The sequence below is a fragment of the Chiloscyllium plagiosum genome, unplaced genomic scaffold, assembly GCF_037043375.1.
Source record: "Chiloscyllium plagiosum isolate Xiang-an unplaced genomic scaffold, Cpla_swu_hap1 HiC_scaffold_12, whole genome shotgun sequence".
NCBI lineage: Eukaryota > Metazoa > Chordata > Chondrichthyes > Orectolobiformes > Hemiscylliidae > Chiloscyllium > Chiloscyllium plagiosum.
In genome coordinates, this window is record NW_028270150.1 from 91099307 (window position 1) to 91387664 (window position 288358).

The 288358-nt window shown below is 44.1% G+C and overlaps 3 protein-coding genes and 2 long non-coding RNA genes across 7 annotated transcripts in view; 3 read left to right on the forward strand and 2 right to left on the reverse strand.

Annotated features, from left to right (window-relative positions):
• LOC148148567 (uncharacterized) overlaps nucleotides 1-5474 on the forward strand; it is a 14563-nt gene extending 9089 nt beyond the window's left edge. Inside the window, exon 3 of the long non-coding RNA XR_015758766.1 lies at nucleotides 5457-5474. This is a non-coding gene — a long non-coding RNA (uncharacterized LOC148148567). The remainder of the gene's footprint in view (nucleotides 1-5456) is intronic.
• Nucleotides 5475-29074: 23600 nt separating this feature from the next.
• Nucleotides 29075-152043, forward strand: LOC148148568 (uncharacterized). Of its 2 annotated transcripts, XR_015758941.1 has the most exons (4): nucleotides 29075-29545; nucleotides 40527-40754; nucleotides 102492-102607; nucleotides 151887-152043. It is a non-coding gene; the product is annotated as an uncharacterized LOC148148568 (long non-coding RNA). The 2 variants fall into 2 exon arrangements; XR_015758940.1 differs by lacking the exon at nucleotides 29075-29545 and having other exon boundaries at nucleotides 40467-40754.
• On the reverse strand, nucleotides 148187-164477 carry lacc1 (laccase domain multifunctional purine nucleosidase 1). 2 transcript variants are annotated; one of them, XM_043700309.2, is made up of 7 exons: nucleotides 164264-164477; nucleotides 159385-160014; nucleotides 156759-156937; nucleotides 152729-152894; nucleotides 151357-151582; nucleotides 149431-149623; nucleotides 148187-148359 (listed from the first exon to the last, which is right to left on the reverse strand). In XM_043700309.2, the coding sequence occupies exons 2-6, from the start codon at nucleotides 159938-159940 to the stop codon at nucleotides 149449-149451; spliced, it is 1302 nt and encodes a 433-aa protein (XP_043556244.2). In that variant the 5' UTR covers nucleotides 159941-160014; nucleotides 164264-164477; the 3' UTR covers nucleotides 148187-148359; nucleotides 149431-149448. The 2 variants fall into 2 exon arrangements, with proteins under 2 accessions (XP_043556244.2, XP_043556245.2); XM_043700310.2 differs by lacking the exon at nucleotides 164264-164477 and adding an exon at nucleotides 164060-164253.
• A 30841-nt stretch (nucleotides 164478-195318) lies between these two features.
• Nucleotides 195319-252220, reverse strand: ccdc122 (coiled-coil domain containing 122). The gene is made up of 4 exons (XM_043701505.1): nucleotides 252104-252220; nucleotides 238359-238757; nucleotides 237361-237477; nucleotides 195319-195468 (listed from the first exon to the last, which is right to left on the reverse strand). Exons 1-4 carry the CDS (start codon nucleotides 252218-252220, stop codon nucleotides 195319-195321), a joined length of 783 nt encoding a protein of 260 aa, XP_043557440.1.
• Nucleotides 252221-262741: 10521 nt separating this feature from the next.
• LOC148148569 (uncharacterized) lies at nucleotides 262742-263698 on the forward strand. Its single transcript, XM_087992318.1, has one exon. It carries the CDS (start codon nucleotides 262742-262744, stop codon nucleotides 263696-263698), a length of 957 nt encoding a protein of 318 aa, XP_087848444.1.
• The last annotated feature ends 24660 nt before the right edge of the window (nucleotides 263699-288358 follow it).

Below are 288358 nucleotides of genomic sequence, written 5' to 3' on the forward strand. Positions count from 1 at the left end.
CCACAGATAGCATCCCAAAAGCAGAGTGCAGATGCCAGAGGAGCCTACCAGATGGAAAATAACTCTTGGTTTCATCCTGAAACCTTGTTAAAAGTGGCATTGGCAGAGTCCAGGCTCTAGAGATGGAAATGTGTTGCTGGAAAAGCGCAGCAGGTCAGGCAGCATCTAGGGAACAGGAGAATCGACGTTTCGGGCATTAGCCCTTCTTCAGGAATGAGGAAAGTTGGTCCAGCAGGCTAAGGTAAAAGATAGGGAGGAGGGACTTGGGGGAGGGGCGTCGGAAATGTGATAGGTGGAAAAAGGTCAAGGTGAGGGTGATAGGTCAGACTGGGGTGGGGGCGGAGAGGTCGGGAAGAAGATTGCAGGTTAGGAAGGCGGTGCTGAATTTGATGGATTTGACTGAGACAGGCTGGGGGGAGGGGAAATGAGGAAACTGGTGAAATCCGAGTTCATCCCTTGTGGTTGGAAGGTTCCTAGCCGGAAGATGAGGCGTTCTTCCTCCAACCGTCGTTTCGCTGTGGTCTGACGATGGAGGAGTCCAAAGACCTGCATATCCTTGGTGGAGTGGGAGGGGGAATTGAAATGTTGAGCTACAGGGTGGTTGGGTTGGTTGGTCCGGGTGTCCCAGAGGTGTTCCCTGAAACGCTCCGCAAGTAGGCGGCCCGTCTCCCCAATATAGAGGAGGCCACATCGGGTGCAAAGGATGCAATAGATGATATGTGTGGAGGTACAGGTGAATCTGTGGCGGATAAGAAAGTTTCCTTTGGGGCCTTGGAGGGAGGTGAGGGGGGAGGTGTGGGCGCAAGTCTTGCACCTCCTGCGGTTGCAGGGGAAGGTGCCGGGAGTGGAGGTTGGGTTGGTGGGGGGTGTGGTTCTGACGAGGGAGTCACGGAGGGAGTGGTCTTTACGGAATGCTGATAGGGGAGGGGAGGGAAATATATCCTTGGTGGTGGGGTCCGTTTGGAGGTGGCGGAAATGGCGGCGGATGATGCGCTGTCCGTTTGGAGGTGGCGGAAATGGCGGCGGATGATGCGCTGTAGTCCAGGCTCTACATTGGCACCTGCACTCTCCTGTGAAATGACTTGGGATATTCCGACCTTGGTAGATGCAAGCTGCTAGATAATAGGAGGCTGACTGAGTACTGCAGCTACATTATTTTAACAGAGTGGGAGACTTAAGTTAGGAAATTAGAGACTCATTAGTCTAAGGTGGGGAAGTTACTGGGAGCCGTTCTTCGAAGGAGTGACTGAACACTTGGAAAACTATGACCTGATCAGAGAGAAGCAGCATGAATCATGAAGTGGAAGTCACATTGATCTTTTGGAGGGAGTTACTCATGCTGTCAGTAAAGGACATGTTACTTATATGGATTCCAGGACCTGGTAGTTATTTGTGCAGAATCTACTTTGGAGACTGTAAGCAAAAATGGACCTACACAAAATTGGAATCAACCTACTGCTACTTAAGACCAGGGATTTAGTTCAGAAATGGGGAAATTGTGATGAAGTGGGAATATCCCAGTGCTTGAGCCAGGAAACACTGGTTCAAATCCCATCTGCTCCAGAGGTGTATAATCCTATCTCTGAACAGGTCAATTAGAAAATATCTAATTCAAAGGTAGGATGCAGAGTTGCCCTGATTGGCTAGGTGCTGGTGGACCCAGGGGTCTGGGCTTGGCCTATGGTGTTTCTCGATATTTAGAAGCAGTTTAGATGGAGGATTGGAGAGGCGCTATCGAAATGTGCTGATGACACTACATTGGGTGTCATGATGAAGATGGTGGGTGGCAGCAGGAAGTTGCAAAAGGACATTGCTGCATTTAATGGATAATTAAAACCCATGGTAGGTGGAGTTCCATGTTGGAAAACATGAGTTGACCCAGCTTTCAAGTTCAGTCACCATCTCATGAGTTTGGCTACCATTTAGGGTATCTTAGATAGATTCACCACCACCTGTTCTATCATGTTCTTTGTCTAAGCTATCAATACCATGTAGGGATCGGGGGCCCAGTTAACATCTTAAGTAGAAAGTAGGCTTAATTTTGATGAATAGTAAATATGTTTATTACATAAAGCATCACATCTGCGATTGTGATTATAGCATGGCACGGTGGCTCAGTGGTTAACACTGCTGCCTCATGGTGCCAGGGACCTGGGTTTGGTCCCAACCTTGAGGGACTATCTGTGTGAAGTTTGCACGTTCTCCCTGTGTCTGTATTCCTCCACGTGCTCGTTTCCTCTCACAGTCCAAAGATGTGCAAGTTAGGTGAATTGGCCGTGCTAAATTGCCCGTAGTGTTCAGGGATGTGTAGGTTAGGTGCATTAGTCAGGGGAAATATAGAGTAATAGGGGAATGGGGGTGTGTGGACTTGTTGGGCCGAATGGCCTGTTTCCACCCTGCAGGCATTCTATGATCACCTTTTGTGAGATACTGGGCTCCACCTTAGAGTAAATTTTATGAAACTACTGTAGCTGCAAGCTGTTAACAATCAGAGCTAACCACTGAAGCACCACATGAACTCTGATGAACACACAGAGACCTAGTTAGCTCCGCCCAGAACTGTCCTGATGGATGGGCCTTGCCTCATTACGGCCATTAACCCTTTTGGATCTGACTGTCCCCCACAACTATGTACTCTGGATAGGTCGGAATATTTTCTAAATGAAGGGTATGTGGAAACTGGGAACGAGCTGGGAGACTGAGAAGTTCAAATGCGGATTCACTTAAAATTTGAGGATAACTAAATAACTAACAAGGTGAGCAGACCATCTATGGCTGGAATACAATCTGGTGAAACCTAAGTTCCACTCGCTCAGAGCTCAGATTAGGCCCCGACCTAAGGATGGTGTTCAGACATTGCAGCAGAGAGACATTGGCTTTCGGGTAGTGGGGGGTTCTGATGATAGGGTTAACTTATGAGGGTGGGTTGTCTAAACTGGTCTTGTATTCCCTCTAGGCTTAGAAATTTCAGCAGTGATGTAGCTGGTGTTCAAGATGATTAAAGTCATGATATGGAGATGCCGGTGTTGGACTGGGGTGTACAAAGTTAAAAATCACACAACACCAGGTTATAGTCTAACAGGTTTATTTGGACAACACAACCACCTGATGAAGGAGCAGCGCTCCGAAAGCTAGTGCTTCCAATTAAACCTGTTGGACTATAACCTGGTGTTGTGTGATTTTTAAAGATGATTATAGGTGTTGATAGTGTATAGAGAGAGACCACTTCCTTGTGATGGGTGACAGACCAGATCGAGGGGCTATGATCTTCATCAGCACTGGTTGGCCTGGGTTGACATCAGAATGGATTGCCTCAACATAACGGCGAGTAGAAGCATCATCGCTCTTCCAACAAAAAAAAACCCACTTGGTTTAGGACAATTGAAGCTGACTAGCTCCATTTCTGTGACCAAACTTTACAGAACAAAATTGGATGGATGAAGAGAGAGATAAGACACGGTTTGACTGAATGGTTTCTCTTCTTTGGATATTTTTGACAGAAACCACGCTGCAAGGGTAACTCCTGATCATTTTTGCTTTGTTTGCATAAAGGGTGTTACCCCTTCCTTCGTGAATTCATTACAAAATTGCTGGAGCTGTCCTGAGAAGGAGCTGCAGTTATTTTTAGGCCATCTGTTGCAACATGCAGCTAGCATTTTCAGTTTGGCCGGTTTCCATGGTGACTGAGAGAGAGAGAGAGAGAGCGAGGGGGGACTCTCCTGACTGAATCTGATTTTCCTTTCACCAGCACATTTCCTGTTTCGACGTCACGAGTGGGAGAGTTTCACTCCCAGTATTATCTACGGCCACAGTGCATCAGTGCGTCTGCAACTTGGATAGAGCAGCTGTTTCTATAGTGACCCTAGAGTTTATGACATGGCTCTCCCAGCACCGCAGCGGGACATTCAGTTCAATCGATTGATGAAATGGATATTCATTACTCCGTATATTCTCCACCTCAACCACCCCATGAGGCAGCGGGACCTCATTCTAACCCAGGAGAGGACTCTTAGAAGGGACCAAAGGGATGACTTTAGCTGAACTGTCCTGTCTATTGTCTGTTAAAAAGTCAAAGTCACTGGCCACTGTATAAAACTCATGTTCCACCAGTTCCTACAGTTGTTTCCCTAAACTCTCACCTTGACTTACCTTGATAGATCTAAACTTGATCAGACCGACTGTCTGGGGTTTGAAAACAGCTCGAGTTTTCTCTTCAAAATGTACACTTTGCTCATAACATTTTTACAACAGGGTGTAACCATGGCAGGAGATCCTTTCCCAAACTGCTGTGATGGTCAGAGGGGGACCACATTGACATCTGTTCCAAGCTATTCATGAGGGAACAGAGTGAACAATTCTTCCCACAGAGGGAAGGGGATAAAGTGTGAAACCTATGGTGGGGGTGGTGGTGTGCGGTGGTAAGGAACACTCGATGGCTGCTCAATCAGTTGTTCTACGTCTGTGATTGACAGATTTTTTTTTAACCAGCTGAGGGACATGGAGCCAAGGCCGATGGGTAGAGTTTGGATAGGGATCGGCCATGTTGGAACAGGCTCAATGGGCTGTCCTCGCACTCTTGAAAAATGTGGTGCTGGAAAAAGACAGCAGGCCAGGCAGCATCCGAGGAGCAGGAGAATCGACATTTTGGGCATAAGCCCTTCTTCAGGAAACGTCGATTCTCCTACTCCTCGGATGCTACCTGGCCTGCTGTGTTTTTCAAGCACCACATTTTTCAACTCTGGTCCCCAGCATCTGCAGTCCTCACTTTCTCCCTGTCCTCCCACTTTTCCTAATCTCCTCTGTGGTTCATTGGCTCCCTTGTGTTGGGATGTTTGTGTGACAAGGTTGATGTTTAGAACTTCTAGTGTATGAGACATGGTTTTCCACACAATCTCTGGAAAGACTTGCAAGTACTTCATTTGGGATACACTGGCCAGTCCCCTTCTCAGTTGACTATGTTTGAACTCCAACATTTGCACTCTCCTTTCAGACGCTACATTTACCATTCCCAAATGAGGATAGGTGAAAAAATAACGTGGGGACTATATTTGACAATGCGACCGTTGACATTGTTATAGCCAGTCCCTGAGAAGAATGTGCTAACTTTCTGGTTAGCCGTGGGAAGGCAGTGAGTGGTGAGGATGGGAGGGGCATGATGGGAGTCAGAGGATCATGTGATGACTTGCCCAGGGCTATGCCCAGCCAGTGATAGCAAAGCTCTGTCTCCTTTTGGTGCCTGTGTTAGACCGGTCAGCACTTATATAACCTGGTAATGGGTCACTTTTAGCTCTTGATTCACTTGGCACCACAGTGTCACCGTGTGTATTTTTCCTGCTATATGTTCTCCGATGCTGAAAATAACTGATCTAGCACAGAGCTGCAGGATGAATGTACACGGGTCACGTCACTGTCTATATCTGACTGCTTCCTATTTATTCTCCCCTCTTGCCCAACAGAGAGAATCTCAGTCCCCCCGGAGATGTCCTACACACAGTGAATGGTGGGAGGGAGTCACGGAATTTGAAACATTTAAGAGGGAGAACACAGCTGATCACAAGAAGTTGGGTGAACCAGGGTCAGAAGGAGGCCCTTCAGCCCTATGGAGCTATCCCACCCATTCGGTCCACTGAAGGCTGAGCTGCCGTAAATGCACTATGGGGGTGGTTTCTATTCTTCAATAAACTTTAATGGCTTAGACATCTGTGTGGCATAGCCAACATGATCAACAGAAGCCTCCATCGGAAACGTGGCAGAATTAAATCAAATATTGTCGCCGAGGTCTGGTGATGTACCTCAGGCTCCGTGGATGCACACAGGCCTTCAAAAGCCCCCAATGTACCAGTGGGAACTACGTGTTCCCTCATCACGGACACTCGATTGTGAAGGTGACTGTAGCTGAGGGGCCGAATGTAGGGTACTGTGACCCTCTCTGTGTCCCGCTGGCTGGACCTGTTGATAGTGACGTTGGCTTGGGCCCAGGATTGGGTCAGCGAGGAGTCCCTTAGATCTGACCTCCCCCTATCCCTCTGCACAGGCTGTCCATAGGCCGGGTGCATGGTGCAACAAAAACATCTTTTAGAACAAGGCCCTTTTAAAATAAAAACTAAATACAGACTGCAAACTAAAGTAGGAGAAAATGAGGACTGCAGATGCTGGGGACCAGAGCTTAAAAATCAGACCTGCTGCACTTTTCCAGCAACACATTTTTAAGCTGCAAACTAAAGTATCCAAAGTAAATGTCAAAGTGTGTTTCGTAGAAGACCTACGGTGCAGACAGAGGCCGTTCGGCCCATCAGATCTGTACCAACCTTCCGAATAGCATCCCATCCTGTCCTCATCACCCCCCTTGGGGTTTTTAAAAATGTCTAACCCACCTAACGTGCACACCATGAGGCAATTTTTAGCAGGGCCAATCCACCCTAATGTGCATGCCTTTGGACTGTGAGAGGAAATTGGAGCACCCGGAGGAAACCCACGCAGACATAAGGAGCAACACGCAAACTCCACCCAGACACAGATGTCTTGAGTGAGCCAGGGACAGAAGTCACAGCGAAACGTCAAAACGAATTTGTGTCCTTTTCTTCGGTCCACTTCCATGTCAACACTTTATCCCTCTCATTTATAAAGGAGAGAGGCCTGGAGGATGAAGATCATGTGATGAAACCTCCAGGAATACGTCTGACCAGAGTTGGCAACCCTACCTCAGGTTAAATTCCCACCAAAGCGATGGCACCCCCAGTCAATGGAGAACTCCCACCCTAATGTCATTTCAGTGCTAGCACCACTCCATATTGGAATATCAACACAGGAGAACTCAGGCAGTGAGTGTTCTGTTTGATGGAACTCTTGTTAATATGCAAGCTTTGATCTTCCACGGTAGATAAACAAAAAAGGGAGACAGTATGGGCCCAGGGGTGGAATTTTGTGAGCAATAAGAAACTCTTGATGCCAATCCCCTAGACCCCGGTGTTAACCTGCTGGGTGTTGTAAACGCTCCATCAGGGTGGGTGGGTGGGACCAGCATTCAGCAGCAATGCATCAGGTGAGCAGCTGTCGATCTCCCATCCAAGTGAAAGGCAGACTTTTCTGTTTCCTTGTTTCCCTGCCAACCAGGAGAAAATAAGGCTCTGTTGCAACTGAGTCACAGTCTTGACTTGTAACAATAACATCCTCGGAATGGAAAGACACATCAATGATTTAACCACATCTTTTCCATTCCTGTAATGCTGATTCAAAACCCACGCTGTGTTTGCTTGTAAACGCTCAGTATCCAAGTCATTTCTGGGGTGTGCTGCCATGTGATTTGTAGTTTTAGGTCAGATGGGGCAACATTGATATCGTTTCTTTTAGATGAGTCGTTCTCTTTCCTGCATAATAATTCCCTTTTATTTCCACTTTATTCCAAAGATATTTCTGTTCATAGAGTCATACAGTCCTACAGCACGGAAACAGGCCCTTTGACCCAAACTGGTCCATGCTGACCAAAATGTCCATCCACGCTCACCCCATTTCCCTGCACTTGGCCCAAATCCTTCTAATCCATTCCGATCCATCTATTTGATCAAATGCCTTTTAAATGTTGTTAGATTAGATTCCCTACAGTAGGGAAACAGGCCATTGGGCCCCACCAGTCCACATCGACCCACCTCAGAGTAACCCACCCAGACCCATTTCCCCTCTGACTAATGCGCCTGACACTATGGGCAATTTTAGCGTGGCCAATCCACCTGACCTGCACATCTTTGGATTGCAGGAGGGAACCAGAGCGCCTGGAGGACACCCACGCAGACACAGGGAGAAGGTGCAAACTCCACACAGACAGTCGCCTGAGGCTGGGATTGAACCCGGGTCCCTGATGCTGTGAGACTGCAATATTAACCACTGAGCCACCGTGCCGCCCTATAGTTAATGTACCTACCTGAATCACTTCCGCTGGCAGCTCATTCCATATGCGTACCACACTCTGTGTAATAAAGTTGCCTCTCAGGTTTTCTGTTATTCTTTCCCCTCTAACCTTAAACTGATGCCCTCTAGTCCTCAATTCCTCAACCCTGGGAAAAAGACTGAGTGCATTCACCCTATCCATGCCTCTCATGATTTTAAATATAGAGTCATAGAGATGTACAGCATGGAAACAGACCCTTCGGTCCAACCTGTCCATGCCGACCAGATATCCCAACCCAATCTTGTCCCACCTGCCAGCACCTGGCCCATATCCCTCCAAACCCTTCCTATTCATATACCCATCCAAATGCCTCTTAAATGTTGCAATTGTATCATTTCCTCTGGCAGCCCATTCTACACACGCACCACCCTCTGCGTGAAAAAGTTGCCCCTTAGGTCTCTTTTATATCTTTCCGCTCTCACCCTAAACCTATTCCCTCTTGTTCTGGACTCCCCGACCCCAGGGAAGAGACTTTGTCTATTTATCCTATCCATGCCCCTCATGATTTTATAAACCACTATAAGGTCCCCCCTCAGTCCTATGCTCTAAAGAAAAAAGTCCTAGCTTGTCTAACCTCTCCCTATAACTCAGACCCTTGAGTCCTGGCAACATCCTTGTAAATTTCTTCTGCACTCTTTCCAGTTTAATAACATCTCCTATAACAAGGTGACCACACTAAAGTGAGATACAAGGGTGGCCACACAGAGTGAAATACATTAGGGCAAACTGTAAATCTGTTGTAAAAGGCTGTTGATAGTGATGGAATTGTAAATTTAAGAACTGAGGTTAATATTAGGGAGGAGTACTAAGGCAAATGGACTCAATGCAGATGAGATAGCCATTGAATGATGCAAGGGATCTGAGGGGCTGAATGGCGACCTCCTGTCCATTTCTTCTTTTGTTCCCTGACCAAACAGATTTGGTGATTGTTTCTATCTTCCATCTTCTCTTTCTGTTGTTTTCTAAACAAAAAGATCCATGACACCTGGACATCACTGCATTGATTAGATTAGATTCCCTACAGTACGGATTCAGGTCCTTTGGCCCAACAAGTCCACACCGACCCACTCCCTTACATTTACCCCTGACTAATGCACCTAACACTAGGGGCAATTTAGCATGGCCAGTTCAACTGACCTGCACATCTTTGTATCATGGGAGGAAACCGGAGCACCCAGAGGAAACCCACGTAGACACAGAGGCGAACACGCAAACTCCACACAGGCAGTCGCCCAAGGCTGGGTTCAAACCCAGGTCCCTGGCACTGTGAGGCAGCAGTGCTAACCACCAAGCCACCGTGCTGCCCATCATTGGCCAAAATTTATTTCCGATTCCTAATTGCCATAGGGGTTGAGCAACACATGCCGGTCTAAACAGCAACACCCGACCACAAAGTTGTGGAATGACAAGCAGTATTCACTTTGTGCCATTAATGTACAAAGTATATCATGTTTGCTTCCACAGAAACAAAACTGCCATTCTACTGGTGTGGATTTTGTGTCAATGTTTTATCTGATAGGGCAATGCTCTTATAATAGCTCTTATAATATAAGAAACTGAGCATGCTTATTGTCGTATTGAAGGATCCAACAAATATTTATTATAACAAACAATTATATCCCTTGGACTCAAATTGGGAACAGATATTCTCAGGGAAATGCATGACAGGAATGTGGAGGTTGTTTAGGGAGCACTTGCTGATCGTGCTGGATAGATTTGTCCCACTGAGGCAAGGAAGGGACGGTAGGGTGAGGGAACCTTGGGTGACAAGGGATGTGGAACATCCAGTCAAGAGGAAGAAGGAAGCTTCCTTAAGGTTGAGGTCGCAAGGATGGGACAGGGCCCCCGAGGGTTACAAGGCAGCCAGGAAGGAACTGAAGAATGGATTTAAGAGAGCTCGAAGTGGGCATGAAAAAGCTTTAGTGGCTAGGATTAAGGAAAACCCTAAGGCATTCTACACTTAAGTGAGGAACAAGAGGATGGCCAGAGTGAGGGTAGGGCCGATCGGGGATAATGGAGGGAACTAACGCTTGCAGTTGGAGCAGGTAGGGGAGGTTCTTAATGAATACTTTGCTTCAGAATTAATTACTGAGAGGGACCTTGGTGTTTCTGAGCACAGTGTGAAACAGACTGATATTCTAGAACAGGTTGATGTTAGAAAGGAGCGTGTGCTGTAAAATTTGAAAAACGTAAGAATAGGTAAATTCCCTGGGCCATATGAGGTATACCCTAGATTACTACAGGAAGTGAGAGAAGAGATTGCTGCGCCTTCAGCGATGATCATTGCATCCTCACTGTCCACTGGAGTAGTGCCAGATGATTGGAGGTGACAAATGGGAATAGGAATAATCCTGGGAATTACGGACCAGTCAGTCTTATATCAGCGGTGGCCAAAGTATTGGAAAGGATTTTGAAAGACAGGATTTAAGATTACTTGGAGAGCCATAGTTTGATTAGAGATAGTCAGTATGGCTTTAAGGATGTGACAAAACACAGTGATGAAGGTAGAGCGGTGGATGTGGTGTATATGTATTTTAGCAAGGTGTTTGATAAGGTTCCCCATGGTAGGCTCATTCAGAAACTAAAGAGGCATGGGATACAGGGAAACCTATCTGGATACTGAATTGGCTGGCTCATAGAAGACAGAGGATGGTAGTAGATGGAAAATACTTAGCCTGGAGCTTGGTGACCAGTGGTGTTCTGCAGGGATCATTTCTTGGAACTTTGCACTTTGTGATTTTTATAAATGACATGGATAAGGGAATGGTAAGGTGGATTAGTAAGTTGGCTGATGACACAAAGGTTGGTGGATTAGTGAATAGTGTGGACGGCTGTGGTAGGTTGCAACGGGACATTGACAGGATGCAGAGCTGGGCTGATAAGTGGCAGATGGAGTTCAACCTGGAAAAGTGTGAAGCGATTCATTGTGGAAGGTCAAATTTGAATGCAGAATACAGGGATAAAGGCAGGATTCTAGGCAGTGTGGAGGAACAGAGGGATCTTGGGGGTCCATGTACATAGATCCCTCAAAATTGCCACTTGAGTTGATAGGGTTGTTAAGAAGGTGTACAGTATATTGGCCTTCATTAGCATGGGGATTGTGTTTAAGAGCCATGAGGTTATGCTGCAGCTAAATAGAGTCTTGGTTAGACCACACTTGGAATATCCTGTTCAGTTCTGGTCGCCTCATTATTGGAAAGATGTGGAAGCTTTAGAGAGGGTGCAGAGGAGATTTACCAGGATGCTGCCTGGACTGGAGGGCATGTCTTATGAAGAAAGATTGAGAGAGCTAAGGCTTTTCTCATTAGAGTGAAGAAGGATGAGAGGTGACTTAATAGAGGTGTACAAGATGATGAGAGGCAGAGATAGAGTGGATAGCTAGAGACTTTTCCCCAGGGTGGAAATGTCTATCATGAGGGGGCATAATTTTAAGGTGATTGGAGGAAGGTTTAGGGGGTATGTCACAGATGAGTTCTTTACACAGAGAGTGGTGTGTGTGGAATGCACTGCCAGTGGTGGTAGTAGAGTCAGATACATTAGGGACATTTAAGGAACTTTTGGATAGGCACATGGAAGTTAGTACAATGAAGGGTATGTAGGTTAGTCTGATCTTACAATAGGATAAAAGGCGGCACAACATTGAGGGCTGAAGGGCCTTTACTGTTCTATGTTCTTTGTTCTACGCATATTAATGCCTTTATTGGTCAGTGCATTGAGTACAAGAGTTGGAGGGTCATGTTGCAGCTGTCAAGGACATTGGTTAGACCACTTTGGAAAACTGCATTCAATTCTGGTCTCCCTACTATAGAAAAGATGTTGTTAAACTTGAAAGCATTCAGAAAAGATTCATATGGATGTTGTTGGCATTTGAACTATCAGGACGGGCTGAGTAGGCTGGAGTTGTTTTCTCTGGAACGTCAGAGGCTGAGGGACGACTTTATAGAGGTTTATAAAATCATGAAGGACAGGGATAGGGTGAATAGCCAAGATCCTATCCCCAGTTCCAAGACTAGAGGGCATAGTTTTAACATGGGCAGTGAAAGATTTAAATGGGACCTAAGGGGCAACGTTTTCACACAGAGGGTGGTACGTGTATGGAATGAGCTGCCAGAGGATATGGTGGAGGCTGGTACAATTACAGCATTTAAAAGGCATATGGATGGGTATATGAATAGGAAGGAATTTGAGGAATATGGGCCGAATGCTGGCAAATGGGGCTAGATTAATTTAGGATATCTGTTTGACATGGATGATTTGGACCGAAGAGTCTGTGTTGTATGACTATGACCCTACGATGTCTGTGTCTTGGCTAATACTAAGTTGAGGTTAGAACTGGGCAGCATGCTTTCAACTGTGTGTCAGGTTTCAAGTGATCACAGTAAGATGGAACGTGAAACTGTCAAGTCAAATGCTATGGCGCAGTGACTCTATAATGAGCATTTATCTTATACTTTTATATCATGAGATATAACACAATATTCCCTCTTTTCCCAAAGATAAAATAAACATTTGTACAAAGGCTCATGTTGTCAGTTCAATGACTGTACAAACAAGTAATAACAATTTTTTATGACCACACCCAGGCAAGGCTTGCCAAGATATTACAGTGTGTTTTTAACCTCAAAACTCCTGGCTGAGAAGGAATGAAATGGCTTCCCCTGCTTTTACCCCTGCCCCCTTTGGTCTCAACAAAGTTAATTTGACAAAGTGCCCTTCCTTCAGGGTGCCTTTCTCCAAGACCAGAGATGCTTATGCTTGAACGGAATTAATTTTATGAGGCTTTCTTCCATTGACAAACGAATGAGTTTATTAATTGCTAAATGTGAAAAGAATTAATAATGCAACAAATGGATCATGAATAAGATGTGAGTACAAATAAAGGTAACAGTTAAAGGATATACTGATCAATCTCTCTGGCTCAAATATGAAGAGTAGATAATGAAGCATTTATAATTGAACGGTCATATTTACTTTAATTGAAATCCTTTTGTTCTGTTTCCTTTTGATGGCAGTCATCTGGTAGCACTCAGAGTAAGAGAATCCTTCCTTTGTCCTGTTTTCTTCTGAATGGCTTGCTGGCTTGTTAGTTGCTAGTACTCAGAGTGAGGGACTTCTTGTACCTGCAGTGCAAGAGTGATTAGTGGGTGGTTCTTTAACTGTGGCCTTCACAGTGCTTGAACTCAGGGCTAGGACACATGAATTCACTACCTCAGTTTACTAGAACACCCCTCTCCTTGCTGTTCACTTATTGTGGATCTCTATCATTCTCTGATGAAAACTATCCTGTGTCTCAGACTAGCAAGACAACTTGCTGATGGGCTGGATCATTTGTACTTGCCCTTTGAGGAGTGAATTAGAATCAGATAATCCCTACAGAGTGGAAGCAGGCCCATTGAGTCCAAAACTGACCCTCTGCAAAATGCCCACCCAGATTCACCGCCCCCCCCGCCGACCCTATCCCTGCATTTTCCATGGCTGATCCACCTAACCTGCACTGCCTTGGACACTAAGTGCAATTTAGCTTTGGCAGTCCATCTAATCTGCACATTTTTGGACTGTGGGAGGAAACCCACGCAGACATAGGGAGATAGGACAAACAGGAAGACAACTAACGATCTGCATCCATGAACACCAACTAGCCACGAAACGACACGACCAGCTATCCTTCGTAGCCACACACGCAGATGACAAGCAACATGAATTCGACTGGGACAACACTACTATTATAGGACAAGCCAAACAGAGAACAGCCAGGGAAATCCTAGAGGCATGGCACTCATCCACAGATTCAATCAATAAGCACATCGACCTGGACCTAATATACCGGCCACTGCAGCGGACAGCTGGAACTGACAACCGGAAGCGGCAGATTCAAACCACTACAAATGCCGGAGGAAAGATCACAGAAGCACTTCACAGGAGGCTCCCAAGCACTGAGGATGTCACCTAGACAGGGGACGAAACGTCTGTAACACAAATTCCCAGCTCGGTGAACAGAACCACAACAACGAGCACCCGAGCTACAAATCTTCTCCCAAACTTTGATCTTATTCCATTCTCCATTGGTGTTGCACAAGAATGTAAGACCTTGTCTCATTACTCAATAGTTATTGATCATTAATTTGGTAGCACATGTTATATGTTCTGCGATACCATTTAAGCATGGACAGTGGGGTGTTGATGTGATATGGATTGCTCTCCACTTAGGACACATGTATAAAGTTTGTAAGTGTGTTATAGTCCTGTATAGGGTACAATTCATTCTGTGACAGTGAATAAACAACGGTCATGCTCATTGACTTACAAAATTGCCAAACAATGGACATTTGAAGAAGTAATCCATCACGTTTGGGGCAGCACGGTGGCTCAGTGGTTAGCACTGCTCCCTCACAGCGCCAGGGACCCAGGTTCAATTCCCGCCTCAGGTGACTGACTGTGTGGAGTTTTCACATTCTCCCCGTGTCTGCGTGGGTTTCCTCTGGGTGCTCCGGTTTCCTCCCACAGTCCAAAGATGTGCAGGTTAGCTGAATTGGTCATGCTAAATTGTCCATAGTGTTAGGTGCATTAGTCAGGGGTAAATATAGGGTGGGTCTGAGTGGGTTACTGTTCAGAGGGTCGGTGTGGACTTGTTAGGCCAAATGGTCTGTTTCTATACTGTAGGTAATCTAATCGAACAAGAAAGTAGACTCTCCTGTGCACTGTGATAATGTCCGTTTGATCCATTTGACATGCCAGATATGCATTCACAAGTCATTGAATATCCTGCTTCACCCCTGGCCAATTCACAGATTCATGTGATAGCTGTCCTGTGTGTTCAATACCCATGTGTTAGTGCTGGTGGAGTGCTTTTCTGTGTTAGGGCTTCTTTGCCCTTGACAGTGACTTGTCATGATTTACAAAGTGTGTCTTTCAGTCCAAAATAAAAGAATCTTCTCAGGTACTTCTTTAACACTGTTGGGTCATCCCTAGCTAATGACACTTTGTAAACTTCTGTAGTTGCTCATGCTCAGCCAGTTGTAACTGCTCCCACCGGGTCTTGAGAGTACCTGCCACTTCAGAGTCGATAATGTCCATGTGGAGACCAAAGGGAATATCCTGGTCTTTGTTGTGGATTGGGTGATCTCTCAGTGTGACAGATATGATCTCCCCAGTACCTGTCTCACACCTTACCGCACGGTGGCTCAGTGGTTAGCACTGCTGCCTCACAGTGCCAGGGACCCGGCTTTGATTCCAGCCTCAGGCAACTGTCTGTGGAGTTTGCATATTCTCCCTGTGTCAGTGTGGGTTTTGCCCCATGTTCCCTGCTTGTCATCTTTATCTGGTCTGGGTCTCCATGTGACTCCAGACCCGCAGCAATGTGGTTGAATCTTAACAGCCCTCTGGGCAATTAGGGATGGGCAATGATCCTGAATAAAGAAAAATAATAAGGGTGAGAAGGGCCAATCACAAGAGTATGCAAAGCAGAGCACCCTCTCCAAAGTTTAATGGTGTCAAATTGGGGTATAAAGCTTCCATGGAGTACTTTAGACTGTTTCATTTATTTAAGGACATTACAGAAATGTAAACTATTGTTGCTGTTGCATTAGCCTCAGGGTTTGTGTGAGGATATGGGTGATTGGGGCTCACTGGCCCAACCCTGGACATAGGGTGATTGCTGTGTGGAGATGGTGGTGCTCGGGCCAACACAAGGCAGACGTATAACAGCAAGTCACCTCTTTTCGGCTGAATTGAAAATAGCCTGAGTGCCATCTTTCAGGAGAGTTTCCATAACTGAGGCACCAGATGCCCTCTCAGGTGGATTTAAGAGATCTCTTGGCATCACTTGAAAGAAGTGCGGCACAGTGGTTAGCAACTGGGCGGCACGGTGACACAGTGGTTAGCACTGCTGCCTCACAGCGCCAGAGACCTGGGTTCAATTCCCACCTCAGGCGACTGTCTGTGTGGAGTTTACACATTCTCCCCGTGTCTGCGTGGGTTTCCTCCGGGTGCTCCGGTTTCCTCCCACAGTCCAAAGATGTGCAGGTCAGGTGAATTGACCATGCTAAATTGCCCGTAGTGTTAGGTAAGGGGTAAATGTAGGGGTATGGGTGGGTTGCGCTTCGGCGGGTCTGTGTGGACTTGTTGGGCCGAAGGGCCTGTTTCCACACTGTAATCTAATCTAAAAAAAAGATCAGGGGATTGAAGCCCAGTGGCCTGGCCAATAATTATCCCTCAACCATTAAAATAGATGACCTGGTCATTATCACTTTAGTTAGCTTACTGTGTACAAATCGGGTTGCCACATTTCCCACATGACTACAGTGACCTAATTAGCTTTAAATAGCCTTACAATGTCCTGATATGACAAAAGATATTGTATTAATACACATCTGTTCATGTTTTGTTTAGCCTATTACGTGTCAGGATTTGGTCATGTCTTTTATCATTGAACGTCCCTGATCTTACTATCATCAGCTCATTTGATGATGGAGTCACTTCATCATTTCCTGTCTGCCTTGCCTGATTGAATCGTTTGGCAGAGGTCACAAGCCCCCAGAACAAGACAGCTGCAAGCAGTGAATATAAACAGCTTTAGTCTTCGCTGAACACACTAAGCCCGAGGCTACGACTCCAGACCGGAATCCACGTTCAAAAGAGTTTGCAAACTGCTTGATTCTGTGGCTGGGATTCTGTGGTCTCTGTGACGTCATCACCTCCAGTTGCTAGTTTCTGTTCGTCCATCTCTCTATTATAGGCTCAAACCGTTAATCTTGAACCGCAGATATGTAAGGATGTGGCTTCCGGTCTGTGTCTGCCAGAAGTCCCATTTCTTTGTGGCTCCTGTGCTCTCTGCTCTGGATTGAGGGTCGGTTAGTTCAGTTGGCTGGACAGCCGGTTTGCGATGCAGAGAGACATCAAAAGCCCGGGATTCAATTCCCACATGGGCTGGGATCCCCACGAACATCCTGCTTTCCTCGTATCACCCCTCACCGGAGGTGGAGTGACCCTCAGGCTAAATTCACCACCGTAAAATATTCATAAAATCCCTACAGTGTGGAAACAGGCCATTCGGCCCAACAAGTCCACAGTGACCTTCCAAAGAGTAACCCACCCAGACCCATTCCCATATTACTTTACAATGCACCTAACCTACACATCCCTGAACACAATGGGGGCAACTTAGCATGGCCAATTCACCCTAACCTGCACATCTTTGCACTGCGGGAGGAAACTGGAGCACCCGGAGGGAACCTACACGGTCACAGGGAGTCTTTCTCTCTAATGAGAGAGCATCTCAATGGGACAATGTTAGAAACGAAAATCGCTTCTCAATAATCGCTCTAGACAAATTCAGGAAAACAAAGTTTTATTAACAAGTCAAGTCTGCAGAGTCGGGCACCCTTAAAGAAAAGGCGCGCTGAGGCTTACAAAGTCTCCATTATTTATAGGACAAGTCCCTCCTCTCCTTGGCTCCAACAAGCCATGAGGTTCACATTCTTAAAAACATCATTATTTTTATCACAAAGTCTGCAACAAAAGGCTCCAGAGTCTCCAAAGTTTGTTGTTTTTCTCACCCTGTAGTCTTATCAGTCAAAAGCTTTAATCTTGAAACAGATGTCTCAAGTCGTACTCCCATCCTGGAGTCTTATCAGCGAAGGACTCATCCTTCTCTGCTGTGTGAATGGCTTCATTAATCAAGAGCCTGCTTGCTTTTACTATAGCTCACAAATTGTCAGCATTCTGCACAATTTAAACTACTCTACTTTTGAGTATATAAAATGGTTGTTAGAAAAGAAACAAAGGTTTTGTCTTTTATTATAGATCAGTCTGTGGTCCAGGCACATCTTAAAGTTTAAACCGAAATTACCTCTTACAATTCCACCCTTTTCTTTCTTTAAGATGTGCCTGACCAAGATAAGCCCCCCCCCCTTCCCTCAAGGGCCCGGGAAATCCTTGGTCTTTCGCAGCAACATCACTTTAAGTTCCCGTGTCCCATGTTGTGGAACCACCACTGCCTGGAGTCGGGAAATATTTTTCTGAATTAAAAACTGAATACAGGGAGTTAGGCAGGGTAATACGAGAAGAAGAATCATGCCGCCCCCAACCACCAGCAACGCCGTGCGCCACCAGCTACCACCTAGGAGACCATCCCACCATCCGATGCCACTAAGAGGACGCCAAGATTGTACTGGCACATGGGCCAATCTCCGAATTTCATCGGAAATTTTCAAAACCGCTTTACCATTATCGTCAATTTCTAGACAGCAGTTTGTCAGGTTAAATTTCCCGCACACACCCCCCTCCGAGGCCAACAGATAATCCAAGGCAAGTCGGTTTTGATATATAGCAGCCCTCATCTGATCCTGCTGCTGAGCCAACAGCTCTAGGGCCAGGGCAGTCCGGTTAGTAATGACCTCTACGACTGCTTGGAGCCTGATAATTCGATTTAGCATATAGATAGGAGTACGATATCCCCATGATCCGTCCTGTGCCCAAGTAGCCGGCCCATAGTATTCAATAATCCGGGCCGGTGGCCACTCATCCCCCCAATCACCGACTTGGATATCCCTTGGCGACCTACGCAGGGAGTCAAAGAGTTTAACTCCCAAATCATCGCCTTCCTCCCGGGGTAATAGGAAGAACGCAGGTCGTATTAGACCCAGGAAGCATACCCCAGCCCATCCCATGGGCAGTTTGGAGTATGCCTGATTACCGCATATCCAAAATAGGCCATCTGGAGCAGGCCCTCCCTGCCTCACAACGTCATCCCACAACTCCTTTACCCCAGGGACGCCCTCATAAGGACCAGGACCACTGCAATTCCAGTATTCGGATTGTTGACCCCGTGGCAGAGTCTGGACAGGATTATTCCAGCATTGATTCCCCTGACAACCACCGCTCCACACTCTTTTCATGCCATCGGAAGGGTCAGCACTGAGCTCGTAAGAGGAGGAATCAGAACGTAACCGAATGCAATTTTGATGATCTCGGTTTGCAATGTACCAAGCAATATTCTCAGGCCACCATACTCGCGTGGTTGCATCCAATATATTCTGACAGGGGCTAATCCCTACCCTCATGGTCCCCTTGCCTTCAATACAGAACTGGCCCTCAGGCTGTTTGTCAGTCTCCACCCCTGGCTTTTTCTGTCGTTGTCACGAGTCCAAGTGGTTTGCAGCAATTCCCCTATGTCTAAGCTTTGACCAGTCCACGGCCATTGTTCCGACATATGCGGCCCCCCACAGACCCAGCAATTGCTAACATTTAAAACAGTGGCTATTCTAGAGGTGAGATCAATAAACAGGTTTTGTGTAACATCAGGGAGTTTAATCTGTCCTTCTACCTCTTCGTATACAGATGGCACTTTAGGGAGTACGACCGTTCCCTGTCGGTCTTGCTCTTTCCCCAACCCCCGATCAGGGATCTGTATCTTGGTCTCCTTGACTCTGTCAACCTGCTCCCTGAGCAACACGGAGGATAGGTCCCGCCTCCCAGTTTTGCTAATACACACCCAGCGGTCATTTATAGGGCATCCATGGATTTTGCCACCGTATCCTTTATTATATACCTGATAATAGGGTCTCCCATCCTCCCAACATTCATGGCGTGCACTCACATCGTAACACCTATCGTCCACATAGGAATGGGACACAAATGATCCCGAATAGATTCGAATCCCAAGTCTTACTGTAGTTCAACATTTGTCACATCTCCCCTCACCCTCCCCCACATACAGGAGTAAACTGATCAATATCCCCACCAATACAGTCCAAGTAGAGTTCATTATTGCTGTCTTTTCAGTTTTACCGACAACGGCTTGTCCCCCTGTTCGCATGTCCAGGTGCTTTCTTCTTCAGGCGGAACGGGCCCCTTTATCCTTGATGCGTGGACCCACCCTTTTTCTTTCGTTCGAACAGCTGCCTCAGTTGTTAACAGAACCAGGAACGGTCCTTCCCACCGCGGCTGGAGCTTTTCGGCCTTCCAGGTCTTAACAAGTATCCAATCTCCGGGCTCCACCTTATGCAGGAGGAAGTCGAGCGGCGGAGTCTGAGCCAGGAGACCTTTCCTTCGGAGTTCTGCAAAAGAACGGGATAAGGCCAGTAAATAGGTTCGGATAAATACATCCCCCCCTTGTAGAGTGGGACATCCATCAACCTTACTCCAATACGGTAATCCGAAGAGCATTTCATAGGGGGAAACCCCGACATCTCGGCGAGGTGCCGTACGTATCCTCATTAGGGCAATGGGCAGGCACTTTGGCCAGGGTAACTTAGTTTCTAACATCAGCTTAGTCAATTGGGTCTTGAGCGTGCCATTCATTCTCTCAACTCGACCCGAACTCTGAGGATGCCAGGGTGTGTGGAATTTCCATTGGATGCCCAGGGCATTACAGATCAAATGGTGTAGCTTAGAAATAAAATGCGTCCCGCAATCGGAGTCAATAGATTCCATTATGCCATATCTCGGGATTATGTTCTCTAACAACAGTCGGGCCACGGTTGGTGCATCGTCTTTGGCAGTTGGGAAAGCCTCTACCCAGTGAGTGAAATGGTCTACTATTACTAGCAGATATTTCCATCTCTGTACTGGGGGTAATTCTGTAAAGTCAACTTGGATCCTCTGAAATGGCCTAATCGCTAGGGGCTGACCACCAGCTGGCATAGAACGCATGGTTTTCTGATTAATACGCCGGCAAGTGGGGCATCCGACTACCTCTTGTTGGGCTAATGTGTATATCCCCCTGCATACATAATCTCTCAGGATTGTGTCACACATGGCTTGCACCCCCCAGTGGGTCTGATGGTGTAATCGGTGCAGAATACCCCGGGTGATCTGTTTGTTCAGTACTTGTCTCCCATCAGGAACCGTCCACTTCCCGTTAGTATCTAGCCGGGCACCCAATTGATCCATTTTATCAATCTCCCCCTGGGTGAAGACGGGTTGTTTAGCGAGGCCCTCCCTCAACGGTATTAACGTTAACAATTGGACGGATTTTTCGACCGCTGCCCGCTTGGCTTCCTCGTCTGCCAGCCGGTTTCCCACCGCTTCCGGTGTCGACCCCTTCTGGTGACCGGGTACATGGACTACTGCAAGTTCCGCAGGTAACGCCAGGGCTTCCAACGTTAGGCTGATCATTTGTTCGTGAGCTAATTCCTTTCCCCGGGAAGTTATCAATCCTCGCTCTTTCCAGATTTTCCCGAAAGTATGAACGACTCCGTATGCATACTTTGAGTCAGTATATATGGTCCCCACTTTCCCTTCCAACAGCTTCAGGGCCCTCTGGAGGGCGTACAACTCACAGGATTGGGCTGACCACTTCCCGGGCAGTCGTCCAGACTCAATCGTCCGTTTCGTTGCACCATCTATAACAGCATAGCCACTGTATCGTACTCCACTGATGCACCGGGAGGACCCGTCGATATACAGTTCCTGTCCCTCACCCAGCGGGGCTTCTTGCAGGTCCTCTCGGCTTTTGGTCTGCAAGTCCACAAATTCCACACAATCATGCTCCTGTTCCCCGTCTGCAGGACGTCCGTACAGAAACTGGGCTGGGTTGCAACTGAGATCTTTTGCAAAATTGAGATCGTTCCCGGTCATCAAAATCGTCTCATACTTTAGGATGCGAGAGTCTGTAAACCAGCGGTGAGCCTTCTGAGCCAGTATGGCACTAACCGAATGTGGGGAGTATACTGTGATCCTTCCTCCAAAGGTAAGTTTTCGGGCCTCTTCTACTAACATTGCCGTAGCTGCCACTGCCTGTATACAGGTCGGCCATCCACGTGACACAGGGTCTAACATTTTTGACAAAAATGCAACCGGCTGACGTTTCCCTGCCCGCAGCTGAGTGAGCACACCCTGGGCAATTCCGCCGGCGCTATTAACATATAACTGGAACGGTTCCTTCAGGGTGGGTAAAGCCAATACCGGAGCTCGAATCAGTTTATTTTTAATAATATTAAATCGCTGCTCCTCCTCATCTGACCAGTCCACCTTTTGTCCTTCTTGTCCCAGTTTGTCGTACAAAAATTTTACTAAAGTGGTGTAACTTTCAATCCATATCCGGCAATACCCTACTAGTCCCAGGAATTGCCTGACTTCCTTCTTCGTCCTGGGTATTGGCATACCCGTAATTCCTGATATTCGTTCTGGCGTGATACGGCGGTGCCCCTTACTGACTTGATGGCCCAGATATCTTACTTCTCGCTCCACAAACTGGAGTTTTGTCCTGGAGACGCGTAGACCCTGTTTCCCCAGGACGTTCAACAGGGCAACGGTGTCTGCTCGTACCTCCTCGTCTCTTGGTCCTGAGAGTAAGAGATCATCGACATATTGGAGCAATTGATTCTCCGCGTTACACTGAAATCCTTCTAAGATCTGCTCCAGTATTTGTCCAAACAAATTGGGTGACTCCGTGAATCCCTGCGGCAAGACCGTCCATCTTAACTGTCGCTTTCGTCCTGTGAAGGGATTCTCCCATTCAAAGGCAAAAAGGTTCCGACTTTCTTCGTCAAGGGGGCAACTCCAAAAAGCATCCTTCAGATCTATTACGCTGAACCATTCATGTTCGGGGGGAATTTTACTCATTAACGTGTAGGGATTAGGTACCACCGGGTATCTAGCCTGGACTACTTCATTCAACCCCCGCAGGTCTTGCACCAGCCTATATGTCCCGTCCGGCTTCCTCACAGGGAGTATTGGAGTATTGAAAGGGGACATGCATTCCTCCAGTAGTCCATCTGTGATTAATCTTTCTATCACAGGTTGTAACCCCTCCCGTCCTTCCATAGCAATCGGGTATTGTTTCCTTCTTACCGGGCCTCTTCCTGGTAACATGGTGATTTGGAGAGGTTTGATGTTTAGACCCCCTCTATTCCCCTCTCGGTACCAAACTTCCGGGTCTATTTGTTGATCATCATCTTCGGTGAGGGCGAACAACCTTACCACCATTTCCCCGTTACTTGGTACCGTTCCGATCCCTAGTTTGACCTGCAAGTCTCTTCCTAACAAATTAAATCCCGCCGATGGCAGTAGAAGGAGGTCTCGTTTAGTAGTTCTGTTTTCATATCCAATTTCCACGTCCTCTACCACTGGGACTTGTAATTTCTGTCCTCCAATTCCAGATACCCCCATAACTTTTCCTCCTGCTCGGGTGCCGGGGGGTATTTGGATTATACTTGATCTTTCGGCTCCCGAGTCCACCATAAATGTGATCTCCGATCCTTGGGGCCCTACTTTCAAGTTTACCAGGGGTTCCTGTCGATAGTCCTTTTGCCCCAAGGGTAGGAACCCCCGACCTCCCTAATCTTCCTCCATCAGGGCGTACGACCTCACCTCCCGCTTGTAGCGGGAGCACTCCCGTTTAAAATGTCCCTCTTCATTACAATAGTAACATCTGAGTGTCCTCTTCGTTTCCCTGTCGCGGTCTCGCGTTCCTCCACTCTTCCTTTGTTCCGGCCATGGCTCTCTTTTCCTCTGCTCTTGCCACGACTCTCCCCTTTCCTGTTTCTGCCACGGCTCTCCCTTTTCCTTTCTTCCAGCTGTCATTTGTTGCACCGTTTGCGTCATTATCTTTGTCGCCTTCCTTTGCTTCTCATCGTCCCTTCTCACAAACACCTTTTGCGCCTCTCGTAGTAATTCACTTAAAGATTTACTATCCCAATCATCCATTTTCTCTAACTTCTTTCGTATGTCCGGCCAGGCCTTTGATACAAACTCTACCCGTATGAGTTGTTGCCCCACGTCCGTCTCAGGGTCCACCCCAGCAAACTGCTGCACATTCTTCCTAATCCTGTCTAGGAAGTCCGTAGGGGTTTCCTCCGGGTTTTGATGATTACCAAAGGCCTTGGTAAAATTGTGCCCCTTTGGGGCTGCGTGTCTTATTCCTTTTATCCAATATTCCCGCATGTCTCTCATGTTGCGCCGTCCTCCCTCCGTGTTCTTATCCCACTCGGGGTCGGTGAGGGGAAACTTCTGCTCCCCTCCTTCTCCCCCCTCTCTCTCCCAGACCAAGAGCGCAGCTTGTCGTATCATCTGACGCTCCTGGCTAGAGAACAATGTTTTCATGATGGAACACATCTCTTCCCACGTGTAAGTATTCGGACCCAGGAACTGATCCAATTGTTCAGCAAGTCCCATGGGGTCCTCTAGTAGACCCTTCATCTCCCTCCTGAAATTCCGTACTTCAGTACTCGTCAAGGGAACGTTCACATATCCCGTCCTTCCTTCCTCGCCCCCCATGGGCACTTCCCGGAGTGGATTCATTCTTGCAATCGAGACAGGGTTTTGTCTGTGACCCTTTTCAGCTTGAGATCTGGTCTGTACCCCTGAGGTAGTTTGTGATTCCTCCCCATCTTCTTCCCCTTCCCCTGAATCGTCGTCACCCGAAGGAACATTCTGTGGGGCAGACGGGGTCACGTAGGGCGGCGGTAAGTGATCTAAAGGGTCCCATTCTTTCTGCCCTTTCGAGTCTTTATTAGTTACCTGCATTTGACAAGATATCGTAACCGGCAGCCAACAAAGGGCATAATCACTTTCTTCCAGATTAACATCAGGTTTTGAATTGACATATAAAATGAGGGCTTGCCGGACCCAGTCTTCGTCAGTACCGAATCTAGGCCACCACACTGAGTCGCCCTGAATAGGTTTCTGGGACCACTTTTGACAGTATTTTACCATCTTCCTTTTAGATTTTCCCTTTCTTCCAGCCTGATCCCAATTATTTAGCATTCTCCCTAACGGACTATCGTCAGGTACCCCGGGGTATGTGTCATTGTCCCTGTTTAAGCCTACCTTTCCCTTAATCACCTTAGATCCCTTATTTCCCATTTCCGAGGACTTCGTATTTTTCCCGTGATAATCTATCACAATGTAGCCAATTCCCGGACCTTCAGTCCCGTGATCGCCCAGGTTCCTTTGCAGGCACCCCCGGTCTTTGGATTCCTGTGTCCTACGTCTCTGTGACACAAATCACAGGCACCCCGTAGGTACACGTTCCTCCTCAAACACGGTCTCTGCAAAATCCCTCACAGGCGAGCCCCGGCCTCCAGATTCCTGAGTCCCACGTCTCTGTAGAAAAAAAAATCCACAGGCACCCCGTAGGTACCCAGTCCTCCGGAAACACGGTCCCCGCAAGTTTTGTCTTACCTGGGTTCGGTGCACCGAAATTACTCGATCGTTAACCGTCCCCACTGCCTCGGGTACACCCCTCCTTTGTTTTCCTGAGCCTCCCGGATATCACTCGCTCAAGCCGCGCGGGGCGACAAGCAAGGAATCAGGGACTGCTGAACTCAGCAGGGTGCACCTTCTCCGATATCCTTCCTCAACTCCCCTTGCGGCCGGAGTGTTGATCCCGGATGACGAGCCCCCAAGTTGTTAGAAACGAAAATCGCTTCTCAATAATCGCTCTAGACAAATTCAGGAAAACAAAGTTTTATTAACAAGTCAAGTCTGCAGAGTCGGGCACCCTTAAAGAAAAGGCGCGCTGAGGCTTACAAAGTCTCCATTATTTATAGGACAAGTCCCTCCTCTCCTTGGCTCCAACAAGCCATGAGGTTCACATTCTTAAAAACATCATTATTTTTATCACAAAGTCTGCAACAAAAGGCTCCAGAGTCTCCAAAGTTTGTTGTTTTTCTCACCCTGTAGTCTTATCAGTCAAAAGCTTTAATCTTGAAACAGATGTCTCAAGTCGTACTCCCATCCTGGAGTCTTATCAGCGAAGGACTCATCCTTCTCTGCTGTGTGAATGGCTTCATTAATCAAGAGCCTGCTTGCTTTTACTATAGCTCACAAATTGTCAGCATTCTGCACAATTTAAACTACTCTACTTTTGAGTATATAAAATGGTTGTTAGAAAAGAAACAAAGGTTTTGTCTTTTATTATAGATCAGTCTGTGGTCCAGGCACATCTTAAAGTTTAAACCGAAATTACCTCTTACAGACAATGACAACTTTCACTGGGAAATGGCATGTGTCTTTATCAGGCCTTCCATTAGGTGGCCTGAAATTGCGACATGATTAATAAGTTACTTATGATGCATGCCTCAAAGCAGGGAAAGTAAGTTCAGTCCAGGAGGTGCCTCCAAACCATTTCAGCCGTTGCACAGGGAATTTACAGAGGCGTTGTCCAGATTGAAAATATTTAGTTACAAGGATTAATTGGTCTGTTTTTGACACTCCCTTGTGCCAGCTCTGTTTGATCTACAGAGCTACCAGCACTAATTTAGGTGGCACAATGGCTCAGTGAGGGTTAGCGCTGCTGCCTCACAGCGCCAGGGACCCAGGTTCAATTCCAGCCTTGGGCAACTGTCTGTGAGGAGTTTGCATGTTCTCCCCCCGTCTTCCTCTGGGTGCTCCGGTTTCCTCTCACAGTCCAAAACTGCGCGGGTTAGCTGGACTGGTCATGCTAAATTGCCCAGAGTGTCCAGGGATGTGCAGGCTAGGTGGCTTAGCCGTGGGAAATGCAGGGTTACAGGGGTAGGGTGTAGGTCTGGTTGGGCTGCTCTTCAGAGGGTGAGTGTTTACTCTGTGAGTTGAATGGCATGGTTCGACTCTGCAGGGATTCTATGACTGACTTGTCACTGTGGCTGAAAGTGTATGAAATAATATACAGTTAAAGTAATATGCAGAGCCTAATAGTAGTTAGAAAGGAGAATTCCCCCACACCTCTTAGCCAAGTGTTGTTTTATTTTCGTTCACTACAACTTCATTATTACTATTCCAGACAGCCAGTTGGTGAATGATGGCACTGGAACCAATCTTTACATAACTTCCAGAAACATGTATTTGCAGCGTTACACTTTATAAACACTCGCTTCCCCAATTCTACCACAGCAACTGCAATCTCTTTATTGAAAGGGGCACAAACGAATGCACAGTTAACGCCCCGGATAAAAGAAAAATGCAAGAAGATGCTTGACTGTCAGATTTTGTTTCGGGTCGGTGCCTTTCTTATTCCACACGGTCATTAGATGTGCTGCCCTAGCCCCGCCTGATCTGCTGACTTGGTGAGTCACTCCCTTCCACAAGCCGTTCTTTGTTCCAGCTGCAGCCCTGGTCGTGTGTAAACAATCTTCAGATGGCACACAGAAGCCGTTAGGAAACTCCCCCTTCCATTACGTGGGTTAGTCAAGGATAATACAACTTCCAGGATATGCAACTTTGCAAGAATGTTTCTCCTGGTTATCTGGATATTGGGTTGAGCAAGAAACAGAAATTCCGTCTAACAGGCACACTTCCAAGTTAGGGATCTAATCCTAGAGCCAACGCTTTCAAGCTACCAACTCCAAAGGCAGTACAGTGGCTCAACGGTTAGCACTACTGCCTCACAATGCCAGGGACTTGGGTTCAATTCCAGCCTCGGGCAACTGTCTTTGTGGAATTTGCACGTTCTCCCTGTGTCTGCACGGGTTTGTTCCGGTTTCCAGGGATGTGTAGGTTAGGTGGATTAGCTGTGTTAAATTGCCTATAGTGTCCAGGGATGTGTAGGTTAGGTGGATTGGCTGTACTAAATTGCCTGTAGTGTCCATGGATGTGTAGGTTAGGTGGATTGGCTGGGCTAAATTGCCTGTAGTGTCCAGGGATGTGTAGGTTAGGTGGATTGGCTGTACTAAATTGCCTGTAGTGTCCATGGATGTAGGTTAGGTGGATTGGCTGTACTAAATTGCCTGTAGTGTCCATGGATGTAGGTTAGGTGGATTGGCTGTACTAAATTGCCTGTAGTGTCCAGGGATGTGTAGGTTAGGTGGATTGGCTGTACTAAATTGCCTATAGTGTCCAGGGATGTGTAGGTTAGGTGGATTGGCTGTACTAAATTGCCTATAGTGTCCAGGGATGTGTAGGTTAGGTGGATTGGCTGTACTAAATTGCCTGTAGTGTCCAGGGATGTGTAGGTTAGGTGGATTGGCTGTACTAAATTGCCTGTAGTGTCCAGGGATGTGTAGGTTAGGTGGATTGGCTGTACTAAATTGCCTGTAGTGTCCAGGGATGTGTAGGTTAGGTGGATTGGCTGTACTAAATTGCCTGTAGTGTCCAGGGATTTGTAGGTTAGGTGGATTGGCTGTACTAAATTGCCTGTAGTGTCCAGGGATGTGTAGGTTAGGTGGATTGGCTGTACTAAATTGCCTGTAGTGTCCAGGGATGTGTAGGTTAGGTGGATTGGCTGTACTAAATTGCCTGTAGTGTCCAGGGATGTGTAGGTTAGGTGGATTGGCTGTAATAAATTGCCTATAGTGTCCAGGGATGTGTAGGTTAGGTGGATTGGCTGTACTAAATTGCCTGTAGTGTCCAGGGATGTGTAGGTTAGGTGGATTGGCTGTACTAAATTGCCTGTAGTGTCCAGGGATGTGTAGGTTAGGTGGATTGGCCATGGACAGTGCAGGGCTGCTCTTTTGGAGGGTTGGTATGGACTCAATGGGTTGCATGGCCTGTTTTGACACTGTAGGGATTCTATGATTCACACTAGTTCCATAAATAATCCCCCCCCTTCCATAGATAGGCTCCAGTTCCTTACACAATGGCCTCTCTCATAGACAGGGACTCAGAACCGGGGTTTTCAGATGGAACCTGATTCCTTAAGCAATGGTCCAGTTCCACAGGCAGAGGTCCAAATCCAAAGATAGACTTCTTATAATTCATTAGTTTGATATGGCTGTCAGTGGATGGGTGAGTATTTTTTGGACCATCCCTAGTAGAAGGTAGTGGTGAGCTCTCTTTTGAGCCCCTGCAGTCAGTCTATTTGGTATGCTGTGTGAGTGCAGTTAATAAGGCAGCTTCAGGAATTTGACTCTGACAGTGAGGGATATATTTCCAAGTCAGGATGGTGAGTGTCTTAGAGGGAAACTTGGTGGTGGCATTTCTATGTACCTGCTGCCCTTGTCCTTCTAGATGGAAGTGGCCATGGGTTTGCAAGGTGCTGTCTAAGGAGCCTTGGTGAACTTCAACAGCGTACCTTGTAGATGGTGCACGCTGCTAAATGTCAAAGAGGAATGTTTGTGGATGTGTTGTCCTCAATAATATCAAGCTTCTTGAGTATTGCTGGAGCTGCACCCATCCAGGCAAGTGGGGAGTATTCCCTCACACTCCTGACTTATACCTTGGAGATGGTGGACAGGTTTTGGGGAGTCAGGAGGTGAGTTACTCATGGCAGTATTCTAGCCTCTGACTAGCTCTCGTAACCATTGTGTTTATTTGGCAAGTCCAGTTGAGTTTCTGATCAATAGTAACCCCCAGGCTGTTAGAGTGAGGGATTCAGTAATGGCAATGCCATTAAATGTCAAGGGGTGATGGTTAGATTGTCTCTTATTGGTGATGGTCACAGCCTGGCATTTGTGTGGTGTGAATGTTACTTGCCACTTGTCCGCCCAAGCCTGGATATTGTCCACATCGTTTTTGCATTTGAACATGGACTGCTTCAGTATCTGAGGAGTCACGGATGGTGCTGCACACTGTGCAATTATCAGCGAACATCCCCACTTTTGACCTTATGTTGGAGGGAAGGTCATTGATGATGCAGTTGAAGATGGTTGGGCCTAGGACACTACCCTGAGGAACTCCTGTAGAGGTGTCCTGGAGCTGAGATCACTGACTTCCAACAATTACAACCATCTTCCTATGTGCCAGGTATGATTCCAACTAGTGGAGAGTTTTCCACCTGATACACATTGATTCCAGTTTTGCTAGGGCTCCTTGTTGCCCCACTCAGTCAAATGCAGCCTTGATGTCAAAGGCAGTCACTCTCAGACTCCCAATGAGATCTCGTATCGCGGACTGTTTGCACTTGCTTTTGTTAATAAAAATGATGCATCCTGGAATATTTGTGAATGGACTAAATCACACGGATTCCGGGTATGTCTCACCACTGCTACTGCCTGCAAAGGCTTAAAGGGACATGCTTTTGCCTGTTCTGCAAGAGCCCTGGGACACACAGTGGGAGGGAGAGGTGCCTGTCATAGCCCCTCAGTCAGTTCAATATTTTCAATGCCATTGCTGGTGTCTTTGGCATCCACTGTATCTGGACTCAACCCCTCACTCTGTCCTCACCAGGAAGGAAGTGTTGTACGCTGATTGTAAAATACTGTTTCCTGTTCCCGCCACCACCCAAGATAAACTGTACCCATGGATACATCAACCGTTAGCCATTGACTCTTAACTTCTGCACAGAATGATCCCACAAACAGCAAGTGAATTAGTTAATATATGAACAAAATAATATCAATTCCTGAGTTTTAAATACAGTCAATTTATTTTAATATTTTAATACTCTCTCCTTTTTAACAAGAGACTGTCAATTCCTGACAATTAGATATAGTCAATTTTGGGGGAAAATACCATCTACACCTGTTAATAAAAGATTGTAATCTTGGCATAAAATGCAGTTTACCATTTGAAACAAGCAGATTTTTTGAGTTTAAACTATATTCATTTATTTTAATACAATGCAATTAGTTTGTTCATAAAAAATAATATGTTACTGTTTGATACCACAATATAGTTCACTCCTGGTAACATATAAATCAATTTCTGTCAATGAAACACAGTCTGACTCTATTAACAACTTTGTTTCTGACAGAAAAATAAAGTATATGGTGTATAACAAAATATAAAATAAGAAGCAAAATAGTGCATATTACAAAATATAATAAACTAAAGAAATGTGGATGTTGGAGATCTGAAGCAAAACAAAGAATTGCTGGTGAAACTCAGCAGGTCTGACAGCATCCATGGGGAGAAAGCAGAGTTAATGTTTCCAGTCTGGTGACTCTTCATCAGAACGGCTAGCACCTAGGAATAAGTGGCATTTAGGCTGAAGACAACAATGGGTAACTGTACAAAGGGTGGTGGTAGGTGGGAAAGGAGAGGTGAGAGAAAGAGAGATATGAAAGAGATAGGTGAATGAAGAGATTGTGGATAGCAGGCCAGGACAGAATAGAAGTTGAATTATTGATAATGAGAATTGAGGTGAGCAGAGAATGGGTAGTCTGTGCTGATGTGAAAATGGCCTGGACAGAGTAAATGTTGGGAAGATTTGTTTTCATTGGTAGGAGAGACTCTGACCTGAGGGAACAGTTTTAGATAAAGGGAAGACCCTAGAGAACAGAGATAAGGAGAAACTTCTTCAGCCAGAGAGTGGTGAGTCAATGGAATTCATTGCCACTGAAGGCTGGGGAGGCCAGGTCATTGAGTATATTTAAGACTGAGATAGATAGGTTTTTGAGGATCAAGGGTTATGGGGAGAAAGCAGGAGAATGAGTTTCAGGAACTTATGAGCCATGATTGAATGGCAGAGCAGACTCATTGGGCTGAATGGCCTATTTTCTGCTCCTGTGTCTTATGGTCTTAAAATGGGTTGGCTGTGCTCAAAGCAACTCACATCATTACAGGATCGAGTGTGAAGGTGGATAAAAGACATGGAAGGATGGAACCAGGCTGTAAAATTATTGAATTCCAAGCTGAGTCTCACAGACTACCGGGTCCCTGATGAAGTCCTGTTCTTCCAGCTTGCACTGAGCTTCACTGCAGTGAGCCCGAGGCAGAGATGTTGGCCAGGGAACAGGGTGGGGTGTTGACATGGCAGGCAACTGGGAGCTCAGGCTTATTTTCACGGGCAGGATGTAGGTAATTCTGCAAAGCGATCACCCAGGCTACACTGCCTTTTCCCAATGGAGAGGAGTCCACATGGTGAGCAGCAAATGCAGTATACTTAGATTGTGAGAAGTGCAGGTAAAGCGCTGCTTCACCTGGAAGGTGTGTTTGGGCTCTTGGATACTGAGGAGGGAGGACGTAAACCCTTCATCAGGAATATCGATGACCAAAGTACTGCAGATAATAGAAATCTGAAACAAATTCAGAGAATTCTGGAGGTCTGGCAGCGCCTGTGGAGAGAGAAACAGAGTTAATGCTTCAAATCTGTTCGTGACCCTTCTTCAGAATGGAAATGTGTTCGAAAATGTTATTTACATACTTTGACAGAGCCAGAGGGCAGGCGATATAGATGCCCTTTGCAAAATGCTGCTGAGAGAGAAAAAAAGATGGAAAATAGGTGTAATTCAGGTATGAAAGGGAGATCATTGACTTCAGAAAGAAGGATGGAGAACATTCCTCCTTCTACAACAATGGAGCTGACTTTGAGAGGGTGGAGCACGTCAAGTTCCGAAGAGTGACAATAACTGACAACCTATCCTGGACTTCTTATATAGATGTGACGGCCAAGACAGCACAACAACACCTCATCTTCCTCAGGTGGCTCAGGAAATTTGGCCTGTCCATAAGGTCCCTCACCAACTTCTACAGATGCAACATAGAAGGCACACTGTCCGGGTACATAATGGCCTGGTACGTAACTCCTCTGCCCAGGACCCTAAGAAACAACAGGAAGTTGTCTGCTCTGCTCAGACCATCATGGAGTCAGCCTTCCATCCATGGACTCCATTTTTATGGCCCGTTGCTGCAGAAAGACACCCAACATCACCCTTCCTCCCCGGTAATGATCTCCTATAACCTCTTCCATCAGGCAGAAGATACAGAAGCTTGAACTCATGCACCAGCAGCTTAAGGAACAACTTCTTCCCGACCATTATTAGACAGATAATGGACTCTCTAACTTTAAATAACACTGACCTTGCTAACGTTGATCTTGCCTAGTGCATGCCTTATGTGGTGTAACCTGTATGCCTCTGTCTAACATTTTTTTTCACCCTATGATCTGTACGTCCTTGTTTGCTATGATCTGCTCGTACTGCTCGCAAACAAAGCTTTTCACTGTGCTTAGGTACACATGACAATAAATAACTCAATCAAGCAAGCGAAACTAATTGTTTTTGTGAATGAAATACAGTCTGGCACTATTAATTAACAAAATACAGCCTCTTGTCACCGCATGCAGTCTACCTTTCTAAAACAATACAGACTATATTTGACAGTAAAATACAATCAAGTGCTGTTAATAAATACAAACTATTCCTGATCATCAAATGCAGTTAGTAATTCTTAACCTAGCCCAGTCTATTACATTTAAATAAAAATCTGTTTCTGTTTATAGCATATACTTTAATTTTCATGCAGTCATTCCATTTAATTAATATTGTTTATTTTTATTAATAAAACACTTATTTCCTTGAACGTAAACTATAGTCTTTTTGAAGCAGAATATGGTCTATTCCTGCTTAATAGTCTATTTCTAGACATCAATACAGTTTGAAACAAAAACAAATTGCTGGAGAAACTTAGCAGGTCTGGCAGCATCTGTGGAGAGAGAAACAAGGTTAATATTTTGACCCCAATATCCTTCTTCTCGTCCATAAAATAAAACTGCTGTTAATAAAATGCATTTTCTAATTGGGAGATCATGTTGAAGCTGTACAGGACATTGGTTAGGTCGCTTTTGGAATACTGCATTCATTTCTGGTCTTTCTGCTAGAGTAAAGAGGTTGTGAAACTAAAAAGGGTGCAGAAGAGATTTACAAGGATGTTGCTGGGGTTGGAGGGTTTGACTTATAGGGAAAGGCTGAATAGGCTGGGACTATTTTCCCTGGAGAGTCAGAGGCTAAGGGGTGACTTTATAGAGATTCATAAACTCATGAGGAGCCTGGGTAGGGTAAATAGACAATGTCTTTTTCATAGGGTAGGGGTGTCCAAAACTGGAGGGCAAAGGTTTAGGGTGAGAGGGACAAGTTTTAAAGGGGACCTAAGCGGCAACTTTTTCATGCAGAAGATAGTGTGTGTGTGGAATGAGCTGCCAGAGGAAGTGGTGAAAGTTGGTACAATTACAACATTTAAAAGGCACCTGGATGGGTACATGAATAAGAAGGGTTTAGAGGAATATGGGCCAAATGCTGGCAAATGGGACTAGAATAATTTAGGATATCTGGTTGACGTGGATGACTTGGATTGAAGGGTCTGTTTCCATGCTGTATAATTCTATTACTCTCAACAAAATTTAGACTCTTGTTTTTTTATAAAGTATACTTCATTCCTGATAGTGGGATACAGTCTATTTTAGACAATACATTACAACTGATACCTTTTAAAAATTACAAAAGAGAATTGACTCAATGTACAGCTGATTTTTATTACCATGCACAGTCTATTACTAGTGAGATTTGAGAAGATTTGTAGCTCAGGTTGAGGTTCTGGATGTAGGTTTGATCACTGAGCTGGAAGGTTCATTTTCAGATGTTTCGTCACCATACTAGGTAACATCATCAGTGAGCCTCCAAATGAAGCATTGGTGGTATAGCCCGCTTTCTATTTATATGTTTGGGTTTCCTTGGGTTGGTGATGTCATTTGGACAAGCCAAAGAGAGACACGCACGAGAATTCCTAGAAGCATGGCATTCCAACCGGAACTCTATCAACAAGCACATTGACTTGGATCCCATTTACCACCCCTGAGAAAAAAAACAGGAAATGACATCACCATAGGAAATGATGTCACCACAGGAAACGACCCCACCAACCCAAGGAAACCCAAACATATAAATAGAAAGTGGGCTAAAACACTAGTGCTTCATCCAGAGGCTCACTGAAGATGTTACCTAATGTGGTGACAAAACGTCTGAAAATGAACCTTCCAGCTCAGCGAGCAAACCTACATCCATAGTCTATTACTGATAATAAATATGTTTCATTTCCAATTGATCACAGCATACTCGTTTTAAAAAACTACATTCAATTCCCAACATCAACAATAATAAAGTTTTCAACCTAGAAAGCTCCAATTGTCCCCTATATTCGGAGTGTGTTGAGGGATGAGACAACAGATTTGAGTCATGGACAGGATTCGAATGCAAACACTTCCTGACAATAATATTTTTGCTAGGAATACTGGGTAGGCCACTTGAGATCTGATGATAATCTCAAGTATGTTGGCTAGATGTGTTCCAGGATCAGAAGGTGGATTCAGTTCAAGGGAGTGAGTCAGTAAAGGAATGAAAAGAATATTATTGTACATACTAATTCCAAGTAAATACATAAAGTTGCAGATTAAATGTTAGAACTGATAGTGACTGATTATATCCCCGCAGGTTTAATGGTAGCAAGCCAATGCTGTTTGGCAATGCCCAGGATGAACAACAAAGACCACAGGGCTGAGTCATTCCACCCTTTTTAACTCCTTCTGTCAGCAGACCCTGGTGGTAATGAGTTTGATGTGTCTCTGCCCACCATGTCTGCATTGGTGTAGAGATAGTTGGCTCCCTCGCGCTAATTCCCTTGTGGGAGTGAACTGGTTTAACACGCTCGGCCGGTGTTAGCAGGGGGGTGACAGCTCAGACAGAGACCCCTGTTCAGATCTGGGTGCACGAGGCAGTGTTTGAGGAAGCTGCGAGATGGCTGGCTATCCAGTTTTGAGTAGAAGCTGGTGGCTGATAGAGTTCACCCCAGGGATTTGAGGAAGAGCAGAGGACATTCAATCTGTCTGGCAGAAGGATGATTTGGGGCCAAAGTCCGTGTAAGCACTGAGGGCTAACATGGAGACAAAATTTGGACGATGGGAAATAACACCAAAACCACGTCATTCATTCAATTCCACTTGGTCCGCCATTCAACTGGACCATGGTGGATTTTCAATTTCAACGCCATCTTCCTTCATGGTCCACCTGACATCTTTAACGTTGATTGAACTCCCTCTTGAACATATTCAATGACTGAATCTCCCCTGGGGTAAAGAATTCCAAAGGCTCGCCTCTCTCTGGGTGATTAAATGGCTTTGCCCTTATCCTGTGACTGTGTCTCCTGGATTTGGACACCTCTCTTGCTGCCAGGGAAAACATCCTTCCTGCACCGAGCACAGCCAACGCAGTAAAAATTTTGAACATCTCAGGGAGATCACCTCTCGTGCTTTGAAGCTGGAGAGAACTTAGGCCCAGACCACTCGATGTCTCCTCTTTGAACAATACACCATGTCAGGGATCAGTCTGGTCTAAAGGATAGTGTAATGTTACCTCAAGAACTCTAGATCATTAAGGGGTGGAAGGTGTGCTACAGTTGCCCTGAACTCTGAAGAGACCCATAGAACATAGAACATTACAGCGCAGTACAGGTTCTTCGGCCCTCGATGTTGGATCTGTGGAACCAATCTGTAGCCTATCTATCCTACACGATTCCATTATCATCCATATGTTTATCCAATGACCATTTAAATGCCCTTAAAATTGGCGAATCTACTATTATCAGTATTTACTGTGGAAAAGGATATGGAAGATATAGACTGTAGGGAAATAGATGGTGACATCTTGCAAAATGTCCAGATTACTGAGGAGGAAGTGCTGGATGTCTTGAAATGCATAAAGGTGGATAGATCCCCAGGACCTGATCAGGTGTACCTAAGAACTCTGTGGGAAGCTAGAGAAATGATTGCTGGGCCTCTTGCCTGGATATTTATATCATCGATAGTCACAAGTGAGGTGTCGGAAGACTGGAGTTGGCAAATGTGGTGCCACTCTTTAAGAAGGGCAGTAAAGACAAGCCAGGGAACTATAGACTGGTGAGCCTGACCTCGGTGGGCAAGTTGTTGGAGGGAATCCTGAGGGATAGGATGTACATGTAGTTGGAAAAGCAAGGACTGATTAGGAATAGTCAACATGGCTTTGTGCGTGGGAAATCATGTCTCACAAACTTGATTGAGTTTTTTGAAGAGGTAACAAAGAGGATTGATGAGGGCAGAACAGTAGATGTGATCTATATGGACTTCAGTAAGGCGTTCGACAAGGTTCCCCATGGGAGACTGATTAGCAAGGTTAGATCTCATGGAATGCAGGGAGAACTAGCCATTTGGATACAGAACTGGCTCAAAGATAGAAGACAGAAGGTGGTAGTGGAGGGTTGTTTTTCAGACTGGAGGCCTGTGACCAGTGGAGTGCCACAAAGATCGGTGCTGGGTCCTCTACCTTTTGTCATTTACATAAATGATTTGGATGCGAGCATAAGAGGTACAGTTAGTAAGTTTGCAGATGGCACCAAAATTGGAGGTGTAGTGGACAGCGAAGAGGGTTACCTCAGATTACAACAGGATCTGGACCAGATGGGCCAATGGGCTGAGAAATGGCAGATGGAGTTTAATTCAGATAAATGCGAGGTGCTGCATTTTGGGAAAGCAAATCTTAGCAGGACTTATACACTTAATGGTAAGGTCCTAGGGAGTGTTGCTGAACAACGAGACCTTGGAGTACAGGTTCATAGCTCCTTGAAAATGGAGTTGCAGGTAAGTAGGATAGTGAAGAAGGCTTTTGGTATGCTTCCTTTTATTGGTCAGAGTATTGAGTACAGGAGTTGGGAGGTCATGTTGCGGCTGTACAGGACATTGGTTAGGCCACTGTTGGAATATTGCGTGTCATTCTGGTCGCCTTGCTATCAGAAAAATGTTATGAAACTTGAAAGGGTTCAGAAAAGATTTACAATGATGTTGCCAGGGTTGGAGAGTTTGAGCTATAGGGAGAGGCTGAACAGGCTGAGGCTGTTTTCCCTGGAGCATTGGAGGCTGAGGGGTGACCTTATAGAGGTTTACAAAATTATGAGGGGCATGGATGGGATAAATAGACAAAGTCTTTTCCCTGGGTTGGAGGAGTCCAGAACTAGAGGGAATAGGTTGAGAGTGAGAGGGGAAAGATATAAAAGAGACCTAAGGGGCAACATTTTCACACAGAGGGTGGTACGTGTATGGAATGAGCTGCCAGAGGATGTGGTTGAGGCTGGTACAATTGCAACATTTAAGAGGCATTTGAATAGGTATATGAATAGGTAGTGTTTGGAGGGATATGGGCCGGGTGCTGGCAGGTGGGACTAGATTGGGTTGGGATATCTGGTCGGCATGGACGGGTTGGACCGAAGGGTCTGTTCCCATGCTGTACATCTCTATGACTCTAAGTTGCAGGTAGAGTGTTCCAAGCCCTTACTACTCTCTGAGTAAAGAAACTATCTCTGACATCTGTCCTATATCTATCACCCATCAATTTAAAGCTACGACCCCTCTTGATAACCATCACCATCTGAGGGAAAAGACTCTGATTATCTTGTATGTCTCAATTAAGTCACCTCTCAACCTTTTTCTCTCCAACGAAAACAGCCTCAAGTCCCTCATCCTTTCCTCATAAGACCTTCTCTCCATACCAGGCCACATCCTGGTAAATCGCCTCTGAACCCTTTCCAAAGCTTCCGCATCCTTCCGATAATGTGGTGACCAGGACTGTACACAATACTCCAAGTGCAACTGCACCAGAGCTTTGTACAACTGCAGTATGACCTTGTGGCTCTGAAACTCAATCTCTGTACTAATAAAGGCTAACACACTGTATGCTTTCTTGTCAACCCTATCAACCTGGGTGGCAACATTTAGGGATCTATGCACATGGACACCGAGGTCTCTCTGCTCATGTACACTGGACACCCCAATCTGGGGCAATGGCTCCATCCTGGGTAAAAAATGCTGGAACGATAGGTTATTTTTGGAGAGGTCACTAGAACGTTATTGAGGTTAAGAGGGTTATATTGTTGAATACATTCGGGTTAAAGTTCCTTGACTATAGAGATTTAGGGGTGATCTGATTGAGTTGGTTAAGGGAGAAGTTGATGCCCTTGTCCCTTGATAGTTCTGCTCTGCTCCTTATTTCTGTTGTATCCATATTCTGCAAGATATATGGGGACTGAGCTATATCTGGGTGATGGATTTTACAGAGCTGGGGAGCATGTGGAGGTAGCGAGAGGTGGGTGTGAGGTGGTAGATTGGAAGGTCTGTGTGTACATGTCTGTGTATGTGTGTGTTACTTTGTATGTGTGTCTCTGTCTGTATGTGTGCATGTGTCTGTGTGTCTCTGTCTATATGTTGTCAAGCGTGCATGTATGTGTGGGCGAGCCGGAGTATTTGGCTATTAGTTATGAGTTTTGACTCTATGGTGGTTCTTGGGTGCAGACCCCTGGATGTTGATCTCAGAGGTCACCTGATCTTCCTTCTGAAGGTGTCTTCTGAGGGATTCTAGGCACATCCCCGTGTGAGCATGGCATCACCTTCTCCTGCCCAATCCTGCCATCAACGCCCCTGGCACCATCAGTCTGAATCTACCGGTTTGTTCTCCAGCTCAGTTTGAAAGGATTTCTACTGCAGCTATCTTATTTCCTACACCTCTCTGTTATAAGGTAGTCCGCCTTTAAGGGAATGAGCAGTCTGTGGCTCAGTGGTTAGCACTGCTGCCTCACAGCACCAGGGACCCGGGTTCGATTCCAGCCTCAGCCGACTGTCTGTGTGAGTTTCCTCTGGATGCTCTGGTTTCCTCCCACAGTCCAGGGGTGTGCAGGTTAGGTGGATTGGCTGTGGCAAATGCAGGGTTACATGCATAAGGTAGAGGGATGGATCTGGGTGGGATCCTCTTTGGAGGGGCAGTCTGGACTTAATGGATCGAATGGCCGCTTCCACACTGTAGGGATTCTCTGATGCCACTTCTGCTCTGACCTCCTGCTGTGCGCAGAGCTCATGGTAACATTGGAAAGGTGAGATCCGCAGACCGTGGCAGTACAATATAGACCTCATCAGGACAAGGTGAGTGCGTGAATATTAGTTGGATTAACTTCAGTCCAAGTGAATATAATCAACTCAGGCATTGCTTTCCCCAGCGTGAAACATTGGTCTTTTGCGTTGCTTGGCTGTTTCTAAACTAAATGCATTTGGTGAAAGCCAAGTGTAAGGTGTTGAAAATTCCATTCAGTGATCACATTGCAGGCAGTGTGGGCTCACTTGCAGAGTCATCTAGACTCAAAATGTGAGCTTGCTCTCTCTCCACAGATGCTGCCTGACCCGCTGTGATCTCCAGCATTTATTGTTTTCAGTTAATGATTGCATCGCTACCGGGGTATCTTGCTGTGCACAAACTGACAATTTTTCATTCATTCATCCATATGACATTGGGCTGGGCTGGGTCAAGCATTTCTTGCCCATCCCTAGTTGCCCCTTGAGAAGGTGGGGATGAGCTGCCTTCTTGAACCACGGCAACCCGCCTGCTGTGGATTGACCCACAATGCCCTTGAGGAGGGAATTCTGAGATTTTGACCCAGTGACAGTGAAGGGATGGCGGTATATTTCCAAGTCAGGATGGAGGGGGAGCTTGAAGGTGGTGGTGCCCTTGCCCTTATAGATGGAAGTGGTTGTGGGTTTGGAAGGCACTGCCTAAGAAACCTTGGTGGGTTGCTCTTTACAATGGTGATTACGTTTCAAAAATGGCTCCTTGACCAGACCATCACTATTCACTGTTCACCTCGATCAGGCCTGCATGTTTCTTTCAAGAGCTATTTGGGTGCAGTGTGCATCACAGCATTGCTGCCCTGCCAAATTACAGGACAGATTACAGGCTTCCCTGGTGTCTTGTTGTTCTTTGAGATATCAAGTGTTAGCTCAGTGACCCATCTGCTTTTCAACAGCATGTCGCCATGTGCAATTGGATCCAGTGATTACTCAGCGCTGTTGGCTGTCTTTCAAGTAACTAATCCACAGCTCTGAATCTGATATCCATACTGAAGTAACAGGAGGAGTATGTGTGAAAGCATTCTGAAACGCCTGTGGAAGATTTGCTTATGATTTGTTTGGCTGATGTCCTGAGCCATTGCTTGTTTATTTCAGTGGGAAATTGTAATGCCATTGCACAAGATCTGTCAATCTGTGCAGGAGTTTCTTTCGAAACAAAAAACTGAAAGAACTGTGGACACTGAAAATCGGAAACGGTAACAGACATTGCTGGAAAAGCTCAGCAGGTCTGGCAAGCATCTGTGGAGAGAAATCAGAGTTCGGGCCCAGATTTCCCTTCGTCCTCGTTCTCTTCCCCCACTCAGAGATGCAGCTGAAGAACAGGTTTGTGTCGTTCTCTGTACCTTGGTTGTATTTTGAACCTGGCCAATCACTTCAGGGATTGGATCTTGAGGACCACCATCCCTGTCAAACGCAGCCATCATTCCCAGCTAACTGCATCCAAACTGGTGAGAGGAGACTGCATCTCCATTTGACCAGTCTCCGTTCTGTTGGCAGTCAACCTTTGACCTCGAGAGGGAGTTGCAAAGCAACCTGTGCATTAATGAAGATTTTTTGCACCACGTATTTTGGGCAGAGGTATAATTTTCCAGTCCTGTGTCTCGAATTAAAGTGATCTCTTTTCGAGGTCAGCGAGGATGAAAAATTATGAAGTCTGGTGTAGATTTTTAAAATGCGGTCATTCAACAAGGGGCAATTTTTAAGAGTGTTGATTCAATTGATTTCCCACTGATTGCACCCTTTGGAGGTATGGGTTAAGGGGTGGGGTATGGGTGGAGGGAGTTGGTTAGGATGAGCATTTCCAGACTCCACTGCTGTCAGTGGCTATGGAGCAATGACTTACATGCCCACATCATTGCTAACGTCAAATCCAGCCCATTGAATTGTTGACCTGTACTTTCCACGTAACAGGGGCAAGTGTGTAAATAATAAATCCCTGACCTCTGTTTTAACTAACAGGCCAATATCTCATATGTAAGCATTAAATTCATAGCGTAAATACCATACTATTTGGCTTTGTGGTTTAAGAGTGGAAAAAATAAGTAATGTACTATTTAATAACAGCTACAACCACGTGGGTGTAGGAATAAATATTTGAGGAGGGCTTTTTGCTGCCAGACAACTGACTCTTCTAGAAACATTGGCAGTGGTGATGATATTCCATCTTTTTCAAGAAAATCTATACATATGTTTAAAGCATATCAGTTGTGGTTAGTCTGCATGTGGAAGTGTCTTGCAATGATGAAATGACAAAGTAAATTTTAGCCTTTCTGCCTCACTTGTAAAGTTTCTGTCAGCTGTAGAGTTACATGGCAAGGTTATTAGGGTCTTGTGGTAATGTTGCTATCTCTGAGACAGAAGGTCTAAACTCAAGTGCCTCCACCACTATCTTTACATATCTGAATGTGTTAGTTAAACATTTACACGAAGAGGTTAATTCTTACAGCAAACTGCTGAGTGTCTGTTATGTCAGGTTTATCTTGGGTTTTTCTTACTGCAATCCCAGCCCAGACACACACACACACACACACACACACTCACAGACACACACACACACAGACACTCACAGACACACACGCAGATACACACACACACACACACCCACACAGACACACACGCAGATACACACAGTCACACGTGCACTCATACACATACACAGGCACCCAGACACTGACATATGTGCAGATACACACACAGACACACATGCACACACACACATGCACATTCACACACAGACAAACATACACTCGCACTCACACAGATACACAAACTCACAGACATACCCACAGTCACAGACACAGACAAACACACACATAGACACTCACACAGGCACACACAACGCAGATACACACAGACACTCAGACGCAGACACACAGACAAACATACGCACTCACATAGACACACACAGACACACACAAAGACACACAGTCACAAACACATAGACTCACAAACACACATACTCGCATACAGAAGCACTCTCACACATACAGACACACACAGTCACAGACGCACAACATAGAACCACACAATCACACAATCACACAAAAACAGATGCATGCACACACACAGAGACAAACACATGCACACACGCAATCACACTCACACAGGCACTCACACAGATACACACAAAGACACATAGTCACCAACACAAATCAGGATGTAAATTGCATAAAGAACTCAATGGCTTGTAGTGGTAATTGGTAAACTAGTTGAATTTCATTAGATTTCGGAACACCCATTGATTGACAAAGAGATGAGATGGGGTCACTGTGTAAATTTAACTCGATGATGTCAGAACACTCCATCCCTGTGGTTTCAGGAATCTATTTATTTAACAACTTAGGTGTGTGACTGATACGGTGGAGTGAGCAATAGGCTTCACTGACGTTCACGAGTCAGAAACATTGAGAGTAAAACTAAACCTAAAACAGGACGTGGAACAGCTCACTGGAAGAGCGTAGTATCTGTGACCTTTTGCCTTGGTGCATACACACAGGCAGCACTCTTGAGATTCCTGCCTTAGTTTGGCCATTCACTCCCCACTCTGAGTTTCTGATGTGACACCCGATTATCTACTTGTTAGTTTAAGGGCTGCCTGCTCATGTCTCACCTTGCAGACTTGGAGAGTGGAATCGTAGCTGGTGCTCCCACTGCAGCACAGACAGTGCCAGCGATGCCAGGCTGAGAAGAGGATGGGTCGCTAGGGATGGGGGAAGCTCTTGATGGTTATTGGAAGAATATATATACCCTCACAGTGCCGGACTGAGAGCTCATCCACCCCCGTCTCCCACGGCTGCCCATGGGATCCTGCTGTGCGTCAATCGGCTGCACCACCACAGTGCGCTCACTTCAATAAAAAAAACTCTTCGACAGGCTCTGGCAATGTTTTGGGGGATCCTCTAATGGCACAAAGAGATGACAGTTCTTTATAATTTTAACCCAGTTTCATGCCCTTTCGGGAAGGAAATCTGCCAGCCTTACCCACTCTGGCCTACATATGACTCCAGGCCCCACAGCAATCTGGTTGAGTCTTAAGCCATCCTCAGGGCAATTAGGAATGGGCAATGAATGCTGGCCTAGCCAGTAATATCCCCATCCTATCAATGAATTAAAAAAAGCAACTTTCTATCCCCACTGAGAAATCTCATCTGCCATATGGCAATGGGATAGACAGAGGTGCAGATGAAAGAGGCGAATGAAATAACATTAGATCAATAAACCAGACCACGGTAGCTAGGAGAAAGGATCCCGTGATATTTTTAGATCTAAGTCTACAAGGAATTCCCTTCTGCCGTTCCCACTGTCTTGAAAAGCCAGCTGTTTCACAGAGGCTCCTTCTAATTAAACATCTGTGATTGAGAAGCGCTTCCCTCTAATCTGATCGTTGTATGAAAATAAAGATGTTCAGATGGTCACAATCAATTCTGAATTGTAGTATTTAATTTCTTCCTGTATGCAGCACAGCTGGCCTCACCATTGACCAGACCTCAGACTCAGTAATATGGGCTTTCCTGTAGGATTGCGTCTATATTAGTCTGATCATTATCAACAGAGAAAAGCCATAAAAATAAATCTCTGTTCATCCCCACATCAGGAATACAGTTATAGTTGTACAGCGGTGGCAGTGAAAGGGATTTGATTAACTGGATAGCATTGGCTGTATTTAATGAACTTCCTGACCTCTTTAATTTTAGCAGAGTAAGCGTGGAGCTGGTTGAAGGACATGATAGAGTCACAGATGTACAGCATGGAAACAGACCCTTCGGTCCAACTCGTCCATGCTGACCAGATATCCTAAATCAATCTAGCCCCATTTTCCAGCACTTGGCCCATATCCCTCTCAACCCTTCCTATTCATGTACCCATTCATGCCTTTTAAATGTTGTAATTGTACCAGCCTCCACCACTTCCTCTGCCAGTTCATTCCATACACGTACCACACTCTGCGTGAAAAAGTTGCCCCTTAGGTCCCATTTAAATCTTTCCCCTCTCACTCGAAACCTATTCCCTCTAGTTCTGGACTCCTCTACCCTGGGAAAAAGGCGATGACTATTCACCCTATTCATGGCCCTCATGATTTTATAAATCTGTATAACATCTCCCCTTAGCCTCTGACGCTCCAGGGAAAACATCCCCAGCCTATTCAGCCTCTCTCTATAGGTGAAACCATCCAACCCTAGCAACATCCTTGTAAATCTTTTCTGAGCCCTTTCATGTTTCACAACATCTAAGATTGTAACCTGGGGATGAGGGTTTGTGGATTTGAGAGTGGGGGAGGGGTGATGCCAGGGATGCCAGTCTTCCGCCCAACAGCTGTGTTTCCAGGGGCATGAACCTTGCAATGTTAATTTGTTGATTTGTTAGTTGATTTGTTGAGGTGGTGCTGGAAGTGTGCACTTTGACCGAGTATTTCAGTACACGCCAACAGTGAGATACGATCCAAGCGCATCCCACTGCCTGAGGAGTGCTGCAGGGTACCCCCAAAATGTGGATGGTGCTACATAAATGTAAGCCTCTCTTTAACAGAGGACCCCAGAGGCCGCTTTGTCTACGCTCTGCAGTTTCCGATCAAATTCTGCTTTGACTCAATTCCGTCAGAAAGACGGGATTTAACCCACTGCGGTGTGATGGGGGTGGTGGGGTGGGGGTGGGGGGGGGGCTGCTGGGGAGATCAGGAGGAGATGAGGAAGAGGAGGAGGGAAGAAATGGAGGGGTGGAGGAAAGGAAGGAAGTGAAGGAGGTGGAAGAAGAGAAGGAGAGAATCGGGGAGGAGAGGAAGGGGAGGGAGGCAGAGGTGGTAGGCAGAGGGGAAGGAGGACAAGGGCGATGAGAGGGAGGGGAGGAAGTATGGAGGTGGATCCTGAGTGACTGCTACACCAGATCCATCACTCTCCACAGAATTGACACCCAGTTGTCCCCCCATCAATGTAAGACTAATACTGAAGGCAATGGGCTAACCTGGGACTCAGGCAGCATCCAGGGAACAGGAGAATCGACGTTTCGGGCATAAGCCCTTCTTCAGGAATGCCTGAAACGTCGATTCTCCTGTTCCCTGGATGCTGCCTGACCTGCTGCGCTTTTCCAGCAACACATTTCCAGCTCTGATCTCCAGCATCTGCAGACCTCACTTTCTCCCGTTGGACTAGGATGGACAAGGTTAAAAATCACACAACACCAGGTTACAGTCCAACAGGTTTATTTGGAAGTACAAGCATTCGGAGCGCTCTCCTTCATCAGATGACGAGCTATTTGACAAAGGAACAGTGTTCTGAAACCCTGTACTTCCAAATAAACCTGTTGGACTGTATCCTGGTGTTGTGTAATTTCTAACTTTAACCTGGGACAGGCTGGGCTGGCGAGAGCAAGCTGAGGGCATGATAATGAGACCAGCTCTCTCAGTGCCTCTGTGACCAGTGATTGGTGACTGGCTGTGGAGCTGTCTGTCACCACTGGATATCTTTTTGCACTGACTCTCAGTCTGATGGGATAATTGGCTGCTGTGCTCTCAGTTAGACAAACACTAGCAGTCTGATCTCACACATGGATATGGTATGGATTATATTTGTGGAACTGAAGTCCTTAGAGTCTGTATTTCCCAGACAGAGTACTACCGTAACAGCCAATTTAACTTGTCAAAACTATTTGGACTAGCAGATGGTTTCCTACATTTCTGACAAGTTCAGAGTTGGATATACTCTCTATAAATAGTTCTGCTGAGTCACTGCAGGCCCAACAAACGAGTAATTTATTTTTCCTTTCCTGTACGCTGATGAATGTGTTCACCTATTCCATTGGCCATTCCATTTACTTCATACCCTCTCTGCTCTATCTCACACAAAATGCCTTTTCTCGCCTTGTATTTCTTCTAATGATTAGACAGCAGAGGCGTTTTGTTAACCCATTCTGCAGGAATGATTCCTTGGGGATTAACCAAATCCATAGATTCCTGTGAGACCTTCCATATTGATGTCACTGGGGCTTTATACTATATAGTTAGTATATTGCTGTCAACACTAGAGTCCCAGAGCTCAGAGATCTTTGCTCTGATCCAATTCTGGCCTTTCATGTTTCCCCCATTTTTATCATTCATGGCTCTGCCTTAGTCTCCCTGGGTCCGATGTTTTGGAATTCCCTCCCCAAACCTGTCTCCCGCTCTCGCTCTGTCTCCTCCACTCTGCGACCCTACCTTGTCAACAAAGCTTTTGATCATCAAGAGTCATAGTCATAGTGATGTACAGCACGGAAACAGACCCTTCGGTCCAACTCGTTCATACCAACCAGATATCCTGAATAAATTTAGTCCCATGTGCTAGCATTTGGCCTAGATCACTCTAAACACTTCCGATCCATACACCCATCCCCTGTTAAATATTGTAATTGTACCAGCCTCCACCACTTCCACTGGCAGCTCATTCCATACACACACCTCCCTCTGCGTGAAAATGTTGCCCCTTAGGTCACTTTTAAATTTTTCCCCTCTCACCTTAAACCTATGCCCTCTAGTTCTGGACTCCCCGACCCCAGGGAAAAGATTTTGTCTATTTATCCTATCCATGCCCGTCATAATTTTGTAAACCTCTATAAAGTCACCCCTAAACCTTTGACACTCCAGGGCAAACAGCCCTAGTTTATTCAGCCTTTCCTTCAAATCCTCCAACCCTGGCAACATCCTTGTAAATTTTTTCTGAATTCTTTTAGGTTTCATAACATCCATCCTATAGGAAGAAGACCAGAATTGCACACAATATTCCAACAGGGGCCCAACCAATGTCCTGTACAGCCGCAATATGATAACTGAACTCCTTTAATCAATGCTCTGACCAATAAAGGCATGTTTGCCAAATGCCTTCTTCACCACCATGTCTACCTGTGACACAATTTTCAAGGAGCTATGAACCTGCACCCCAAGGTGTCTTTGTTCAGCACCACTCCCTAGGATCTTACCATTATGTGTATAATTCCTGCTCTGGTTTGCTTTTCCAAACTGCAGCACCTCGCATTTATCTAAATTGAACTCCATCTGCCACTCCTCAGCCCATTGGCTCATCTGATCAAGATCCCATTGTATTCTGAGGTAACCTTCTTGGTTATCCACTCTACCTCCAATTTTGGTGTCATTTGCAAACTGATTAACTATCTGGGCGGCACGGTGGCACAGTGGTTAGCACTGCTGCCTCACAGCGCCAGAGACCTGGGTTCAATTCCCGCCTCAGGCGACTGACTGTGTGGAGTTTGCACATTCTCCCTGTGTCTGCGTGGGTTTCCTCCGGGTGCTCCGGTTTCCTCCCACACTCCAAAAAAGTGCAGATTAGGTGAATTGGCCATGCTAAATTGCCTGTAGTGTTAGGTGCAGGGGTAAATGTAGGGGAATGGGTCTGGGTGGGTGCGCTTCGGCGGGTCGGTGTGGACTTGTTGGGCCGAATGGCCTGTTTCCACACTGTAAAGTAATCTAATCTAATCCCTCTTGCGTCCACATCCAAATCATTTATATAAATGACAAGAAGCTGATATCACTTGCAACCTGATGTTCATTCTCAGCTGAAGCATCTTGACATGCTTCACAACTTTACAAACAGCTACGTTAATCCAAAGCTGTTGCTGGTTAACAGCTATTCTGTCAATGGGAGCTCTTGTGGTACAGTGTCCATAGCTTTGAACGAGGAGGCCTGATTTGAAGTCCCACCTTTTCCAGAGGATGTAACAACATCTCTGAACAGGTTGATTAGGAAAGAAATGGTGGCCTAAAATATGAATGATAAGGAAACCAGACTGAACTGCAGTTTGGTCAACATGGAGGAACAGGTAATCTGTGTAGATTCATGGAATAACTGGAGAACGAAGGGATAGAGGGTGATTGTATCAAAATAAATTAATTCCAATCCACCGGTCTATGGATGTTTAAGCTTCTTTACATCCTTACCTTCCTCCAGTTCCAGATGGTAGTCACATGGACCATCATTCAATAAAGGACGTCATCCCTTCCTCCCTCCCTCCCTCCTTCAGGATATTCTGACAGAGTACTTGGTGATGGTAATGTCACTGGACATCAAGAGGAGAGAGTTGGATTCTCTCTTGTTGGGAGATGGTCATTGTGTGGTGCCTTTGTCAGTTCCCACTTGCCAGCCCAAGTCTGGGTATTGTCCAGGTCCTGCCAAATATGTACAACGACCGCTTCAGCCTTTGAGGAAGTCATAGATGGTGCCGAACATTGTGCAATCATTGGTGAACATCCCCTTTTGATGGAGGGAAGGTCAATAATGGAGCAGCTGGAGATGGTCTAGCCTAAGACACTTCCCTGAGGAACTCCTGCAGAGATGTCCTGGAGCTAAGATGGCTGACCTCCAACAACCACAACCATCTTCTGAGACTCACCAGACTTGAAATATGAACTTTGCTTTCTTTCCACAGATTCTGCCAGACCTGCTGAGTTTCTCCAGCAATTTCTGTTTTTGTTTCACATCTTCCTACGCACCAGGTCTGACTTCAAACAGTGGGGAGTGAGCCCCCGATTCCCATTGATTCCAGTTTTGCTAGGGCTCTTCAATGCCGCACTTGGTCAAATGGTAACTTACGTCAAGGGTTGTCCCTCTCACCTCACCTCTGGAATTCAGCTCTTTTGTCCATGTATGAACCAAGGTTACAATACGGTCAGGTGCTGAGTAACCCAAACTGAGGCTCAGTGAGCAGGTTATTGCTGAGCAGGTTCAGTGGAGTCAGCGTTGATTGATAGCACTGTTAACCAATCCCTCTAAATTTCCTACCAACGGGACAAACCTTCAAGACTCTGGTGTGGCAGTGAATGTGGATGCGGTGACTGGTGTACGTGGGATATCAGAGCAACTTAGAGGGAAATTTGCTCTCAACTACACCTTCTATCACTTTACTCATTATCAAGAGTAGACTGATGGGGCAGTAATTGACTGGGTTAGATTTGTCCTGCTTTTTGTGGACAGGACATACCTGGGCGATTTTCCATATTGCCAGATAGATGTCAGTGTACGAGAACAACTTGGCTAGTGTGCAAGAGGTCCTGGAGAACAAGTCTTCAGCACTATAGCCAACTACCCAAGATGGCGGCTGAGCAGGGGGACTTCAGCCTGGGACTGGTCTGCTCTCATTGGCTTTCCGATGTATCACTGTAATCCAATGGGTAGAATCAAAGGCTGGAGGGGAGTTGAAGTATTAGGTCTGCCTGTGTGATTTACTAATGAGACCCATTGTTCTCTCTTGCAGCCTTGTGGCAAGGCGAAACCAGAGTGAGATGTTTCTTCAATAAAGTTACCTCAGCAGACTCTGTAAGCATTTGTTAGGTGCACAACAAGAGTTTTATAACCAGCAGCAAAGGGATGTTTCCAGCATTTGACATCTAACCCCTTATACTCCATCATGAACTAAGTAATAAAGAGGAGTTTTAAGCTTAATGACTGAGCAGGGAAGTGTGTGAACCAATTCAGTTTTATCTCTGTGGACTTGGGAAGTCCTTCTCTGCCAGACTATTTTGGGTTGTGCAAAAGACAGCAAATTCTGAGAGAAAGTAGCATCAATGGTGGAACACAGGGAATGATCAGCAGATGATTAGAACATCGCTGGAGTTGTAAACAGGATCATGTGGGTTTGTGAGTTCAATATTTAGCTCGATCCACTCAAGCTCACCTGAGGATCATTTATGTTGGTGCACTGTCACCTTGGGAGAGAGGAACAGCGAGGCTGTTATCCCTGTTTCAGGCAAGGGCACCCTGCTCATGTGTGAACTGAAATCCTCGGAGCCGCGGGGAGGGCAGCATACCCAATCTTGATGCAAAACAAAGGGTTCAGAAGAGATTTGCCGGGATGTCACCGTGAAAGGAGGCTTTGAGTTATAAGGAGAAGCTGGATAGGCTGGGACTTTTCTCTCTGGAGTGTAGGAGGGTGAGGGGTGACCTTACAGAGGCTTATAAAAGGCCCACCCCCAGTCCTGAAGAGGGGTTACACCCGAAATGTTGACTTCTCCACCTCCTGATGCTGCCTGGCTTGCTGTGTTCTTCCAGCCTCCTGCCTGTCTATTTTGGATTCCAGCATCTGCAGTATTTTTGTCTCAATGAAATCATGAGGGGCTGGTGGATGGCAGGGTGTATTTTCCCTAGGGTGGGGGATTTCAAGGCTAGCGGGCATATTCTTCAGGTGCTGGAAATGTGTTGCTGGAAAAGCGCAGCAGGTCAGGCAGCATCCAGGGAACAGGAGAATCGACGTTTCGGGCATAAGCCCTTCTTCAGGAATGAGGAAAGTTTGTCCAGCAGGCTAAGATAAAAGGTAGGGAGGAGGGACTTGGGGGAGGGGCGTCGGAAATGTGATAGGTGGAAAGAGGTCAAGGTGAGGGTGATAGGTCAGACTGGGGTGGGGGCGGAGAGGTCGGGAAGAAGATTGCAGGTTAGGAAGGCGGTGCTGAATTCGATGGATTTGACTGAGACAGGGTGGGGGGAGGGGAAATGAGGAAACTGGTGAAATCTGAGTTCATCCCTTGTGGTTGGAGGGTTCCTAGGCGGAAGATGAGGCGTTCTTCCTCCAACTGTCGTTTTGTTGTGATCTGACGATGGAGGAGTCCAAAGACCTGCATATCCTTGGTGGAGTGGGAGGGGGAATTGAAATGTTGAGCTACAGGGTGGTTGGGTTGGTTGGTCCGGGTGTCCCAGAGGTGTTCTCTGAAACGCTCCGCAAGTAGCCGGCCTGTCTCCCCAATATAGACCTCACTTTCTCCTCATATTCTTCAGGTGAAAGGACAAAGATTCACAAAAGACGCAGGGGCATTTTTTTTACGCGGAGAGCATTTTACATGTGGAATGAACTTCCTAAGGAAGGGGTGAACAGGAATACAGCTACAGTGTTTAAACGACATTTGGATTCGTACATGAATAGGAAAGGTTTGGAGGCAGGCAGGACTCGAGTCGTTTGGGATTATGGTCGGCATTGTCTGGTTGGACCGAAAGGTCTGTGCCTGCGCTGTGTGACCCACTGACTCTATGTTTGGAAGGTGTGCTCAGTTTTCCCGTTTTCAACTGGCATTGAGGAGACTAAGCTGGGCATCTTAACGGGCACAATGCAGCCAGCACTGCAGATGGGGAATTTTTCTTAGCAGCTGCAATTGGAGCAGATGCTGAAACAATAAATGTTTATCAAAAAGCACGCCATGGAATGCTGGAAACATTTGAGGAAGTCAACTCCCCCTCTCCCCCTTGTACAGAGAGAAATCAAGTTTGCGATTCAAGCCAATGTGCTTTTGTGAGAACCAATGGTGCTCCGGAGATGTGGCTGTTTTTACCACTGGCAGGGAAAGCATGGGCGGGAAGAAGGAATAAAACGGAAGCTGGGTGAAGAGCAGGGAAAAGGGGCTGTTTGTGAAAGGAGGGGAAAGGGATCGTAATGGGATAAGAATGTGCCCAGAGGAGGTGTGCCTGGGAGTGGCAGACTCCCCCACAGATAGCTGCTGTCTAAATGAGCTGCCAGTCGTCTGATGTTTGACTGCAGCGTGACTCAGGGAGCTTGTAACTCGCCTGATCAAAACAATCTCTCATTTCGATTTGCTTACGCCCTGCACGGGGTTCTTGTGGTGCAGTGGTGGCGCCCTTACCTCTGAGGCAGGAGGACCTGGATTCAAGTCCCATCTATGTCGGAGGTTTGCAATAACATCTCTGAACACTTTGACTACAACATTTCAACAGGGAGCTGGCACAGTCTAGACTGCTGCCCACCCAAGTGAGAGTGAGGTGATTGAAATGCACAAAGAACTCAAACAGTCTTGACAAAGGTGTTTCCTCTTGTAGCTGAGTGCGGAATTAGGGGACACTGTTTTAAAATTAATGGTCACCATTTAGGACAAAGAGGGTTTCTCGTAAAGGCGTTTGTGAGACTTTGGAACTCGGCTTCAGAAGGCTATAGAGTGGCGGGAGGAGGGGTCATTGAATCTGGAAATTGGTAGCTTGCTGTGAGGTGGGGGTTAGATGGAAATGTGAGCTTCTCAAGACAAAAAGCCATGATCTTACTGAATGTGGAACTCGAGGGGTAGAATAGCTCATTCCTATTTCATAAATGCACTTGCGTAGATATATCCCAGACAGAAAGATTTATTTAATAATTAGAATTAGATTTAATTGTCACGTGAATTCAATTACAAGGATACAGGGGTATAGTGAACCGTTTACAATGTCACCATTCACAGCCCCATCTTAGGCACATGGTACCTCACTACAAAATCTTTGTACAAAATTGATCTACTCTTTACCTGAGATTTTGTACATGGTACCTCAGAACAAAATCTGAAGTTAAAAAGTAGAAAAATAAATATGTTAGAGTTCAACATGACATTTCTTCTCTGTGGAAAGCAGGAAATGAAGAATAAAGTGAGAAGTTCAGTATTACAGTCTTTGTTTAGCCATGGGCCCATAGTCACTGCACACTGGGCTTTCCCCAGGAGGGCCCACACTCCCCAGCAGGGTTCAATCTCTCCCCTACATTGGGCTCGATCTCTCTCCCACACTAGGCTCGATCTCTCCCGCTCTCTGGCCCTGATCTGTCCTCCCACTCTGGGCTTGATCTCTCCCTTGCTCCAGGCTAGATCTCTCACCCGTGCTGGGCTCAATCTCACCCTCGCTCCAGGCTCGATCTCTCACCCATTCTGGGCTCAATCTCTCACCCTCTTTGGGCTCGATCTCTCCCCCATTCTGGGCTTAATCTCTCCCCCACTCTGGGCTTGATCTCTCCCCTGCCCTGGGTTTGATCTCTCCCCTGCCCTGGGTTTGATCTCTCCCCTGCCCTGGGTTTGATCTCTTTCCCAGCAACTCCAACAACACTCAAGAAGCTTGACACCATCCAGGAGAACGCAGCCAGCTTAATTGGCACCACTTCCACAAGCATCCAGTCCCTTCACCACTCAGTAGCAGCAGCGCAGAAGATGCACAGCAGAAATTCACCAAAGACCTTCAGACAGCGCCGTACGAACCCATGACCACTTCCAGCTGGCAAGTTCCTCTTCAAGTCACACACCATCCTGACTTGTCTGAAAAGCTAGGAATTCTGTCCCTGACAACACTGTGAGTTACCCACATCCCAAGAGTTGAAGAAGGCAGTCCACTGCTACCTTCTCCAGGGGAATTAGGGGTGAACAAGAAATACTGCCCTCACCAGTGGTACCCATATTCCAGGAGCAAATGAAAATGCAAAGGTAGGTAACGGTGAGAATGGGACTTTGCAGCTATATCTTTGGAATCATATGTGACTCCTTTCTATTTATAGTAATGTCTGATGTGAAAGCCATTAAATAGTGGAGAGGTTTTGAATGGAACCACAACACATTTTCCAGCAAATTGTGCTCTCTCAATGGGTTTGAATCCTGCCATGACAGATACTGGAACTTGACTTCAATAAAGATCTGGAATTAGGAATGTAAAATTGACTATGAAAATGTTTTTGTGAAAAACCGATCTGGTTCACTAATGTCCTTCAAGGAAGGAAATCTGCCTTCCTTATCTGGTCTGTCCTACATGTTGCTCCAGACTCATTGTTATATAGGGCAGTGTAGTGGCTCAGTGGTTAGCACTGCTGCCTCACAGCACCGGGGACCTGGGTTTGATTCCACTCTTGGAGATGGCATGGTCTCCCAGGTGCTCCAGTTTCGTCCCACAGTCCAAAGATGTGCAGGTTAGGGTGGATTGGCCATGCTAAATTGTCCATAGTGTCCAGGGATGTGCAGGTTAGGTTGATTAGATTAGGTTACATTAGATTACATTACAGTGTGGAAACAGGCCCTTCGGCACAGACCCGCCGAAGCGCTACCCACCCATACCCCTACATTTACCCCTTACCTAACACTACGGGCAATTTAGCATGGCCGATTCACCTGACCTGCACATCTTTGGACTGTGGGAGGAAACCGGAGCAGCCGGAGGAAACCCACGCAGACACGGGGAAAACGTGCAAACTCCACACAGTCAGTCGCCTGAGGCGGGAACTGAACCCGGGTCTCTGGCGCTGTGAGGCAGCAGTGCTAACCACTGTGCCACCGTGCCGCCCACGATTAGCCAGGGGAAAACAGGGTTACAGGGATAGGGTAGGGGAGTGGGTCTGGGGTTGGATGCTCTTTGGAAGGTCAGTGTGGACTCGACAGGCCAAATGACCTCTTTCCACATGGGAGGGATTCTATGATGTGCACACTGGGCAATTAGGGACGGGTAATAAATACAAGGCTAGCCTTTAAATGAATGTCCACAAAAAACATTGCTAATAGAAGAGGCTAATAACACTTAGAGTCATAGATATGTACAGCACGGAAACAGACCCTTTGGTCCAACTTGTCCGTGGCGACCAGATATCCTAAATTAATCTAGTACCACCTGCCAGCACTTGGTCCATATCCCTCTCGACCCTTCCTATTCATATATCCATCCAGGTGCCTTTTAAATGCTGTAATTGTACCGGCCTCCACCACTTCCTCTGGCAGTTCACTCCATACACGCACCAACTTCTGTGTGAAAAGGTTGCCCCTCAGGTCCATGTTAAAACTTTCCTCCCTCACCTTAAACCTATACCCTCTAAATTCTGGACTCCCCTACCCCATGGGGAAAAAAGACCTTGTCTATTCACCCTATCCGTGCCCCTCATGATTTTATAAACCTCTATAAGGTTACTCCTCCGCCTCTGACACTCCACTTGTTCACCTTTTCCACAGATGAAAAACATGGTGCTACAACTGAGTTCGAAATGAGCAGCATGTGCCCACTCACCGCTCAATCCTGTCTTCCCCATATCCTCGGAGACAGAAGACAGCAGTTTACTCTTCCAGGCCTCTGTACAATGAAAGCACACTAGCTAGTCACGTAGTAGGGCTCAAGGCATTATCAGAGTCACATTGCACCATTGTGTTACAGTCTGCGGTTGTCCCCTTTTCACGTATTTCCAGTCGATCTACCTACAATTGTCGGTCAAACCCAGCAGCTCAAATGTTAGCTCCTTTGTGGAAGCTTCTGAGGATAGTTTTATTTCAGGACTGCTGTTCTAAGTCTGTTGTTAATGCGGGGCATCGTTTTATAATCTCAACACTGAGCTTGCCTGCTTTAATAGTCAGAGATCAAAGAAATGACGAGGGATTTCAAGAGACTCATAAAATTCCAACAGAACTAGGTAGGGTCAATGAGAGGAAGATGTTCCCGATGGTGGGTGTGTCCAGAACCAGGGGTTACAGTCTGAGGATTGAGGGTGGATCATTTTGGGCGGAGATAAGGAGACATTTCTTCACCCTAAGAGTGGCTGGCCTGTGAAATTCATGACCACAGGAAGTAGTTGATGCCAAAACATTGAATGTATTCAAAAGGTGGCTAGATATAACACTTGGGGCGAATGGGATCAAATGTTATGGGAGAAAACAGGATTGTGCTGTTGAGTTGGACGATCAGCCTTGATGGTGATGAATGGTGGAGCAGGCTCGAAGGGCCGAATGGCCTCCTCCTGCTCCTATCTTCTATGTTTCTATGAAAGCTGAAATTGCTTTCCTGAGATGAAGGTGTAAGGTACATATTCTTGAGACGCACTACAGCAATCTCTGGGTTTGCAGTAGTTAAACTCTGAGTCTCTCCAACACCCGGAACGCCGATCGTAAACGAAAGCAAAATACCGCAGATGCTGGAAATCTGAAGTAAAAGCAGAAAGTGCTGAAGAAACTCAGCAGGTGTGTGGAGAGGGAAACAGTGTTAACCTTTCAAGTCTTCTTCAGAATCATATTGCATTCGGACGGAATTTTCCCATTGGCTGTTAAAGTGTTTTGTTGAGTGAGATTCCAACGTGGCTCAGAGACAGTTCTTCCTCTTTCTCTCTCTCTCTCTCTCTCTCACTCACTCTCTCACAAGCTTCACCTCCTCAGTGCCCTTTCTGTGGGATCACTCACCCAACCTGGGAGCTGATAGCCTCTGCCCCTCAAGCCACTTGGATGGCCAGAGACATACTGCATCAGAAACTGCAGAGAACAAACCATTGGTCAACGCTGAGGTGTGGTCGACCCATCAGAGCTCACTCCCCGTTGTGGTGAATAGGAGTCTGGAGATTATGCCCACTCCGCTTGAACTCCCTTACCCTGTGGAAAAGACCTTGGCTCTTCATCCTATCCATGCCCCTTATGATTTTATAAACCTCTGTACGGTCACCCCTCAGCCTCCGATGCTCCAAGAAAAAAATGCCCTAGCTTATCCAGCCTCTCCTTCTAACTCAAACCCTTCAGTCCTGGTAATATCCTTGTCAATTATTTTCTGTACCCTTTCTTGTTTAACAACATTTTTCCTTTTGAAGGGGTGACCGGAACTGTCCGAGGTATCCTAAAAGTGGCCTCACCAAAGTCCTATGCAGTTATAACGTGACATCCCAACTCCGACCAATGAATGCAGTGTGCCAAATGCTTTCTTCACCAACCTGCCTACCTGTAATGCCACTTTCAAAGAACTATGTACCTCAAGGCCAGCATTTCATTCCTCCCTGATGATTTGTTGTTATCACCGAATTATAGCAGCATAGAATTTTATAGTGCAGAAAGAGGCCCTTCGACCCATTCTGTCCGTACTAGCTCCTGAAGCAGCCACCATAAGACATAGGAGGAGAAATTAGGCCATTCGGACTAACAAATCTGCTCCGCCATTCCATCATGGTTGATAAGTTTCTCAACCCCATTCTCCCCATAATCTTTGATCCTCTTGACAATCAAGAACCTATCTATCTCAGTCTTAAATATACTCAATGATCTGGCCTCTACAGCCTTCTGCAGCAATGAATTCCATTGATTCATCTGTCTCTGGCTGAAGAATTTTCTCCTTATCTCTGTTTTAAAGGGTCTTCCCTTTACTCTGGTCCCAGTCTCTCCCGGAAACATCTTCTCAATGTCTATTCTGTCAAGGCCATTCAGTATTCTATAAGTTTCGATTAGATCACCCCTCATCCTTCTAAACTCCATCGAGCATTGACCCAGAGTCCTCAAACATTCCTCAATCCTGGGATCATTCTTGTGAATCTCTTCTGGACCCACCTCTGGGCTAATACATCCTTCCTGAGATATGGGGCCCAAAATTGCTCACAATACTCTAAATGTAATCTGAGCAGTGCCTTATAAAGCCTTAGAAGTATAAAGCCTCAGCTTTTATATTCTAGTCCTCTCAAAATAAATGCCATCATTGTATTTTCCTTCCTAACGACCAACTCAACCTGCAAGTTAACCTTAAGAGAATCCTGGACTAGGGGTCTGAAGTCCCTTTGCACTTCAGATTTCTGAATTTTCTCCCCATTTAGAAATGCTCTATGACTCTATTCTACCTAGCAAAGTGCATGATCCAATTTCCCACAATGCATTCCATTTGCCACTTGTTTTCCCACTCTCCTAAACTGTCTAATTCCTTCTGCAGCCTCTCCTCAATGCTACCTGTCCTTCCACCTATCTTTGTATCATCTGCAAACTTAGCTAGAATGCCCTCAGTTCCTTCATCTAGATCATTAATGTATAAAGTGAAAAGTTGCGGTCCCAACACTGAGCCTTGCGGAACACCACTGTCACCAGCTGCCATCCTGAGAAGGACCCTTTTATCCCCACTCTCTGCTTTCTGCCAGACAATCAGACTTCTATCCATGCTAACACCTTGCCATTCACACCATGGGCCCTTATCTTACTCAACAGCCTCTTGTGTGGCACCTTGCCAAAGGCCTTCTGGAAATCCAGGTAGATAACATCCATTGGCTGTCCTTGGTCCAACCTACTCATTTCTTCCTCAAAGATTTCTAATAGATTTGTCAGGTTGGACCTCCCCTTGATGAAACCATGCTGACTTTGCCCTATTTTACCAGACACGTCCAAGTATTCAGCAATCTCATCCTTCACGATGGTCTACCTAGCTAGTCCCACTGTCCGGCCCTATCTCCACAGCCCTATCACCATAGACCTCTATAATCACCAAGTTCAAGCATGCTTCTGCATGCTAACTTTGTCTGATTCATCGTGAGGACATTTTTGCATCACAGCACTTTGCAGTCTCTGTCTTCTATTTCTCCTGCCAGAGGGGACAATCCCCCTTGCTTCACACCAAAACACAAATTGCAACATCAAACTGCGCCTAGAGCAGACGGAAACAGAAAGCATTCTCCTAACCAACTCCCAGACTCTGGTTTGAGAACGTGTTGGGATTGGTGATTAGATATTAGCAATAGCATTTGAAGTGCTTGGAGGTGAGTCACAAAGCCCCCATATCACTGTGCAAGCTCCAACAATCCATTCCCACTGAACTACTCCCCCTCAGCAACAGAGAAAAATCAGAATGATGTCAAGCAGGGAGTCATGATGGCGAGAAAGATGAAAGCAGGTTTTTAGAAGAAATGGCTCCGCTGAAGTCTCAATTTGAGAGCATTTTAAAGCTAAGTTTTTTTCAGGAGAAGGACAAAACAACTTTCATAACTTATAAAGTAAAAATAATAAACTAATAAAAGCAAGGTCGGTGTGGACTTGTTGGGCCGAAGGGCCTGTTTCCACACTGTAAGTAATCTAATCTAATCGAATTGAAATAATTCAAGGAGCACTTTCAAAATTTGATTTAAATACCTGTTAGGTTAAATACACAAGTAGCCATTGGATGCTGGAATGGCATGAGGCACGTATATTGTGGGTGAGCCTGGATTCACATACAATGCGTGTGAATCTATGTGCGTGAATACACACACTACTTGAGAGCTGAGTGGACATTCAAGAAGAAGAATGCCTTTAAGACTGACTTAAAAATCACACAACACCAGGTTATAGTCCAACAGGTTGAATTGGAAGCACTAGCTTTCGGAGCGTCGCTCCTTCATCAGGTGGTAGTCTGACAGACTAGTCACAGGACAATTCAGCCTGTTGTGTCGGTACTGGCTCCCTGAAGAATCAATTGACCTCAACTACCCCTTGCCTTCTCCCTGTAACTGTGCACATTCTTCCATTTCAGCTAATAATCCAATGTCGCGATTGAAGTGGTGTGGACCACACTCTCAGGGTGTGCTTGCCAGGATGTGAACATCTTTTGCTGTTTCCTCATGGGGCCATAGAGTCATAGAGCACAGACACGGACCTTTCGGTCCAACCGTGCTGACCAGAATCCCAAACTAAACTAGTCCCACCTGCCTGCACTTGGCCCATGTCCCTCCAAACCTTTCCTGTTCCTCGTTGAAAATCACACAACACCAATTTATAGTCCGAAAGGTTTATTTGGAAGCGCTAGCTTTCAGAGAGCTGTTTCTTCGTCAGGTAGCTATTCATGATCTTACCCAAAGGTCTTTGAAATATTGTAACTGTAGCCACATCCATTAATTCCTCTGGAGGTTCATTCCATGTATGAACCACTCTCTGTGTAAAACAGTTGCCCCCTTACCTTTTTTAAAGCTTTCTCCTCTTGCCTTAAGAATATGCCCCCCCCCCCCCAGTCTTGTAATCCCCCATCCTAGGGAAACGACACCTGCCATTCACCTTATCTATACTCCTCATGATTTTATTAACCTCTATAAAGTCACCCCTCAACCTCTTACGATCCAGTGAAAAAAGTCCCAGAGCCTATCCAGCTTCTCCTTATAACTCAAATCCTCCATTCTCAGCAACATCCTGGTAAATCTCTTCTGAGCCCTCTCCAGTTTAATAATATCCTTCCTATAACAGGATGACCAGAATTGGACACAGTGCTCCAGAAGAGGCCTCACCAAGGTCCTATACAACCTCAACATGACGTTCTAACTCCTATACTCAAAGGTTTGAGCAATGCCATTGCTTCATTTTAATCTCTGCCCTCTCATTTCCAACCCTCCCAGTGCCAGACTCCAACACCCTTCATCCTTGGGTTTAAAAAGAAGTGACTGCAGAGGTAGTAAATGCACAGTTTGTGATCTCTTAAACTTCCTTAGTTTCTCGAAAGGCCCCCTTGGAATGGAAGGCCGAAAATAAAACTCCGCTGTTCAGAAAAGGAGGGAGAATGAACATTTAATCTGAAATCTCCTGGGGGAAATTTCTAAAATCCATTTATTAAAGAGGTGATAGAAAAACAATCATAATAGGATTAGACAGAGTAAATGTAATTCTTAGAAAGAAACATCATGTTGATAAAATGTACTTTTTGACAATATGACATGTAGGATAGATAAGGAGATATGTGAATGTTGTGCACTTGGATTTGCAAAAAGATGATGTACAGAAGATGATTCCCAAAGTAAGATTGGTGATGTGATTGGGAATAAAATAGTCACATGGATGGAGAATTGGTTAAAGAACAGAAAGCAGAGTAGGGATAAATTGGCCATTTTCAAGTTGCTGCATGTAAGATGACACAAGGATTAAAGCTGGGTGCCTAGTGTTTTAGCTTGTGGAGGACTCAGGCACCATTGTGCAGTTCTTTCTTGACACAACAATACAGAACAGTACAGCACAGAACAGGCCTTTCAGCCCACGATGTTGTGCCGACCATTGATCCTCATGTAAGGTACGAACCTTCAAATTTCTGTGACCATATGCATGTCCAGCAGTCTCTTAAATATCCCCAATGACCTCGTTTCCACAACTGCTGCTGGCAACGCATTCCATGGTCCCACAACTCTCTGCGTAAAGAACCCGCCTCTGACATCCCCTCTGTACTTTCCGCCAAACAGCTTAAAACTATGACCCCTCATGTTAACAATTTCTGCCCTGGGAAAAAGTCTCTGGCTATCAACTCTATCTATGCCTCTCATTATCTTGTACACCTCAATTAGGTCCCCTCTCATCCTTTTTTCCAATGAAAAAAGTCTGAGCTCAGTCAACCTCTCTTCATAAGATAAGCCCTCCAGTCCAGGCAGCATCCTGGTAAACCTCCTCTGAACCCTCTCCAAAGCACCGACATCTTTCCTATAATAGGGCAACCAGAACTGGACACAGTATTTCAAGTGTAGTCTAACCAAAGTTTTATAGAGCTGCAACAAGATCTCACAGCTCTTAAACTCAATCCCCCTGTTAATGAAAGCCAAAACACCGTATGCTTTTGAAACAACCCTGTCCACCTGGGTGGCCATTTTAAAGGATCTGCGTACCTGCACACCAAGATCCCTCTATTCCTCTATACTGCCAAGAATCCTGTCTTTAATCCTGTACTCAACTTTCAAGTTTGACCTTCCAAAATGCATCACCTCACATTTATCCAGGTTGAACTCCATCTGCCACCTCTCAGCCCATCTCTGCATCCTGTCAATGTCCCGCTGCAGCCTGCAACAGTCCTCTATACTGTCAACGACACCTCCAACCTTTGTGTCGTCTGCAAACTTGCTGACCCATCCTTCAATCTCCTCATCCAAGTCATTAATAAAAATTACAAAGAGTAGAGGCCCAAGGACAGAGCCCTGTGGAACACCACTCACCACTGACTTCCAGGCAGAATATTTTCCTTCCACTACCACTCGCTGTCCTCTGTTGACCAGCCAATTCTGTATCCAGACAGCTACATTTCCTTGTATCCCATTCCTCCTGACCTTCTGAATGAACCTACCATGGGGAACCTTATCAAATGTCTTGCTGAAGTCCAAATACACCACATCCACTGCTCAACCCTCATCAATTTGTCTAGTAACATCCTCAAAGAACAAGTAACATCCTCAAAGAACAATAGTATCACAGAATTGGAGATTTACTATACATTTATTCATAAAAGGCATAAGGATAAATTCAACATCGACGGGCCAATCATAGAGTCATAGAGTCATAGAGATGTACAGCATGGAAACAGACCCTTCGGTCCAACCCGTCCATGCTGACCAGACATCCGAACCCAGTCTAGTCCTACCTGCCAGCACCTGGCCCATATCCCTCCAAACACTTCCTATTCATATACCCATCCAAATGCCTCTTAAATGTTGCGATTGTACCAGCCTCCATCACTTCCTCTGGCAGCTCATTCCATACATGTACCATCCTCTGTGTGAAAACATTGCACATAGGTTTTTTTTATCTTTCCCCTCCCACCCTAAACCTCCCACTCCCACCCTCTAGTTCTGGACTCCCCCAACCCAAGGAAAAGACTTTGACTACTTGCCCTATCCATGCCCCTCATAATTTTGTAAACCTCTAAAAGGTCACCTCTCAGCCTCCAACGCACCTGGGAAAATAGCCCCAGCTTGTTCAGCCTGTCCCTATAGCTCAAATCCTCCAACCTTGGCAACATCCTTGTAAATCCTTTCTGAACTCTTTCAAGTTTCATAACATCTTTACGATAGGAGGAAGACCAGAATTGCACGCAATATTCCAATAGTGGCCTAACCGATGTCCTGTACAGCCGCAACATGACCTCCCAACTCCTGTACTCAATACTCTGACCAATAAAGGAAAGCATACCAAACGGCTTCTTCACTATCCTATCTACCTGTGACTCCACTTTCAAGGAGCTATGAACATGCACTCCAAGGTCTCTTTGTTCAGCAACACACCCTAGGACCCTACCATTAAGTGTATAAGTCCTGCTAAGATTTGCTTTCCCAAAATGCAGCACTTCGCATTTATCTGAATTAAACTTCATCTGCCATTTCTCAGCCCATTGGCCCATCTGGTCCAGATCCTGTTGTAATCTGAGGTAACCCTCTTCGCTGTCCACTACACCTCCAATTTTGGTGTCATCTGCAAACTTACTAATTGTACCTCTGATGCTCGCATCCAAATCATTTATGTAGAGGGCCCAGCACCTTCAAATGGCCAATCCTTGTGGCACTCCACTGGTCACAGGCCTCCAGTCTGAAAAATAACCCTCCACCACCACCCTCTGTCTTCTATCTTTGAGCCAGTTCTGTATCCAAATGGCTAGTTCTCTCTGTATTCCGTGAGATCTAACCTTGCTAATCAGTCTCCCATGGGGAACATTGTCGAACGCCTTCCTGAAGTCCATATAGATTACATCTGCAGCTCTGCCCTCATTAATCCTCTTTGTTACTTCCTCAACAAACTCAATCAAGTTTGTAAGACATGATTTCCCATGCACAAAGCCATGTTGACTATCCCTAATCAGTCCTTGCCTTTCCAAATACATGTACATCCTGCCCCTCAGGATTCCCTCCAACAACTTGCCACCCCTGACATCAGGCTCACTGGTCTATAGTTCCCTGGCTTGTCCTTACTGCCCTTCTTAAACAGTGGCACCACATTAGGCTACCTTCAATCTTCCAGCACCTCACCTGTGACTATCGATGACACAAATATCTCAGCAAGAGGCCCAGCAATCACTTCTCTAGCTTCCCACAGAGTTCTCAGGTACACCTGATCAGGTCCTGGGGATTTATCCACTTTTACCCGTTTCAAGACATTCAGCACTTCCTCCTCTGTAATATGGACATTTTGCAAGATGTCACCATCTACATCCCTACAGTCTATATCTTCCATATCCTTTTCCACAGTAAATACTGATGCAAAATATTAGGGGTCTAGAATACCATCCCAATAAGGTTATCATCCCTTTCTTATTTCTCAGTTCCACCGAAATAACTTCCCTGGATGTATTTCTGGGAATATCCCCCCTCAGCACAGCTGTAATGCTATCCCTTATCAAAAATGCCACTCCCCCTCCTCTCTTGCCTCCCTTCCTAACCTTCCTGTAGCATTTGTATCCAAAACATTAAGCTGTCAGTCCTGCCCAACCCTGAGCCATGTTTCCGTAATTGTTATGATATCCCAGTCCCATGTTCCTAACCATGCCCTGAGTTCATCTGCCTTCCCTGTTAGGCCCCTTGCATTCAAATAAGTGCAGTTTAATTTATTAGTCCTAACTTGTCCCTGCCTGCCCTGACTGTTTGACTCACTTCAGTTCTCACCTGTACCAGTCTCAGATTGATCTCTTTCCTCACTATCTCCCTGGATCCCCCCCCCCCCACTTTACTAGTTTAACTCCTTCTGAGCAGCTCTAGCAGATTTCCCTGCCAGTATATTAGTCCCCTTCCAATTTAGGTGCAATCCGTCCTTCTTGTACAGGTCACCTCTACCATCTTTAGCTCAGGTAAGTTAACTGAGTTACAGCAGCAAACTGAAAATTTAAAGCAGTTGAATCCAAAGGCATACATAGAAAATGAATCTGAATTGTATCCTTGAAAGTTATTTTCTTAAAAATGATGTCTTAATGAGGAAATGGAGACCATCACATATTCAGGCAAATGAGAAATGGGCAGAAGCTCATCGAATCATATTGCCAGTGGGTTATGGACAGGCGCTCGTGAGCCACTTGCAACACCTATCTCTAAGAGTGACGAAAACTCAAGCTAAAATCCAAAAACATTTTTACTGGCCTGGACTGCACAAGGATGTAGCTGAATTTTGCCAGATATGTCATACATGTCAGCTAATTGGAAAACCACAGGCAGGAATAAAACCCACACCTTTAATACATATCCCTGCATTTGAGGAACCTTTTACAAGAGTTAATTGATTGCGTAGGTCCCCTACCTCAAAAAGTGGGAATCAGTATTTGTTAACAGTAATGGATGTGTCCACTCAGAATAAAACAATTCAAATCTACTGCGTACCACCCAGAATTGCAGGGAATGCTGGAAAGATGGCATCAGACATTAAAGACCATGTTGAGGGCTAATAGTCAAGACTATCCAGATGATTGTGATAAGGGAATTCCATTGTGCTTTGTGCAATCGGAGATGCACCAAATGAATCAACCAAATTCAGTCCATTTGAATTACTTTTTGGGCATAAGGTGACAGGACAGTTAAAATTGCGAAGTCAGAATTCAGAGATGACATATTTGGATTATGTGTCAACTTTTCAGGAACGATTAAATAGAGCTGGGAAGTTGGCTAGACAACATTAAAAAGTATCACAGCATGCAACCAAACAGGAAGCAGAAATCAAAAATTCGCAATTTTGCTGTCGAGTATAAGTGTTATTTATTTAGTGTTACTTTCAGTGACAGGTGAAACCTTTAAAAAGTGAGGTTTAGTCGACCTTATCAGTTTAAACAATGTGGCGGAAATGATAAAATGGAGCAAAATTGGAAATCACTTGGACAAGTGTAGATTAAGTAAGGAAAGCCAACCCAATTCAATTAAGACAACTCACTAATTGAGTCTTCTGATCAGATAAGAGAGAGAGGTGTGGGTGGGGGATGGTACTGTTAATGTGGTGTACATGGACTTCCAAAATACATGTGATAACGTGCAACAAAATTTGCCAACAAAACTAAACGCAAGGAATAAAAGGGGCATTGGTTGCAAGGACATAAATTTGACCGAGAGTCAGTAATGACAGTATTGCAGGATGGCTGTGATTAAGACTAGAGGAAGGTATACAGTGAGGAGGTTTCCCAGGATTAGCACAGGGACAACTGCCTTTCCCAATGTAAGTCTCTGGCTTAGAAGCTGGTGGGCAAGGCGCACGTTTGGAATTTGGAAACAGCGCAAAACTTGGAAGTGCTGCAGGGGGAATAGTGCGGACCTCATAAAGACAACGAGGGAGTGGGCAGGCAAGTGGCAGGTATAACTTAATGCAGAGAAATGCCAATAGACTGATTTTGGGAAGCAGAAACAATGTGAAGTAAGGGTTTAGATTCTAAACAGGGTGCAGGAGCAGAGTAGGTACATAAGAAGATAAATTATTGAGGGCTGTGAAAGTAATTGATAATTGGAATATTGGCTTCATAATTAGACCATAGAATACAAAGCAGGAGGGCTCATGGTGTGCTGTAGCATCCCTACATCTGGGCTTGAAACTCCCGGTTCAAATCTCATACCAGACTTTGTTGGTCATGAAGATTCATTCCTAACATCGCCAAACAAGTTGTTCTTTCAAAAATAAGACGTGGGCATTGCTGACCTGGCCAGCTATTACTGCCCGCCCCTATTTCCCTTGAGCAGGCGGTGGTGAGCTGCCTTCTTGAACCACTGCAGTCCGTGTGCTGTAGGTAGACCGACAGTAGACCGAGGGTACAGCCTCAGAGTGAAGGGACGACCCTTTATAACCAGCCAGAGGGTGGTTAATTTGTGGAACCCAATGCCACAAAAGGCTGTGGAGGCCAAGTCATTGAGCGACTTTAAGACAGGGATTGATAGGCTCTTGATTAATACAGTATGACGGGTTACAGGGCGAAGGCACGATTGAGAAACATATTGGCCATGATCAAATGATGCAGCAGACTCAATGGGCTGAATGGCCTAATCCTGTTCCTATTTTTCATGGTCTAATGGCCTATTCAGAAGGGAATGCCAGCATTTTGTCCCAGCGATGACGATATATTTCCAAGTCAGGATGGTGAGTGGCTTGGAGGGGAGCTTGCAGGTGGTGGTGTTCTCATATATCTGCTGGCCTTGTCCTTCAAGATGGAAGCAGTCATGTGTTTGAAAGGTGCTGACTGAGGATCTTTGGTGAATTTCTGCCATGCATCTTGTAGATGGTGCACACTGCTGCTACAGCGTTGGTGAGGGAAGTAGTGAATATTTGTGGATGTGGTGCCAATCAAGCGGGCTGTTTTGTCCTGGATGTTGTCAAGCTTCTAGAGTGTTGTTGGAGTTGCACCCACAGGCAGGTGGGGAATATTCCATCACACTCCTGACTTGTGTCTTGTAGGTGGTGAACAGGGAGAAAGTGAGGATTGCAGATGCTGGAGATCAGAGTCAAAAAGCATGGTGCTGGAAAAGCACAGCCAGTCAGGCAGCATCTGAGGAGCAGGGGAGTCAATGTTTTGAGCATAAGCCCTTCATCAGAAATTACTGATGAAGAGCTAATGCTTGAAACATCGACTCTCCTGCTCCTCAGATGTTGCCTGACTGGCTGTGCTTTTCCAGTGCCAGGCTTAGGGGAGTCAGGAAGTAAGTTACTCCCTGCATTACTCCTAGCCTCTGACCTGCTCTTGCAGCCACTGTGCTTATGTGATAAGTCCAGCTGAATTTCTGATCAATGGTAACCCCCAGGATGTTCAAAGTCAGGGATTCAGTGATGGCAATGTCATTTAAGTTGAAGCACCAGTAGTTAGATTTCACCTATAAATCCTTACAGTACGTCCAATGTTGGGTGATATGGAAGAGTTTCTGAGTCAGATGTATTGCAGAAGGCAGTAAGCAACTGCAATATTTGGCCACAAGTGTGGACATCTGTGGCTAAAACTTGGGAAACTAGTTGACAGGGTTAAGAAGATGTATGGTGTGTTGGCTTTCATTAGCATGGGGATTGAGTTTAAGAGCCATGATGTTATGCTGCAGCTCCATAGAGCCCAGATTAGACCACACTTGAAATATTGTGTTCAGTTCTGGTCATAGAGTCATACAGCATGGAAACAGACCCTTCGTTCCAACTTGTCCATGCCGACCAGATATCCCAACCCAATCTGGGCCCATCTGCCAGCACCTGGCCCATATCCCTCCAAACCCTTCCTATTCGTATACTCATCCAGATGCGGAAGGATGTGGAAGCTTTAACAAGGGTGCAGAGGAGATTTACCAGGATGCTGCCTGGACTGGAAGGCATATCTTCTGAAGAAAGGTTGAGGGAGCTAGGGCTTTTCTTGATGGAACGAAGAAGGATGAGAGATGACTTGATAGAGGTGTACAAGGTGATGAGAAGCATAGATAGAGTGGACAGCCAGAGACTTTTTCCCAGAGTGGAAATTGCCATCATGAGGGGGCATAATTTTCAGGTGATTGGAGGAAGGTTTAGCGGAGGTGTCAGAGGTAGGTTCTTTACACAGAGAGTGGTGGGTGTGTGGAATGCACTACCAGCAGTGGTAGTAGAGTCAGATACATTAGAGACATTTAAGTGACTCTTGGGTAGGCACATGGATGATAGTAAAATGTAGGGTATGTAGATTAATTTGATCTTAGAGTGGGATAAAAGTTCGATACAACATCAAGGGTCGAAGGTCCTGTACTGTACTGTTCTATATTCTATGTTGTAAACTAGAATGGGAGAATGGACAGGCAGACAGTTTACAAAGGCAAGGAAGTTATTCCAGTAAGCCCATATAAAATACTTGTTCAGTCTGTGGGTCCAGTGCATTTTGGAGAAGATATGTAGACGTTTGGAGAGTACAGGAAGATTCAGGAGACTTATTCCATGTATTGAGCTTCAGTTGCACGGAGAGATCAGAGAAGTTGGAACTGAATTCTTTTGGAGAAGGGAAGGCAGAGGAGGGATTTTAATATAAATTGTTGAAACAATGAACATTTTGGAACAGAGTTCGCAGCAAGAAACTGCTCCCATTCATGGCAGATCAAGAACCGAAAATGTTGATTTAAAGTGGTTGGCAAAATAGTTAACAATAACAGGAAACACTTGCTTTCACACAGCAATTGGTTAGATTCTGGAATGGACTGCCTGAAAGTGCAGGAGCTTCAAAAAAATAATGCAACACAATTGTCCGAAGGGAACTAACCTGTCAGGCTCAGAGACAACAGTGTCAGAATGGGATTGAAGTTGTGGAGGGCTCTATCTTTGCTGTAGCTATCCTATGAGCTCCCAGCTGTTACTGCCAGAACTGAGAGCGGTGGTAACAAGGGTTGAGCTTTTAAGAAGATGATTCAATCGACAATTTGCAGCAGGACCCAAGTTTCCTTCATCTCAATGTCCCCAATGTCATTGTAACTGCTTCCCAAAATTCCCTGGTCTGAATTGGTTTGGATAGGGAAGGGAATAAGACTTTACAAACTCACAAACAATGTTGCCCCACATATTCCTACCCCACCCAGTCCCCAGGATATCTTTATGCAGGTTTCCAACGTTAATGGGTTCTGAGGTTTTACGGCAATTATTGGGGAAATCAAATTTAAAAAAAAAACACATTGTTAGCTCCATTTTTACACGTGCCCTCAATAGATGTTCATTTTCCCCCTCCCCCCTCTTTCTGACTCTCTCACTGAACCCCACAATATATTAAAAGGTACACAATCCAGACTCTGTGCTAGCTGCTATTTTGGTTACAGCTGTGGTATTTTGAATGAGGTTGGGGGGTGGGGGGGAAGAGAGAGAGAGAGAGAGAAAATGTGTGTACACAGCTGGCTTCAGATAAATACATTTGCAATCCAAGTCCAATCCTGAGCACAGAGCGTCAGCGTGCCAGATCATTTCTCTTCAAAACAATTCCAGGCAGAAGTCTGAAATATTCCAGCCGGATCTCTAAATCCCTCTGCCAAGCGTCACTGCCCAATGGAGGCTGTTGCTTTCAGACTGAGTTTTTTCTTTGCTGCCTATCAGGAGCCAGCGCTTTCTGCTATTTTTTTTGTCCCCTCACCGTGTTTTTCATTTACTTCCATGACCAATGAGATACTGGTGCAGAGATTAACTATTCAGCTCTTTTGATCTGCACTTGTCCGCAATTCTGACCAAGCACAAACACTTCTTTGGCAAACGGCGAGTTCATCTAAACAGGACTCAGCTGCAGTCCCTGGAGATCCCACTTTGGCGATCAAGGTAACAACATGTTCTTTGGGCGGGGAGCTTGGCTGAGGGTTTCAAACTCCTGCCGACATCTTAAAGGAGCGAGGTCCTCCCTGGGTTATTACTTCGGAGTGCTGTGAACCTCCTTAAATGTGCCAGGATTGTTTGAAGACCTGTTAACGCTCCTAGTTTATTAAAAGCCATATCACATACCATATACTGGGCTCATTCTGAGCTGATGTTTATGACACTCAAGTGGAAATATTCAGCACACCCTGTCAGACCCCTCACCTCCCCTCTCTCTCCTGCCAAAGTGGATTATGTCACAAATGAAAAATAACTCTGGTGAATGATGGAATATGGTTTCGAAGGTGGCAGTGGTTGTATTGGCTCCCTCTTGATGTCGTCATGAGCTTATTTGAGACTGGCTTTCATGAGCTCTCACAACAGCTCATTCATGGTAATATTGCTTTATCTTAGCTGCTACCTATCACCCATATCTCCCAAAATAACCCCGAGACCGGAGGTCTGCTGAGTGCCAAATTGGTTCCGAATCACAAGCACTTTGAAATCTCACTCTTCATTGCTATTGGATGCCCTCGCCCTCACGTTGGCCCAATGAGTAGAATCCCCTTTTTTTTACTGCATCTTCACTTTGACTCATTGATAAATTTACAGGGATTGAAATAATTCCGAATCCAACTGGATGAGACCAATGATGAGGCAACTGTGATGGTGCCCGTTGAATCACAAAATCATAGGTGTCACAGCATGCACGTTAGCCATTTAGCCCTTCAGGGTCTCTGCCAGCCCTTTGAAAGAACCATTTCATCAGTTCCACTTACTCTGCTCTTACCCAGCAGCACGGAAGGAGGACATTTGACCCATCAAGTCCACAGCAACCCGCCAAACAGCATCCCTACCCCATCCCTATAATCCTGCCTTTCCCATGGCTATCCACCTAGTCTTCACATCCCTGAACACTATGAGCAATTTAACATGGCCAATCCACCTAACCTGCACATCAGAGCAAATCTGCTCAGATGGGGAAAATGTGCAAACTCCACACAGTCAGCCAAGGGAGGAATCGAACCTGGAACCCTTGGGGTTTGAGGTAACAGTGCTAAACACTGAGCCACCTTGCCACCCTAATTACCTTGCAAATTTTGTTTCTCCCCTTGTTGAAGGATTTATTCACTTCCCTTTTGAAACTGTTTAGCGAATCTGTTTCCACCACCCTTTCGGTCAATGCTTGGCAGATCATAACTTGCTAACATCAGTGACAATGGCTTGGCTGCAGCAGGACTTAGAAAAGCTAACATTGTGAACAAGATAAGAGGCAGCTGGAACTTAATACCGTGAACCAAGTGTGAAGTATGAGGCGTTTTGACAAATTGGAGAGGGAGAGGCAATATCAACTTAGTGACACAGTTCCAAAGAAGGTGCAGGGCACAGTGAGGTGATTAGTTTGGTACACTGGCCTTTATTGGTCAGTGTATTGAGTACAGGAGTTGGGAGTTCATGTTGCAGAAGGATAGGACATTGGTTAGGCCGCTTTAGGAATACTGCGTTCAGTTCTGGTTTCCCTGGTGTAGGAAAGATGTTGTTAAACTTGAAAGGGTTCTAGAAAAGAGTTGCAGGAATGCTACCAGGACAGGAGGTTTCAAACTATAGGGAGAGACTGTATAGGCTGAGGCTGTTTACCCTGGAGCATCGGAGGCTGAGGGGTGACCTTATAGAGGTTGATAAAGTCATGAGGGGCATGGATAGTCAAGGCCTTTTTCCCAGGGTAGGGGAGTCCAAAAGTAGAGGGCATAGGTTTAAAGTGAGAGGGGAAAAATTCAAAAGGCAATGATTTCACACAGAGGGTGGTGGGTGTATGGAATGAGCTGCCAGAGGGAGTGGTGGAGGCTGGTACAATTATAAAAGTGAAAAGGCATCTGGATAGGTACATGAATAGGAAGGGTTTGGGGGATATGGTCCAAGTGCTGGCAAATGGGACTAGATTGGGTTGGGATATCTGGTCAGCATGGATGGGTTGGACTGAAAGGTCTGTTTCCGTGCTGTACATCTCTATGACTCTTTGGCTCGACTTCACTAACAAAGCTCATGTTAACCAGGGCTTCATAAATAAAGGCACTGAGTTCAAAAATTGGGAAGTGAAACCAGGACACCTTTAGTAGATGTAAGGTTGTTACACGCAGAACCGAATGTGGTCAAAAAGCAGATAATCCTGGTGGAGCTGCCGAATTCAACTCAAACAAGGCGATGTGGTGGCTCAGAGCTCTTTCTCCTCCAAAGTGGATGGAATCACTGAATTGTTTCATCGCAAGGCCCAGCGCCAATCTCCTGCCCCTTTTCTATTGTGTCAGTGGAATGAAATTCTGTCTGTCAATCCCCGGGGTTAGTGTGTGTAGACACAATGAGGGCACGAGGCACCTGCAACCAGCCGGTGCTCTGCTGTTTAAGGTCACTTTGGCTGACCCTGCTTGTTAGCATGTGACACCCTATTTGCTCAATGACAGCTCGTGGTCAGCCCCGAACGAAAATGAAAAATGCCCGAAATCACAGTGGGTCAGGCTGCACCTGAGGCAGGCTAATGTCTTGCATCGAGATGACTCTTCATCAGAGTTGACGTGAAATGTGGAGGGGGCAGTATATATGCAGGAGCGGGGTGGGGAGAAAGGATGCTGATAGTTCAGATTAAATGATCAGCACGTGAGATTAGCAGGATAATTGCCAGACTGGGAAGGACAGACAGTCCCACTGGGAAGTGGATAGAGGACATGGTGACAGAGAATGAAACCAATACAGAAAGGGAAGGAATGGCAGTAGGTTGGCCATTTGAAGGTGTTGAACTCGATATTAAGTCCAGAAGGTTGTAAAGTGCCCAGCCTGAAGGTGAGATGTTCCTCCATTTCACCCTATGGTTCACTGGAGCATTCAGTTTAATAGAGTGCGGCTTTAGCAACAGCAGCACAGAGGCGTGCAGGATACAACTGAGTTGTGCTTCTGAAGAAGGCCGCAGATTATAGAGTGAAATTACTCTTCCTGACTTCTGCTCAAGACACCACATGGTTACAGAAGCAGGAGCTCAGGGGTTTCATCTTGAGTAAATCCACCATGCTCCCAAAACCCTACAATGTATGTTTTGTTACATGACGGGTTAATGTAGTCCCACGGGGGGGGGGGGGGGTATGCACACACTAACATCACCAGCTCTGATACACTGTTGGCTCATGAGCTCCAGCATCTGCAGTCCTCACTTTCTCCAACATTAAAGCACTGGCGATAATGGGAGAGTCCTTCTGGTGCAGGGGCATTCCAACATTTACTTGTTTGATGGGATGTTTGCTGTTTACAAGTTCACTGACGACTGCACCGTTGTAGGCGGGACATCAAACCATGCCAAGGGTAACTCTATATGCTCTGTTCACTCACCTTATGATCTGTAAGTCCTTTTATGGTATGATCTGCCTGTACTTCTCGCAAAAACAAAACTTTTCACTGTACTTGGGGTACGGCTGACAACAATAAATCAGATCAAATAGTCAGGAGACCATCATCAAGCAAAGTGCTGCAGATGCTGGAAACCAGAAAGTGATGGACAACAACGGTTCCAGATTCATTCAACAACATTTCACCCTGATGTACCTGGATATGATTGACAGCTCGAATTTCTTAAAGTATTTGTGTAAAGTGCCATTCTTGTCAGGGAAGCACCTCTTTAACAGAGACACAACATTCATAACGCGATCCTTTAACTGAGTAAGTTTTAATGGAATGCATGCACCCCTTTGGTAAGGCGGGGTGTGGGGGGGGGGGCGCTAGAATGGGAACACCCAGGATCAGCTGCTATAGGTATACGTTTCACAGTTAGGGAAACTAATATATTTTATATTCTTATCCATATGCACAGCAAAGTCCCACAGATAACTAAGGAGGTGAATATTCAATAGTGTTTACAGTGTTGTTGGGTGTACGGGCTAATTCTTGGCTGGACTACCGAGAGAATTCTTTAATGTTGCAAAAGCATTCTTGGATGGAACTACAAAGCGCTGCCATCGTCACTGTACAACATGTACTGCAACATTTGTGAGTGTCATCCTCTGTTTTCGCATTCCCCTCTAGCCCGCTACCTGCTGCGACTTGCCTCCGTGGCAGCAAGTCTGTGCTCAGCTGCAGAACATACAGCGAGCGAGTGACACGCCTCAGTGGGGAAAGACTTGCATTCATGTAGCGCCCTTCGCAGCCGCACGGCTGCTCCCCAACCGCACCATCCACCCCCACCCTCAGTGTTCCTGACACGTGAAGCCCTTTTGGACTGTAGCTGCTGTTGTAGTGTAAGGAGCAATGCCAACTCCCAAAGAAAGCATTGTAGTGAACAATGGATAATGTGCATTTTTGATGAACAACTCAGGATAAGGGATCAATGTTGACTGGGACAGTAGTGGAGGGGTGGGGGGGAACTTTCTGTTGCTCACCTTCCTAAAGGAGTGTTGAGGCTTTCAGGTCCAGGCCTGAAATGGCTTTCCATCTTGACCAAAAGCTGAGAACCAGGGCAGGTTACCATTTCTCCAGGGGGTGAGGGAGGGTCACTGTGGTCTATGGTTCACTCCATTATTAGAGTCAAAACGTGTGGTGCTGGAAAAGCACAGCTGGTCAGACAGCATCCGAGGAGCAAGAGAATCGATGTTTCAGGCATGTGGGAGGAGGGAAGGGGGCTGAGAGATAAATAGGAGGGTGGGACTGGGGCTGGGGGAAGGTAGCTGGGAAGGTGACAAGTAGGTGCAGGTGGGGGGGGGTGATGGTGATTGGTCAGAGCGGAGGGTGGAGCAGATAGGTGGAAGGAGGATGGACAGGTAGGTCAGTTGAAGAGGGTGGTTGGATCTGGGATGAGATGGGGGGAGGGAAGATGAGGAAACTGGTGAAATCGATGTTGATGCCGTGTGGTTGGAGGGTCCCAAGATGGAAGATGAGGCGTTCTTCTTCCAGTCGTCGTTGGCTTGGATATGGCGGTGGAAGAGGCCCAGGACTTGCATGCCCTTGGCAATGTGGGAGGGGGAGTTGAAGTGATTGGCCACAGGGTGGTGGGGTTGTTTGGTGCATGTGTCCCAGAGATGTTCCTGAAACATTCCGCAAGTTGGCTTCCTGTCTCCCCAATGTAATGGAGACCACATTGAGAGCAACGGACACAGTAGAGGAGGTGTTTGGATGTGCAGGATGATCTCTGCCAGATGTGGAAGGATCGTTTCATTATTACCCAGCCACTGGGTTACAGTCACACTGCGAGTAGGCATGCTGGGGTTCAGCTGCCCACATATACTGTGGAAACTAGTTTGAGTTTTTAAAAAAATATTCACTCATAGGATGAAGGCATTCCTGAGCAGACCAGCATTAATTGCCTATCCCTAACAGCGCAGAGGGCAGTTGGGAGTCAACCACATTGTATGGGTCTGGAGTCATGTGTAGGCCAGATAGGGTACGGATGGCAGTTTCCTTCCCTGAAGGACATTAGTGAACCAGATGGACTTTTCCAACAACTAACAAATGGCCATCATTATATTCCTAATTCCAGTGTTCTATGTGTGGAATTTGCATTCCACCATCTGTCAGGTTCCTGGAACATTAGTTGAAACTTTATTGCTGGAACAGCACAGCAGGTCAGGCAGCATCCAGGGAACAGGAGATTCGACGTTTCGGGCACAGGCCCTTCTTCAGGAATGGCCTGTGCCCGAAACGTCGAATCTCTTGTTCCCTGGATGCTGCCTGACCTGCTGTGCTGTTCCAGCAATAAAGTTTCAACTTTGATCTCCAGCATCTGCAGACCTCACTTTCTCCTCCTGGAACATTAGCAACAACAACAGAAACAGAAATTGCTGGGAAAGCTCAGCAGGTTTGGCAGCACCTGTGGAGAAAAATCCGAGTTTCAGGTCAAGTGATCCCTCCTCAGGACTGGGGGTGTCTCTGGATTAATGGTCCAGTGACAATACCACTGGGCCATCACCTCCCCTTTTGCACTGCATGAAATGGAAAGCCCAAGATTTGGGCCATTTCATCAGAGTTAATGCTTCATCTTATCCGTGGAGAAAGAGTTCACGTTTACATGTGTGACCTATTACAACGGTGAGACGCTTGAACATGCTTTGCAAGAAAATGATGACAAATTCTGATGCAAAGCATCACAGCAGGATTATGGAGGCAATATTTACTGAGCCGTTCACACAGGACATGTCAGCAGCATTTAATATAGTTTCCACCGACGCAATTGCGGCCTTGAAACAAGAAAAAAAAGAGACAGTTTAACAATAACAGTCTGACGGAAGTGTATCCAGAGTGCGGTGTGTGTGTTTATACCACGGTGTTTACCATGAACTGTACATGCTCGCTACATTCACCCTTCCCATATATCCTGACTAAAAGTCACCTCGAACTGTGCAGCAATTCCCTCTCCCCACAGAGTCATGTAAACAAGAGCTCGTGGGAAAGCGCAGGTTCTCTCTTTAGAAGCTAATATTCTGTGTCGAAATGTCTGTGGCTGGTCTCATCCAAAGACAGTATAAGTGTTGCTAGAGAACATTTGCGCCAACCACAACATCACGCTATCATGGATTTTGGCTGCAGGCCCACTGCTGCCCTTGTCTCTCTCTCTCTCTCTCTCTTGCAGCTCAATGTTAACCCTTTGCATCTCCCTTTTCAACACACGCACAGCCTTTCTTCGACAGGCTCACTTGTTAGGTTTTGTTTTTAAAAATAAATCCACTGCGATGAACAATGCTGAAGGGCAGGATTAGACTGTACCTTGGAGCTGAATTTTGTCTTTAGATTGATGGTCCAACCCGGATGGGAGGGAACAGACGGGTCAGGATTCTGCACTGTGTGAGGTAGAGGCGTCCATCAGTGATTGGCCCAAACTAATGGTCAAGAGGACAGACTCGCTGTCCAGTTAACGATGGAAGGCAGAAGCTGGAGGGACTGATAAGAGGCCCTCCATATTGGAAGTGTTGCATCCTGGGTTTTCAGGCAGGTGCCTCTTTATAAACTTTCAAGTAACTAAATAACTATCATTGGTGTTCATCAGCTGGCATTATGGAAGAAGGTTCATCCCACAGAATGGCCCATAGCTGCTGTGGGAGTCAGGTTTGCAGGGTAGGCCTTAAACCTGCCAGAGAAGCCACCTCCAGAGGGCTGGACTATTCCCCACTGTTTTGTCAGGGAATGTTGGTTGTGTGGAGGGGTGTGGGGCGGTGGTGGTGGGAGGTATAGGAGCGGGGATCCTCTTTGAGAGGGACCAAACAGGAGAAAGCAGTAATACGTTGGAAGTGAATGTTCTGGACCATAATGGAGCTCCACTGGGACATATGCAAGCCGGACAGTAGGCCGCATTCACGTGTTTTGCTGGTTTTTCCTTCTGGGTTCTTGACACTACGCCATTTAGTCTCCTCAATTGGCTGATGCTTATGGGCAGGAGGCTGCTGCACCGGTGATCCCACCTCCAGGAAAATAGTCCAAGAAAACAGGATGAGGGCCGAACACCAACTCAGTGGATGGAGGCAAGAATTGTCAAACCTGTCGAACCTCCATATTCAAGCCCACATTGGTTCTCCAGATCCCACAATGAGCATTCCAGTAAAGTATTCCTCAGTAAAATCTGATCGCTAACTTCATTCTCTAACTCATTCAGCACCTTAGGTATTGACAGCTAATCGCCTCCAGGCATACTTCATTTCTGGGTTCGTTTTCGGAATTCTTTGAACAAATCGGAAAAACGACTGTTTTTAAAATTTTCATCCACAGGGTGGGGTGTGCGTGTCTCTGGCTAGGTCAGCATTTATTGCCCATCACTAGTTGCCCAGAGGGAATTTAAAAGTCAACCACATGGCTGTGGGTCTGGAGTCACATGTAGGCCAAGACAAGTAAGGAGTTTCCTTCCCTAAAAGACATTAGTGAACCAGAATGGGTTTTTCCTGACAGTTGACAATGATCATCATTGGACACATAATCCAAATTTTTGTTAAGTTCAAATTCCACCAACTTGGACACAGCCAGAACATTAGCAGGCACTCTGGCATCGCCCCATTTATTAAATGCTGGGTTTTGTTCCTGAAAGCTGTTGGTGCAGATGTCAAGCTGTTAACTCATGGTTCTTGCCTTGTTTCTCTGCAGTTTAACCTGCTTCCAATGTTTGAAGAGTTGATTGCAAACTTGCCTCTGAGGTCAAAGATTACAAGGATGAAATTGATTGTTGCTGAAAGCATGATATGGCCACCAGAGACATTCAACTCCCACTATTCTCAATTTGCTTGACGTCATTAAACAAAAAAATCTGGTGTGGGTCTATTGCAGGTTTAACAATTTGCTGTAAACTGACATGACCTTGATGCATTGAAGGTAAACTTCCTATAATTTCTGATTGCCCTAGCCATATGCTATAGATTAGATTCTCTACAGTGTGGAAACAGGCCCTTCAACCAAACAAGTCCACACCGACCCTCTGAAGAGCAACCCACCCCCCCCTCTGACTAATGCACCTAACACTATGGGCAATTTAGTATGGCCAATTCACCTACCCTGCACATCCTTGGATTGTGGGAGGAAACCAGAGCAAACCCACACAGACACAGGGAGAATGTGTAAACTCCACACAGACAGTCACCCAAGGCTGGAATTGAACCTGGGACCCTGGTGCTGTGAGGCAGCAGTGCTAACCACTGAGCCACCATGCCACCCACCGCTGGGAGTTTAAAACCGAGCTGAAGTATCTATTTTGTGTGAGGAGAATTCTACATTGCTGGAGGTGATTAGACCTTCATGCAGGTCTGCTCAAGTAGATGGAGGAGAAAGTGAGGACTGCAGATGCTGGATCAGAGCTGAAAATGTGTTGCTGGAAAAGCGCAGCAGGTCAGGCAGCATCCAAGGAACAGGAGAATCGACGTTTCGGGAATAAGCCCGATTCCTGAAGGATTCCTGAAGAAGGGCTCATGCCCGAAATGTTGATTCACCTGTTCCTTGGATGCTGCCTGACCTGCTGCGCTTTTCCAGCAACACATTTTCAGCTCTGCTCAAGTAGATGGTAAATAAATCTGAGGCATTGCTAAGAGGAAGTGAAGGTTATTATCTGTTGGTGTCTTATCCAACAAGTCTCCTGCATAGATACTAGCAGCAGGATTAATGTATCAGTCATCATATTCCTGCCTGTAGGACCTTGCTCTATGGAAGTTGGCAGCGAGTGAACAATGTCTGTATTTTGAAAACAAGTAGTTAGCTGTAACGCACTTTGGAACACCCTGGAAACATGTAGCTGCAATGTAAATGTAGATTCTTTTTTCTGTGAAGAAAAAGGGGTGCCAATTTCCAAGATTGTCTGTTGCTAATGCAAATCCTAGCTTTACTCAAGGCCTGACAAATGTCCAATGGCTCATGGGTGGTAGCAGGAACCTTGAGGCAGAGATTAGGAGAACAAGTCGCTGTCATCTCAATCCTTTCTATAAGGAACACGCTTAGTAGGGACAGGTTTTCCTCCAGACTGACCCCAGCTGACCTTTCCAAACCAGTGGCTTGTGTTGGCATTCCTGAGTCTCGGCTGTTGTTCCATTGTTAACCTCAGCCACAGTGGAGCTCCAGCTGCTAATGGGTTTCAAAGGGTAATTAGTACACCCTCACTCCAGGCCATGGTGAGGGTTGAAGTGAAAGAGCAGCTGTTTGCTTGGACTTGAGGCAGTTAATTACCGAAAGGTAAGGAAAGCAGAGAGAGGGCAGGAGGAAGGGGGATGATGGTGAGGTTGTAGGGATACTGGTGTCGGAGAAGGCCTGGTCATTGTTGAGGGGAGAAAGAGGGCGGAGGCATAGGAATGGACATGAATAAACCTGAATGGGTGACATGGTGGCTCAGTGGTTAGCACCGCTGCCTCACAGTTGCCGGGGACCCGGGTTTGATCCCTGCCTCGGGTGACTGTCTGTGTGAAGTTTGCACATTCTCCCTGTATGTGTGTGTGTGTGTGCGGTTTTCCTCCGGATGCTCTGGTTTCCTCAAACAACCCAATGATGTGCAGGTTAGGTGGAATGGCCATGCTAAATTGCCCATAGTGTGCAGGGATGTGTAGGTTAGGTGTATTAGTGAGGGGAAATGGGTTTCGGTGGGTTACTCTTCAGAGGGTTGGTGTGGACTTGTTAGGCCAAATGGCCTGTTTCCACACTGTAGGGATTCTGTGAAAATAAAAACCTGGAGGGGGTATTGCAAGCAGGTCAGAAACTGCTGGATTTATCCAGACAGCCAGGGTGCCCTTCAATGGAGCTGATGGACCCCATTGGGTATGATGCAGGGACACCTTGATACGAGGACAGGCCCCCTATGGGAGGGGCAAGTTACATGTTGGGATTGGTAAATATTGACAAGAACAAGTATGAAAAATCTGAAAATTTATTGGAACTGTTAAAAGCAACTGTGAAAAGTGTCAAACAACTGAAAAGCCATCAAGTTATTTAAAACTCCAGCCCTTGAAATAAAACTGCTGGTGTGTTAAATAAAGCATTGCTTGTGTTTTGTGCATATAGGTCTTGAGTCATAGAGTCATACAGCATAGGAACGGGCCCTTCAGTTCAACTCATCCATGTTGACCATGTTCTCAAACTAAACTAGTCCCACCTGCCTACGCTTGGCCCACATCTCTCCAAATGTTCCTAATTCATGTACTTATCCAAATATCTTTGAAACATTGTAACTGTGCCCGCATCTACCACTTCCTCTGGAAGTTCATTCCACACACGAACTACACTCTGTGTAAAAAGATTGCCCCACATGTCCTTTTTAAATCTTTATTCTCTCGCCTTAAAAATACACTCCTTGGTTTTGAAATCCCCCACCCTTGGGAAAAGATACCTGCCCCTCACCTTATCTGCATCTCACAAGACTTTATGAACTTCTATAAGACCACGTTTCATCTTCCTACGCTCCAGTGCAAAAAGGTCCCAGCCTATTCAGCCTTTCTTTATACCTCGAACCCTCCGGTCCAGCAAATCCTGTTCAATCTGTTCTGAACCCTCTCTGGCTTGATAATACCTTCCTATAACAGGGTGACCAGAACTGGACACTGTTCTCCAGAAGAGATCTCACCAATGCACTGTACAACCTTAACATAACATAATTCCTGATGAAGAGCTTATGCTCAAAACGTCAACTCTCCTGCTTCTCGGATGCTGCCAGGCCGGCTGTGCTTTTCAACTTTTTGACCTCCGTAACATCCCAACTCCTGTACTCAAACATCTGAGCAATGAATATAAGCGTGTTAAATGCTTTCTTAACCACCCTATTTATATGTGATAGAAACTTCAAAAAAATTAAGTACCTGAACTCCTAGCTCTCTCTGTTCTACTAAAGCAACCAAGGCCCTCTTGTAATATTGCAATTATCATAACCATTATGGCAGTGATGCTGTATTTCACAACATCCCATTATCACAGTGGGAGGTGTACATTCCATTTTACACTTTGATTAACAGCTCTAACTGGTTATAGACTCATTGAAGTGAGGCTTGGAGGGCCAATACGTATTTCTATAGGGATGAAACACTTACCGATGTAAGGACTTACGAAGTGAATGCATTTCAGGAAAAAGAGTACATTTTTAAAATGAATTCTGCAATGCACTCTTACAATTTTATTCTCTTTCATCTCACCCTGGCCCTGAGGCCTGCATCGAGTAGAGACTCGATGAGTTGGTATGGTAGAGGCAGATGAGTGATAGGCATGGAAAGACTGTAGGTTGGCCTTGGGGCTATGATGGGTTTGATTTAGTTGATCTATTTATTGTCAAGTGTATCTCTACAAAATACAGTGAAAATTGCTGCATAGGATTGCCACTCTCTGGCTTAAAACACGGTAAAATAAACCAAAACGTGGAATAGAAAGCCAGAAAAATGAAGAAAAGAAGCCTTCGTGTTAAGTGCTCCATCATGGGCCTGGTGCCCAGGCAAATGAGTGCCCCTTGCTGTGCCGCCACTGGAATAGGATGCCACTCTTCAGTGCCATCTCACCTCCATCAACGCCCTCACCACTAGGTGTCCTCGCCGGACCTCACCAGTGCAGATTCTATTGATGCTGCCAGCAGCCCAAAGGGCGACACTGTCACGCCATGAGTCTGCTTCGGGCCTACCTCACTCACTGATGCAGCCACCTTATACTGGGCCCAAACCCACCTCCGCCAGAGCGGCCAGGAGTCGGCGCTAGGGCCGCCTCTTCAATTCAGAAGCTCCCGGGGCCTCGAGCTCTCCTCTGGCACCGATGCCATGGGGGTGCACACCGATGCCACTACTTGCCGATGTTGATGCCATTCTCTGCAACCAAGCGCTTCAACAAGAGGCCAGTAAAATAGAATAGAAAAACAAAGAAATAAAAACAAATGAGAGAAGAGAGAGGGAAAGAAAAGAAATGGAGAAAGGTGGACGGAGCAGACAAACCGCAGTTTGGGGGATGAGAACGTGTGGGTGGGTTGAATGAAGGTGGGAGGGGTGTATGGATTGGCATGGATGGGTCATGCAGCGCATGTAGGGTTGACCACTACTCGATATATTCCCTTCTTAAACCTTCTTGCCGGCCTGCCTCTGCATCCGGCACTTGATAATCCCAACTTCCGAGTGCCGTCTCTCCTGGATCAGGATCATAGGGCCGAGAAGTGTTTCAACTCTGCACTTCCCGATCCCACAGGGAGAATCCAGGCCTCAGTTTGTAAATGTCTGTTCTGATCAGAAGGTGGCACAGTGCCTCAGTGGTTAGCACTGCTGCCTCACAGCGCCAGGGACCCGGGTTTAATTCCAGCCTCGGGTGACTGTCTGTGTGGAGTCTGCACATTCTCCCTGTGTCTGCGTGGGTTTCCTCCGGGTGCCTCCCACAGTACGAAGATGTGCAGATTAGGTGGATTGGTCATGCTAAATTGTCCATAGTGTCGGGGCGGGGGGGGAGGTGCAGACCTGGTGGGTTGGCCATGGGGAAATGCAGGGTTACAGGGATAGGATGGGATGTTGTATGGAGGGTTGATGCAATCTCAATGGACTGAGTGGCCTCTCCCTGTTCTGTAGAGATCCCAAGTGGAGGAGCAGGACTGGAACAAAACAGAGAAGACTCTGACAGGGATGGTGATGGTGTGAAGTCTGCAGCAATAAGTTGCCGAAAAGGGCACAGAGAACCTAAAATGATTTGGAAGGGGTACCTTCAGCCGTTTTTGGACAAGCTGGCTGTTTTCACTGGAGGGTCTGTACCTGGTGTGCAGTGCTGCTGAAAGGTGTGTTTCGATGGAGATCCTGTCTCTCTCTCTCTCTCTCTCTCTCAGTGCGGTGAGCCTCCGCTCCTGGGCCAGGCCTGCCTGATCTTGGCAGGTGATGTTTGATCGCGTGTGAGGGAGATCTTTCAGGCTGCATTCCCAGGAAGGCAACAGGGCCCCACCCTGAGATTATGGCATGCGATAGCATCACATTACTCGGCTGCCCTTGTTTGTGCTTTGGTTTGCTGGGGAATGCAGCCGCACTGCGTGACAGAAGTGATACCGCGACTCTGGTCATGTGGGCCCGCTGCAGCTTCATCGCCAGGCCAGAAGGAAGGCTCTTAATTTAAAAGGAATATGTGGCTGTCCTTCATCCAGCTAGCAATGCAGCACACAGCCACAGAAGTGCTTTTGAAGTGTAATCAGCATCAGAAACTCCACCAAGCACCACAGCAGTTCAAGAAGACAGCTCACCACCTTCCCAGAGCAATTAGGGATGGGCAATAATATTCAAGAAGACAGCTCATTACCTTCTCAGGGCAATCGGGGATAGGCAATAATGTTCAAGAAGACAGCTCGCCACCACTTTCCCCAGGGATGGGTAATAGATTCTGGCCCAGATGCGTCTGCTTCTTGTGTAAGAATGTTCAAAAAACACAGTAGCCGGTTTGCCCTCAGCCAGGTTCCACTAGCAGCAATGGGAGCCTGACCTATCTCAGTGAGCCGTGTTGGCAACGTCCCTCTATTTGCCCTGGGAGCCCACCTGAGTGAGTTTACCATCTTCCCCGTACGTCAGCACCCCCCAGCAGTCTGCCTGTGCTGCACTAGGAGGGTCTTGGTGTTCAGCCCTCTGAATCGCATGCCCAGGTCGAGCCGGTGTTGCAATATAACTGGTTGCGGGGCGGGGTTGCGTGAGGGTGACACGATGACCGATTTACTCTTATCCCGTAGGAAGCTTTCTCCATTCACTGGTTAGTCCAGCAAGGGCGAGACTTGGAGGGTCACTTTGGGCAGGAATCTCCCATCTTTTGTGGTACAATTCACGCCAGTGACATACCGACATTGACAAGAGTTGGGAATATTCCACCTCTAGCCACGATCTACCCAGGCAACGTGAGAGGAAAAGACACCAATTGCAGAGTATCTGCTTGCTATTGTTTAATTGTGATTTTTAAACATGTTATGCTTTTGTTGACAAGCAACCTAAGGGAGCTGCAAAGGAAATCTGCTGTGTACAGGTTCCTTCAAGTCTGAAGTGGTCTGACGTGGATTAGGATAGAGGAGAAAGTGAGGATTGCAGATGCTGGTCCTCACCTTCCACCCCACCAATCTCCACATACAACGCATCATCCTCTACCACATCCAGTCAGACCCCACCACAGAGCTATAGATCCCTCCCCACCACTTTCAGCATTCCACAGAGGCCATTCCCTCTGTGACTCCCTCATTAGGTCCACATCCAACCCCCCACCAACCCACCATCCACTCCCGGCACCTTCCCTTACCACTGCAAGAGGTGTAAAACCTGCACCCACACCTACCCCCTTCCCTCCCTCTCAGGCCCCAAAGGATCCTTCCATATAGAGTCATAGAGTCATAGAGATGTACAGCACAGAAACAGACCCTTCAGCCCCACTTGTCCATGCCGACCAGATATCCCAACTCAATCTAGTCCCACCTGCCAGCACCCGGCCCATGTCCCTCCAAACCCTTCCTATTCATATACCCATCCAGATGCCAACCAGAGGCAATTGTAGCAACCTCCACCACTTACTCTGACAGCTCATTCCATACACATGCCACTCTCTGCGTGAAAAAAGGTTGCCCCTTAGGTCTCTTTTATATCTTTCCCCTCTCACCCTAAACCCATGCCCTCTAGTTCTGGACTCCCCGACCCCAGGGAAAAGACTTTGTCTATTTATCCTATCTATGCCCCTCATAATTTTGTAAACCTCTATAAGATCACCCCTCAGCCTCCGATGCTCCAGGGAAGACAGCCCCAGCCTGTTCAGCGTTTCCCTGTAGCTCCGACCCTCCAACCCTGGCAACATCGTTGTAAATCTTTTCTGAACTCTTTCAAGTTTCACAACATCTTTCCGATAGGAAGGAGACCAGAATTGCACGCAATATTCCAACAGTGGCCTAACCAATGTCCTGTATAGCCGCAACATGACCTCCCAACTCCTGTACTCAATACTCTGACCAATAAAGGAAAGCATACCAAACGCCTTCTTCACTATCCTATCTACCTGCGACTCTACTTTCAAGGAGCTATGAACCTGCACTCCAAGGTCTCTTTGTTCAGCAACACTCCCCAGGACCTTACCATTAAGTGTATAAGTCCTGCTAAGATTTGCTTTACCAAAACACAGCACCTCACATTAATCTAATCAAACTCTATCTGCCACTTCTCAGCGCCTTGGCCAATCTGGTCCAGATCCTGTTGTAATCTGAGGTAACTCTTCACTGACCACTACACCTCCAATTTTGGTGTCATCTGCAAAGATATTAACTATGCCTCTTATGCTTGCATCCAAATCATTTATATAAACGATGAAAAGTAGTGGACCTAGCAGTGATCCTTGTGGCACTCCATTGGTCACAGGCCTCCAGTCTGAAAAACAACCCTCCACCACCACCCTCTGTCTTCTACCTTTGAACTAGATCTGCATCCAATGGCTAGTTCTCCCTGTATTCCATGAGATCTAACCTTGCTCACCAGTCTCCCATGGGGAAGTCCATATAGATCACATCTGCTGTTCTGCCCTCATCAATCCTCTTTGTTACTTCTTCAAAAAACTCAATCAAGATTGTGAGACATGATTTCCCACACACAAAGCCATGTTGACTATCCCTAATCAGTCCTTGCCTTTCCAAATACATGTAGATCCTGTCCCTCAGGATTCCCTTCAACAACTTGCCAGTGGCAGAGATTTTCCTGCACATCCAAACACCTCCTCTACTGTGTCCATTGCTCTCGATGTGGTCTCCTTTAGATTGGGGAGACACCAACTCGTGGAACGTTTCAGGGAACATCTCGGAGACACACGAACCAATCGACCCCCCTGCCCTGTTGCCAATCACTTCAACTCCTTCTCCCATTCCGCCAAGGACATGCAAGTCCTGGGCCTCCTCCACTGCCAAATCCCAGCCACCTGATGCCTGGAGGAAGAACGCCTCATCTTCCACCATGGAACTCTCCAAGCACACGGCATCAACATCAATTTCAACAGTTTCCTCATTTCCCCTCCTCCCATCTTATCCCAGATCCAACTGTCTGACTTGGCACCGCCCTTTTGAACTGTCCCACCTGATCATCTTCCTTCCCATCTATCCCCTCCACCCTCTGCTCTGACCTATCACCATCACACCCCACCTTCATCGCATTCCAAGCTACCTTCCCCACAGCTTCACCCCCTCCCATTTATCTCTCAGCCACCTTGGGCACCATCTCACCATCACTCCCCCCCAACACTCCTGATAAAGAGCTTGTGCTCGAAACGTCAACTTTCCTGCTCCTTGGATTCTGCCTGACCAGTTGTGCTTTGCCAGCACCACACTTCCTGACTCGCTTGTATTAGGATGTCCACCTTTCTGGTCTGTCTGGAAGAGCCTTACTGAGTAAAAAATATGAGGTTTATTGTATTAATGCAACTGTTGACAGGTCACATGTATATGATCTGCATGACTGCAGAGAATGTTCAAAGCCCACTAGCCGGAGAGCTGTCTCTTACAAACACCTTCCTTACTCTGACCAAGTACCCCTGGGACATCTTCCAAAGTGGGAGGTGCTTATGCCACTCAATTATTAACCCCTTCAGGGCCCTTTAACAAGCTCATACATCTGTCATACAGGAATCTCTGCAGAAAGCACAAAGCATCAGATCAGCCCGAATGTAGGGACGACAACAATTTACTTGTTTAGTTTTGAAGTTTGGATCTGCAATGGGACTCTGGAAGTGACACATGCAAAACAGGATATGCCCCTTTTAGTCATAAATTGTGCAAATTGAGATGCCAGTGCTATGGAATACCCACAGAATGAACATTATCCCCCAGCACAGCAAAGTCTTTTTCTTTATTTGTCTCTGATTTGAAAGCTTCCTACCCCATTGGCCACTTGTTCTGAGGACAGCAAGGGCCACTCAAATAATGTGGAACAGGGGTCCCGCAGGAGCTGGAGCAAGGTGAGTCTCTCTCCATGAAGAAGATTCACAAACCAGTTGGGATTTTACAACATTTTTGCAACTTTGTTGATCGCAGTCGCTGCTGCTAGTAATGTCATAGAGTCAGAGTCATCCAGCACGGAAACAGTCCCTTTGGTCCAACCAGTCCACGCTGAACATAATCCCAAACTAATCTCGTCCCACCTGCCTGCTCCTGGCCCATATCCCTCCAAATCTTTCCTATACATTCACATTGTCACTGTACCCACATCCATCACTTCCTCTGGAAGTTCATTCCACAAACCACCCTTTGTGTAAACGATTCACCCCTCATGTGTTTTATAAATCTTGATCCTCTCACCTAAAAAAGTGCCCCTGAGTCTTGAACCCCCACCCCCCCCCACCCTAGAGAAAAGACAACTGCCATTAACTCTATTTATACCTCTCATTATCTTATAAACTTCTATCAGGTCACCTCTCAGACATCTACGTTCCAGTGAAAAACATCCCAGCCTATCCAGCCTTTCTTTATAACTCAAACCTTCCATACCCGGCAACACCCTCATAAATCTCTTCTGAACCCTCTATAGTTTAATAATATCCTTCCTATAACAGGATGACCAGACCTGGGCACAGTGCTCCAGAAGAGGCCTCACCAATGTCCTGTACAACCTCAACATAACTTATCAACTGTTATACTCAAAGGACTGAGCAATGAAGACAAGCGTGCTAAATGCCTTCTTAACCCCCTGTGATGCAAACTTCAAAGAATTATGTGCCTGGGGGAATTTGAACTCACGATTGGCAGGATGCCAGTCAGTGTCTACATCAGGGGGATCTCATTTGAGATCCAGGTTTACCCCAACAGAGAGGAAGGGAATGCAGGGCCTGGAGGTGTCCATTGCTGCTATTCTCCTGCTGCTTGCCAGAACTGGAAACATAGCACCCCAGGCAGACACCTGGTGGAAAAACACGTCACATCCATTGTGTGGTTTCAGTGGTCCATGGGGAGCAAAGGAACATCAGGCAAATTTGCAATATCATCCGCATCGGTTTTTCAAAGGGCCCTGCAGTCCCTTTGCCAACAATCCTGTTTCTAATATAATTTCAATAATCTGTTTGAGTTAATCCATCTAGCCCCCAAAAGCATTTGCCCTTGAGTTTGGTTAGGAGTGTGGGATGGTTTACTAATGTGCACTGCCCACTTAGTTCTTTTCTTACTTGGCCATCACGTACAATAACGTACGCACAGTCTTGGTGAGGGGAATGCCACGTTACTGCACACTTACTGTACACATTCTGCTTAAGGGGAACATTACTTACAAATGTCTTTTAGTCTCCCTTTTTACATCTCCAACCATCATTTTTGAATCCTTTTGCTGTTCTGTGTCTCTCCCTGCACCTGTTGGCATCCTTTGCTGAGGTTTTGTGCTATTTTCTCACCTCTTTTGTTAACTGGGCCTGTTTTGTTTGTGAACACCTTTTCCCAGTTTGCTGTCGTGATTCTTTGTGTCACCCTGTTCCAGCTGGTCCTACACAAGCAGAGACTTTACAGACTGTGTTACGTCTCTCCTTTTTAAGCCGAGTATTGAATCCAATCATGCCAAAATTGCGATTAGTTAGCTATTCCCTTACTGTTGGGTCATAATGAAATCTGGTTCGTGACTCATTGCGAAATCAAATTTGCCCTCTTGCTGGTTCGGCAAAATATTATACTTTAAATGCACTGAAGAAATCCAAATCTGTAACAATCTCTACCTTCTGACACCCCATTGCTGCTACCAACAACCTTACAATTAACTATCATTTCAAATTTAATCTCATCCCTCAATTCCAACTTTTGTCTCTGTTGACTGCCTGCTTTTACTCAGGGATTTGGCCTGAAAAAAACATATAATGAGGAGAATTTGTCGTTTAATTTAAAATGTATATAGAATCCATAATTGTCTCAACAAGTATGAAAAAAGACTTTTAAGAGTTCCATTCATTATAAACTTGAAATTTTCTTCAAGCGTACTACATGGTGGTCTACAGCAACACTTGACCTGGAAGGCAGCACCAGCTGGAGTTTAATTGATAGAATGTTATGAATCCAAACACAGAGAAGATCAAGAAGCTACTGCTGTAAAGAAAAGAAAGGAGAGGTTTTAGCAGAGGGGAGAAGGCATTAAAAGCTCTGTATATATGTGTATGTGTATGTGCATGTGTATGTGTATGTGTATGTGCATGGGTATGTGTATGTGTATGTGCATGGGTATGTGTATGTGTATATGCATGTGTATGTGTATGTGTATGTGCATGTGTATGTGCATGTGTATGTGTATGTGTATGTGCATGGGTATGTGTATGTGTATATGCATGTGTATGTGCATGTGTATGTGTATGTGCATGTGTATGTGTATGTGCATGTGTATGTGTATGTTCATGTGCATGTGTATGTGCATGTGCATGTGTATGTGCATGTGCATGTGTATGTGCATGTGTATGTGTATGTGCATGTGCATGTGTATGTGCATGTGTATGTGCATGTGTATGTGTATGTGCATGTGTATGTGCATGTGCATGTGCATGTGTATGTGCATGTGTATGTGCATGTGCATGTGCATGTGTATGTGCATGTGCATGTGCATGTGTATGTGTATGTGCATGTGTATGTGCATGTGTATGTGCAGGTGCATGTGTATGTGTATGTGTATGTGCATGTGTATGTGTATGTGTATGTGCATGGGTATGTGTATGTGTATGTGTATGTGCATGGGTATGTGTATGTGTATATGCATGTGTATGTGTATGTGCATGTGCATGTGTATGTGTATGTGTATGTGTATGTGCATGGGTATGTGTATGTGTATATGCATGTGTATGTGTATGTGTATGTGTATGTGCATGGGTATGTGTATGTGTATGTGCATGGGTATGTGTATGTGTATATGCATGTGTATGTGTATGTGTATGTGCATGTGTATGTGCATGTGCATGTGTATGTGTATGTGCATGTGTATGTGCATGGGTATGTGTATGTGTATATGCATGTGTATGTGTATGTGTATGTGCATGTGTATGTGCATGTGCATGTGTATGTGTATGTGTATGTGCAGGTGCATGTGCATGTGTATGTGTATGTGTATGTGCATGGGTATGTGTATGTGTATGTGTATGTGCATGGGTATGTGTATGTGTATATGCATGTGTATGTGTATGTGTATGTGCATGTGTATGTGCATGTGTATGTGTATGTGTATGTGCATGGGTATGTGTATGTGTATATGCATGTGTATGTGTATGTGTATGTGCATGTGTATGTGTATGTGTATGTGCATGTGTATGTGTATGTGCATGTGTATGTGTATGTTCATGTGCATGTGTATGTGCATGTGTATGTGTATGTGCATGTGTATGTGTATGTGCATGTGTATGTGCATGTGCATGTGTATGTGCATGTGTATGTGTATGTGCATGTGCATGTGTATGTGTATGTGCATGTGTATGTGTATGTGCATGTGTATGTGCATGTGTATGTGTATGTGCATGTGTATGTGCATGTGCATGTGTATGTGTATGTGCATGTGTATGTGCATGTGCATGTGTATGTGCATGTGCATGTGCATGTGCATGTGTATGTGCATGTGTATGTGTATGTGCATGTGTATGTGCATGTGCATGTGTATGTGCATGTGTATGTGCATGTGCATGTGTATGTGCAGGTGCATGTGTATGTGCATGTGTATGTGTATGTGCATGTGTATGTGCATGTGTATGTGCATGTGTATGTGCATGTGCATGTGCATGTGCATGTGCATGTGCATGTGTATGTGCATGTGCATGTGTATGTGTATGTGTATGTGCATGTGTATGTGCATGTGCATGTGTATGTGCATGTGTATGTGCATGTGCATGTGTATGTGCATGTGTATGTGCATGTGCATGTGCATGTGCAGGTGCATGTGTATGTGTATGTGTATGTGTATGTGCATGTGTATGTGCATGTGTATGTGTATGTGCATGTGCATGTGCATGTGCATGTGTATGTGCATGTGCATGTGTATGTGTATGTGTATGTGCATGTGTATGTGCATGTGCATGTGTATGTGCATGTGTATGTGCATGTGCATGTGTATGTGCATGTGTATGTGCATGTGCATGTGTATGTGCAGGTGCATGTGTATGTGCATGTGTATGTGTATGTGCATGTGTATGTGCATGTGTATGTGCATGTGTATGTGTATGTGCATGTGCATGTGTATGTGCATGTGCATGTGCATGTGCATGTGCATGTGCATGTGTATGTGCATGTGCATGTGCATGTGCATGTGCATGTGTGTGCATGTGAATGTGCATGTGCATGTGTATGTGCATGTGTATGTGCATGTGTATGTGCATGTGCATGTGCATGTGTATGTGCATGTGCATGTGCATGTGTATGTGCATGTGTATGTGTATGTGTATGTGCATGTGCATGTGCATGTGCATGTGCATGTGTATTTGTATGGGTATGTGCATGTGTATGTGCATGTGCATGTGCATGTGTATGTGTATGTGCATGTGTATGTGCATGTGTACGTGCATGTGTATGTGTATGTGCATGTGTTGCATGTAATAATTATACAGGACAGAAAACTGAAGGCATGGTTAAAGCTAAGCTTATGTGTTGGGCAATTTTACTCAGTTTGCAAAATCATCTGGACCGTTAAATGAAATCAGGTGCATATGTCTGTGAGGATTCTGTTACTGAAGTATAGTTGTGAACTGAGCTAAAAGAGGCTGTGTAGGACTGGGCCATTAATGGTGACCATCTCTGGGAATTTCTAAGCTACATTGGGAGGTAATTTGAGTGCAGGATTCCTTCCATAAGAAGCGTGAGAAATTTTCACTCTGGAGGCTAAGTTGGAAAGACCAAGAGGCCGTACATGGTGCAACATTGATTCAAAGAGAGGTAGGAATGCTTGTAATGTGGTGAGATAACTCTTGTTGTTGTAGCTGCTATCCCATGCATAATTAATCTAATTCCAACTTTAATTTTACAGTGAATTCATGTTTAATTTATGACAAATTTGATTTGCGTTGAGTTGAAAATTATAAAGAATGGGGTCTTTTTGGCACCATCCTCACCTGGGGGAGGGTCGTTTGTGGTACTCAATGTGCTCCCCCAACTGGAACCACAACATTAACCCCATTCCCTTTTATGAATGCAGTCAGTGCATCTTTTATTATCAATGTCCACCCTTCCTCACCTCATAGTTTGGCTATTCTTTCCAAAGATCTTATAAACAGTTGACATTCAAACAATAATCTTACGATGACAGTCAAACAGAAGAGGAAATCCAGTTCCTCTACAGAAGTGAAACAGTTTCTCACAGTTTGACTTGGCTCATTCGATAAACATTTCTCTCTCAATAGTCCTTCCCCACGCTTAAACTTTTTTTACTGGCTGTTTAATGCAGGGCAGTGAAAAACAACGCAGCAGACATCAAATACCTTATTACAAGTGATAGATTACTTCCTTGGATTTGACAACTGTTGTAATCTGTTGCATTTAATAACACAATGAACATATAACGGGTCCTGAGACTCCTGTTAAAACAGCTGCCTTATTGTCAGAATAGGGTCATTTCTCTTTCCCTCTCTCTCTACAGCATCTTTCTTGCTTCTGTCTTATGTAGAAGTAAGAGTCAGCCATAAATAGGCCCCTGACATTGATACTGGGGAGAGAGGGAGGAAGTGTGGACACTAAGGGGGCATCTGTCAATGTGCACACATGAAGGCCTTGCCACATTTAATGGGTAGACTGTCATGAGATTTTGTCCTTCCATTTCTGCCTTGGCAGTCGGGAAAAACTGATAGCTGGAAAGCACCAGTCGCAGGAGGAGGGAATGAGAGATTGTCACTGGGACATTGGAGACACCCATTTGTTGGGAGAGCAGGAGGTGAGGTCAGGTCTAGGAGCAGATAATGAGGCAGGCCAAGAGAAAGCCTGTAATCAGACAAGAGAGACCAAAGGTCTTACAAGTATATTCGAGACTGAGATGGACAGATTTTTATTCAGTAAGGGAATCAAGTGTATGTGGAGAAGACAGGAAAGTAGCATTGAGGATTATCAGACCAGCCATAATCGCCTCAAAAGGTGAAGTAGACATGTTGATTTGAATGGCCTGTTTCTGCAGCTATGGTCTGAAAGGATTTTGTGAAGGTCCAGAGAGGAGCAACCTTGGTCCTCCTGACTGACAAGGAGTGCTGGAAAGTGTGCCTACCTTTATACTGGGTCAGCAGTTCCTATCTCCATCTCACCGACTGGGTTTCACCAGGTCTTGGCAAAGCCAGAGAACACTCGTTGAATTTAAATCAGTCTCCAAATTGCCCTGTGAAAACCTGATTTTAATGCGAATAAAATGCTTGAGGGAGGTCTGCAACATACCTACTGGTGTAACAAACAGAATGCTGGAGAAACTCAGCAGGTGTGTGGAGAGAGAAACAGAATGAACGTTTCCAATCCTGTAATGCTCTGCTTTGGACTTGGGTATTGCTGGTGACAGGTTTGTGCATGGAGACTGAAGGAAGCATCCCCATTTTTATATTCGTAATACCTGACTCCCTGACTCTCTCTTGTCGGTCTTAAAATGGTAGGTTGGTTGGTAGTGATGTCTATGACTTTGCTGTTAACCACGTTATCCTCGCAGTTAAGCCAATGTAGGGACTTCTTAGAGTGTGAGATACGAAGAAGAGAAACCATTTCTGATCTTTGGTCATTAGCCCTATCCTGGGCTTTAGAATATCTCTTCCAGTGTAAGGTTAGGAACAGGAAGACTCTACTTTCAGAGATTTAGGCTGATTTTCCTCAATTCCGTTTACCCACCTTTGTTCCTGATACCCTTGCCCGATAAAAATCTTCACTCTTTGGAGGCACAGACACCCATATCCATTAACATGAAGACATGATTTCATTCTGAAGCAGCCTTGTGCCATTCAAGGCCACAGAGTCAGGGTTCCTATCAGTCAGAGACTGCTTGACTTGATGGTTTGTGAAGAGTTCTGCTCACTGGCATTGTGAAGTTCTGACTGGCTTGCAGGCATTGTGGGACAGCACGTTGAATTAATTACAACATGAAAACAGACCCTTCAGTCCAACTCCTGCATGTCAGCCAAGTTTGCCGAACTAGCCTAGCCCCATTTGCCTGCGTTTGGCCCACATCCCTTTCTATTCATGTACTCATCCAGATACCTTGTAGTTGCACCAACCTCCAGCACTTCCTCCGGCAGCTCGTTCCATACATGCACCACCCCCTGCGTGAAAAAGTTGCTCCTCTTTCCCCTTTCCCTCTCAACTTAAACTTATACCCTCCAGTTTTGGAGTCCTCTATCTGGGGAAAGAGACTTTGACAATTCACCCTATCCATGCCCCTCACAATTTTGTAAATCTTTATCGTGTTACCCCTCAGCCTCCGACACTCCAGGGAAAATAGCTTCAGCCTATTCAGCCTCTCCCCATAACTCAAACCCTCCAATCCTGGCAACATCCTTGTAAATCCTTTTTGAACCCTTTCAACTTTAGCAACATCCTTCCTATTGGAGGGAGACCAGAATTGAATGCAATGTCCCAAAACTGGCCCAACCAATGTCCTGTACAGATGCAACATGACCTTCCAACTTCAAACTCAATGCACTAACCACTAAAGGAAAGTGTACCAAATGCTTTCTTCACTATCCTGTCTACCTGCGACTCCACTTTCTAGGAACTGTGAATCTGTACCCCCAGGTCTCTAGAACCTCTGAACTTTGTAAATGGACCCCTGGGATTGGAGGGGCAGCTGTAAAGTACATTGAGGGGAAAGGAACAGAAATGTACACTAATAGTATAATCCTGTATGGGACTATCCCTTTCAACAGTATCCAAGACTGAATATGTGTTTGAGAGAGGAATAACTACGGAAGACGATTGTAGGAAGAGACTTCTTCAGAGCGTAAACATCAGTACAAACCAATCTGAGGCCTGATGTCTAGTTCGTATTGAAACGTGTGCGTAATTTTATGTCTGAAAGAATGAAGGTTACAAGTTGAGATGAAATAATACCTTGCAATAAGGATCAACGATGGTGCTGTTTTCATTTTGAAGTTCGTAACAAGAAAACAACTTAAGAAACCTGAAGGGGAAACCGAGTTGATGTTTCGTGGCTGAGAAGTGACTACACAGTAGAATCAGTCAGATGGACGGTTGATTGTCAGGAAAGGTCAGAAGGGAGGTCTTGTAGCTATTCCTCTCTCAAACAGATATTCAGTCTTGGGTTCTGGTGAAAGGGATAGTCTCTCAGAGAAAAATAGAAGAGGCATTCAGATCTTGAGTACAATGAATGAATTTTAAGTTAGGTGGGGTTTGACAACATTGAAAAGAATAATTGTTATATGGGGGGGGCTCCCCTGTCAGGGGCACAGATAGGAGGTTCTGCAGCAGTGAGTGTGTGTCTAGGATAGTATGTGGCTTTTGGGCAGCACGGTGGCACAGTGGTTAGCACTGCTGCCTCACAGCGCCAGAGACCTGGGTTCAGTTCCCGCCTCAGGTGACTGACTGTGTGGAGTTTGCACATTCTCCCCGTGTCTGCGTGGGTTTCCTCCGGGTGCTCCGGTTTCTTCCCACAGTCCAAAGATGTGCAGGTCAGGTGAATTGGCCATGCTAAATTGTTCGTAGTGTTAGGTAAGGGGTATAGGTGGTTTGCGCTTCGGTGGGTCGGTGTGGACTTGTTGGGCCGAAGGGCCTGTTTCCACAGTGTGAAGTAATCTAATCTAATCTTTCCTGCTTCCAGGATTAAGAATGTCTCAAATGTTTGAAGGGGAGTGTGAGAAGCTGGAAGTTATTGCCCACTTTGATAGGAATGACAGTTAAGGGAAAAGATTAAGGCTTTACAGAGTGAATATAAGAGGGTAGGTAGAAGATTAAAAAACAGAATCTCAAAAGTAGCAATCTCTAGTTTACTCCCAGTGCCAAGCTGGAATGAGAGAAGGAATAAAAGGATAAAGGAGATAAATCAATGGCTGAAGAGGTGTCATTTTCAGGGATTTGGGTTCTTGGATCATTCTGGGACAGAAAATACTTATTCAAGAGGAATGGGTTTCATCTGATTTAATTCCCAGCATCTGCGCTTCCCTGTTTTACCTCAAGAAATTAGTTTGGTCTCAAAGAACAAAGAGCCTTGGGGAGTGAGATAAGTACCTCCGGGTCTCACTGTCGAGTCATTGTCTGTAACAATGTGTGATTTCTTGAGCTGCACTCATAGTTTTGTCTGAAAGCCCGGGCAGAGTCACGCAGAGAATAGGTATGTTTGTGTGCTTACTGCACAATTCTTTGACGGTCTGGAATTTCCAATTCAGTCTCTGCATGGGCAAGGCAGCCAGAGTGGGCAATTAGATATGGTTCAACTGAATCTGAATCAGATTTTGAGTCATGACAGATTCACCAGCTTGTCCACATCTAAGAACAGCACCAAGATCTCAATGAGGCCACGCACTCTGCCAAAGAAAATTGTGCCTGTGGTCTCATGGCATGTAGGGTAAAGAGCACCTTTCACAGATGATCACAGATTAAATTTGAAAATAGAAATACTGCTGACAAAACAGTTCAATTTGCCAGTGTAGCCAAAGGGCTTGCTTTACAGTGCATAAATATTGACTGCTAATTTGCAAGCAAGGGGTGACATTCTAAAGTAGCAGCCTGCAGCGAAGGAGTTGCAAGCAGAGTTTTGGAAACAGAAGAACTCTGTTTACCAGCAGGACATTTCCTGGTACTCCTTACTGACTGGATCGCGTCCAACGGTCCAACAGACACGCACAGTGCAACTCCAAAAGACTGAACTCGACAGAACACAGCAAGGCCCGTTTGGAGGTTTCACTGCTGGGATTACGTGCAAACTCTGGAAAGCTGTAGTGGTGCTTACTGCACTATAGACAAACTGTGAATGCATATAGCCCAACATGTCAGGACTGTGGAGCTGCTTAGGTTTTGCACAGCAATTTGGGATTGGGTTGCAATACACCTTCCAGAAGATTTCTGAGCATTTTTTTCCAATAACCTTTAGTTTGCACTTTTTCAGTTCAATGTTGCCAAATTATATCTGCAGTTTTGGATATGTCTCTTCTCCTTTACTATATTTGTAACATGACTTATGTGTTGGTTACCCACTGTTAGTTATTGTAACTTGTTCCTTCTTCCTGCTAAAGGCTTTACAAATTAACTCCCTAACCTGTTCTACTCTGATGCAGCAGTCAATCCCTCCACTGAGGCTAAATTGGCAGGATGCACATCCAACAGCCAGTACTGGCTGAACCAAATATTGGGACGACTGAAGTGAAGAAGAGGAGAAAACTCTCCCGAAACGCTCTAGCCGCAAGAGCCGGGCTACGGTCTGGTACATGCTGCCCGTGTCCGAGTCAGAGCCGGAGGATCCAGACCTGGGGTGAAAACGTCCCAGGAGAAGCTACAAGAGAAAGAACAGGACTACATCCCAGACCTGGGGGAGGGGAAGGAATGTAGTGATTGGAATAATGGTGAGGTGGATCTCATTGACTGTGAGATCCTTGATTGGGATTGTTAACCTGTGCCAATCTGGGAGCCCTGGCTGACAGATATAGACAGGGGATTCAGGGAATCTCCTCACTCTCGGGACTGGCTCTGAGGTGGCTGTTCTGAGCCCATGTACTTACACCATGAAGGCTGACTTAGTGATGGGGTAACCGGTCTCTGTGCAGTTATTTCATGAAGCCATGGTCATTGATCCTTGCCACAAACTCCACAGTCAGGCCCTCACCCATGCCTTCATTACCTTTAAATTTGATGAATGGTGTCCCAAGTTGTCCCTCTTATAAGTGTGAGGTCATCTGTTGTTCATATTCTCCTTCATGTCAAGAGGCGTTGGTGGCTGAAGAGGGCGGGTAATAGACCGGCATGGGGTGTCCAGGTGGATGAGGTGTATTGGAGGCGGGCAAAGGGGTCCTTGGAGGGTGGGCAGGAGTCTTGATGAAAAATGTAAGCTCGGAGGCGGAGGTGGCGGAAGAAGTGTTCAACATCACGACATACATTGAATTCGTTGATATGTGGACAGAGGGGGATGAAGGCCTTTGCTGAGGACTGATCGTTTGTCCTCAGAGAGAGGGAGGTCTGAGGGGATGGTGAATACTCGGCAGGCTGGGAGCTAGGACCTGGTATAGGGCTGGAGATGGAAGTGGGGGCGGAGACTGTAACTGGAGTGGGCGTGGTAGTGGTGGGGAATGGGGTGGAGTTATTTGCTGAGGTGATGTTCTCCTCAGGGATTCTGGGGGGCAGGGACAGTGAAGTAGGACCCGTGGGCTGTGTGTGTGTGTGTGTGTGCGTGTGTGTGCGTGTGGGAGGTGGGGGTGGAGGGGGCGTCTCGGCAGTGTGCAAGTGAGTGACGTCAGTGAGGGCAGAGGTGGTAGAGACAATGGCAGCGGGGGCGGAAGTTATGGAACGTGAGACATCAGAGATGACACAGTTGGCGGAAGTGATGAAACGTGTAGAGTGAGTGAAGTCGTAGGGGGCGGAAATGGCTGCGGCAGCAGCCACGAAGGGGGCGGAAGTTGTGCAACGTGTGGGGTCGGTGATGTCAGAGGGGGTGGAAGTGGCTGTGGTGGCGGAAGTGTGTTTTCGGTTGGGCCTTGTGTTGGTCCCAGTGGTGGCGGATCTAGTGGCTAGTGGCATTCCTGATGAAAGGCTTTTGCCCGAAACACTGATTTTCCTGCTCCTCGGATGCTGCCTGACCTGCTGTGCTTTTCCAGCACCACTCTAATCTTGACTCCTTCATGTGAAGACAATTTTACCCATCACTGCGGTACAGGAGTCCTTATCTTAAGTTCTCCCATTAAAGTGTTTTTTTCATTTTTAAGTTGTTCCTTTTCTAAGTCCACTCTCCTCATTTAAAGTGCCCCAGCTTTAACATCCTTTACAGACTTTGCATCATAGTGTCATCACATGAACCGTGTCATCGTATTGTCAGCACCAGTGCTGCATTGTGTTGGTGCCATTGTGTCAGCTCTGTAGTCCCAGATCATCACTTCTTTTTACAGCTCTCTAACAGATAGTGAAGCAAACTTTGTTTTTGATCGTCAGATTTTACCCTTTTCTGCTGTTTGTGCCTATACTAGTAGAGGAACTGCTGTTAGCTTGGTTTCTCAAAATGATTTGTTACTGTCCTGCACACTACAGGTATCTGTGCACGTACATTAGTTGAAGAATATGTTCGATAAATTTGCTTAAATTTAGCTTGCTTTCTTCCCCTAAGCTCTTTTTTATGTTTTGCAATTTATTTCAGCTCGAAGTGCAAAGTGCTCCAGATGTAAGACAAAATTTCAACTTTTATGTTGGATTTCTGGTCAAAACTTGTAGCAAGGAACCTAACAATAGGTTTTAGCATTAATTCCCAAGGGAAACAATGCTTCACTTAAAGGCGTTTCACTTAAAGCCATGATTTTCAGGAACACAAATTCAACCTTAGGTGAGGACATTGTGTACTAACTGACCTGCACTGGCTATGGGTAAGGCTCATCCCAACTTTAAAATTCTCAGCATTATTTTCAAATCCTGTCCCCTTCCTATCTCTGTGAACATTTGCCCAATCAACTCTCACAAATATCTATAGTCATCTCATTGTGACAATATGTGCCTTTAAGAGGGATTTATTCTGTCTTGGTTCCTTTGAAGAGGGATGTTATAAACCTGGTATCGAGGTGTCTGCTCTATGGAAAGCAGAATAAATAGCTTTGTTTTTTAATTAAAAGGAGCATGAATGGGTGAACTCAGGCCCACAGCGACCCAGGGTTTTAGTTTTTGCTTTCAGTTGTTGAAGCTGGAGTTTTTGTAACTAAAGCTGCTAGATACCACTCTCTCTCTCTCTCTCTCTCTCTCTGCTGCTAGTTTGTTTCTTTCAGTTTTTTCCTTACTCCGGGACTGGGGGGAGATCACAAGTGAGGGGAATTTGTTTTGCTGAATTTGCCTTTGCCAAGGGAGTGTTTGTGGGAAACTGCTACATTGGAACAGCTGATGAGTAGCAGTTAAATACTATATTATTTTGTTAAGCATTTCAATAGAGTTAAAGTTATCCCAATTCATCTTTTCTTGTTTGTGTCTTAACTGTGGTGGAAGAATAAAGTGTGTTTTGCTTAAAGCCTCGTAACTTGACCAATCGAATCATATCTGGAACACTTGCCTTTAAATAAGATAAAAGTTAGGGTCAAGGCTATCCCCTTGATATGCTTTGAGAGGGTTTGGTCAGGCCCATAATACAATATGATCACTTGAGCATCCAGAATTTAGTTGGTCCAACAATTCCCAAGGTTTGGTATTCCACTCTACACCTCTCAACATCACAAATACATTCTTTCCCTCTGAGATGTTCCTTAAATCCTATCTCCTTGATCAAACTTCTGACAATTTTTCCTAAGGTTTCCTTACATAGTTTAGTGTCAACTTTAGTCCATAGTGTTCTTGTTTTGTTTCTGCTTCCATACCATAGTTTCCGATTAGCCGACATTTATTTCCCATCCCGAATGATCCTGGAGAAGGTGGCGCTGAGACATACAGAATTGCTGCAAATTTTGGGATGTGGTTACACCCACAATGTCCTCATGGAGGGAATTCTAGGATTTTGACCCAGTGACAGTAAAGAAACAGCGATGTTTCCAAGTCAGGATGGTGAGTGCAGGGGAACTTGCATGTTGTGGTGTTCCCGCATATCTGTTGCCCTTGTCCCTCTACATAGGAAAGGTCATAAGGTGATCGGTGCTAGTCAATGAGCCCTGAGAAGTTGCTGCAATGCCATTTGTAGATATAACACACCACTGTTAGTGAGAATCGGTGGTTGAGGGAATGGATATTTGTGGATATGGTCCCAATGAAGCAGGCTGCTTTGTCCTGGATGGTATCAAGCTTCTTGAGTGTTGTTGGAGCTGCACCCATCCAGGCAAATGGGAAGGATTCCATCACACTCCTGACTTGTGCCTTGTAGATGGTGGACAGGCTTCGGGGAGTCAGGAGGTGAGTTATTTGTTGCAGAGTTCCTAATCTTTGACCTGCTTTTACAGTTATAACTTTGACATGGCTGGTTTTGATCAATGGTAATCCTCAGGATATTGATAGTGAGCAATTCAGTGATGGTGATGTTAATACTTCATTATCTTTGGAATCGCGAATGATGCTGAGTGTTGTGTAATCATTGGTGAACATCCCTACTTCTGACCTTATGATGGAGGGAATGTCATTGGTGAAGCTGCTGAACTCCTGAGGAACTCCTGCAGAGGTGTCCTGAAGCTGAGATGACTGACCTCCAACAACCCTAATCATCTTCCTTTATGTTAGGTTATGACCTCAACCAGCAGAGAGTTTGCACCCAATACCCAGTGATTCCAGTTTTAATAGATCTCCTGGATGCTACACTTGGTTGAATGCAGCTTTGATACCAAGGACTGTCATTCTCACTTCACCTCTGGAATTCAGCTCTTTTTAACTACTGAAAGTCTCCCTGCTATAGGGAAGATGTTGTTAAACTTAAAAGGCTTCAGAAAAATCTTTACAAAAATGTTGCCAGGGTTGGAGAGTTTGAGCTATCGGGAGAGGCTGAATAGGCTGGGACTGTTTTCCCTGGAGTGTCGGAGGCTGAGGGGTGACCTTATAGAGGTTTATAAAATCATGAGGGGCATGGATAGGGTAAATAGGCAAAGTCTCTTCCCTGAGTTGGGGGAGTCCAAAACTGGAGGGCATAGGTTTAGGGTGAGAGGGGAAAGATCTAAAAGGGACCTAAGGGGCAACCTTTTCACCAGAGGGTGGTCTGTGTATGGACTGAGCTGCCAGAGGAAGTGGTGGAGGCTGGTATAATTACAGCATTTATAAGGCATCTGGATGGGTATATGAATAGGAAGGGTTTGGAGGGATATGGGCAGGGTGCTGGCAAATGTGACTCAATTAGGTTGGGATATCTGGTCAGCATGGACGAGTGGGACCAAAGGGTCTGTTTCCGTGCTGTACTACTCTGACTCCATGTAGTTTAGAACATTTTGATGCATAAAAGGCAGAATATAAGCACAAGTTGTTACTTTTGGTGTAATCAATGATTTTCCCTAAAGTACTTCCCATGGACAAACCACTGAATGCTACCTATCAGTAGTGCGTACTCCACCACCCGACTAAATCACACTCATTAATGGTAACCCTTTGATTTATGTCTGTGTCTACCTTTCTAATCACCTTGCTCTAATTTCTGTTTTAGGTTACTGGGAGATGGTTCCACCGCAATCACCATGACCCTTTGCTGGAGAGCATCACGCGACAGCTCCAGATGCTGGCATCCCATCCTCAGAAGCTTGATGGGTCTGGTCAAAGCAGGTGGCAGTTATTGTTCCATCTCTGTCTCCGGGCTCTGTACAAGGATGGGACATAAATGCATTCAAGGAGTCTCCTGCTTTCATCTTTCATGGCATCACTGGCCTTGCCACCATTAGTTCCCCATCTTGAACTGCCCAAGTTAACCAGGCCAGTTCAGAGGGCAGTTGTGAGTAAAGAGGTCTGGAGTTATGTAAGGGCATTAGTGAACCGGATGGCATTTTGACCAAAATTAGTGATGGTTTCTCCAGCTTTCAGTTGCAGATTAATGAATCAAGTTGTAATTCTACCAGCTGGCATGAGGGAAGGGGAATTTGAACTTGTGCCCCAGAATACTAGTCTAGGCCTCTGGCTGACCAGTCCAAGAACATTACCATAATGCCAGCATATCACCAACTTGCCCCTAAGGATTAAATATGTGGACTTTGGTGGTTGGTGTGAAGATGTGAGGCAGCCAGAACCTGTGGAGCACATGAGAGACATGGCAGCTGCTTGGGATATGAACACACACACACACACATACAGACATACACACACACCCCCCCCCCACACACACACACACACACAGACATACACACACACCCCCCCACACACACACACACACACACAGACATACACACCCACCCACACCCACACACAGACATACACACACACCCACACACACACAGACATACACACACACAGACACTCACACACAGACATACACACACACAGAGACATACACACACACAGACACACACAGAGACATACACACAGAGACATACACACACAGAGACATACGCACACACAGACATACACACAGACACACACACAGACACACTCAGAGACATACACACACACAGACACACACACAGACATACACACACACAGACATACACACACACAGACATACACACACAGACAGACACACACATACACACACATACGCACAGAGACATACACACACACACGCACACAGAGACACACACACAGAGACATACACACACAGAGACATACACACACACATACACACACAGAGACACACACACAGACATATACACACACACAAACACACACGCACGCACACAGAGACATACACACACACGCAAACACAGACATACACAAACACACGCACGCACACACACATACACACACACACACACACACACACACACACAGATATACACAGATATTCACATGAACACACACACACACACACAGCTGTTATCATGGTTCCACAGCAGTTAGCCATTGAGTGACTGGAAATCCTTTCTTTTGATAATGGTCACCAACTGGTCATAGTATCTACCTCCTGCAGCTGCAACATCCAGTGAAGGAACAAATCTCAATACCCTCGGTGCCCATGAGACCCAATCTGAACTTAAATAAGTATGCTAGCCAACTCTGACAAAGAGACCATTGGGGCTAGTGAGATGCAGTGATGGGTAACTACTTGTGAGATGCTACAATTGATCTACAGTGAGAGTCTGAGGTGGAGAGGTTCAAGGAGCGCAATAACTTTAGTGGCTCCTGGCAGGGCATGGGGACCAGTGCCAAGAAATGGGCACACAGATGTCTGTGACCACTTACCCAGAGAGTCACCATCTCCTGAGCTACTGGGCGGTATGGTGGCACTGTGGTTAGCACTGCTGCCTCACAGCGCAGAGACCTAGGTTCAATTCCCGCCTCAGGCGACTGACTGTGTGGAGTTTGCACATTCTCCCCGTGTCTGCGTGGATTTCCTCCGGGTGCTCCGGTTTCCTCCCACAGTCCAAAGATGTGCAGATCAGGTGAATTGGCCATGCTAAATTGCCCGTAGTGTTAGGTAAGGGGTAGATGTAGGAGTATGGGTGGGTTGCGCTTCGGCGGGGCGGTGTGGACTTGTTGGGCCGAAGGGCCTGTTTCAACACTGTAATCTAATCTAATCTACAGAGTTTTGGTCATCCCCATGCAACTCCGCCATCGGAAGCAGAAAGTATGGCTTTTGTTTCCCACTCTTTCTTCCTGCAGTTTCCTTCTGGCAAATGGATTGAGAGACAGTCTTTCAGTGCCAGACTGGGGAAGGTGGTTAACCTTCCTAAGAACATTTTTAATCACCACCATCCCCCCTCAGCACCCCCTCCCCCCGCCCCCCCAACTGCTACCCCTTTGATGGCTGTCTGTGGTAGATGGCCATAATACAAATGGGATCCCCTGTAACTGCCTGGTAACAATCAGGTAGTGTAAATCACATTTTTAATTAAAAGGTGTTCACATTCCACCTCCATCTTGAAGTGCCCTCTCTCTTTCTTACCTACTTTGGCAGCTCCCACCAGTGACCACTCTGGGTTGAAGGACCCTCTGATTGATCCTCAGCAATCCGCCTCTGCTCCCCTCCCATTGGCCAGCCAGTCAGGCCTCAGACTGGAAATGCGGCCAACGCTGAGATCTCAACCTCAGAGCGATAATCCAATGCCCATTTCTCTGGAACATGTCCGGATGCAACCTGCAATCTGGAGCCCACGGCCTGAGGTTCAGAGTTCAGTCAGAGGTCTGCTGAACGAAGTTCCTGCATTGATTTACTTGTTATCTGACATGAGGGTGGTGTCACATGATGCACATGCCATGTGTGTTGGTTGCAGTTCTGTGTGGAAAATTTGTTTCAGTCAGGAAACCTCGAATGACTTGGGTTTCACATCTGCCTCGAAAGTTATGGGAAACTCTTGAAAATCTGGTAAGAACTTTAAACTCCCAGTCCCCTCCTGATCTCAGCCAGGCTGTTACAGCAAGATTTTAAAAAAAGTCATTTATGGGACATAGGACAGGATGGGCCCAGCATTTATTGCCCGTCCCTAGTTGCCACTTGTGAAGGCGATGGTGACTGCCTTCTTGAACCTCCGCAACCCATCTGTTGTAGATAAACCCACAAATTCCTTAGGGAGAGATTGTGACCCAGTGACAGTGAAGAGACAGCAACCTGTTTCCAGGTCAGGATGGGCAGTGGCTTGGAGGGGAACTTGCACAGGGCGGTATTCCCATGTATCTGCTCCCTTTGTCCTTCTAGATGGAAGTAGTCATGGTATTTAGAAAGTGCTTTCTAAGGATCTTTGATGAATCTCTGCAGTGCATTTTGTAAATAGTACACACTGCTGCTACTGAGGATTGGTAGTGGAGGGAATGGATGCTTGTGGATGTGGTGCCAATCAAGTGGGGCTGCTTTGTCCTGGATGGTGTCAAGCATCTTGGGTGTTGTTGGAGTGGCACCCATCCAGGCAAGTGGGGAATATTCCATCACACTCCTGACTGGTACCTTGCAGATGGTGGTCAGGCTTTGGGGAGTCACTTACTTGTTGCAGAATTCCTAGCCTCTGATCTGCTTTTGTGGCCATTGTACTTATATGGTGAACCCAGTTGAGTATCTGGTTAATAGTAACTCCCCTCCACCCCCAGCATGCATCTCCAGAAAGGCGCTCTGTTGAGGGGGTAATGTTATTGGGGGTGCCAATCCAATCCTCATCATGGTCCAGAGCAAAGTCTTCCTTTTCCAGACAGACACTGGAAAAAACATAGGCTGAGACTGACTTTGAGAGCAAAGTGTTTGACAAAGTTCTGAGTGGTAGACTATTTAGTAAAGTTACACAACATGGGATTCAGGGAAAGCTTGCCACCTGGATCCAAAATTGACTTGCTGGGAAGAGACAGAGGGTGGTGCGAGAGGGTTGTTTTTCGGACTGGAGGCCTGCGACCAGCAGTGTGCCACAGGGATGTGTTGTATGTCTTGTATATAAATAAGTTGGATGAGAATATAGGAAGCATGGTTAGTAAATTTGCAATGATGCCAAAATTGATGGGACAGTGGACAGTGAAGAAAGTGTAATTTAAGAGTACAATATAATCTTGATTAGCTGGGCCAAGAGATGGTAGATGTGTTGAATTTAGATACACACGAGGTGCTGTAATTTGGTAAAGCAAATCAGGGCAGTGCTTATTCAATTAATGGTGGGATCCTGGGGAGTGTTGTCCAACAAAGGGAACTGGGTGTGCAGATACATAGTTCCTTGAAAATTGTGTCACAGGTAGACATGGTGGTGAAGGAAGCGTTTGGCACATTTGCCTTCATTGGTCAGAGCACTGAGTATAGGAGTTGGGACATCATGTTGAGGCTGTACAGAATGTTAGTGAGGTCACTTTTGGAGATCTGGCTGCACTGCTATAGGAAGGATATTATTAAATTGGAAAGGGTGCATAAAAGATCGACCAGGAAGTTATCGGGACTGGAGGGTTTGAATTATAAGGAGAGGCTGGATAGACTGGGACTTGTTTCCCTGGAGTGTTGGAGGTTGACGGGTGATCTTACAGAGGTTTTTAAAATCCTGAGGAGCATTGATAAGGTGAACAGCAAAGATCTTTTCCTGAGGGCGGTGTGTTCAAAACTAATGGGCATAATTTTACAATGAGAGGGGAAAGATTTAAAAGGGACATGAGGGGCAATCTTTTTCACACAGAGGTTGGTATGTATGTGGAATGAACTGTTGGAGGAAGTGGAAGAGGTGGTTGCAGTTGTAATGTTTAAAAGACATTTGGACAGGTACATGGATAGGAAAGGTTTATAGGGATGTGGGCCAAACGCATGCAAATGGGACTAGTTTAGTTTGGGAAATCTGATCAGCATGGATGTGTTGGGCCGAAGGATCTGTTTCCGTGGTGTGTGACTCTAGGAGATCCCTTCCTCAGAAATAGAGCACAGTGCAAAGGCACCAAAGAAAACCTGTTCACTTAATTTAGCGTGATGCCAGGGATTGAAATCATGCACACAAAAAAGGCCCCAAATAAGGAAGGCAAGTTTAAAAATACTACTATTTGCTAACGGTGAGAACTAGGCGCATTTTTAGCTTTGAGCATTTTCCACGCACTGTGCAAAAAAGACAAAAATATTCTCATGGTTATTAACAGTTCCAGACGACAGGAAACCCAGGGAAACCTAATCAGATTCAGAGGCCTAAGACTCAGGAAGTTCTAAAAATAGATGGTGTATGACTCACAGTAAACCCACCCAATTTCACCTGTACCCTCGCCCGACTCCCACACAGACCTCTTACAGCTATGAGCTCAGAGTTTGCGGTGTTTTAAATCTTTCCCCACCTTGTTGAATAAACAGGAATCACAAATCGGCTGTTCTGTACAATAAAGGCTTGACTGTGCTGTGGGTAAGGCTTTGAGGGACCGTAGCCTTGCATTATAGTAAATAAAGTGATCCACAGTTTTCTGCATTTAAGCATTCTGCAAACTGCTTTGCCAGAAAACAAACTCCTAGTGAGAGCTTCCCTTTAAAGGATTATGTGTGACTCCAGTGTGCAGTCTGAGGACTTTCTTTTCTGCTGAATGTTATGAATTTATAATTCCACACAGTAAGTCAAAACCATAAATGTTGGGTATGAATGAACAGTTTCCATCGTCAATCTACAGCCCAAACCATCTTATTATTAGCAGGACTTTGTTTTCTTTATTTCTCATCTGTGAGCTAACGTAAAAGGAAAAGAAAAAGACTTTGGTGGAAAGTGGCACCGTGCCAGCAGTGACCGCTCCCTGCCTCAATCCCAGAGGAAATCACGCAGCAAATTTACCAATAACACAGCCTGTGTCTGGGGGACAAAATACAACCCTACCTTCTGATGATGTTAAAAATACTGGGTCTTTATTCTTTCAGGTTGCTGCTTTCTGCCATCAGGTGAACACCTACAGACCTTGCCAAGCACCAATTCCTGTTGTCTGTCTCTGGCATAGCGTTTTCAATCAGTAATATGCCAGTATCTGTCAGCCTGCAGCCTTCTTCATTAGTGTTAAACTGTACACTGTATATATATATCACGCGTTTCACAATATCCCAATATATTTCCCAGGCAGGGAAATACTATTGATGTTTGGTGAGGTTTGGTGAGGTGTCAACCGATGCGTGTGACACTGGACTGTTAAACCTAACCCTGATTGATTAAGTGGATGTGTGGGTTCAAATCCCGCCATGGTAATTTATCAACTTGCTTGTCATTCAGTGAATGTGGAATGTCAAGCTAGAATAAACCACAGTGTCAGAAGTCTCCTATTGCAGTGGAAATGCCCTCACCTCAGAAATAGAAGCTACAGGTTCAAGTCAGATCCCAGAGCATGAGGGTCAAGGAAGGTGCCTGTGTCCTTCCAGATGGATGTGGTTATGGGTTTGGAAGTTGCTGTCTGAGGCTCTTTGGTGAATTTCTGCAGTAGATAGTACACACTGCAGCTACTGAGCATCGGTGATGGAAGGAGTGAATGCTTGTGGAAGTGGTGCTTTGTCCTGGATGGTGTTGAGTTTCTTGAGTGTTGCTGGAGCTATACCCATCCAGGCAAGTGGGGAGTATTCCATCACACTCCTGACTTGTGCCTTGTTCCCTTCCTCCCAGTATCGTGACTGTACCTACCCCACATGGGCTGCAGCTGACCCAAAAAGCAACATCTTCTCAAGGAAATTAAGGATGAGTATAAGAAGGAAACAGGGGGAGGATCAGGACATTCAGTTGTTTGAGCCTCGTCTACCATTGTGGCTGACCTTATACCTCAACACCATCTTCATGCACACATCCTCAGCACAGATATCTGCCAATACCCAATGACTGTGTACTCGCAGACCTTTGGGTCACCGACTATCCAATTACCTGTTTCATGAGAAAAGTCTCTCAGAGTTTCAGGTTTGCTTTACAAACAAACTTCAACTGAATTGGAAGATGGATCTAAATGATTAATCCTTGCCAAGCCAGTTTGCCGTAACAAGCTATTGTCTTGCTCCAAATGTTTGTTTCTTTCTATCTTTGTAACTTGGCAAACCTACCAAGTGGGCAATAATTAGTGGCACTAACATCCAGAGCATTAATCAGATAAAACTGGTCAGATAATCAGTGTTGCTTCAGGTTTAAATATTGACCAGAGATACAAGGGAGGGCTCGGAAAGATGATCCAATAAATTTCAATGCTAACTCCCGCCAACCTCTTTAACTGGAGCTTCCTTCTGCTGGGAGAAAGGCAGTTTGTTGATTGCTGGTGGTTTAGTGGTTTTATGTCACTGGGTTTTTATCTAGAATGAAGAAAGTGAGGACTGCAGATGCTGGAGATCAGAGCTGAAAAATGTGTTGCTGGAAAAGCGCAGCAGGTCAGGCAGCATCCAAGGAGCAGGAGAATCGACGTTATCTAGAATGCCAATTTAACATTCTGGAGACCAGAGTTTGAATCCCACAATGGCCAGTGATGACATTTGAATTCAATTTTTTACAAAAAAATCGAGATAGTCACATGGTGACCATGATCGATTGACACTTGTTGTTAAAAACCCATCGAGCTCACTCATGTTCTTTAGGGAAGGAAATCTGCCATCCTTACCTGGTCTGGTCTGTATGTGACTCTGGACCCACAGCAGTGTGGTTGACTCACAAATGTCCTCTGAAATGGCCCTCGTGAGCCACCCAGATTAAGGGGCAATTAGGGATGGGCAGTCTGTCTGCAATAGGTTAATTACCAAGGTGACCTGAATATTCATTGAAAATGGAGTCGCAGGTAGACAGGGTGGTGAAGAAAGCATTTGGCATGCTATCCTTCATTGGTCATATAATTGAGTATAGGCATTAGGACATGTTGCAGCTATACAAGACATTGGTGAGGCCACTTTGGAATATTGTGTACGATTCTGGTATCCCTGCTTTAGGAAGGATGCTGTTAAATGTGAGACGGTGCAGAAAAGATTTACAAAGATGTTGCTGTGATTGGAGGATTTGACTGTAGGGAGAGGCTGAATAGATTGGGGCTTTTTCCTCTGGATGCTGAAGGGTGACCTTATAGAGTTTTATAAAATACGAGGGCTTGGATAGAGTGAATGGCCAAGGTCTTTTTCCCAGGGTGAGGGAGTCCAAAACTAGGCAGTATGGGTTTAAGGTGAGAGGGGCAAGATTTTATAAGAATCTGAGGGGTAACGTTTTCACACAGTTAGGTGGTGTGTGTATGGAATGAGCTGCCAGAGGATGTGAGTGAGGCTGGTACAATTACAACATTTAAAAAGCATCTGGTTGGGTATATGAATAGGCAGGGTTTGGAGGGATATGGGCCGGGTGCTGGCAAATGGGACTAGGTCAGATTAGGATGTCTCGTTGGCATGGATGAGTTTGACTGAAGCGTCTGTTTTCATGCTTTCTGACTCTATGACCCTGTGTAATAAATCAGCACAAAATCAGTTATTTAGTAAAGAGATATTGAGGATCAGTCAAGCCATAATGTTCACGAACCTAAATCAGCAACACGGTGGCCTCATTAGCATTCTTCCCAATGAGCTACACAGTCCAGGCACCCACAGTAGCATCATCTCTAACTGCTTATGCCAAGATATATTTTGACTTGTTTCACAAGGGAATCTTATTCTAAAGACTCTGGCTTCATCTGGTGTTGGCATCCCAGCCTTTCTACCTATCCTGAAAACACAAGGCTCAGATTTTCCAGCTGGGAATGTGTTGTTCTTTCAGCCTGGTCTCCCAAGGATTCGTTTCACACAAGCACAAGCGTTGCCTTGTGGAAGGTTGTTGATTACAGAATGGGGAATTCCTTCTTGCTGGTTGCTACACGCTTTTGGAAGGGGAACTTTTCAGTTCCAAAGTGTCTTAGAATTCTGAGAAGTCTTGCTGCACCTCACCCAGGTTTAACATGTTGTGAGCATGTTTGTAAAGGCTTAAATCTCACAAAGACATGTTTGATTCACAAAGATTCATTACATACTTTTCCAGTCTTTGATGAATGCTTCTTGGTCATGTCTTAAGCAACGTACTTGCAGTACTGATAGCTCAGGGAAACAAATGTCAAAGAAATGTCCAGCAACACCCCACATCAGCAACTGAATTATATATCTGGTGTGGTAATGGTAATATCACTGAATTACTAATCCAGTGAACCAGGCTATTGCTCAGGAGCCATGTGTTCAAATTCTACCACAACAACTAGTGGAAAATAAAATTCAATCAACAATCAAAAGTCTGTAATGAAAGTCAGGAGTTTGGTGAAGGGACCAGGGGGGACAGTCAAACCCTAACACTCACTCATCTGAGTAGTCAACTGTGAGTGACCACAACCAAAGAGTGTGGAGCTGGAAAAGCACAGCAGGTCAGGTGGCATCCGAGGAGCGGGAGAGTCGACATTTCAGGCATAAGCCCTTTATCAGTGACCACATATACCTTATCGATTGTCATAAAAACCCATCATGGCCTTTAGAGAAGGAAATCTGTCCTTGTTTCCTGGTCTGGCCTCAATGTGACCCGCAGCAATGTGGTTGACGCTTAACTGCCCTCTGGGATGGGCAATAAATTCTGGCCTTGCCAGTGATGCCCATGTCTCATGAAAGAATGCTTGTTTAAAAAATATCTATGTTGTGCTGGTAAAGCCCTTGAAGCTATTGCTCATAACATTAATTAGTGAATGCCCAATGCATTCACACAAAACTTCATTCCAGAGATTTGAGCACAGCAAACTTGACATTAATCAACACCTATGGGATCAGGAGTGGGCCAGTTTGATCAAATAGTCCAGTAAATCAAGAGATCCATCTAATCAATGTAAAAACACACAGTATGTAATAGGAACGTAATACGAGCTATACACATCACTGTTATACTTCAGTTACATCATATATCACTTCAATAATGATGCAATTTTGTCTTAAATAAAACTTACTGGCAGAGAGCCTTCTCACTCACACCCTCAACTGACTATGTGGACATCACGGTAGATTGCGGTATTTGATGAGAAATTGACTCAAAATTAAATCAACTGTTGATATTTTGTGGGGCCATTCGATTGAACAACAAGTACATTTACACTGAGGTGAATAAATGTTAAAAACCATAATAATTGGACAGAGTAAGACAGTAAACCTCGCAGTCTTTGAGGTCTATAATTGCTTGCTGGTTTATGGGGAATCCCAGCTTATAAGGTGCTGGTCAAATCAAAGTTTGCTGCACTTAGTCCAGAATAAAACTCCTTTCCAGGAGTGAGGGAGAACTGCACTGTCAGAAGAGATGTTAACCTGTGGCCTTCTCTGTCAAATCAGGGGAACATTAAAGATATCATGACCTTGAATCAAAGAAGGACATTGAGTCTTTCCTGATGTCTTAGCCAACAATCATCCCTCAGCTATTGTCAGCACTAAACCAGATGGATTCATGCCCACAGTGCTGACTGTGGAGGTTTGCTCCCTGGGGGATTGCTGTGGTGCTTCTAGCCTTGAAACGGTGACTGAACTTCACAAAATACCTGTTTGGCTGTGAAGAGCTTTGGGCCAAATTAAGGTTGCGAAAGATGCTATTCAAATGCAAACCTTTCTCTTTAGCATTTGTCGGTCAGGTACTTTAGTAGAGGTGTTAACTCAGATAAGATCAGTCTGCCTTACTCCTCCTCCACTTCTATCAATGAGGAACACCTATTTTCCTACTCCTTTCAGGTCCTTAGGAAGAGTCGTCCTGGACTCGAAGTGTTTACACTGTTTCCCCCTCCACAGATGCTGCTGCCAGAGCTGCTGAGTTTCTCCAGCACACTCTCTCTCTTGCTCTCTGTGCACAGTGTTTGAATCACACTGCAGTGATGCTGGTTGAGGTAGTAGGCAGTTGTCTTTACATAAGAAATAAAGGAGAAAGTGAGGACTGCAGATGCTGGAGATCAGAGCTGAAAATGTGTTGCTGGAAAAGCGCAGCAGGTCAGGCAGTATCCAGGGAACAGGAGAATCGACGTTTCGGGCATAAGCCCTTCTTCAGGAGGGCTGAAGAAGGGCTTATGCCCGAAACGTCGATTCTCCTGTTCCCTGGATGCTGCCTGACCTGCTGCGCTTTTCCGGCAACACATTTTCAGCTCACATAAGAAATAAAGCATGACTTGGAGGTTGATGCTTCCTGGTCCTCTTTAATGGCCATGCAAGACTTGGCAAAAGTCTTTATATGATTTCGTGAAATGTCCCTAATGAATCAATGGATGAAGATACTGTTCATTGTAGATGGCACCGTGGCTCAGTGGTTAGCATTGCTGCCTCACTGTGCCAGGGTCCAAGGTTTGACTCCACCCTTGGGTGACTGTCTGTGTGGAGTTTGCACACTCTCTCTGTGTCCGTGTGGGTTTGCTCCGGTTTCCTCTCGCAGTCCAAAGCTTTGCGGGTCAGCTGGATTGGCTATGTTGTCCAGGGATGTGCATGTAAGGTGGGTTAACCATGTGAAATGCAGGATTACAGGGATAGGGATGCTCTTTAGAGAGTTGGTGTGGACTCGATCAGCTGAATGGTCAGCATCCACACTGTAGGGAGTCTTTGAAACAGAGTAACCTATTGCAGGAAAGCCCCTAGTTCAGTTCCTGTTTTGTGTTGACCTGGTGTCCCATGAGCTGCGGTGAAAGCACAATCATCTGTTTCTCCCTGAACCACTAGGTGTACGGAACGTCAAGGTCACCCCACATTCCTACTCCTGATCGCTGCTGGTTAATTCTACTGGGAAGCATTGGAATGATAGCTGGTCATGTGTGTTAATCATTGCGTGTGGCATGTCACAGTCAGGATTTCAGAGGCGTCACATTGGCTGAGATTGGCACTGGGACTCCCACTTTGTGCATCTGCAGTTGAATGTCGCACTAACCACTCTCTGTGGGATCGGAGCTGCAGAATCACTGGGGCTAATGAGGGCACCAGCACATGTGGAACCTATGGCTGTGTGGAAGTAGATACTGATAGGGAAGCATAGATAAGATGTTCAGGGAACATAGCATTAATCCTTACCAATAATCTTTCATGTGTTTTTATCCTGTTTCATTACAAAAGAACACCATGAACCTTTTCAAACACCACACCCAGGTAATTTTCAGGTCCTTGTAAACAAACCAATAAATCGTTGCTGAAAAGAGTTTCTGTCTCGATTCTGCTTTTGCTTCATTTTTAGCAGCTACCACAGAGTAGTGCAGTTTTCCCTCAGGTGAGAAGGCACTGATAAGAGTTTGCCTTAGCTCCAGATCGAAGACCGAGGTGACCCAGCGGATTACTCAGCCTCAAGGTTGGCAGATCTGCACTGTCCAGAAAATCTATAACCTTTGCTTTGTGAATGATGCATCATTGTTGGGGAGCTGTGCTGATGCTGCTAAATACTGTGTCCCTTACAGTCCCCTGGTAATCTATTGGGATATTGCTTAGCTAGAGGTGTTTGGTCTTTTAATCTCCTATGACTTAGTTGTGCTTTATTGCTCCAACAATGAAGCTTTATGCAACATCCTTCGCCTGTTAATGATAGAGGGCCCAATTGATGAGACAGGCTCTGAATGCATTCTAGTGCTGCAGTGACACATCCTAGGTAGCTCAAGTGCACCACCTCATGGCATGGATTTCATACGATCCACTACTCGGCTGGGCTTGCTTGTGTTTTGAAGGCAAACTGTGAATTTAAAGAAAGAAAATATGTGACTCATCACATGAGTATCCCATCAGGAGGCAAAGCTTTCTAAATAATGTTTTTTCCAAAGCATGTCCGCCTGAGTGGGAGGTATAAACAGCTCAGATTTAGGCTTCTCCTTTTTTTGAGGCGAATTCTTTGAGTGTGGTTTTAATTTCCTCTGCATGCACATCTACATTTTAAAAGCAGAAGTCCTGCCTCATTTTCTTGTACAACTTAAATTTGTTGAATTCCTCCTGCTTTTTTGTTGTTCGGATATATTTGAAGGAAGAATTTCTCTGGGTTCTCTCTTGTCTTCCTCTTCCATACTGTCCGTGTCTCTTGTCGTACCCTCAATATTTTACATCTTTATTCATCCACGGTCTGATTAAAGCATATTTGCTTTCCTTAATGACTAAATATACTTTTCTGATTGAACACCGTCTTAAGTGCTTCCTATTGCTGCTCTACATCATTGTTTGCCAGTATTATTGCCCACTTTGTTTTCCTAGCCTCTACTCTGAACCCTGCAAAATCTACCTTTCATAAATCTGCCACCCTCGTTCTCAGCATGTACACATCCCTCTCAGTTAATGATAAATCTTTCAGTCAGTATTGCAGAAAGGTTCCCCAAATTTTCCTATTACATGGTTCACTGATCACCATTCGATCCCAAACTGAATTTCACCCTTGTTGGGTTTCTTACAAAATGGGTCACAAAGGAGAACAGCAAGTGCACTGTACAAGTTCCACTCCGAGAACCCCTTGACTGACTTTTACTTGTCAAGTAGTTCTAACATAATGGAAATCCTTAATGATCATTATTTTTGACAATTTAAAAAAAAATGTCTTCCTTTACTTTTGGGTAGGGCTCATTGACCACCACTATTACTGCATTTGCTCCTTTATAATTTATTTCTATACACCATTGGTTTGAGAAGAGGCAATAGCAGACAATATATTTGTTATTGGTGATTTCATACCTTATTTATTTCTGCCCTTCATCTGCATTCAATGGTAGCAGGCACGTATGTGGTTATTACTCTCAGCAAGGACAGGCTTGTGAAGGGCAATATTCTTTCAATCTATCAAGACACTTTTTTTTTGATTTTCACCCAGAAAAAACTTGTTCACCCACTTTATCTGCCTTGAGATAGGAGCACTACCAGAGGAATATAAAATGACACAAACACACATCTGCAATATGGTTCAGTTATTCATAAAATCATCATCTCTTCTGCAAATTCGATCAGTTCTTTTAACAACATTTCCGAAATTTCTCTCAAAGCCTCTCCTGAATTGTAATCCCCTTCCAGTCAAATATTATGTCAATCGTAATTTATCATACACTTACAGAGATGATGGTACAGAGCGTAGATTGAGCACTTGCTGTAAACACTGATTGCAAACTTCAGTTTTATAGTGCCTTTCATTTACCACGGTGGCTCAGTGGTTAGCACTGCTGCCTCACAGCACCAGAGTCTCAGGTTCGAATCCAGCCTTGGGTGACTGTCTGTGTGGAGTTTGCACATTCTCCCTGTGTCCGTGCGGGTTTCCTCCGGGTGCTCCGGTTTCCTCCCACAGTCCAAAGATGTGCAGGCCAGGTGAATTGGCCATTCTAAATTACCCCATAGTGTTAAGTGCATTAGTCAGAGGGAAATGGGTCTGTGTGGACTGGTTAGGCCGAAGGGCCTGTTTCCACACTGTAGGGAATCTAATCGAATTCCCTATGAGCACAACATGCATGGAGATAAATAATTAACTCATCTTGTTACAACCCATGTCTTTGAGTTTAAAAATCACATCGAAGCATTTGGATTATGGGACAGAAGCTGAACTATACCATGCCCACTCAGTGAACATTGAACAATACAGCACAGGAATGGGTCCTTCAGCTCATGTTGTACCGAATATGACGCCAAATTAAACTAATCCCTTCTGCCTGCCCTTGGTCCATATCTCTCCATTCCTTGCGTATTCATCTAAAATCCCCCTAAATGCCCCTATCATATCTGCCCTCACCACCAACCACTGGCAACATGTTCCAGACTCCCTACCATTTTCTGTGTAAAACACTTGCCCCTCACATCTCCTTTGCACTTTCCTTCTCTCAACTTAAATGCATGCCAACTAGTATTAGACACTTAACAGTGGGTGTATGAACAGAAGCAACCTGCATCAGCATTAGGTATCAGCATCAAATGTCCTGGGAACACCTGATAGATATTCAACCTGATCTTGGGGTGCGTTGTTTTTCCATACTTTTCCTGTTGGGCCCTAAACATAAACATTGAACTCCTTGGCTATGTTAATTTAATATTCCCTTGGCTAAATGGGATCACTCAGGTGATTTGACGACTCTGTGGACTATCTTGCAACAATCCCTAACAAAAGGTACATTGTTCTTGCCTTTCTCCAGGCCCAACTGCACAGTCCCCTCTCCTGCACTAATGCTTCATAAATGATCAAATTAAAAAGCATCGGCTTCCTGCTGAGCTGTGATAAAATTCTTCCTTGCGCTGGATGAAGGAACTGTGGGGATTGTTGCTAAGTTTGCAGATGACACAAAGATAGGTGGAGGGACAGGTAGTTGGGAGCAGGGAGGCTGCAGAAGGACATAGAGTGGCTAGGATTATGGACAAAGAAGTGTCAGATGGAATACAACATGGCAAAGTGTGATGTTATGCTCTCGGGTAGGAAGAATAGAGGCATAGACTACTTTCTAAATGGGGAAATCGGAAGCACAAAGGCACTAATTCAGGATTCTCTTACGGTTAACACGCAAGTTCAGCTGGCTGTTAGGAAGGCAATGCAATGTTAGCATTTATTTCAAAAGGGCCAGAATACAAGAGCAGAGTGGAGCTGCTGAGGCTGTATACGGCTCTGGTCTGACTACTTTTGGAATATTGTGAGCAGTTTTGTATATAAGGAAGAATGTACTCGCATTGGAGAGGGTGCAGAGGAGGCTTCCAAGAATGATCCTGAGGATGAAGGGCTTGTCACAGGAAGAGTAGTTGAGGACTCTGGGTCAGTACTTGATGGAATTTAGAAGGACGAGGGGGTATCTGGTTGAAACTTGCAGAATACTGAGAGACATGGTTAGAGAATTAGGTTTTATTATCACAGATAGTCAAGTACAGGGATACACAATTCCAGTGAAAACTGTACAAAGCCGCCATTTCTGATGTCATCTTAGGTACAAAGGAGCGAGGTATAAATTCTTCGGTATAAATTAGAAAAATAAAGAAGTAAGATTAAAAGTTCAGCGTTACAGTCGTTCTGAAGCAGAGAAAGAGAGAAAAATATAATAAGAACTGATGGAGCAGACAAATCTGCACGGGGCTTCACCTCAAGGCTGGGAAGCCTCGTTACGATTGGGCGGGGGGGGGGGGGGGGGTGTGGTCACAGCCTCAGAGTGACCACTTAGAACTGAGATGAGGAGGAATTTCTTCATCCAGAAGTTAGTGACTCTGTGGAACTCATTGCTACAGAGGACTATGGAGGCCAAGTCATTGTGTGCATTTAAGACAGAGATAGATAGGGTTCTTGATTGGTAAAGGGGTCAAGGGTTACCGGAGAAGGCAGGATAATGGGGTTGAGAAACATATCAGCCATGATCAAGTGTAGAGCAGAGCTGAGAGGCCTAATTCTGCTTCTATATCTTATAGTCTTATGGCCCACAGTTAGACTTGTGCTGACCAGCTGTAAACAATAGCTGCCTGTATTTCTTGACACTAAACAAGGGGCTATCTCCTAGCAAACTTTTTCTCTATGCCTAAATGCAATTATATTTTACCAAGCGCTGCTGTATTTTGCAGTGTGACTGACCGAACAGAAACATCCTTTTCTTGTTCCAGTAAAGTGTTAAGCTGAATTGCAGCCTGAATAAAACCAATTTTCTCAGAGAGTATTAGTTGCCATGGTGACTCCGGTGAATGTTGATTCCGGTGAAAGCAATCGGGGCAAGATTTGTAAAATTAGAAGTAAATGTGAAATAAGTTGTGTGAAAATATGGAGATCTTGTGCGTAGTGATCTTGAGCCAGAATCTCAGGACTCCGAGTCCCTCTCTAGGCCTTGATGACCCATCGTTCACAACGTGATCAAACAGATTGGGAGTCAATGTGTCAATCCTTCCAATCGTGCTGACAGCAGGCAGAATGAATGGGGGAGATTTCCGGTCTGAAAGAAAGGAAATCACAGTGGCTCAGTGGCTAGCACTGCTGCCTCACAGCACCAGAGACCGGGGATTGATTCCATCCTCAGGTGATTGACTGCGTGGAGTTTGTATTTTCTCCCCGTTTCAGTGGGGGTTTCCTCCAGGTGCTCAAAGATGTGCTGGCCAGGCAGATTAGCCATGGGCAATGCACGGTTACATGGATAGGGTAGGAGATTGGGTCTGGGTGAGTTGCTTGTCGGAGGGTCAGTGTAGAATCAATGGCTGAATTGCTTGCTTCCACACTGTAGGGTCTCTATGATCTAACATCAGCTCCAGGCGGTAACGTGCATGCAGAAGTGAATGTAGTCACAGTGACACGGACATCTTAGGGAAGTGTATGAAAAACGGTCATATTGGACTGGAAATGTTTACCATGTTTCTCTCTCTACAGATTCTGCCAGACCTGCTGAGTTTCTCCAGCACTCTTTTGTGTTTGTCACGACTTGTGAATCATACAGCACAGAAACAGACCCTTCAGTTCAACCAGTACCACAGGTCAGGCTCCACAAATTATCGGCATGTAATGAAAAAAGTTCTTTAGCTGCAAATTTTGGATTGCAATACTGAAATGAAAGTTGCCCTGTCCAATTAGCAGGTAAAAGCTGACCTGGAACTCTTTATGTGCATCACAGAGATTCAAGTTACACACTAACACATACAAATCTGGAAAAAGTGTAAAAAGCTCTGCCTGTGGAGACTGTTCTGTCATTTGTTGGAATTTTGGCTACTTTGATGACTTCACATTCCTATCTGCCCCAGTAACGTTCCACCTGCTTCCTTGTCAAGAATTTATCTGTCGGCTTAAAGTGACACTGTCAAAAATAGGTTTACATTTACCTGTGTGCTTCAAGTCCCACCTCAGTCAGAATGATTTACAGTTTCCAATCAAATATTAAAAGTTGGCTTCCTGTTTTGGTTTTTAAACAGCAGCCTCTCCTGGGCGTAAGGAAAACATCCTAGGGATTTCCAGTGTTGTCCTGGCGTGTTCCATAGGTGAAAGTGGGGACTGCAGATGCTGGAGATTAGAGTTGAGAGTGTGGTGCTGGAAAAGCACAGCAGGTCAGGCAGCATCTGAGGAGCAGGAGAATCGACGTTTCGGGCATAAGCCTTTCACCAGGTTCCATAGGTGACTGATGGATCTTGTTTATTGTTTTCCTCTGTCAGTGTCTTCTCAGAATCCTCTGCAAAGGAGCATGTCAAACATTTAGAAATAAGCTGTACATGCCATTGAGTGTAGAGAAGACATTTTGTGGGACTTTGTGATGATCTTTTGAGCCAATGTAGTGGTGGAGTAGCACTCCTGAGCTGGAGCTCTGCCACACCATCTGTTTCATTTCTCTTCTTCTTTCTCTTGGTTTCTTTTCTTTTTACGTCCCATCCTCAGGTGGCAATGGTGATGTCTGGGGTGAAAGCCAGTGTGGACTCCCAGCCTCAGTGTGGACTCGAAACCCCGGTCTCAGTGTGGGTTTGAACTGCCGGCCTCAGCGTGAACTCAGACTCCTGGCCTCAGTGTGGATTTGATCTCCCGGCCTCGGCGTGGATTTGATCTCCCGGCCTCAGCGTGGACTCAAACTCCTGGCCTTTGGGTGAAACCTGGGTTGGAGGGACTGTTACATCTGTATTTTTCTAATTTATTGCTGGACTTTTTACTTCTTCATTTTTCTAAACTTTTTCCTGAAGAATTTGTACTTAAGTATCTCTACCGAGGCACCTTGACTGAGGAGGAAGGCCTTCACCCAAAGGGTTGAGAATCTGTGGAGTTCTGCGTCTCATGAAGCAGGTGAAGCTACCTCATTGAAAGCTTTTAAGGCAAAGTTCAATAGATTTTTGAACAGTAAAGGAATTAAGGTTGAAGTTGAGAGGGTGGGTAAGTGGAGCTGAGGCTTGATCTTATTGAATGGTGGAGCATGCTCGGTGGGCCAGATGGCCTACTCCTGCTCCTAGTTCTTATGCTGTTATGTACATAAGATGGCGCCATAAGTGATCACTTGTAAACTTTTCACTGTACTCATGTGAGGACATGTGACAATGAAGCTAATTCTGATTCTGATGGGTATTCTTGTCCAGAAAATCTCACTTCAGGATTATGTTACAATATTCTCATATTCAAGTACTTCATGTTGATGCTCCCTAATGTAATATGCAAGATCCATCCAGTGACCAGTTTACCGTTCACTGGGCTCAGCACTGATTTTCAAACACGTTTCGTTACTTCATTCAGAATGAACACAGAAAATGTTGCAAACACTCAGCAAGCCAGACAGCATTGGTGGATGAAGAAATACAGGATTAATTGTTCAGCTCTCTGATCGTTCATTATTTATTTATATGATCTTCACTGCTTCTCATTTCCACATCCTGAGCCTCTGGGAATTCCGGTGAAGAAATAGGTGAATGCTTGAAGGGCGGGGGGCAGGCAAACAGAGGACAGGGGAACCTCGATTGTCCGGACGAAATGGGCGGGCATTATTTCGTTCGGACAATCGATTATTTGGTTAATCGATTAAATGCCTTTCCTCTGAGGCTCGGAGTTTCTAAAGTCTGCTCCCCGTTCAGGAGATTACAGCAGCACACAGCGTGCGAGGCCCCACCCCCAACCCGTCCCCAACCCTATCCAACACCGTCCCACCTTCCCGCTACCCCCATTTCCCCCCCTCCCCGTCTCCCGTCCCCCACCCCCCCGCCCCTCTCCGGGGCAGCCGGACTGTACACCAACAACAAGACTGCTGCTGCTGCTGCCACCTTTGTGGGGTAAGTCTCCAAATAGCACACGACAATGTTAGTCAGATTATCTGGGGAAGGGGGAGTGGGGTTTAGAGTACACCCCTCTGTAGAACTCCAGGTAAAGTGTGGGGAGACAGAGGGAGGGCGGGAGGTCAGTCATTTGGAGACAGTGCCGTTTAATTATTGTAAATAAAAGATGAGATCACTGTTGGAAACACGTCTTTGATGTAATGTTTCTATCGGGACCTCGCGATCTTCTTCGGGTAATCCGATCTTTGGATAATTGGTATTCGGAAATTCGAGATTCCTCTGTAATGACAAAGGAGACTGAAAGGGATAAGGAAAGCTTCTTTTTAATCCATTGGATGAGGGCATCGCTGGCTAGACCAGCATTTATTGTCCAGAGGACAGTTTAACAGTCAACCACATTGCTGTAGGTCTGAGTCACATGCAGGCCAGGCCAGACAAGGATGGCAGTTTCCTTCCCTAAAGGATATTAGTGCACCAGGTGAGTTTTACAACAGCTAGCAATGGATTCATAGCCAACATTAAGCTCTTAATTCCAGATTTTCACTGAGTTCCACCATCTGCCACAACAGCATTCAAACCCAGGTCCCCAGAACATTATCTGGGTCTCTGGATTAACAGTCTAGTGATGATACCACTGGGCCATCGCCTCCCCATATCCTTTTCCATGATGAAGTGGAATGAACTGGAATCGGATGCTTGAGAGGGCAATGAGGTTAGCAATTTCAGGAATAACTTCCAAACAGGAATTGGGAGGGATTTCAAGGGTTGGGGAAAGAATAGGCAGATGGGACGAATGCCTGAGCTCCTTCAGTGAGCCAGTAGTGACATAGCAACTCATTCTGTGCCCCTTGATCCTATGATACAGTGCAGTTTTGCAGATTAGATGCAGTGCAACACTGACCTCTTCAGGCATACTGACTCCCTAGACAGATACAGTAGCTGCATGTTCATTAATTGTGCTTGGGAGTGAGGGGGAATACTCTAACTCAGAATAGGAATAACATTAAAGTAGGATTGTGACAATTTTGTGCAGAAATCGCTTCAAAGGACACAATTCCTTTGAGCTATCTGCAAAAAAAATGGAAACAATATCCTGGAAATGTCAAGTTGGAAATGGAAAGTCATGCGGGGCGATTGAAAAATGTAAAATAAATTCGGATAAATACGAAAATAAACTACATGATGTTTTAGGATGCTCCTTCATACATATATGTACTAGGAATGAAAGTTTGTCAATCTGCGGAAAATCACCAGCCAGTCTCAAGTGAGATTTGTGAACCTTGAGATGGGACACTGATCATGTTTTCAAATCAGCTTAGTCTGACTTTAGGTACTACCTGTAAGCTATTTTGTTTCTATGATTATTATGGGAAGCAGCGATATCTTCAGAATGTCACGTATCAAAACCCCAATGGAATCAGCCAATGGAATAATCACTCGGTATTATGCTGCAGTGTGTCCCTGCTGTGTACTCCAGTACTAGATTGGATAGACTGCTGCTGGGTTGTTTATGGAAACTTTGGAGTTCATCATCTGTGTACTCCTGGTAATTTTACACCTATTTGTGCTGCTTTACATCTGGCAGAAAACAGAGTATGCATAAACGGGTCTTTGTCTGAGTGACAGGACAGCGCAAGTGAAATCCTACATGGGTCTGGGCTGGTGCCTCCACTTCTTCCAATTCACAACAATGACTTAAATCAGGGGAGTGAGGGTGCGGTGGCACAATTTGCAGATGACACCAAAATAGGTCAAAAAGCATGCCGTGAAGAAGACATAAAGGAGGTCGGAGATGGATACAGATGGGTTAAGTGAGTGGGAGCATGATGTGGGAAAATGTGAAGCTCCTCACCTTGACAGGAAGAATTTACAAAGCAGCATCCTTAAATGCAGGATGATTGCAAATTCTGATGCGCCAAGTGATCTAGGTGTTCTGATTCACCAGACCAGGGAGAACGATTTAAAAATTAGGATCACCCTTTTAGCACAGAGATGAAGAGAATGCTTTTCTCTCAGAGGGGCAGTATGGTTTACTTCTGCTCCTATGTCATATATATCTTCAAAGACCAGGAAAGAATGAAATAGAATTGTATTTATAAAGTGACTTTTATAAGCCCAGGGTGTTGTGTGTAATCACCATTGTGGTGGAGGGTCAGCTGCCAAGGCTAGTCTAAATTTGACCTTTTTCATGATGTTTGTACTGCTCTTTAGGAAAAAAACAAGATTTTTGGAAACATAAGTGGAACTGCATTGCTGTTAAAGTAACAGAGAGAACTGTGAAAGGAGATGGGATTAGCCTGTCAAGAGATCACAGATAATTAGGCCAGGAAGTTAACATTTCTGATTCTCAATGCATGTCACAATAGTGATAAAATATGGACTATTGATTTTCCAATCTGCTTTTAATATCTGGGACTAAAATGGTTTCAGAAAGGAAAAACACCAACCTAAAATGGCCATAGCCATCAGCTGACTGTACAGGTTAGCCAGGTTTCATGAAACTAATATGGAATAGATAATATTGTCTGAATGAAATTAGTCATTTATCAAAAGATGTTGAAGCTATTCCACTCAGTCGAGTGCAGAAAGGCCCTCATCTCCTATTTTGATGTCACTTAGATGATGAGCTTCACATGTTGGGAGATCAAAGTCATCACCTGCAGTTAGCAAGTTTGGAAACAATGACGTCAAGACATTGAAGAACAGAAACCACCTGGTGTTTTGAGGAATTGGTTTTGGCAGAAAGGGAGGGGATAGATTTTCGACTTAATTCTGGAATTAGCTGAAGAACGCGCTCTCATTCTCCCCACCTCTCAAATACGTAGAGTGCCCAGTGACAGATCTGATTAAATAGGAATATCAGAATATTGAGAACTCAAGGAACAACTGAAATATTTGCCAATACTGAGGATACAAGCCATCAATTAAGCAACAACCGTGGTGTCACATTAAAAAGTGTATACCCCCAAAGACACCACAGGGACTTTAAACTGTATGTTCCTTTACTTTTGTTTTGTGCTGGACACTGTCCCATCTTGCCTTTGTACTGTGGGTGTGCATGCTTGACATTTTTTATCATTATTCTTGGAGTTAGCAGATAATAAAATTGTTTTTCCTTATACTTATGAAACTTTGTTACTGCTACATCGGGTACTGAAACTTTAATTAGACAGAGGTATAGCCTCATGCTAGAAAGAACACTAATCTTTGTTGCAAACTAGAGTTGTTGAGAAGAGGTGAACTTATTCAGATCTCCCTTCTTGATCATAACACATTTTCAACATGCCCATTCTTTGAAATGAAGAGGGTCATGTACAATGTGGTTGGTGGTGGATACTCAAGAAAAGGTGGCAAGTTAACTTACTCCCAGCAAGTCAAGAGGTTGCTCTGCATAAGGTGGAATCAGTGATTTGCTGAAAAGTACAAGTATCAGTTTAACTACAGACTGATTTGCCATTTGATGTGGGGTGGCACAGTGATTAGCATTGCTGCCTCACAGCACGAGGGTCCCAGGTTCAATTTCAGCCTCAGGTGACTGTATGTGTGGAGTTTGCACATTCTCCCCGTGTCTGCGTGGGTTTCCTCCGGGTGCTCCGGTTTCCTCCCACAGTCCAGAGATGTGCAGGTCAGGTGAATTGGCCATGCTAAATTGCCCGTACTGCTAGGTGCATTAATCTGAGGGAAAACAGGACTGGGTGGGTTACTGTCCGGAAGGTCAGTGTGGACTTGTTGGGCTGAAGGGCCTGTTTCCACACTGTAGGGTCTACAAATCTTAAAAAACAGATCTCTGCTGGAGCATTCAGTCCTATTCTGAATGCCTTACTTTAATTTTATCCAGTCCCTGTTCCTGATCCACTATTAATTGCGTCAGTTCTTCCTGCAAGCCATCCTCCGTTTCTACTGTAGTATTGAGGGAAAGTATTTATTCAACATGTCTGCTGTGTCAAATCATGATGAAATGCTTGCCTTTTAATGGTGGGAGCTCACTGAAGTTAGGAATTAAGGAAAATATTCATGCAAGCTGAAAGAGTATTAGCTTAAGTTTTTTTTATTTGTTCAAGGGTTATGGGTATCACTAGAAACACTAGCATTGATTTCCGAACCTTAATTTTCCTTGAGAATATGGCAATGAGCCAATTCCTTCAGCCAAAGCAATCCATTTGATGTAGGCACTCCTACTGGGTTGCAAAGGAGGGGGTTCTGGATTTTAACCCAGTGAGAATGAAGGGGACATTCCCAAATTAGGAGGCCGTGTGATTTGCAGCTACTTGCAGGATACTTGGCAAGGTAGTAAAGTACATGTAAAGGGGATTTACTAAAATGTTGCCAGGGATGGGGGAAGTTTCATTATTTAGAGAGATTATAGAAGCTGGGCTTGTTCTCTTTAGAGAATAAAGTCATACAGTCATAGAGATGTACAGCATGGAAACGGACCTTTCGGTCCAACCCGTCCATGCCTGACCAGATATCCTAACCCAATCTAGTCCCACCTGCCAGCACCCGGCTCATATCCATCCAAACCCTTCCTATTCATATACCCATCCAAATGCCTTTTTTTAAAAAATATATTTTTATGAAGAAAAAAATAGATTTTTAAATATTACAACAAATACAAAACAATGCAATTCAAAACAGTACAAAAATAGTACAAAACTAAACCCAAATAATAAAAGAAATTCCCCAACCCTCCCTCCTATACGATTGTATAAACATATATAGAGAAGTATAAAATTAAAAATAACCTAAACTAGCTATTTAACTAAATAAATAAATACCTAACAACAAACAAATAAATAGTAATAACTCAGCCCAGCCAAACAAAACACTCATACATTCACAGTTCCTCCTCCCTGGATATTGGACTCATGAAACACAATTGTTATGGCTATATAAAAGCCCTTGTTAGTGTGGCAGATAAATCTGTGTCCAGGTATTTCAAAAAGGGTTGCCATGTCTTGTAAAAATTCTCAGTTTTGTGATGTACCATATTTGTGAGAAAATCCAGGGGAATATGCTCCATAACAATCTTCCGCCAACCCGACAGGCCTGGGGGGGGTTTCGGATAACCAACCTAGCAAGATATTCTTCCTTGCACAGAACGAAAGAATATTGAAAAGTTTTGCCTTATGCGAGTCTGCAGGAAATACAGTGGGTAGGCCCAAAAGGAGAGAAATAGGGTCCTTCTCCATCCCTACACCTAAAATCCTCTCCATTGCACCCACCATAGCGCTCCAATATGTTTGAAGCCTGTCACAAGACCAAAGACAATGGGTAAGAGTACCCGTACAGACCTTGCACTTGGGACATGCTGAAGATACCCCTGGTTTAAATTTTGACAAACGATCTGGGGCTAAGTGGACCCTGTGGAGAATCTTCAACTGTAAAGCATGGGTCCTATTGCAAATTTATATCTTCCTTGCGTTCTCCCAAATATCGTCCCATGCCTCTGAAGAAACTTCAACACCCAGCTCTCTTTCCCGCATCTTGCAGAGTCGATCAGACTCATCTGAGGTGGCACCCCCCAATTGGTGATATAGAGTACTGACAGAGAGTGTACTCTTCGCCCTTAGTACCCTCTTTCTACGTCAGATTTGTAGGGATCAGTCAAAAGTGTGGTCTTTTTTTGAACAAAATCCCCAACTTGAAAAAAACGAAAGAGGTCTCTATTAGGTAACTCGTCCTTCTGCACTAACTGATCGAAGGACATCATTACGTCTCCCTCAAATAAATCACCCACACAAGATATACTCCTAGCTGCCCAACGTTTAAATCCTGAATCTATCATACCCGGTTGAAAACCCAGCATACCCACTAAAGGTGTAAACAAAGATGTTTTGCTGGATTGCCCTCCATGCTTTAACAGTATTGATTACTATTGGGTTATGGCAATATTCCCTAACTGTCCTCACCTTGTCCAAAAACAGCAAACTGGTAAGGGGGCACCTTGCCTGGGAGACTTCGATATTTAGCCATATTGAAAGAGGGTCCCAATCACTCACGTAGGTCAAAAGCGAGCTTAATTGGTAATTTTTAATGTCCGGAAGGTCTACTCCCCCCAGTCTGTGAGGCAACTGCAGTTTGGTTAATTTAATGAAGGGCCGTTTATGGTGTCAGATAAAGGAGCTGAACCATCCGTTCAGTCTCCTGAGTGTTTGTTTATTGAAAATCAGGGGAGCATCCGTATAGGGTATAGCAAATGAGGGAGAATATTCATCTTAATAAATGCTATCCGACCCAACTATGAGACTGGAAGTGCCTCCCATCTTGTTTAATTTTTTCAAATAATTGAGTAAAATTGGCTTTGAACAGCCAATCCAGAACTGGAGTAATGAATATGCCCAAATACACAAAACCCTCCTGTGACCACCCAAATGGGAATCTATAGTCACTCTCAAGAGCCAACTCTTTCATAAGACCACCCATAGGCATAGCCTCTGATTTAGCAAAATTAATGTTATACCCTGAAAATGCGCCAAACGCCTGAATGCATTGTATCAGGCAAGGCACTGAAACTGTTGGATTTGTCAAGAAAATTAGAACATCATCTGCATACAGTGAGATCTTATGTATTTTTGACCCCACTTCTGGAGCTGATATATTGAGATCCCCACGAATGGCCTCTGCCAATGGTTCAATCACCAACGTAAAAAGTAATGGTGAAAGGGGACAGCCCTGCCAGCTGCCCCTAGAAATATTAAAATTGCTTGATCGGACCCCGTTGGTAATGACCGCAGCGAGAGGTACACTGTAGAGAACCTTTACCCATCTTATGAAAACTTCGCCCAGACCAAACCAGTCTAGAGTATGGAAAAGGTACGGCCACTCAACTCGGCCAAATGCCTTCTCTGCATCTAAAGAAATCACCAATCCCTGTATTGACTGCTGTTGACATGCTTGAATTACGTTAAGCAGCCTCCTAACGTTATTGGAGGATCTGCGACCCTTTATGAAGCCCGTCTGATCCTCTTTAATAATAGAGGGTAACACAGTCTCCAGCCTTAACACAAGAGCCTTAGAGAGGATCTTAAAGTCCACATCTAAGAGCGAGATGGGCCTGTGTGAAGCACAGTCTTCCGGATCTTTCCCTTTTTTAAGGATAAGTGAAATATTGGCCTCTCTGAGATGGTGGGAGACAATCATGACTGTATGAATCATTAAACATATTCAGCATCAGGCCTGACAGTATACTTATAAATTCCTTATGGGATTCACTGGGAAGTCTGTCAGGACCGGGCGCCTTTCCACTCTGAAGCTGCCTCACAGCTTCCTGCACTTCTTGCTCTGATAATGGGGCATTGAGAAAGGACTGTTGTTCAGGAGTCATACCCGGGAGCTCCAGATCTCTAAAAAAGGATTCTATTTTGGCCTGCCCCTCCTCACAATTCTCAGACTGATATAATTTAGAGTAGAATCTCTGGAACGCCACATTAATCTTTTTAGAATCACATGTTAGGTTCCCAGACCCCTCCCTAATCGCTGTAATGGTTTGTGGGGCACTTCTCTTTCTGGCAAGGTAAGCTAAGTATTTGCCTGGCTTGTCACCATGCTCGTATAACCTTTGCTTTGCAAAAGCCAGCTCCTTCTTTACCGTCTGTGTGAGCACGGAATTTAGTGCAGACTGCAGTGCCGTAATCCTCTGTAGTTTGACCAACGAGGGTCTGTCAAAATAGGCCTTCTCGGCTGCCTTCAACCGGGCTTCAAGGAGACATTGCTGCTCACCCTTCTGCCGCTTCCTACTGGTGGAAAATGAAATAACTAACCCTCTGGCATAAGCTTTGCCCAGTTTCCCAGAGAACAGATGAACTATCAACCGAGCCTATGTTGATGTCTAGGAATGCCTAAAATTCCCTAGAGAAATACTCCACAAACGTACTGATATTGAGAATAAAGGAGTCCATTCGCCAGTACCTTGAATCCACTGTAACATCCTTAATCTTAACCATGAGGTACACTGGAGCATGATCAGAGATGGCAATATTACCAATCGTACAGGATGCCACCAGATCCAGGGTTACCGCAGGGGTCAGAAAAAATCAATCCTCGTGTGACATCTGTGCGGATTGGAGAAAAACGTGAAATCCCTACCTGTAGGGTGGAGACACCTCCAGACGTCCACCAACCCTAATTCCCCACACAAACCCAATAACTGTTTAGTTTGTGCAGAGGGTATTTAGGGAACCTTTAGGCAACCTGTCTACTGTGGGGTCCATTAGGCAGTTAAAATCTCCCCCTATAACGATGTGCCGAGACTTGAGTCTTATCAGTTTAGAAAAAGCATTTACCAAGAATTTAAGAGGATGAGCTGGGGGACAATAAACATTTAAAATACCATATTCTTCCCCATTTATCAAGGCTTTAAGAATGTGTCTTTAACACATTCCAACAATTTAAATGAGAGATTTTTCCGAACCAATATAGCCACTCCCCTACTTCTGGTATTAAATGATGAAAAATAAACTCAGTCAAAGTCATTCTGCTGTAATTTCAGATGCTCCTTGTCATCCAAATGTGTCTCCCATAACAAAGCAATATCCACCTTCTCTTTTCTAAGACTCAAGAGTACCTTCTTCCTCTTAATTGATGAGTGACTTCCCTTGATATTCCAGGTACACCATTTAATCAAATCATTAGCCATAATCTTCTGCAATTACATTTAAATTCCAGAGAGGAGGAACCCGAACCACAAATTGCTGAGCCTTAGTGTTGCATGGTCCACCAAATATAAAAACTACATAAACTAAAACCACTACATTTAACAAACATACAAAATTATTAAAAATAAAAACAATAAAAACCAGAAAACAAACCAACATATAAAGCGCCAATAGCACTGAGTAGGGGAACTCACCCCCTGCCCGGAGGGGGCAACTACCCGTCCCGAACTGCTCATAAATAGGTATCTAACCATCTCAACCACCTTCACTTCTCCCAGCTAGAGCCGCATCGCAAGCACAAGCTAAAAAGAATTAACACCCCATAGAATATCAATATGAATAAAAATACATTCTTTTATTAAAAAAAGGGGGAAATAAATACCCCACATCTTAAACACCGCCAGACATAGTTTGAACCAAAATATTATCAATAGAGGAAAAAAAGGGGAAAAACAAAGTTCCAACCGGATTTCCTCCACTTCTTTTACAGAATGATAAACGCATACCCAAGCAACAATATTTATACATACTACAATTGTTTAAATTAGGTTAGTTTGTCCACAAAGTCTCTTGTCTTCTCCGATATGTCAAAGAGATGCATGGATCCACCTAAGATGATCCGAAGCACTGCCGGATATCTCAGGGAGTACTGGATCCCAAGCTCCTTCAGTCTTCTCTTGACACCATCATACAATTTTCGTTTCTGGATCACCGCCGCTGAAAAGTCCTGAAAAAAACATGATCTTAGACCCCTCATAAATTAAGGCCTTTGGATCCTTCCCCTGGAGTCTGGAAGCCTCCATGACACTCTCCTTATCCCGGTAATGCTGGAACCGCACCAAGAAAGGACAAGGGTGTTGACCCAGACCCGACCTTCGCGCTGCGACCCGGTGAGCCCTCTCTATCTTCAATCCTCTTATGCCATCCTCTAAATCAAGGAATTTCAGAAGCCAATCTTCAACAAATTCCACAGGCCGCTCACCTTCCTTACCCTCATGCAGACCGATGATCCGAATGTTTTTTCTCCTGCCCCTGTTTTCAAGATCATCCACTTGGTCACGCAAATTACAAACCTGCGTTTTCAGGGCTTGGATCTCTTCCTTGAATGAGCTGGCATCAGCTTCCACCATTGTGACCCTGTGCTCCACCTCATCCGTCCTCTTCTCCAGGTCTCCCAATTGCTGCTCATGCTTCTGCAGCATTAGAGAGACTGGAGCCAGCTTCTCTTCAATCTGTTTCCCCAGCATCTCGCAAGATTTCGAGAGCTGGTTCACCAGGTCCTGGAGAATAATCTGCTCTGAGGCTGCTGCAGGCTGAGCTGCAGACCCGGCTTCGGATGCTCCTCCTCCCGTTTTAGGCATTTCTGGAAAATATAGTTAAGTCAATTTTTAAATGTTTCTTGGGGCTCCACAATCTTTCCTACACCCCAAGAAATCCTGATGACCTGGGTTGGGCGGGTTAAAGGACCATCCTGCTCCTGCTGCGATGCGAAGTTCTGCAGTGTGATTTTCTCAGATTGCATTTTAGATCCCCCCAAATGACACTTAAATGTTGCAATTGTACCAGCCTCCACCACATCCTCTGGCAGCTCATTCCATACACATATCACCCTCTGCGTGAAAAAGTTGCCCCTTAGGTCTCTTTTATATCTTTCCCCTCTCACCCTAAACCAATGCCCTCTAGGTCTGGACTCCAACAGTCCAGGGAAAAGACTTTGTCTATTTACCCTACCCATTCCCCTCATAATTTTGTAAACCCCTCAGGTTCCAAAGCTCCAGGGAAAACAGCCCCAGCCTGTTTTGCTCTATTCTGTAGTGCCCTCCATTGAAACAATGAAGACTTAATAATCATAGCTATCCCTCAGTAAAATCACTGATGAATCTGCTGAATGAACAGTGCTCTGATGCCACTTAAGAACACAGTTGGGTTATTTGACTTTGTTTTGCAAATTTGTCACTGGAAGATCAAAGCACATGACACTAAATTATGACAATGGTCATTGCAGGGGAGAAGGTGCAGATAATGGCACTGACTTAGTGAATCAATGCTCTTGCTGCATGGCTTCAGATCCTACATGCTAGTTGGTGGAATTTAAATTCAATTAATCGGTCATGAATTAAAGCTTAATGTGAATGTACAAATTAGGAGCATGAGCTATTAAACCTAGTCAGCATTTCCATAAAATCAGGGCTGATCTGATTATTCCACATTCCTGCCAACTCTGATTACATTTCAGCCATTTACTGTTAAGAATCTATTGACTCCTTCAAATTAAAAAGATACAAAGACTCTGCTTCAAAGATCGATGCCCTTTAATGGAGAATATTCCCGACTCTCTGTAAGTATAAAAAACGTAAATTTCTATCTTAAATCGATGGCCAGTGTAGTAATGAGGATCAGTAAACAATCATTGATTGCCAGAATCCATTTAGTTCACTAGATGCCTTTAGGGAAGAAAATCTGCCATCCTTACATAAAGTCATGGAGTCATAAAGCTGTATGACATGCAAACAGACCCTTCAGCCTAACTCACCCATGCCGACCCAAGATCTGAAATTAATCTACTCTCCCATTTGCCAGCATATGATCCATACCCCTTTAAACCTTTCCTATTCATGTACCCATCCAGATTCCTTTGAAATGTTGTAGATGTATCAGCCTCCACCACTTCCTCTGTTAGCTCATTCCATATACTCATCCCCCTCTGCGTAAAAAAGTTTCCCTTTAGGTCTCTTTTATATCTTTCTCCTCTCACCCTAAATCTATGCCCTCTAGTTCTGGATTCCCCCACCCAGGAAAAAGACCTTGGATATTCTCCCTATCCATGCCCCTCATTGATTTTATAAACCTCTATAAGGTCACCCCTCAGCCTCCAACACTCCAGGACAATAGCCTCACCCTATTCAGCCTCTCTGTATAGCTCAAACCTTCCAGCCTCGGCAACGTCCTTGTAAATCTTTTCTATACCCTTTAACAACATCTTCCCTATAGTAGGGAGACCAGAATTATATGCAACATTCCAAAAGTGGCCTCACCAATGTCCTGTACAGCTACAACATGACCTCCCAACTCCTATACTCAATGCTCTGAGTAAATTTTTTGGAGGTTAGATAGAAATGGGTAGGAAAGACATACATTCTTGGCGAGGATGTCAATAACCAGGGAGATTTCTGCAAAATTGTAGAGAATTAGAAAGGATTTGTGGAGAAAGTTTTCCATCAAGGTAGTAATGAGGATCCGAAATTCAACTGCCTAAAAGAGCAGCAGAAAGACTCTTGAAGTCATTAAAAAAAAAATCACTTGGTATGTACATGACATACCATAACCGATTGGATAGGGAGTTTGTAACTCAGAGCCAGTCTGGCCATTCGTTTTTCAGCTAGCACAGATATGATAGGCTGAATGGTCCCCTCTGCATGATAAATCTCGATGATTCAAAGCATTCCTGTATGTATCAGCTTGATTAACAACGCCACACAATGACCATGGAACTGATCGTTTATCATTTCCCTTTGCTGCAGGAAGAAATGACTGGTTTATACCTTGCTATACTGTCAACACTGTCCCTGATCTTGAAACAAGGGAGACCTAGTTTATCACTTGTTTTGAACATTAACCAGGAATACCAGTTGCAGTAATTTTCTATCCTTTGCCAAGTCTTTGATGCAATACTTCAACCTGCATTTTCAGGGATTATTGTGATTGTGAAATGCCTCAGGGCATTTGCAGAGGAACAGAATGTTCTCCTGGAATCCTGCCATTTCTGTGCATTGTAATTATTCAATTTGGCTTTTGATTATTTGTTATTCACTCATGGGATGTGGGTGTCGTTGTCTGGGACAATATTTATTGCCTGACCCTAGTTGCCCTTGAGAAGGTGGTGGTGAGCTGTCTTCTTGAACCGCGGCAGTCCATGTGCTGTGGGTTGACCTACAATGACCGTAGTAAAGGAATTCCAGCAACAGTGAAGGAACAGTGATATATTTCCAAATCAGGGTGGGGAGTGTCTCGGAGGGGAACTTGCAGGTTGTGGTGTATCTGCTGCCCTTGACCTTCGAGATGGAAATGATCGGGGGTTGGAAGGTGCTGTCTCAGGATTTTTGGTGAATTTCTGCGGCGCATCTTGCAGATGGTACGTACTGCTGCTAATGAGTGTTGGTGATGGAGGGAGTGGACGTTTATGGATATGGTGCCAATTAAGTGGGCTCCTTTGTCCTGGATGTTGTCAGATTTCTTGAGTGTTGTTGGAGCGGCACCCATCTAGGCAAGTGGGGAGTATTCCATTACACTCCTCACTTGTGTCTTGGACAGGCTTTGAAGAATCATGAGGTGAGTTACGCACCGCAGTATTCCTAGCCTCTGACCTGCTCTTGTAGCCACTGTGTTTATGTGGTGAGTCCAGTTGAGTTTCTGATCAGTACTAACCTCCAGGATATTGATTCAGTGATGGTAGCATCATAAAATATCAAGGGTGTAATTATTAGATTGGCTGTTATTGAAGATGGTCACTGCTTAGCATTGTGTGGCATGAATGCTACTTGTCACTTGTTAGCCCAAGCCTGGATATTGTCCAGATCTTGTTGCATTTGAACACAGTCTGCTTCAGTATCTGAAGTTGCGAATGATGCTGAACATGATACAATCATTGGTGAACATGTCTACCTCTGATCTTGACAACTCCCAGGGCAACTCTCTCCCGACTGTACACCACAGTACAGTCATTTCTACTGGGTCTGTCCTGATGGTGGGACATGGCGTACCCATGTTTGGTGATGATGATGGTCTGGAAGGTATGATTTTGTCAGTATGACTATGGCAGGCTATTGCTTGACTAGTCTGTGAGACAGCTCTCCCAATTTTGGCACCGGGCTCTGGGTGTTAGGAAGGAGGACTTTGCAGAGTTGACAGGACTATTTCTGCCATTGTCTTTTCTAACGCTTCGGTCGATCTGTCTGGTTTCATTTCTTTGTTGAAACTTCATAGCATTTCATACAATTGAATGGCTTGCTAGGTCATTTCAGAGGCAGTCGAGAGTCAACCAAATTGTTGTGGATCTGGAGTCACATGTAGGCCAGACCAGCTATGGATGGCAGATTTCCTTCCCTAACAGACATTAGAGAGGCAAATGGGTTTTTCCCTGACAATCGACAGTGGTTTCATGGTCATCGTTAGAGTCTTAATTCCAGATATTTAAAAATTGAATTCAGATTTGAACCCAGCTTGTCAGCTGAGTTTCTGGATTAATAGTCAAGTGACAATACTGTTGGGCCATCATTGGTGCCCATAGGTCACGATAGAAATGAAGAAATCAAGTTCAGGAGGAGGTCATTCAGCCTCTCAAGCCTGCTCTGTCATTCCATATGGTCATGGCCAACTCTCTATCTCGCTGTCATATTCCCATATTCTCCCCATACTCCCTGATGCTTTTAAAATCGAAAAGAATATATTGATTTATTTCTTGAACATTTTAAGTGACTTGGCTTCCACATCCTTTTGTGGTTGAGAATTCCACTGGTTGACTGCCCTTTCAGTGAAAAATAATGTCTTCACCTCAGTCCTAAATGGTCTATCCTTTACCCTGAGACCGTGTTCTTGGATCTAAACTTCCCAACTAGGGAAATCTTCCTCTCTGCATTAAATGTGTCTGACCCTGTTAGAATTTTATATGCTTCAATCAGATCCCCTCTCATCCTTCTAAACTCTATTGAATACAGACCCAGTCCACCTCGTATGACAGCCGGAGATGTGTTGCTGGAAAAGCGCAGCAGGTCAGGCAGCATCCAGGGAACAGGAGAATCGACGTTTCGGGCATAAGCCCTTCTTCAGGAATTCTGGTGGGGAATGAGGGAATGAGCCAGCCCTTCCAACTGGTGTTTAATCGGAATGAATCTCTGTATAATCCAGTACTTGATTCTGAGCAAAATGGGTGACAAATCTGTGGCCATGGATGGTGTTGGAGAGAGTGGGGTGAAGCAGACTGTGTTCAAATGCAACAAGATCTGGACAATATCCAGGCTTGGGCTAACAAGTGACAAGTAGCATTCATGCCACACAATGCTAAGCAGTGACCATCTTCAATAACATCCAATCTAATAATTACACCCTTGATATTTTATGATGCTACCATCACTGAATCAATATCCTGGAGGTTAGTACTGATCAGAAACTCAACTGGACTCACCACATAAACACAGTGGCTACAAGAGCAGGTCAGAGGCTAGGAATACTGCGGTGCGTAACTCACCTCATGATTCTTCAAAGCCTGTCCAAGACACAAGTGAGGAGTGTAATGGAATACTCCCCACTTGCCTAGATGGGTGCCGCTCCAACAACACTCAAGAAATCTGACAACATCCAGGACAAAGGAGCCCACTTAATTGGCACCATATCCATAAACGTCCACTCCCTCCATCATCAACACTCATTAGCAGCAGTACGTACCATCTGCAAGATGCGCCGCAGAAATTCACCAAAAATCCTGAGACAGCACCTCCTCGTATGACAGTCCAGCCATCCCCGGTGTCAGCTGATTGCTAAAAACTGGTTCCTGTCCTGTTATCTATTGTTCCTGAGGATCTCTCCTGTATGCCTTCCACCTATCACTAATGGGCTGTCCATTGACCCCATCATTCAAGGACACAGTATCAGCTTCTCAATGTAGATTGGAGACACCCCACTCTCTCCAACACCATCCATGGCCACAGATTTGTCACCCATCTTGCTCAGAATCAAGTACTGGATTATACAGAGATTCATTCCGATTAAACACCAGTTGGAAGGGCTGGCTCATTCCCTCGTTCCCCACCAGAAAATTTGTTCTCCTGACACCAACTCCATTCCTCTCCCTCCCTCCTGTCCAAGATCCAGTTCCAACCCACCTATGACATTGCCTCTGACTCTGAGCTTGGCCCCAGATCTCATTTCCATTCCCCTGTGTAACATCACCTGTCTCCCCACCTTCTTCATTTGAAGACACTCAACCATGCCTTTATTACCTCAACCAGTTCAATCACCTCCTGGCTGTCCTCCCAGCATGCATCCTTCAGAGACCTCAGGATAATCCCATTTCCTGTTGCCCGTGTCTGTTATTCACACCACATTTTCGTTCTCCCATCATCCCTACTGCATTAAGTGATGCCTAGTCGTCCAGCTATCCCAGCCCTCCAACTCTGAATTGAATTGAGTTAGCTTTATTGTCACATGAACTCGAATGAGTGCAGTGAAAAATTAACAAGTCACCACTTACGGTGCCATTTTAGATACAAGACACCAAAGAGCAGATACTTATATCTGGCACATTTCTGATTTTCATTCCTCTACCACTGGCGCACTTGCCTCAATTGTTAGGATAGAAGCTCTAAATGTTTGACCATAAATATTCCTATCTCTCCCATCTCATTTAATACACACCTTAACAATAATCTCACTTCTCCTAATTTGTCCACATGCAGTTCCATGTCATATTTTGCTTGATAATACTCGTATAAAGAATATTTTCCCATGCTTACTGCAGCCGCTATTTGAATAGAAGTTGTTGTTTTCTTGGGCTGCTCTGCATTATTGGACAAGTCACAAATCTAATTTCATAATGAACTGTGGAGTTAGTAAGTTACTGATATTATGCCCATCCTGGGGTTTAAAAGATGTTATAATTAGAAAGCTATTAAGCAAAGTCAATAATCAAATTGCCACTTCACGTGGGGTTTATAAATTCTATTAGGAGCCATTGAAGCAGATTTCACTGAATGCATAGGGACCAGACTCAGGAAAACCAGAGTGTTTACAGTGACCATGGGTAGCACACCTCCAATAAGATGAATAGTTTTGTTCAGAGATCGATACTCTCTTCATGGATCATGCTTTACTAAGTCTCAAACATACCAACAAGGAACAAGAGTCGGCCTCTCGAGCCTGCTCCCCCATTCAATATCTGATCTGATTTTAACTCCAACTCTACACTCCTCAACATTGCCAATAATCTGTCATCTGCTTGGTAATCACGAATCTATCTACCTCTACCTTACAAATATTTAATGATTCTACATCCACTCCCATTTCAGGAAGGGAATTTTAAAGGCTCACAACTCTCTGAGAGACTATTTGTTTTCTCAGGTCTTTCTTAAATGGGCGCTTCCTTATTTTTGAACTATGACCCCTAATTCTAGATTCTCCCATAAAAGAAAGCATCCTTTCCACATCAACCTGGTCAAGTCCCCTCAGGATCTTATATGTTTCAACTAAACCACCTCTGACTCTTCTAAACTCCACAGAATATTGTTGAAACTTTATTGCTGGAACAGCACAGCAGGTCAGGCAGCATCCAGGGAACAGGAGATTCGACGTTTCGGGCGTTTCGCTTCCTGAAGAAGGGCCTGTGCCCGAAACGTCGAATCTCCTGTTCCCTGGATGCTGCCTGACCTGCTGTGCTGTTCCAGCAATAAAGTTTCAACTTTGATCTCCAGCATCTGCAGACCTCACTTTCTCCTCCACAGAATATTGACCTAGTCTGTCTAACCTTTCCTCATAAAGCTCTTTTCCCATTACAGATATTAGTCTAGTAAACCTGAACTGCTTCCAGCACATTAACATCCTCTGTAAGTACAGTGGCCAGTATTGTACATAGTACTCCAGATGAATCTCATCAATGCCCTGTATAACTGAAACATAACTTACCCTACTTTTACATTCAGTTCCCCTCACAATAAAACACAACATTCTATTAACTTTCCTGCTTGCTTGCTTATTGGAGCTGTGCTACCCATGGTCACTGTAAACACTCTGGGTTTCCTGAATCTGGTACCTATTTAAAAATCACGCACCAGGTTATTGTCCAACAGGTTCATTTGGAAGTACTAGCTTTCAGAGCGCTGCTCCTTCATCAGGTAACTATAACCTGGTGATGTGTGATTTTTAACTTTGTCCACCGCAGTCCAACACCAGCACCTCCACATCAAGGCTTCCTACATGTTTACCTTTGGTAATTCATGCACTAGAATACCCACATCTCTTTGCATCTCAGAGTTTTGTAATTATCCCCCATGGAGATAATTTGTTTCCTTTTTGTTCTCTCTGCCAAAATGGACAATTCCACTCTTTTGCACACATTGTACTCCATTTGCCAGATCTTTGACCATTCACTTAATCTACCCATGTCCCTTTGTAGGTTCCTTATGTCCTCTTCACAACTCACTTTCCTACCTATTCGTGTGTCCTCATCAAATCTAGCTCCACAGCTTTGACACCTTCATTTAGATAAAGTGCAAAGAGTTGAGGCCGTTTCATTTGCTGATGCTTCTTTAATTGTGTTCCCCAGTGTTTTCTCACAAAAAAAACACCAGTTCAAAATTATTTTTCCAGCTGAAGTATTTAGCATCTGAAGCCTGACATTGAAGGGTAAATTTTACTTTTTGAAGGTTGAGGTATCTTTAATTAACTTGTTCAGACATGATAAGTAGCGGAAGTAAAGTGTTTCTAGGATACCTCATCGTATCAGGGAAACTTAGCAAAGTGTTGCATGCAATTTACTTTTGAAGTGAAGCCACTTGCATGTTTGCTGGGTAGTCAATCTGGAAATTGTAAGAGCCTGAAAATCAAAATGCATGAACACATAATGAAAAGTCAGAAAATTTGTTGGAAATACTGAGCCAATCTGGTGGCTTCTGTGCAGAGAAACAATATTAATGTTGCAAGTCCAATAAACTTCCTCAGAACTGCAGAGTCACAAGGACATATACCGTTAACTCTGTTTCTCTCTTCACAGATACTGTCTGACACACTGAGTGTCTCCATTACTTTCTGTTTCTATTTCAGATCCTATTTCCAACATCTGCAGCATTTTGTATAAGATGCATGGCTAAACAGTTTCAGTTGAAGGATGAATGTTGGTCAAACAGATCTCTCTTCTATTTGGAATAAGGGGATATTTTATACTCACCTGAGTAGGAAGATGAGACCTCAAACTGACCTTTCCAACAATTCATTACACTTCATATCACACTCCAGCACCAAACTAGATTATGTGTTGATGTCTGAGCACGGGGCTTAACCCACAACCTTTTGTGCAGTTCCTACTCCCCTTATTGACTTTTGATAAGGCTGGGTTCAAATTGTTATCATTGGAGAGTGTAAAGGGGTGTGTGGTCAGCTGACAGATAGTACAAGATGTTGCTGGATAGGGATGGTACTGACAGAGAGAACTGGTGCAGTCTTGAGAAATAGATTAGAAACCATCAGTCACTGGTCTGTCCAATGGATAGGACCTTTGGTGATATCAAATTGTATTAACCTCTCCCTCCTTCACATTCCATCAAAGTCATTACTAAACCAGAGACTTCACTAAAGGAATGCAGGGTGATGTTAATAGTATCATTGAACCCTTGTATCTGTTGGAAAGGAATCCCTGAATCCTGTTGAAGATCACAAATCTTTCTCTCTGCACCTCTGAGCTATACAAGGGATGTATTCATCAGCGGTCCAATGTAGCAACACTTTAAAATTGTTGCTCACCCAACACATTATGGTATGATGCAGCGAAGTAGAAAGACAGTCCTGATGAAGGGTTAATCCTGAAACATTGATTCTCTTGCTCCTCAGATGCTGCCTCACCTGCTGTGTGATTTTTTCCAGTGCCACAGTTTATCAACTCTGACTTCTCCAACAGTCCTCACTATCTCCTAGACACAGGGAGAGGCAAGTACACACAGGTAACCATAGGTAGAGACAGATAACCACAGGTAGATGCAGGAAGAGTCAGGTAGGTACAGGTGCAGGTAGTCACCAGTAGAAACAGGTAGACACAGGTAAACACAGATGCAAGTCAACACAGATAAATGGAAGTAGACTCAATTAAACAGGTTAACACAGTTCAATGCAGGGAGACACAGGTAGACACAGGTAGATACAGTTAGACACAGATATACAGATTTACACAGGTAGACCACAGCTAGACAAAGCTCTGCTACAGCCTCAATAGGATGAGCAGAGCTTTTGTGCTGTTACATCTAACTACTGCCCCTTCACATTCAACTGTGTTACTATTACTGAGTCCCTCATTATCAACATCCTGGGGGTTACCATTGATCAGGAGCTGAACTGAACTTGCCATATAAATACAAGGGCTACAAGAACAGGTCAGAGGCTAGGAACTGTGTGGTGACTCTCCAAAGCCTGTCCAAGAACCACAACGCACAAGTCAGGAGTATGACAGAATACTCCCCACTTGCCTGGATGGGTGCAGCTCCAACAACACTCAAGAAGCCTGATACCATTCAGGACAAAACAATCCGCTTGATTGGCATCACATTCACAAACATCCATTCCCTCTCAATGCTCAGTAGCAGCAGTGTGTACTACCTACAAGATGCACAGCAGAAATTCGCCAAAGATCCCAGGACCACTTCCAGCAAGGAGAACAGCAGCAGATACATAGGAACACCACTAAGTTCCCCTCCAAGCCATTCACCATCCTGACTTGGAAATATATCGCTGTTCCTTCACTGTTACTGGGGCCTGGCTAGAATTGTCCCTGAGGGCTTCTGAAGATGAGCTCTGTCATTGTAGCCAGTGGTGTTCAGGCAGTGAGTCAGGCAGGACACGGTCAATTTGGGCAGGAGACAGTGGGAGAGAACATCCTGATCAACTACTGTTTCTATAATAACGACAACTTCACCATTGGGAAGTAAGAAATTAACACCAAAGCCACAAGCATGACATAAAATGAAACAGGAACGCTTTGGGAGAGGAACTGAGAAGGGTTGGCTGTGGTCTGATTCATGATAGCTGGTGGGGTGTAGAAGGTGGGGTGGGGGTGGGGGGTGGTTGTGAAAAACTGCTTGCATCGAAACCAAACACTAATATGATCATAAAAGATGCATTTTTACACCAACATGGGAGTTACAGTTGGTGCCCAATCTGTCAACGGTGTGGCACTACACAAATTAAGAGTCCAATGAATTGGAATGTCGTCCAACTCAGTACTGCAAAATCAAAAACTTCCTTTCTATTTCTGGTCAATTGCTTCACATTTCTGCTTCCGTTCTGTGCCCCTTTCCGTGGCTGTGGACCAGGACAGTGCTGTACATTGCTGTTCTGATCCAGTTCATCACTGCGGCTGCCTAGCTGCATCCCCACCTCATCAGCCACACTGACGATGTCCTCATTTCTCAGCCACATCCAGATAGGCTTCCTCATTCGCACTGGTGACCTCCCAAACTCTACCTCCCATTCTCAACTCCAACTCATTTCTGGGCTCAGTGCATTTCTATCCAGTTCTAAGTAACACTCAACTATCATCCTTAACCTCATCAAACCCCTCATGCACTTGAACATCCATTTCAAAATCCTTATCCTGGTATAAATCACTCTCGTAAACTCTTCTATCCATGAGACACAGCTAGCGCTCAGTTAGCTTATAGGCCTAAGCAGTGTGATGCTCATGGATTCAATTCTGGCACTCACTGAGCTCTCTGTGAAGGCCAAGTCTTCTCAATGTTGCCCCTGTCTGAGGCATCGGTGACCATCAAGTTACACTTACAAGAAGCTGTTCATCTCTCTCTCAAATAAGAGAGCAGCCTCTGAGATGACGGTGACTTCCAATCTCTCCAAAAATTGGCCTTCTGCACACATTCCTTTTCTTCTCTTCACTGCCCTTTGCCTGGTGTTCAGCCAGCTCTCTAGAATGCCCTCTCTAACCCCCATCACCTCACTTTCAAAAATCTCTTCAAATGCATTTCTTGAAGCACACATTTTCTCCTAACCCTCGTCCATAGCTCCTTCAATGGGTCTGAATCACCATCTTGTGAACTTCTGAAGCGCAGGAAGATGGTTGTCGATATTGAAGGTCAGTTATCTCAGCTCCAGGACATCTCTGCAAGAGTCCCTCAGGGTAGTGTCCTAGGTTCAAACATCATCAGATACTTCCTCAAAAACTTTCCCTCTATCATAAGGTCAGAAACGGGGATGTTCACCAATGATTGCGCAATGTTCAGCATCATTCGTAATTCCTCAGATACTGACGAAGACCATGTTCAAATGCAACGCGATCTGGACAATATCCAGGCTTACGCTGACAAGTAGCAAGTAACATTTGCACCACACACTGGCAGGCAATGATGATTGCCAATAAGAGACAATCTAACCACCACCCCTTGACATTCAACAGTGTTACTATCACTGAGTCTCCCATTACTACCATTGATCAGGAGCTGAACTGGACTTGCCATATAAATACAATGGCTACAAGAACAGGTCAGAGGCTAGGAACTGTGTGGTGACTCTCCAAAGCCTGTCCACGAACCACAACGCACAAGTGAGGAGTGTGACAGAATACTCCCCACTTGCCTGGATGGGTGCAGCTCCAACAACACTCAAAAAGCCTGACACCATCCTGGACAAAGCAGCCCGCTTGATTGGCATCACATCCACAAACAGCCATTCCCTCTCAATGGTCAGTAGCAGCAGTGTGTACTACCTGCAAGATGCACTGCAGAAATTCGCCAAAGATCCATAGACAGCACCTTCCAAACCCAGGACCACTTCCACCTAGAAGGAGAACAGCAGCAGATACATGGGAACACCACCAAGTTCCCCTCCAAGCCACTCACCATCCTTTTTTGGAAATATATTGCTGTTCCTTCACTGATGCCTGGAATTCCCTCCCTAACGGTATTGTGGGTCAACCTACAGCACAGGGACTGCAGCGGTTCAAGAACATAGCCCACCATCATCTTCTCAGGGGCAACCAGAGATGGACACTAAATGCCAGGAATGCCCACATTCCCTGAAAGAAAAGTTGAAAGCTTTCTATAGAGCGGAATTTATAAGGGCATGAGAGATGGGTTGTGGTGAGAAATGTGGCAGAATTGTGCAAGAATTAGTGAGGCCTAGCTCAATGTCAGGAGCCACTTGCTACATCCTTTTGATGATATTCCAGGCATCAAGATTCTCGCTAGACAGCATTGTCTACTAACGGGCAATAACTGCTTGTTAACAACCTTATTAGCTGCACATCTCACCTCACTGAAATGCAACATCCTATGCTACCAGACGCTCCAGTAGACTAGATGCTGAGTTGAAATTTAGAGCGAGTACCTGGAGACTTCAGCTTGCTGCTTGCTTGGAAAACTGCTATGTGGGACATCGGGCACCAATAACTCAGCAAACTCTACGGGGGCATCGGCTACACAGCATTTCTTATGTGCCAACTTCTAGGATCTTCTCTATCTCCACTTCAATTACAGGATGCTGCCGCTGCTCTATGCTGCTCTGCCCTGATAACTGTCATTATAACATGAAGCAAGGACAGTGTGTGCTCAGGGACACAGCCCCAGCTCGGCGACTGGTCGAAGCTGTATCTCCAGGCTCTTCACTCACTGCCCATAACACTCACTCCCTCTGAGACTGTCTGGGTGCTCACTGCATCCCTGCCTTGCACTGCCTTGTCTTATTGCACTCTGCCTCATCAGCCAGGGAGGGCATGGTCAGCTTGCTGTTACCTTTAGCTGTTTAGCGCAGCCACAGAGCCAGGAAGCTTGTCATGGTTGTCAGCAGGCCTCAGTCAAGTTGCAGAGGATAGCCTTCACTGAGGGGGTCCTGATACAGGACCAGGGGTTGGACACAGTCAGTCAGCCATAGGCGGCTGTCAGAGTCACGGTGCTCTCTATTTCTCTATTTAAGGGGTGAGGAGCCAAATGCTGGATAGCCCACCACCTGGCTTGGCTTGATTCTTTCTGCCCTCTTGGGGGACATTTCCTTCCTAGAATGAGAGAGAGAGAGAGAGAGAGACAGACAGCGAGAGAGAGAGTGACAGAGGTATTAAGGGACAAAACAGTGAGTGACACAGCTATTAGTGCTGTTGGGCAGGTATTCTGAGTGAGTAGGCAGTGCAGAGGGCATGCAGGGTTAGTGGCACTGGCATTGGAGGTGGTTACGGTCGCAGAGATAGAAGGTATCTGTGGTATTGAGTGTTCTCGGGATTGGTCCCCGGAGGTGGAAGTCCTGAGTTGGCATCACCCTGACCAGCAGGAGGTCCAGGTCCCTTACCCACAGAACGGGGCACTAATTATCCCTGTCTGGATCAAATATCGGGAACCACGGAGGGCAGCTCTGGATTGACTGTGCCCGTCTGGGTACACAATGGACTTAGAGTCATAGAGATGTACAGCATGGAAACAGACCCTTCGGTCCAACCCGTCCATGCCGACCAGATATCCCAACCCAATCTAGTCCCACCTGCCAGCACCCGGCCCATATCCCTCCAAACCCTTCCTATTCATACACCCATTCAAATGCCTCTTAAATGTTGCAATTGTACCAGCCTCCACCACATCCTCTGGCAGCTCATTCCATACACGTACCACCCTCTGCGTGAAAAAGTTGCCCCTTAGGTCTCTTTTATATCTTTCCCCTCTCACCCTAAACCTATGCCCTCTCGTTCTGGTGACCCCAGGGAAAAGACTTTGCCTATTTATCCTATCTATGCCCCTCCATAATTTTGTAAACCTCTATAAGGTCACCACTCAGCCTCCGACGCTCCAGGGAAAACAGCCCCAGCCTGTTCAGCCTCTCCCTGTAGCTCAGATCCTCCAACCCTGGCAACATCCTTGTAAATCTTTTCTGAACCCTTTCAAGTTTCACAACATCTTTCCGATAGGAAGGAGACCAGAATTGTACGCAATATTCCAACAGTGGCCTAACCAACTCCTGTACTCAATACTCTGACCAATAAAGGAAAGCATACCAGACGCCTTCTTCTCTATCCTATCTACCTGCGACTCCACTTTCAAGGAGCTAGGAACCTGCATTCCAAGGTCTCTTTGTTCAGCAACACTCCCTAGGACCTTACCATTAAGTGTATAAGTCCTGCTAAGATTTGCTTTCCCAAAATGCAGCACCTTGCATTTATCTGAACTAAACTCCATCTACCACTTTTCAGCCCATTGGCCCATCTGGTCCAGATCCTGTTGTAATCTGAGGTAACCCTCTTTGCTGTCCACTACACCTCCAATTTTGGTGTCATCTGCAAACTTACTAACTGTACCTCTTACGCACGCATCCAAATTATTTATGTAAATGACAAAAAGTAGAGGACTTTTCAAAATGGTGCCAGGAATGTAAATGATTCTGGGATATCCAGCACTGAGGAGGGGTTCCAGGTCCGGTGAGTGGCAGGACAGAACTAGAATCCTATAATCAGGCAAGAGGAGCAGCAGGTAGTTAATGAGGAGAGTTTGGTAAGGGACCATGAGAGGTCTTGCTGGAACTGGTGGCAAGAACATTCTGTGAAATTTGACCAAACTCACACCTAACTAAAAGTGTTGTCACTCCTTTGGGGACACACACAATCTAACCTCCTGATATCTGCACATTGTTACCAAGGTCAGTGTGAGATTAGCTGGTTCCTCACCCATCACTCCCCCTTCCTGTGATCAGGAGAGTATGTCCCTAATCACACCAGCACATCACCCATAATGTGTGTCTCTGGGGGGTGGGGGTATGTTGATCCTGCACATGTCTGTTTGCTGGTCTCTCTGCCTGGGAAACGTCCAAGCTTGACTTCACCCAAGCGCTAACCCAACTGTAAACCAACGAACTGCCTTCATTTACCTTAATACATGATTAAAATGAACACAGTCTCCTCATGATTTACAACATCAAACTAGCATCTCTCAGTTTGGTATGGAGTGAGGAGGTCATGACAGCCACAATACCCAACCAGCTAAGGATAAGCAATATTACAAACTCATCATTCCAGGGTTGAACCTCTCTGGAATGTGGCATCAGATAGTGTGTAAGAGCCACATTTCTATTGTCAGGTCTTAGTTAGCATCCTGTGCATCTTCAGGGAGCAAATCCCCTTCGGGTTCACATTTATCTTTAAACCTGACATTGTAAGCTGAAGGAATTTTGAGCGAACCTACTGTGTTGCGGTAGCTCAATAGGAACAACAGTTTTACACCTTGTCCGACCGTTTTCTTCCCCTACTATATTTATTGATCACCACAGGGAGTTAAGAAATCAGCCACATATTTAGAATCATAGAACCCCTACAGTGTGGAAACAGGCCCTTCAGCCCAACAAGTCCACACTGACCCTCCAAAGGGTATCCCATCCAAACCCGTTCCCCAGTACTCTACATTTACCTCTGACTAATGCACCTAACCTACACATCCCTAAACACTGTGGGCAATTTAGCTTGGCCAATCCACCCTAACCTGCACATCTTTGGACAGTGGGAGGAAACCAGAGCACCCAGAAGAAACACACGCAGACACGGGGAGAATGTGCAAACTCCGCACAGACAGTCGCCCGAGGCTGGGATGGAACCTGGGTCCTTGGTGCTGTGAGGCAGCAGTGCTAACTACTGAGCCAACGTGCCACCCTGAAGAAGGGCAAGAAGTTTCAACTGACTTCCTGCTGAATGCTGATGCTAACTGGAAAGTTGATAAAAACCTGTTCTTTAGAACCAATACATTGGATAATCCAGGTAAGGAAGTGGGTCTTCTTTATGTTGCATGTCTTGGATCTGATCACAACAGGCACAGAGGGCAGGTTTGAGGACTTTTATTTTTGGTTTCTTTACTGGCTAGGGCATATATGTAAGAGTCCATTACAACAGCCTTTACACTTCAAAAATAGTTAGTCTGCTATCAAGACCTGAGGGCTTGAAAGACACTTCATGGATGGATGGCACTCCCTCTTCTTCTGTATATAGTCAACTCCTGCAAAGGAAAATGTGCATTCGTCTTACAAGTATAATTTTCAGAAGTCAATCTACAGCCGCATCTTTGCGCGGACAAACATTTCCTGAAGGGTGGTGAGAATATGCAGTGCTGAGTTCAGCATTGAGCTGGAGGCCAATCACCAGGGGAGGGCACTTCTTCTGCACACCCAACGACCCTGTGGCATGGAAGATTCTAGAAAACAAACCGCCAGCATCAACCTGGGACGCAGGCATGAACAATCAAAAATGATACATTTTGGAATGATGGGTTTGATCACAGCAGGATGCCCTCTGGAATTTAACCCTGATAAATGTGAGGTGATGCGTTTTAGAAGAAGGAACAAGACAAGGAAGTACTCAGTGAATGGGAAGACACTAGGAAGCTCAGAGGAACAGAGGGAAGTTGGGGTTGATCCACAGATCCCTGAAGGTGGCAGGACTGGTTAACAGGATAGTTAAGAAGACAAATGGGACAATTGCCTTTACCGGTCTTGGCATGGATTATAAGAGTAGGGAGGTCATGTTAGAGCTGTACAAAGCTTTGATTGGGCCACATCTGGAGTACTGTGTGTAGTTCTGGTCACCACACTGTGGGAAGGATTGGCTGGAGGAGATTCACAACGATATTGCCTGCGATGGAGCATTTTAACTATGAAAAGAGACTGAATAAGATTGGGTGTTTTCTTGAGAGCAGAGAAGGCTGAGGGGGACCTGATAGAGGTGTATAAGATTATGAAGGGCGTGGACAGGGTGAATTGAAAGCTGCTGTTCTCCTTCCAAGAGTCAACAGCGAGGGAGCATAATTTTAAAGTGAAAGGCAGGAGGTTTGGATGGAAATTTGAGGAAAAGCTTTTTTCTCCCAGAGGGTGATGGGGGTCTGGAATACACTGCCTGGTAGGGAACTGAAGTGGGAAACTTCACAACCTTTAAAAAGTACTTGGATGTGCAGTCGGAGTGTTATAACATCCAAGGCCGAGTGCTGGAAAGTCCAGTTAATGGGAGATAAGACAGTGCAGACTTGATGGGCCAAAGGGGCTCTTCTGTGCTGTATGACTCTACAACCAATTACCTGTTTGGGATGGGGCAATTAGCCCTGGACAGAGATGAATCCAACTTGAGTTCCAAAGTTGCTCCCATCCCGAATATGGGAGAAAAAGGCATCTGGGTGACAGACCGTGCAGACACTCACTGCTCCATATCTACTGCTTGTGGAGTCATCACTGATGTTTTCAGAAAGAATCCCTCCGCGTTCTAGTAAAACCCTTAAGAATGGAAAAGTTCAACATTTTGTAGAGTGCATCCCTACCTTAACCAGCATATTAACATCACCTCATTAAATGCAGTGAAGGGAAAAAAATTCGAACTTGCAACTTTCCATGTAAGCACAGAAAGTGTAACACTACCCCATCACCTCCTCCTTGCTCACTATCTCAGGGCCCAAACAGTGTTTCCTGGTGAAGCAGCATTTCACCTGTAGCTCCTCCAATCTTGTGTATTGCATTCGCTGCATCCAATGTGGCCTATTCTGCACTGGAGAAACCAATTGCAGACGGGGTGAGTGCTTTGCAGCACACCTTTGGTTCATGTGCAAGTGTAACCCTGATCTTTCCATAGCCGGTATTTTAACACAGCATTCTGCTTGCATGCCCATGTGTCTGTCCTAGGCATGCTGCAGCCCTTTAGTGAAAACTGAAGAAGCAACGTCTCATTTTCAGGCACTTACAACCTATTGAATTCAACACCTTCAGACTGTGAACCCACTCCCCTTCCTTTCCCCTTCTTTTGGTTTTACTTGTCACATTCTCTGTCACCATGTCCTCTCTCCCCACCCCCCACTCCAGTGCAAATCTCTGGTTTTTCGGGTCTGACAGTTAGACACACCCGTTGTTCTACCATTCTCACATTCTGATCACTTAATCTGAACTATCAACATCTTTTCTCCCCCAGCACTCCATTCCTAACTATTTCAGAAATGCTGTCCCCCCCCCACTTCACACGTCGTGTCAGCTCTGATGAAAAGTCATCTGGACTCGAAATGTTAGCTTGCTTTCTCTCCAAGGATGGTGCCTGGCCTGCTGTGATCTCCAGCAGTTTCTGTTTTCATTGCAAATGACACACACTGGTTCAACTCATCTTGTCTATTTCAAAACAGAACTCCAGTCAGACCTGTATCTTCCTTTCCAAGTATTCCTGGTTTATCACTCTGGAATTAGAACATAGAACATAGAAGAATACAGCGCAGTACAGGCCCTTTGGCCCTCGATGTTGCGCCGATCCAAGCCCACCTAACCTATACTAACCCACTATCCTCCATATACCTATCCAATGCCCGCTTAAATGCCCATAAAGAGGGAGAGTCCACCACTGCTGCTGGCAGGGCATTCCATGAACTTACGACTCGCTGAGTGAAGAACCTACCCCTAACTTCAGTCCTATATCTACCCCCCCTTAATTTAAAGCTATGCCCCCTTGTAATACCCGACTCCATACGCGGGAAAAGGTTCACACTGTCAACCCTATCTAACCCCCTAATCATCTTGTACACCTCAATCAAGTCACCCCTAAACCTTCTTTTCTCTAATGAAAACAGCCCCAAGTGTCTCAGTCTATCCTCATACGATCTTCTGAATGCTGGAGTCCTAAAAGTGAAACTTCATTGTAGCTGACCCATCTGTATGAGGAAAATGATGATTTCAATCAATATTTATCTTTTCTTTTGGGGAGCTATGCGACCACTTGCACTAGGAGTGAATTTTCGGTGTACTGTACTGTGCTATAACAGACCTTCACTGCATTATGTGCACCATTTCCAAAATTGCACAAATGCACCACTTTAAATTAAAATCAAGCTGTCCGCAAAACACTGGTCAAAATTCTCTTTGGTATCTGATTTTGGATATGTTAAGCAATGAAGGGTAAAAATAAAATACTTGCAATAATCTCTGTTTTTGCTACTTTCATTTGTGGTGGTAAGTGAGTTGCAGTTTCTACTTACCTGGTTGTTCGTCGGAGATCTACAGAAGGGCGTGGAGAGTCGGCCATTTTTACACAGCTGGGCTCAATCTTCATAAACTCCTGGGCAGCCTCTTGGTGGAGAGTGAAGCAACAAGGGCCCACACAAGGTCCCATCGCCACGAGAATATCTTTCACCTGGCATCCAAATCCAGTTGTCATTGCGGTCACTGTCGCCATGGCGACTCCTGCCAACGTTCCCTTCCAACCTGACAAGGGCAAGACAAGACCATTCTAGTTCATTCGAATAAACTGCATTGCTGGGAGGATGGGGGGAGGGGGGGATAGATAAATGAGATAGATCAATGAGCTGTCACATGGAGCAATTTATTTTGGGAAGCTCCCTATACATGGATTAGTGTTGGAAACCATAATTAGAATTGATGCTACTAACTGTGAAGAACAAGGTACAAATACAGTGAAAGTAGCTCTTCATCCAGCGACCTTCATCTGCTCCCATAGATTTTGTCTTCTTTTTACAATTGCACTTTTCCTTTCTTTTTGTCTCTAAAGGTGTAAGTGAGGAGGCCTCTGGCAGCAGAAATGCCAGAATGAGCTGGACATGGCTCCATCCTGGCCAGGGGGTCTCCTGGCGAGCTAGGAACAGGCTGACTCCAGCGACCCGGACTCTCAGGATTAAGCCGAGACTCCAGGTCCGCAGCTGGGCCAGGGTGCCTGAGGGAGGAGAAAGGCAGTTTTGGCATGGGATGTCCTGGTGTGGAGGACTCGTTCCCGTGTGGAGGACTCGTTCATCTCTGACGGCCAGGTATTCCAGTGGCCTAGCTGGCAATCTCGTCCAGGAGTGACGGTCTCAGCCGGGCATGGCGGCGCTCCTTGGTGGAGTATTCCGGCCCAGTGTTCCAGAGGTCCAGCTTGGGGGTCTCATCCTAGCTGCATCTTCAAGGTATTCCATCATTCCATAATCGGCTTTCCCTGAGTCCGGGAGCCATTAACTAAACTGTGATGAATTCTGTCTTAAATTCACCCTTTAAAAATTATTATTGTATATGAATTCTGTCATTGATGTATCCACCGTGGTGCGGTGACTTATAAAACTTTCCACTGTATTTTTCATGTGAAAATATACGTGACAATAAATTTCTATCCTATTCTATTCTTCTGCAAATAATTAACAAGGCAAATTATTAAGTAACAATTCAATACAAATGGAAGGTGCGTTTCATCCCAGTGGGAATATATTTTCTGAGAGATGTCAGGATAGACATTAGATAGAGTGTGGAGAGAAGCTGCTAACTCATCACAGGGAATAGTACTCTATGGAGACCATGTCTGAGGTCAGAATTAACAAAGACATAGGTCAAGGGATGGATGTAGAATTTAAAATGTATCACTACCTGCATGTGCCACTCCACAAACATGTTGGACAGGATCAGCAAACAGCAGTGGAATGCAGTCTGCTCCTGGCGCTGCTAGAGTGACACCTTTCCGATTGGTCACAATGGCATCATAGTTTTCAGGTTCTGGCTTCCCCAGGCTCCAGACACAATTTCCATGGCTTACCTGTAACCAGGTGAGTAGGTGTGAAAGGTGACCAGGACAGCACAACCAAATGCTCACAGTGCAGTTACAACCGCCCGGGGGCAGCAAACAATGCCTGCTGATTCACCGAACAAGTTATCGACAAGGGTCAAAGTTCAACGCTGCAGGTACAACAGAAATGGGACAAACAGGTGAGTTTGAAGTGATAGAAATTACTTTCTGCCCTCACACCTGTGAGGGAAAGTGTTTGATTTGATTTATTGTTGTCACATATACCGAAGTACAGTGAAAAGTTTTGTTTTGTGTGCAGCACAGGCAGATCATACTACACAAAGTTCCTTAGATTAATAGAACAGAGTGAGGAATACAATGTTATAGCTGCAGATAAAGGTCCACGATGTGCAATATCGACATTATATTAAAAGTTTGAGAGGTCCATTCAGAAGTCCAGTAATAGCGGGGAAGAAGCTGTTCTTGAATCTGTGGTAAGTGTGTTTAAGCTTCTGTATCTTCTGTCCAATGGGAGAGGTTGGATGGGGTAATAACCGGGGTGGGAGGGGTTCTTGATGACGTTGCCTGCCTTCCTGAGGCAGTGAGAAGTGTAGATGGAGTCAATGGATGGAAGGTTGGCTTGTATGATGGACTGAACTGTGTTCATAACTCTCGGTAGTTTCTCATGGTTGTGGGCACAGCAGTCACCATAGCAAGCTGGGATGCAGTCAGATAGAATGCTTTCTCTGGTGCGTCTATAAAAATTGATAAGAGTCTTTTTGGACATGCTGAATTTATTAGCCTCCTGAGGAAGTAGAGACATTGTTGTGCTCTCTTGACTGTGGCATCAATGTGGGTGGACCAGCACAGATTGGTTACTTGCCTCAATGGTGTTTAGGCTTGACATAATGCTGTTTGATCAGCCTAGGGTAGGATTTAGTTCATTGTTTGGTCAGCACTGGCACTCAAACATCCGCTTAACAGGGTGGACTCTTTCCTTTAGGCTCTGAGCTCAGGCGAATGTGGGTCCTGCAGATGCTGGAGATTAGAGTCAGGATTAGTGTGGTGCTGAAAAAGCACAGCAGGTCAGGCAGCATCCAAGGAACAGGAAAATTGACAGTTCGGGCAAAAGCCCTTCATCAGGAACCCATGTCGATTTTCCTGCTCCTCGGATGCTGCCTGACCTGCTGTGCTTTTCCAGCTCTACTCTAATCTGGATTCTGAGCTCAGGCCCCACTTTCACCCCAAATTGGTGAATGAGCTTGGATTAGTCTGAGCAGACTGGTTGCACTCAGAACATCTCAGAGCTCTTGGAGCTGCCTAACCGGCAGTGCTTATAATAGAACATTCAAAAAGAAGGACCCGAAACTTCCAGAAATCAGAGGAAAGGCGTACATTTATGTAGCGCCTCTTCTGATCACCTGGCAGTCAATCTGGTACATTTTGAAGTGCATGTAATGTCAGAGACAAGGTGATGGGCAGACAGCCAACTCTAACAATGTGATAAGGACCAGGTTACCATTTTGTTGTGCTGTTGACTAAGGGATAAAAGGTGGCCAGAACACTGGGGGTAGCTGCCCGACCACTTGTCTGAAACAGCCTCATGGACGGCCCTATACTTTCAGCTGAGATGGAGCCGCAGTTTAAGGAGGGCACTCCCTCAGTGCCAGCGGTAAATCATTGTGCTCCAGAGGTGGGGGAAAGTGTTAGTTAGCCTCAGGGTTGCTCCCCCACTGAGCTGAAAAGCAGTGGTCTGAAGAGAACTGAAAGAAGTTTGTTTTCACTGGGTTCAACTAGCAAGAGGAGGCAGCTCCCTCACATTGCCCTGACTCAGGGTGATGGGTCCCATCTGGATAGACACACTGGAGCCTCTAATTGGCACCCATGGCCTGCCTGAATTGCATGAGGAAGCCCAGGGATTTATTTTGCTTGATCCTCGGACTAATCTGTCCTCAGTGTTGTCTTTGTACACTAATTGAAGAGAGCCAGAATTGAGATGCTCTGAAATTAAGGCTTCCAATGTGTTTTTAGGAATTATGGATTCCTGGAGAATCTGAATATAGAATCCTTACATTGCCAAAAGGCCCATAGAGTCCCTACTGACTCTCCGAAGAGCATCCCACATGGACTCAGCCCCTAATTTATCCCTGTAACGCTATATTTTCCACGGCTAATCTACTTAACCTACACATCCTTGAATACTATGGGTAATTTAGCATGGCAAATTCACCTAAACTGCACATCTTTGGACTGTGGGAGAATACTGGAGCACCCAGAGCAAACCCATGCAGACACGGAGAGAATGTGCAAACGCCACACAGACAGTCATCCAAGGGTGGAATCGAACCTGGGTCCTTGGTGCTGTGAGGCAGCAGTACTAACCACTGAGAAATTGCGCCGTGGTATAGTCATTGTAAACTATCAATGCTACTTCAGTGTCTGCAGATGATGCTAGTGTTTGGATGATAACTCCTTCCTGTGATACATCATTTCATCAAGGGTCACAAGAAGTCGGGATTCTGAGGTTGTGGTTTCTCAGCCTTGGGAACAAACATTAATGGTTCCCTTAAATCCTTCAAAAATGGTGCATGCAATCTGAGTGACCCATCTTTGAGGCCTGATTCTTGTGCCAATGAAGGCAGTGGGAAAAGGGAGGATTTTAAAAACCCTTGAAGATTAAACACTTGTCTCCCCCACCCTACTGCTCTCTTTACCTCCCAGCTCCTCCCCCAATGCCACAGCTCTCTCCATGGTGGTCATGGCAATTTCCGAGAATGGGGTCGGAATTGGATGAAGTCTGAAAGCACTGGATTAAGTGCTACCCTATATGAGTATGTGAATATTGACAGCCAGTACCAGACTCTGGAACTACAAGGGTGTGTGTAACAGCAAACACATTAAAAGTTATCTTCTGCCAAATCTTTACTTCCCTTAATTATAACTCGTCCCAAGTCCCATTCACCCACTGCGGAGCCACCTCAGCTCCCAGGCTAGCAGCATTTCAATTTTATCATTCTCACTCTTGTTTTCAATTCAAACATGTAATAGCCAAGTTTACCAGGAGTTTCTCGATAATCAGTCTAAACTGAAACTCTAGGACGATGAATTGTTGGGATTGTATATTCTGACAGAGTTGGTAATCTGAAATAACTTCACAGAGGTTGTATCCTGTCACCAAGTTATCCTTTGTGTGTGTGGCACATACACTGGTCTGGCTTCCTCACAGCCAGCTCTCAAAGTGAACAGAACTTTGACACTCCTTTTATATTGTCAGCCAAGGCTCCCTGATTGGAACAGGTTAACAGCCGCCATCAGGGAGCTCATATTCTATGAAGCCCACCTGGCCAACCTCACTTCAGTCACTACAAATTCACTCCCAATGAAGCCAAAATTGGGGTCCATCATATTAAAACATTTCTCCTTACGTTAGGGCCCGGGTGTCCTTGGAGAAAAAGCACACAGTGTCCACCAACACCCTGGAGTTGTTCAAGGAGAGGTGGGCGCCGCAGGGAGTGGAGTGCATTATTTCCCCCTCCAACTCTATTTTGATTTAATCCCTGCCCTCCCCTTCACTGTTTGATCACACAGCATTGCCTTTTGTGAAGGGCAATGCTTGTCACTGGCCACCCGGGTGTTTTCCTATCTTCCTGGTGGTGGAAATTGAATAAAGATTCGTGCACCTTGTGTCTCTCACTGTGTCTCACACTTGCACACACACACCATGGGTACTGGGGGAAAACATAAGCACTAACGCAGTTAGGCGGTAGTGTGGGGGTTTAAAAAAAAAAGAAAGAAAAAAAAATAAAACATTTCTCCTCTTCCTCAAATATTATGGGACCACACTGTTCACTGGCAACCACAGTAATACTCTAATTCAGTAAGCAGAAGTGTTACCTTTGCGAGGCAGAATGTTTGAGGGTTAAATCCTGCACTGATGCTCAAGCGTCGGATATTCTCTGTAACCACAGCTTTCGGGTCTCTCCGTTTCCGGCTACTGAAGAGGTTTAAGGAACTCAGACCTGGTAGGTAGGATATACCACCCGTTCTGGTCGTGAAGCCATGAAGAAATAAATCTATCAAATTTTAAATGAGATTTAGAAACCAGATAATACACACCTGAACCTAGTCATCATTTAATCAAGGATATGGCAGGAATGGGGCCTTGTGTGTGACGTCAGCCTTCCAGAAAGTTGTTGCCCTCAGTCCAAGATGGAGACCATTACGGCCATGATGTTAACACATGTGCATTCTGCCTCAATACCACCACTGAATGCAGGGTCTGTATCTGAGCTGATGGCTGAGAATGTGATAGATCAATGGTGGGTCGTCTTTGTCATTTCTTTTTGTGCCTACTCAGCCTGCCCTTCTTGACAGTCTGAAAGGAGAAAGAGTCAAAGGTCGTGGTGTAGGAAGCAGGAACGCAGATCTGTGCTTAAACCATCTCGACATTATAATCAGGAGAAAAAGATTGGGGTGAGGGGGATGTGAGATGGAGACTTACGTTTGAGCATACTCTCATCTCAGATAGTTGCTGCCTTCACAGCTCCCCCCCCCCCCCCCACCACTACCTCAGGAATGGGTACTCCCAGGATGAACAGTTTGGCAGGGTGGGGGCTTGTTCTGGGGGCACGGGGACCCAGGGGTGACTGTCTGCCCCACCATGTTGTGCCATGTCAGCCACAATTGAATGGTGAAGCAGATTCAATGGGTCGAATGCCCTAATTCTGCTATGTCTTATGGTCTTGCCCAGACAGACATGCCCTGCAAGGGAGGGGTAGCTGTGAGAGAGTGCTGTGCTGATGTGGCTGCCGTGGTTGAATAGCTATCGGTGCATGCAGCCCCAAGAAGTGTTGGTGTGAGGCTTGCAGCAGTGCCCCATGTGTGAGGACAAGGTATAACACAGGGATAACTGGTATGAGGCCTGTCTGCTGGGAATTGTTGATGGGTAGTGGGGGGATGGGTGATTCCAGCAATGTGGAAAGTCGGTGTTGGAACCGGTGACCTTTGGATGACATATTCATTTACTTTGTTCACTCCTGTGAGATTCAGGTCCTACTGTCCCTCCATTCCTGTCAGGACTAAGCCATTTTTGACCATGAATCCAGGCGGGCTCCTTCTTCTCTGTGGACACAGGACATCTCTCTTTTCCAAATCTGCCTTGGGTGCAGTGTCAGAAAACCTTGCAGCCCACTCCTACAACTCCCAGCATCTGATCCAACCACAACTCCAACAGCAGATAAAGCTGAAGGTGGTGGGATTCAGCGTGGACATTGGCAGCTAGGTCTTATGACCTATTCCCTCCTACACAACCTCAGACCCCTTGCCTATTCCAAACTCAAATGCGGCTTATGCAAAGTGATACAGTAGCCTCACTGCATTGTTGTAGCAGCCTCATTGCATTTTGTTAAAACCTGTCACTTACCACATGGAGAGGAGCTAGATATACAGGGAACTCAGAACATACAATAGGAGCAAGATGATAGAATAGTACAGGACAGGAACAGCCCTTTTGGCTTACCATGCCAGTGCTGACCATGATGCCATTCTAAACTAATGCCATCTGCCTGCATATGGTCCATATTCCTCTATTATCTTCCTGTTCATGTGTCTGTCTAAATGCCTCGTTAGCATTGTTATAGCATCTGCTTCTACCACCTCCCTGGTACTGCATTCCCAGCATCTACCACTGTCTGTGTAAAAATAAACCCTTGCACACCTCCTTTACACTTTTCCCCCCTCATCTTAAACCTCTGTCCCCCCAGTATTTGACATTTTCATCCTGGGAAAAAGACTTTAAGTATGCACCCTATCCATGCCTCCCATAATTTTATATACCTCTACCAGGTTGCCCCTCAGCCTCCGATGCTTTAGCAAAAACAAGCAAAGTTTGTCCAACCTCTCCTTACCGCTTTTACACTCTAATCCAAGCAAAATTATGGGAAACTTCTTCTGCACCCTCTCCAAAGCCTCCACATCCTTCCTTTGCACAGATCTGAAGAAGAGTCACTGGACCTGAAACGGTAACTCTGATTTCTCTCCAGATGCTGCCAGACCTGCTGAAATTTTTCAGCCATTTTGGTTTGTGTTTCTGATTTCCAGCACCTGCAGATGTTTTGGTTTCTGTCTCTTCCAATCCAGTACTTGTAACCAATATTGCTAAAGGAACTGCAGTGACATTAATGAAACCACTTTCTCCAACTCCAAGCAAAAGTAGTGCAGGTTAGGTGGATTGGCCATGCTTAATTGCCCTGTAGTGTCCAGGGATGTGCAGGCTAGATAGGTTAGCCATGGGAAATGCAGGGTCACAGGGATAGGGTAGCGGGGGCTGGGTCTCAGTGGGATGTTCTTCAGAGGGTCAGTGTAAATCCGATGGACCGAATGGCCTCTTTCCACACTGTAGGGATTCTATATGATTCTGTGTGACAATCTAACACGGTTACTACAACATATTGGTGGTGATGTCCGAAAATGGCTGACTGACATTTTTACATTCAGTATTAAGATATTTACAAACATTTACCTGGGATCAGCAGAGATTTGAGAATGACAATCTCCCCCATAACCCCTTTGAGTTGCGCCAAGAACATCCAGATATCCTTCCAAATGTCACCTCTTTGTTGGCTCAGGAGGACACATTCTTTTACTGGCGACTGTGGCTTTATTTCTCCTTCATTCCCTATTACAAGGGTCTCAAACGTGAATTCATAAATTGCTGTAAATAGTTGTTGTACATAGAGCTCGAGTGTGGCTTTCCTCCCTATGGATACGATCACCTGAATGTTGCTCAGGTTCTGTTTGTCTATCTTCTGTTTGATTGTGTACAATGTAGCAGCAAAACTGGCCTGGACCAACACCTCAATGTTGCCTTTCGGCATTTCAACCTGCTCTGATAATTGAAGCAAATATGTCTGGAGGTCTTTGTTCGCAATGTCTGTGTTGCCCTGGCTGGACATCATGAACACATTTGGAGACTCTGTCAGACTGCACATGCTCATTACATCCACTGCACTGCACAGCCACTTCTGAATGTAATCATAGTGAACATCGGAAAAGTCAATGAGAACCACTTCGACCATCCTAACCCAAATACTCGCTCTCTCGTGAATCACTTCTTTTTAAGCTCGTAACTTCCACGACTGAGGGAGTCAACCTGAATGGGGAGAAGAGTAATGGATTTTAAATTACAACACAGAGTGCTAATTCAAAACAAAATATTCCAAAATACTGCCATAAATGTTTCAGAAATGTTGTAAATCATTTTAATTTATAATATCCTCTGCCTCTATAGAATGGTGTCAAACTCCCTTCAGGTTGCAGGGTTAATTTTAGTGCATTCTCAACGATATTTTGTCTTCGACTGATTAAACCCTTAGGTTTAAAAAATAATTGGCTGCGTTTCAATTTGCAAGTCATGCATGGTTCAGAATGGTGAACACTAAAGGCAACACTTCCTGATCAATTCTAATTGTGCTAAGAATTACCAATGTAAGTTTATGGGTCCGGCTCACAACATGGGCTCACGCAGTTAAAAGTCACACAACACCAAGTTATAGTGCAACAGGTTTATTTGGAAGCATTAGATTTTGGAGTGCTGCTGCAAGGCATGGGACATTGGCAAGACCAAGCAGACGCTACGGCAACGGATAAATAGACACTGTAGAACAATCAACAGACAGGAGGGTTCCCTCCCAGTTAGAGAACACTTCAGGACTTTCGATCTCAGACCTTCGGGTGACCATCTCCAAGGTGGACTTCGGGACAGGCAACAATGAAAGTGGCCATGCAGAAGCTAGTAGCCAAGTTCGGCATCCATGGGAATGGCCTCAACCAGGACCGTGGGTTCATGTCACACTACAGGTGACCCCACTGCACTATATACAGAGGAACCTCGATTATCTGAACACCAATTATCTGAAAATCGGATTATCCGAAGATCGAGGTCCCGATGGAAACATTACATCAAAGACGTGTTTCCAACAGTGACCGCGTCTTTTGTTTACAGTGATTACACAGGCACCCTCTCCAAATGACTGACCTCCCGCCCTCTCTGTCTCCCCACACTTTCCCTGGAGTTCTACACAGGGGTGTACCCTAAACCCCACTTCCTCAGATAATCTCTCCAACATTACCCTGTACAGGGAAAAGGTGGAACCTGTCAAAAAGATGCAGTAAAAAGTTGCGTGTGTGTGTGTGCACACTATTTGGAGACTTACCCCACAAAGGCGGCAGCAGCAGTCTTGCTGTTGGTGTACAGTCCGGCTGCCCCAGAGAGGGGGAGGGGGGGGAGGTGTGGGGTTGAGTGGCGGGCAGGGGGCGGTGTTGGATGGGGTTGGATGGGGTTGTGGGCAGGGGGGGTGGTGCAGAGGGTTAGGGGCAGGGATGCAGGGGGTTGGGGGGGTGGTGTTGGACGGGGTTGGGGGGGTTTGCATGCAGTTGGGGGCGGGTTGCATGGGGTTGGGGGTGGTGTTGGTGGCGGGGGCGGTGTTGCATGGGGTTGGAGGGCGGTTGGGGGCGGTGTTGGGGGCAGTGTTGCATGTTGGGGGGCAGGGTGGGGAGTGTGGGGTGCGGGGGTGGTGTTGCATGGGTTCGGGGTCGGGAGGGGTGGTGTGGGGGGCCGGGAGTGGTGATGCATGGGGTTAGGGAACGGGGTTGCACAGGGTTGGGGGCATGGGGGCTGTGTTGGGGATGGGGCTTGCGCGCTGTGTGCTGCTGCAGTCTCCTGAATGGGGAGCAGACTTTAAAAACTTTGAAGCCCAAAGCTATAGGCATTAAAAAAAAACCGATTAACCGAATAATCGATTATCCGAACGAAATAGTGCCCGCCCATCTCGTTCGTATAAAATCGAGGTTCCCCTGTACACACACACACACACAGACAGACACTCTCACAACCATCCCCCCCCCCCCCACACACACAAGTTTGTGGGGTGAATTTGTACTTGCAGAATCACATTTTACTTTGCTCAAAAACTGATGAATCCATGTAGGAATCTGTAAATCCGTTTTTTAGATTAGAATCAGTCTGACAATTGTGACACAGACAGTCTCACACAGGGCAGCTCACACCTCCAATGCATTATCTGGGCCGACATGACACCAATTGTTAAAGTTCACTTGAGAATGTAACTTTTAAAAAAGACTTTTGTGATTTACATATGAAAGAACTGAAACCAACGTCATCGTTCTAAAAGATGACAGATTTAACAAACAATCCACATCTTTTTCAATATATAATTTCAGTTACATCACACTGTAAACTTTTGCTATAAATTCCGTGTCTTTCAATCTTATACGCCACAACCACCTGATAAATGAGCAGTGCTCCGAAAGCTAGTGCTTCCAAATAAACCTGTTGGACCACAACCTGGTGTTGTTTGATTTTTAACTTTGTACGCTCCTGGCCAACACTGGCACCTCCAAATCATAGCCTCGCATTTGCTTGCTGGAAGCTCCATACCTTCACAGACAGAGATATGACTTTTTCAGGCAAATGAAACATATCCAGGGCATTTGTTTAATTCACAAACAAAAAGCGCAGGGAGCAATGACCCTGGTGCATTCACCATGGCAACACCTCAATCCATCAGATGGACTTGTGAACCAATCTCTCACAAAACATTAATTGTTATCCCCTCATAAATTCAATATGTCTTGATGATAATAGTTTGCACTACTTACAAGTTGTAAAGGTCTACAGCTCAGAAAAATGGTCTCCTACACATTGAGTCTGCATTGGTCAAAATAAAGCACTTAATGATTCTACTTCCATTTCCCAGCAAATGTCCCATTGCCTTGGCATCACAAGTGTACATCTAATGTTATTAATGTTATTAGGGGTTCTGCCTCTCCCACTCTTACAGGCAGTCTGTTCCAAATTCCCAACACCCTCTGGGTGAAAACAGTTTGCCTCATATTTCCTCTAAACCTCCTTCCCCTCACCTTAAATCCATGTCCTGCTATGTCATTGATCCCTCCAAAAAGGGGAAAAGCTTCTTCCTGTCTACCCTATTCTATGCCCCTCATATTTTTATACATCTCAATCGTGTCCCCTCTCAATCTCCTCTGCTCGGAGGAAAACAACCCCAGTCAGTCCAACCTCTCTTTATAACCTAAACTCTTCAGCCCAGGCAACATCCTGGTAAATCTCCTTTGCACTCTCTCCAGTGCTATCACATCTCTCCAATAATGTGGGGATTCCAGAACTGCACACAATACTCTAGCTGTGGCTTAATCGATGTGTTATACTGTTCCAACGTAAACCTCCCTGCTGTTAAACCCTATGCCTCAGCTAATCAAGGCAAGTATCCTATTTGCCTTCTTCACCACTTCAGCCCAGTCCATCACAAAAACCAGCCTTCCTTCCATTGACTCCGTCTACAATTCCCGTTGCCTCGGGAAAGCAGCCAAAATAATCAAGAACCTCCCCCCCCACCCCGGTTATACTCTCTCCCACCCTCTTCTATTAGGCAGAAGATACACAAGCTTTAGAACATGTACCAACAGATTCAAGAACAGCTTTTTCCTGACTTTTAGCAGCCTTATGTGTGGGCCTCTCGCATATCAGAGTTGATCTTTCTCTGTAGCTGTAACACTATATTCTGCATTCTGTCCTATTAACCTAATGTACTTATGTAAGTTATGATTCATCTGCTCAACATGCAAAACAATACTTTTCAATGTATCTCAGTACACGTGATAGTAATTAATCAAATCAAATCAAATCGTTTTATCCACCCATCCCACTACCTTAGGGACTGGTGGACATGTACACCAAGATCCCTGTGATCCTTGATGCCTCCCAGGGTCCTACCATTCATCATGTGTTTGTCCTGCCCAAGTGCATCACTTTACATTTATCTGGATTGAATTCCATTTGCATATCCTCCTATAATCTCGTTACCCTACTTGTCACACAGATTACATGCGGTCACATTCTTTACATCTTGCAACTTTATGCAAATATCCTGGGGAATTCCACTCTTTACTCTGCGTCAGTGTAACATGCCCCAGTTGGACCAAGATCATATTCGATTTTCTGCTCTGCAGCATGGCAGAGTCCTTGGTAATACACCAGAGATTGGGATACAGTCCTGGTTGAACTAGTTTCTATGGTGTGTGTGTGGGGGGGGGGGGGGGGGGGGTTGCAAAAATATCGAAAGCGTTAGGATTTTGTTGAAAAAGGAATAAATGCATACCTTAACCAAGAGTAAAACCCCAATGGCCACTTCAGAGAGACGAAGATTTGCTCCTTTAAACAAAAAACTAACGGAATATATTCTCAGACATAAGACGTAAAGTTACAGTCTCAGTCTAACATTTCGTGAGCAGTGATCGACACATTTAAGCAAGCTGAAGAGAAACTGAAAGAAGTGATTATATACTGGTGTATTTTCACTTACAAGTGCTTTCCAGTCTGTTCAGGCTTCCTTGCACTGCTCACCACATCTGCAAGGCTCAGACTTCAAAACGCCGACACTGAAAAAATGTCACTGTCTGTTGCTGTCCTGTCCAGCCTTAAGTGTGTATACAGACGAGTCACCACTCAGTCTGGCTGAGCTACATTCTCTCCCCTGTCATCGTGAAGCGCTGCTTGCGATTCATCAACTTGCTGAGGTGGTTAAAACTTCGAAACCACACAAAGAAAAAAAAATCCTCTCGATGATTGGCAGTAGAGTTCTCCAATAATTTAACCTGCTGGTTTGTGACAGACAGGTGAGTCATATCCGCTTGAAGTGTCTGCCTGACTAATGTTGCTGCGATTAGTACAGAGCTCCATGCTAAGTTAACATGTTATGTGGAAGTTAAAAAAGGCTGATCCCACTACTGTGGCAGAAACCGATGGAGCTGACGTGAAAACCTCAAATGTTGGAAACAATCTGATGTTTGTGAAACGTTGGTCAAGACCCTGGATAGGCAAGGGTTTTAACCCCGAAGGTGTGGTACTGGAAAAAGCACAGCAGGTCAGGCAGCATCCGAGGGGCAGGAGAGACGTTACGACCATGAGCTCTTCATCAGGAATGAGGCTTGTGGGCCTTTGGGGTAACAGACAAATGGGAGGGAAAGTAGCTGAGAGTGCAAGATGAAGGTGAGGGAGAAGGTGATAGGTCAGAAAGGAGGATGGAGCAGATAGATGGGAAACCTCCCAGCACTAGCACCTTTCTCTGGCAGCACAGGAAGTGCAAAGCCTGCACCCACACCATTCCCCTGACCTCCGTCCAAGGCCCTAAAGGAACCTTCCATATCCAACAGAAATTTGCCAGTACCTCAACCAAAGTCATCCGCTGTATCCGTTGCATTCGATGTGGTCTCCTCTACATTGGGGAGACAATGATGCCTACTTGCAGATCATTTCAGAGAATATCTCTGGGACACCTGCATGAACCAACCCTACCGTGCTGTGGCTGAACACTTCAACTCCCCTTCCACTTTGTTATGGACATGCAGGCCCTGGGCTTCCTCCATCGCCAAACCCTTACCACCTGACACCTGGAGGAATAATGCCTCATATTCTGCCTTGGGTCCCTGAAACCACACAGGATCAATGTGGATTTCAATAGTTACCTCATTTCCCCTACCCCCCACATTATCCCAGTCCCAAGCCAACAACTCGGTACCGTCCTCATGACCTGTTCCATCACCTTTCCCATCTATCTGCTCCACCCTCCTCTCTGACTTATCACCTCCCTCACCTTCATCTTGCACTGTCAGCTACATTCCCTCCCATTTGTCTGTTACCCCAAAGGCCCACAAGCCTTCTCCCCCACGTTCATCTACCTATTGCATTTCCAACACCTTCCCCCTCAACTGCACCCCCTCCCATTTATCTCTCAGCCCCGCCAGCCCACAAGCCTCATTCCTGATGAGGAGCTTATGCTTGAAGCGTTAAATTTCCTGCTCCTCGGATGCTACCTGACCTGCTGTGCTTTGCCAGCTCCACACTGTTGACTCTGACCTCCAGCATTTGCAGTCCTCACTTTCTCCTAAGGTTTTTAACCTCAAAAGTGTGCGGTCCACAAGAGTCCAGCAGCAAACTTCACTTATTTACTCAGGTAAATGCACTCAAGACAAGTTACAGTGTCAAAGCTTATTAGAACTTGTAATAAGTGAGGCCTGCAGATGCTGGAGATCAGAGTCAAAAAGTGTGGTGCTGGAAAAGCACAACAGGTCAGGTAGTATCTGAGGAGAAGGAAAGTTGGCATTTCGGACATAAGCCTTCATCAGGAATGCGGAGTTTATGCCCGAAGCGTCAATTGTCTTGCTCCTCGGATGCTGCCTGACCTGCTGTGCTTTTCAGCGCCACACCTTTCAACTTGTAATAAGGACAGGCTCATATATCATTGTAAAATGCAGTCAGAAAATTAAAGTTGTAGGCACTGATTAAGTTTTCTGTACTGACGAGTCTTCAACAGCCTTGGGGAGAGGGGGAGAAGAGTTTTGCAGGGAATGCTGTTGAAGGGATGAGGTTGGTTTCTGGTCCATTAACCAATAAAGCTTGTGAAAGACACATACTGGTCTGACTGGGCTTGTATTCCTCCAAGTGGACCCCCAGTTGGCCAGAATATTCATTTGCAAGTTCTGCTGATTTGTTTTAAGTCATCATTTTCCCTTAACTGACAGGTGTGGGTTAGCATGCAGATAGACAGTAGGGCAGACGGGAGAAAGAATATGCTTCGGTAAGGTGAAATAATTGCACAGAGTCCTGTATCCCCTCACCAAGTCTCCCTTTACTTACATGTACATAGTACATACACTGGTTCAGCTTCCTCAGAAGCAGCTCTCAGTGAACAGAGCCTCTGACACTCCTGTTTATTTTTTTTTTAAGAAAACCAGAAATCAAAAAGTCAACCTGAAATAAGCGGGAGAGAAAAAAGAAACACTCTTCTCAGTAGGAAACCCAACAGCAGTAATAACACACTGAATGTGTGCTCCAGCCAGTTCAGAGTCAGGCCCCTCCCTGACATAAAATGGAGAATCCTTCACTGTTCCAGCTCCCTCAGAGCTCTGACACTCCTGTTTATAATATTTTATTAAACAAGTTACAAAAACAAATTGACAAAAACACAGTTAACATTTACAGCTGTATACAACAGCAATTTTACAAGGGAGAGGAGCAGCAAAGCTAGGCCCCAAACCCTACCATTCAACCAGTATATAGGGAAATGAGGACAGACCACAAATCCCAGTTTCAAATATAAAAAGACAGCAACAATGACCTTTATACATAAGACACGGAAATGTGTTGCTGGAGAAGCGCAGCAGGTCAGGCAGCATCTAGGGAACAGGAGAATCGACATTTCGGGCATTAGCCCTTCTTCAGGAATTCTTCAGGGCTAATGCCCGAAACGTCGATTCTCCTGTTCCCTGGATGCTGCCTGACCTGCTGCGCTTCTCCAGCAACACATTTCCGTCTCTGATCTCCAGCATCTGCAGACCTCATTTTCTCTTTATACATAAGACAATCCAGTTACATAAAAAAGTGCAGACAATACAGACCCAGCAAGCCCCCGTCCCTCTCACCTTCCGACCACTCTAAGGCAGCCCGCCCCAGCCACCTTCCGGCTCTCGGTCCACCCCATGCCCCTTCCATTTCTCAGTCCGCCCTGACACACCTTTCGACCACCTCTGGGGCAGCATGCCCCAGTACCTGCCCAGGGTGACAGCGCTGAGGACGGCTACCCGCCTTCTGGCTCTCGTTCTGCCCCTACATACCATTGGGCTCTCACCCACCCCGATCCGCCTCCGGCCAGTGGGCTATCCAGGCACACCTTCCGGCAACCTCTAGGCCAGCCCATCCCCTTCCCTGGGTTGATAGCGTGCAGGGTAGCCCACAAGCCTTCGGATCTCAGCCTGCCCCTAAGTGCCTTCTGGCTCTCGGCTGCTCCAACCACCTCTCGTTCAGCCCGTCCCGATTACCGCTTCTCGGGACGACAGCGCTCAGAATGTCCTACCCACCATCTGGCTCTCGGGCGACTGGCATCAGGGTGGCCTACCTACCCTCCAGCTCTCGGGGTAACAGCTTTCAGGATGACCCATGAGCCTCCCAGCTCACAGTAAGGCCTGCCAGACCCAGGGACACAAGACAGTGCAGGTGATAGACCCAGGAAACACCACAATACAGTTAATTACCAAAAAACAGAGTCCTTTCTGGTACACAGTCCAAATCTATACAGTCTTCAAAATATAGAATCCATTTCCAGGAAGAGTCCACACCAGTGTGCAATGTCAGAAATAGAGTCTGCTCCAAACAGCAGAGTCCGTAACCAAGGGCAGAGTCCACTCCTGAAAGCAGCAAATGCACACCCCACAGGTGTTCAGTCTCCATGGAGTCCTGGCCCAGTCTTAGAAAACCAGGCCCTCTCATAGGAACATAGTACAGGTACAGTTAACTCACAGGGGTTTGGTCCACTCCTGAAGGAAAGGTCTGCTGCCAAACTCCAGGCTACAGCAACTACTCACCTCCCAGCACACACACAGGTGTTCAATCTTCAGAGGCCCAGTCCCAGGCCTGGCCTCCCCACAGGAACAGCTCCTCTGGTAAAATGTATGTCTTCCACAAGGGCTCAGTCCAAAACACCAATAAAAAGTGAAGACACATACAAAAAAAAACAAAGAAAACTAGAGTCCAAGGGCTAAGCCCTACCACAAAATTAACATTATCCTTTTCTCAAAAAGAGTAACACACAGGCTATAACCAGCCAGTGAAACAACAATCTCCTAATGAGAACTGAGCTACACCTGAAACACATTATGTGCACCAGGAGTTTAACAATCAGTCAGCAGGGCAGCGGTAGATGTCCGGTACATGGCCACCGCCATCCGACGCCTTAAAACGGCGGTGCTCGGACCCGACGTAGTGCACCAGTTGGAGGACGCTCAGGTGTGTGGTGGGATCCCGTCTGCGCTCACCCCAGGCCAGACGGAATTTCACATTGGCCCCAAGGTCCCGTACTTCCCGCGGGAGCCTGTGCCCCACAACCTGAGCCGCCTCCGGAATTTTAATTTTGTTCCTTTCCATGGGGTAAAAAGGCAGGCCCTATATAGACTGCTGCTGCACACCGTCTACCTCTTCTCCCTCATCCACCGTCCGGACACGCCTTGGCGTGCCCATTTGCCACCGGGTGGTGGGGATCCCCAGTGGAGGGCTCTCTACGCGGGAGTCCTCCCCCTTTCTCTCGGGGATCTGGGGTGGAGGGTGCTGCACGCAGCAGTCCCCTGCAACCGCAGATTGCGGTGGTTCACGGAATCCCAGCCCAACTGCTTGTTCTGTGGCACTGTGGAGTCCATGGACCATGTATATATTGGGTGTGGGAGTTTGCACTCCCTTTTTGATTTTCTGAAAAACCTCCTCCTCTGCTTTTGGTTGCACTTCAGTCCCACGCTCCTGATCTTCGGGCACCCGGTACAGAGGAGGGAGGGCAGGTCTGAAGACCTCCTCGTGGGTCTGCTCCTGGGCCTGGCCAAACTGGCCATCAACAGGTCGAGGCAGCGGGCCGTGGAGGGGGTCGTTAGGGCCGACTGCCTGCCCCTCTTCAGTGGTTACGTTAGGGCCCGGGTGTCTTTGGAGAAGGAGCATGCGGTGTCCACCAACACCCTGGAGTTGTTCAGGGAGAGGTGGGCGCCGCAGGGAGTGGAGTGCATCGTTTCTCCCTCCAACTCTATTTTGATTTAGTCCCTACCCTCCCCTTCACTGTTTTGATCACACAGCACTGTCCTTTGATGTGAAGGGCAGTGCTTGTCACTGGCCACCCGGGTGTTTTCCTATCTTCCTGGTGGTGGAAAATTGAATAAAGATTCATGCACTTTGTGTCTTTCACTGTGTCTCCCACCTACACACACACACCATGGGTGCTAGGGAAAAAATAAGCACTAACGCACTTAGGTGGTAGTGTGGGGGTTAAATTAAAAAAGAAAATATAAACAGGAGAATTGCCCTTTGATGTGAAGGGCAGTAATAAAAAAAAATTAACAATCATTCCTCACTAAAAGCAATGCCAGTTAACAAACTGGCTAAATAATTCAGCCAGTTCAGGAATCAAATTTTCCCCCTCCAAAAAAAAGCTGAAAGTGAGAGTAAAATACTGACTGTAGCCCAGCCAGCACAGACTCAGTCCCCTAAACTGGGGAGACTCAATCTCCTGTTTTTTTTAAAACAGTAACATTCTGACTGTAACACCAGCCAGCATAGAGTCAGTCTCCTAACTGAGGAGACTGAATCTCCTGTTTATATTTTTTTTATTTTATTAAACAAATTACAAAACAGTTTACAAAAACACAGTTAACATTTACAGCTGTATACAACAGCAATTTTACAAGGGAGAGGAGCAGCAAAGCTCGGCCCCAAACCCTACCGTTCAACTAGTTTACAGGGAAATGAGGACAAACCTCAAACCCCAGTTTCACATGTGACAAGACAGTGACAATGACATTTGTACATAAATGGACAATCCAGTTACATTAAACAGTGCATACAATACAGACCCAGCAAGCCCTTGTCCGACCACTAAGGCAGCCCGCCCCTACACACCTTCCGGCTCTCGGTCCACTCCATGCCCCTTCCAGTTCTCGGTCCACCCTGACCCCTTTCAACCGTGTGTAGGACAGCCCGCCCCGGGTACCCGCCCAGGGTGACAGCTGTCAGGACAGCCTACCCACCTTCACTAACCACCGTCAGCACCTTTTGACAACCTCTGGGGTAGCGTGCCCCAGTACCTGCCTGGGGTGACAGCACTGAGGACAGCTACCCACCTTCCAGCTTATCTCCTGTTTATTTTTTTTAATTTCCAAATTAAACAAAACATAATTTACAGTCTGAAATACCAATGCAATCCAAATTTAATTTACATTCTGAAATATCTACAGAGGATTGAATACAGAATTCTCAATTTTGATTCTTTTTACAAAGAAAAAGGATATTGCATTTCAGAAGAGATTACGTAACTCTTGAAAATGTATGTTAAAAAAGCATAACAATGGGAAAACTGACCATAAACAGTGATAACGTAAATAACACATTAGGTAATATCTCAGAGACCACATCAAACATTGTACACGGCTACAATAATCTCATATTGAATGTTGTGCTCAGGTTACACATGAAGATACACAGTAAGTGATTAGCAAATCAATAATTTTGTATTTGCAAGACTATTCAAAACAATCCTTAATTTATTTTGAGTTTTGTTTTAAACAGTTGCCACTTCAAACCTGTCTGCTTGGCTTGTCTTTATTTCTCTGGGTGTGTACACACACGGTCACACTCACTCTCGGTCACACACTAAACATTTAGTGTCCATATTAGCAGAATGTATTAAAGGATACATACAGGTACAAAACTATCAATGCCATCCATTCACCTAGCCTAACGATAATGTGTACGACCCCTGTAACTACACACACACTGTCATCATGGCTTTTACCTTTTTCAAAAACGTGTAAACATAAGCTGAAGCAGGATTTAAAGTACAATTATTAAATGCAAGTTTGCTAAAGTGTAGATTTTTAACTTTCTTTCTAAAACTGTGAACAAACCTCATTGTTCTGGGAGGCAGTGCACGCTTTAATCGTGAGGTTTCACCCCCTGTTTGCCTCTGCCTGATGAAGTATTGTTGTGGAATGTGGGTGTACGCCCCCTTTAACCATTGGCCAAAGTCCAACGTGAACACATTACAGTAGAGCACCTCTCGTGTGGTCCTCCCTTACATTAAACAGGAAGTGAGGCTGCTGGTATCCAGTCAGCCCTTCCAGACCGTCACTTCCAGTTATTGTCAATGTATTGGCTACATTCTAGTTGACAACTTAATGCTTCTTATAAAAATACATGTGTATGAGCATGACAGAGAGAGAGAGAGATAAAGAAAGAAAGAAAGAAGAGAGAGGTGACAACTTAATGCTTCTTATAAAAACATGTGTGTGAGCAGGACGGTAGAGAGAGAGGAGGGAAGAGAGGTGACAACTTAATGCTTCTTATAAAAATACGTGTGCGAGCACAGGGGATGGGGAGAGAGAGAGAGAGACAGAGACAGAATGAGTGAGAGAGACAGAGAGAGAGAGAGGCACTGACCGCTGGAGTGTCAGCACCTGTTGACCAGGTGGAGTGATGGAGAAAGCAGCGAGCTTTTACCCATTAGTCAATAAGATGATGCTTGCTTTCCTTATATGGCATCCACATGGTAACCATCGTCAATCAACACAACCTTTATATTGTAAACAGCAAATCTTTACATTTTTAAAAAAAGTAAACATTTCAATGATATAAAAATGGTCAAGAACTGTACAACTGGTCAATTAATGGCAGTAAATGCTTTGGTCAGATGCAGTCTGTAGGCAATAGCTGTTTACTGTTGCTACACTGGCATCATCCCAGAGAGAGAGTGATAGGAGAGGATGGGAGGGGTGGGGGGGGGGGGGGAAGGGAATCTCCTGTTTATATCTGTCAGCCGAGGCTTCCCGATTGGACCAGATTAATAGCCCCGAATCAGAAAACTCATGTTCTATCAGGTCCATCTGACTGACCTCATTAGAGAAGGGAAAGGGAAGGTCGATCTTTCGCCCCAGTTGCCCATACCTTCTTTGGTGCAGATAGCTTACCACCATGTGACCCCTTACAATCGTGCCATCCTTAGATCAAGCCACATATGCTTCATTGTTTCTGGATGACTGTAAGACACCCACCACCATGAGATAAAATTGCTTTTCCAAAGAAAATTTTTTATTAAGGTCAGGATTAATTTTGATGGGACATGCACAATCTCCATTGTTTCAGCTGGATTTTTAAAATCCATTAATGGGATGTGGGTGCCACTGGCTAGGCCAACATTTATTGCCCAAGCCTAAGGCAGTTAAGAGTCAACCACATTGCTGTTGGCTTGGAGTCACAAGTAGGCCAGACCGGGTGAAGATGGCAGCTTTCCTCCGTGGAAGGGCATTAGTAGACCAGATGGGTTTTGAAAAAAACAATTCACAGAGGTTATATGATCAACATTCTTTTTATTGAATGCGAATTTCACAATTTGCCATGGCAGGATTTGAACACATTTCGCCAGATTATTAGCCTGGTGTCTTGGTTGATGATAGTACTCTCCAATAGAATGTGTCTTTTGTCTTTGTGTGAGAGTAAGTCAATAACTGGGTTGTAGCATCCACAAAGTATCACCTGATCAGTCACCATTTTGTGAGCACTCTGAACTTCCTTTTGAACCAAGAAAAGCCTCTCTGCTCAGTATTTCCCTTGAATAAGATCTGCACTAGAAATTGTGAGTATGTCATTCCTTACAAGACACTTATCTTTAGGATATGATTCACTGATGAGACCTCAATCACCTTCATTAAACTCTCCATGTTAATTCCATTATATCAGTGTGTCTGGTTCACATTCATATATAAACTCAAAATCATATAAAATCTGGAATTAAGAGTCTAATGATGACCATTGAATCATTGTCAGAAAAACTGATGTCTTTTAGGGAAAGAAATTACTATCTTTACTTGTTCTGGCTTACATGTGACTCCAAACCCACAGCAATGTGGTTGATTCCTAACTCTGGGATTGGCAATATATGCTGGCCTAGCCAGTGATGTCCTCACCTCATGAATGAATTATAAAAAACTGGGGTTAGCTCAGCACCAAGCAGTTTTCACTGCAGTCAAAGACTGCAGGAGGTGGCTCACACATCCATAATATTAACTTTGTTTCTGTCTCCACAGACCATGCTGAGTGCTTCGAGTGTTATCTGGTTATAATTTCAAAGTTACAGCATCCTCAATATTTTGCTTTCTGTATAATGTCAGTCCATCTGAAATCAGAGGCAGACCTCACCGCTGTGGAGTACAGAGTGAATCTTGGAAGCTGGAATTCTGCCTGTGCTTTCCTTCAAAGTCATGTCTAAATTTTGATGTCTAATTGACACTAATGCTTTGCTATTAACCCATAATAGGTGGGAGAGGGGCAAGAGCTGATGGAGGAGACTAACCTCAACCTGTTGCATTGGTGCCTCCTGTCTTTGGCACGAAAACAAACCCCTCAGTCCAACTCGTCCATGCCAACCATGCTCCCAAACTAAGCTAGTCCCACCTGCCTGCTCTTGGCCCATACCCCTCCAAACATTTCTTATTCATGTACTTATCTAAATGTCTTTTAAATGTTGTAACTGCACCCACATCCACCACTTCCTCTGGAAGTTCATTCTACACATGAGCTACTCACTGTGTAAAAAAATTTGCCCCTTGTGACTTTTTAAAATCTTTCTCCTCTCACCTTAAAAATACAAGCCCTAGTCTTGAAATCCACCACCCTAGCGAAAATACACTTGTCATTTATCTTAGCTATACCCCTCATGATTTTATAAACTTCTTTAAGGTCATCCTTCAATCTCTTATGCTCCACTGAAAAAAGTCCCAGCCTTATGTAGCTTCTCCTTATAAGTTAAATCGTGGTATCATCCTGGTAAATCTCTTCTGAATCCTCTCCAGCTTAATAATATCCTTTGTATAACAGGGCGTTCAGAACAGGACACAGTGCTCCAGAAGAGGCCTCACTAACGTCCTGTACAACCTCAATATAACATCCCAACTTCTATACGCAAAAGGTCTGAGCAATGAAGGCAAGTGTGCTAAATGCCTTCTTAACCACCTTATTGATATGTGATGCAAACTTCAAAGATTTATGTACCTGAACTCCTAGGTCTCTTGATCCAAATCACTGCCTAAGGCCCTACTTTTAATTTTATAAGTCCTATCCTTGTTTGTTTTACCAAAATGCAGAACCTTGCATTTATCCAAATTAAACTCCATCTGCCATTCTTCAGTCCATTGACCCAATCGATCAAGATCTCTTTGCAATCTTAGATAATCTTCTTCGCTGTCCAGTATACCATTAATTTTAGTGTCATCCACAAACTTACTAATCATGCCTTCCATATTCTCATCTAAATAATTTATATAAATGACAAACAATAGTGGACTCATCATGTGGATCACTGCTGGTCATAGGCTTCCAGAATGAAAAACAACCCTCCATCTCTAGCTCCTGCTGTTATGCCAATTTTGTATCCAATTATATATTGAGCTCCTTAACACAGGAACCTGATTGAATGACTGCTTTATTAGGATAGTTACTGGGAAGAAGACCTGATATTGGCATGGGTTCAATATTTATAAATTCTATCCCTAATCTCTCTGGGAGGCAGTTTGATGGATATGTTTGCTATTTGTGGTGATGTTGTCCCTTTAACTTGGTTATTTTTTAAGAGAGGTTGTAAAGGCAAAGGTGCAGAAATATTTGGAAAAGACTCTAGTTTAACAATGGCAGGGGCATGTCCAGTTCTCCCAGTTCAGGTTTTATCTAGTTCCTTTTGGCTGCAACAGTGAGAAGCTGCTGTGGACCAGAGAAGGTTTCCAAGCTTCAGCAGATGATTCTTGACTGGCTCTTTTGTTATTGGTTTGAAATGAATGGTTGAGTTTTAAAAAGTCTGAACCGCAGCAATTTAGTAACAAAGCAGCAGCTTCTAAGCTGGTTGAACATTAACATCACTGTACCCTGAAGATTACAAAGCCACTGCAATGTAGCCAGACTGTTTTGAAGCACCCATCAGAGACAATCACTTTAAAGAAACGTGAATGACCAATAAGCGGAACCATTCGCGAAACATCCACTCACCTGTATATTCAACTGGGTATGGAAAAGGGCTCGAGACATAAAAAGTTTGGATAACGAACTCAGGCTAAGAAGGGAATGCATTGAGCCATAATCTAATGATTAAACCATAGTTCTCGAATCAATATGCTCTGATCATGTTTGGATAATTGGGCTGTTGGTGAGAGGGGATCACGCAGTGAACCAATTAACCCTCTTTTGTGTAATATAAACTTTTTTCCACACTAAGGAAGAGAAAAAGGTGAGACACTGATGATCTGTTGCCTACTGGATGCTCAATTTTTCGGTGGCTCGTGGATTGGATCAGGCTGAGTATGCAGTCTCTTTGTTCCCTAACAGTGTGCTCATAGAGCCTGGGTGTCTCTGGAGAAGGAGCATGCGGTGTCCACCAACACCCTTGAGATTTTCAAGGAAACGTGGGCACCACAGGGAGTGGTTTCCCCCTCCAACTCTATTTTGATTTAATCCCTGCCCTCCCATTCACTGTTTGATCACGCAGCATTGCCCTCTGAGAAGGGCACTGCTTGTCACTGGCCACTCGGGTGTTTCCTTTCTTCCTGGTGGTGCAAATTGAATAAAGATTTGTACTCCTTTTGTCTTTCACTGTGTCTCAAACCTGCATACACACATAATTGGGGAAAATATAAACACTACCGCAGTTAGGTGGTAGTGTGGGGATAAAAGAAAACAAAAATAAACAGGATTTAGAATCTTCTCAGGAAAAAGAAGAAAAAGAAGATAACCGGGAGATTTAGAGTCTCCTCAGTTTAGGTCACTGACTCTGTGCTGGCTGGTGCTACAGTCACTGTGGTCCTGCTGGTACTGAGGACGAGAAGAAAAAAGTGTGCTCATTCTGACCCTACCCAATGCTCACAGCAGGCCTGCCTTGCATTACCTTGCTATTTTGTGTTTTGCCCACTCAGCCAGTGCTAGCAGGCCCATTTTACTTCCATCTAGCTGTGCCACTTAGTTCAGAAACAAATCCTGGTCATGGTTGTCAGGAGTCCTCAATCAGATAAAGGGAAGATTCAGTGTAATAAGTCCAGGACAGTGTCTGACACCAGTCAGGGGTTTGGACAGCCACTTGGGGTGGTCAGAGTAAGGATGCTGTCCACATAAGGAGAGAGGAGCTGAATGTTGGGCAGCCTTCTTTCTGCCCTAATGATGGCAGTTTCTCTCCTGGAGTGAGAGACAGGCAGGTATTACAGAAGATGAAAGTGGGTGTTACAGCTGGTACAGGTGGTGAGATGGCCTGAGAGATTGAGTGGGCAGCACATGCAAGGTTCAGGATGTTAGGTTGGGGTGAGTAACAGTGTGTTGGGAAGATGATGTAGTTAATAGTGAGAGGGATAGAGCGTGAGCCTTGGTGGGAGTGGGTATAGTAGTGGAGATAGAATGAGTGTGAGGTCTCAGAGACAAGATGGTGTCACATGCCCAGGCACAGTGGAGAAGGTCATTGACCTTCATTCTAAAGTGCTGGGCATTCCTCCAGGCGGCTAAGACTGTTTTAACACAGGGGCAACCTTGGACTTGGCTGGCATGGCCTGGTATAATGTCCTCCATTGATGGTTCTGAGTAAGAGGAAGTTCCATCTGTGCAGCACTCCATCCAGCAGGACCTCCAGGTCCCTACCCACAAAGCAGGGTGCTGAACTTCCCCTGTCACATCTGGGGAAAATGTCAGGAATGGTACAGGACAGCTTCAGAGTTTCGGGGTCTCCTGGCAGTGGTGAGCTGTTCCAAGAACATCAAGTGGTAAGACAAATCTGGGATCAATGTAGATAGTTAATAAGGTGACATTGATAAGATACAACATGAGGTTCTGGTTCTGGTTAGCCTTACAGCTAAAAACCTCGAAAAATCCTTGTTCAATTCACACTAAGCCACAATAAATAAGATTCAGCCCCAGATCTTTTTATTGCCTTTAGTTTTGGACTGTGGACTAAAGAACGAAGAAACTGCCTTTAACCAAGGAGAGTACGTAAAGAGATGTCTCTGGTTTTCACATTCATTTATAAAAAAGGACATTATGAACCATTCACAATATTTAATATTGCTGTGGGGCTGAAATAATATATTCATAATAAATAGTTTTTTTTGTTATGAACAGAAACTTGATGAATGTTTTCTTTTAAACCAAGTTTATCAGTCAGATCAATAGGGGCCTTTGGATAGTTTAATGAAAACATTTCACATTGAAGTTCACCAGGGGGACATTCTGAGTATGGATCACTGAGGGGGTGTGGGGAGGTACTGAGTCCAGTTCAGCAGAGGGAGGTGCTGAGTGTCGATAATCATAGGATGGTCAGTAGATTAGATTAGATTCCCTACAGTAGATTAGATTCCCTACAATGTGGAAACAGGCCATTTGACAATAGACAATAGGCACAGGAGTAAGCCATTCGGCCCTTTGAACCAGCACCATCATTCATTATGATCATGGCTGACCATCCACAATCAGTATCCTGTTCCGGCCTTATCCCCATAACCCTTGATTCCACTATCTTTAAGAGCTCTATCCATCTCTTTCTTGAAAGTATCCAGAGACTTGGCCTCCACTGCCTTCTGGGGCGGAGCATTCCATATATCCACCACTCTCTGGGTGAAGATGTGTATCCTCAACTCTGTTCTAAATGGCCAACCCCTTATTTTTAAACTGTGTCCTCTGGTTCTGGACTCACCCATCAGTGGAAACATGCTTCCTGCCTCCAGAGTGTCCAATCCTTTAATAATCTTATATGTCTCAATCAGATCCCCTCTCAGTCTTCTAAACTCAAGGCTATACAAGCCCAGTTGCTCCAGTCTTTCAGCGTAAGGTAGTCCTGCCATTCCAGGAATTGACCTCGTGAATCTACGCTGCACTCCCTTAATAGCCAGATGTCCTTCCTCAAATTTGGGGGCCAAAACTGCACACAATACTCCAGGTGCGGTCTCACTAGGGCCCTGTACAGCTGCAGAAGGACCTCTTTGCTCCTATACTCAATTCCTCTTGTTATGAAGGCCAACATGCCATTAGCTTCCTTCACTGCCTGCTGTACCTGCATGCTTGCTTTCATTGACTCATGTACAAGAACATCTAGATCTCGTTGCACGTCCCCTTTACCTAACTTGATTCCATTTAGGTAGTAATCTGCCTTCCTGTTCTTGCCACCAAAGTGGATAACCACACATTTATCCACATTAAACTGCATCTGCCATGCATCCATCCACTCACCTAACTTGTCCAGGTCACCCTGTATTCTCATAACATCCTCTTCACATTTCACCCTGCCACCCATCAGCAAATTTGCTAATATTACTTTTAATGCCTTCATCTATATCATTAATGTATATTGTAAACTGCTGCAGTTTCAGCACCGATCCTTGTGGTACTCCACTGGTCACCGCCTGCCATTCCGAAAGGGACCCGTTTATCACTACACTTTGGCCCAACAGGTTCACACCGATCCTCCGAAGAGTAACCCACCCAGACCCATTTCTCCCTGATGAATGCACCTAGCACTATGGACAATTTAGCATGGCCAATTAACTTGACCTGCACATCTTTGGACTGTAGGAGGAAACCGGAGCACCCGGAAGAAACCCACGCAGATACGGGGAGAACGTGCAAACTCCACACAGACAGTCACCCGAGGCTGAAATTGAACCCGGATCCCTGGCGCTGTGAGGCAGCAGTGCTAACCATTGAGCCACCGTGCCGCCCCACCATGGTACTGAGTGCAGTTCATCAGGGGATGGCACTGAGTGTAGATCACCAGAGGGGGAGGTGCTGAGTATAGATCACCAAAGGGTGGTACTGAGTGTGGTTCACCAGTGCACTTGGGCTCTCCCGCCACCTTTTAAATCTGAACAATGAAGGGATGAGGCCCTCAAACGGGTGATCACATTCTCCCCTCACTCAGTCCTTGATGAAATCTCCAGTTCAAGATCCTGGACTAACCTGGAGGTCTGGATACATCGCTGAAGACATTGTTGCTCTATGAGACAGGATTCCTCCAGAAGTCTCTCCATGTAGCAACTGAAGGGCTGTAGACACTAAAGAGAAAGTGGGGTGAACCAGTGAAATGGTGGCAGGCTTGCCCCCCTGACATTTACATTGGAGTACATGGAGCCTGTCCTCACAGTATAATCCAGCTCGATTTCCTGATTGTCCTGGAGTGGAACCTTTCCCTCTTCCATTAGGAAAGAGGAAATTCCAACTTGAATACAAATGGGACCTTTCCTCAAACCTACTAAATAAGGGCAAAGCACAGAACTTTAAAATCCACTTGGAATAAATACACTTTATGTTCATCAGTTTGAACGTTCGGGTTGGCTGAATCACTAAAATATAACTTAGAACACTTAGAATGTGTGGTGGGAGAACAAAAATCAACGAACTGCATATACTGGAAACCTGAAACAAAAACAGAAATAGCTGGAGAAACTCAGCAGGTCTGACAGCACCTGTGGAGAGAAAACAGAATCCAGTCTGGTGCTGCCAGACCTGCTGAGTATCTCTAGCAGTTTCTTTTTCTGTTGTGGAAAATGTCTTTGAGTTTCTGTGTACCAGGCAGAAATGAATTTTTGGAGTTAATCTGCCTTTATTCTTGGAACCATGCCTCTGCAAGCTTGTTCTGTGCAACACCTTTATATCTTCTACTGTATGTTTAACAGTAAAAACTTGCATTTAAATGAGGACAGAGTGTAAGGACCTTTTCAAATACAGGTACTGTATTCAGTGAATTGACAGAATGGGTCCACAGACATAAAGATTTATGGTTGTAAGCAGCAGAGAGTACCAAAGAGCTCCAACTGGAGTTTGGGCTTCTCCTCTTTTCCTGATACCCTTTCTGCAGACCCAGAGAGCTGAGGAATCCTAGAAGATCTTGAATAAAGAGGACAGACAATGATCACATCCAGGAGGTGTTCACAATAAGGGTTTGCCAACTCAGGCCAGACATATTGGGCATTGCGGGGGAGGGGATATGACCTCACGGAAAGCTGGCAGTGTGGCAAAGGTGTGTTCTAAAGTCTTAGTCAACAAGTGTTTCTGCACCAATGGTGTCGAATACAAGGTCTACCAGAATAGTGGCCATGAACAATTGGTAAAGTGGACAAAGAGTTGGGCACCCTGCTGTCAGCAGTCAGAAAGAAGTTGTCAGTAGCAGTCCACAAAAGAACCCAGAGAATGAATCAACAGCTTCAAATGAGAAATCAACAGCCATCTTGCAGGTAATGGACCAACTCTTTAAATTGCTCTGTGACGGGGTCTGTTAGCATAGCCAGTTGCTGCAGACAGTGAGTTTCTAACAGAGAAAAGGGGGGGGGGGGCACTGGGCTACCCACTACAACAGCAATATACATTTGCATATAGTGCCTGTAAAATAATAAAATGTTTGAAGGTGAAACTAAACAAATATGACACCAAGGAAATGGAGCAGATGACCAAAAGCTGGTGAAAGAGCTGGGTCTCAGCAGCACTTTAGAAGAGGAAAACGCAGTGGTGATTTTTAAGAGGACTTCCAGATCTTAGAACACAGGCATCTGAAAACAGAAGGTCAGAAAAAGGAGCAGAAATATCATGTTTTGCTAGAATATTATCAGTATCTGTAGCAGTATCCAGGGTCTCTAGTTGGAGTGAATCGAATTTGCTGAAGGCTGGTACCTGTGGTGCTGGGAACCTCAAGCAAAGGCCAAGATGAGTCATTCATTCGAAACATTTTATCTACCACCATTTATAACTAGATATAATAGGACTGCAGATCCATTACTAAACTCCATGTTACAACATTTAGTTGTCAACCCTTGTCAATCCTCCTTGTGACTTCCTCGAAAAATTTAATTACATCAATTTGACATAAGCTTTCCTAAAAACCATGCTGACCATCTCTGGTCAATCAATGTCACTCCAAACAACAGTCAATCTTATTGCTCAATATTGATTCCAGACATTTGCCCACAGTTGAGGTTGGACTGACTGGTCTATAATTATTTGGCCTATTGAAATGTGGTACAAGCTTTGCTGATCTCCAATGTTCTGGTACCTTAGCTGCATCTAGTGAGGATTGGAAAATGATGTTCAAATCACTAGTTCCTCCCAATCTGTGGTGCTGAACATAACTGAGACTATAAGACCTCTCAGCTTTGTCAACATTTTCTGCTTTAATTTCAGACTGACTGCATTTTATAGCCATTTTTTCCAATCTCCCCATTGTTATTTGTGTGGATCTCACTCACGCCTTTCAGGTTTCCGAACAGGACATTCTTTTGTCCTTTCAAATCTCTCTGATATTGTGTTGATTATCAGTTCTATCATGTACTATAGCTACCAGGCATTCAATTCAATATCTCCTTTCCTCTGTTCATTGTGTCTTCCTCTTTCATTCTATCTTTTTCAACGTCACTAAGTTACTTCTTTTCCCTTACTACACAGCTCTGATGAAGGGCGCATACCAGAAATGTTGTCATCTGTCTTTCTCTTCATAAATAGAGTATTTCCGATGTATTAACACTTCTGTTTCATATTTGTAGTAATGCAGCTTCTTTCTCCTTTACATTAAGATTGATAATGTTGAATGTGGAGAGAAAAACAACAAGTGTCTTTAAAAATTTCAAGACATCCTAAATTATAAATGGTGGATTGTTATTGCAAGGGAATGTGGCTACAATTTGCACACAGAACTGCCTCACAAACAGCAAAAATATCAATGACCAGATGATTGGTGACAAAAACAGAAATTGCTGGAAAAGCTCAGCAGTTCTGGCAGCATCTATGGAGAGAAATCACCGTTAATGTTTCAAGCCCAGTGACCCTTCCTCAGAACTCATCGCAAAGAAATTTATTTCATGCGGAAGATAGGCTGGGGAGAGCAAGATAAGGGAAATATTCTCTGAGTTTGTGTTTGGTCTCACCAGTGTAGAGAAGATGACATTGGGAGCATCAGAGGCACTAAGCTGGGTTGGAGGCGAGGCAGGTGAACCTCTGTTTCGCCTGGAAGGACTGTTTGGGGTCCTGGAGTGGAGGTGAGGGAGGTGGTGTGCCGGCAGGTTTTGCATCTTTTATGGTTCCAGGGAAGATACTGTTGGGGGGGGGTTGGTGGGGACAGTGGCATGAACCAAGGAGTGATGAAGGGAACAGTCCTTGTGGAAAGCAGAGGGGGTGGGGGGGGGGGGGGGGTGGGGAGAGGAAGATGTTCTGGGTGGTGGGGTCCAATTGGAGTTGGCGGAATGAATAGCTGCTAATAGGGACTATTAATGGCTAACAATGAGTTGAGTGTAATAGCACATAGGTATTGAAGGGTTGAAGATACTAAAATAAAGTGGGGTGATCCAGTAAAATGGTGGCAGGCTTGCTCCCTTACATTTGCATTGGAGCGCATGGAGCCTGTTCTCAGAGTGTAATAGTGTGTAATAGCAAACCATGTGATAACAAGGTCTGGTGTGTGGGGGTCAATACAAATTTATAAGTAGATCTTAGTTATTTGTAAGAATAGCAGGGTGGTTCTGGTAGAGGATTTTAACTTTCCAAACATGGACTGGGACTGCCAAAGTGTTAAAGGTTTAGAAGGAGAGGAATTTGTTAAGCATGTACAAGAAAATTTTCTGATTCACTATGTGGATGTAACTACTAGAGAAGGTACAAAACTTGACCTACTCTTGGGAAATAAGGGAGGACAGGTGACTGAGATGTCAGTAGGGGAGCACTTTGGGGCCAGCGACCATAATTCTATTAGTTTTAAAATAGTGATGTAAAATGATAGACCAGATCTAAAAGTTAAAGTTCTATGGACTACCTAAAGTGCACAAACCAGACATCCCACTCAGCCCCATAGTATCACTACCAGGGACACCATCACACAAATTGGCAAAAGAACTACAGCAGAAACTGAAACATTTGATCAGCGGATCCAGACACTCTATACAATCAACACAGGAATTCTTGGACATCATCAGAAATATACACATAGACAAGGAAGAAACCATGGTCTCATTCGACGTAACGGCACTGTTCACCTCTATTGACAAAGCCCTAGCCAGAGAAACAATAGCCAACCTGCTGAACAGACATAACAGACAACAGGACGTTGAACCCATCAACAAAGACGGCATACTTAAACTACTGGACTTGTGCCTCACAACACACTTCACATTCAACAACCAGATATACGAACAAATCAACGGAACGCCCATGGGCTCACCGATCTCGGGACTCATAGCAGAAGCAGTAATGCAAAGGTTAGAACAAACAGTCTTACCACAAATTCAACCCAAACTCTGGGTCAGATACGTTGATGACACCTTTATAATCATTAAAAACACAGAAATAGAGAATACACACCGGATCATCAACTCCACACTCACAGGAATCCGATTCACGAGAGAGGAAGAAAAGGACAACCAACTCCCATTCCTAGACGTGAGGGTACAGAGAACACCAAGCGGAGAATTCACCACAAACGTACACAGGAAAGCCACACACACAGACCAAGTCCTGCACTATGAAAGCAAACGAAGTTGCATCAAGACACTGTTCAAAAGGGCCACAACACACTGCAGCACACCAGAACTGCAAAAAGAGGAAGAGGAACACCTATACAAGGTATTCGCAAAAAACGGATATCCTCGCAATTTCATCAACAGATGCCTAAGGGAAAGACAACGGAACGAGGACATGCCGCAACCCAAAGGACTAGCCACACTACCATACATCAAGAACATCTCTGAAATGACAGCCAGACTACTGCGACCACTAGGACTTATAACAGCACACAAACCAACAGCCACTCTCAGACAACAACTCACCAAAACGAAGGACCCGATACCCAGTATGAGCAAAACTAACGTAGTGTACAAAATCCCATGCAAGGACTGCACAAAACACTATATAGGACAAACAGGAAGACAGCTAACGATCCGCATCCACGAACATCAACTAGCCACAAAACGACACGACCAGCTATCCCTCGTAGCCACACACGCAGACGACAAGCAACATGAATTTGACTGGGACAACACTACCATTATAGGGCAAGCCAAACAAAGAACAGCCAGGGAATTCCTAGAAGCTTGGCACTCATCCACAAACTCCATCAACAAACACATAGACCTGGACCCAATATACCGGCCACTACAGCGGACAGCTGAAACTGACAACCGGAAGCGGCAGGGACAGGCCACTATAAATGCCGGAGGAAACACCACAGAAGCGCTTCACAGGAGGCTCCCAAGCACTGAGGATGTCACCTAGACAGGGGATGAAACGTTTGCAACAAAAACTTCCAGCTTGGCGAACAGAACCACAGCAACGAGCACCTGAGCTACAAATCTTCTCACAAACTTTGAGTTAAAGTTCTAAATTGGAGGAAGGTCAATTTTGACGGTATTAGGCAAAAACTTTCAAAAGCTGATTGGGGGCAGATGTTCGAGGGTAAAGGGATGGCTGGAAAATGGGAAGCCTTCAGAAATGAGATAACCAGAGTCCAGAGAAAGTATATTCCTGTCAGGGTGAAAGGGAAGGCTGGTAGGTATAGGAAATGCTGGTTAACTAAAGAAATTGAGGGTTTGGTTAAGAAAAAGAAGGAAGCATATGTCAGGTATAAACAGGATAGATCGAATGAATCCTTGAAAAAGTATTAAGGCAGTAGGAGAATACTTAAGAGGGAAATCAGGAGGGCAAAAAGGGACATGAGATAACTTTCGCAAATAGAGTTAAGGAGAATACAAAGGGTTTTTAACAAATACATTAAGAACAAAAGGGTAACTAGAAAGAGAATCGGGCCCCTCAAAGATCAGCTAAGTGGCCTTTGTGTGGAGCCACAGAAGATGGGGAGATACTAAATGAGTTTTTGCATCAATGTTTACTGTGGAAAAGGACATGGAAGATGTAGAATTTAGGGAAATAGATGTTGACATCTTGAAAAGTGTCCATATTACAGAGGAAGAAGTGCTGGATACGCATATAAGTGGATAAATCCCCAGGACCTGATCAGGTGTACCCTAGAACTCTGTGGGCAGCTTGGGAAATGATTGCTGGGCCTCTTGCTGAGATATTTGTATGATCAATAGTCACAGGTGAGGTACCGGAAGACTGGAGGTTGGCTAACCTGGTGCTACTGTTTAAGAAGGGCGGTAAAGACAAGCCAGGGAACTATAGACTGGTGAGCCTGACGTCGGTGGTGGGCAAGTTGTTGGAGGGAATCCTGAGGGACAGGACTTACATGTAATTAGATGGGCAAGGACTGATTAAGGATAGTCAACATGGTTTTGTCCGTGGGAAATTGTGTCTCACAAACTTGATTGAGTTTTTTGAAGAAGTAACAAAGAGGATTGATGAGGGCAGAGTGGTAGATGTGATCTATATAGACTACAGGAAGGTGTTTGACAAAGTTCCCCATGGGAGACTGATTAGCAAGGTTAGATCTCATGGGATACATCGAGAACTAACTATTTTGATACAGAACTGGCTCAAAGTTAGAAGAAAGGTGGTGGTGGAGGGTTGTTTTTTAGACTGGAGGCCTGTGACCAGTGTAGTGCCACAAGGATCGGTGCTGGGTCCTCTACCTTTTGTCATTTACATAAATGATTTGGATGTGAACATAAGAGGTATAGTTAGTAAGTTTGTGGATGACTCCAAAATTGGAGGTGCAGTGGACAGCGAGGAGGGTTACCTTGGGTAAAACGGGATGTTGATCAGATGGGCCAGTGGGCTGAGGAGTGGCAGATAGAGTTTAATTCAGATAAATGTGAGGTGCTGCGTTCTGGGAAAGCAAATCTTAGCAGGACTTATACACTTAATGTAAGGTCCTAGGGAGTGTTACTGAACAAAGATACCTTGGTTCATAGCTCTTTGAAAGTAGAGTCACAGGTAGATAAGATAGTGAAGAAAGAGTTTGGTATGCATAACTTTATTGTTCAGAATATTGAGTGCAAGAGTTGGGAGGTCAAGTTGAGGCTGGACAGAACATTAGTTTGGCCACTTTTGGAATATTGCGTGTAATTCCGGTCTCCTTCCTATTGGAAAGATGTTGTGAAACTTGAAAGGGTTCAGAAAAGATTTACAAGGATGTTGCCAGGGTTGGAGGATTTGAGCTACAGGGAGAAGTTGAATAGGCTGGGGCTGTTTTCCCTGGAGTGTCAGAGGCTGAATGGTGACCTTATAGAGGTTTACAAAATCATGAGGGGCATGGATATGGTAAATAGACAAGGTCTTTTCCCTGGGGTGGAGAAGTCCAGAACTAGAGGGCATAGGTTTAGGGTGAGAGGGGAAAGATATAAAAGGTACCTAAGGGGCAACATTTTCACGTAGAGGGTGGTACGTCTGTGGAATGGGCTGCCAGAGGAAGCGGTGGAGGCTAGTACAATTGCAACACTTAAAAGGCATCTGGATGGGTATATGAATAGGAAAGGCTTGGAAGGATATGGGCTGGATGCTGGCAGGTGGGACTAAATTGCGTTGGAATATCTGGTCGGCATGAACGGGTTGGACCGAAGGGTCTGTTTCCGTGCTGAACGTCTCTATGACTCTGTATCTTCTGGGGTCAATATCAAATTCAACAATTTTAGGACTTAAGGCACCTCTCCCAAGTCCTTATCCCTATTCCACACAACAGGCCTTGTTGTCACATGGTCTGCTATTACACACAACCCATTGTAATATTAATAGTCCCCATTATCAGCTATCCATTCTCCCAGGCTGATTGTTATCCAGTCCTGTGTCTGTCCAAGAGCTCTTCTCACTCTTTGGACACTATATCCACCTATTGTTTACTCCTTACCCCCTCCCACCCAAGCCTATCTTCAGCATAATAAAAACTATTTCCTAGCTACCATCACTTTTGAAGAAGGGTCACTGGATCTGAAATGTTAATTCTGATTTCTCTTCATATATGCTACCAGACCTGCTGAGCTTTTCCAGCAATTTCTGTTTTTGTTTCTGAATTCCAGAATCCACCGTTTTTATTTGGTTATAATCAGTGGTAGATTGAGAGGTAAATGCTCACTAGAATACCATCGCAGAGCCATTAAGACAGCCAAGGACCAAAACCGATCCAAACTAGAGACCCAGAAAGACACCCGGCGACTATGGCAAGGACTGAATGACATCACAGGTTCTAAAAAGAGACAGTGCAAGAAAGCGGACGATGACACATCCCTCCCAGATCATCTCAAAGCCTTCTATGCTTGCTTTGAGCAGAATTTCGGCGGAGAGGTAACACCTATTCTGACAAGTCCTGACGAACCTATCCCAACTGTCACTGCATCAGAGTCAGATCAGTTTTCCTTTGTGTGAATCCAAGGAAAGTGATGGGATGAGACAGAGTACCAGGCTGAGCACTCAGAGCAGGCGCAGATCAACTGGCAGAGGTCTTCTCGGACATCTTCAACCTCTCCCTGCAGCAGGCCACTGTCCCTGCCTGTTTCCAGAGGGCCAACATCATCCCTGTGCCTAAGAAAGGTCATGCAGCATGTCTCAATGACGAGTACCCAGTGGCCCTAACCTCAGTGGTCATGAAGTGCTTTGAAAGGCTGGTCATGGCATTAACCAACTCTAGCCTCCCTACTACTCTTGACCCACTCCAATTTGCCTATCGGACCAACAGATCCATGCCAGATGCCATATCACTTGCCCTTCAGTCCTCCCTAGAACATCTCGACACCAAGAACAGCTACGTAAGAATCCAACTCATTGACTACAGTTCAGCCTTCAACACTATTATCCCCTCAAGACTGCTTACTAAACTTCGTAATCTCAGACTAAGCCCCACTCTCTGTAAGTGGATCCTCAGTTTCCTGACCCACAGGCCACAATCAGTGAAGATTGGGGACAATATTTCATCCTCACTAACACTCAACACTGGAGCCCTTCAGCGGTGTGTACTCAGCCCCCTACTGTACTGACTGTATATCCATGATTACATCTCCAAATACCAGACTAATGCTACTTTCAAGTTCGCTGATGACACCACCATAGTCGGTCGAATCTCAGATAGCAATGAAACAGACTACAGATAGGAGATGGAAGACCGGGAAAAATGGTGCACTGAGAATATTAAATGGACTCACAAATTCTTAACAATCGCCTGTACCTGTGTTTTTGTTTTTGCTGCTGTTTACATATTATTTACTATCTATGCTACTTAACTCTGTGATCTGCCTGTATTGCTCACAAGACAAAGCTTTTCACTGTGCCTCGGTACACGTGATAATAAACTCAATGCAATTCAATTCGTCTGAATACTACATGAGTTCTAGAATAAAGATTGTATTAGAAAATAAAGTATTTGACAAAAATCTCTTCACTTTTGAAGTGAAGAGAGCCCCTGTCAGATGCACTATTTGGAAAACACAGGAGTGCTGGACCTCATCCGCTGAATGATTTGACAAATGCTTTTGTGATATGAGATTTCCGTGTGTACTCATTCCTTTTTAGTCTGGTACACCTGGAGAAATGTATGCATTTCTGAGCTCAGTTCTAAGGGACCTTGGAGGGAATGTAGCACAGTTTTGTCAGAATGATAACTATACGTTAAGGATGAAGCTATGTAGAGAGATTGGACAAACTATAGTTTTATTCCCTGGAATTTAGAAAGTTGAGGTAATTTATTTGAAACATTTAAAATGTCAGGGGAAGCAGAATCATGACTATAGGTCGGAACTCCTTCCTGTTGACATTTTTAACATGTAATTAAAGTATGTGTTTTTTAAAAGAGTTCTGGTACAACCAAAAAGGGCTGCCGATGTAAATTATGTGGCTGTCAGAGAGAGAGAGAGAGTGAGTGAGAGAGATAAAACCATAGGAAGTTACACCTGAATATGTGGAAGGAATCTGAAACAATCGCCGTGCAAAGGGAAATAGGTAAGTCAAAACAGACTGGACTGTGATTTCTTGTGATTACAAAGATAACGAGGGGATGATGCTCCCTGCTTAACACAAGTCACACCCTGCAGACCACGTCCCAAACTACAGACACATTTTGTGATTTTCCTTTTGAGGAAGACACAAGGACAGGGATTAAACATCCAAATTTAACTCAACTGTAGAGTGCTAGTGGGACTGAGGTTTTTGGTGCATAGTGGGCTACAGTATCCAAGTGTACTAACTAGAGTTGGAGTATTTGCTTGTTGTGAAGGTCACAGAAAGTTGTTGGTTTAAGATTCATTTGTGAATTTGGTATAAAATCTACACTTAGGAATGTTATATTGTTATTTATTGTTATTTATTGGTTGAGGTTTCAAACCAAGTCCTTTTAACCACCTCATTAACGAATGTAAATGTTCCAATGGCATATTTTGAAGTAACGTAGGGCAGTTCTTTACAGTATCCAGACCCTTAGATAATCCTCAACCAACGATAGTCAAATAGACTATTTGGTCATTATTTCCTGCCATTTGTAGGACATTGCTATGCACATATTAGTAGTCACATAGAATTTCAACTGCATAAAGTACTTGTTGGGCTGTGAAGTACTTTGGAATGTCTTATGAAATGGCACAGCACAAATGTATGTTATCTGTGGCTCCATTTGACAGCACCTCTCCCTGAAGGTCAGGGGTTCAATTTCTACTCCAGGATTTTTCAGCACAAAAATCAGTACTGATACTCAAGTGCAGCACTGGGGAGAGTTGGATGGTCAAAGAATGTGATATTCAGATGCAATGTTAAACTACCTCACAAGTGGAAGCAAAACATTCCCACAGCATTGTTTCAAAGAACAGATTGTTCTTCCCGGCATCCAGGCTAATATTTACCATTCAATAACAGAACAAATTATGTGATCATTATCACACTGCTATTTGTGGGTTTTGCAGTGCTCAAACTGGTGGCATTTTTTTCCCTAAATTTCGAAAGTATTTAACTGGCTGTAGAGAGCTATGAAACACCCAGTGGTTGTGAAAAGTCTTATCATTGCAAGTTTTATTTCCTTGTAAAGTGCAAATGCTGGTTAAACCCACTCTCCATGGATGAACAAAGTATTTGGAGATTAAAGGAACTGAAACAATCAGTTTCAGAGAATAAACTTTCTGTTGTCCTCCAGAAAATCCACAGCAAAATAAAATTCAATAAATTAAGATTAAATCCAGAATGGTAATTGATACTAGTGAACACATCTCTTTAATTTTTTTTAATTTCTAGTTAGGCTGAAGTCTTAATAAAGAGAAAATCATCCATATTTTCATTCTTTGTCTTTATGATTTGGCTAGAAATATTCACCAATTGCCGACAGAGCCACTGATTCATTCTTTCAGTTCTGTTTCAATAACAGAGTGGTATTTATCCCTTTAAAATGGGAAATTTCAGTTCCTGCAACCTCTAAGTATTTTTATTGCTCACAATTAGTGGGGTTGGACTACTTTCCACATCTCTCAGGCTTTACTCCCATGACAGACTCTTGACTTTTTTCTCTCACTGTTGCTCATTGTGTTTGCATTTTGCGGATGCGTGATTTGATCTCCATAATCAAAAAATGCGGCACTGGAAAAGCACAGCTGATTGTGAGGAGCAGCAGAGTCAACTTTTCGAGCATAGGCTCTTCATCAGGAATGATCTACCATAGTCAGTCTGCATTTTGTGCTGTTAATTTTCTACATTTTAGTTCTTTGTCTAATTTACTTGTCATGAGTATCTCTTAGAAGCTGTCCTCCTTAGGTTTGTGCGTTACACAGCATGTGTTGAGTTGTAAGAAGTGTAAGGTGTTGAAATGCTGAAATTAATTTTTGAACTTGCTGAGTAAATAGTAACTTGCGAGCAGACAATTTAGCGAAGACAAAGTTGGGTAAATCTGGTAGTGGTGACAGAAACTTGGTAAGAATGGGAATTTGGTGCTGGAGAGAAGGAAGTGCTCAATAATTTAAAACAAGTAAGTGAAATAACATAACAAGATTTTAATTAACTAGATCTATATTAAAATCAACTTTTGTGGACGATATCAACATTAATGGGGCCCAAATTGTATTAAATGAAAACTTGGATTATTTGAACAATCTAAACGATAAATAGGAGTAAAGGAATTAAATGGAAAGGGAAAGCTAAAAATATATATGTAAATAAACCATAAATAGATGGCACTGTGACAGCTGAGACCAATTCCCTCAAATTCCTGTGGATGTGGGAATTCCAAGACTTTTCACAAATCCTGAATAACACCTTGTGCAAAAAGTGCCTCCAGTGGTTCAAATACGAGCTCTGGGTGTCTTGTCTTGTGATGCTGCTTGAATTTGGAGGCATTTGGAGGTTGTGTTTCCTGTACCCCGCATCCCATGAAGTAGTTACTCTGAGCTTTAGAAACTTCAAAAGAATAGTAAATGAGTAGCTGGGTGGATAGGAAGGTGCCTTTGGGAGTGTGGCACTCAGTAATCCTTTGGGAGTGTGGCACTCATAAAAATTGTTTTCAATACTGGCTATTGGAGAGGGTGAAAATATCTCAGAATAGTGCAGCCTAGAATCCATGGTGCTGTGAGGTGATTACCTGCAACAGGTAGGCACAGCAAAATACAAAGATGCAATGCTGATAGGGGATTCAATACACAGTGGGGATTAAAAGACTCCCCTATGCTGCTTGACAATGACAACAAACACTTGTTGATCTTTAATATATCAATCATCTTAGTGTGCAAACTCATCAACTTCTCTAAAAAGCTGCTTCATCAAAGTCCTCAATTGCATTTCCTGTAATAGAACTTATACAAAACAATGTCTTTTGGAGAGTTGGCACCAGGGCCTGGGTAAGAAGTCATTGTCTCTGATTCTTCTCCTACTTCTGAGCCACCTTAGGCCCAAGTCTCCTAACTTTAACCTTCCTCTTTAAATCCTTAGGGTGCTTGGAATTGAGAACTATAATCACAGTGGGGTTGGACTGCTGTTTGTAGCAGTTTTACACAACTGCGTGCTTTGCTAGCACATATCAGAGTGTCAATCACATTGCTGTGGGTTTGAAATCCATTTAAATCAGACAGCTAAGGATGAAAGTTTTTTTCCTGAAAGAGATTTAATAATTCAGCTGCATTTTTATGGAAATCTAGTCATTTCAAAGTCATCATTTTTGATAGATTTTTCCAAGATTTATTTAAACAGTGAATTTAATTTTGCCAGTTGCTATGGTAGAATTTGAACTCTTGTCTACAGTTCAAAAGTCTAGATTACTAATCCAACAAAGGTTGGATTTTCATCCTTGAGGTGGTAGCAGGAATTGGGAAATTTACTGGCTCTGTAAAAAATGCCTCTAAATGTATTATTTTTGTTCCAGGATGGTGGCTGTGCTTTGGAATCAGGCCTGCAACTGTTGGAAAGGATTGGGGAGCAGGAGCTGCCGGTGGACAGTGGGCTGTTTAAAAAGCTAGTCTCAGTGCTCTGGTACTTTGCCCCAGTTGTACAATTGGTTCTGCTATAACACACTTTTCTTCAATGTGAATTGGCTTTTACGTGATTGAAGAATATAGACCATTATTTGTAGAACGCGAACTTTCCTTACCTGCATTGGTATAATGCAATTCCGGTCCTATTGGTTTAAATGGTATTGCTATGATGTGATTTTCTTATAATGCGGGATTGCAAGGGATTGGAACTATTATACCAGAACAGACTGTAATGAAAACAATAAAAGAGAAAACAACTTTCACTGCTCCCACACATTCCCCATGCCTTCTCTATTGTAAATTTATGTCCCTCAGTCACCCGAATAGTCCTTTAATGCCTTCCATATGAACCAGTGTTGATTAAATAACTCAAAAGGCCTCACAAACTCCATGCCAATCTATGTTCCTCCTGCACTATCCCTGGCCCTTATATATTCCATGCCAATCCATGCCCCTCCATGCCCATCTATGGCAATTTAATGCCAATTATCCAACATATAGTCTCAAAAGAACCATTCGACTCAAATTGTAAATGCCATGTGTGAAAAAGCTTTTATAACTTCCTTAAAAAAAGTTATTTTATGACATATTCATAAAAATGCCAATGTTAAAGTTTAAATTGCCAAATTGAAAAGCACTTGACATCATTTTCTTTTGTGTAAATAAACACTGAGCAATTGAGAATTCAATCTTAGAGACAAAGTTTTCAATCAAGAAATGTTTACCTAGGTGCTTCAACATACTAATGGACAGCTGAGCTTGCCATGTAATCAGGTATTCTGCTTGTCTTCATCCTTCAGGGAAAAGAGAGAGTCAAACAGAAACAAGAGAGAAAAATAAAAACAAATAGAGAGAAAAATATACTGTTTGCATCATTCGAATTTGATTCCTTAAAAATGAATAAACTGAATTGTGAAAGTATACCCTAAAAGGTAACCAGACAAGAAAGCAGGATAGGAGAAAGGGAGGAATGAATTTCACTGAGTGTGAATAGACCTCTTGATTCGTGGCATCCACTTATAATAGGAGGGATGACGGAGTACTAAATACAATAGAGCCAAAAGAAGAATAAGTTTAAGGTTTGAAGATGTCACTCCAACAGGGTAGTGATAGGAGTGAAGGGATTGGAAAGAATGAGAATAGCTAGTGGAATTGTTAATGAGTAAGGAAAACACTGGGGATAAAAGAATGAAAAAAAATCTACAGATGATTAGAGGTATGAGTGAGCAGGCAGTTATTGAGGACAACATTTTCACTTCTTTGTTTGAAATAACTCTGCAGAGGCTGGTATCCCATCATCAAGTCACTCTTTATTTACACATGAATGGTCCTTGATTATAGTACAGATCGTTCTGGTATAACGTGTGTTTCATCAACATGAATTGGCTATAACACAATTTATGTTTTGTGGACTCTGTTTGGGTAACACAAACTTTCTATTGAATGGGTATAGCAATTTTCTATGTCGCAATTTTCTACAGCGTGATTTCTATAGTTGTTTTCCACAGTGCGATTTTCTATAGCGCTAGGTTGCAGAGGAATGCAACTGTTGTATTATAGCAGTATGATCTGTACTGCTTCATAGAGAGTCAGGCACCACAGAATCAGTATTTGACAATCTACAATTTTACGTCAGCTACAGGTCCCTGATTTGACCAGGTTAACAGCGCCAGTCAATGCATTCTATGAGGCTCAGTTGGTTACAATTATGACAAAGTTCACCCAAAATGCATCTCCTTTACTTGCTATTTTATATAACATAGTCCATACCTATCACTTGACATGCATAAGATGATGAGATGGATATAGATATAAAACAAGTAAGCAGAGACACAGGTAGTGAAGCAATGGAGAGAAGAAAGACAGGCAGATACATAAAAGGAAATTCAAACTGACATAAGACCAGACGGTTTGACAAATGTTTATTAAAATTGTAAACCATGTGTTCTTTAAATATTTTATCTGAAGACCAATAAAACTGAAATAAGAGGTCCTTACCCAAACACAATATTAGTAGTCTTTATTAAGTCAGCTTAAGGTTTATAAAATCTAATAACGTTTGCACAAAAGCATCAAAACATTGCTATCAGAACATTTTAAAGATCTGGTGCACTTAACAAAGTTAGGTTTTAACCAGCTTGCCAACAAATTCATTTTCATAATAATTTTCTGCTTTAATTTTAGAAACATTTCCGAACTGAAACTACACCATGCAATATTAATAACATATGCATTGATACACAGTGAAATTCCTCTATCCAAAAAGAAAACATAAACGATGTTAATATTTTTGTTAAAGTAACCAACAAAGGAGCTTTATTTGCTACAAACATTGCCTAGTATAACTTCTGTCATTTTGAACCTCATTCATAACACCAACTTTATTGTTTTAAACATATTAACAGTATTTATTGTTTGTATTTTATATGTTCAATACAGTAAAACTTCCAAATTTTCAGATGGGAGTTATTTATTCTGTAATTCCAAGACACTGTCTCAGGTGTGCTGCAGTTTTTTCCATCTGTTGTATGTCCCATGTCAACTGCCGTTTATTCGACTCAACTTTATTCAATTGACAATATAAACGTTTAAGTATGGCTTCACACCTTTTTTTCTGCACCTTAAGAAATTAAATGATTAATTTTTAGATTGATCCAAATCAAGAGCAATAATTAAACATGTATGCCTTCCAAACTCTTGAGAAATCTGTTTACAGATAAGTGACATATATATGAAGTACTGTGATAAAGTGCAGGAATAATTAGATCAAAGCAAGGGATTTAGAAAGAATTGGAACAAAGGTACAAATATGAGGAACAGGGGATGAGACACATGAGGGAAATAGATGAAGGATGGAAGAAAGTAACAGAGTGAGAAAAAGGGACCAGAGGCAAGGAGCAGGAGGGGCAAAGCCTGTGAGGCACATGCTGATGTGGCATGTAAAAAGTAAAGTAAGACAGGAGGTGGTAGAGACACAGCAGACAAAAAATGGAGTGGGGCAGGTTGAAGGGAAGGAGGGAGACAGAAAACAGAGCAAAAGGAAGAAATAGATGGAGTGAACAAAAGCCAGAAAGCATGGTGCAGAAGAAAAGAATTGGTAAGGAATGGTGTTGTAGCTGCCCTTGGCTGAATGTGATATAAATAGGCGGCTTGTGGTTTTTTAAAAAACTATAACAAAAAAGCTGAAGAAAATTGTATTTGATGTAGCATTTCACGTAGCTCAAATCATGGCCTTCACAGAGAGATCACAAAATGCCTTTGAGAATAACAGCAAACTCTGAGTAAGATGGAGCTAGAATATAGACAGTAAGTCTCCTCTTTTCTGATAAGGTTAGCTCAGATGGAAACCGTCAGATTCAAAATTACCTTTTTAATCTGAAATAGAAAGAAAAAGCTTGACCCACCTTAGATGAGGTCTTTTAAATAATTATAATTGCATATTAGAGTGGAAACATATATTTGCACAATAAGAGTAGTTTTAATATATTAGACACAGGGACATGTAATTAGATTTCTGTAGACAGTCAGTCTTGGATGCAGAGACTAGTTTTGATAAACCCCATTAGAAAACCTTGATAAAAAGCTTTGGTACTAGCTAGTTCGAACTTTGTTATTTAGTATAGATTAGAAGAAAAGCCTGAGCCTACACCAATCAAGATTTTTTAGGTTATTGTCACTACATATTAAATACACCTACATGAATATGATACAACTTAAAATGCAACCAACCAACTAATATTAAAGAAATTCAACTGAATTTCCTTTCAAGAAATAGCAATAGGCAGTAGAGAGGAGCTTTCACTCCATGAGCAGGGAGACCGGAACAACAAAAAAGTATAAATAAGATAACCATGTAAAAGAGTACCAAGTGACAAATAACATAGCAAGAGGGGCAGAAACAACTAGGAAACAGGATAATTATGACATTGTGAGAATAAACAATCATTGCTTCACAATTGAACAGTCTAAAGAATAATGGAAGAAGGACAGAAAAAATTATAAGTCAAGGCTAAGAAAGAGATCATACCCAGTCGAACCTTAATGAATACAAATAAGATTCTTTTAATGACTTGTAAAGCTGTAAAAGTGATTGAATTTCATTCCTATAGATCAAATTTAAATAGATGCTATCTTATTTAGAAAAAGGTAGTATGAAAAGTTTTTAAAGTAATCATAACAAGGTTCAGCCTGGCATCAAACTTCAGTTTTAAACCATCTTGAAGTATGCCCATAGAAGAAGGTGCAAATGACAGAGAGACTGTGTTTATTTGACTTTTAAAACTCGTGGGAGAGGGGCGCCACTCCTGAAATTGGCAGCTTTGCCACAGAATTGTAATATTAGATGTAACTATGTACAACTTTATAAGTATCTTTCTATTAGAGCTATTACAAACTTTATAACAATTGGTAGAAATTAACCTCCCTTCAAATCTTCTGTAACAAGGTTAGCGAGGAATATAAATTGCAAGACAGAATTTGAAAAGTCCTTAGTAATCAGCAAGTATACAGTGCAGCTGGCAAAATCTGGGAAGGAACGTAATAGTCAGTATTGCAATAAGATGTATTGTAAGAGTCCATGAACAGGTGATGGGGGTATGGCAAACATCGCAAGATGATGGGAAGATCTCAGGTTGACCACAAAGTTGTCTAACATTGATTGTGTATTCACAGAATTGCATGTGTCATTAAAGGGGAGATGGCAAGCACCGATGTCAACATTGCATGTAACCATTGTGACATGGTATGTATAAATATCCTGTACTTTATTGGATAGGTAGAGTGTCCTAGAGACCTCTCCTGTGCTGCATTGGTAAGGAGCTTGGAGTAAAGATTGATTTGTGCTGCTGAACACACAACTCAAGACTCCTCTTTAAATAAACCTTTTCCAACAGATGGGGAAGTGGAAAAGGTGTGAAAAGGATAAAAGGTAGTGGAGGGAATGAAGGAATAGAAATGAGAGGTGGAGAAAGGATAAGAATAGGAGAAAGAAAAAAAGAGGGCAGACGGTGAGGAAGATAGTGAGGAGGGAATTAAATGAAAGCATGTGGAGAGGAGGGTTATAGATTGGTGGATGGTTGTAAGGAGTGTAAATGTGAAAGAACCTGGGAAAAAGGAGTAGAAAGGCAGTAGGAGTATACTTAAGAGAAAAATCAGAAGGGCAAAAAGAGGACATAGGATAGCTTTGGAAAATAGGGTTAAGGAGAATCCAAAGGGATTTTATAATTACATTAAGGACAAAAGGGTAACTAGGGAGAGAATAGGGCCCCTCAAAGATCAGCAAAGCAGCCTATGTGTGGAACTTCAGGAGATGGGGAAGATACTAAATGAGTATTTTGTATCAGTGTTTACTGTGAAGAGGGACATGGAAGACATAGAATGTGGGGAGATAGATGGTGACACCTTGCAAAATATCCACTTCCAGAGGAGATGGTGCTGGATATCTTAAAACGCAGACAGGTGGATAAATCCCCAGAGCCTGGTCAGGTGTACCCCAGAACTTTGTGGGAGCTGGGGAAGTGATTGTTGAGCCCTTTGCTGAGATATCTGGGTCATTCACAGTCACAGATGAGGAGCCAGAACACTGGAGGTTGGCTTACACAATGCCACTATTTAAGAAAAGTGGTAAGGAAAAGTCACAGAACTCTAGACCGGTAAGCCTGACATCGGTGGTGGGCAAGTTGTTGGAGGGAATTCTGTGGACAGGATTTATGTGTATTTAGAAAGGCAAGGACTGATTAGGGATAGTCAACATGGCTTTGTATGTGCGAAATCATGTATCACTAACTTGACTAAATCTTTTGAAGAAGTAACAAAGAGGACTGATGAGGACAGAGCAGTAGATGTTATCTATATGAATTTCAGTAAGGCGTTTGACAAGGTTCCTCATGGTTGCCTAGTTATCAAGGTTAGATTTCATGGAATACAGGGAGAACCAGTCACTTGGATACAAAACTGGATCGAAGGTAGAAGACAGTGGGTGGTGGTGGAGGGTTGCCCTTCAGACTGGAGGCCTGTGGCTAGTGGTGTGCAACAAGGATCAGCGTTGGGTCCACTGCTTTTAATCATATATATAAATGATTTGTATGTGAACATAGAGGTATAGTTAGCAGGTTTGCGGATGACACCAAAATTGGAGGTGTAGTGGACAATGAAGGAGGTTACCTCAGAGTACAATAGGATCTTGATCAGATGGGCCAATGAGCTGAGGATGGCAGATGGAGTTTAATTTAGATAAACGTGAGGTACTACAGTTTGGAAAGGCAAATCAGAGCAGGACTTATAAACTTAATGGTAAGACCCTGGGGAATGTTGCTGAATAAAGAGACCTTGGAGTGCAGGTTCATAGTTCATTGAAAATGGAGTCGCAGATAGATAGGATAGTGAAGAAGTCATTTGATATGCTTTCCTATTTTGGTCAAAGCATGGAGTATATGAGTTGGGAGATCATGTTGTGGCTTTTGGAATATTGTGAGCAATTCTGCTCTCCTTCCTATCTGAAGGATGTTGTGAAACTTGAAAGGGTTCAGAAAAGATTCACAAGGGTGTTAGGAAAAAGTGAAGGGCTTATGCCTGAAAAGCTGATTCTCCTGCTTCTCGGATGCTGCCTGACCTGCTGTGCTTTTCCAGCACAGGGATCTAAGGGGCAACCTTTTCACACAGAGGGTGGTGCGTGTATGGTATGAGCTGCCAGAGGAAGTGGTGGAGGCTGGTTCAATTATAATATTTGAAAGCACCTGGTTGGGTATATGAATAGGCAGTGTTTAGAGAGATATGGGTGGATAGGTTAGGATGTCTGGTCAGCATGGATGAGTTCAACTGAAGGATCTGTTTACATGCTGTACATCTCTATGACTCTATGACTCAAAATAGGATGACAAGGTCACAGAGTCATATTCTGTAACTAAGGATTGTAGCTAGATATCTAAGATGGTGCTGTAAGTAGCAATGTATAAACTTTTCACTTTACTCATTTGAATACATGTGACAACGAAGCTAATTCAATTCAATTCAATTCATCGTATACTCTTTGAGCTGCGGGTCTAATTGCTTGGGACACCTCCACATCTGCACCAGCAGTAACAGCCGTGCTATCCAATTTAATTTCCTGTACAATCTGCCTCACTCTTAACTCTCCCAAGAAAGCAGAAAGAATCAAGCCAGGTGGTGGGCTGTCTGGCATCAGGCTCCTCACCTGAGAGGAGAGCATCTTGACTCTGACCACCTCTGGTGGCTGACTGACTGTGTTCCAGTGTCCCTGGACTAATATCAGAATTTGCTTTTTTCAATGCACTGGGACCCCCTCAATGAAGGCTATCCTCTACAACTTTCCTGAGGCCTGCTGACCACCATGACAAACTTTCTGCCTTTGACTCAGAGCTTAAATGGCACACCTTGACAGAACTAACATGAGCCTAGTAGCTCTGGCTGAGGGGGCAGAGCACACAAAAGCAAGGCAGTTCAAGGCAGGGATGCTGGGAGTATCCAGGTAGGCACAGAGTAAGTGAGTGAAGAGCCTGCAGATACATGAGTTAGATGTGTTCCTGAGCACACAGCATCCTTGCTGCAGCATTACAATTACAGTTGCCAGTGCAGTCTAAGATGTAGCATTAAAACGCACAAGCATTCTCTATTGATTGTAGATGTGTTCATGAGGTTTGAGAGGCTGGCACACATCAAATGTCATTGCTTGTGGACCTGGGGTGCCTGTGGCAAATGGTGCCTGAGATATTGGAGCCCGGTGTCCAAGATAATGAACGCACTAGGTATGCACTCTGAATTCCATACTGAGATAACTTAATGTCCGGCTAGTTTGGTGCATTTGTAAGTGAGGATGCTAGTACTAATGAGACAAGTTAAAAGGCATTTACCAGGCAATAATCCCCTTTAAGTGGCAACTTGGTGTTGCTGAGGAAGAAATTCACCACATTACTTGTCAAATAATAGGAAGTAATGCAAAATGCTCCAGATATTGAGCTACATCTCAAAGTCTCGCATGATTATGCCAGAAATCTCACCATGACAATGCTATTTCAGACCCTTAAAAAATTCTGCCCATAATGTTTGGTTACATGGCCAATACTGCTAATACCGAACCAGAATGGTTTAGAAGACCAAAGTTAGCACTACACAATAGAAGATAGATTGTGGTTTTGCATACTTAGTCTGTAGATAGCTAGCCTCTTTAGCCTCTTTTGTGAAGCATTGATTAGATATACAAGAAATCTAGAGATCTATTGATTCTGTGTTTCGGGTGGACTTTGCATAATGGCAGATAGGGATTCCATACTGATATTTTGGATTGGCATGTCCATTCTTGGAGACATTCCCATTCATGTAACTGAAATAGAACTTTTTGGGGGCTTGAGATAGTCTATGGTCAATTAAGCAACGGGTTCCTCATACTTGGCAGCCATGTTAACAACTCATTGGTGTGTATTTTAAAATATAAAAGACACTTCCAGTTACAGGGTATGAAGCTGGGAATTTGGTGAGTGAGGGAATCCAATGAGGAGGGGAAAGAGGTCCTATGTTCATTTTAAAATTTTGTTTGCATCCACAAGAGTTGGGGTTAAAAATGGCATGAGCGACAACAAAGGGCTAGAGGGAGCTCATGTCTGTAAAATGCTCAACTGCATCTGGAGAAAAATAAAAAGCGACATCAAAATGAAGCAGGTAAATGATTAGTTGGTGAGTACTTTACCATTTTGCTCAGCTTTCTTTTAAAGCTCAGAAACTGTATTAGTATTTGTAAAATTATATTAATAAGCTTTACTCATTGTAATAAAACTTGAATGATAGAGTTTATTAATAAAAATAAATGATATCACAAAATAAAGATGGGCAAACAGCACGTGTGTTGTCGCCACAGCATGTTGCAGCTCCTGCATGCCACTGTAACTTAGGACAAATTTGTCTGTAATAAGTCTGTGCAGCTTGAGGAAGTTTGGCTCAGAGTTGAGTTGCAGGCAGAACTACAGACACTTCAATGCATCAGGGAGGGGGAAAAGTTACCAAGAATCTTCATTCCTGGAGATGGTCACACTGTTTAAGAGATAGTTTCTCCTTTGGTTAATAGAAGGAGGATGTGACTGCAAAGGATATGGGAACTCTGAAGGCTGGGGTGGAGATGCTTCAGCTTTTGCAATTGTTCAACGGGTTTGAGGTTCTTGCACTCCGTGTGGATAAAAACAGTGAGTGCACGGAGGGTAAGCAGACACAGCATGATACCAAGCACAGGAAAACATTCAAGCAGGGGATTTAACATGAACATAGTAGTTGTAGCTGACCGCTTAGTCAAAAAAATAGACATGGTCCTCTGTAATCAAGAGTGAGAGTCCAGATGTCTGTGTTGCCTGCCTGGTGCCTGTGTTTGGGACATCCTAGCAGAGATATTTGTAACATCTCTGTTAGAAATAACCACAAGTGAGGTTTCACAAACTTGATTAATTTTTTTGAGAATGTAACTAAAAAGATACATAAGGGCAGAGCAGGAGACATTGTCTCCATGGACTCAGTAAAGCCTTTGACAAGGTTCCGCATGGTAGCCTGATTAGTAAAATTAAATCAAATGGGATTCGGGGACAGATTGCCAACTGGATACAAAATTGGCTTGATGGTAGGACATGGAGGGTAGTGGTAGAGATTATTTTTTGGATTAGACACTTGTGACCAGCGGTGTTCCGCAGGAATCATTGCTGGGTCTACTGTTGTTTGTCATTTATATTAACGATTTCGATGAGAAATTTTGGAGGTATGGTTGGCAAGTTTGCGGATGACACCAAGATTGACGGTATAGTCAAGAGTGAGAAAAGTTACAAAAGGCTCTTGATCACTTGGGAAAATGGGCTGAGAAGTGGCAGATGGAATTTCATTTCCATAAATGTGAGGTAATGCATTTTGATAAAACAAACAAGGGCAAGACTTATACAGTTAACGGTGGGGCCCTGGGTAGTGTTGTTGAACAGAGAGACCTAAGGGCTCGGTACATAAACTTTTGAAAATTGTGTCACAGTTAGACAGAGTGGTTATGAAGGTGTTTATCTTCGAGGAGAAAGTGAGGACTGCAGATGCTGGAGATCAGAGCTGAAAATGTGTTGCTGGAAAAGTGCAGCAGGTCAGGCAGCATCCAAGGAACAGGAGAATCGACGTTTCGGGCATAAGCCCGAATTCCTGAAGAAGGGCTTATGCCCGAAACGTCGATTCTCCTGACCCTTGGATGCTGCCTGACCTGCTGCGCTTTTCCAGCAACACATTTTCAGCTATGAAGGTGTTTAGCACACTCGCCTTCATTGCTCAGACCATTGAGTATAGGAGCTGGGACATCATGTTGAGGTTATACAGGACATTGGTGAGGCCACTTTTGGAGTATTGCATTCAGTTCTGGTCGCCCTGCTTTAGGAAGGTTATTATTAAATTGGAAACGGTGCAGAAAAGATTTCCAAGGATGTTATCAGGACTGAAGGATTTGAGTTATAAGGAGAGGCTGGATAGGCTGGGATGTTTTTCACAGGAATGTAGGAAATTGAGGGGTGACCTCATAGAAGTTTATAAAATAATGAAGGGCATAGACAAAGTGAATAGCGAACGTATTTTCCCTAAAGTTGGGGAGTTCAAAACTAAGGGGCATATTTTTAAGGTGAGAGGAGGAAGATTTAAAAGGGACCTGACGGACAACTTTTTCACAGAGAGGATGATTTGTATGCGGAATTAACTACCAATGTAAATGGTAGATGCAGATAAAGTTACAACATTCAAAAGGCATTTGGACAGGTACATGAATAGGAAAGATATACAGGGATATCAGCCAAACTCAGGCAAGTGGTACTAGTTTAGTTTGGGAAACTTGTTCAGCATGGATGAGTCGGATCGAAGGGTCTGTTTCTGTGCTATATGACTCTATTGGCACTAGGCTGGAGGGGAATGTACAGTTGGAAGGAACGATTCAGTACTCATGATTCAATGATGAGTAGATATCAATGACCATAGGCAGAACTAGGAGGAGATTCTGCTGAGGGAGTATAAACAGCTATGGACTAAATTAAGAAAAGTAAAACCTCAGAGGCTTATTGAAAAATGAGCAAACAGGCAAAGAGTAAATATAACTGGAGAGTTTCAAGATTAGTGTGGGAGAAACAGATTTTGATTACTGGGCACGAGCACTAGTACTGGCAAAAAAGGGAGGCGATATGTTGGGATGCTCTTCAGAATCATGTTGGGATCAGTTTTCTTGTGAATCATATAACTAGGGCAATAGTGAGGGCTTTAACCTAAGCAATGGGGTGAGGGACCAAGTTTTGGAAGATTTCATTAATTAAAAGGAGAAGGTAAAGCAACAGAGTTAGTTAGCAAAAAGGGAAGCGCCAAGGACCCGGGTTCGATTCCCACCTCGGATGACTGTCTGCGTGCAATTTGCACATTCTCCCCGTGTCTGCGTGGGTTTCCTCTGGGTGCTCCGGTTTCCTCCCACAATCCAAAGATGTGCAGGTCAGGTGAATTGGCCATGCTAAATTGACCATGGTATTAAGTGCATTAGTCAGGGGTCAATATCGGGTAGGGGAATGGGTCTGGGTAGGTTACTCTTCAGAGGGTTGGTGTGGACCTGTTGAGCCAAAGGGCCTGTTTCCATACTGTAGGGAATCTAATCTAATCTAATCTATCTAAAATTTGACTAGATGGGTTAAAGTGTACAAAGAGAACGGTGTGACCGTAGATCAGGTGGGAGATTTCAAAAACAGCAAAATGACAGATGTGACAAGGTATTTGCACAGGGGCTGAATGGCCTAATCCTTTTCCAACTTGTATGTTTCATTTATATGACACACAGCTTTACATCCACTCTACTTCGAGACGAGATTCCTCTCTTGACCCAACCACCAGTGTGACTTAAAGAGACTAACAGCTGCATATAGGTTTATTGCTGGTTTATTTCTTCTGGTAGCTGCAGCAATTTTAGATACATGAACAAGGTGTTGAAGAAGGGATAAGGAAGAAGGGGAGAAAGATTCTTAGCAGGAGGGCAAAACTACAGGAGATATTTAGTGTGCTGATTTATTTGCAAGAACAGATTGCAGGAGTGTTGTGATGACTGGGAAGTCATTTATATAATGGTATTCTCAGACATGCTGTCAGTAGTTTAGGTTCAATGCAGCAAACTGAGAATACATGATAAGAGTCAGAGTGCAGCTACAGGTTGGAGTTGAGACCACTGACCTCAGAAACAGAGAATTGCTAGCATTTGGGAGAGTGGTGCAGTTGTAGTGTCCCTACCTCTGAGCTAGGTTCAAGTCCCACTGCTCCAGAGGTGTGTAATAACATCTCTGAACAGGTTGCTTAGAAAATATGTAATGAGCTTACATCATGATACTAAACCTTGACCAATCATATATAAGCACAGCAAGAGCTTCTGTTGACTTTGGCAATTTGCCTACTGACTTCTGCAGCTTTAAATAAGTTGGTGGTTAAGAAGTTAAAATGTATGGTCATTGTGACAGTACAGGAAAACAAAATCACATGGCCGTGTAGATTGTAGCCATTACTGTTAGATGTTGCGCAAGTCTATAGCAGCCTCTCTGAAAAAGTATAGTTCCCCTGCGCTCTGCTCCTCACATAATTCCAGGCATGTGACTCAAGGACTATAATCACTATTGGCTGGGGAAACCCTGTGGGCAGTCCCCCTGTGCATAGTTCACTAAGAGATCCAAAGCCGAGTGCTCTTTCAGCTATGTTTATTTAACCAGACTACTGCCACCAGGATAGCATTGACTTCCAGCTCTGAACTTTCTCAGGATGTACCAGGAGAATGATGTTCAAAGAAGTAGTCTCCAAAGTTCCCTGTGAAAATGTAATCAATGTAAATGTGATGATTGGTACAGTAAATAGATACCAACGATCTGAAATTTTACAGGGGATATCCTCTCTAAACGCCACTTCTTATCACTGTTTGAAAGCTGTTGCATCCACTATAATTGAATGGGTCTAGTCCTGCCCAGTACTTCCATTCTGACATGCTAATATGAAGTTTGGGTTTTGCTGCAGACTGCTGTTTGCTTCAGATAAATCCCTTGGTCACCCTTCAAATCTCTGTCCTAACATAGCGATGGGTAAGGAATAGTGGGAGTAGAGCGGTAAATTGATCACTGTGATTTTGAAGTCTTTCTTAACTCACTTCCAACAGCAGAGGGAAAACTTTTCTAATTAAAGGAATAAATCACACCGCCAATGTTTTTGTTAAAGTCTTTTACTTGGTAAAGTTATCTGCAACAAAATAAACTTTACATGGAAGGTGTGATCTCTAATAGTCATTGAGATGTACACCATGGAAACAGACTCTTCGTTCTAACTCGTCCATGCCGGCCAGATAGCCTAAGTCAATAGCCCCATTTGCCAGCATTTGGCCCATATCCCTCTAAACCTTTACTATTCATGTGCCCATCTAGATGCCTTTTAAATGTTGTAATTCTATCAGCCTCCAACGCTTCATTTGGCAGCTCATTCCATACACGCACCACCCTCTGCATGAAAAAGTTATCCCTTAGGTACCTTTAAATCTTTCCTCTTTCACCTTAAACCTATGCCCTCTCGTTTGGACTCACTCACCCTGGGGAAAGGTCCTTGTCTATTTACCCTATCCTTGTCCCTTATGATTTTATAAACCTCTTTAAGGTCACCCTCACAACCTCTGATGCTCTAGGGAAAACAGCCCAGCCTACTCAGCTTCTCCCGGTAGCTCAAACCCTCCAACCGTGGCAACATCCTTGTAAATCTTTTCTGAACCTTTTGAAGTTTCACAATATCCTTCCTACAGCAGGGAGACCAAAATTGCATGCATTATTTCAAAAATGGCTGAACCAATGTCCAGTACAGTAGCAACATGACCTCCTAACTCCTGTGCTAAATGCACAAACACTAATGGCAAGCATACCAAACACCTTCTTCACCATCTGATCTACATGTGACTCCACTTTCAAGGAACTATAAACCTGCAGGCCAAGGCCTCTTTGTTCAACAACACACCCCAGGATTTTACCATTAATTGTACAAGTCGTGCTCTAAAGTCTTTCCAAAACGCAGCACCTCTTATTTATCTAAATTAAATTCCATCTGCCACTCCTCGGCCCATTGATCAAGACCTTGTTGTACACTGAGGTAACCTTCTTCACTGTCCACTACACCTCCAATTTTGTAGTCAAATGCAAAACTTACTAACTATACGTCCTATGTTCACATCCAAATCATTTATATAAATGACGAAAAGCAGTGGACCAAGCACCGATCCTAGTCGCAGACAGCTGATCACAGGCCTCCAGTCTGAAAAACAATCGCCCATCTTCTACCTTTGAACCTGTTCTGTATCCAAATGGTTAGTTCTCCCTGTGTGCTATGTGAATGTTGCATACATAAATTTTGTCCCTCCAAGGCAGACTTGTATTTCACGGCTCAGGGATGGGCAGGACTGGCAACTTAACGTTCCAGGATACAAATGCTACAGGAAGGATAGAATGGGAGGCAAGAGAGGAGGGGGAGTGGCATTTTTGATAAGGGATAGCATTACAACTGTGCTGAGGGAGGATATTCCCAGAAATACATCCGGGGAAGTTATTTGGGTGGAACTGAGAAATAAGAAAGGGATGATCACCTTATTGGGATTTTATTATAGACCCCCTAATAGTTAGAGGCAAATTGAGAAACAAACTTGTAGGGAGATCTCAGCTATCTGTAAGAATAATAGGGTAATTATGGTAGGGGATTTTAACTTTCCAAACATCGACGGGGACTGCCATAGTGCTAAAGGTTTAGATGGAGAGGAATTTCTGAAGTACGTACAAGACAATTTTCTGATTCAGTATGTGGATGTACCTACCAGAGAAGGTGCAAAACTTGACCTACTCTTGGGAAGTAAGGCAGGGCAGGTGACTGAGGAGTCAGTGGGGGAGCACTTTGGGGCCAACGACCATAATTCTATTCGTTTTAAAATAGTGATGGAAAAGGATAGACCAGATCTAAAAGTTGAAGTTCTACATTGGAGAAAGGCCAATTTTGATGGTATTAGGCAAGAACTTTCAAAAGCTGATTGGAGGTAGATGTTCACAGGTAAAGGGATGGCTGGAAAATGGGAAGCCTTCAGAAATGAGATAACAACAATCCAGAGAAAGTATATTCCTGTCAGGGTGAAAGGGAAGGCTGGTAGGTATAGGGATTGCTGGATTACGAAAGAAATTGAGGGTTTGGTTAAGAAAAAGAAGGAAGCATATATCAGGTATAGACAGGATAGATCGAGTGAATCCTTAGAAGAGTATAAAGGAAGTAGGAGTATACTTAAGAGGGAAATCAGGAGGGCAAAAAGGGGACATAAGATAGCTTTGGCAAATAGAATTAAGGAGAATCCAAAGGATTTTTACAAATATATTAAGGACAAAAGAGTAACTAGGGAGAGAATAGGGCCCTCAAAGATCAGCAAGGCGGCCTTTGCGTGGAGCCACAGAAAATGGGAGAGATACAAAATGAATATTTTACATCAGTATTTAGTGTGGAAAAAGATATGAAAGATATAGACTGTAGGGAAATAGATGGTGACATCTTGCAAAATGTCCAGATTACAGAGGAGGAAGTGCTGGATGTCTTGAAATGGGTAAAGGTGGATAAATCCCCAGGACCTGATCAGGTGTACCCGAGAACTCTGTGGGAAACTAGAGAAGTGATTGCTGGGCCTCTTGCTGAGATATTTGTATCATCGATAGTCACAGGGGAGGTGCCAGAAGACTGGAGGTTGGCAAACATGGTGCCATTGTTTAAGAAGGGCGGTAAAGATATGCCAGGGAACTATAGACCAGTGAGCCTGACCTCGGTGGTGGGAAAGTTGTTGGAGGGAATCCTGAGGGACAGGATGTACATGTATTTGGAAAAGCAAGGACTGATTAGAAATAGTCAACATGGCTTTGTGCATGAGAAATCATTTCTCACAAACTTGATTGAGTTTTTTGAAGAAGTAACAAAGAAGATTGATGAGGACAGAGCAGGAGATGTGATCTATATGGACTTCAGTAAGGTGTTCGACAAGGTTCCCCATGGGAGACTGATTAGCAAGGTTAGATCTCATGGAATACAGAACTGGCTCAAAGGTAGAAGACAGAGGGTGGAGGGTTGTTTTTCAGACTGGAGGCCTGTGACCAGTGGAGTGCCACAAGGATCAGTGCTGGGTCCTCTACTTTTTGTCATTTACATAAATGATTTGGATGCGAGCATAAGAGGTACAGTTAGTAAATTTGCAGATGACACCAAAATTGGAGGTGTAGTGGGCAGCAAAGAGGATTACCTCAGATTACAACAGGATCTGGACCAGATTGTCCAATGGGCTGAGAAGTGGCAGATGGAGTTTAATTCAGATAAATGCGAGGTGCTGCATTTTGGGAAAGCAAATCTTAGCAGGGCTTATACACTTAATGGTAAGGTCTTAGGGAGTGTTGCTGAACAAAGAGACCTTGGAGTGCAGGTTCATAGCTCCTTGAAAGTGGAGTTGCAGGTAGATAGGATAATGAAGAAGGTGTTTGGTATACTTTCCTTTATTGGTCAGAGTATTGAGTATAGGAGTTGGGAGGTCATGCTGCGGCTGTACAGGACATTGGTTAGGCCACTGTTGGTATATTTCGTGCAATTCTGTCTCCTTCCTATCGGAAAGATGTTGTGAAACTTGAAAGGGTTTAGAAAATATTTACAAGGTTGTTGTCAGGGTTGGAGGATTTGAGCTATAGGGAGAGGCTGAATAGGCTGGGGCTGTTTTCCCTGGTCCGTCGGAGGCTGAGGAGTGACCTTATAGAGGTTTACAAAATTGTGAGGGGCATGGATAGGATAAATAGGCAAAGTCTTTTCCCTGGGGTTGGGGAGTCCAGAACTAGAGGGCATAGGTTGAGAGTGAGAGGGGAAAGATATAAAAGAGACCTAAGGGGCAACTTTTTCACGCAGAGGGTGGTACGTGTATGGAATGAGCTGCCAGAGGAAGTGGTGGAGGCTGGTACAATTGCAACATTTAAGAGGCATTTGGATGGGTATATGATTAGGAAGAGTTTGGAGGGATATGGGCCAGGTGCTGGCAGGTGGGACTAGATTGGGTTGGGATATCTGGTTGGTATGGACGGGTTCGACCGAAGGGTCTGTATCCATGCTGTACATCTCTATGACTCTATGACAATAAAACAAGGTTTGTGTGATGTGCAGCAATTATAATTTGTAGTCTTTTTCTTTCTTTTTATGAAATCTGAGTCTTTAACATAATTTCCTAATTTTCTTCTCACCACCCGTTGGCAAACCTTATCATTCATGACTTGGAGATGCCAGTTTTGGACTGGGGTGTACAAAGTTAAAAATCACACAACACCAGGTTATAGTCCAACAGGTTTATTTGGACGCACTAGCTTTTGGAGCACTGCTCATTTATCAGGTAGTTGTGGAGTATAAGATTGAAAGACACAGAGTTTATAGCAAAAATTTACAGTGTGATGTAACTGAAATTATATATTGAAAAAGATCTGGATTGTTTGTTAAATCTCTCATCTTTTAGAATTACCATGCTGGTTTCAGTTCTTTCATGTGTAAATTGCGAAACCTTTTTAAAAAGTTACATTCTCAAGTGAACTTTAACAATTGGTGTCATGTCGGCCCAGATAATGCATTGGAGGTGTGAGCTTCCCTGTGTGAGACTGTCTGTGTCACAATTGTCAGACTGATTGTAATCTAAAAAATGGATTTACAGATTCCTACATGGATTCATGCAGTTTTTGAGGAAAGTAAAATGTTCACCTGCAAGTACAAATTCACCCCACGAATGTATATGTGTATTTGTGCATGTGTGCGTATGTGCGCGCATGTTGGGGGGTTATGACTGTCTGTGAGAGAGTGTGTGTATGGTGTGAGTGTGAGTGTAAAGGGGTATAGGTCTGTGAGAGGGTGTGTACGTATGAGTATGGGAGTGTATGTCTGAGCTTATAAGAGAGGGTCTGCATGTGTGTGTGTGTGTGTAAGTATGTGTGTGCAGGAGTGTGTGTGTGTGTGCCTGTCTGTGGATGTGTATAGTGCAATGGGGTCACCTGTAGTGTGACAACTGAGGCCATCCCCATGGGTAGCGAACGTGGCATCCCCGAAGGTCCGACCGCTGAAGTGTTCTGCGACTGGGAGGGAACAATCCTGTCTGTTGATTGTTGTGCGTTGTCCATTCTTCTGTTGCCGTAGCCTGTGCTTGGTCTCACCAATGTACAATGCCTTGGGGCATCCTTGCCTGAAGTGCATGAGATAGACAACGTTGGCTGAGTCACATGAGAACCTGCCACATACATGGTGGGAGGTATCCCCATGCGTAACGGTGGTATCAGTGTCGACATTTTGACACGTCTTGCAGCGTCTACCGTGACAAGGTTGTATGGTGTTGTCCTGAAAGCTGGGCAGTTTGCTACGAACAATAATCTGTTTGAGGTTTGGTGGTTGTATAAAGGTGAGAAGTAGAGGTGTGGGAAGGTCTTGGCGAGGTGGTCATTCTTATTGATAATGTGTTGCAGGCTGCAAAGAACATGGTGTCATTTTTTGGCACCTGGGAAGTACTGGACAACCAAGAGTACCCTGTCGGATGCAGCGCATATCTTTCTCCTGAGGAGGTCATTACGGTTCCTCACTGTGGCATGTCGGAACTGGCGGTCGATGAGTTGAGCGTCATACCCCATTCTTATGAGGGCATCCTCGAGTACTTCCAGCTGCCCATCATGTTCCTCCTCATCTGAACAGATCCTGTGCATGCGTAGAGCTTGTCCATAGGGGATGGCTGTTTCAGGTGGAAACTGGAGAAGTGTGGCATTGTGAGGTTGTCTGTGGGTTTGCGATAGAGTGAGGTGCTGAGGTGTCCATCCTTGATGGAGATGCATGTGTCCAAGAATGAGACAGATAGTAGAGAGTAGTCCATGGTGAGTTTGATGGTGGGATGAAATTTGTTGATATAATTGTGTAGTTGTTTCAGTGACTCCTTGCCATGGATCCAGAGGAAGAAAATGTCGTCAATGTACCTGGTGCATCGTGTTGGTTGGAGGTCTTGCATAGAGAAGAAGTCTTGTTCGAACCTGTGCATGAAAATGTTGGCATATTGGGGTGCAAATTTGGTCTCCATGGCTGTTCCATGCGTCTGGATGAAGAACTGGTTGTCAAAAGTGAAGACGTTGTGATCGAGGATAATGCGGATGAGTTGTAGGACAGTGCTTGGAGATTGGCAGTTGTTGATACTGAGTACTGAAGCTGTTGCCGCGGTGACATCACTGTGGGGGATGCTGGTGTAGAGTGCTGAAACATCCATTGTGATGAGTTAAGTTCCAAGTTTGACTGGTCCGTGGGTGCTGAGTTTCTGTAAGAAATCTGTAGTGTCGTGACAGAAGCTGGGAGTCCCCTGTACAATAGGTTTCAAGATGCCTTCAACATAGCCAGAGAGGTTCTCACACAGGGTCCCATTGTCTGATACGATGGGACGTCTTGGTGTATTGGCTTTGTGTATCTTTGGAAGGCAGTAGAAGTCGCCTATGCAAGAAGTATGTGGGATGAGGGCACGTTGGGAACTCTGAAGGACTGGATCGAAAGTCCTTATTAATGTGTTTCGTTCACATGGTGTGCTCTTTTGTCAGATTGGCCAGTCATTGCCTGTATTGTTCCTGGTTGTTCAGTTGTCAGTACACTTCCTTGCAGTAGTCTGTTCTATTCTGAATGACGATGGCTCCTCCTTTATCTGCTGGTTTGTTGACAATGTTGTGATTGGTTTTGAAAGCATGGATGGCGTTGCGTTGAGGTTTGGTGGTTGTTTAAAGGCAAGGTGTGGAGGTGTGGGGAAGGTATTGGCGAGGTGCTCATATTCATCGATAATGTGTTGCAGGCTGCAAAGAACATGATGAACTTCAAGATAAGAGACTTAAACAATTCACGTCTTTTTCAATATATAATTTCAGTTACATCACACTGTAAACTTTTGCTATAAATTCTGTGTCTTACAATCTTATACTCCACAACCACCTGATGAAGGAGCAGCGCTCTGAAAGCTACTACTTCCAAATAAACCTGTTGGGACTATAACCTGGTGTTGTGTGATTTTTAACCTTATCGTTCATGTTATGTTTTACATTTATTATGTAGACGCTGCTCAAACAATAACAAATATTTTCATACAGGTGTTGATTAAATATCTAATTAAATACTGGGAAGATTAACACTAATATTTTGGTCTCCACTCCAAATTCCATTCCATAGCTTTCAGTGCCATCTCTCTCCCTTACAACAGCCTGAGATCAAACCAGTCAGTTTGCTACTTTGGTGTCACATTTGACCTTGTGAAAAACTTCTGACCACATATTATCACATCATCAAGACAACCTATTTCCACCTCCGTAACAAAGTTCGACTTCATTGTCTCAGTTCATCTGCTGAAACCTTCAGTTATTCCATTATTACCTGTGGATTTGACTACTCCAATTTATAGGAGAAAGTGAGGACTGCAGATGCTGGAGTCAGAGTTGAAAAGGATGGTGCTGAAAAAGCCTAACCGGCAGCATCCAAGGAGGAGGAGAATCGAGGTTTCCAGCATAGGCTCTTCATCAGGAATTCCTACTCTTCTACTCCAATTTATAGCTTGTTAATTTCCCACTTCACTCTTCGCAAACTTCTATCATTCAAAATCCTTACCTTGCATCCTGTTCAATAACTCACATGAGAATCCAATAAAGCTGCATTTTGATAGAAGAATTCAATTTTTTTGTTTTAATCCATAGCTTTGGCCTTCATCTGTCTACTAACCCATTAACCCTGCTAATTTGAGATGGCTGCACCTATCTAAGTTTGATCTCTTCAGCATCCATTAATTTCAATGTAGCATAGCAAGTTGTGCCTGAGACAATAGACAATAGGTGCAGGAGTAGGCCATTCTGCCCTTCGAGCCAGCACCACCATTCATTATGATTATGGCTGATCATCCTCAATCAGTATCCTGTTCCTGCCTTATCCCCATAACTCTTGATTCCACTATCCTTAAGAGCTCTATCCAACTCTTTCTTGAAAGTATCCAGAGACTTGGCCTCCACAACCTTCTGGAGCAGAGCATTCCGCACACTCACCACTCTCTGGGTGAAGACGTTTCTCCTCAACTCTGTTCTAAATGGCCTACTCCTTATTTTTAAACTGTGTCCTCTGGTTCAGGACTCCCCCATCAATGGAAACATGCTTCCTGCCTCCAGAGTGTCCAATCCTTTAATAATCTTATACGTCTCAATCAGATCTCCTCTCAGTCTTCTAAACTCAAGGGTATACAAGCCCAGTCGCTCCAATCTTTCAACATAAGGTAGTCCCGCCATTCCGTGAAACTACGCTGCACTCCCTCAATAGCCAGAATGTCTTTCCTCAAATTTGGAGACCAAAACTGCACACAATATTTCAGGTACGGTCTCACCAGGGCCCTGTACAGCTGCAGAAGAACCTCTTTGCTTCTATACTCAATTCCTTTTGTTATGAAGGCCAGCATGCTATTAGCTTTCTTCACTGTCTGCTGTACCTGCATGCTTGCTTTCATTGGCTGATGTACAAGAACACCTATATCTCGTTGTACTGCCCCTTTACCCAACTTGACTCCATTTAGGTAGTAAGCTGCCTTCCTGCTCTTGCCACCAAAGTGGAGAACCACACATTTATCCACATTTAACTGCATCTTCCATGCATCTGTCCACTCACCTAGCCTGTCCAGGTCACCCTGTAATCGCCTAACATCCTCCTCACATTTCACCCTGCCACCCAGCAAATCATCAGCAAATTTACTAATATTACTTTTAATACCATCATCTATATCATTAAAGATATTGTAAAAATTTGCGGTCCACGCACTGATCCCGGCGGTACCCCACTGGTCACCACCTGCCATTCCGAAAGGGAGCCGTTTATCACTACTCTGTTTCCTGTCAGCCAACCAATTTTCAATCCAAGTCAGTAGTTTGCGCCCAATACCATGTGCCCTAATTTTGCTCACTAACCTCCTATGTGGGACTTTATCAAAGGCTTTCTGAAAGTCCAGGTACACTACATCCACTGGATCTCCCTTGTCCATCTTCAGAGTTACAGTTCGGTTTGAAGCTTTAGGATTTCTTGCCTAAATCTCTCCTTTACTTCACCTCGTTTTTCTCCTTCAAGGCATTCCTTAAAACTTATTATTTTGACTAAATCTTTGATTATTTAACTGAATATCTTCTTTTATGGCCCAGTGTCATATTTCGTTTCATAATGCACTTGCAAAGTAACTCGGGACATTTTATTATATTAAAAGGTGTTATACAAATCAAAGTTTTGTTGATTGTACTTTTGTACATGCACAGAACATCTAATTTACAGTCTTCGTATGCCATCTGGTGGCTATTTGTAAAAGTTTTGCTGTAGTTTTGGATTGCGTTTCCCCACATGCTGTGGAATTTTTATTCAACAATGAGCTCTGTTTTGTCAGGATAATTGCTCGGAAGTCAGCCAGAATGATATGTGGATCGTGATGTAGTCAAGAAAAGCCATGACTGAGCTAACCGAGAAATGCTGTAATTTGCAAGCGGAGGTCATGGCTCGATGCCAAGCAAAGCGAGAGAGTAAAGTCCAAGATCACTCAACATACTAAAGTGAAATTATTAGATTAAAGTCCCAATTTGCAGTCCAGAATGGGATAATATGTGCTTTCAGGACCGGGGCAGAAGACGATGACAGCCATGAAGTGGACTTAGTGGGGTGGGAATGGGGAGGTGAGGCCGCAGAGAGCATACAGCAGAAAGCATGCTGGTATGCTGAGAATTACCCTTCCCAGTGGAACCCCTACTCCAAGGACTCCAACCACTATCAGCACCCCTAGCTCTGCTTCCCTTACCCAAAGAACTTCAGTTCCAGCCAACCATAGAGCCCTTTCTGGCCTCAATGAACCCTCTAGCCATCATTTGCCGAGAACTGTGACTAGCATCGACACCACCCAATTCATGATGGCATAAATGGCAGAAATAGCCAAAAGAAAATCTCTTTCATATCCACCTCGGACCTCTATTTTTTTTTGATAACTCCCACCAAAAGAGACTTTTGCATGGGCTGGAAGACCCTGAGGAAATCAAACTAACATTTATGTGCTTGAGCTCTGCAGTCCTCTCTGCTTTGCACTATCCAGAAAACATGGGCAGAGGAGAATCTGAGGACAAGAAAACTGCAATTTTAGCTGTGTTCAGACACAATAGAAGGGCTAAATGTCTGTTGGCAAAAGAAAGGGAACACTCAACCATATTCACCAGATGCTTATGGACTCATTTCACTGCTGTCTTCTGCAGTTGGACAGAGTTGAAACTTTATTGCTGGAACAGCACAGCAGGTCAGGCAGCATCCAGGGAACAGGAGATTCGACGTTTCGGGCACAGGCCCTTCTTCAGGAATGCAGTTGGACAGAACACTGCTCGAAGTGCAGAACAGGACCTAGTCTCACATGCTACTGAAGAGAGTAGGAAGATGTGTGATCATTTTGATCCATCCAATGGTACAGACATAGAATTGTGGATGTCTGGCAAATGGCTCACGCATGGGAAAAAGAAAGGATTTGAACCGGGGTTAGAAATAGTCAAGTCCAGCAAGGCTGGAAAGATGAACCGAGTCAGGGTAAATCCCAACCCTGGCCCAGTATGGGCAATGAAGGGGGAGACGGAAATAGAAAATGGCAGCTACAGAGATATCCTACCCCCATAGGGAAAGGTTGGGACCCACCACCACAGGGGAGGGGCTACAATTATAGTCAGGTAGGTCATTATGCCAGGGAGTGCAAAGCATCCCGCCAACAAGCACAGGGAACAGACGAGAGATACCCTATCATGCAACTAGATAGATCTGTGAGACGTGATGATAACTGTGGGGAATGGTGCAGACCTTTGTAACCTGAACTCCCAGTCAAACACAAGGGCCTACGGCATGACAGTATCAAGTCTCACTGAAATGGGTCTGCAGTGTCAGATGGGATAGTGTAGGGTGTCCCTTGGAAGAAGGCGAGGTTGGAGGATGCCACATCAAGCTCCGATGGAACGCTGGAAGTTCTCATACAACCCTGAACCTATCCCAAGATGTCAACAGGTTCTGGTGCACCTGCAAAAGATTATCCTAAGTGGATTCATATGGCACTTACAGAAAGGGTCAGAAACCAAATAATTATGATTTGCACTGGGTAACACTACCTGCTTTCATCTGACCATATTAGTCAACCTCCACCCAGAGGTGGAATAGATCCTGGGCTTGGATTTCAAGCAGAAATGCAATCTATCATTTGACCCGAGAACCGCTGCATATGGCAGATGCCCAACAAGGATGAGGTACCAATAGAAGTTTCCATGGGAAGATAGGATTTACACCCTGGGGGAGCTGCTTAAGTCTACATAAATGGCCAGTGACCCAGAAGCAGACAGGATTCTTGCAAGGCACTCTTAAGCTTTTCATACCACAAACATGACTGGGTGAGATGGGTGGGTGGGTGGGGCAGGGGGGTTGCAGGGGAGGGTCAAGGTAGTTACAGATGATCCCATCCTGAAACCTCAGAAACAATATGGCTTCCCCAGGCAGACTCGGGGGAAATTGTCATGACCCTAAACAGCTTATTACAACATGGAGTCTTGTGCCCATATTCTCCACCAACAGTTCCCCAATCTGGCTGGTTAGGAAACTGAACAGCAACCAATTGACTACTGGGAGCTTAACAAAAAAACACCCATCATAGATCCAACAGTAGTGTTGAATTGCAAGTTGACTCTGACTATTTTGTTCATCTCGCAAGTATAGTACCTGAGTAAAATGAGTTTTTGTAGAAACTGGTTGAAACGTCCAAACCACTGACAACATAACTCCACTGTAAGTCCCTTGCTCTTGTATGTAATGCCTTGACTAATAAAGGCAAGTATCCCATATGCTTTCTGAACCACCTTACCTAGGAGATAGTGAGGACTGCAGATGCTGGAGGTCAGAGTCGATAAAATGTGGCGCTGGAAAAAAATAAATAGGGGGTGTGGGGTTGGGAGAGGTAATTAGCTATTTTACTCTCTTCACAGATCTATGGGCAAGCATAACCAGGTCCTTATGATACTCTGTGCTTCCTAGTGTCCTATTCAATGCGCCTTGTTAGTTCTCCCAAAATTCATCAGCTCACACTTTTCAGGATTAAATTCCATTTCCCACCATTCAGTCTGACCACATGTCTATATCGTCCAGGAGTCCTCCTTGCTATTTACCACACAACCAATTTTCATGTCATCTGCGAACTTGCTGATCATATCTCATATATTCAACTCTAGATCACAAATGTACAAAATAAACAGCAAAGTACCAAGCACCGAACCTTGTGGTTTCCAGTCACAAAAACATCCTTCATCCATCACTCTCTGCTTCCTGCCACTAAGCCAATTTTGGATCCAATTTGACAAATTGCCCATGATCCCAAGGCACTTGTGCTTTTTAACTAGTTCACCATGCAAGGAATTATCAAAAGCCTTCCTGAAGTCAATGTAAACTACAGTAACTGCACGACCCTCATCTATACATCTAGACACCTCCCCAAAAAATTCAATCCAATTTGTTAGACACTATTTCCTGCTTACAAAGCCTGCTGCTATCCTTGATTTATCCTTGCCCCTCCAAGTAGAGATTAATTCTTTCCATACCACAGATATTAGAACCACCAGTTTGTAATTTCCTAGTTTATCTCTGCTGGCCTCCTTGAAAAATAGTACAACATTGGCTGTCGTCCACTCCTTTGGCAGCCATCCTGTGTTTTAAAGCAATGATGTACCTTTTGAACTATTGTCACTGCTGTAAAGTAAGAAAGGGGTAGTGACGACATCACTGGACAAGTAATCCAGAACTAGGAGAAAGTGAGGACTACAGATGCTGGAGCCAGAGTTGAAAAGGGTGGTGCTGGAAAAGCACTGCAGGTCAGGCAGCATCTGAGGAACGGGAGAGTCGACATTTTGGGCAGTCCTAATGAAAGGCCTATGCCAAAAACATTGACTCTCCTGTTCCTCAGATGCTGCCTGAACTGCTGTACTTTTCTAGTGCCACGCTTTTCGACTCTAGTAATCTAAAATCCCAAGCTAATGCTCTCAGGCAATGGGTTTGAAACCCAACAAGGCAGATAGGGAAATTTGATTTAATTAGGTTGTTGGTGACCATGTAGCACTGCTGGTTGTCATAAAAATCCATCAGGTTCACTAATATTCTTTAGGGAAAGAAATTTACCATCCTCACCTGGTCTAGTCGGGGCTGGCCCATATGTAGCTCCAGGCTGACTCTTAATTTCCTTCTGGGCATTTGAGGCTAGGCAATAAATGCTGGCCTAGGAAGCCTACGTCCCATGAATGAACGTTAAAAAGAAGCCAATTTGCACCAGATAAACCTAAAATGAGTTGTGAATGGGTGGCACGGTGGCTCAGTGGTTAACACTGCTGTCTCACAGTGCCAGGGACCAGGGTTAAATTCCCGCTTCGGGCAACTGTCTGTGTGGAGTTTGCACATTCTCCCCGTGTCTGCGTGGGTTTCCTCCTGGTGCTCTGGTTTCCTCCCGCAGTCCAAAGATGTGCAGGTTAGGTAAATTGGCCATGCTAAATTGCCCGTAGTGTTAGGTGCAGGGGTAAATGTAGAGAATGGGTATGGGTGGGCTGCTCTTCGGAGAGCCGGTGTGGAAGTGTTGGGCCAAAGGGCCTGTTTCCACACTGTAGGTAATCTAATCTAAACTAAGTAAAGATACAAAACAGGACTACATGCATGCTAAACATTTGAAACCACATATTACAGCCAGAGCTAAAAGATTTCACAACAAATAGATCAGATCTAAGCTCTGCAGTCCTGCCATGTCTAGTTGTGAATGTTGGACAATTAAACAATTAACAGGAACTGAGATTTTCACAAATATCTCCATTCACAATAATGGAAAAACGAGGCACATTTGTGCAAGCGACCAATCTGAAACATTTGCAAAAATCTTCGGCCAGAAGTGCTGAATGGATAATCCTGCTGAGGCACTCAGCATCACAGATGCCAGTCTTCAGCCAACTCGATTCATTCCATGTGATATCAAGAAACTTGGGAAATATGGCTGGGCAGGTGACTGAGGTGTGAGTGAGAGAGCACTTTGGGGCCAGCGACCATAATTCTATTCATTTTAAAGTAGTGATGGAAAAGGATAGCCCAGATCTAAAAGTTGAAGTTCTAATTTGGAGAAAGGCCAATTTTGACGGTATTAGGCAAGAACTTTCGAAAGCTGATTGGAGGCAGATGTTCGCAGGTAAAGGGACGGCTGGAAAATGGGAAGCCTTCAGAAATGAGATAACCAGAGTTCAGAGAAAGTATATTCCTGTCAGGGTGAAAGGGAAGGCTGGTAGGTATAGGGAATGCTGGATTACGAAAGAAATTGAGGGTTTGGTTAAGAAAAAGAAGGAAGCATATGTCAGGTATAGACAGGATAGATCGAGGGAATCCTTAGAAGAGTAGAAAGAAAGTAGGAGTATACTTAAGAGGGAAATCAGGAGGGCAAAACAGGGACATGAGATAGCTTTGGCAAATAGAATTAAGGAGAATCCAAAGGGTTTTTACAAATATGTTAAGGACAAAAGGGTAACTAGGGAGAGAATAGGGCCCCTCAAAGATCAGCAAGGCGGCCTTTGTGTGGAGCCACAGAAAATGGGGAGATACTAAATGAAAATTTTGCATCAGTATTTACTGTAGAAAAGGATATAGAAGATATAGACTGTAGGGAGATACATGGTGACATCTTGCAAAATGTCCAGATTACAGAGGAGGAAGTGCTGGATGTCTTGAAACGGTTAAAAGTGGATAAATCCCCAGGACCTGATCAGGTGTACCTGAGAACTCTGTGGGAAGCTAGAGAAGTGATTGCTGGGCCTCTTGCTGAGATATTTGTATCATTGATAGTCACAGGTGAGGTGCCGGAAGACTGGAGGTTGGCAAACGTGGTGCCACTGTTTAAGAAGGGCAGTAAAGACAAGCCAGGGAACTATAGACCCATGAGCCTGACCTCGGTGGTGGGCAAGTTGTTGGAGGGAATCCTGAGGGGCAGGATGTACATGTATTTGGAAAGGCAAGGACTGATTAGGGATAGTCAACATGGCTTTGTGCGTGGGAAATCATGTCTCACAAACTTGATTGAGTTTTTTGAAGAAGTAACAAAGATTGAAGAGGGCAGAGCAGTAGATGTGATCAATGTGGACTTCAGTAAGGTGTTCGACAAGGTTCCCCATGGGAGACTGATTAGCAAGGTTAGATCTCATGGAAAACAGGGAGAACTAGCCATTTGGATACAGAACTGGCTCAAAGGTAGAAGACAGAGGGTGGTGGTGGAGGGTTGTTTTTCAGACTGGAGGCCTGTGACCAGTGGAGTGCCACAAGGATCGGCGCCGGGCCCTCTACTTTTCGTCATTTACATAAATGATTTGGATGTGAGCGTAAGAGGTACAGTTAGTAAGTTTGCAGATGACACCAAATTTGGAGGTGTAGTGGATAGCGAAGAGGGTTACCTCAGATTACAACAGGATCTGGACCAGATGGTCCAATGGGCTGAGAAGTGGCAGATGAAGTTTAATTCAGATAATTGTGAGGTGCTGCATTTTGGGAAAGCAAATCTTAGCAGGACTTATACACCTAATGGTAAGGTCCAAGGGAGTGTTGCTGAATAAAGAGACCTTGGAGTGCAGGTTCATAGCTCCTTGAAAGTAGAGTCGCAGGTAGATAGGATAGTGAAGAAGGCGTTTGGTATGCTTTCCTTTATTGGTCAGAGTATTGAGTATAGGAGCTGGGAGGCCATGTTGTGGCTGTATAGGACATTGGTCAGGCCACTCTTGGAATATTGCGTGCAATTCTGGTCTCCTTCCTATCGGAAAGATGTTGTGAAACTTGAAAGAGTTCAGAAAAGATTTACCAGAGTTGTCAGGATGTTGCCAGGGTTGGAGGATCTGAGCTACAGGGAGAGGCTGAACAGGCTGGGGCTGTTTTCCCTGGAGCGTTTGAGGCTGAGGGGTGATCTTATAGAGGTTTACAAAATTATGAGGGGCATGGATAGGATAAATAGGCAAAGTCTTTTCCCTGGGATCGGGGAGTCCAGAACTAGAGGGCATAGATTTAGGGTGAGAGGGTGAGAGATATAAAAGAGACCTAAGGGGCAACTTTTCACGCAGAGGGTGGTACATGTGTGGAATGAGCTGCCAGCGGATGTGGTGGAGGCTGGTACAATTGCAACATTTAAGAGGCATTTGTATGGGTATATGAATAGGAAGGGTTTGGAGGGATATGGGCCAGGTGCTGGCAGGTGGGACTAGATTGGGTTTGGGATAGCTGGTCAGCATGGACGGGTTGGACCGAAGGGTCTGTTTCCATGCTGTCCATCTCTATGACTCTATGACTCTATAAATGGCTGCAGAGTCTGGATACTGCATAGGATATAAGTCCTGACAACATTCTGGAAATGACACTGATGATTCATGCTTTGGAATTAGTGTGTCCTTAGCCAAATTGTTCAGTTCAGCTACAATGGTGCAGCTACCCAATAATGAGAAAAATTGCCCAGTCTATGCCTTTTCCATAGAAGTAGGATAAAGTAAAGTTAGCAAAACTGGAGTTAATGGGAATCAGAGGCAAAACTCTGCATTAATTAGAGTCATATCTAGCAGTCACAGTTCAGCTTTCAACGTCCATAAGATACTCAGAAATACTGATGTTTGGAGGTATTTAGCATATTTAAGCAGGCTCCTAACAATTTATTCTGAGAGAAGAAGGAAGACTTGTAGTGTCTTGGGTTTTCAACCTTGTGAGCACCTAGGTGTGTGGTAACAGAAATCCAACCCAGAATGGCTGCTAGGCAACAACTCGCACAAAAGTCCCTAAAGTCATTTCAAAGCCAAAGACAATAAACTCAGTCTCCTATCCTTTAAAAAGCTCTTCTCATTTTCTCCCAAATTTGTTTGACTTTCTGAAATTAGCAGGTAGATCAGCACTCATTATACTCTTGACCTAATTTCCAAAAGACCACATGGTAATAACCTTTTTAACCCAGAAAATGTCTAAGCAGTTCTATATCTTCCAGTTTTTACACATAGGCCACAAATTTAAATATGTTCCCAGTAGCAGTTTGAACATCTATGGTTCACAGAGATGGATAAAGAAGTGCAATTTCTTTCAAACAGATCAAATTTCATTCTTTGAAATTTGTGTCACAGGTAGACAGGTTAGTTAAGAACGCGGTTAGCATGCTTGCCATCACTGCTCAGATCTTTTGAGTATAGGAGCTCGGATGTCATGTTGAGGTTGTACAAGATGTTGGTAGGGACTCTTCTGGAGTACCATGTGCAGATCTGGTTGCCCTATTATACTATTAAACCGGAGAAGATTTGGTAAAGATTTACCAGGATGTTGCTGGGAATGGAGAGTTTGAGAAATAAAAATAGACTGGAAAGGTTGGGACTTATTTCACTGGAGTGTAGGAGTTGAAGGGTGACTTTATTGAGGTGTATAAAATCACAAGGGGCATAGATAATGTGTGTGACAAGGGTCCTTCACCTAGAGTGGGGAATTTCAAAACTAGGGGACATATTTTAATGGTGAGATGAGAAAGATTTAAAAAGAACATGAAGGACAACTTTTGTTTTACACAGAGAGTGGTTCATGTGTGGAATGAACTGCCAGTGAAAGTTGTGGATGCAGGTACAGTTATAATGTTTAAAAGACATTTGGGTATGTTCACGAATAGGAAAAGTTTGGAGGAGTATGGGCCAAGTGCAAGCAGATGGGACTAGTTTAGTTTGGGAACATGGTTGGCATGGACTGGTTGGACCACATGGTCTGTTTCCATCTTTTATGACTCTATGGCTCTATAAAATACACCTCGTGGACTTTAGTCATTTGTGCAAGAAGTCTAATGCAGCAGGAATCATTTGACGAGGTAGGTGAACCTTTTGGATGAGTACAGGAGTTCCTTTTGGAAAGATGAGGTGGCATTTTGCAAAGAAAAGATTATTTTGTGATTGTTAAAAGTAGGAATGAATGTGTGCAACAAGTAGATAAACTCATTGCCACTGTCAAGCTGTCATGGTATTTAAATTTCCAAGCACGTTAAATTACAAAAAAAAAATTCAGCCTGCTTGACTGCTTGCAATTTCAATCGATGGTTTCTGACATGAGAACATGAGCTTCCATTATAGGTTGGAGGAACGATTCTACAAGGTATTGTAAACATATTGGGGTTCTGTAAGTTCATGAGTTTGATTGACTGAGTCAAGTGGTTATAATGTCTCTAATATGCAGCTATTAATAAAAATAGTTGCTTTCATAAAAATAAGTGCTTTAAAAATTTTAAATAAAACAGTATCTCTCAATCTACATTGTTCAGACAAGTCATGATTTTAAACAGCCTTCTTAAATCTCCTTGCAAGTTACTTTTTATTATCTTCAAAAGGACTGTCAGTTCGGAATAGCCCAACATTTGTGCTGGGTGTGGCAAACAGGGGCAAATTAGTGCCCCTCTTTGCAAACAGGTACCTGGGAGTCCAGGTGGACAGGATGATGCAGAGCAGGGACAGTACCCTAGGACTGGCAGAGGATTCCCTCCCATCAGACCATGCAAGACTGGTCTGAAGTTGTATCTGGGTTATTTCAGTCTTAGTCATCTGGAGGAATGTCTAGCAATGAAGGAAGAAGTTCAATGACTTTGTCCACTTGCCAGGATAAATGACACCATCTTCTTTCCGTTACTTCACTCTCATTCCATCTGTGCTACTGCATTCATCTCCCACCAAGGTCCTCCCTCCTAATCCTGCATGGCTTCTGCACTGTCTACTCACTTGTTTGGGACATCTTATCACCTTTACCTCAAAAGCACCAGTACCAAAAGTTGTGCCACATACCTTCATTTCACTCAATCTCTGCCTTTCTCTCATTTCAGGAAATAATAGTCCAAATAGGGCAGAAAGAGCCAAATCTGATGATGGGCTGCACAATATTTGGCTTTTTATCCACTATGTCCACATCTTCAGACCAAAATTGGAGGCTACTCTTGACATACTCGACCTGGATTCCCTGACCGAAGACTGCCTCCCTTGATATGACTGAGGATTGGTGACAACTATGACAAGAATCCTAGCTTTGCATCTTTGCTAAATGGCAGTGCAAATTAGCCTGGTCCAATTTGTGAGCTGGGTACCTGTCAGTTATTCACAAGAATGATTCCAGCAATGAGAAATTTTGTTTATGAGGATATATTGAAGTGGTTGAGACTATTCTCCCTGTAGAGAAGTCTAACAAGAGATTTGATACAAGTTTACAAATCATGAGTAGGCTGGATAGAGTAGATAGAGAAAAGCTGACCCCCCTCCCCCTCTTACAAGAAACAAGAATGGTAGAACATAAATTTAAAGTTATGTGGAAAGAAGCAAGGGTAATGTGAGAAAAAAAAAAATTTCATTCAGCAGTTAGGATATAGATCTCATTGCTTGCAAGCGTGGTGGTGGCAGATTCATTTCAAGAGGGCATTGGATAATTATTTTGAAGGAAATAGTGTGCAAGGATGTGGGTAAAAGCAGGTGTACTGCACTAAGTAATGAAGCTCATTGGAAAAGCTGGTGCAAGCACAGAAGTCCATAGAATCCCTACAGTGTGGAAACAGGCCCTTCAGCCCAAAAAGCCCACGCCGGCCCTCCGACAATTAACCCACCCACACCATTCCCCTATTCTATATTTATGCCTGACTTATGCACCTAACCTAAACATTCCTGAACACTATGGGCAATTTAGCATAGTCAATTCACCTAACCTACACATGTTTGGATTGTGGGAGGAAACTGGAGCACCTGGAGGAAACCCATGCAGACACGGGGAGAATGTGCAAACTCCACACAGTCGCCCGAGGCTGGATTCGAACCCGGGTTCCTGGTTTTGTGAGGCAGCAATGCTAACCACTGAGCCACTGTGCCACCCTAATGATGGGTGTGAATGGCCTTCTTTTGCCCCATAACAATTCTGTGACTGCTTGCAAATAGCCCTTGCACCAGCTAGTTGAAGTTCAACTTTACAGTGCAGAAGTGTCCTAGGGATCAGAAAGGTGATATAAAGATCCTGAGAGGCTGGCAGATATGAGATGCCAGCATCAACGCATGGGGGATGAGTACAGCAAATGCCTTGGAATGTGATATTGTCATTGGGTATCGAGGAATATATTCCAGGGTGCCAGGTTGCCAGGTACTTGTCTTGACTATCATGATGGGAATTGTTGATGATTAGTTTCTTTGAAGTAAGTGGTAAAATAGGAAGTTGCATGTTAAAAGATGAGATTCATTGCTAATGAGGCTGTTAACCAGCAATAATCTCTGTCAGTAGGCATCTTGCAATTCCCTCGGTAAAATCATGTTTCGACTCCCAAACTCATGTTGGAAAATGCAATGAGTTGCTCTCAATTTCAAGAAAGGCCACACCTGACTTCATATGTGATTCTCCCAGATTACTTGCCATAGCACACATTGTTCAAGCCCCTACAATCGGTTTTGATATAAATGCAATAGTTCCATTCTTGTGTGATCTCACGTTACAAGATAAGTGCACAATAGTTGGTGCCATTTAAACTAATGGGACCAGAATCGCTTTACAGCTAATACGGTTTAGAAAGGTTCGCATTCTACAAATAATGGTCTAAATTCTTTAGCTGTGTTAAAACCAATTCGTGTTGAAGAAACACACACTGTCGCAGAACAGACTATATAGCATTGCAGGAGAAAGTGAGGACTGCAGATGCTGGAGATCAAAGCTGAAAATGTGTTGCTGGAAAAGCGCAGCAGGTCAGGCAGCATCCAAGGAACAGGAGAATCGACGTTTCGGGCATAAGCCCTTCTTCAGGAATGAGGAAAGTGTGTCCAGCAGGCTAAGATAAAAGGTAGGGAGAAGGGACTTGGGGGAGGGGCGTTGGAAATGCGATAGGTGGAAGGAGGTCAAGGTGAGGGTGGTAGGCCGGAGTGGGGTGGGGGCGGAGAGGTCAGGAAGAAGATTACAGGTTAGGAAGGCGGTGCTTAGTTCGAGGGATTTGACTGAGACAAAGTGGGGGGAGGGGAAATTAGGAAACTGGAGAAATCTGAGTTCATCCCTTGTGGTTGGAGGGTTCCTAGGCAGAAGAGGAGGTGCTCTTCCTCCAACTGTTGTGTTGCTATGGTCTGGCGATGGAGGAGTCCAAGGACCTGCATGTCCTTGGTGGAGTGGAAGGGGGAGTTGAAGTGTTGAGCCACGGGGTGGTTGGGTTGGTTGGTCCGGATGTCCTAGAGGTGTTCTCTGAAACGTTCCGCAAGTAGGCGGCCTGTCTCCCCAATATAGAGGAGGCCACATCGGGTGCAGCGGATGCAATAAATGATGTGTGTGGAGGTGCAGGTGAATTTGTGGTGGATATGGAAGTATCCCTTGGGGCCTTGGAGGGAAGTAAGGGGGGAGGTGTGGGCGCAAGTTTTGCATTTCTTGCGGTCGCAGGGAAAGGTGCCGGGAGTGGAGATTGGGTTGGTGGGGGGTGTGGACCTGACGAGGGAGTCACGGAGGGAGTGGTCTTTTCGGAACGCTGATAGGGGAGGGGAGGGAAATATATCCCTGGTGGTGGGGTCCGTTTGGAGGTGGCGGAAATGATGGCGGATGATACGCTGTATATGGAGGTTGGTGGGGTGGTAGGTGAGGACCAGTGGGGTTCTGTCCTGGTGGCGGTTGGAGGGGCATTGCAACCAACTTTCCAAATGAGACCAAAGCAAAGTTTTACAAAGGTTCAGAATAACTTATTTGCCTGAGGATTATCAGAACAGATCATGAATGTGTTGAATGGCCTACTTCTACTCCCAAAATATTTTGTATTTCATGACTTTAATTAGAAATCCCAGGATTCCATATGTCTATTAAGCAATTTCTCAACTTGTTCTGCATAGTCATTGATTTATACACATATGTCTCCTGTTGCTGTGCCGCTGAAGCCACTTTGGAATTTTATCCTTTATTTCCCATTGTCTCTCTTCATTTTTCATCCCAAAATGTAACACGCCACAGCTACTTGAAACTAATACTTGATTAAACATGAAAAAGGAAGCAGAATGTAGTGAAGGTGAACAAGGTAAAAGAGTCAAGCACAATACTGCTGGAAAGAACAGAATATCATCAAGTGGGAAATCCCTTGTGTATCACATTAATTATTTTCTAAAAAGATTCAGCTGCATCCTTTAGATATGATTTAACCTTTGCAGCCTTCTCAAAATTTGAACAACTTATTTTTGCTAGGAAACCATTAACTCCCTCCCCAGTTACCAATACAATTGCCGTTTAGTCTGATTTAGCAATCTGTATGCAATGCCACAAAATAAAGGATTCATGGGTTTCCTGCCATTCAGTAAATGTTTTGCACCCTGAAGGGTTATATCTGAACAATTAACCTGTATTTTCTCTTTACAAATGCTAATAGACCTGCTGTGTGTTTCATCAATTTCTATTTTGCTTCTTTTCGTTCTGTGCCTGGTCCAGGCTCTGCTCCCTTTATTCTATGTAAATATTAGCATAGATTTACAACATGCCACAGGGGTGTAAAACTGCTATTGCAGATCAGTTATTTTTACAGAAACTGAGCTGATTTCCATTTCTATTGATCTGATTGATAATGACTGGCCAAACTGCAGACGTTTTTTATGTCTGGGTGATAAATGGTAAAATCTCCCATGATGCATCTCTCAGTTGATTGATATTGTGTAGTGTATAGTGGCAGAGCTGGCAGATGTCCCTGTGATGATTTGGGAGGATTCACTGATATCAGAGCTTAAAGAGGTCATAAACTTCTCCGTTATGCACAGGCCAGTCTAGTGTAAATGAAATTACTCTGATTGCTTCTCTTGTGAATTGGATTCAATGAACATAGGTTAGCTGACAAGACCAGAATGCCATATGCCAGATAATAAATCAGACATTGAAGCTCATATTCTGACGTAAACTGTGGGATTTCCATCTATAATTTTTATAGTAATTATTGGTTTAGTAGTTAGTAACTAGTGGTTTTCCTGTGTGTTTGAAGCTAATAATTAACTTGTAAGCATTTCTGCTTTCATGGCAATTTCTTTAAAAGCATTTTTTTTGAAGCCTGGCTTTCAGCGAATAGGTTTTGTGCACTTATGAGTTTTATTTTACATTGCTTGTGACCCAGCATAATAAATAATGGGGCCTCAAATGCTTGTTAGGGAGTTCTGGAATTTTTTTTAAGCTTAAGGGAAACACTTTAGCTGAATTAGAGAAGCTTTTAGTTTCTTTGGGTATAGTTAATCCTGTAAAGAACTTGGAATAGGATGGTTTATACAGCAGTGCTCCTGAGAAAGGAATGATCGAAATAGTGAATTAGATTACCATGGGGTGAAGAGCTAAGAGTCAGTTGTAGACCAGAAACACTGGAAGTAAAAACTCTGAAAAGGAATGTTGTGTCTCCAGATAGAAGCTATCTGGAGTTCTAGCTGAAGCTCCAGGTGGGTTTAACTTACCAAGGTATTAAGCACAAGGACTCTGGTGTGAGGATCAAATCAATAGTGTTTTGGATTCTATACAAAAGTTGTTTTGTTTCTTTGCAATTTATAAAAGTGTGTTGTGAGATGAATGGGGTTATACTTTTGCTTTCCATTTAAAATCTTTGCATTTATAACTTTGTTTCTTTTGTCCTAAACATCCACCATGTTGTTAAAGTTAAATCTACAGCATTGCAAACTTGCTTTTTCAAAGAGAGATCACTTTGCTAAAATCAAAACAAATAAAACTATGATCTAACAAACTGTGGATCTCAACTTTTATCTTGGAATTCCAAATATTATTAATTAAATAGCTCTTAACATGGCTCTCTGTAAGATTCAAGATGATGGCAGTCTGAAAAGTCTGCTGTGTTGGGTTCTGTGCCATACCCCAGGCAAGGTGGGCTCCTACCCTCCCCTCATTAGCCACCCCTAAGAAAGATTGTTAGTGTAAAGCAGGCAGAACACCTAGAACATTTTAACTAACTTTGGATTTGGAGGCTCTGGAGTCGAGATGAAGCCAAGGGAAAAGGAGCAAAGCAGGCAGGGCACTCCCCTACTGTGCTGGGCATACCCACAATCGCTGCTTCGACTCCGGTGGCAGGCATCACTGAGCTCTATGGAGCAGCAGCACCTACTATTGGAGTTCGCAAAACTCAGTGAAAAAATCAAAACTGCGCTGGAGCCAATTTCTGCCATGCTAATAAAGCATGAGCAAGAGATTCAGTCATTGGATTGACATATGGAAGTGGTCGAGCAAAGGACCGCAGCAGAGAACTCTTAGGGGCAGGTCCAAACCTTGGAAGGTCAGGTTCGGGCCTTGCTGGATCAAGTTGATGACCTCGAAAATCGAGGCCGGAGAAAAGCTTACATGTGGTAGGCCTTCCGGAGTGTGAGGAAGGTGAAAATCTGGCTGAGTTCCCGGAGAAGTGGCTCCAGAGCTGTTGGGGCTGGAGATCGAGTTGGGCCGGGTGAGTGTGGAGCAGGCCCACCGGATCGTGATGTGCAGGTCCGAATTGGATCAGTGCCCCCACCCGGTCCGAGTGCGACTCCAGCACTATAAGGAAAAGTAGTTAATAGTAGAAACATCCAAAAGACTGGGAAGAGATCCACAGGCTCTGGTTTATAAAGGTTAAAGAATAATGTTTATTCAAGACTTTTCTGGGGCCATAATTAAGAAGAGGAAGGCTTTTGATGATGTTAAGAAAAAAATTAGAGACGTAAGTATTCAATATTGTCTGAGTTAAAAATCACACAACACCAGGTTATAGTCCAGCAGGTTTAATTGGAAGCACACTAGCTTTCGGAGCATCGCTCCTTCATCAGGTGATAGTGGAGGGCTCAATCTTAACAGAATTTAAAGCAAAAATTTACAGTGTGATGTAACTGAAATTATACATTGAAAAATTGATTGTTAAGCCTTTCATCTGTTAGAATACCATGATAGTTTCACTTCTTTCATGTGTAAATCACAAAACCTTTTTTAAAAAGTTGCATTCTCAGGTTAGCTGTTAACAATGGTGATGGCTAGACAATATGTTGTAGGTGTTAGCCCCCTGTGTTCTCTGTCTACACTGTGATGTTTAGATTGATTCTAATCTAAAAAGTGAGATAACGGAGTTTTACATGAATTCATGCAGTTTTTGAGCTCAGAGTTCTACATGAATGCATATAGCTTTTGAGCAAAGTACAATGTAACCCTGAAAGTACAAATTCACCCCACAAAATATATGTGTGCATGCGGGACTTTGTCTGTCTGTCTGTGTGTGTGTGTCTGTCTGGGTTGGAGGTTGTGAGTGTGAGAAAGTGTATGTGTGTACGTAGTGAGTGCAGAGTGTCTTAAGTCTGTGAGGGGGTGCATGTGTGAGTGTGGGAGTGTGTGTGTCTGTAAGGGTGTGTGTGGGTGTCTGTGTGTGCGTCTGTGTGTATGTGTGTCTGTTTGTATGTGTGTACAGGAGTGCCTGTGTGTGTGTGTGTAGGAGTATCTGTGTGTGTGTATAGTGTAATAGTGGTCACCTGTAATGTGACATGAACCCAAGGTCTCGGTTGAGGCCCTCCCTATGGGTACCGAACTTAGCTATCAGCCTCTGTTCGGCCACTTTTCGCTGCTGCCTGTCCTGAAATCCGCCTTGGATGATGGTCACCCGAAGGTCCGAGGTCGAATGTCCTGGACCACTGAAGTGTTCCCCAACTGGGAGGGAACACGCCTGTCTGTTGAATGTTGTGCGTTGCCCATTCATCCATTGTTGTAGCCTTTCCCCAGTGTACCATGCCTCCGGGCATCCTTGCCTGCAACATGTAAGATAGACAACGATGGAGAGTCACAGGAGTACCTGCCATGTACAAGGTGGGAGGTGTCCCCACACGTAATGGTGGTATCTGTGTCCACACTCTGACACGTCTTGCAGCGCCTACCATGACAGGGTTGTATGGAGTTGTCCTGAGGACCAGGCAGTTTGCTACGAACAATGATCTGTTTGAGGTTTGCTGGTTGTTTAAAGGCAAGTAGTGGAGGTGTGGGGAAGGTCTTGGTGAGGTGCTCATCCTCATTGATAATGTGTTGCAGGTCAAGAAGAACATGGCGTAGTTTTTCAGCTCCTGGGAAATACTGAACAACGAAGGGTACCCTGTCGGTTGCAGCACGTGTCTGTCTCCTGAGGAGGTCATTACAGTTCCTTGCTGTGGCACATCGGAACTGGCCGTCGATGAGTTGGGCATTGTACCCCGTTCTTGTGAGGGCATCCCTGAGTACTTCCAGGTGTCTGTCACGTTCCTCCTCATCTGAGTAGATCCAGTGTACGCGTCGGGGTTGTCCATAAGGGATGGCTGTTTTAATATGTTTTGGGTGGAAGCTGAAGAAGTGTAGCATTGTGAGGTTGTCTGTGGGTTTGCGGTAGAGTGTGGTGCTGAGGTGTCCATCCTTGATGGAGATGCATGTGTTCAAGAATGAGACAGATAGTCGAGAGTAGTCCATGGTGAGTTTGATGGTGAGATGAAACTTGTTGATGTCACTGTGTAGTTTTACCAGTGACTCCTCGCCATGGGTCCAGAGGAAGAAAATGTCGTCAATGTACCTGGTGTATAATGTTGGTTGGGGATCCTGCATAGAGAAGTCTTGTTCAAACCTGTGCATAAAAATGTTGGCATATTGGGGTGCAAATTTGGTCCCCATGGCTGTTCCGTGTGTCTTGATGAAGAACTGGCTGTCAAAGGTGAAGATGTTGTGATCAAGGGTAAAGCGGATGAGTTGTAGGATGGTGTTTGGAGATTGGCAGTTGTTGGTGTTGAGTACTCTGAGGTACCCAGGTGTACTACATTTTAATTATAGGGAATCTGTCTATAAATTTGACTTGGTGAAAAAAGCAAAAGAATTTGTGAATGCTCTGAAATAATTGACTTGGACCGAGGGGGAAAGATGTTTGCAGACAATAACAATTTTTTTAATCTTCTCTTTCTTTGTTCTTTTCCCTTTCGTGGTTTCTGGCCTTATAGGCTTGGTATTGCTTTGTATAAAATTCAGTTTGTTTAATATTGTATCTGTTTGGTAATTATCTGTTATTTTGCTGTTCTGTTTTTCTGGATGAAGGGTGGTTACTCCCGGTGTAAAGGTGTGTGGGCTTGAGGTATGGGGGGTGTGGAGAGCATCCATTGTTAACTTTCAGGAGTGTAAATAACATGTGTTTTTCCCCGTTGTCTGGATTTGGGGCATGGCCTTAATTGGAAGATGCAAGGATGGCTGTAAGGTTGGGAGTGAATGTCCCCTATGGGCAAGAGGGGAGATCGCTAGTGATTTGTGGCTTTTGTGTTTATTTATTCAAATTAGGAGTAGTGGTTAGTTTCTTAGTTTTAGTAGCATTTGCAGGAATAGTTTTTCGATTTTATAAAGTCTGTGTTTTTTCCACTCGCCACACATTGAATGGGCTTTTACCTCTCGGAGGACCGTGGGCTGTGGTGAGCCGTCATGGCTAGCAATCTGTTCAGGTGGTGCACCTGGAATATAAAGGGGAGCCATTCCCCCATTATAAGGAAAAATGTGCACTCGTATCTTAAAAAGAAAAGGGTTGACATTGCTGTACTGAAAGAGACACATTTAACTGATAGGGAACATCTGAAGTTACAGCAGGAAGGATGTGGTAGAGTATTCTCCTCCTTCAACTCCAAAAGCAGAGGAGTGGCCTTACTGGTACAAATCAAGGATGAGCATGGATGATTAAAGGAGGAGACTTTAATCATCTCATGGACTCTGGGGTAGACAGGATGCCAAGAAGTCTGTCGGGTGTATCTCTGCAGTCTAGACAACTCGTGGACTTGTGTAAGGAGTTGGTGCTAGTGAATGTGTGGAGGTGTCTCCACCCGAATGGGAGGGATTTTACCTTTTACTCCAACTCGCACAAGTGCCACACAAGAATTGTTATGTTCTTTATTCCGTCGGTTTGTTTGGGCTTGGTGTTGGCCTCCAGGATTGGGAACATAACTATTTCGGACCATGTGACAGTGTACTTGGATGTGAAGACCAAGGGTAGTGGAACAGACACACGGCACTGGCATATGGATCAGTTTCTGTTGAGGGATGGCAACTTTGTACAGTACATTACAAGAGAGTTTAGGATTTTCTGGGATATCAATTGGAGTACGGCCAGTAATCCATCGGTCCTTTGGGAGACCATGAAGGCGTATTTAAGGGGTCTGATTATTTCATATTCAACAACTGGAAAGAGGCAGAGAGGAGAGCAGCAGTGGGTGCTTGAGGGCCCGCTAAAAGCAGCCCTTCTTTTGGGATTGCCGAATCTGCCCTCTCTGGATGAACACGGGAAGCGGTTATTTAATATTCTTACAAACTGTGCGAGGAAGAACATTCTAATGAACAGGATATCAGAAAAACCTCTAGGTCTTGCGGGGTAGTGCAGACTTGAGATGGAGCACATCCCCCAAGATTATCTGACGAGAATGATGCACCATGGAACAGAGCGATTTTATAAGACATAACGGCCCTTTCTAAATTACATAGACATGGACATATTGGTGGTACTGATTAGGGCCTTCATATCGCCATGAGGACTGTGTATGGTGGCCCGGGGGCCACGAGGGGAGGAGGTCTGGTAAATATGGGTATAATAACTGTTGCTCCCACGGATGGGAGCTTAGGTGGAGGTGCAGCGAATGGAGTAGTGTAATGTAATATAATTTAGTTTAATTGGATTGTAATTTAGTTTAATTCTATTTCTTTTCATCCGAGTTTATTTTAACTTGGGTTAAGTAAATATGAGACGATTATATTTCGTAGAGTAGTAGGTAGTTTATAGTTAATGTTAACAATATAATAATGTGGTATTATTTCTGCTTCTTTGAATTTTTGTAGTTTCATAACTTTTCTTGTAAAAGAGTAAAATATTTTCAATAAATACATATATTTTTAAAAAAATGGCTCTCTAATAGTTGAACAAATTCCAATGATTCATGCATATAAATGGTGGAAAGCTGTTTTTCTAGGGTTCTTGTGAATTTTCCACCAAAACTACAGGGATTGAAAGGAAAAGCTGTTAACATTCATCTGCAATCTGGCTACTTTTTCTTTCCAAAATTCTTTCATCTGATTTGAGGGTAACTGCAAGGCTACCCTCCTTGTTATCCATCCTATCTGCTTTTGAAAGGTTGGTGGTGAGATGCATTAATGTGTCAAACTGCCCCTGTCAATTTGGTGTAGGCATACCCATATTTATTTTTTCATCCTATGACAATGAAGGAATGGTGATCTAGTTCCGATACAAGATGGTGCGTGGTTTGGAGTGGAACTTGCTAGTGGTAATGCTTCCATTGATCTGCTGCTCTTGCCCTTCTAGGCATTATTATAGGTGCTAATGAAGGAGCCTTGGTGAAGTGATGCAGTGCAGATGATCCAGGGTGTGAAAGTTTAAGGTATTTTGATGTTTGGATTGTGTTGAGCTCAAGTATTGATAGACCTGCCCTCATCCAGGCAAGTGGACAATCAAATTCCTGATGGTAGAAAGTATTGGGAAAATTCAAAACAAATTTACTTACTACAGAGTTCCTGGCCTCTGACCTGCAACTTAAGTTGATGGTACAGTGATTGGCAATGTTAATTAACATTAAGTGCAGATGATTGTTTGAAATGGTCACTCCCTAGCACTTATGTTGTGTGAATGAAAGTTCCATTTGTCAGCCAAAAAACTGGTGAATGTGGGCTTGGACTGCTTCAATATCTGAGGAATCAGTAGTGGTACTCAGCACTTTACAGTCATCAATGAATATCCTTATTTCTGACCTAATGATGGAGAGAAGACACTGAAGATGCAATTGAAGATGATTGGATTCAGAACACTACAAAGAAAGACCTGCAGTAATGTCCTAGGCCAGAGATAATTAGTCTCTGACAACTACAAATCTTTTTTTATTGCATTAGGTATGATTCTAATTAGTAGGGAGCTTACTCCGCTACTACACTTGTGCTGATGGTTTGTTTGACACATTAATGATTTTTGTAGAAAATATGTTAAGGATTATTGCTAATACTCAAGAGGCCAAATTCAGAAAATATTATTTCAATTTATGTTTAATTTGAGTGCTTGTTTTACTGAAGTTTACAAAGTAATCTGATTTAAGTTGTTAAGTTTAATACTACATCCTATTTGGGTTCTTCGGGTAAATAGCTCCAATAATTACTGGGGAGGGAGTTGCAGGGAGAATAGTGAAATTCTGTGAATATGGAATTCCTGTCAAGCTTAATGGTAGGACTTAATGATCATATTTTAATTCTCTTTCCTGTCTGGATGCTGGCCAGATTGACGGCTTGGAGCATTTTCCAGCAGAAAAGTCGGCATAGAAGGATGCACATAAGGAGCAAAGGGGATCCTAGTAATCAGAAAAGACTGAAGCTTTGTGTGGGAAGGAGTTGGATGATCACAGCAGAATGTTGGCATGAGGGGTGGCTACAACTGCTGTTTCCTATTCCACAAGCAGTGCTATAAAAATACTTAGCTCAATGATCCAGCAGCTCCTATCTCCATTTAGCAGTTAGGTTAAATGTAAGCACTACTATCTCACAGCACCAGGGATCCAGGTTCGATTCCAGCCTCAGGTGTCTGTCTGTCGAGTTTTCACATTATCCCCGAGTCTGCGTGCGTTTTCTTGGGGTGCTCCGGTTTCCTCTCACCGTCCAAAGATGTGCAGGTTAGGTGGATTGGCCAAGCTAAATTGCCCATAGTGTCCAGGGATGTGCAGGCTGGATGGATTAGCCATGGGAGATGCATGGTTATAGGAGTAGGTCTGGGTGGGATGTGTTTTGGAGGGTCAGTGTGGATTTGCTGGGCCAAATGGCCTGTTTCCACACTGTAGGGATTTTATGACTCTATGAAATTAAATTCAAGCTCCCAACTGCATTGTGTAAGCCTCATTTACAAAACATAATTGAAGGTGGCACGGTGGCTCAGCAGTTAGCTCTGCTGCCTCACAGCGCCAGGGACCCAGGTTCAATTCCTGCCTTTGGCAATTGTCTGTGTGGAGTTTGCACATTCTCCCTGTGTCTGCGTGGGTTTCCTCTGGGTGCTCCGGTTTCCTCCCACAGTAAAAGATGTGCAGGTTAGGTGAATTGGCCATGCTAAATTGCCCGTAGTGTTAGGTGGATTAGTCAGGGGTAAATATAGGGGGGTGGGTTTCTTTTCAGAGGTTTGGTGTGGACTTGTTGGGCTGAAGGGCCTGTTTCCACACTGTAGGTAATCTAATCATAATGAAAAGCCCTTCTTATCAAAAAAAGAGACAGATACACAACAAATAACTGTCAACTAAAAAAAAAGTCAGTTGGCACTTGTACTGCTGGTTCGAGGTCACATTTCAGAATTTCAAATGTTCAATCCCACCCAGAACCACTAATATCAAGTTTGCAAATACAGATTTGTTACCTCTATCTCTTTCTGAAGCTGAGCATGTCGTTCTTGCTCCTTGATTAGCAAAACTGATTTTTCATTAATCGCTTCTCTTATTTCTGGGATTTTGTTTTTTAATTCTGTAATTTCTTCCTGTTTAAACAATAAAATATACTTTAATTTTTTTCAGTATAAAAGCCATTGCTCAATGAAGCATCTCAGTTTGTTTTAGCATTGGAGTGAAGGAAAATATTTTACGTGTTGATAAACACTGAAGAACCTCAATCTTCAATTATTAACAGAATGAGTGAGCGGAACAAGTAAAATATCAAGCATCCTGCCCATTGTTAAGCATATCGAGACCCTCAAATTAACTGCTGCATAAAGGCCTCAATACAACTGTACCTCACCTTTTTGGGCTCGAAGAGGAGGACAAAACAAGCAGCCCAACACCTTTGACTACCTGGGCAACTGTCAGGCAAGAAGAGGTTATGTCACAGAAGGGCACAGAGGTCACCTCAAATGGAGATATGCACCCTCTCCCCAGAGCTCTCTGACTCAACTACCTACTCCTCTCAACCTTTGCAGAGTTCTCTCAGCAAGCTTACCCAAGAAACCTCGATTTAGACCCATCTGGGAGATATTTTACTTTGGGACAGCTTATTAAACCTAGAAATGCCATGTACGCTCTTCTGACACCTCTGGCTAATCAGGATGGTTGGCAGTTTTCAATGTCAGGACTGATGTGACATTCTGTTAAGGACGCGGCCAATGCAAAATCACTGCCAAGCAGCTGGATTTGATAGTCAAAGCATCAACTAAGCTTTTGGTTTGGGAGTCAAGGGTTAGGTATTCTGTCTCCTCTGGAAAATCTACCCCAAAATTGGGAAGAAATAACACATGCTTTCAAAACTATGAGCAGTTGGGGCTTACTATAACATGAGGATAGGAAAGTCAAGATAATGGAGTGTAAGATGGTTAAAAATAATTCCAGAATATAGTACATTAAATAATAACTTGGAAACGTTTCCAACCTGTACTTGTTTTGTAATATTTCCTTCAGGATTCATAAGATCTGTCACCAATTCTTCTTTCTTTGTCTTTAATTCTTGGAGCATAAGCATTTTTTCTTCAAGTTGCATCATTATTGGATTTCTACTTTCTACCTGATTCATCACCTCTTTATGAGCCAATATTTTTTTTCGATATTTATCATATTCAGACAGCAACTTCAAATATTTTTCTTCTTGTTGTTGTATACCATACTGGAGTTGCAAATTACTTGCATTAAGATTCCAGAGCTGGGCCTCCAGATCAGCACAACACTGTCGCCGATTTTCTGATTCATTCTCTAAATGATAAACCTCTTTCTCAGTTTTTCTAATTTCCTGCAGAACAACTTTATTTTCCTTTTCCAGTTCAAATAATTTGACCTGTAAATAAAATTAGATTCATTTTAAAACTGAACAGTAAGCATTCATTCTACTCAGATATCAAAGAGGAAAACAGTGCTTCAGATTTTAACGGTGTTTTTTGCAGTACTTTGTAGTAGACGCAGCCTCTATGGATTTCAGCAAGGCCTTTGATACGGTTCCAAATGGTAGGCTGCTCTGGAAGGTTAGATTGCATGGAATCCAGGGAGCGCTGGCAAATTGGATACAAAATTGGCTTGATTGTAGAAAGCAGAGAGTAACAGTGGAAAGATGCTTGTCGGACTGGAGGCCTGTGACTAGTGGAGTGCCTCAGGGGTCGGTGCTGGGCCCATTACTGTTTGCTATCGATATTAATGATTTGGATGAGAACGTACAAGGCATGATTGCCGATGACACTAAAATAAGAGGTATTGTGGACAGTGAGGAAGGTTATCAGAAACTGAACTTTGATCAGCTGGGGAAGTGGGCTGAGAAACAGGAAATGGAGTTTAATATAGATAAGTGTGAGATCTTGCATTTTGGAGAGTCAAATCAAGGTAGGAGTTCATGGTGAATGTTAGGGCTTTAAGAAGTATAGCGGAAGAGAAGGATCTGGAAGTTCAGGTTCACAGTTCTCTGAAAGTGGAGTCACAGGTAGACAGGGTAGTGAAGAAGGCTTTTGGAACACTGGCCTTTATCTGTCAGGGCACTGGGTACAGAAGTTAGGAAGTTATGTTTGCAGTTATACAGGGCGTTGGTGAGGCCACACTCAGAGTATTGCGTTCAGGTTTGAACACCTTGTTATCAGTAGAATGTTAATAAACTGAAAAGGGTGCAGAAGAAATTTATAAGGATTTTGCCCTTAGACTCAGTGGTCTGAGTTATAGGGAGAGGTTGGACAAGTTGGAATTTTTTTCTTTAGAACATAGGAGACTGGCCGAAGAGGATTGTATAAGATCATGAAAGGCATGGATAGGGTGAATGTACCTAGTCTTTTTCCCAGGGTTGGGGAATCAAGGACGAGAAGACATCCGTTTAAGGTTAGAAGGGAAAGAACAAAAGGGAACTCGAGGGGAAACTTTTGTTACACAGGGTGGTACGCATATGGAATAAGCTGCCAGTGGAAGTGGTTGAGACGGGTATATTAACAACATTTAAAAGGCATTTGGACAAATACATGGATAGGAAAGGATTAGAAGGATAAGGGCCAAGTGCAGGGAAATGAGGTTAGCGTGGACGGGCATTTTGATCGGCATGGACCAACTTGCACCAAAGGGCTTGTCTCCGTGCTGTACGACTCAATGACTCTTTTGCCATATGTTCAGATATTTAACTAAAGGTAGATTTTTACTGGTCTAACTGGTTAATATATCCTAATGCCATTAATATAATTAGATTAGATTCCCTAAAGTGTGGAAATAGGCCCTTCGGCCTAACCAACCCTTCGAAGAGTAACCCACCCAGACCCATTTCCCTCTGACTAATGCACCTAACACTATGGGCAATTTAGCATGGCCAATTCACCTGACCTGCACATCTTTGGACTGTGGGAGGAAAGCAGAGCACCCAGAGGAAACCCACGCAGACACAGGGAGAATGTGCAAACTCCACACAGATAGTTGCCCAAAGCTGGAATCGAACCTGGGAGCCTGGTGCTGTGAGGCAGCAGTGCTAACCACTGAGCCACCCATAATCTAGTCCAATAGGTCAAATGTTGCAGAAGTCATAATCTAACAGTTGGACAAGATATAATTCAGTTCATTTTTATTATTAGTGACATGCATTGGCTTAAGAAAATGTTGGGAATTTGAAAATGAATTGTTAGACTTAGTGGAAACTTATTAGATTAGATTACATTACATTACAGCGTGGAAACAGGCCCTTCGGCCCAACAAGTCCACACCGACCCGCCGAAGCGCAACCCACCTATGCCCCTACATTTACCCCTTACCTAACACTACGGGCAATTTAGCACAGCCAATTCACCTGACCTGCACATCTTTGGACTGCGGGAGGAAACCGGAGCACCCGGAGGAAACCCACGCAGACCCAGGGAGAACGTGCAAACTCCACACAGTCAGTCGCCTGAGGCAGGAATTGAACCCGGGTCTCAGGCGCTGTGAGGCAGCAGTGCTAACCACTGTGCCACCGTGCCGCCCAATTCACCTGACAATGATTTGACAATACGAATTCTGCTCCAATACACTATGGCACAGTTCCATATGCTTAATAAATAAATTTATTATCTTCTCAAGTAACCTAATGTAGTGAAAGTAATTTTTAAGTTACAATTGAAACATGCCAGGCTGGCTTCCAGATGACAATAATCAATGGAAGTTACATTCTGAAAGATTTTACTGTTATGCTTAGTAGAGTCTTCCTCGTACAGAGGAACCTCGATTATCCAAAGGACATGGCGGGTAGTATTTTACTTGATTAATAAAATTCTGGATAATCGAATGCCAGATAATATAGTTTAGCCGAGCATCTGGACCTTGCGATCTTGCTGGATAATCCGATATTCGGATAATCGAATGCCAGATAATCGAGGTTCCTCTGTATCTGATTAACATAGGCAATGGTGAGACAACTGGTAATACATGGTGAGAATGGAAAAAATTGATTCTCAACAGAAAAAAGAAAATCTGATTTTACACCCAAGACGAGAATCTTGCTAGTTAGTGGCAAGAGATCTAATTCATACATGATCATTTGCTTTTTACATAATCTCACCTAATTTACATGCAGTTTGCTATTTTCCCAAGTCATGTGAGAAACTAGATGACAACAATTCCTGACATGGAAGTTTGAACAGGTGGCTACCAGTTGCAACTCACTAATACTTTCTCTGGGTATTCATCTTGACCAACATTCCCCAACATCTCAGGAATTTCCCTTGGGCAGCATGGAGTTGGATCAGCAATGCACCAGTCTCACAATGTCATCAGGGCACAGTTAGGAATCACTTTTAATACAATTTAGCACTTCAATTGTGCACTTTGGAATCAGTGGCACCTTACATTGTGGCACTGCCACCAGATTGGTTTCTTGCACAGTAACAAGCACCCATCTCATGTATTAGAACAGGGTGCATCTCAGGGTTTACTTTACTTGTACTCACAGCATCTCTGCCTCTCCTTGCCTTTTAGCACAGATAGCTAGGCAACTCATCATGTTTGGCAGTAATGAACAGTCAAAGGGCTGGTACTTCATCAGACAAGAAAGGTGGTGAGGTGTCCTGAGTCAATGAATAGGAATTACAGAGAGTAGAAAGGGTTAGGTCATTTGACAAGATTAAATAGGCTTGAACCATTGAGCCAAAAGCCTGCATGCAATACGGTATATGGTAGACCATGAGACTTGGTGAGAGGTGGGTGTGCAAAGGCAGAGTTAGGGTGGCATGACATAGCACAGAGAAGATTGAGGCAGCTACTCTTGCCGAATAGAGAAGGTCATTAACCACCTTGGTCATTGTTGTGCGGTTCTCTATAGTGGACATTGCTCTCACCTGGGTGACTACTTAAGACCAGGCTGACAGTGTGTAACATGGTAAGCAGCTGGGGCCTAAATATGGAGTTAACAACATATACACTAGAAAGAAAGCAGTGCCATGGATCCGTAGTGCACATTTAATAAGGTGAGTAGCAGAGAATTGAATGAAAGAAATCACTGGTGCTCTGGGAAAGAAACTCTTCCTTAATTGCCCCAAAATTGATGCTTAGTTGTTTCTGGGTAACATTCAGTTCCTTTATGTGTTCTGATCATTCCTATATGTTTAAAAAATTGCAATTAAATGTTAGGTTTTTGAAGCAAAGTATATTTTCAGAACTTAAGTAGAAGAACATTGACTTTATTAGTGGTTAAACTGTTAATCAGTATTGAAATCATCTCCCCAAAGACCAAAAACAGTAAAGAACGTGTTATGAAACCAAAACTGAAATAAAAACTGATAATGCTGGAAATACTCAGTACTCTCAGAAACTTAGCAGGTCCAGAAACATCTGTGGAGAAGGTTCTATTAGGTGAGAAATGTTAACTTTATTTCTCTCTACACAGATGCTACCAGACATCTACCAGATGTCTGCAGCGTGGTCAGTGATCTGAAATTTATCTGGTTCATTTATTCCCTTTTAGTTTTTTTAAAAAATGTGTTCCAATTTTAAAAATAGCCAGCAACAAAGCTTCAGTTTCATATAAAAATAAAACAATGCAGATGATGGAAATCTGAAACAAGCACAGAGAATGCTGGAGAAACCCAGCAGGTCAGGCAACATCTGTGGAGAGAGAAACAGAGTTAATGTTTTGAGTCAAAAACTGTTTTTCTCATTGACAGAGGCAGAGGAGGCCCAGTGCAAAAGTCAGGATTAGGAGGGAGTTATAGAACTCACAGAATCTCTATAGTGTGGAAACAGGCCCTTTAGCACAACAAGTCCACACCAACCCTCCAAAGAGTAACCCACCCAGACACATTCCCCAGTATCGTTGAGTTTTTCCAGTATTCTTTGTATTTATTTCAGATTTCCAACATCCACAGTATTTTGGTTTTATTTGTGCATTTAATTCACTGCCGCTTCTCTTCCAGGTATGCCCACCTTGAAGAAATTCTGCTCTTTTCTCCAATGGGATTTCTGTTTTAATCTTTCAGCTTGTTCACCTTCATTGCTTTCTAACTATGGCACGGTTGCTCAGTGGTTAGCACTGCTGCCTCACAGCGCTAGGAACCCGGGTTTGCTTTCAGCCTCGGGTGACAGTCTATGTGCAGTTTGCACATTCTCCCCGTGTCCATGTGGGTTTCGTCCCACAGTCCAGTGATGTGCAGGTTAGGTGAATTGGCCATGCTAAATTACCCGTAGTGTTCAGGGATGTGTAGGCCTACTGAATTCCTAGAAAATTTTAATATCCTTTTTTTATACCCTATCCTAGATATAGAGTAGGGGAATGTGTCTGGGTGGGTTACTCTTTGGAGGGTTGGTGTGGACTTGTTGGGCTAAAGGGCCTGTTTCCACACTATAGGGATTCTGTGAATTCTATAACTCCCTCCTAATCCTGACTTTTGCACTGGGCCTCCTCTGCCTCTGTCAATGGGAAAAACAGTTTTTGACTCAAAACATTAACTCTGTTTCTCTCTTCACAGACGTTGCCTGACCTGCTGGGTTTCTCCAGCATTCTCTGTGCTTGCTTCAGATTTCCATCATCTGCATTGTTTTATTTTTATTTGAAACTGAAGCTTTGTTGCTGGATATTGTTTAAATTTGGAACACAATTAAAACAAACTAAAAGGGGATAAATGAATCAAATAAATTTCAGATCACTGACCATACTGCAGACAAATTTGGTGTGATTGTGATGATATGAATACCCACATGGATCTTAACTTTGTGGAAAATTCTTTATTCGAACCCTACTCTGCCCATTCCTCACTCCTATTTTCAAATATACTGATGATTGTATCTGTGCTATTTCTTGCTGTTCCTCTAAGCTGGAGAATCTCACAGTATTTGCTTACAGTTTCACCTCTTTTCTTGCTTTCACTCAGTGCACCTATGATTCTTCCCATCCCTGACCTCTCTGTTTCCTTAACTGGGGGTAAATTAACAGCATTATCAAAAGAAGCCCACTAAGGTATGCAGCAAATTTATCTATACTTCCTCATGCCCACTTCCTATAAAGGAATATTTTAGCCTGCCTTGTCAATTAGCTAATCGCCATTGCTCACAAATACTCAGCAGAAGTCTATGATGGTAATTTTAGAGGTGATGATAGTTTGATTTTTCTCTACAACACTGCATTAACAATAGCTCAACACTACATTCTGGATAGAAAATGGGGTGCAGATTTTATGTCAGAATTTCTGCTTCTGTAAATGTATATGCTATGTTTCATCTTGCACAATGCTCTGGGCTATATTTGTGCAATGGAATTGACTTATATTACCCACAGCATTGCAAGTGGATAAAACGTTAAAAAGAAAATGTAATCATCATCTTTATGGAAAGATGTATTTTAAAAAAGCCAAGATACAGTAAAACCACAATTGGTTATGTAATACTGCACATTGAGGCAAGAAATAGTATTTTGCTGCTATATAGTCCAAGGCCAGATTGGTTTGATGGGATGGTCTCCTGATAATATCACCAGGGTAGAAGATGTCTCCCCTTTCAGTGACTCCATCTAGCAGCAATTGCAAGGCAGCGTCATTAAACCCTAGGTACCAGCATCTGCTTGTTTGCAAACATTTCTTGGCTGCTGGGGCAACCATTAACCGTCCCTGGGAAGTTTATGGTTTGCAGCCAATGGAGTGGTGCCAGCTGTCCTTTAAACATAGCTCGTAAACCTCTGTCCTCAGAAGGTTCCATGAAGGGCGATAGCCTCCTTTTTGCTTGCCAAGTCTACAGCATCTTACATGCATTGAAAATGAGGTGAAGATAACACGCACTAGGCATTAGATTAAACAACGAGGTAAAAATAATGACTGCAGATGCTGGAAACCAGATTCTGGATTAGTGGTGCTGGAAGAGCACAGCAGTTCAGGCAGCATCCAAGGAGCTCGATTTCAAAGCTCCTTGGATGCTGCCTGAACTGCTGTGCTCTTCCAGCACCACTAATCCAGAATCTGGTTTCCAGCATCTGCAGTCATTATTTTTACCTCGTTGATTTTAACCCTACTGCGAATCCTCTTGCAAGGATGCCTGCCTTGAAGAAGTTTTCCTCCTCTCTCTACAAGAATCTCAGGGAGTCCCTCTCCCACTGCAACTCCCAGGTCATTTCCTCTGACTCTATGCTACTTTCTCCCCACCCCCACCCTCCTCGAGCTTATCTCTCCACGCTCCAGGCTCACTGCCTTTATTCCTGATGAAGGGCTTTTGCCCGAAACGTCGATTTTGAAGCTCCTTGGATGCTGCCTGAACTGCTGTGCTCTTCCAGCACCACTAATCCAGAATTAGATTAAACAACACATTTAAGACACTTGCTGCCATATTCTAACACCAAAATAGAAAACCTCAAGTGAGTGAGCTGGACACAACCTCCTCTTCCTCCTTCCCTAAAAACCTAACCCAGGGTTTCCCAAACTATGGGTCACAATGATTTGTCCTCAGTAGAGCTGCCTTAAAAATTCTGAGTATTACAACTCACAATTCCTATAATGGCAGTCAAGTGGTACAACTATGCCCAGGAAAACGATTGCAGAAGTGCTAAACATGGAGGTGAAGCACACTGTCCGATTATCCTGTCAATCAGAAATATAGACACCCAAAGCAGCTAATCTAGTGCAAACTATTTCTATTGTCAAGTTAAGCAGCCAACGATGGTTCTTGTTCTGAACAACAGCAGTCACTTGTCTCTTAAGACAAGCTAAAATCTCTAGCTGGTAAAATCCCTCGTTTATTCTTTCTTGCCAGTTTTGTATCATGGATGTTTCTGCTGAACATGCCCTGGTCAGTGAATTTAACATTGCTGATAATACCTTTTTTCCTCTCCTCCTAAACCCCTGATTGAGGCCTGACCAGAGTGGCTGATGATGACTGCTAGCCCCATCATTGATGCCAGGGCAACACAATGGCTCAGTATTAGCAGTGCTGCCTCACAGAACCAAGGACCTGAGTTCAATTCCAGCCTCAGCCAACTGTCTGTGTGGAGTTTGCACATTCTTCCAGTGTCTGCGTGGATTTCCTCCGGGTGCTTCGATTTCCTCCACAGTCCAAATATGTGCAAGTTAGTGAATTGGCCATGATAAATTGCCAATAGTGTTCAGGAATGTGTAGGTTAGGTGCATTAGTCAGGAGAAATGTAAAGTAATAGGGTCGGGGAATGGGTCTGGGTGGGATACTCTTTGGAGGGTCGGTGTGAAATTATTGGGCCAAATGGCCTGTTTCCATACTGTAGGTCCCTCAGTCAACGTGGGTGCAACTGACTCCTTCACTGACAATCCCTAGCTCATTCCTCTACAGGTAATTCCTGGGGCCTACTCCCCAATTCAACTACTAAAAGGAATGTGAGACAGTGGGTGCATGTGACTGAATATGAGAGAAAGTGAGTGTGTGTAAGCATGTGAGCAAGTGACTGAATGTGAGAAACTGAAATGAGAATTCAGCTTTTGTATTTACTTGTGGGTTCCACTATGAACAATTTCTTTCACAATCCATTCACATCTAGCAGTGAGCCTTTTAAATTCTTTGGAAATGAGAAACAAAAAAGTAAGAATTCTATCTATAACTGTTTTTATTCACTCATGGGATGTAGGTGTCTGACATAGAAAATAGGAGCAGTCGGCCACTCAGACCTTTGAACTTGCTCCACCATTTATTATGATCTGTTCCCACTTTTCCACTTCATCCTTTGAACCCTTTATCCCCAAGTGGTATATCCAATTAATTGTCCTGGAGAAGTTCATGGTGTGCTTCCTTCCTGAATCACTGCAGTTCCTGGAAATGTTGTGATGTTCACAGTGCTATTAGGAAGGGAATTCCAGGCTTTCCTCCCATTAGAGGTGAAGGAATGGTTTTATAGTTCCAAGTAAGGATGTTGAGTGACTTGAAGAAACATTTGTAGATGATGTTTCCATGTATCAGCTGCCTTTCACCTTTTTGATAGTAGCGGTCGTAGATTTGATAGGTGCTGTTGGAGGAACCTTGGAGAGTTAATGCAGTGCGTTTTATAGCAGGCAGAATGTGATGAGGTCAATTTGACAAACGGATAAACAATTTCAGGCAAACAAAAGAACTATTACTTATTTCAAATGTACGTATGGAGAGGAAATTTTAATACACTGTGAATACACTCTGGTAGGTTACAGAAAATCTTCAAGCTCTATACAGAAAATAGCATGCACATTACAATTCTACATTTCAATGTCTATGTGTCTCACATTATCTTTGTTCTCCCACAGTCTCTCATAGACATTATCATTCTCTTACAAGACCACTGATGGCGTGGCTTCTATGCTATTAGCTTTGACAGTCTGAACGTCTTGCTATTCATTTCTCATTACTAGTTTTGCTTATTATTGACTATATGCTAAAGCTTCAACCCTTAACTAACTTAACCCCTCCAGTACACACTACTGCCTCTGTGGCAAAGGGAGTGAATGTTGAAGGTGATGGATCAAGTGTGATAAGATTATCTTTGTCCTGAATGGTGTCAGGCTTCAAATGTTGGAGCTACACTCATCCAGGAAAGTGGGGAATATTCAATCACATTCCTGACTTGCCTTGTAGATGATAGACAGGTGCAGTGACAGTTTCCTTAAGTACAGGTTCACAGGTTTTTCAGTGAGACTTGAAGAAAGGCAGAATTACAGTGCAGTGAAAACATGAAATTAAATAAGGTGAAGCAATACTAGGAGACCATTCATAGGGATTAGAATGGAGAAAGCAAAATAATTTCTCCAAATCTGGAAAGAGGAGTTTCTGCAGCAACAATCTTCCGTCATTTTGTTTCCCCGTGTGCACTTTCAACTTCCAGCATGCTGGAAGATGGTAATAGCTTTCAGCATCTGCTTGAACGTTTCAGTGAGCTCTTGAACATCCACATTTTATACCTTCCCAGATCTCCACCCTACAAGTCTTGGACCTGCATATTTTTTCCACCCTGCCCCAGCATATGAGGTGACCATGCCAGGTGTGAGCATTCACTGCCTCCTCTTTGAAGCCAAGATGCTCCTGACTGTGGACAATTCACCCTCCCACATTATCCTTTCCAAGTGATGCTTCAATGTATACCCCTTTGCAGATACTGTGCCCCCCCCCATTCACATCTACTCCTCTCTTCCCAATATCCTGAAGCTGCCATTACCGAAGACCAAACCCCACTCCCACCAACTGACTGAGGACTGTTGATTAGCAATACAAGCTGCCTAGTTGTGTGACTGTGCTAACTGGCATGGCGTGGCATGGCAAGGCAAGACAAGGCAGGCAAAGCATGGATGCTGACAGCGTCCAAGTAGGTATTGTGTTCAAGTTCTAAAAGAGCAAACAAGCAATCTGAGATGTAGCCTGGTCCAGTCTGTAAGCTGAGTGCTTGACTGTATGCACAAAGTGCTCCCCCACTGGCACCTCAGCCATTTGTCCTGCCTTATTTCCCAACAGAAGATCAAGTATTGCTCCTTCTCTAGTAGGTACATCCACATAATGAATAAGAAAGTTTTCTTGTACACACTTAACAAATTCCTCCCCATCCATGCCCTTAACACAATTACAATCCCAGTCCATGTTTGCAAAAGTTAAAATTCACTACCATTACATCCCTATTATTCTTACAGACATCTGAGATCTCCTTATATATTGCTTCTCAATTTTCCACTGACTATTGGTGGGGGCATATAATACAATCCCAACAATGTGATAATCCTTTATTTCTCATTTCCACCCATATAACTTCACTGGACAATCTTGCAGGTCTATCTTCCCTAAGTATAGCCGTAATATTGTCTCTAACCAAAAATGCCACTTCCCCACCTCTCTTGCCTCCCTTTCTATCCTTCCTATAGCATCTATACCCAAAACATTAAGCTGCCAGTCCTGTCCATCCCTGAGCCTGTATCAGCTATGATATCCTGGTCCCAAGTTCTCAACCAGGCGTTAAGTTAATCTGCCTGACCTGTCAGACCTCTTGCATTGAAGTCAATGTTGTTTTATTTTAACAGGGAGTACACCAATGAAGGTTATTGTGTTGCTATTTTCCTTGATGTTAACATTTGATACAGTTCTATAGGCTATTATATGCTGCTGCTTTGTTTTATATGATACAGGGGTGAGGATTACTATACCTGTTTTGTTTTAAATTAATACTGGGATTATAGCACTGGAGGCTATTCTACACTGCTGCTTCTTTTACTTTTGCACTTTAATAATAAAGACTGAATGTCTCCCTCCCTTCGCTATAAACCATCTTTTCATGCACCCACCTCCCCACAGTGCCACTCCTCCATTCTCACAGCTCTAAGTGTAAAAGAAAATAATTGGGAAGCACTGACCTATCTGCAATGCAGGCTGGATGAGTAGGAAAACTCAGTCTGAACAGCAATGTGCTTCTGACTCCCAGTTTAATATGAATTCTGCCATGGCAAACACAAGGTTAATTAAATCCACCTTAGCTGGGCCCCAATACCTATCTTCTTCCCTGGTGATCAGGACTAGTTCTTCTTCTCTCCTTAGTTCTGTTCCTTAAATGAAAGAACAAAATGGGCCAAAATAGTGGAAGGGCAGAATACAGAAACCTTACTGATATACTCTGACTTCTTGGAACATATAGTGTCATCATTTAAAGTTATTACATCCAAAACAAACTTATAATGACCAAAAAGCAAAAATCATTTGTATTTTAATCAATATCAATGCTAAAGTCGCTGTTTACAGCATCATTAGTGCTCATTTATTTCAGGCAGAAATTGCTGAAGGCTAGTCTTTTATTGGAAAATAAGTTAGTGATTGATATCAGGACTGAAGATTATCATGTTCCCAAATCTCCTCTGAAAAATTGTTTTCTTTTTTATTCACTGTTTTCAAGTTTTATTTACAAATGAAACTATCATTGGATAAGTGCAGCTGACATAATTTCAGTTTGGAACTACATGGTTTTAGATTAAGGTACTTTAAAGAGAATTATTACAATCCATCACACAACGTTTTACCTTTTTAGTGAACGTAAATGTATATGATTTGTGAGACATCATATGTAGCAGGAAGATTACATTCACATCACTATAACTCTATTATCAGTAGGGACTATAACACATGCTGTCATGATCCTCTCAACATTGGTAGACAGATTGCACTTCAGGCAGACACTTTTTAATATTAAATGGTAAATGAATAGAAATTGGCATGAACAATTGCCTCGAAATGTGGGTACGCTTTTTATCAGCATAGGACTAAATTATAAGTCTGGGGCACCCCTGACATTGGGCCTTAGACTTCTTTAGCATCAAGCTGTCAAGCCTCTAAGAACTTGTCAGTGAAGAGTGATGATGATCAGGTCACTACCAGCATCACAGTGGCCTTAAGATAGGAGGTCTGATTCAGATTGGTAAGAGTCATCAATAGATGGAAAAATCAAAGGGTAGGATGGAAGGAGATTGGAAAATAGGGAATAAATCACAATCTGGAGGGAAATCAAAACATCGATTGTGGGTCAACAGACTGGTGATTTTGTTTGGGGGGGGTAATGTTCTACTGAGCTGGTTGGGGTAGAGATTAGAGATAGAATGGGGACAATGTCTGATGGCAACTTTATTAATAAAACGTGGGTTGGGAGAAGCAATACTGCTCTTCCCGGCTCACTGTTCCACACTCTTGCTCACCTATACTCTCTTTCTGGTGATAACCAATATGGAGAGATTGTACATGTATTAATGCTGTTATTTGCACAGGCATTAATCTGGTTCTAAGACTGTTGGTGAAACAGAAACCAAGATAAAAGTTTATTAACTACTCAGTCTTCCAGTTTCTTCCACACACAAGCCCCTCTTAAGTTCAGTTTAAAATTCCCTACTTTTCATTTATCTACTAAGAACTAAAGCCTTGGTTTGCTTTTTTTAAAAAGAAAGCTGTGACACAATTCCCAGTGATTGATGTATTTGTCCTCCAAGATCTTCATGTTATTCTACCCAGAATATTTTCTGCATTTAAATCTACCAAACATTTTGAATAATTCTGTTGAGCAAAACCAGGACTTGCAAATTCTTTCACAGTAAATAGCAACAGCAGCATTACAATATTTGTCCAATTTTAGTTTTTCCATATGAAATAACTGTATGAAGACCGGTATTCCATCACCAAGTCACCCTTTATTTACATCTGGATAGTATATAACACTGACCCAGTTAGTACAAAAATATGCTCTTAGTGTGCAAAACCCCGATACTCCTTTTTATTCTTTTTGTTGTTGTGACACAGTAAAATAGAGACATTGTGTAAAGACTTCATTCTATATTTTTCCACCACGAGGAAAACACCCATGTGTTAATAACCCCAACCCTCTTTATATCTACCAAGTCAATTAATTCATCAATCTGAATCACCTTAACTACTCACTTTATAAGTGATCTCTGGCAGTTCCATGTTTAAGAAAATATTCTTTCCGTGTGAGTGGCAACAATGGAAGCTACTAAGTTGTTCAACAGAATGAACTACATGTTGTCTTCAAGTCTGTACAACAGTACAGTTTTCTGATTACGATTCTGTTAGTTGTAAATAACGAAAAGTCTCTTTTCATTTTATCTTTGCAAAGTATGTTACTAACATTAGTTTACACCCAACACATGTTTTCGAGTACTTAATTTTGTAAGATCCTGTCTAAAGAACAGCATGGATGGTACACTGAAACTAACTTGAAATCTTGTTTTCTCAATGTAATATAAACCAGTTTACCTGCAAGTTATTAAGAATATTCTTGCTTTTCTCTGCTTCTGCATTCTGTTGATGCTGTTGATGTGCTACTTCTTTAACTATCTGGGAAAGCGAAAGCTCTGTGCTTTGTCTTGTCATATCTCAAAAAGCAAAGAAAATCACCAAATATGATTAGTATGTCAGTTATGTTGCATTTGATTTATTCTACATAAATGGACTTAACATGGTATGCTACAAATAACATTTAAAAGTGTGAATTCCCTCAAGTGCAGGTAAAAGGGATTAGTCTAATTTGGTGTTTGTTGGTCAGCATAGACACAGTAGGCTAAAAGGCCTTTTCTATGCTGTATGAATCTCACTACTTTTCATGCACGTATGACACTTAAACAGCACATGAAATCTACTAAGTGAAGAAATTCAAATGTGAGTTGTTTCTGTCACTTTACTTATTTTCAAAATACTATTGGCTAAATTTCCTTTCGGTTTTTGAATCTTCTGTAATTTCAGAGTCCTTAGTAGTTTTATTAGGATTGTCAGTGTGAGAGGCATTTAATAGCAGTTGCAAGTTTCTTGGGTTTCCACCATCAATGTACTCTGGACAATTCAGACTAAGATTCATGATGCATAATTATTACCAGGATGACTTGGTATATGGAAAATGAGGTGTATCTGATATGGAAAAGACTGATTCTGAATTCAGATTTCTGCAGCGTCAAAATGCTTTTCAACACTTTTTTTTAACCTTGCCTTCAAATACGTAGACTTGCTCCTCAAAATGTCAGACTGCTGCCAGATAGTTGAATTCTCCGTCATTATAAGTTAGACAACAGTTATTGCAAGAGTTATCTCAATACATGTCAGGAGTGAAATCTTCTATTCTATGTAACAAACTCTACTTATGAACCTTACTTTCTTCCACTCAGTATATTGATTGTTTTCATATACTACATAAGAATACATTAACCCTCTTTGGTCCCAAATATCCATACCAATCATCATCATTTTAGTGAAAACAACTGTACCACAGATTGCATCCCTTCCATATACCTCTACCATCCAATAATAACAAAGAGTTATGTCAGTGTATCCTCTATTTCATTAGAGAACATGTCCTCTAATTTTCTTTTGTAATGCATGATCAATTTGTTTAAGTGTGCAGGAGTTTGTTCATATGCAACTTAAAGGGACCAACACGTAAGCTGCTTGCATAGGAATTTTGGGTTGCTGTGTGGCCACAGAGCTTAGAGGGAAAATTGGTGCCTTATGGCAATTTTATCCTGGCAGAGATATATTGATGTCTATACATTTGAACTATGCTCCTAAAAAACTTCACTTTTCCACCTTCCTTCCAATGCCATGGTGTTCTAAGGAGGAAGGTTAGAGACTTGACAGGCACTGCTACTTTAAGAGATGGCAGTATCAGGTGGATGGTCTCCTTTCAACTAGGTTATAGATTGATAATTCAGATGGCTGGTCTGATGTCAGCTACCAGAACTGAGACACAGCAGTTGACATGGTATATAAGCAATAATTCGCAGTGTGCTGCATTCGGTTCCCTATTGCCTCCTGCAATTCTGACATAAAGGTGGAGGCACCAATTGGTCTCTTTACACTTCTTGGTTATCTTACTAAAGATTCAAATTAAACTGCCACTTGCTCTATTGACTCCTATAAAGAAAACAATTTTTTATGATGTTACTGCAGAAATGATTATGCTTCATCTAATCATTAGAAACATAGAAAGCAGGAGAAGGAATAGGTCATTTAGCTCTGTTGTTCAATATGATCAAGGCTGATTATCCAACTCAGTACTTGTCCTTGCTTTCGCTCATATCCTTTGATCCTTTTACCCTAAGAACTATACCTAACCCCTTGAAAACATTCAATGTTTTGGTCTTAACTGCTTTTCTGTGGCATGGAATTCACAGGCTCACCACTCTCTGGGTTAAAAAATTTCTCATCTCAGGCCTCAATCGCCTATCCTGTATACTTAAACTGTGATTTAGATTTAGGCTTTGGCTCTGGAGTTGTTGCTCATTTTCAAATATTAACCAGATATACAGGTAACATGATCTCTGGGATGCGTGACTCTAAATCTATTGAGTCCTCTCCTTTCAAATAAAAAAGAATTGGTATCCAATCTTTGGGTTCACTCCTGCTCTGTGAATTACTGAGTGTCACATCCTCACTATTACTATCTAATTCCCCCTAGGTGAATGTCTCTAAGTTGATACTTGAAATAGAGGATGCAAATATCATAGACCATTGGAGTGAATTATGATAGAATAACATGGGCACATGGAATTGCTGCAATTGATGAATGATCTAATCATTGTTTTCTGTATATAATTACTGCGCATCCTGCTTCTGCGCTGAATCTGTGGGACAGGATGGCATAAGCTAAGAACGGGGAGTAATTGTCTCAGAGAAATCAAGAAGATGGAAAAAGGGGCCAGAAAGCTCTGACTATGTGCTACTTTGCATTGTGACAATTACTAACGCAGACAACGTTGTTAACATGGGAAGGCATGGTGGTTCAGTGGTTAGCACTGCTGCCTCACCGCACCAGAGACCTGGGTTCGAATACAGCCTCGTGCGACTGTCTGTCTGTGTTGAGTTTGCACATTCTTGCCGTGTCTGCATGGGTTTCCGCCGGGTGCTCCAGTTTCTTCCCACAGTCCAAAGATGTGCAGGTTAGGTGGACTGGCCATGCTAGGTGACATCCTCAGTGCTTGGGAGCCTCCTGTGAAGCGCTTCTGTGATCTTTCCTCCGGCATTTGTAGTGGTTTGAATCTGCCGCTTCCGGTTGTCAGTTCCAGCTGTCCGCTGCAGTGGTCGGTATATTGGGTCTAGGTCGATGTGCTTATTGATTGAATCTGTGGATGAGTGCCATGCTTCTAGGAATTCCCTGGCTGTTCTTTGTTTGGCTTGTCCTATAATAGTAGTGTTGTCCCAGTCGAATTCATGTTGCCTGTCATCTGCGTGTGTGGCTACTAAGGATAGCTGGTTGTGTCGTTTCGTGGCTAGTTGGTGTTCATGGATGCGGATCGTTAGCTGTCTTCCTGTTTGTCCTATGTAGTGTTTTGTGCAGTCCTTGCATGGGATTTTGTACACTACATTGGTTTTGCTCACACACGCAGATGACAAGCAACATGAATTTGACTGGGACAACACTACTATTATAGGACAAGCCAAACAGAGAACAGCCAGGGAATTCCTAGAGGCATGGCACTCATCCACAGATTCAATCAATAAGCACATCGACCTGGACCCAATATACCGGCCACTGCAGTGGACAGCTGGAACTGACAACCGGAAGCGGCAGATTCAAACCACTACAAATGCCGGAGGAAAGATCACAGAAGCACGTCACAGGAGGCTCCCAAGCACTGAGGATGTCACCTAGACAGGGGACGAAACATCTGTAACACAAATTCCCAGCTCGGCGAATAGAACCACAACAACGAGCACCCGAGCTACAAATCTTCTCCCAAACTTTGGCCATGCTAAATTACATATAGTGTTCAGGAATGTATGGGTTAGGTTTGTTAGCCATGCTGGGTTCCGGGGGTGGGTTTTGGAATTATCTTTGGAGGGTTGATGTGGACTTGTTAGGCCGAATGGCCTGTTTCCACATTGTGGGGATTCTATTAAAATAATACCTTCTTCCACAAGTGCTAAGTCCCAACGAGCCATATGAACTTGCCCTAGAAGGTGCCATATGGATGCTCCTTTTAGTGGCCTGCTTTATATGGGCATCAGGTGCTAATTTGACCTTCAAAGAGCTTAAGTAAATTAGGATAAAATTAGTATTTCTACTTAGTATTTCTAGAAGTGTGTTCCTCTTTAAGTACCCTCATCTTACCCAAGAAAGTCACCTCTTTCTCTCTTAACCCCATTTCCAATACTCTGCTGACTATTGAGCTTATCTTCCCAAATAAGCAGATGTCCTTGGTGGTTCTCACTCTTCAGGTGTTGTCCCTCTCATGTTGAAGTCTGTGGTCATCACTTCTCTTCTCAAAATGTGGGAGATTAGAAATGTAGTTTCTGCAGGTGGGGGAGGGGGTGTTGTAGGGGGAGGGGAAGGGGAACATTACACAAACGGTCGCGGGATTCTTGCAGCATACTTAAGGCTAAGATTTTAACAAATATAGAGGTTTTTGTTTAAGAAATAGTTTTAAACTAAGAAATAACTTTAAAGTGTTGGAGTTGACCACAAAAGAAGCAGCAGGGGCATTTCACAATAAAGCTTATAGTATGATAAGAGAAACTGGATAAAAGAACAAGCTGTAACAAACAAGGAACAAAGAATGCAGACATACAAGGACAGCAGGATGGCCAGATAAGAAAATAACTAGAAAAAAAAAGTGAGGTAATCAGCTTATGATAGGATGGGAAAAGGGAGGCGTGATTCCGCAACTTGCAAACTGAATAAGAATGCTAACATGCTTTGTTTTCCCGTGCATTTCTGCTTGATTGCAGAGGCGTCCGGTACTTGCAACGCTGTAATAAATTGTTCTTGTTTCCAAGGCTTTGTCTCAGGCTGATTTGTGAGTGAGTTCTGTTTCTCACAATTGGGGGCTCGTCCTGGATCCAAAACTCTGACCGCTCGACACTCTTGGGACGATGGGGGAGGTGCATCTCGCCGATTTCGGTGACCTCCAACTCCCTTGCTTGTTGTTCGTGGTTTGGGTGAGTACGGTCCGGACTGGGAGACCCTGGAAACAAGGCGGGCAGATGTGGCGGTTTCGGTCGGGCAACTCTTGTGCACAAGACCCAGGTAGGGTAAGGTCTTAAAGGATATATCCGGGCGACCGGGGGCAGTGATATTTGCCACGGGACGGGGCGCACCGAAACGACCAGGTAACTCTGTGCACAGACCAAGGTAAGAAAAGAGACCTTTAAGTATTGTCTTGGTGGTCGGGACGTACGGAAGTACGGGGAATTGGCGATATATAAAATAAAGCATATGTCAATGGAAAACACCCATGTCAGAAGGGCTAGTAGCTGAAGGGCTACTGAGGGTGCACTTCATAACTAACTTATGGCCAGACGTCCAGAAGAATATTCAAAAGCTAGAGGAGTCGTTGCGGGAAGCTCAAAGTGTCTGTGAGATATGGTGTCTCTGTGTGTGTGTGTGTGAGAGAGAGAGAGAGAGAAAGAGCTGTACAGCTAGTAGAAAGTTTAACCCTTTGTGATTCCGTTTGAATGCACATTTGTTTGTTGGTGATTGAATGTTTGTGCTTTGTTCCCTGGAGCTTGAGATCCGAGACTGTTTTGAATCTGATTTCTACTATGGAAATTTTAACATGATTTCTTTTAAGGTTAAGGATTTTACAGATTATGAAATAAAATGTTAACTCCTGTTCTTTGTACAGGTCATGACTGCCTTACTATCAGTTTCTAACTAATCTCTTTTATCCTTACATAAAAGTGTTACATGGAGAACACTTGAAGTCTCAAAATGCATATAATTGGTCAGATTAATCAGACGAGTAAGGTATCTAGTTAGGACCCTGAAGGGGGTGTGGAAGAAGGTGACACTGGACCTCGTTAAGATTACTTAAATTAGCAACAATGGGAGGCACGGGGAGTTGCCTGTGTAACGATCGATCTGTAAATAACGTTAAAGGGGAATATATTCCGCCCGACAGTCCTTTGGGGAAAATGTTGGGTAATTGGGAACACAACTCCGGACGTGGGAGAAAGTTAAGGCCACAATGATAAACTATTGTTGTTTTGTTTGGACTAGAGAAAGTATTAAGGCGCCTGGTATGTTTTTGGCCCAAATATGGGTCCGATGAGGATTGGCTGTGTCAAGATCTTAATATATATGTCAATCGAAAAGAACCGTACAGTCAAAAAGAGTCCGATTATGCGGCTTGTTGGATAGGGAGTGCGGGAGTAAAATTATGTCCCATGAATACGGAGGAATCAGGGAAAGAACAGAAAAAGAATGAACAAGGGAAGCCACAATGGGATCCCTTAACGTGTTTGCCGTCCCCATATACTACTCCCCGGATCGAGCCTACAGCTCCCGAAGTAGAACCGAGTCCAGACACAGAAAGGGGAACAGACCCTGAACTAAAAGATGCAGAACTTAGGGGGCTCAGAATCACTCAAGCCACCACACGTAAAGGAGGGGCAGAGATAATGGAAAATATAAAATTATGTCCCTTACGAGAGGTGCCAATTGGGGAAGGTACAATTGGATATGTAAACGCTCCCTTAACTAGAAGTGAAGTTAGGGTCTTTAAAAAGGAAATGAAAAGTTTAGTAAGGGATCCGGTTGGACTAGCCGAACAATTAGATCAATTCCTAGGGCCTAATTTATATACCTGGGGAGAACTGATGGCAATTTTAGGAACATTATTTTCAGGGGAAGGACAAGGTATGATTAGGACAGCGGCTTTATAGGAAAGGGAAAAGAAGCATTCAGTTGGGGAAGAAGGGGCCCCAGTAGAACAGAAATTCCCAAATGTTGACCCTCATTGGGAAAATAATGACAGAGAAGTTAGGGAGTCAATGCGGGATCTACGAGAAATGGTAATATTAGGAATTAAAGAGGCAGCACCTAGATCACAAAACTTTGTTAAGGCCTTTGAAGTACGACAAGAGAAGGATGAAACCCCTTCTGCATTTCTTAAAAGGCTCAAGGAGGCCATAAGGAAGTATTCTGGAATGGATCCCGATAATCCGATAGCACAGGGACTCTTAAAGGTCCAATTTGTAACTAAATCATGGCTGGACATACAAAAGAAATTACAGAAATTAAATGGGTGGAGTGAAAGACAGATGGAAGAACTGTTACGTGAGGCACAGAAAGTGTATGTGAAAAGGGAAGACGAGAAGTGGCAGCAGTAGAAGAAATAACAAAAAGGAGAATGGGATCAAGGGATAACAGGAAGGGTAGGGGAGGACAAGAAAGACAAAGGTCAGATACCCGGGAAAGGAGGCAACAGACAGGGTGTTACCATTGTGGGAAAGTGGGGCATTTTAAACGGGAATGCCCGGAATTAGCATGAGAAAGGGAAGCCATTTCCCTAATGACCTTAGATGAAGATTAGGGGAGTCAGGGGTTCCTTCCTCCTGAGACCCACCGGGAACCCTTGATAAATTTAAAGGTGGGACCTGAAGGGGAGGAGGCAGTATTTTTGGTGGACACGGGAGCGGCATGGTCATCCCTAAGTCTTAGACCTACTGGTGTTAAATTGACTAAGGAGTATCTTAAGGTTTTCGGAGTAAAAGGCGAAGAATTCTTGGTGCCTATTTTTGAACCAACCCTAATTAGAAGAAATTATGAGGAAGTAATAGGACAATTACTATATATTCCTGACATTGGAAGTAATCTATTAGGTAGGGATTTGATTATATTGCTGGACTTAAAAATTGGGGTGGAGGATAGTGCAGTAACTGTAACGATGGCTATGTTAACACCTAGTGAAGAAAAGCAAATCAGCCCTGACATGTGAGCAAAAGCGGATAACACAGGCATCTAAATATTACTCCGTTGGTGATTATGTTGACTCGAAAAGATGAGACGGTTCGGGTTAGACAATACCTATATCGTTGGAAGGCCGTAGAGGTCTGCAACCAGTTATAGATTCTTTGGTAAAAACTGGACTGTTAGAACCATGTATGTCGCCCTTTAATATCCCAATACTGCCCGTCCGCAAACCAGATGGAACCTATTGATTGGTGCAGGATCTTAGGGCATTGAACCGATTGGTTCGAACACGACACCTGGTGGTACCTAATCCATATACTTTGCTAGGCAAAATACCGTGTAACCACCACTGGTTTAGTGTAATAGATTGAAAAGATGCATTCTGGGCTTGTCCTCTGGCCCCACAAAGCCATGACATGTTTGCTTTTGAATGGGAAAACCCATACATTGGTAGAAAACAACAGTTCCGATGGACGGTACTTCCCCAGGGATTCACAGAATCACCTAATCTATTCGGGCAAGTACTGGAACAGGTCCTGGAACAATATAAAATGTCTCGGGGAACGTCATTGTTACAATGTGTGGACAATTTACTTGTATCAGGACTAAAGAGAGATAACGTGAGTTTAGCCACCAATAGACTGTTAAATTTCCTAGGGCAACATAGAGAAAGAGGTGAAATACTTAGGACACCTTATTAGTGAGGGCACTAGGCGCATTAACCCTGAGAGAATTAAAGGAATAGTAGAACTGCCCCTTCTGACCACCAAACGAGAATTACAGACGTTCTTGGGGCTGGTGGGCTATTGTAGATTATGGATAGAAGCATACGCCCAGAAAACGAAGGGGTTATATTACAAATTGACAGAATCTGAACATGAAAGACTGCACTGGACAGAAGAGGAAAAGGAAGGGTTACATGAGTTGAAACGTAGTCTAATACAAGCTCCGGTGTTGGCCCTTCCCTCCCTAGATAAACCATTCCACCTTTTTGTGACAGTAAATGATGGAGCAGCCTTAGGAGTGTTAACCCAGAAAGGAGGGGGAAAGAGACAGTCCATTGCCTTCCTGTCCAAGATCTTGGACCCTGTCTCGAGAGAATGGCCTGAATGTATACAGGCAGTAGCAGCCACTGCCATACTGGTAGAGGAAAGCCGTAAACTTACTTTTGGAGGGGCGCTAGTCGTTAGTACCCCCCATCAAGTTAGAACTATGTTAAACCAAAGGGCAGGGAGATGGTTGACAGACTCACGAATCTTAAAATACAAAGCCATCCTGATGGAGAGAGATGACTTTGTGTTAGCAACAGATACCTGTCTAAATCCAGCTACCTTCCCATGGAAGGGAGAACCTCTGGACAAACGAGAATTAGAACATGACTATCTGGATATCATTGAGTATCAAACCAAAGTTAGACAGGACCTAAAGGATGTCCCCTTACATGATGGGGACAGACTGTTTATAGACGGGTCATCAAGAGTAGTACAAGGAAAAAGACACAATGGATGTGCAGTAGTGGATGGTAACGAGAATCGAACGGTTGAGGCTGACCGGTTGCCGAACACATGGTCGGCCCAGACTTGTGAGTTGTATGCATTAAACCAAGCTTTAAAACAATTAGTGAACCGAGATGACACGATTTACACCGACTCTAAATATGTCTATGGGGTGGTACATACCTTCGGAAAAATATGGCAAGAATGTGGACTAATCACGGGGAAAGGAATTGATACATGAAGAGTTGATAGGACAAGTTTTGAAAAATTTGGAATTACCCCGGGAAATAGCTATAGTCCATGTACCTGGGCATCAGAAGGGGAACACTCTAGAAGCAAGAGGGAATAGGCTAGCAGACAAGGCAACCAAAGAGGCAGCTATGAGCCATACAGTAACAAAAATACGGGTTCTCACGCTCATAGTGGAGTCCCCTTCTGTGAACCTCGTGTACACGGAAGAAGAGGAAAAGGAATTCCAGGAAATAGGGGCCACTAAGACAACCCAAGGAAGATGGATCCTCCCGGATGGAAGGGAGTTATTAAGTAAACCAGTCATGAGAAACATCCTAACCATCTTGCACCAAGGCAGTCATTGGGGCTCCCAAGCTATGTGTGACATAGTGTTAAGGAAGTACGGATGTAAAGGGATATACACATTAGCCAAGCAGGTATGCGCAGGATGCCCGACTTGCCAAAAGACTAATAAGAAAGTAATGAGAGGGGGGCCAAGAGGTGGAAGAAACCCTGGGGTAAGACCTTTTCAAAGAATACAGGTAGATTACACAGAACCCCCAGTAGGGAAACAAAAGTACTTATTAGTCCTAATGGATCACCTAACTGGGTGGGTGGAGGCATTTCCAATGTCCTCAGCTACCTCGAAGGGAGTAGTGAAAAGTGTTTTAGAACATATAATTCCTCGATATGGAGTGGTGGAAAGTAAAGAATCAGACTAAGGTAGCCATTTTACCTCTAAGATCCTACAAGAAGTAATGGCAGGATTAGGAAGCTCTTGGGAATTCCACACTCCTTGGCACCCGCTTTCCTCTGACGGGTGGAACGAATGAATCAAACCTTAAAGAAGCAATTGTCTAAGCTAGTCCTAAAGACTCGATTACCATGGACAAAATGTTTACCTATCGCGTTACTACGCACTAGGATTGCGCCTAGACGTGATATAGGCCTCTCTCCTTATGAGATGATGTTTGGATTACCTTTCTTGGGTGGAAGAGGGGAATTACCAACCGTAGAGTTCAATGATAAGTTTTTAAAGAACTATATTGTGGTGCTCGGCTCTTTTTTGTCTGTCCTTAGCAAGAAGGGTCTGTTGACCCAGACACCTTCAGTTGAGTTCGCAGTACATTGGATACGACCAGGTGACTGGGTCCTGATAAAGACCTGGAAAGATACCAAACTGCACCCAAGCTGGGAGGGACCATTCCTAACCCTCCTGACTACTGAAACAGCCATCCGAACTGTTGAAAAAGGGTGGAGTCATTACACTCGTCGTCGCTCCTTCCCCTTCGGCAGAGTGGCAGGCTCATCCTACAGACAACCCTCTGAAAGTCAAGCTGAGCAAAAAGAATGGACTGAGATAAGAGACTATTAAGTATTGGTTAAAAAAACTGAATCCCAAAACAATTGTTAAGTGTTGCATGGACTCACTCCTTCCTGGCATACAAAGGGTTAGGGAATAGACAGAGAGGGTTGTGAGCTGAAATGAGTGGTCAGCTTTATATTGTCACAATAACATTGGCGCTAGCTGTCAAGGTGGGTGGGAAAAATCATTTTACCACTTTATGTCAGAATTATGCTAAACTAAAGGGGCATACCGACTGTTGGGTATGTGCGGAGATCCCACACCATGGGGAATCTGGAATTCCTCTCACGGTAATACCACTTACCAAAGAAGAAGTGTACGATGTACAACAATTTGACTCGGGCTCAAATGATACAACTTGGAGATTTGAAAGGGGTAATTATAACTTTGCGGGGTGGTTCCCTCGACCAGCCCCGAAAACTCTGGATGCTTTCGATGGCCTTAGAGTTTCCCCACCAAAAGGAGCAGTAAATACCACTTGTTTCTGTAATCAGAATGATACCGCACCCTTCCAATTAGGAAAATCATCTTGTGTCTACATCAGCCAAGCCACTGCCATGACCATTCCCCGAATATTAAACGGAGCATATTGGGTATGTGGCCTGAAGGCCTATGCATTTATTCCCGGGGAAAAATACATTCGCGTGACCGAATGCATGCATGTTATGATGTTGATCAAACTGCCTCAAAGCCAGAAATGTTGGAGTGGCTGCTGCTACCTTGCCTATATAATTCCCCATTTGAGGCTGTTAAAGAGAGCCCCAAAAATACCTCGGAATAAACAGGGAGGAAGGCGAGTAATCCGGAAAGTAACCGAAGGAGATCGCCTCCTCTGGACTTTGATACCTATGTATGGGACCGCTCGAGCAGGAGTAGAAATACAAAAGTTAGCGGCTTCCCTGGAAGAGTTGGCCAACAATAATGCTGATGCTTTGGCCGAAACCCAATCCCAAGTAGCAGCCATAACGACCGAAATGATTGCCACTAGGCTAACGACTCTTCAGAACAGGACGGCTCTAGATTATATTCTGGCAGAGAAAGGTAGTACCTGTGCACTAATTGGGGAAGGTGGTTAGTCAATCTGGCTATCTATGGATTATTGATATTAGTGGGTCTGGTGGTAGGGTTCAATGTCCTAAAATGGGTAATGAGCCGACTGATGACATCCCTTGGGGAAGGAACCCAAATACATCATCACATGCTTTTATACCGTGTATAAGATTGTGAACCTCATCGCCAAAAGGTGTAAGAGGGCAGAACATAAGAAAATGAATTAAAGGGGACTTAATAAGTTCAGAAACAACAGTTAGAGAAAAAGAAAAAGGGGGAATTGTGGGAGATTAGAAATGTAGTTTCTGCAGGTGGGGGAAGAGGGTGTAGTGGGGGGAGGGGAAGGGGAACATTACACAAACGGTCACGGGATTCTTGCAGCATACTTAAGGCTAAGATTTTAACGAATATAGAGGTTTTTGTTTAAGAAATAGTTTTAAACTAAGAAATAACTTTAAAGTGTTGTAGTTGACCACAAAAGAAGCAGCAGGGGCATTTCACAATAAAGCTTATAGTATGATAAGAGAAACTGGATAAAAGAACAAGCTGTAACAAACAAGGAACAAAGAATGCAGACATACAAGGACAGCAGGATGGCCAGATAAGAAAATAACTAGAAAAAAAAACAAGTGAGGTAATCGGCTTATGATAGGATGGGAAAAGGGAGGTGTGATTCTGCAACTTGCAAACTGAATAAGAATGCTTACATGCTTTGTTTTCGCGCGCATTTCTGCTTGATTGCAGAGGCGTCCGGTACTTGCAAGGCTGTAATAAATTGTTCTTATTTCCAAGGCTTTGTCTCAGGCTAATTTGTGAGTGAGTTCTGTTTCTCACAAAAAGGAGCAGGAGCAGGTACTGAGGGGAGGAATGGGGTATTGTCCAGAGCAGGGCAGAAGTGTAAGCTCCCAGGGGGAAGAGAGGGGTGTGTTAGGTTAGGGTTTGGTGGTGTACTGGGGTCTAGGTGATGTAGTTGGGGAGATAACCATAGGGTCAGTTGAATAGTTACCCAGGTGTTGGTACATTTAATAGTCTGAATTTTCTTGAGTAACAATTTACTTAATTTCAATTGGAATTCTCCAATTTAACAGATATTATGAGGGATCCAGGTTTAGGGATATTGACCAGCAGAATCTTGAATTTCCCAGGAAATTTCTTTGGAATCTGCTATGTTGGGGATTCTGAAGGATCACTGCATGCAGTTCCTAAGGTCACTGGAATAATGACTGGCCATCAGAAAATCCAGCTTAAACTTTCTGTGGCAAGTTCAGTAGCGCATGTGCAACAACCTCAGGAAAATAGCATGCAATAACTTGCGAGATGCCAGTTTTGTGAAACTAACAATGAAGTGGCACAAACTGATTTTACACTAATAACACCATGTGCCCTTTTGCACTCTTGCTGCTTTCACTTCTTAAATGTGGGGGCAAGGTGAATAACTTAAATGCCCATTTGTGGCAAGAAAACACAAAATCTTGAGGGATCGCAAAAGCAAAAACAAAATCAAGAATGGAGGGGGTGAAGAAATTTGCCAACTATCCTTCAAAAACCCTTAACTCCCAGAGTTTTATATTTTGCTCTGAGGAAAGGGTGCCACGTGCACTTTTTACCCCAAGAGAGCAAGAAACCAACTCAACTCTGCGCAACGGAGGGGGACGCTGAAATGGAGCTGGGTGGGGTGAATAATAAAAAAAAACACGCTGAGGCTTTAACACGACAGAAAGGCTTGGTGTGGGGCCAACGACTCCCCCCCCGCCACCAAGCGAAACGACCTCAGACAGGCGCTTGCTCCCTCGCCCGTGTTTTTAATGGGACAACGCACGCCAATTTTGTTGTATTTTTAAAATCGGCCAAGGCGGCTTACTCTTGTTGTTCTCTTGGGCCATCATGCAGCTTGTCGGTTGATAATCTGGTTGCATGTTAGCACCTTTTCTGTCTCTCTCTCTCTGTGTACGTATGTCCCCTCGGCCCACGTGCAGGCTCGGAGCCGTTAACCGCCGCTCCTCGAGCCGCACCTTTTCCCGCCCGAACCCCAACCGCCCGGGCCCTGCGCCACGGAGGAGCTGCGAGAGTGAGTGAGTACTATCAACAACCCTTCAACCTTAATAATCACAACCTGACCTCAAACGCACAGTATTCTTCCTTTCCGAGGATGGTTCTAATTAAGGGTTGCCCGAAACATTAACTCTGCACAGATGCTGTCCGACGCGCTCAGCTTTTCCAGCAATTTCTGTTTTTGTGTCTCCTTTCGGCGTTGCTTCATTGCCAAGGGGTGTTTATTATTGCATGAGGGCATTTTTCCATTGCCCATTTTAACTCATCCATATTCTCATAGATGAATCCCTACAGTGTGGAAACAAGCCCTTCGGGTCAACAAGTCCACATCAGACCTTCGACGAGTAACCCACCCAGACCCATTCCCCTTCCCCATTATCCAGTATTTACCCTTGACCAATTTAGCATGGCCAATCCACCTAGCCAGCACATCTTTGGATTGTGGGAGGGAACCCGAGCACCCAGAGGAAACCCATTCAGACACAAAAGGAATGTGCAAACTCCACAAAAACCAGTTACCCGAGGCTGGAATCAAACCAGTGCCCTAGCACTGTGAGGCAGCATGGCTCACCACTGAGCCATCGTGCCACCCCAATTGGTTTTTTTTTAACATCATCCTCTTCTGTTTGTTTTATGCAGAACACTGCTCATTTTTTAGTTTCCTACCCATCCAAAGCCAAACACAAGTCGACATGTCAGAAAAAAACCCAGATGTCAATTAACCTCTGTGCTCAGTTCTGGTGCCTGAGTCTCATCTCGTTTACTGGTGATAAAATGCATGTTGTACATTATCAAGAGATATCTGTACACCACCAAGTGTGTTGACCAAATATTTATACCTCAGCTAAGATCACCAAAACAAAAGAGAAAACATTGACTTGCTCACATTAAACCTGTGAGAGCCTGCTATGTGCAACTGCTTGTTACTTTTGCTAACATTACTATAGTAATGTTACTTCAAAACTGCCTCATGTCTGCAAAACACTGAGGGATGGTCACAAAATATGCTATTAAAATACAAAAACCAAATAACTTTTTTTTTTAATCTATAGCTTTCCACTTGCTAAATTGAAAATATATTAACAAACCATCACTGTGGTGTGTGCACTTTTCCAGTCGGTGCTCCAAATGAGCAAAAGTCTACTGTGGACATCTGAGAATATTCATTTTTAGAATAAGAGGTGTGATCAAAGAAATGTTAATCATAAATCTTTTTGAAAACTTGAATATTTGTGTACTGTAAAACAGAAATCTAGCAAATACTAACCAAATTAACACAGTCAAAAAAACTAACAAGCCAAAAACAATTCTGAATAGGTGTTATTACAGGCTGCAATTGTTCAAAGGAGAAAGTGAGGACTGCAGATGCTGGAGATCAGAGCTGAAAATGTGTTGCTGGAAAAGTGCAGCAGGTCAGACAGCATCCAAGGAACAGGAGAATCGACGTTTCGGGCATAAGCCCTTCTTCAAGAGTGTGCTTCATTGCCTGTACTCAAATGCTTCTGTATAATTGCCTCCAGTATGGAGTCATCAAGTTATACAGCATGGAACAGATCCTTCGATCCAAGTTTCCCAAACTAAACTAGTCCCATTTGCCAGCATTTGGTTCAAATCCCTCAAAATCTTTTTTATCCATATACATGTCCAAATGTTTCTTAAACATTGTATTTATAGCCGCCTCTAACACTTCCACTGGCAGTTAATTCGCTATTCAAATCCCCCTCTATGTAGAATACATTGTCCATCAGGTCCCTTTTAAATCATTCCCCTTTCATCTTAAAATTATGCCCTCTAGTTTTGAACCCCCTACCTTATGGAAAACATAAGATTTGCTTTTTCTACACCCCTCATGATTTTGTAACCTTCTAAAATGATCACCTGCCAACCTCCTGTGCTCCAGTAAAGATGCTGATGTGATCACATCTGGAATACTGAGAGCAGATTTGCTATCCTTATTTAAGGAAATATATTATTTTATTGGAGGCAGTTCAGAAAAGATTTGCTAGGATGATCCCTGGTCAGAAGGATTTGTCTTATGAGCAAAGACTAACAGATTGGGACTCTACTCACTGGAGTTTAGAAGAATGAGAGGCAATCTCATTGAAACAAGACAGGGTATAGTCTCAGAATTAAGGGGTGCCAATTTAAGACTGAGATGAGGAGGAATTTATTTTTTCAGAGGGTTGAACGTTTTTGGAACTCCAAGCCATAGAGTTGTGGGGGCAAAGTTAAAGCTGAGGGAAATAGATTCTTGATCAGTCAGGGAAATCATAGGAGTTGGAATGTCATGTTGTGCCTGTACAGATGTTAGTGAGGCCACTTTTGGAATACTGTGTACAGTTTTGGTCACCCTGCTACATCAAGAAAAGGGTGCAGAAAAGATTTACAAGGATGTTACCTGGATTGGAAGGTTTGAGTTTTAAGGGGAAGCTGGATAGGCTGAAACTTTTTCTTCTTGCTGCCTAGCAGGTGCTTTTAATGTGGCACCTAATATACTTAGAATCCCTACAGTGTGGAAACAAGCCATTTTGCCCAACAAGACCCTCCAAAAAGTAACCCAAACCCATTCCCCTACTACTCTATATTTATCCCTAACCTACACATTCCTGAATACTATGGACAATTCGCCTAACCTGCACATCTTTGGATTGTGGGAGGAAACGAAAGCACCCAGAGGAAACCCACGCAGACACTGTGAGAACGTACAAAATCCACACAGACAGTTGTCCAAAGCTGAAATCGAACCCGGGTCCCTGGCGCTGTGAGGCAGCAATGCTAACCACTGAGCCACCATGCCACTTATTTCCTAGGTGTTGGCCAATTTCTCCACAGTACTAAAATTTATAAAGGGAATAGACTGAAGTCTAAGAAGTTCAGACCATTCAGCCAGAACCTGATTAGTTCTCTGTGTGCTCTCTGTATTAAAGCATTATGGCTACCATATAAAGTGTTGTGTGTGGATTCCTTCAAGCCTGAAGTGGTCTTGTGTGGATTAGGACATCCACCTTTCTGGTCTGTCTGGAAGAACCTCATTGAGCAAACAATATGAGGTTTATTATATTAATGAAACTGTTGACAGGTCATATGAATATGATCTATATTATTACAGAGAATGTTAGGAGCACATTAGCTTAAGATCTATTTTGTACAGACTCCTTCTTTATTCTGATCAAGTTCTCATGATGTTAACACAATGAGTGATGCTTACACCATTCGATTGATTATTAACCCTTCCAAACCTTTCAGACACATTTACAGCTTCCCTCCCAAGTCCTTTTCCCTCATAATTTTAATGTTGCTATAACTTGTTGATAATATTTTCATTTACCTCTGCACCCTTTCCTTCAATGTTTTTGAATTTATATGTTCAGATGATCTAGCATTTTCACTACTCTCACTATATATGTTCTCTTTGAATTTTCAAAATTGATAGATTGTTGTGTAGAAGGTAATTGACTTGGATCATCTTCCTGAAAATCTTATGTCTGTGTTGCTTGAGTTGGAGAGTCTTTAATTTCTTTTGTGGAGAACATTGATGATGAATGCCTATTCTTTATAGCTGTTGACGTGGTCCCTGCTTTAACAGGCAATTTTTTCTTTGCTTACTGTTATCTCTTCTTAGAGTTGTCTTCTGTGGCATTGTACGCACCACATATTCAATTTGTGTCCATTAAATTTTGTTCTCATTTCTCCTGAAAAGTTATGCTGAAGTATGTAGACTTGTTGTTTTAATTTCTTAAACACTTAGGGCTTTCTCCTTTCCACTCTATGATTGAATTATTGGAGAAATTAGCTTGCCCACTGTCACAAAGCTGGTCCTTTTACAAGGTTATTTTGTATTTGATTTGTTTCAGAGGTTCTAAACAACCCAAGTTTCCAACATGTCTGAAGTTTGACTGGTTCATTGGTGCACCCTTGTTGATACCTAACAGATCATGCTTCAAACAGAAAGCTTTCAAGTCTTTAAAAAAAAACTGCTATACAGAGGAACCACGATTATCCGAATATCAGATTATCCGAAGGAGATCTTGAGGTCCTGATAGAAACAGTAAATCAAAGAGGTGTTTTCAACACTGATCGCACCTATTGTTTACAATGATTAAAAATGAACCCGGCTCCTGAAATGCTGCTGAGAAGAGTCCTGGATATCGATGGGAGCCCTGGCACAATCTCCAAATGACTGACCTCCTGCCCTCTATCTCTCTCTCTCTCTTCCCTCCCCCCAGCACTTTCCCTGGAGTTCTACACAGAGGTGTACCCTAAACCCCACTTCCTCAGATAATCTCTCCAACATTGTCCTGTATAGGTCAAAGGTAGAACTTGTCAGAATGTTGCAGTAAAAGGTTTTGTGTGTGTATGTATGTGCGCGCGCGCATGCTACTTGGAGACTCATTCCTCAAAGGCAGCAGCAGTCTTACTGTTGGTGTCCAGCCTGGCTGCCCCAGAAGTGGGGGAGGACGGGTGTGGCGCGGAATGGGGGAGAGGGGGGCAGACGGGTGGTGAGGGTGGACTGGGGCGGGGTTGGATGGGGTTGGGGTGGGCAGGAGTGGGGTGGACTGGGGCAGTGTTGGATAGGGTTGGGGCAGGCGGGGGTGGGGCTGGATTGTGGGGCGGGTTTGGACGGGGTTGGGGTGGGCGGGGGTGGGGGTGGACTGGTGGCAGGGTTGGATGGTGTTGGGGGCAGGGAGGGGTGGGGGTGGACTGTGGGGCGGAGTTGGATGAGCTTGGGGGCGGGCGAGGGTAGGAGTGGACTGGGGGCAGAATTTGACAGGATTAGGGGCAGGTGGGGGTGGGTGTGGACTGGGGTGGGGGTGGACTGGGTGCGGGGTGGTGTCAGATGGGGCAGGGTTGGACAGGGATGGGGGTGGCCGAGTGGGGGATAGGGTTGGACAGGGTCAGGGTCAGATGTGGTTGGGGTTTTGGACAGGGGCGAGGTTGGGGGTTGGACAAGTGGGGTTGGGGGTCAGATATGGGGTGCGCGGGGGTGAGCACGCGGTGTGCTGCTGCCTAGTCTCCTGAACAGGGAGTGGACTGTAGCAAGTGGTCTCCTTCCTATCGGAAAGATGTTGTGACACTTGAAAGGGTTCAGAAAAGATTTACAAGGATGTTGCTAGGGATGGAGGACTTGAGCTATAGGGAGAGGCTGAACAGGTTGGGACTGTTTTCCTTGGTGCGTCGGAGGCTGAGGGGTGACCTTTAGAGGTTTACCAAAATTATGAGGGGCATGGATAGGGTAAATAGGCAAAGTCTTTACCCTGGTGTCGGGGAGTCCAGAACTAGAGGGCATAGGTTTAGGGTGAGAGGGGAAAGATATAAAAGAGACCTAAGGGGCAACTTTTTCACGCAGAGGGTGGTATGTGTATGGAATGAGCTGCCAGAGGATGTGGTGGAGGCTGGTACAATTGCAACATTTAAGAGGCATTTGGATGGGTATATGAATAGGAAGGGTTTGGAGGGATATGGTCTGGGTGCTGGTAGTTGGGACTAGATTGGGATGGGATATCTGGTCGGCATGGACGGGTTGGACTGAAGGGTCTGTTTCCGTGCTGTACATCTCCATGACTCTTAAGTGCTCCCTGTGTCTCCCAATGAACTGATGGTGGGGTGGGAGGCTTCAGCAATGCTGCAGGTTTCTTACACACAAGTGTGTGTATCTGCTGAGAAACAAACCCTGAGACAGAGAGAGGGAGCACGGCAGGCAGAGCGAGGTAAAAGGAAACTTCCGAAAACTCTGAGCCCCAGGGGAAAGGTATTGAATCAATTAATCGAATAATCAATTATCCAAACGAAATAGTGCCTGCCCATCTCATTCAGATAATCGAGGTTCCTCTGTAATCAAGGGGGCATAATATGGGGGTTAGTTGAGTCAGGGTCACAGTTGAATCTGGACTCTCTCCCCCTCCTTCTGCCCTTCTGATTTTGTAACCTGTAAGCATTTTGTGTCATTTTTACTCTTTGTGCTAAGGGGTTTGTTTATTGGGATTGTTGCAAGTATTTTGGAACAGCACCATTAAGTCAGGATAACCTGTCCAGTTCAGATAGGATCAGTTATTCGGGTATTCTATTTTCGGTTCGTTGTGTTTCTTGCCATAATTTTGTAAATAAATTCTGTGTGTTTAAAACTCGGCAGTATGACCAGCTAATTCACTCCAGAAATATTCACTATGTACTTATCTGAAACAAAAAGCAAAGTTATGGTCTGGGCTACCTGCTTAAAATGTTTTGAGTGGTCAGGTCTGGTCCATAACACCACTTCTTCACATATGTTTTCTTTTGAGTAGATTACCTGCAGTATGTTATTTGGAGGTTCATTCTTACTTGATGTGATGTCCTTTATTATTATGGAGGATTCTTCTTTGGGAGGTGGAGCGGTCAGATATTTTGGTTGAACCCATTACATCCTAATCACTTCAACATCTAATGTCAGATTTGAATTTGTTTAAACAGTTGTTCACAGCTGCATTGCAATCTGATTTAATTTAGTTACAGATACTGATATTGTCTGTCAATCACTAGATATAGTATATCATCTCGAGTCGTGTTGATGGTGTAGCTGTTGGCTCTTTGTTTGCACTTTATTTTGATTTTGTTGCAAGTCGAAATCTGAACTCTCATTGGTTTGATAGTCATGATGTGGGGGAGTCTAACTCAAGATTGGGATACAGACAGAATCTAACCTCACACCTTTAATGCAGTGTCTGAGTTGAGATGTCAGCTTTTTTCTTAAAACCTTAAGTTATCTCGAGAAGGTGACTTAAGAGAAGTTCTGAGATTTCCATATTAATGGATCAAAACCTGCAACACATTCTAAATGATGAAAGACTTAACAACAATCCAGTTTGGTTCAATATATCATTTCAGTTGCACGACACTGTAATCTTTTGCTCTAAATTCTGTGTCTTATGACCTTATGCTCCATAACGACCTGCAGTGCTTCAAAAGCTAGTGCTTCCAAATAAATCTGCAGGACTATAACCTGGTGTTGTGCAGTTTGATAGTATCACAAAATCATAGAATCCCTACATTGTGGAAGCAGGCCATTTGTTAGATCTCATAGTTTCCAATGTGAATTCAAGTTGCGGGGTGCTTTCAGGTAACCTTTATTGCAGCTTTCTTTTCAGTACAGCTTCATTTCTCCAGAGCAATAAGGCACACAAAAAGTTTCTAAGTAGCTTATTTAATACAGCTCAAGCTCAAAGTGGACACGCCCCTTCCTTTTGTTTACTATTGGTAAGCAGTGGTGAGTTATCCCTTTGTAATTGGATACAGTTCAATCTTGCCTCAGCCATTTATTTGCAGTCATGTACACAGTTTAACTGTTGATAATCCTTAACCCGAAGGAAGTACTGCTACACTCAGCAATTTCAATGTATTTCCAATAAAGCTGATCATATCAGTGAACAACAAAGAGATGGGCATGCTTGTGGGGTCCACCCCTGGTTCTCCATGGATTCATGATATTACCAGACTCTCTTATCTTTTTGTAATGATATGGGGGCTGCTTTTACTGTCTGAGACTGGTTTGAATAATTTCCTCTGATGCTTTTAGTGAGTTTTTTTGTATATATGTGGATCTATAACTACTTCGGAATCTATATTTATGATTATCTGAAGACTCTTAACTAAAATCTACTCTTAGTATTGTAACTTAATGATGAAGTAATTCAAGAGAGATTCACTAATTAGTGTGAAATGTTTTTATCTATGTCTTATGTGTAAATACCTGCAGCTGCTTATTCTGTCTCAGTTTGGTGACCTTGAGTCTACAGAACTACTATTGTTCTACTTGTGAAGACTACATTTAGCAAATATTTTCCCAAGATCTCTAACTACTGTCAGCCATGTTCTTCTGCATTAGCCATGGGCATCTGTCAGTCATTTTGTGCTGCTTAGTCATGGACAGTCCTAACAGCATTCAACCCAAGTCCACATCAAATCTCTGAAGAGCATCCCACCCAGTCATACCTCCTTATCCTATCCCTGTAACCCTGCACTTACCATGGCCTGCACATCTTTGGACTGTAGTCAAAAACATTTCAGCCAGACCACTATAGTCACCTTTTACCTTCTCCTTTGATGGTATGAAATAAACTTTTCACTCCAACATAACTAATCTCAAGCGATTCTGCTTTTTGTTCAGGTTTTTGTTTTGCTTCCTTCCCTGAAGTGCATTAGTGAACCAGATGAATATTTATGACAATCGACAGTCTCCTTTAGTCTGGCATTTAATTCCAGGTTTTATTGAATTCATATTTCACCTTGTGCCACTGAGGATTTAAACTCTTGCCTTCCCACTGACATTACCCTGGGGTTCTGGATTATTAAACAAAAAATCCACAGCACTGCAGATGCTGGAAATCAGAAATGAAAACTTGTCTGAAGAAAGGTCATTGGACCCGAAACGTTAACTGTGATTTCTCTCCACAGATGCTATGGAATCTGCTGAGTTTTTTCCAGCAATTTCTGCTTTTGTTTCTGGATTGCTAGTCCAGTGACATTACCACAATGCCTCTGCCTCCCAATGTTGGAGTTGCTTGTAGTATATCCTTAACATTAAGTGTAAAAGCTTCAGGTTCATGTAGCTGAACTGTCAGCTGTAAACAGTGTTTTGTCAACCATGGCTCTCTATCTGATAATTCTATGATACTTGTCTCATTTGAAATTCATGAAATGCCTACTTGATATAAGTATCTGCATGCCAAAATGTTTGATCTGTGTCATTGATTTCTTGTGGGAAACTTTGGATTTATCTTCTACTGGAGACTTTTCTTTGTCATTTATCTCTTAAGCTCTATAATAGCATAAGAAATACTAGCAAGGTTAGGATATTTGTCCCTTTGTCCCGCATTTCTAGAAAATCATAGCTGATCTGCCCCAGACCTTATCTTCTCTTTCATATCAGCTTGTAGCCTTTAATGCCTTGATACTTCAAACATCTATCTACCTTCCCTTTAAATACTTTCAGTTCTCTAGACTCTATAAGTCTCAAGGATATGTCTTACTATCCTCCAAGAGGAAAAATCCCTTCGCATCTCAATTTTAAATGACTGGCCCCTTATTCTGTAATTCTATCCCTAGTTTGAGATTTCCCCATTTCGGCTATTTGGATTAGCCATGGTAAATATGGTGTTGTGGGGATAGGGTGGGGTGTAGTTCTGGGTGGGATGTTCTTTGGAGGGTTGGTGCAGACCCGAAGGGCCAAATGGCCTCTTTCTGCACTATAGGGATTCTATGATTTTGTTATTCACTCCTGGGTGAGGCAGGGCTGGAAAGCTTAAATCTGATCTGTTAGTTGTGGACTTGGTTAACCCTGTCAAATACATGCTGCTTCACATGCAAGTAGTACTGCGTTGTAGTGTCAGCATGTTGGCACTTTGTTTTTAGTTATGCCTGGTGCTGCTCCTGACAAACTTCCTGCACTCGTTGTTGAACTACTCTTCATTTGGGGAGAAAGTTAGGACTGCAGATGCTGGAGATCAGAGCTGAAAATGTGGTGCTGGAAAAGCGCAGCAGGTCAGGCAGCATCCAAGGAGCAGGAGAATCGACGTTTCGGGCATAAGCCCTTCTTCCTAAGAAGGGCTTATGCCCGAAACGTCGATTCTCCTGCTCCTTGGATGCTGCCTGACCTACTCTTCATTTGGGCAAAATAGCAGTTGTCTAGTGTGCAATCATGCCGTCCAGTGAATTGCACCTGTCTTGGCACTTCTGTAAATGTGTTTATTGTCCCCCGGTCACTTCTAGTAGTGTTAGTCTCTGAGCATGAGCTTATGATTGAGTGAGTGTCTGTTCTTCTTCCAAATTCTGTTCCTCTATCTCCACTTACTGACGGTTACTGTTTGAGGAAATTTGAAATGATGAAAAGACAAGGGTTATGAGGCCTTGAGAGAAGCAGGAAAAGAATAGGTACATTGTCTATACCTTTTGAGACAAAAATTGTGAGATGAGAGAGAGAGGAGGGAAGAGAGGAGGATGAGATATGAATTCTCTGATTGTTGATCTCTTCAGCCCACCAGTGACTATGGCCATGTGATGTCTTTTCCTCTGATGACTAACACTCTCCATGAAAGGACTTAAAAGTTACATGTGCACTTGTCCTCCTCCAGTTTTTCCCTGTTGTGCTACAATTATTCCACGAGGAAAATGTGTCAATGAGCAGCCCCTAATAAGCTTGAGCGATTGGCTGTCAGAGTTGAAATTCTGGTAGCATGTGTCTGGTGACATGATTGGCTGCAGGTATGTGTTAGTGTGTTGTTGGCTTATGACTATTAGAGTTGAATACTTCGAATCACAGAATCCTGATAGTGTGGAAACAGGCCATTTGGCCCAACAAGTCCATATCGACCCTCCAAAGAGTATCCCACCCAGACCCATTCTCCTACCCGATTACTTTACATTTCCCCTAACTAATGCACCTAACCTACACATCCCTGAACAGTATGGGTGATGTAGCAGGGCCAATTCACCTAACCTGCACATCTTTGGACTTGGGAGGAAACCAGAGCACCCGGAGGAAACCCACACAGATAGAGTCATAGAGATTTACAGCATGGAAACAGACCCTTTGGTCCAACCCGTCCATGCCAACCAGATATTCCAACCCAATCTAGTCCCACCTGCCAGCACCCGGCCCATATCCCTCCAAACCCTTCCTATTCATATACCCATCCAAATGCCTCTTAAATGTTGCAATTGTACCAGCCTCCACCACATCCTCTGGCAGCTCATTCCATACACGTGCCACCCTCTGCGTGAAATGTTTGCCCCTTAGGTCTCTTTTATATCTTTCCCTTCTCACCCTAAACCTATGCCCTCTAGTTCTGGACTCCCTGACTCCAGGGAAAAGACTTTGCCTATTTATCCTATCCATGCCCCTCATAATTCTGAAAACCTCTATAAGGTCACCCCTCAGCCTCCGACGCTCCAGGGAAAACAGCCCCAACCTGTTCAGCCTCTCCCTTTAGCTCAGATCCTTCAACCCTGCAACATTCTTGTAAATCTTTTCTGAGCCCTTTCAACTTTCACAACATCCTTCTGATAGGAAGGAGACCAGAATTGCACGCAATATTCCAACAGTGGCCTGACCAATGTCCTGTACAGCCGTAACATGACCACCCAACTCCTGTACTCAATACTCTGACCAGTAAAGGAAAGCATACCAAATGCCTTCTTCACTATCCTATCTACCTGCGACTCCACTTTCAAGGAGCTATGAACCTGCACTCCAAGGTTTCTTTGTTCAGCAACACTCCCTAAGACCTTACCATTAAGTGTATAAGTCCTGCTAAGATTTGCTTTCCCAAAATGCAGCACCTTGCATTTATCTGAGTTAAACTCCATCTGCCACTTCTCAGCCCATTGGCCTATCTGGTCAAGATCCTGTTGTAATCTGAGGTAACCCTCTTTGCTGTCCACTAGACCTCCAAATTTGGTGTCATCTGCAAACTTACTAACTATACCTCTTATGCTCACATCCAAATCATTTATGTAAATGACAAAAAGTAGAGGGCCCAGCACTGATCCTTGTGGCACTCCACTGGTCACAGGCCTCCAGTCTGAAAAACAACCCTCCACCACCACCCTCTGTCTTCTACCTTTGAGCCAGTTCTGTATCCAAATGGCTGGTTCTCCCTGCATTCCATGAGATCTAACCTTGCTAATCAGTCTCCCATGGGGAACCTTGTCGAACACCTTACTGAAGTCCACATTGATCACATCTACTGCTCTGCCCTCTTCAATCTTTGTTACTTCTTCAAAAAACTCATTCAAGTTTGTGAGACATGATCTCCCACGCACAAAGCCATGTTGACTATCCCTAATCAGTCCTTGCCTTTCCAAATACATGTACATCCTGACTCTCAGGATTCCCTCCAACAACTTGCCCACCACCGAGGTCAGGCTCATGGGTCTATAGTTCCCTGGCTTGTCTTTACCGCCCTTCTTAAACAGTGGCACCACGTTTGCCAACCTCCAGTCTTCCGGCACCTCACCTGTGACTATCGATGATATAAATATCTCAGCAAGAGGCCCAGCAATCACTTCTCTAGCTTCCCAGAGAGTTCTCGGGTACACCTGATCGGGTCCTGGGGATTTATCCACTTTTAACCGTTTCAAGACATCCAGTACATCCTCCTCTGTAATCTGGACATTTTGCAAGATGTCACCATCTATGCTGGGACCTCTGCTGTCATAATCTACATAAATGATTTGGAGAAAAACATAGCTGATTTAATTAGTAAGTTTGCGGATGATACAAGGATTGGTGAAGTTCCGGAAAGTGAGAAAGATTGTCAGAGGATACAGCAGGATATAGATCAATTGGAGGCATGGGCAGAGAAATGGCAGTTGCAGTTTAATCTGGACAAATGTGAGGTGATGCATTTTGGAAGGCACAGCTGCAAATTAGACAGTGAATAGCAGAACCCTTAGGAGTATTGATATACAGAGGGATCTGTGTGTGCAGGTCCAGAGATCACTGAAGATGGTAGCACAAGTAGATAAGGTAATAAAAAAGGCTTATGGCATGTTTGCCTTCATTGGAAGGGGTATTGAGTATAAGGATAGGCAAAGAGGAAGTGGTGGAGGCTGGTACAATTGCAACATTTAGGAGGCATTTGGATGGGTATATGAATAGGAAGGGTTTGGAGGGGTATGGGCCGGGTGCTGGCAGGTGGGACTAGATTGGGTTGGGATATCTGGTCGGCATGGACGGGTTGGACTGAAGGGTCTGTTTCCGTGCTGTACATCTCTATGACTCTATCTATTTCCCTACAGTCTATATCTTCCATATCCTTTTCTACAGTAAATACTGATGCAAAATATTCATTTAGTATCTCCCCCCCTTTTCTGTGGCTCCACACAAAGGCCGCCTTGCTGATCTTTGAGGGGCCCTATTCTCTCCCTAGTTATTCTTTCGTCCTTAATATATTTGTAAAATCCCTTTGGATGCTCCTTAATTGTATTTGCCAAAGCTATCTCATGTCCCTGTTTTGCCCTCCTGATTTCCCTCTTTAGTATACTCCTACTTTCTTTATACTCTCCTAAGGAATCACTTGATCTATCCTGTCTATACCTGACATATGCTTCCTTCTTTTTCTTAAACAAACCCTCAATTTCTTTCGTCATCCAGCATTTCCTATACCTGCCAGCCTTCCCTTTCACCTTGACAGGAATATACTTTCTCTGGATTCTTGTTATCTCATTTCTGAAGGCTTCCTATTTTCCAGCCGTCCCTTTACCTGCGAACATCTGCCCCCAATCAGCTTTCGAAAGTTCTTGCCTAATACTGTCGAAATTGGCCTTTCTCCAATTTAGAACTTCAACTTTTAGATCTGGTCTATCCTTTTCCATCACTATTTTAAAACAAATAGAATTATGGTCGCTGGCCCCAAAGTGCTCCCCCACTGACACCTCAGTCACCTGCCCTGCCTTATTTCCCAAGAGTAGGTCAAGTTTTGCACCTTCTCTAGTAGGTAAATCCACATACTGAATCAGAAAATTATCTTGTACACACTTTAGAAATTCCTCTCCATCTAAACCTTTAACACTCTGGCAGTCCCAGTCGATGTTTGGAAAGTTAAAATCCCCTACCATAACTACCCTATTATTCTTTCAGATAGCTTAGATCTCATTACAAGTTTGCTTCTCAATTTCCCTCTGACTATTGGGAGGTCTATAATATAATCCCAATAGGGTGATCATCCCTTTCTTATTTCTCAGTTCTACCCAAATAACCTCCCTGGATGTATTTCCAGGAATATCCTCCCTCAGCACAGTTGTAATGCTCTCCCTTATCAAAAACTCCACTCCCCCTCCTCTCTTGCCTCCCTTCCTGTAGCATTTGTATCCTGGAACATTACGCTGCCAGTCCAGCCCATCCCTGAGCCATGTTTCCATAATTTCTATGATATCCCAGTCCCATGTTCCTAACCATGCCCTGAGTTCATCTGCCTTCCCTGTTAGGCCCCTTGCATTGAAATAAATGCAGTTTAATTTATTAGTCCTACTTTGTCCCTGCCTGCCCTGACTGTTTGACTCACTTCTGTTCTCAGCTGTACCCTTCTCAGATCGATCTCTTTCCTCTCTCCCTGGGTCCCACCCCCCCACCTTACTAGTTTAAATCCTCCCAAGCGGTTCTAGCAAATTTTCCTGCCAGTGTGTTAGTCCCCTTCCAATTCAGGTGCAATCCGTCCTTCTTGTACAGGTCACTTCTACCCCAAAAGAGATTCCAATGATCCAAAAATGTGAATCCTTCTCCCATACACCAGCTGCTCAGCCATGCATTCATCAGCTCTATCCTCCTATTCCTGCCCTCACTAGCTCGTAGCACTGGGAGTAATCCAGATATTACTACCCTTGAGGACCTCCTTTTTAAATTTCTGCCTAAGTCCCTGTAATCTCCCTTCAGAGTCTCAACCTTTTCCCTTCCAATGTCGTTGGTTCCGATGTGGACCATGACTTCCTGCTGGTCCCTCTCCTCCTTGAGAACATTCTGCGTCCTCTCTGACACATCCTTGATCCTGGCACCAGGGAAACAACACACCATTCTGTTTTTTCTCTGCTGGCCACAGAAACGTCTGTCTGTATCTCTGACTTCAGAATCCCCTAACACAATTGATCTCTTGGAAGTCGATGTATCCGTCGTTGCATTAAAGCCAGCCTCAATACCAGAAACTTGGCTGTTCGTGCTACGTTCCCCTGAGAATCCATCACCCCCTATATTTTCCAAAACAGCATACCTGTTTGAAATGGCTATATCCACAAAAGACTCCTGCCCTAGGTGCCGACCTTTCTCACCCTTCCTGAAGTTAACCCATCTATGTGACTGTATCTGAGACTTTCCCCCCTTCCTATAACTGCCATCCATCACATACTGTTGCTGTTGCAAATTCCTCATCGCTTCTATCTGTCTCTCCAACTGATCCACTCGATCTGATAAGATTTGCATCCAACAGCATTTATGGCAGATATAATCCGCTGTAACCCTTAAACTCTCTTTAAACTCCCACTTCTGGAAAGAAGTACATATCACTGCAAAGGCCATTTTTGCTCCTTCAGAATCTACAGACCCAGAAAATAACACCGTCTTATTCCTCTCATACCACTGCCCCAGGTTAAATTAATAGCTATGGCTTATATTTTAAGTTTTATCAAGAGACTTAGCTCCAAAAACATATAATCAAGAAAGAATCCATGCTACTCACTGCTACAGCCTTTCTCTTGGACAGACTTAAAACAACAATTAACTTATCTGATTCTGTGCTGTGAACTTCGCCCAACAGTTCCTTCAAGATTAGTTGTGAATTTCACTGTTTGTTAATTTTCCCAGATGCACTCCGATGTCCAGCGGTACACGAATTCAAACAGCAAATGCGGTAACTGTGCAGGTTCGTTCGTTCGTTCGTTCGTTCGTTTGTTCGTTCTCTCTCTCTCTCTCCTGCACTGTCCTCACCATGTGCTTCCTTTGTCTGCTCTTCTCCCTTTTAAACTGTTGTTGTTTTGACTTTTTTTTCCCAAAAGTTCCAAAACAATGCAACAGCATATAAAATAGTAATTGCTGCTCCTGGAATTCGAGGAAGTCACCTCCAACACCTAAAATACCTCAAAAAAAGAAGCAGCTCTTAAAGACATAAATTGTTTCCATCTTCCATCTTGGATTACCCAGAATCCTGCGGGGAGAATGTGCAAACTCCGCATAGGCAGTAGCCTGAGGTTAGAATCGAACCCAGGTCCCTGGTGCTGTGAGGCAGCAGTGCCAACTACTGAACCACTGTGCCGCTCACTAATAAAGACTGTTGTTATGGCAATAATAGAAGTTTTTGAATTGAGCAGTGGTTTAAGCTACTGTTGCAGTTGATGGAATATGCCATTTCACAACTAATTATTCACATTGCCAACTCATGTAAGATAATTACACTTATTCCTGTCCAGCATTCATGTTCGTCAACTCTCCTGACTACCTCTGTCCATTGCTTCTGAGCAGATTTATGGGTGGCCTTCTTCCTCCCTGATCTTCAGACCAAGGCTTGCATTGTATCTTCCAAGTTGTCTGAAAATGTTGGAAATTCACTGTATCACATTTTCAGCCATTCTTCAATTTGTCACAGTTCAGCTTTCAAAATACTCCACTAATTCTTGCAGCCACAGTATATCTCCCACTTGTGAGGTGCAGGCTGTTTTCAAGTCACACCAGGCACTCGTCATATTCTGATCTGTGCAACTAGTGTATGATGGAGTCAATTCATTAGGTATCACAATTTAACATGTTAACTTCAAATCAGTGAGTAGTCAGAGGTTAATTATATGTCTTGATTCTCATGGGTATTTTCAGAGTTAACCAATTTAACCATTTTAAACTAGTATTTGAATGTAGCTAAGTGTTTCTACTCAAATACTACTAGGATAGAAAGTATATTTTATTAATATTTAAAAACTCAAATAATGTGCAATTAGTTTATTAAATGCAGAAAAATACACTAATTTGATAATCTGTTTTGTGTACTCTCTCAAAAGCTAATTCAAACAACAGATTTTGCTGTTGATAAAACTGCTGAATTAATACAGTACATTTGGCTTTACTGCCTGTTGCTATTTTGGAATGCTATACCCTGAAATAACTGTTTCACCTGAATTTTGCTCATTAATGATTATTTGTTCCACAGCTTGAATCTTTTTGCTATTGCTTTTAAAAATCCTTACCATACAATTGCGTGACACAGAGTGAAAGCTACATCTCTGAACTGAGACAGCTATGTGTTGTAGCCTTAAGTGAGACAAAATATAATTGAATAACACTTGCATGGAGCTAAAGAGCAAACCAAATAGAATCTCAAAGTATAGGCTATGCACATTCACTGATGGCATGCTGTCTGAGTATCATAACCAAATTTTGATTCACATTCATTATCAGAGGCAGAGTAATTGGAGTTAACTCTTTGGAGCACTGTAGAACCATAGAAACTCAGGTCAATGTGCTGGAAGGTAAAAGTGGTTTGTCTAAGGCCCAGGTCCTCTGGTCATTTCTCCAGACTTTTCTGGTCTTGAGCCTTTCTCTTAAGTTCCTTGTTGGAGCTTCCCATTTTTCAAGAGTTATCAAGCTGAGTTATCTACTACTCACCTTTCGCTTCCATGATTGATATGGACTGATATTAGTTTATTTGTGATATCTAGTAAGTGATAGATTATACTGAAATCACATAATTCTGCAGATGTTGGTACACTGGAGTGAAATAGACAAAAATCTTCAATTATGTTCCATATTAAACTTGCAAATCTATAATGATTATGGTTTTATTTTTGAATAGATTGGAGTATTAGAAGAAACCTAGTGAATCCATCTAGACCACAAAGCACTGACTGTAGGCATTTACCTTTTCTCTTTTTTCCATACGGAAAAATATTAATAATTCACATGCTTACACATACAGAAGTCCCATGTAAAAGTTAAAATAACATAATCAATTCAGTAAATAAAAACAAATGATGAGGTTAAATTTAAAGGAAAAGCGATCTTCACAAGAAAAATACAGACTACTGAGTGATGCCTCAGTCATGATTATTGCAGGGCTGAAACCCAGTCGTTGCAATAAAGGGTTGCCAGGCAAAAACATCACTTTCATTACAAAGCAATAAAGCGTGAAGACAGATTTAATTTATCTCCAGTGGACGAATAACATGTTTTTCAACACAAAATAATTGTGTTATTTTAGAACCTGCTTGAGGAACTTGTTCCACTGAGAAATATACGAAAGTGAAGTCATCGTTTTGGTGTCATTGACTCAGTTATATACTTCATAATGCCTTTTTTTAAAAAGAAGACATTCATGTTGTGAATTTCCCATTAATTTACACGTTAGTTGATTGAATAAATAACTCTTGTAAAATTTTAAATAATGGAACAAATCAGTACAACATACTACTTCTTTTGTTGAATAACAAGGAGAATTTTAATCAAACTTCAAATTGATTTTATTTCTTTTCTATCCTATTGATTGAATGTCTTCTGGGTGTGTGCTGGCCTTGTCTCCCTTCCTGTCTTCATGAAAATTACAAAGGGTGAGTGCAAGGCGGCTCAGTATAATATTGTTTAAACTTTCATAGCCTAACCAACACAATTGAAATTCCCTTTGCAGCTTCTAAAGCAGGAAGTGTTTGCAGTGATTTTAACAAGGTCAGCCAGATGAACCTCATAGAATATGAGTTCCTTGATTTGTGCTGTTAATCTGCATAGCCTCACTCAGAACAGATGCTGGAACAGAGGGACAGCAGGTCAGCCTGCAGCAAAACCCCAAAACAAAGCCAAGCCTTGGCCAAATGGTTTAAAGTTTATTCAGTATCCAGGCTGACAAACCATTGTAGTTGCTGCCAATATGCAAACTCGAGACAGCAAAAGAGTCCCACTAGACTTAAATTGATTAAGATAACTCATAGGCCAGTATCCAAGAGAGTGCAGACCCTGGAAAGTCCACCTGTATCTGGTTTGGAACAGTTAAATTGTTTAGCAACATCCAATCAGAACCAATCAAAATAAACATCTGGTTAAATGGTCACCTGGTTCTCATGGAGGTCAATACCGGTGCACCATTTCAGTGATTATAGAACCAGTCTTTAACAAAATTTGCTGTAGACTCCAACCCTTAAGTTTGCACAAGATCTCAGCTAGACTGAGAACCTATATCAAGGAACCTTTACTGATTAAGGGTACAATTTCAGTTCTAGTCTCTTAGCAGAAGCAGCTGGTTCAATTACCTCTGATTGTATTAAAAGGCTTGGGTCCAAACTTGATCGGGCGAAATAAGTTAAGAAAGATTCCACTTGATTGGATCAATATTTTTCAATTAGAAAATGACTGCCTGAGTGAAATCCTAATTAAATACTCAACGGTTATTGAGGAAGGACTGGGGACTGTCAAAGGAGCCAAGGCTACCATGTATGTTGACCAGAAACTAATTCCATGATTCTGCAAGCCTGCCTAGTGCAGTCAAAAATAGAGGTAGAAATCAGAAGGCTGCAAAGTGAAGAAATCATCAAACTGGTCCGGTTGTGGAATGGGCAGCACTGATCGTACCAATTGTGAAGCCCGACTGATCAATTCGCCTTTGTGGGATTTTAAACAAATGATTATCAGCTTTTCGCAGCTGGAAAAATACCCAGTCCTCTGCACAGAGGACTTGTATGCAAAGCGGAGCAGTTTATCCTTCACAAAGCTGGGCATGAGCTAGGCATACTTGCATTTGTGGTTAGTTAAGGATTCCCAGAAGTATGTTACAATTAATACCCATAGGGTTTCTACCAATATAGGTGACTGCCATTTGGGGTATCATTAGCCTGTGCAATTTTTGAGCTGATGATGAAGAACATTTTACAAGGTCATGATTTATCTAGATGATATACTAAAAGCAGGGAAGACTAATAAGGAGCACTTGGAGAATTTGAACAAAGTTCTTAGATGGTTATCCCAGACGGCATATGCCTTAAAAGGGAAAACAATTTGTATTCCAGGTACCCCAAGTGACCTTCTTGGGCTACAGAGTCGACTAGACTGGGTTACACTCTTAGAAGATAAAGTGAGGGTGACCAAAGGTCCTCCTGTTCCCAGAGCGTAGGTCTTTCCTCGGGTTGGTGAATTATTTCAGCAAGTTCATGCATAACCTGGCCTTCATCCTGGTATCTTTGCATCAAAGCTGTATATAATCATGAGGGGAAAGTGAGGTCTGCAGATGCTGGAGATCAGAGCTGAAAATGTGTTGCTGGAAAAGCCCTTCTTCCTGAAGAAGGGATTATGCCCGAAACATCGATTCTTCTGTTCCCTGGATGCTGCCTGACCTGCTGCGCTTTTCCAGCAACACATTTTCAGCTATAATCATGAGGGACATAGATAAGGTGAATAGCATGCATGTGAGAATTCAAGATTGGAGGTTGGCTAACATGATGTTTAAGAAAGTGGTAAGGACAATCCAGGGAACTATAGACCAATGCGCCTGAGGTCGGTGGTGGGCAAGTTGTTGGAGGGAATCCTGAGGGACAGAATGTACGTGTATTTGGAAAGGCAAGGACTGATTAGGGATAGTCAAAATGGCTTTATGCATGGGAAATCATGTCTCACAAACTTGATTGATTTTTTGAAGAAGTAACAGAGAGGATTGATGAGGGCAGAGTGGTAGATATGATCTATATGGACTTCAATAAGGCATTCAACAAGGTTCCCCATGTGAGACTGGTGAGCAAGGTTAGATCTCATGGAATACAGGGAGAACTAGATATTTGGATACAGAACTGGCTCAAAAGTAGAGGGTGGTGGTGGAGAGTTGTTTTTTAGACTGGAGGCCTGTGACCAGTGGAGTGCCACAAGGATCGGTGCTGGATCCTCTACTTTTTGTCATTTACATAAATGTTTTGGATTTGAGCATAAGAGGTACAGTTAGTAAGTTTGCAGATGATACCAAAATTGGAGGTGTAGTGGACAGCGAGGAGGGTTACATCAGATTACAACAGGATCTTGACCAGATGGCCCAATGGGCTGAGAAGTGGCAGATTAAATTTAATACAGATAAATGCGAGGTGCTGCATTTTGGGAAAGCAAGTCTTAGCAGGACTTATACACTTAATGATAAGGTCTTAGGAGTGTTGCTGAACAAAGAGACCTTGGAGTGCAGGTTCATAGCTCCTTGAAAGTGGAGTCGCAGGTAGATAGGATAGTGAAGAAGGCGTTTGGTATGCTTTCCTTTATTGGTCAGAGTATTGAGTACAGGAGTTGGGAGGTCATGCTGCGGCTGTACAGGACATTGGTTAGGCCACTGTTGGAATATTGCGTGCAATTCTGGTCTCTTTCCTATCAGAAAGATGTTGTGAAATTTGAAAGAGTTCAGAAAACATTTACAAGGATGTTGCCAGGGTTGGAGGATTTGAGCTCTTGGGAGAGGCTGAACAGGCTGGGGCTGTTTTCTTGGAGCATCGGAGGCTGAGGGGTGATCTTATGGACGTTTATAAAATCATGAGGGGCATGGATAGGATAAATAGACAAAGTCTTTTCCCTGGGATCGGGGAGTCCAGAACTAGAGGGCATAAATTTAGGGTGAGAGTGTGGTACGTGTATGGAATGAGCTGCCAGAGGAAATGGTGGAGGCTGGTACAATTGCAACATTTAAAAGGCATCTGGATGGAGACATGAATAGGAAGGGTTTGGAGTGATATGGGCCAGGTGCTGGCAGGTCGGGCTAGTTTGGGTTGGGATATCTGATTGGCATGAATGAGTTGGACCGAAGTGTCTGTTTCCGTGCTGTAAATCTCTATGACCCTAAAACTAGGGGGCATATTTTTAAGATCACTTCACCTGTCAAAGAAGCAGCACTCTGAAAGCTTGTGGTTTCAAATAAACCTGTTGTACTATAACCTGCTGTCATGTGACTTCTGACTTTGTCCACTCGAGTCCAACACCAGCTTCCCATCATATTTTTAAGGTGAGAGGAGAAAGTTTTGAAAGGACGTGAGGGCGCCTATTTTACACAGAGAGTGGTTTGTGTGTGGAATGAACTGCCAGAGTAAGTGGTGGATGCAGGTACAGTTACAACATTTAAAGACATTTGGATAAGTACATGAATAGGAAAGGTTTGAAGGGATGTGGGCCCTGTGCGGGCAAGTGGGACAAGTTTAATTTGGGAACATGGTTGGCATGGGCTAGTTGGATTGAAGGGTCTGTTCCTTCCTGTATGATTCTATAACTCTTAAAAAGGATCAGCCTTGAAAATGGTCACGTACCCAAGCCATAGCTTTCAGCAAAGTGAAGAAACAGTTATCATCCTCTAAGATGTTGGCGCACTATGATCCCAAGCAAGATCTGGTATTGACACTCATTGCCTTCCCATATGGCATTGGGGTAGTATTAGCTCGTAGGTGGCCCAACAGAGAGGGATGCCAATTGTGTAAGCATCCAGGACTTGGACTAATACAGAGTGTAAATACACCCAGATAGAGTAGGAAGGTTTGGCAGTCATATTTGGAGTCAGGAAGTTCCACAATACTGTTACAAACATAAATTTGTAATAATAATGGACCACAAACCCTTGCTAGGTCTACTTAAAGAGGACAAAGCAGTGCTTCAGGCCAAATCCAGTGGGGAGTTCTAATACTAACTGTGTATAATTATAAGTCGGAACACTTTCCAGGAAGACAAGTAGCAAATGTGGATGCATTGTGCAGCCTCCTGCTGGCACACACACCAGCAATGGTACTGCCACTGGAAGAGAACGTAATGGTTTTAAATTTTCTGGACACAATTCCATTCACAGCTGACAATTTCAGCTGAAATAGCAGACTCTGCTAAGCAAGAGAGACAGTTTACTTCATGGCACGAAATTTGGTATAGAAACTATGGGAATGGCCCTATATAGGTAAAAGGCATGGTCAATGTGTGGTTAGGTCAAGTGACATATAAAGTTTGAGTAGGTGTGATGGTCCTGAACAAGCATGTGGACCATACGAAAGCTACAAATTTGCAGACAGTGTGGGAGCAAAATGTGCTCAGCTCCTCAACAGCCTTTCTGAATGTTTTGGAATGCGTGGGCTCTCCTCTGTCAAGCGTTGAAGATACCTCAGAGTCTGGGATGGACACAGCAGATGTCACTGCCTTGAATTAAATT

Coding starts and splice junctions, on each gene's coding strand:
- lacc1 (XM_043700309.2), bottom strand. CDS start 159,940: ATGGTCGAAGTGGTTCTCATTGACTTTTCCGATGTTCACTATGATTAC. Junction 156,938..159,384: donor CAAATCTCTGCTGATCCCAG/GTAAATGTTTGT, acceptor AAAATTTGATAG/ATTTATTTCTTCATGGCTTC. Junction 149,624..151,356: donor GATCTCCGACGAACAACCAG/GTAAGTAGAAAC, acceptor TCCATTCTTAAG/GGTTTTACTAGAACGCGGAG.
- ccdc122 (XM_043701505.1), bottom strand. CDS start 252,220: ATGACAAGACAAAGCACAGAGCTTTCGCTTTCCCAGATAGTTAAAGAA. Junction 237,478..238,358: donor ATATTACAAAACAAGTACAG/GTTGGAAACGTT, acceptor TTGTTTAAACAG/GAAGAAATTACAGAATTAAA. Junction 195,469..237,360: donor AGCTTCAGAAAGAGATAGAG/GTAACAAATCTG, acceptor TAATTTCTTAAG/GTGCAGAAAAAAAGGTGTGA.
- LOC148148569 (XM_087992318.1), top strand. CDS start 262,742: ATGAGTGGTCAGCTTTATATTGTCACAATAACATTGGCGCTAGCTGTC.